General features: G+C 39.9%; 14 protein-coding genes across 18 annotated transcripts; 6 read left to right on the top strand and 8 right to left on the bottom strand.

The window, feature by feature from the left end:
* Positions 1–34,060: 34,060 nt before the first annotated feature.
* Positions 34,061–60,901, bottom strand: LOC134795661 (armadillo repeat-containing protein 8-like). Its single transcript, XM_063767575.1, has 14 exons — positions 60,727–60,901; positions 60,441–60,654; positions 59,673–59,879; positions 58,964–59,189; positions 57,587–57,721; positions 56,869–56,971; positions 56,031–56,246; positions 54,696–54,767; positions 54,082–54,217; positions 53,433–53,524; positions 52,599–52,778; positions 51,968–52,114; positions 38,460–38,626; positions 34,061–36,661 (listed from the first exon to the last, which is right to left on the bottom strand). Exons 1-14 carry the CDS (start codon positions 60,748–60,750, stop codon positions 36,622–36,624), a joined length of 1,959 nt encoding a protein of 652 aa, XP_063623645.1. The 5' UTR covers positions 60,751–60,901; the 3' UTR covers positions 34,061–36,621.
* A 259-nt stretch (positions 60,902–61,160) lies between these two features.
* LOC134795605 (ankyrin repeat domain-containing protein 54) lies at positions 61,161–63,771 on the top strand. The gene has a single exon (XM_063767504.1). The coding sequence runs from the start codon at positions 61,318–61,320 to the stop codon at positions 62,122–62,124; it is 807 nt and encodes a 268-aa protein (XP_063623574.1). The 5' UTR covers positions 61,161–61,317; the 3' UTR covers positions 62,125–63,771.
* Positions 63,772–64,194: 423 nt separating this feature from the next.
* LOC134795664 (sphingosine kinase 1-like) lies at positions 64,195–95,054 on the bottom strand. Its single transcript, XM_063767580.1, has 3 exons — positions 94,162–95,054; positions 71,518–71,617; positions 64,195–66,882 (listed from the first exon to the last, which is right to left on the bottom strand). The coding sequence occupies exons 1-3, from the start codon at positions 95,031–95,033 to the stop codon at positions 66,019–66,021; spliced, it is 1,836 nt and encodes a 611-aa protein (XP_063623650.1). The 5' UTR covers positions 95,034–95,054; the 3' UTR covers positions 64,195–66,018.
* A 610-nt stretch (positions 95,055–95,664) lies between these two features.
* On the top strand, positions 95,665–96,906 carry LOC134795606 (tRNA (cytosine(38)-C(5))-methyltransferase). The gene is made up of 3 exons (XM_063767505.1): positions 95,665–95,807; positions 95,884–96,359; positions 96,448–96,906. Exons 1-3 carry the CDS (start codon positions 95,747–95,749, stop codon positions 96,904–96,906), a joined length of 996 nt encoding a protein of 331 aa, XP_063623575.1. The 5' UTR covers positions 95,665–95,746.
* On the bottom strand, positions 96,899–99,127 carry LOC134795607 (protein JTB). Its single transcript, XM_063767507.1, has 4 exons — positions 98,893–99,127; positions 98,428–98,582; positions 97,664–97,757; positions 96,899–97,117 (listed from the first exon to the last, which is right to left on the bottom strand). The coding sequence occupies exons 1-4, from the start codon at positions 98,946–98,948 to the stop codon at positions 96,952–96,954; spliced, it is 471 nt and encodes a 156-aa protein (XP_063623577.1). The 5' UTR covers positions 98,949–99,127; the 3' UTR covers positions 96,899–96,951.
* A 4,169-nt stretch (positions 99,128–103,296) lies between these two features.
* LOC134795722 (maternal protein tudor-like) lies at positions 103,297–139,428 on the top strand. The gene is made up of 12 exons (XM_063767671.1): positions 103,297–105,365; positions 105,798–105,998; positions 111,131–111,291; positions 119,681–119,758; positions 120,297–120,443; positions 124,783–124,941; positions 127,292–128,262; positions 128,605–128,753; positions 129,554–129,715; positions 132,074–132,240; positions 134,362–134,597; positions 135,380–139,428. Exons 1-12 carry the CDS (start codon positions 103,464–103,466, stop codon positions 138,646–138,648), a joined length of 7,602 nt encoding a protein of 2,533 aa, XP_063623741.1. The 5' UTR covers positions 103,297–103,463; the 3' UTR covers positions 138,649–139,428.
* Positions 139,429–139,833: 405 nt separating this feature from the next.
* On the bottom strand, positions 139,834–158,796 carry LOC134795726 (condensin complex subunit 2). The gene is made up of 12 exons (XM_063767676.1): positions 158,548–158,796; positions 158,279–158,437; positions 157,062–157,262; positions 156,090–156,252; positions 154,563–154,671; positions 153,958–154,131; positions 153,498–153,625; positions 152,324–152,536; positions 148,484–148,709; positions 145,718–145,889; positions 145,057–145,167; positions 139,834–140,252 (listed from the first exon to the last, which is right to left on the bottom strand). Exons 1-12 carry the CDS (start codon positions 158,683–158,685, stop codon positions 139,950–139,952), a joined length of 2,097 nt encoding a protein of 698 aa, XP_063623746.1. The 5' UTR covers positions 158,686–158,796; the 3' UTR covers positions 139,834–139,949.
* A 520-nt stretch (positions 158,797–159,316) lies between these two features.
* Positions 159,317–174,338, top strand: LOC134795671 (protein LSM14 homolog car-1-like). Of its 4 annotated transcripts, none has more exons than XM_063767592.1 (9): positions 159,317–159,564; positions 160,079–160,489; positions 161,460–161,566; positions 163,944–164,265; positions 164,888–165,072; positions 165,703–165,875; positions 166,586–166,729; positions 171,066–171,223; positions 173,147–174,338. In XM_063767592.1, exons 1-9 carry the CDS (start codon positions 159,444–159,446, stop codon positions 173,152–173,154), a joined length of 1,629 nt encoding a protein of 542 aa, XP_063623662.1. In that variant the 5' UTR covers positions 159,317–159,443; the 3' UTR covers positions 173,155–174,338. The 4 variants fall into 4 exon arrangements, with proteins under 4 accessions (XP_063623662.1, XP_063623663.1, XP_063623664.1 ...); XM_063767593.1 differs by having other exon boundaries at positions 171,084–171,223; XM_063767594.1 differs by having other exon boundaries at positions 165,733–165,875.
* A 55-nt stretch (positions 174,339–174,393) lies between these two features.
* On the bottom strand, positions 174,394–191,291 carry LOC134795710 (15-hydroxyprostaglandin dehydrogenase [NAD(+)]-like). The gene is made up of 6 exons (XM_063767652.1): positions 191,074–191,291; positions 185,238–185,361; positions 178,006–178,112; positions 177,714–177,887; positions 176,838–176,992; positions 174,394–175,994 (listed from the first exon to the last, which is right to left on the bottom strand). Exons 1-6 carry the CDS (start codon positions 191,164–191,166, stop codon positions 175,889–175,891), a joined length of 759 nt encoding a protein of 252 aa, XP_063623722.1. The 5' UTR covers positions 191,167–191,291; the 3' UTR covers positions 174,394–175,888.
* A 1,696-nt stretch (positions 191,292–192,987) lies between these two features.
* On the bottom strand, positions 192,988–200,683 carry LOC134795608 (kelch-like protein 10). The gene is made up of 7 exons (XM_063767508.1): positions 199,712–200,683; positions 199,426–199,607; positions 198,216–198,427; positions 197,153–197,301; positions 196,009–196,195; positions 195,288–195,422; positions 192,988–194,958 (listed from the first exon to the last, which is right to left on the bottom strand). The coding sequence occupies exons 1-7, from the start codon at positions 200,606–200,608 to the stop codon at positions 194,768–194,770; spliced, it is 1,953 nt and encodes a 650-aa protein (XP_063623578.1). The 5' UTR covers positions 200,609–200,683; the 3' UTR covers positions 192,988–194,767.
* Positions 200,684–201,072: 389 nt separating this feature from the next.
* LOC134795717 (large ribosomal subunit protein eL18) lies at positions 201,073–223,599 on the top strand. The gene is made up of 4 exons (XM_063767666.1): positions 201,073–201,140; positions 201,271–201,357; positions 201,462–201,723; positions 223,378–223,599. Exons 1-4 carry the CDS (start codon positions 201,138–201,140, stop codon positions 223,575–223,577), a joined length of 552 nt encoding a protein of 183 aa, XP_063623736.1. The 5' UTR covers positions 201,073–201,137; the 3' UTR covers positions 223,578–223,599.
* A 2,781-nt stretch (positions 223,600–226,380) lies between these two features.
* LOC134795609 (folliculin) lies at positions 226,381–231,637 on the bottom strand. 2 transcript variants are annotated; one of them, XM_063767509.1, is made up of 7 exons: positions 231,337–231,637; positions 231,077–231,262; positions 230,733–230,868; positions 229,949–230,202; positions 227,826–228,024; positions 227,206–227,308; positions 226,382–226,578 (listed from the first exon to the last, which is right to left on the bottom strand). In XM_063767509.1, exons 1-7 carry the CDS (start codon positions 231,601–231,603, stop codon positions 226,440–226,442), a joined length of 1,284 nt encoding a protein of 427 aa, XP_063623579.1. In that variant the 5' UTR covers positions 231,604–231,637; the 3' UTR covers positions 226,382–226,439. The 2 variants fall into 2 exon arrangements, with proteins under 2 accessions (XP_063623580.1, XP_063623579.1); XM_063767510.1 differs by lacking the exon at positions 231,077–231,262 and having other exon boundaries at positions 226,381–226,578.
* A 3,339-nt stretch (positions 231,638–234,976) lies between these two features.
* LOC134795610 (cytochrome c1, heme protein, mitochondrial) lies at positions 234,977–242,458 on the bottom strand. Its single transcript, XM_063767511.1, has 7 exons — positions 242,325–242,458; positions 241,970–242,020; positions 241,089–241,237; positions 239,154–239,280; positions 238,304–238,421; positions 236,528–236,709; positions 234,977–235,522 (listed from the first exon to the last, which is right to left on the bottom strand). The coding sequence occupies exons 1-7, from the start codon at positions 242,433–242,435 to the stop codon at positions 235,292–235,294; spliced, it is 969 nt and encodes a 322-aa protein (XP_063623581.1). The 5' UTR covers positions 242,436–242,458; the 3' UTR covers positions 234,977–235,291.
* A 4,509-nt stretch (positions 242,459–246,967) lies between these two features.
* Positions 246,968–256,630, top strand: LOC134795611 (protein arginine N-methyltransferase 7). The gene is made up of 9 exons (XM_063767512.1): positions 246,968–247,109; positions 247,182–247,432; positions 248,141–248,386; positions 248,862–249,040; positions 249,644–249,869; positions 250,357–251,132; positions 252,062–252,207; positions 255,649–255,796; positions 256,476–256,630. Exons 1-9 carry the CDS (start codon positions 247,051–247,053, stop codon positions 256,581–256,583), a joined length of 2,139 nt encoding a protein of 712 aa, XP_063623582.1. The 5' UTR covers positions 246,968–247,050; the 3' UTR covers positions 256,584–256,630.
* Positions 256,631–276,024: the final 19,394 nt, after the last annotated feature.

Below are 276,024 nucleotides of genomic sequence, written 5' to 3' on the forward strand. Positions count from 1 at the left end.
AAATAGCTGGGCGATTACGCCTCTGGGCCACGTTCCTCGTGGCATGGAGCTATCCGCAATGATGACTACGTCACCTTCATGCAGTTTTCTCACGTTTTGGTGAGCACCGGGCCTGGGGAGGAGGCTGGGTCGGTATTCCCGCTGCCAGCGCCTCCAAAATTGGTCGGCTAGCGTTTGCGCTGTTTTCCACGAAGAGAGCGACATAATTGCGTCTGTGAAGACACCCAGTGGCGACATGGCACTTGATCGACCGATAAGAAAGTGATTCGGCGTCAGGGCTTCGATGTCTAAATCTGGATTCACTGGTGTCAGCGGTCTGGAATTGACTATGTGCTCTGATTCTAGCAGTAAAGTATGTAGAACTTCTTCGTGGGGTGCTCTTTCTTTCAACTCGTTGATGACGATCGCGTGGTTGCCGTGATTGTAGAGTGCATGAAAATGCTGTACTAATAACTTGACGAAATCTTCTTTCGCATGTAAAACAGGCATGTGCGTGTTTTTATCGATTCTAGCATTTAGTACGATGATTCCGTTTTTGTCAAGTTGTACAGCGATTTTGTATAGCGGAGATTTCTTCAGGAGTGGCCGCCCAGTTTCCAGAAGCTTGATTTCCTTCGGAAATGCAGCATGTTGACTCCGTCGGATTAGTAATATCTCTGCTAAATCTAAATGCCCCTTATTTATCTCTATGTCTGTTTTCTTAGCGAACAATGCGGCTTTGAAAACCTCGGCGGCAACCAGAATACTAGCGGTGGCGCGAACTAATCGTACGTTATTAATAATGAACGATCGCCACGCGGGTGCGAGTGAGACGGGTATAGGCGAGTCCCAATCGATCCCTGTCCACCAAACGAAACGTAACGTATCGCGATCTTGCTCAATTATTTCGATCTGTAAAGACTCTAACAGGTCGGGGCCAGCCAACAGCGCGCTGTTAAACGAACGTCTGTAAGCTGTGGCTGCCGTGTCCCAAACTAATCGCGTTTTCCCGCTTTGCGGCTGAAAAGTTGGGAAGTGCGCCAGAGGCCACGTCCGGGGTGCCTCGGGGGGCGGCGGCGAGTCCATTTTCTCCGCGTAACCTTTGTCGAGCAAGTTGTTCATATGCTTTGCATATTCGGCTTTAAGTTTCGCATCGCGGTCTAGCTTTCGTTCTAGACTGTACAGCCGTTTCAATGCTTGCGCTCGGTTATCGGGGAGTTTCTCGTCATCTGACCGCCAAAGTAAGCCCGAGCGATACCTTTGCTCCCCCGGTATCTTCTCGCAGGTGGCTTCTAACAAATCTAGCGCACGTTGGCCGGGGTCGGCCCGAGGTACCTTCTGCGAAACGCCTAATGATTCTGTCTCAGAATGTCGTTTCGCAAGTTGTAAGGCCTCGTCTTCCGCGGTATTAGGCTTTGCGTGCCCAACAAATTGTACCGCAGGTGCGATGCTGTCCGCAGTTTCGTGTATCGTCAAAGCCATTGCCTCGCCTTCGTCAAATAGCGCGAGGGTTTGGACGGTACCTAACGGTTCCGACACCTCTTCAGGAATGACTTTGAGACACGTCTGCGGCAGCCTAACATTGAGTACTGCAGGTGCCGCCGGGACACTATTACCGTTCGCGGATGCGGCCGCGCTTAATCCGTGTAATAGTTTATTATGTCCGGCTTCGCACTGACTCATGCCACACGCGACATATTTACATTTAAAACGCGTACGGTGTCTCGCGCTTAAACATCTATAGCACAATCTAGTACCCTTCACCAAGTCCCATCGCTCAGATATAGTCGCGGCTAGAAATTTCGAACACTCGCTAACTTTGTGTTCTTTGCCGTTCTTACATATGGCGCACGCATCGCGCGAGACCGAGACAGACGATATCTCCCGCTGGGGCTTAGCTCCGGTTGACGCTGGCTTTCTTAAATTACCATCGCGGCGCTTTACTTGAGCTATAGTTGATTTACTAGTACGCGATCTATTTCCCGTATCACGTGTGTATGATTCGCGGGAATCTGACTCCGAATCCGAACTATAGTCGCGAAGGGACGCGGGGGCGCGGGACCCAGCGAGAGCGTGGCTCGATCGACTGGGCTTGCGCACAGAGGAAACCGCGTTTCGTTCATTTCGCGATCTATCATACGTATCACGGTAGAACGCGGGGTCGCGAGACCTAGAGAGAGCTTGGCTCGATCTTCTGGGTTCGCGCGCAGAGGAAACCGCGCTCACTGCATTCCGTGATTCGTTAGACGTATCACGCGTGTACGTTTTGTGACAATCTGACTCCGAATCAGAACTAACGTCGCGAGAGTACGCGGGGGCGCCGGACCCAGCGAGAGCGTTGCTCAATCGACTGGGTTCGCGCACAGCGTTTACCGCGTTTCGCGATCTATTAGACGTATCACGCGTGTACGTTTCGTGGTAATCTGACTCCGAATCCGAACTAACGTCGCGAGAGTACGCGGGGGCGCCGGACCCAGCGAGAGCGTTGCTCAATCGACTGGGTTCGCGCACAGCGTTTACCGCGTTTCGCGATCTATTAGACGTATCACGGTAGAACGCGGGGGGACGAGACCCAGAGAGAGCTTGGCTCGATCTTCTCGGTTCGTGCACAAAGGAAACCGCATTCACTGCATTCCGTGATCGGTTAGACGGCTTATGTCGGTTTACGCGCTTGGCCGCAGTGCTAATTTCGTTAAGAAACTCTGAAATTGCTACTAACCCGGGTGATTCTACGTTAGACTGCCTGTATTTGGCCCATTCATAGCGCACTATCAGATTTAATTTATCCACGATTTTATTCACGAGCTCAGGCGCGTGCAAGTATTTCTCTTGACGCAAGGATCTAATGGTGGCGACGGCATTCGCTACATGCGCGGCGAATGAGGCTATATTCGAATTGTCTTCGGATAAACGCGGCATGCGTTTAACATTATGAATTTCCGTAAGAACAATCTCCTCAGGGTCGCCGAACTGCCGTTCCAGCGCTTCCATTATCTCGTACGGATCCTGAACTGTGTACATTATTGATTTTACGGCCGTCCGAGCTTCGCCCTTAAGTGCGCGCCTAATCCGACTGACGTTATTGACGGCACTAAACATGGGCGACGTATCTTCGAACTCTGCCCTAAATGATATCCACTCGGTGATATCTCCGCCGAATGCAGGTAATTCCGGCGGTTTATGGTACATTGGCGCGTAGGTACCGTGCGGTACCTCTAAAACGCGCGGGGGCGGTCTGCTAGCCCGGTCGGCGGCTGCACGCGGCGGCGGCTGCGCGGTCTTTTTCGGCGGCGGGAATTTAACGTTTTCTTTCGCGACCTCGTGCTGTAACCTAGCTTGTCGTTCTACCCAACTTCTAGTACGTTCTTCGACGGTCGCGTCACTGCTGCCGACAGACTGCGCCTTCAGTGGCGCAACCTGCGGCCGCAAATTTGCAGTGACGGACCCTTTCTTAGAAGCTTCGACGGTCGCGTCACTGCCGCCGCGAGACTGCGCCTTCAATTGCGCAATCTGCAGCCGTAAATTGGCAGTGTCGGACTCGGTCTTAGCAACGACTAGACGGGCTTTATGAACCTCGAGCTCGGCCATTAGCACGGACAATTCATTGTCGCGTTCCCTAACCGATTTGCGATTCTTTAATTCGCGATTAGACGGCGCCCGCGACGGCGGCGGCGGCGCATCGGCGTCTTTATTCACTAGCGTATTCGACCTACTACGATTTACTACGGTGGCGTCTAACATCTCCGAGTGTACCGACTCGGTTCCACCGGTAGCATTCGGGTTGCCACTGGTGCCCATGCTCCACGTATTAGTCTCGTTGGACGTAGTCTTACCAGACGAGGGGGTAGGGGTATCCATGTTCGGTGCGGGCGCAGGTGGGCCCTTGGTGCGTGGTCGTAGGCTCCTTGCTTCCTTTTCGGACATCTTTCTGGCTGGAACCACTTCACTTAACACACGCGGGGGGTCCCTAACTTGACCTGCCTATGCCTATGACTGACCGTTGCCGTGCGCAACGTCAGTGCCCTAAGCGTGGATCCCTCGTGGCACTGAATCTCCCGCAATGGCAAAGTGCAATGCCTAGAACGTTCGAAAGCAGTGTGTGGGCATCAACCATGTGACACATGCAACGAAAGTTGCCAGGACACGTGAGCGGAGGTGGTCCTACGACGCTGCACGGTCCGTCCGGCAAGCCGGTAAATGGGTTACAGAAAGGTATAGGGTTTGGGTCTAAACCGAAGCGAACTTCTAGGCTCAGCGCGTCCTTTATTCTTTCTTGCCGTCTGAGTCAAGCAACGTTCGCTTAAAACTCAGCGCGTACTTGTTTCTTTCTTGCTGTCTGAGTTAAGCAATGTCGCTTGAAACTCAGCGCGTACGTTTTTCTATCTTGATGTCTGAGTTAAGCTATGTCGCTTGAAACTCAGCGCGTACGTTTTTCTATCTTCATCCGGCTTCAAAAGGACCAAACTGTGGAGTGTAGACTGTAGCTTTTCGTGATGGGGGTTCGTTGGGAGAAGCGTAGAAACTCGCCGCTGGAACGCGCTGGCCGCTGTGCTGTCTCGAAGTCCGCTATACCTCCATTTACCGGTATATGTGTTGTGTGAAATGAAAACACATATATTTGATTTATTCACTTGGAGAGTGTTCAGGCTGGTATGAGTGAAGCTCTCTTGATGTCTCTGATATCTCTGAATAAGCCACGAAACGGCTCTGCCTTATATAGTAAAACACAAGGCCGTTTGGTACCTTCTTCAACTAGTGGGTGTATCATGCAGAGTCAGTAATGTATATTTTTGCCAATCTCGTTAATTATAAGCACGTATGAAAGGAGCACGAATCCTAGACTTATAAATAGGTACAATATTAAGCACGTATGAAAGGAGCATGAATCCTAGACTTATAACTAGATATAAAACATTCCACGCAATTCATTTGACATAATATACGAGCACAAAGTAAAACACGATATACAAAAGTAAAAATAGTAACCTAAACGTAGAGACTAATTAAACACATACATGAACCCTAATAGCTATTTACGACACACTTAGTTATTATTGTAATGTTATTGAAAATTCATATTTATGGTAGAATAAAGGCTTTTTTATTTATTTTATTTTATTTATGGCAAACCTAGTTCACTCTACAATTGTACGTTGTACAAGTATGTACCGTAGCTACTAGTATATAAAATTGATAAAAACAACGTTAGTTTAAGTTTAAAGGATGACTCACGTTAGACCGGCCCGTGTCGGACCCGGAGCTTCCGGCGCATCGTTTTCTATGCAAAGCATCACGTGATCGCCTGTCATGTCATAGAAAAGTAAGCGCCGGAAGCTCCGGCCCGGACATGGCCCGGTCTACCGGTCTAACGTGAGTCGTCTTTAAGACAGTATTATAAAACATTAAGTATATCTATCTGAATTTATGCTGAGAATATTCCAGCTGTTAACGGCAATAAGTCAAGCACAAAGGACCTTAATGGTCCATCGCAGATAACAGCTCGAAGATAAACAGAAACGACAAAGAGGCTAATTCTGTTTTAAAAAATTGATATGGTTTTCATCTAATTTTGATACGACTTTCGCCGTTAACACCAATCTGTGTTACTAGAGTGTTTTCGCATAGTCCGATCCGGTATCGGATGCTCGGATAATTCTTGGAGAAACGCAGCTGCTAGAGATTAGCATCAATTCCTTCTTTTTTGGTTTAAGGTTATGTTTATTTTTTTTGTATTTCTATGTGTGTAAATTAGATTTTGAACAATAAACATTTAAACAATGAATAGATAAATTTATAAAAAGTTATTTTTTAGTGTCCAACATCCAATATCGGAACGGTCAATGTGAAAGCACGCTCAAGCGGCTTACGCTGATTGGTGCTAACAAAATGCAAACAAATCAGCAGTCGTCCCATATTTCTTCGTTTCGCTCGCACTTATTGGTGCGCGTTAGATGCCTGATGACAGGACTTATGGTCGCATCAAAACAAGGTGAAAAACGTATCAAATTGTCTTAACAGAATTGGCATCCAGCTCGGCGTAATACAAAAGAGACAAAGCCTTCAGATTGGGCCCGAAGAATGGAAGGTTTTGTTTTAGTAACAGCGAAATCGGTGCCCCGTAAAATGATAAGCGGTCGAGTATAACGTTATGATTATGACTGACTCGTTTGCGATAAAGAAGGGGAAAATTAAATTTTATTCCGTTAAATAAGGAAAACCTAAAAGCTGCGGTGGCCGAGTGGCTCGGGTGCGTAGCCAACGTGCAATCGTAAAGTTATATTAATGTACAATGCGTGGGTGCGTTGTAATTTAATGAGGAAGATAATGATGCAAAGAGGCCTCGCAACAAGTAAGAATTCATAATATTTATATCCTAAAAACCTCCCCCAAGTAAAAACTCTCTTTGCGTCTCCAGGTACTTTTTAAAAGACACATTTTTCACACGCTAACCCTTCCTAAATATATGATGAGCGGCGTAGTTTATCTGGGACGGGTCGCAAACGCATAAATTCGAATTTAAAAACAAAACAAACTTGACCGCTTTAAATTCATCCCTAAACCCACCGTGCTAAGATATAATTTCGATTGGAACTCTTTCGGATGTAGTGTTGTTTTAAATCTAAGAACTAGGGTTGTCTGTGATGCGGCAGGAGCAAACGTGCTTCTATAGAATGCAGTGGCATGCGCGTGTAACCACTACACGTGTATTACGTGTACGTTGTTGAACATGCTGTATACGGCGCCGGGCATGCATGTATTAATGTGGGCTAAACATAGTTCCAATACAATTATATACAGGGTGAAATTTAATTCACTGGCCAAATTGAAACACCCGAAAGAACTCGAAAAAATATTAAACACGTGTTTTTTCTTTTAATACCGCTCAGTACATTTTTTTCGAAATAACTCATCATCAAGTTGTCCTAAAAACCTCGTACGTTATGGTGAACCGACAACTACCCACTACACCCGCTTCTCTCTTATCAGTTAAGGTCATTGACACCCCGCCCCTCCCGCTGTTTGCAATCGCGTCACCAATTATGAACCATATTGCAGCGAGATAAGACGCTTACCTACATAAGTTGCTAATTTTTCCTTCATACTTTAACGGGCTTAGAGCCGTCAAAATGCAAAGGCAACCCATTTTTAATCTAAAATATTATTTCTGACTAATGATTATTAACAAAACGTCCGTGGCTTAAAAACAATGAGTAAAAACTAGGTCAGGAATCTTTGCATTCAGGCGTATTTAAAAAATTGAATCATCTTATGTACTTACATTTGATTAAAAGTCGACGCAATTAACGAAAGTCCCACGAGATGGTACTCTTGGATTCAATCCTTGTCTGCGAAGGCGTGGAACTGATTCCATTTCGTATAATCTTTGTGCACCACGTAAACACTCACCACTTAATAAATAACACCGTACCATTTCCTAATATTCCCGGTTCGAAAACATTTTTTTAAACCTTTGTACGCGCGCGATTATTATTTTAAGGTTGGCGAGTGACGAGTGACTAATCATTTATGCTTACCGTTATGTTTACCGCTAGCGCGGAATGGTTGCGGAACTACCCTCGAAATTGATAAACCTGCCTACCATCGCCAACACTAACTGGGTGGACCCTATTGCAACGATTATAAGGTTTAGTGAAGGTCAGATAAGGGTTTTGCTGATGTTGTTGTTAAAACCTACTATTAGGTTTGTTTACATTTGTGGTAATAGGGTGACCACGACTCGTGGAAAGTATTTAAAAATTGAAAAATGAAAATTTAAAAAAAATGTACTCTTTTTTTTCGCTAAATAGATTCCTTAAGTGTAACCTAGTGCCTGGAATGAATATGGCCAGTGATTTAAATTTCACCCTGTATACAGGTAATACCCACGCTCCCTTTCATATTTAATTCAGTTAAGTTCATAGAGAGTTGTGATTATATACAGAGACTGGTTAGAACCTTCTGTAAAAATTGTTTATAGGAAATAAAACGTCAACTTTATTAACGCATACTCAAATATTTAAGTTAATATTTCAATCAAGACAAACGTGTTAAAAAATCTACAAGTCGGGGTATGATTGAAGTTGCGCGTCATATCGTAAAATCGTGTCGTGTGTCACACTCGCACTTATTCAATTGTTATAGAACGCGACGCGATGGCCACTGGATAAGAAGGTACATTTTCAAAATGTCGCATTATAATTCAGTGCTAACTGGGTAACCAAGAGCTGAAAACGGCCTATTATGGCAGCTGAAGGCGTCTTGGCTGGCCTACTTCGGCTTATCGCGTGTGTTTACGGCGACGATGATTTACCACTATCACCTCAGCATGCACATACCGGCATACCGCGCGCGATATATGGACTAAATTTATCATTGTAAATTGTTAGTACTTAAATTTCATGTAAGTTATTTGGAGCTTATGGAAAATTATAGTATATGCAGGCATGCCATGGTATGTAAACTTGTTATTTTGTGTTAAATTATATCCACATCTAGCCTATAAGACGATAACCAAAAGGAATAGTTAAACACTTACCTAAGTCTAGACTCTATAATTACTAGTTGAGAATAGTAGGCAACAGCTTACTTCAAGATATTAGTCCATCAATCCGAGTTTAAAAGTTAAAGTAAAAGGTCTTGTTCGAGAGATTTAGATAAGAGCTCCATTTATATTGTTTAAGGCCTCGTAAAGTTTACAGTCTAGGCCAGGATTGAGTACCGCTACCTATTTACTCTAAGATCTTCAAAAACATTGAAAATCTTTTAAATGTGCTATAAAGACATATTTAGTCTCTAACCTTCCATTAAAAAAACTCCGTTATGCGTTCACAAATTATCCTTCGCTACGCCTAACCTAATTCGAAAACTGCAATAGTAAACCCGGCGCGATAACCTGACATGTGCGGCCGACCTTAAAATTGGAAATTGTGCCTAATATTCCATCTAATATCGGACACAAGTGACAAATTGGTACCAGCCGGGCTAGCACATGATTGGCGCGACAGTATCTCGCGGCGAGGAGACTACCCGTCTTATACTATGTTATTAAAAGAGAAACGGGTAGTTTATCTCGCCGCGACATACTGTCGCGCCAGTCATGTGCTTGGCCTTCAGGAGTGCATAAATATGAATAATACGAGCAGCCGCGATGTATGTCATACACGCACCAAGATGAAATGTTCATCTCGCCTTCTCTTTTATCTGCTTTGGTGTGTTTTCATACAGCCGACTCTTGCGATCTAATTTATTTATTTATTTAAACTTTATTGCACATGCACAGTAAAAATTGTACAAAAGGCGAACTTAATGCCAGAAGGCATTCTCTACCAGTTAACCCTCGGGCCAAACAGAGAACAAGTAGTAATAGGTGCAAGAAAAATTAAAAGTACGAAAAATTTAATATTAAACATAATTTTTTATGTTGAACAACGTACTATTTATTTCAAATATACATATGGCTATCTTTATATATTATTATTATTATAGGTTATTAAGTTATTATAGGTATATTCAATACTCCTTTTACAGGATGACTCACGTTGGACCGGACCGTGGCCGGGCCAGAGCTTCCGGAGCTTCGTTTTCTATGGAAAGCACCACGTACAAAATTATGTTTTAGGTTCTCATTGGTCGCGACCAAATTTAAAACGAGGAGGGGTGTGCATACTAGTGAAAACAGATATAAACTTTATTAACCTTGGGATAACGAAAGAGTATTCAATTCAGAATGCCTTTGAATGTTGTGGTATTTCGCTTACGGATAGTAATCTGGTTGTTGTCTGTATATACACAACACCAAAGTCCGATAAGTCACTATTTCTGCATAGGCTAGAATCTCTACTTCACAGATTAACGAAAAAACAAAATAAAAAAATAGTAATAGCAGGTGACTTTAATATTGATATACTTAAAAATGATAAATATGCAGAACAACTAGTTAGCATTTGCAACTCTTTTAATACAAAATTGCACATATCCGATCCGACACGTAAGCTCGCTTGTATCGATCAAATTATTAGTAATATTAAATCTGCGACTGGGTCAGTTCATAAACTAGGTCTTTCAGATCATGACACGGGACAAATCCTTAAATGTAAATTAAAGCTTCAGAGAGCCCCTAAATTTTGGTTCCAAAGAAAAAGAAATTTTAGTAAAGCTAATACAAATAAATTTATTGAGTGCATTGAATCTCTTTCGTTTTCTGATGTCCTACACGAAACGGATAGTGAAACGGCTTTTAATGAATTTCATGATATGATTACACTGTTATTTAACTTAAATTTCCCTATAATATCTGTAAAAATTAGCAATAAAAATAAATGTAAAATACAGTGGCTCACTAAAAGTATAAGAAGATGTTGTATAGTTAAGAGACGTTTGTATTTTCAGTATCAATACGCCACAAACAATAAAGTTCATTTTAAAATGCTTTTCAAGAAGTACTCGAATACACTTAGAAAATGTATTAACGAATCGAAAAGCAAAAGCAACAAAAACTATATTGACAAAGCCGAAAATAAATGTCGAGCAACCTGGAAGGTTATCCAGTCTCAATCAGCAAATTCTAATCCAGCAAGCTTTACCAAACAAATAAAAACAAATAACTCCATAGTCACAGACCCTAATGATATAGCCAACACTCTTAACAACTATTTTATAAATATCACTAACAAACAAGGGGGAGTCGATACTAAAAACCAAATTGACAATATTTCCTCCAGTATATTTTTAAAACCGACTGATGAACAAGAAGTTTTAGGCGTAATTAGACACCTAAGAAATACAGGAGCAGTTGGATATGATGGGTTGCCAACTAGAATTATAAAATTATGTGCATCACGGCTTGCCAACATATTTGCATATTTAATAAACTTATCATTCTCTGAAGGTACTTTCCCTAAAAAGCTCAAATGCTCTATTGTAAAGCCCATGCATAAAAAGGGTGATATTACAGATGTTGGCAATTATCGCCCAATTACCCTTATACCGATCATATCAAAAATTTATGAAAAAATAATGTGTAACAGATTGAATAACTTTTTTAATCAGCAAAATGTAATAAAGTATGAGCAAAATGGATTCCGCAAAAATACGTCAACGTCGTTAGCTATATTTAAACTTGTGAAAACTGTGACAGAGTGTGTTGATAAGGGTGAAATAGTCGTAGCTTTATTTTTTGATATGACGAAAGCTTTCGACTTTGTACACCATGATAGGCTAGTTAATAAGTTAAACAAATATGGCATTCGGGGAGTTGCCGAAAAATGGATAAATAGCTATTTAAAAGATCGTGTTCAATATACTGAAATAACCCAACTTCAAGCAGATAAGCGCATTGAGACTTTCAAATCAGAGTTAAAATTTAATAGTTATGGGGTACCGCAGGGAAGTGTCCTAGTGCCTCTTCTTTTTCTCACATACATTAACGATCTCCCAGATATTATACCACATGAGTGTATTTTATTTGCGGATGATACGACAGTCATTATCAAAGGAAAAGACCCAGAAAAAGTGCAAAATGAAGTTAACTTAACTATTGGTAAAGTAATTGACTGGCTAGAGAAAAATAACTTAAAAGCCAACCTCTCTAAGACGAAGTTTATGTGCTTTCATACTCATAAAGCTCCTTCTATTGAGTTTAATATACAGTATAATGACGAACCAATTTCAGAAGCAACTCATACAAATTTTCTTGGAGTTACTCTTGATAGTCACTGTGACTGGGGATGGCATATCGATAACGTCTGTAAAAAGATTAGCAGTTTTGTATTTGCACTTCGGCACTTAAGGCAAGTGGCAACTGAAGAAACGAGTGTCACAGCATACCATGGCTACATTTCGTCTGTTCTTCAATACGGACTGATATTGTGGGGAAACTCAGCCCATGTAAACAAATTGTTTATTTTACAAAAAAAATGTGTAAGAGCTATTTGTGGTGCCTATATAACAGACTCCTGCAAGCCTCTATTCGGGAGATTAAAACTGCTCACTTTAGCGTGTCTGTACATAAAGCAATTAGCAATATTTGTGAAAGTAAACGCAGAACTATTTCCTAAAGTTAGAGACAGAATACAACGTGTACATAATGAGGGCAAATTAGTGTTACCAAAAACAAATCTGTATTACTGTAGAAGGAACGCCTACATTATGGCCATCAAAGTATATAATCAACTGCCTTCTAATCTACGTAACTTGCCCTTGAATAAATTCAAAGCTCAGCTCCACCAATGGCTTACTCATAGAGAGTATTTTACTCAATAAACGAGTTCTTTGCTTACAAAGAAGACTCTGTAATATATTAGTTAAGTTAGTTGCATGATAGATTTAGTCCTTTAATTTTAAGTTTTTCATTTGATATTCGCACGCCAGAAAAGGCGTAATATGTAGAACTATTTTGTACCTACTTAAGACCACTATGTAACCATATTACTGCGAATAAACCATTTGTATTTGTATTGTATTTGTATTTGACATGTCGGACGCCTCGGTCCTGCGATGATTCATGATATATAATATCTTGTTTTCTTTATCAATGACGGTAGCACCTACTACTACATATATGGTTGTTACTAAGTTATTTACGAGTCCTTACCTAAAGGGTCTCCCGGGAACAACAACACAACCTGCTACAATATGGGCCCAGTCGTGACCTCACGACCGATTCGATTACAAACGAATAAAAAACTCGGTCCAAAAGTTTTTTAATTCAGACGCGTAACTCATGTTTGTAATAGAAAACAAAACAGCATTGATGTCTTGGATGAAACAGAGGGGTTAGATACAAATAATTATTAAGACGATATAGACGAGACAAACAGTACACTATTCTCATTTCACAAAGAAATTGAGAAATATGACACAAAATCTTTTAAACTTAATGTTCAGAATAGTTGCTTTTAAACTCCCTAGAACTGAAGCAATTTTCAGTGAAAGATGCCATTCCCCTTTAATACGAGTAAGTAGAATACTGCAAGCGTAACTTTTCAACTCTTTGCAACAGAATAAAAATCAAAAGAATGCACAGAATTCCCATTGGGTCATTCTCGCATTTCGTGCAAATCGGTATTATTTGCAATTTACCAAAAATGTGTTGGTGTTTTCGAATACCTGTCAATGCAAGGTTGTAACATAGGACCTAAAGTATATGGGCCCGCCATGAACAATTCTAAAAAGGTGGTTATTTTCTTTATATTTACAATTAACCCCCACTATTTTCATTCCTCTCTGCACGTATCGCGTGAAGCTATACTTTGACCTCCATTTGAACCTTAAGATACTAAAAATAGAAAACTTCTTTTTGGTTCAGTAAACAAGTAATTTAGTTATGTTTTATATCGTATAATATTATACTCTAAGAAATTAACAATAAAACTATACAGCCTTATAAGTGTATGGTCCAAGCATTTTCTTCATTACCGACGCGAGAAATGGATTAGCTATATTTTGCTATATAGCAAGGGTATATAGCACTTCCCGCGGATACAACACATTGTTCGTCAGTCAGTTGGCCGCGTGCTACCACAGCGGTCGTCCGTATGTTACTTTTGACGAAAATACCTACGTTCTCTCGTGTCGGGAAGGAGTGTGGTTCAGATAAATCTTCATCGCCATCTAGTGATTTATACAGTAAGTACCAATTGTACATTATCAACATTATACCTAATTGATGTGTTTTAGGGTTGCCTTTCGGGTGGTTTATTCTGCGAAATCAAGGTCTGATATCAACCGACCTAGGCGACGAAAACTTCCAAAACTTCATTCATATCTGTTTCATTCATTTCTTTTCCTTCCAATTTTGCCAGGGAAGGTAATGAACGAATTTAGAAGGTAATGACAATGTATTAGAGGCAGTGCATTTAATGGAAAGAGGGTTAAGTTATTATAAATAGTATGTTGGTATAAGCATTTAAAACTGTATGTAATAATATATAGGGGAGCCCAACTGGTGATTTATGGATCTAACTAGAGCGCAGTAGATTAACATAACCTGCCGCTCTACATATAATACCAGACCGCACTCAAGGACTGTGCTGAGAAATTTGACACGTTACTAAGAGACTAAGTGAGTTGGAATTGGAATCATCAGGTACCTGTCGACGATAAGGTAGAGAACGGGGCAAATGTTTGGAATAAAAGGCAGAAACTACATGAACATAAACACAGGCCGATAAGTAATAATAGTGCCTCCGCTGTCAAAAGCGACAATTCCCAACCCGTGCGTGATAAATCTCAGAAAACTGATACCAGCAGTAAAAAACGGTGTAAACCTCTCAGGGCGATGGAGCATCGCAAGTTCATCCATCTGTGGAATATAGCTTGACAATCGGAGGACATACTGGCATATCTGCTGTTAATCATGGTGCACTGTCGACGAACTTAAGCTCAAAGGGGACTCCAAGACTTTCAAAATAGGAGTACCCTCGACAATGTATGAATCCTGTTTATTTCCAACTATGTAGCCCGATAATCGTGGTCATTTCGTAAATCCAACGTCAATGGGAGTCAGACAAAAACCAACCAGTAATACTTAGTTCGGAATCCTGATTCGAAACCTTCACTGGATCTAATTCACCAAAATGTAAGGGGTCTTAACACCAAAGTAAGTTTTTCGGGCTTCTATGCTGTTGGTCCAGACTACTTAGGTACCTGCATAAGGGGTCTTAACGCAAAAGTAAGTTTTTCGGGCTTCTATGCTGTTGGTCCAGACTACGTAGGTACCTGCATATATCTTAAAGGTGTTTAGAGCATTAGAATGGTCCAATACACTTCATGCTTAATCTGGTACATACTCTCCACAAGTACATATCCTCACCATTGGAAGATTTCACGGGTAAGACCGATCCCAAAGTCAAAGTATTCTTTTCGTTCAGCTTTAGCAAAGCTGTTTGAGTCCATACTCCATGGCACGTTGTCGAAACAAGTGAAACCATTATTCCTGTGCAACACTCCGCATGGTTTCAGAGCGAAACGGTCTGTGGAAACTAACCTGACCTTGGTTTACACCATCTCAGAGCATCTGGATATGGGTATCCTGGTAGACGTCCTGTATTATGATTTCCGAAAAGCCTTCAATCGTATGGATAACGATGTATGCCTACACAAACTAGACGCTATTGGGTTCAATCCACATTTGCTTAACATTTTTGCCAGTTATCTGCGTGATCAACCGCAGTACGCAACGACCAGCATGGCCACTTCGTACCAGATCCGTACCATACTCGTTCTGGTGACAGCCAAGATTCAATCTTGGGGCCTTTCCTACTTGGAATAATGGTCAATGACCTGCTCTCGGTTATCCATAACGCTCGTTGTCTACTCTACGCCGACGATCTTAAATTGGTATATTGAGTTAAGAAGGAGGAGGATTGTAAGTTGCTGCAGGAGGATGTTTCATCTCTGTTCCAATGGAGTCGGGATAACAAACTGACTTTCAATGCGGCTAAGTGTCAAGTGTGTAGTTTTAATCGAGCCCTATTTCCTACACATGCTCAATATTTTCTTGGACCTGAGCCAATAGACTCTTGGGTCAATAGACTCTTGTAATAACAAGAGTCGTCTCAGTAAAGGATCTTGCAGTCATATTCGATACGCGGCTAACATTTCACGACCACATCAAAGCACTTGCCACTGTAGATTCAGTAGATTAGGCTTTGTCACTCGCAACGTCAGAGAATTCCATTTCCCTTGCCCCATAAAAGTTTTTTACAATGTTTTGGTCAGAAGCAAGTTGGAGGCGTCCTGGATAGCCTGGATCCCTTACGAGTCAACGTACATTCTACTATTGGAAAAGGTCCAAAAGAATTTCCTTAGGATGTATTACCAAAAAATATTTATTTTAGGAACCCTGGGCTTCATGTTTTTGGAGGTGAGGCACAACTTAAGCCTACTACTTTTAGCTTGTTGGGCTTTTCGTGGAGACTCTGACTGCCTTGAACTAGTAGAGAGGCTTGTAAGACTTTTTGTACCGGACATTAGAAATATAACCCTTGCTTGAGATTTTGCGAGTTTATGGAGCTGCGGTGGATGGATTGGCAGTCGAGTGTATTTGAATGTTAATTTTAAATTAAAGTATGTAGTTTCTCAGTGTGTTGGTGATAAGACTGATGTAGTGCTGTGTAAACATTAAATAAATAAACAATACGAAATACGTCTTCAATTACGTAAATTGTGCTTGACAATCGCTACAAGCTAGGTGGTAAATCATAAGTCGCGAATGTCAAGCCGCAATATTTGTTAAGTCGGCTTGATCGTCTGCACAGCGCTTGAGACACGTGATTTTAATGTTGTTAATTATATTAATGGTGTTAATTTTCGTTAAATAAAGTTTTTTTATTGCGATTTCATAAGTTTGTTTCATTACCGTCCACTGATAAAATTACCATCCATGCCCATTTCATTACCAGCGCGTAGTTCATTACCACCAGTCTTATTAAATGAAAAGTAATAAGGTTACAAAGGTGCCTTTAGCATAAAAGTGTCAATAAATGAATCCACAATGCATGAAAACCCAAAAATTTACCATTTAAAAGAAAATTTACAAATCGAGAGAACATCACCGATTTGCACGAAATGAGAGAACGACCCCCTTGTGAAGAAATAACGGGCAATTTAGAAGTTGGACTAGGCCAAGAAAAACAACCATTACGAAGTTCAAAGAAAACTTGGACCATCGAAAAGTAATATGAAAAGCTCATTAAAAATATTATTTGGTCGTTATAATAGCCTTTGGAGTTAGGGGAGCTGCTAACGAGCCGAACGGAAGCGGTAGTTCTTTGAGTTAGTGGGGCGGTTAAGAGATATTTAATGGATTTGAGACATTTAGTTAAGTAAAGCCAGTATAGGTACCTCTGAGAAGCATTTTTATCAGGAGTAAATTTGAAAAATGTAAGCGCGAAGTTTCACACTCACATTCATATTTTGAATAGCGGGCCTTTTTCTACCGTTAAATTGGTTTGCTAGATAGACTATAATATACGGATATGAGTAAAGTTTTAAGTACCTAGGTACATAGGTACATAAAAGAACAACGAATGTAAGTAGGGTCAGTTGTTCTACATTGAAACAATCGGACACAGTGTAACTTTGCGATATCTCGGAAACTAGGTGTTACCAGCTAGTGCCGTCTGTCAAGCAAGGGCAGGCTCAGGGACCCCCAGCACCTCCCCAAAACACGAGCGCGTCTGGGAGAAGGAGCACGCTTGTACGAGCATTATTGTGAATTCGTGCAACAAAAGTAAATTTTTCATTTAAGTTTCGCAATTTTTTACTAAAATATAGACTCGAGTCGTTTTTTAAGTTTTTGTTATGTTCTATGTGTATTAAAGTTTATTTGGAGCTAAATATTTTTAAATTTCTTTCACTCTTTGGTGCAGTTTTTATTAATTGATTAAAAAAACACCCCCTAGTCTCACAATGAAACATTTTTATGTAGTATACAATGAAACATGATGTTCACTGAACACCAGTACCAGCACACAATGAAACAAACTCATTATTTTTTTAAATAATTAAAACCTATGTGCTAAATTTGTGAAACTAAAATACCATGAAAATTGGTAATAATTTGTCTATCATATGACAAAATATAAGATACTTAACTTTAGGAATGGCTGAGATAGGATGGCTTATATGTTGAATGTTTCATTGATGGCAAGGTTAAGGACACATGTCTTACATTGAAACAGTCGTGTATAAACACTATGTTGCAAGAAAGTGTATGAAATCAAGCATGGAGATGCTCACAACCCTCCCGCGTCTACCTAGTTGGCAATCATGCTCCGTGGACATAAAAGGCGCCTTTTTCGCAGCATGCCGTACCTGCCGACCAGATTTTCGATTCACAATGAAACTCAGGTGTGTGTACAATGAAACAAGACTTTCGCTTTTAGATATTTCAGCAATCTTATAATGATTCCATATGTCGGAAACCTTTTAAATAACTAATTTCAGCCTACCACTATTTTCTCCTTTCCTTTCTCATTAACACTTTCAACACCAAGAACCCGACTGTCGGGTACACTGTTCGTAGCGACTACGCGCTACATACGACGAAACCGTGGCTACGCGCTACGAGCGTAACCCGTAGCACTTAGTGGTATTGAATGTGTTAATTGAGTGAAAGCATATGTATATGTATTAATGTCACTTATTTATTACACCGTTTCAATGTTTATTAACGATATTTCATGGTAGACTATAATTATTACATTTGTTTCACTGTAAAAATCAGAGTGTTTCATTGAAAACATGCACAAGTACACAATGACACAAAACTCATTTTTCAAAAAAAGGCTTATAACACAGGAACTGTTACAGATAAGTAGAAACCAAGAATGCCATATGATAGCCAACGAAATTGTTTATCTTCATACGAAATGTCACACTCATAACTTTAAAAACACCAGAGATAGAAAGGCTTGAACTTTTAGTGTTTCATTGATCAACAAGTTACCCTACTTACTTGTACATTTCTATAAATTTTTAAAATAAACCCTTTCACCAATACATTGTCCTTTCGCAAACAATGTACCTATCTATACTATAATGTACTTACTTATCTAATTTACCAAAAAAGAAAAAAAAATGAATATTAATGTTCGTGCATTCGCGCTTCGAGCAGGCGACCGTATACAAAAACGCACCAATATTTGTGCACAGACTGAATTTCACATAAAACAAAAATTGTATCTATTGTACATTGCGTTGTTTTATCGCACAGTGTGTAACTGCCTAAACCAAGAGCCTGTCGCGATGTTTTTAATTCTTCGATCTCAGCTTCTTTGTAGGCAAAAAATGCAATATTCATCCAGGAAATTGGTCCAGACTCGCTAAGCGCGTAATAGTTATTTTTTATTTTCCGGGCACGTGCGTTCTGCTCATTTAGAAAGCCATTACCCTTAACTCGATTTCACTTGATGACCTTTTAAATATGGGATGTATTATTCATATTCTTGGACGCGGAGGACGTTATAGTTTTGTACCTATGAAATTGGAAGGTCGTATTTAGAGAGTAATATCTATACTGTTAATTTCTTGCTTAAGTGTCAAATTTTCCCACTACAAAAATCAATGACAATAATAAGTTTATAAAACTTACGTTTATATATATAACTAAACAGCACGGATATGATGGTCGTTTTTTTGTCTACGTGACAGGGTGATAAAACGGTATCCGTCACTTTCTATCCCGCGGTGTTAAAAACTGACAGTTATTTTATCACGTTGTATATGTATTCGTCCTCGATATGACGTTAAACTGTCGCACACATTTTGTGTGAAACGCTGGCTAGGGCATATTTTTTGGCCTAGACAGACAGTCAATATCAGAGTGGGATATTGACTCAGGGTGGCGGCGGAAGAATGGCTAGTCCATCAACGGCGGCGCCCACGAGCCGAGTTAGAAGGTTCACTACTCACCTACCAACACGCACTGGACGAGCGCGGTAGGTTAATCGTCTAAACCCCCCCTTAATATGGATAAGCAAATAAAGAAATGGCCCCTAGGGCCCGGCGGTTCGGATGATTCCGCTGAAGACGGTAGGTGGAAATTGTCCAGAACTCGGGGTGCGAAGAATCTCCGGGCGTTACGACCCCTCCGTCAAACGACTTCGGCTAAAGCAAATAAGGAATCCGATAAAAAATTAAACATTATTACCTACAATACTAGGACGTTGCGCACAGAAGAAAGACTGTTAGAGCTGGAAAATTCTCTTCAACAAATTAACTGGGACATAGTTGGCCTCTCCGAAGTACGTAGAGAAGGCCAAGATGCTGTCGAACGAGAAAATACCATATTTTTCTATTGCGGGAATTCAGGCGGTCGAAATGGAGTAGGCTTTTTAGTCCAAAAGAAATGGAAAGACAATATCATAGAATTTATCGCATATTCCGACAGGATAGCAGTTTTAAAATTCCGACTTACTGACAAACACAATTTAACATTAATTCAAATTTATGCACCAACAACAACCCACCCGGACGAAGAAGTTGAAGACTTCTATGACCTATTAAATAAAGCTAGCGATGAGCACCGTGCCACGTATAATCTGATTCTTGGCGACTTCAATGCAAAGATAGGGACAAGGCAACCACTGGATGACACCAAAACAATCGGGCCTCATGGTCTTGGAGACCGGAACGAAAGGGGCTCTCGTCTCATCCAGTTTGCCTTTGGACAAAACATGCAGATAGCAAACAGTTATTTTTTCAAAAAGCTTAACCGTAGATGGACCTGGTTATCGCCGAATTCCCGTACTAGAAATGAAATAGACTACATAATCACATCCAATAACCAATTTATCAAAAACATACAAACAATAAACAATATAAAATTTAGCTCCGATCATCGACCACTCCGTGCTAAATTAATTTTCAACAAGTCAATTTATCGCAAACAACTGATTTTGAAAACTAAAATACAAAAACATGACAAAGATACACTCATAGTTCACAAACATAAATTTAACTTAGAAATAAATAACTACTTTGATGTATTGGGAAATTATGAAGAAGATAACGTTGATAGTCAGTATAACCACATAATTAATAGTATCAGATGTGCCAGCAACAAAATAAAAGCAACGAAAAATAAACATAAAAAACTGACCGAAAATACATTAAAACTTATAGATGAGAGACAGTCTTTACACCTCAAAACAAATAGCCCAGAATACAGAGCAAAAGATAAATTGGTAAAACGTAGCATACGTGCAGACATCAGACACCATAATACAAAACTGGTAGAAATAGCTCTAACAAAAAACAAGTCCCTCAAGGCCGCAAAAAAAGGTGCATCACAGGAGCAACGCTGGATAACTAGCTTGAGGGACAGCAGAGGAACAAAGCAGGGAGACAGGGACACAATTTTAAATATTGCTACAGAATATTATAAGGCTCTCTACTCTGATCCCCTCCGAACTCAAGATCCACCAATCGAAGGCGATAGTTTCAGCGCCATCCCACCAGTTACAGAGCACGATGTGTACCTGGCACTTCGAAAAATGAAGTACAGCAGAAGTGCGGGTGAGGATGGCGTCACAACCGAAACATTGCGAGTTGGGGAGCCATCATTAATTCCACACATTTGCAGATTGTTTAATAAAATTATAGAAACCCAAATTTTCCCAAAAACTATGTGCCACTCGAACATAATTCTGTTGCATAAGAAGGGCGACAAGGCTGATATAGGAAATTATCGCCCTATTAGCCTTGTATCCCATCTTTATAAAATACTTATAAAAATTTTAGAAAACCGAATTTCAGGCCAACTTGATCTGCACCAACCACCCGAACAAGCGGGATTCCGCCCCGGACTGTCTACCACCGACCACCTGCACACGTTAAACCAAATTATCGAAAAATGCAACGAACATAACCTCCCCCTCTACTTAGCCTTCGTAGATTATTCCAAAGCGTTTGACAGCATATCGCACCATGCCATCTTCACAGCTTTACATAATCAAGAAATAGCCCCTAATTACATCCAACTTCTAAGCACTATATATAAACATAGTACAGCCGCCATAAAATTACAGTCTTCTGGCCCGTCCTTTGATATACAAAGGGGAGTTAAACAAGGAGATCCGCTATCGCCGAAACTTTTCACCAGCACATTGGAACATGTCTTCCGGAAGCTTGCGCCGCGTTGGGGAGACAAGGGCCTGGTTGTCGGCGAAAAAAGGTTAACTAACCTTCGCTTCGCCGATGATATAGTCCTTTTTTCCTCAACGGCATCTGAGCTACATCTTATGCTAGAAGACCTTAGCAACGCAAGCCTCGAGGTCGGACTGAAGATGAATATGTCAAAGACCAAAGTCATGTCCAACAGCACAAAACGTAAGATTGAGGTAAACGGAGAACACATTGCATATGTCCATGAATACCTTTATTTGGGCCAAATAGTCTCTTTCCAGGCGCGACAAGACAAAGAGGTCAATAGACGGACCGAGAACGCCTGGAAGAGCTATTGGTCCATGAAACACCTCATGAAGGGAGACCTACCTCTGTCTCTCAAACGTAGGCTCATGGACATGTGCATACTTCCAGTCCTCACTTACGGTGCTCAGACTTGGTCTTTGACGGAAGCTCAGAAGTCCAAACTCGGGGTTTGCCAGAGAGCTATGGAGCGCAGCATATTAGGTGTGAAACTAAGGGATCGCATCCGGAACACCACGCTGCGCTCAAAAACTCAGATAATAGATGTAGCTCAAAAAGCGGCCAAGCTAAAGTGGGACTGGGCTGGTCATGTCTGCCGCATGCCGAACGACTTGTGGGCCAAGTTAACCACAGAGTGGGTGCCCCACGAGTCACACCGGGGATCCGGCAGACCTCGTCGGCGATGGCGGGATAACTTGGACTCCTTTTTGAGAGACTGGCCAGATGTAGCTCAAAACCGGGACGAGTGGAAGAAGAGGGGGGAGGCCTTTGCCCAGCAGTGGGACACAACAGGCTCATTATAATAAAATATATATGTATATGTATTAGGTACTACTAGCTTCTGATTGCCACTGGATAGAATGATGATGATGATTGATAAAAACTATCCTATGTCCTTCCTCGGACCTCATGGTGTTCTTGGCGTTCAAAAGGTTAATACGGATTGACTAACGATTTACACAGTCCCATGCTCTTGATAGATGTTTGATGGACGGCGAAGGCAAATTTAAGGCAAATTTGGACGGTTTCATGCTAAACTCATTTGGTGCATCTGTGTCGGCTCGCTTTTATCACCAGTCCATTTAACATCTAGTATATAACTGGATCAGTCATGAGGGGTGGCAGAAAATGACCGAACAGGATAGTCCTATGTATCTTTCAGTAGGAGTAGCAGCAAAAGAGCTATTATTGTTTGTCCTTGTCACAGTCTCACATTGTTTTTATTCCCCACCGTAAATTTAGTATGTATTATGGTGGGCAACAAATAAATTCGACCAATCATAGCGTCGCATTGCGTGTGTTTCGTCCCTCACGGAGGCACGCGTATACCACTTCTATAGGATCCTACCTTCTATGCACCAGTCGGATTACGCGCCGGTTAAGAGCCTTTGTGACGCTGACGTCTCACTCCATTAGCGCCGCGGGCTTTATTACAGGAACTAAGTGAGTATGTACCTACTCTTTGTGTTAGACTAGAGCGAAAAAACCTAAGAGCGAACTGGTTAACTTCGATAACATGGTAAAGATGAGACTAACTTTATTTGTGCAAAGTATCTAAGGATGGATTTTGCTGGTTTTGTTTTAAGAGACTTAGAGCAAATAATAATATATAGGTACATAAGTATTAGATATTATATTATTCACCGAAAATTAACCGTAAAAATTGCAAGTCATTCAACAGACACGTCAGGTAGTAAAATGAGTCAATGTTGATTCCTAGAATAAACTAATATTCTAGTTATTAATACAAAACATCCATGCACGAGTTAGATCCACCGCGTGTAGACGATTTTTTGTATGACGATGTAAGTAGCTCTTTAGTCTTTAGCGAAGCAAACGAATACTCATGTAGCGCCTTGTAAGTGCAAAGCGCATCGCTCAGCAGAGATCTGTTAAAATATTCATTTCCCGAATCGCGCAGGTACGTAGGCCGCGTTCAGAATAGGAAATACAATACCAATGTAACACATGGCTTCGCTTATATATGAGTCGCTTAACTTCAAACTCGGGTAAATCCATCTGTCAGATCATGCGATTTTGGTATTAAGAGAAGGTAATAGGGTAGATATTTGCTGAGAGGGTCGAATGGATTTACCCGAGTTTGAAGTTAAGCGACACATATGACACCGTAAGATTGTGAACCCGTTAGTTTATAATCTAAAGTAGGTTAGGTTAATCTCCCTACCGTCAGTTTATAATTTAACTAGTAATATTATAAACTGACGAGTGTTACGATTTTACGGTGACATATCCACCTAACTGGAAAAGCAGCCTATTAACCAAGCTTATATGTATCTACATGCGCTATTTCAGAAGGGCAACCCACAGAGTTGGCAGATATAAAGAGGTAAGGTCGCTTAACAAAACGGTTACTTAATGATGAGCCGATTCCGCATGCACACATAGGCGTTAGACCAAGAAAAGTCTGCATCGATTCTCAATCATAGGTACGCAGTGCAAGTGTTATTTTAAACGTCAATCTTCTATGATATGACGTATAAATTACACTTGCACTGCATGTGCTATCAAAATCGTTGCAGACTTTTCTGGGTCTAATTCTACTTACGCCTTAAAGTTGTGTAGTTGCACAACTACACGTGTGTAGTTGTGCACACGTGTAGTAGTTCACACTTGTGTGCGTGTCGCGCGTAAAGACGAGTAAATCGGCATGTTATAAAACCAGTTTTGATGAGTTTTGTCTCAGCCACCGTACCTGAACTTACCTTTCTTTAAACAATTTATCACGGTGACATATACCCAACTTATACCTATCTGCTTGAGTGATAGGTCAAGGTCAAGAGGCCCTCGATGGCGCTGCATCGCCGACCTTTACGGGCCTTAGCGGACAGTGTAGGTGTATGTATAGCGACGACTTGGAAGGGCAAGGTCGTCATGACAAGGTTAACACTAGATACTGAATACCTATAAAGAAAACAAATTCTTGCAAAATTTAGGATTCTATCGCGTATCGTTACGTCTGTTTCATGAAGTTATCGCTTTAGGCTAGGGGAGTCCGAGACTTGTCAGATGAGACGACCGGTCTGGCCTAGTGGGTAGTGACCCTGCCTGTAAAGCCGATGGTCCTGGGTTCGAATCCCTGTAAGGGCATTTATTTGTGTGATGACACAGATAATTTGTTCCTGAGTCATGGTTGTTTTAGTAGTAGTAGTAGTAAAATACTTTATTGTACAAAAAGAAACATAAAACATGAAAGAACACACATCATTAGTACAAACTTATCCCTTTCAGGGATCTCTTCCAGTTAACCCTTGAGCAATTGAGGGAGAATTGGAGAACGGTAGACATAAAAGCTGTACTAAACGGCATAAAGATAAAATATTTAATATCCTACAAGATAGGTAAACCTATATCCTAATACTATAATTATGTATATACAAAGTATGGGATATGAAATATAACAAACATGCAAACAGCTATATATATTTAAAATATATAATACATATAATACATTATATATGATATAATGCATATATACTAAAACTACCTAACCGCATACATCTTTTAGATTGAAGTTCCGTCAGAAAGCCATAACTTTTTTAAATTCGCCTTTAGCGATGCGACCGATTGACACTTTCGAAGAGAAGACGGTAAGGAATTCCATAATTTGACAGAGTACACAGTAAAAGACTTGTCATAGGATCGGTGTTTGTGTGGCGGGATAGCCAGAGAGAGATCTGCACTGGAACGGAGCCGGTGCCCGCTGCCGTCTGCTAAAAATTTAAATCTCTCCGAGAGATAAGGGGGAGAAGAGGGAGAAAAAAGGACGTTGAAGAGAAGGGAAAGTACATGAATGTCTCTACGACGCCGAATGGGCAGCCGTTTGAGTTGGGAGCGGAAAGATGAAATATGATCAAATTTGCGTAAGCCAAAAATGTATCTGATGCAAACATTTTGCAAACGCTCAAGCTTGTCAAGTAGTTCCTCCGTGAGATCCAGAACAGCAATGTCCGCATAATCAAGAAGGAGAATAAGCAGAGAACGTGCTAGCATGACTTTCGTGTGGACAGGGAGGAAACTCTGGAGACGACGAAGCGAGTGCAGGGAAGCAAAAAGTCTTCTACTGGTTTCAGTCACGTGGGATGCCCAAGAAAGAGTCTGATCCATGACAATGCCTAAATTTTTTACAGTGGCTGAGAAAGGAATGTGTGTTCCATCGAAGAGAATTTTAGGCATTGTGACTTCAGACAACTTAGAGATGAAGTGAGGACTCCCAATGAGAATTGCCTGCGACTTTTCCGCGTTAACCATGAGGCCGAAAGATGTTGCCCAGTCGCGAATAGAGTCAAGATCCCCGTTAATTTGGCTTATTAGCGGTCCTAAATTATCTATACTAGCCGCTGAGTAAATTTGCAAGTCATCTGCATAAAGGTGATAAGAAGAAACAAGCGATTTCGTGATCCCGTTAATGAATAAGGAAAAAAGTAGAGGCGACAGGACCCCACCTTGAGGGACCCCCGCGGTCAGTTCACACCACGAAGAAACAGTATCCTCGACCATGACCCGCTGGCGTCTCCCAAATAGATAATCGCGGAACCAAGAAAGTGCTAAGGGGGATAGATTGTAATTACGTAAGATAGCTAGAAGTACGTCAAAATCCACGGTGTTGAAAGCGCTGCTAAAATCTAAAAGAACCAAAGCCGTTAGCTCTTTTTTCTCTATGTTGAGCCGAATGTCGTCGGTAACCTTGACCAGAGCCGAGACAGTACTATGTCCGGGGCGAAAACCAGACTGTAGGGGATTCAAGAGGTTATAGTTATTGAGAAAAGAGGAGAGAAGTTTGTGTACAAAGTGTTCAATTACTTTGGAGAGGATTGGAAGAATAGAAATGGGACGGTACTGGGAAAGGGATGAAGGATTAGATACTTTTGGCAAAGGAATTACGTGTGCAAGTTTCCAAGAAGAGGGGAAGGAGCCAGACGAGAAGGAGAAATTAATGATTTGGGCCAGAACGGGTGCGATGTTTTCTATGTATTCATTTAATTATTTTATACTGTATATATCGTTGTCTGAGTACCCACAACACAAGCCTTCTTGAGCTTACCGTGGGACTTAGTGAACCTGTGTAAGAATGTCCTATAATATTTATTTTATTTATTTATGAGAGACTAGAACCATGAAAAAAAGTGACAAAATTATTGTTGTTTATTTATTTTATCAGCACTCCAATAGCACTACCAATGAACATATATACCTGATTTTAATAAAACTGTAAATATAAGTAATAAAATGTCTCCCACCTGGACCAATCTCTCGGACTGCCCCTACATTCACAAAATATTAATATTCTCTTGCATTCCTTCAACTTTTAAAGAGATACCCAGTGCATCTGGGAAACGGATTACCCAAGTGCACTCTATCGTAATATGTGTATTACGGCGCGATTCGGGAAATGAATTAGAGATTCACTAGATATGAAATAGTAAAGATATGTGACGTTCCACGGCAAAAGGTACCATTGCCCCGGCTGAATATTGGAGCGGCGTTAATAATAGCGTAAGCGCCAGCCGCCATAAGGTACCTTTTGCCGTGGAACGTCACATATCTTTACTATTTCATATCTAGTGAATCTCTAATTAATTTCTCGAATCGCGCCGTTAGTCCATTCGCAGTGTACGCTAATTGAACCGAGTCGTATGCTTTTACTCGAATGTGCTACGAAATCTAATCCGGCGTAGCTCGTAGCACATGTAGACTGAAGTACTTATAAGAGACTAGCGTAGACCAGGAGGTGGATTCTAAATTAACAATTTGGTACAGTTTTGAACTGGTTTCGATACGACCGTGACGATGGTCTTGGCGATTGGTTGGCGCTCACTCACGCACGACTTTCAACATTATTTCGCGTAAACAGCGTTAAACACCGTAAGCGATCTTTAAGGTCGTGTCAAAACCAGTTCAAAACCGTAGTAATGAATCGGGCTCCTAAATTGGAGATTATTTTAAGTTAATATTGCTCACACTTATGCCGATTTGCTCCTTTTAGGAAATATGTACAAATTAGATACATTAGGACAACAAATGTTGCGACACCTAATTCGGGTGACCCCACAGAACACCGCCTCTAGAAACCTAATATTGGCCATTTTGTTCCCGACGCAAATAACCAAACTGTGAGGTGCGGGAGGGGTGCTCACGGCGTTGCGATTGGTCGTTTTAAACATGGCGCGCTGACACGTGTAAATGTAGGGATGGGACATGTTCATTACAGGTAGTGGGTACTGCTACCAGTGACATCGAAATTTATTGTGGTAAAATTGTTACCAATTTAGTATACTTAGAGTAAACTTACTTAATAATTATACTTATTGATTAATTTAATATTTCATTAAGTAATTTAACAATGTACCTGAAATTTTTACTTAACATATTAGGGCATTTCTGTTTAAAGTACCCAGAACTTGAATTTTAAAGTTTAGAATTTTTATATTATTTCCACTCAGAATCGCAATCTCTTTCGATACGAGAAAAAAGTGTCGCCAAAATCTCATATAATTATTTTCTTTTGTCCGTTTTATTAAGGTCATAGAAGGTTGTATTGAAAACATATTCAAATGGACCAATAACATATGCCTATTACAAATCAACTCCGAGTCCTCTCGCACTTCTTTGAAGTTCATCATCAGGTCCATCTCGTGACATGAGACCTAACTGCTTACCTAGAGGATTCTAAAAAACCCATACAATATATGTCTATCACAAACCAACACCGAGTTCCCTCGCACTGCTTTGGAGTTCATCATCAGGTCCATCTCGTGACATGAGACCTAACTGCTCACCTAGAGGATTCTAAATAACCTATACAACATATGTCTATCACAAACCAACACCGAGTTCCCTCGCATTTCTTTGAAGTTCATCATCAGGTCCATCTCGTAACATGAGACCTAACTGCTCACCTAGAGGATTCTAAATAACCCATACAACATATGTCTATCACAAACCAACACCGAGTTCCCTCGCACTTCTTTGAAGTTCATCATCAGGTCCATCTCGTGACATGAGACCTAACTGCTCACCTAGAGGATTCTAAAAAACCCATACAACATATGTCTATCACAAACCAACACCGAGTTCCCTCGAACTTCTTTGAAGTTCATCATCAGGTCCATCTCGTGACATGAGACCTAACTGCTCACCTAGAGGATTCTAAATAACCCATACAACATATTTCTATCACAAACCAACACCGAGTTCCCTCGCACTTCTTTGAAGTTCATCATCAGGTCCATCTCGTGACATGCGGCCTAACTGCTCCGCTGGCCTAGAGGATTCTAAAAAACTTACACAACATGTTACCTATATAATATGTCTAAAATGGTACAATACGGTATGACGAAGCACGAAGTTTCCGCAACTGAAAAACCATCATCGTCACATCACTAGTCGAAAGGGAAAGGGATAGCGACTTGCATTTTCAAGTTGACGAAAAGGGACGGACATACTTCGCCTCTGCTTACTGACCAGTATAAAATGAACCCCGCGGACAAGAAACATTATTCAATGAAATAATGAATTTCGCTTTCCTGTGGGATGTTATTCCATCTGTTTTGTAAGTAGAAGTCTTAGATGACTTGCCACACCATTTTACGCTGCAATATCCCATGATTTCCCAATGAATTCAATAGTTTACGATTTATTTTCATAGACTCGTGCACACTGCTAACAGGTCGTAACCTTGGGCGCAACTGATCGGAGCGGCGCGCGAACAATCTTATATTTGACCTATACACCATACGGGCGGTGACCGCGAGTCGTCCTATAAGCTCGGTCTATAGGGGTTGGTCTGTGGGTGACCCAAACATGCACGAACTGACAATAATGAGATTGAGGGTGAGACAAGGAATGCTGAAAACTGCGCAAGTTAGCCATTTTTCAAATAGGCTCAACAGGGGTCGCCTTCCGGCTCGTTTATTACGGGTAACGGGGTAACACGAACCCGATTATATTACAGAACCGTACTGCAGACTCGCCTATGCAGATGATTAACCTATGTCGTTTTGACTCTATACGAAAAAATTTGCCGAGAAACCCATGTTATTGGCTAAGACGTAGCGCTACGATCATAGCTTACCGGTGAATGTGTTAAAAAGAAATGATTTGGAATCCCATCTTACTCACACTTATATATTTGTAGGAGGCGCAATGCGATTAATGTCCTCGTACACATATTTTAAAATCTGAACTAGGGGCCCGCCCCGGCATCGCACGGGTTGCACAAAACCTTAAAAAATTATACACCTAAATCACTCTATTGGTATGTGAAAACCGCATGAAACTCCGTTTGAGTTTATCGCGAACATACGTACACACAAACAGACAAACGCGGCGTGTCACTTTGTTTTATAAGGATACGCTTCCCGCAAAAAAATTGTTCACGGTATTCAATCACTTGACCATGTGTATGTATTATGTTGCCGATAATAAAAACGATATTCTGACAGAGGCTCCACGTGGTTACCAGTTAAATCCTACACATATTATTTAAATCCGATAAAATACCTAAACGATAGGTATTCAGATAGTTCGCGCGCGGTTCCCAGTTAAATAAAAATATTTGCCAAATGAAAGCTACAAAACCTGACTGTTTGCCAATAATATTTGTTGAACCAAGCTTTTTATTGTTTGTGGTGTAGTTTAGAAAATAGAACCCTGAATAAACTGGAATACCTAGTTCATATCAGATTAACGCGTGAAGTTCCGAACTTTTTTAGTAGTACATTATGTTTTTATGTTGTAAGGATATCGGCTATAACGTCTGTGATGAGTAGTTTTAAAACGATAACGAAACGCTGTTTTTAGGGTTCCGTACCCAAAGGGTAAAAACGGGACCCTATTACTAAGATTCCACTGTCCGTCTGTCTGTCACCAGGCTGTAACTCATGAACCGTGATAGCTAGACAGTTGAAATTTTCGCAGATGATGTACTTATTTCTGTTACCGCTATAACAACAAAAATACTAAAACACTAAAAAGTACGGAACCCTCGGTGGGCGAGTCCGACTCGCACTTATCCGATTTTTTTGTAGTCTCTTACTTTTTGATTTGGCACCAGTGCCGGATTAACCAATAAGCAAAACAAGCACGTGCTTAGGGCACCACGTTCAGGGGGGCACCAAAATGCCAGGTTGAAAAAGATGAACAAATTTTAAAATTAGGGACAGACACATCGTTTTTACCACACGATTTTTTTTTAGCTGTCCGAAAGCTAATTTGCAAAAATAATGGCGCGTAATTCTTTGGGAAACAATCGGTAGCAGTAGAAGAGTCGTGATTACATGCATAGATTCGATTTCAACCCACTCTTTTGCGGTTCGGCGTTAGGTCTTATGCGAGGCCTTCTGCCTTACGGCAAAGTTGATCTTCTGCCTTAATTACACTTGGGCGTGGATCCAAATCCAAGCTTTCCTCTTTCGCAGCTGGCCTACTGCCTTGCTCACACTTCGCCAATTCAATTCACTTGGTCAATTCCAAGCTCTGCTTTCTTGCATCTTTTATGCATGAAAACAACCTCGCTGAGACCCTTAAATATCGAGCCCTATGCGAAGCTAGGCAGATAGAAAACTGTCCCATCCCTTCTCTGTATGAAATCCTGGATCGCGCCTGGTTGGGACTAAAAGTAAAATTGCGTTTTTTATATCGAAACATTTTTGGTGCTCGCTTCGCTCGCGTTTTCAATTACTTTCTATGGTATGATAAAGGTGACATTCGGGTGGCGACTGCAGCAACATTACTCTGTTGCAACGTTACGCTGCAGTACTGTCAATTTTCGTGATAAAATGATGTGACTGATTTCCATACTAAAAGTAAAAATGTACAACTGTCTATCATATTGCGTTTTTATATCAAAAAATTTTCGCGCTCTCTTCGCTCGCGTTTTCAATCACTTTTTAAGATATGATAAAGGTGACATTCGGGTGGCGACTGCAGCAGCATTAGGTACTCTGTTGCAACATTACTGCTGCTGCACTGTCAATTTTTGTGATAAAATGATGTGACTGATTTCCATTCTCAGCTGTAATGCGGCAATGAACTTCACTCAATTTACCAAAAAAAATCAATGTAATCTTGATGACCCTAGGGAGAGGGGGCACCATGGTCTAGAAATACTTAGGGCATCAAAATATCTTAATCCGGCACTGTTTGGCACGAACACAACAATCGTGCAAATATTATTTATTGCATGAGAACCACACTCATTGCATAATGACATCCAAAACCTTCGTCATTACAATGCCCACCTCTGCCTTTTGTGCCTATTTTCGCGGTCGCTGCATTTGACGCGCACTAATGAGCAGGGTCCGGTGTACGCTATAAATAGCCAAGTGTCGTGTTCCAGTGTTTTATGACAGTGACCCAGAGGTCATTACCGACCCTTGCTAAGGGTCAGTTTGGAAACAGGTCATGTTTGTGCGCATTTGTCTTTGACACGTTACGGTTTTGTTATACTTACCTTTGGGATTTTAGTAGTATTTTTAAAATCAAAATGTTAAATTTTTGCAGGCGCTTGAGCGGGGCGTGCAGCGAAGCGGAGTGTGCGGTATTCAACTATTCATGTTAAACAAATGCAATCGCATTCGACACAGAGCACTTTGCCGCTTGCCGCCACACTGCCCGCCCCCCTCCAAACGCTCCGCTGCACGCTCGCCGCTCTAGCCGTAAAATTAGAGATTATTTTAGGGCGGTTAAGTGTCAACAAGCAAGTAAAAGGTTAAAGAAATAAAACCACGATAATATTGCAATATTTTCATATTAACATGGAAAATGTAACATTAATCATGATTCGAGACTCTCGTAATGTCAAACTTAGCAAAAATAAATAATAATTGTATGTACAGCAAACAAATTGTGAGGCAGAATTATGGCTACCATATCACTTGAATCAGTCACAAATTATAAATAATACAGCAACACTATTAACGACCTTAATGCATTTACAATGAGGTTTACATATTCCCAGTTTACAATATGAGAAACGGTACTTGGTAATAAACTAAGTATTTTAATCTATTACCCGATCACTTCGAATTGGCCGTTACATAATGACGTCACAGTACTTAGCAGGCCCGGGTTGCGGCGTGGTGCGGGAGGAGGTAACGGCCAACTTGAAGCAAACGGGTAGTTAATATTTCTTGACCCCTATATGCGTTTTTGGCATTCGGGTTAATTTAGGTGTAATCATAAAAATCAGAACAAGTACCTATTAAAGATAATTTAGTTAACATTTAGATCTCATCGACAAAATTAAACATATTTAACGGCACCGATAGAATAAACATTAAGATAGTTTGCCCAGTATTACATAAAAATGTTTAGAAAATCATTCTTCGAGCCGAAACATATCTGCGATACGACTTTAATTGTAACAGCTGTTTTTAGGTACAATAACCCTTTGCCCCCAAGGATATAGGTATCCTAAAGGTCAGGCTAAGTATAGGTTAGTATTTATACCCTCAGCCCCAAAAATAGCTCCAATAACGACAAAAAACTCATGGTCGTGAGTTCCTTGGCACTCAATTAGGAAAAAAGCAAAAATGGGTCCAAGGTTATGTCCAGCATTTTGGATACTCGAATTAAAGGTTAAATATCAAGGTGCTTACAATAATCCAAATAACCTTCTTGCTTTCGCATAAGGTTTATATTCGCTCTTTCATAACATCTGGATTATAGATGAGCCAATTTTTAATTCTGACAAAATGAGATAGTATTAAGGGGCCCACAGATTACCAGGTCGCCGGACGATATCAGCCTGTCAGTTAAACGCGAAAGGTGACAGTTCCGAACAACTGACAGGCTGATATCGTCCGGCGAACTGGTAATCTGTGGGCCCCTTTAAAGTGTTCTTCGGTTTAGACACTTTAGACGATTCGAAAGTATGTTGTCGTACCTAGATAACATATATGTATAGTAGTAGGGTGGGTCACTCGTGTATGGAGAAAAAAAAAGTATTAGTTATCCTTCGGGCACAGTTACAAAAAGTTGCGTAATAATGCCAATATACAGTATTTCAAATTATTCTGTAATCGGAATTCATTTTCTGCCTCCGGATCCATTTCAAAGTTTTCGTATAAATATTATTATATTTTGTATGGTCTGCGGAGTATATTTATGTATCGTCTCTTTATTCAAACTTTAGCTAAAAAGTTATACTATTATTAGCTCGAAATAGCATTGTAAAGGTTCAGAGCCAATAAATAAATAAATAAATACTCAAAAAGAAACATTTTTTTTTCATAATGTCCATACATTTAACAAAAACTTTGACTACAATCCGGAGGCAGTAAAATTAAAGCTAAAAATAAAATAAAAATACGTACAATAATTAATTACCAAATGGCACCTTTTTTTAATTGTGCCCCCTATTAAATTAAAAAAAAGTAAAAATGACTAACCCTAAGTATAGTCTCGCGTGATACATTAACGTGTCGCAATACTTTCAATAATAATAACGAAATATATCTATATATAATCATGGCTGACGGTTCGGTTTTGGCCAAAAAACCGCTAAACCCTTTGGCCACGCCGAAATTGTATTTTCAATAGTGTCTGACCGAAGTTTCGGTTTCAGTTTCGACATGAAAAATTATTTCACAAAAAGGTATCTTCTGTGGACAATACAATAAAAGCCAACGACTGTGGTCTGGTATATGTATCCCGTTTTTCTTATTTGAGTCTCAAGTACTTAAAAAATGCATCCCGCTTGTAAGAGTACTTACAGTGTAAAAATTAGCTTGAGATTCCCTTAACTTTGCGATGTCTACAGTTAAGGATACCTACTATAAAATGTGTATGACCCTTGTACTGAGCTTTCAAATCAACTTGTAGCGTAAATAAACGAATATTTTTACAATGTTTGGTAACATAGAGTATTATTAAGAGGCCATTATTATTAATATCAATTAATGGTAAAGTAGGGCGGGGCTAAAAGATCCACGGATCGAAAGGAACATTAGGCCTAGCTCTGAATTTAACGAAATTCAGTATTTTTAGGATTGAACTGGCTTAATTTTTAACAAGGTTTTTTATCCGCGAAACTTTTAACCCTGCCTAACTTGAAGTTTTCCTTAAAGTTGCGAATTATTATCAATATTCCTCACTCACAAAGAGAATACTACCTATACATTCTTCATACCACAATTGGTTAATCATGCAATTGTCACCAAATATTTTTGTACAGCATTAACGAGTTAGACCAAGAAAAGTCTGCAGCGATTTTGATAGCCCACGCAGTGCAAGTGTTATTTATACGTTATAATTTCATAGAAGTTTGACGTTTAAAATAACACTGGCACTGCGTGGGCTATCAAAATCGCTGCAGACTTTTCTTGGTCTAACTCTAACCTTTTATACATTCTTGAAGGATGTCATACCCCTAGAAAAGCTTAGCGAGTACAGTCGTCTAGACAAACTCCACGTTATCAAAAGCTACCCAAAATACAGTCACTTGCATTATCCAATAGCCAACAATATGTTGATAAAAAATTACACTACTGTAGTTTGACTACGTTTACTTCACTAAATTTAAAACCGGGGCCAAAAAAGTCAGTAAAAATTACAAACCAGCAAAGACACCCTATTCATAAAACTTAGCAACCTCTGTTAAATTTTGTCTCTTTCTAACAAACAGAAATGTCAAAAAGACGGATAGTAACGAACGATTATTAACGGTTTGTTAGATTTGACAAATGTTTATGAATAACGCCATGCAGAGGTAGTGTGAAAAGTTTAGAAAATATAAGACCTTGTATCATTGGGAAAAGGTCTACTTTCGCATGACAAACTAGAAAGGTGAATTTACTATAACTGCACTTTATTTATTGATATTAATTTATTTTTACTGACGATTCTTTATACCCAGCCTGAAGTACGCGAGGGTTTAGCACCTCTGTCGTTGAAAACAACTTTTAAGTTTAAAATATGAAAAATTTAATTTAGTAAAATTTTTCAAAGCGTGTATTTTGGACACGTGAAAATTATTAAATATTTCACAAAGTTTAAAAAAAAACAGTGAAATATCTCGTCGGGTGACACGCAAAAGTCACTACTATGAAAAAATTAAAGTAACAATGCACTTTATTCCACTTGTAACACGGTTTATTGTCCAATAATTTCAATGGTGTTAGTTAGTGACTTTTGCTTGTCACCCGACGATCTGATATTTACCAAAGAATTTAAAAGTGGAAAAATTACTGTCTTGGGTGAGACTTGAACTCACGGCCTCTGCGCCCAGTCTCTTGTGCGCCGGTGTCTGTGCTCTGGGCTCTGCGGGGCTGGAGTATCGATCCAGAGGCCGTGAGTGCAAGTCTCACCCAAGACAGTAATTTTTCCACTTTTAAATTTATTCTAAGCTTAATAGCATCGTTCGCAGACGTTCCTGCTAGTTAAAAATTAATATGTACCAATTAGTTTTGAAGCCAATAAATTTAATTTAATTTTCAACACCTTGGCAATGGTCCTATCGAATCGGGTTCGAGTAGACATTCAATGTCAACTTTATATTAAAAATAAATAGTCAATAACGTTTCATAAGACGAGATAACAATTAAGCGAACTTAGCTATGTACAATATACCTTAAAGTCCTAGTTAATGTAAGGACGCGAAGCACGAAGGATTTCGTACATTAACCCGCCTGTTCCTATCTCTGTCGCACTCGCGTAATTATATTGCTGTCCTGCCCATGACAAATCCACTGTGCGACCGAGACAGTTATATAATTATTATACGCGTGCGATAGAGATAGGAACAGGCGGGTCAGTATACGAAACTTTTCGTGTTTAGTGTCGTTACTTTGCCTTACGTTAACGTTGAGAACTAAATTACTGTATGACTGGAAAACTCACTGTCCGTGGACTATCACATGTGGACCTCCGGCGCGGGACTCGCGGCTTGAGACTCGAGACTCGAGCTTGGGACTCGAGAGATTCGAGTTACTCACGACGCGGTCGCTTGCGCCTCGGGCTGCGGCGGTATTATGTGAAATCGCTGAACTGAGCCAGGGCCGTCTTCACTCTGAAAATAAATGATCTTTTTAAGCCAGGAAATTAGAAGGAATTAAAAGATATGGTGCGCCGCGCAAAACTTGCGACGGAGGATATTCTAAATTATTCTGACGATATACTTCTGTTTCAAATTTTGTTTGCCAGATCGTCGGCTAAATCATTAGCTATTTTATAGTAATATTGCATAAATATACAGAGGGCAACGATACAGAGTGGTCCAAACCTTGACTTCCAAAATTTTTTTTAGATCCTCACGTCGTGGGTAGGGCTTGCAATTCGAATATTCGAATATTCGAATATGTCGAATATTCGACCTGTTTTGATATTCGAATATTCGGCCGCTCAGGTTTCGAATATTCGAATATTTTTTATTACTAGGTAAAATCTATTTTCATCCGTTATAGTTACAGTTTCTGTGTATTTTGCCGGGTATTAACAGTGAATGAGGAACCGTAGGTACCCAAATGCGAAGGAAATAATGTTTTTACTGTATTCCTCTCAATAGGCTTCGTGAATACAGTTAAACCTAACTCAATTTCAAAGGAAACGAAATCAAAAAGTATGTTTTATTACGGTGCGGCTAATGCTTTTTCTAGGTACAAGTAACTTTACGTAAGTTTTAAGATAAAGGGTCATTTTGTTTATTGAGTAAAAGCGTACCTTAAGCGAATATTCGAAGTCTAAACCTTGCCCTTTATCGCAATTCACAAATTTGATCATACCAAACCTACCGAACTAGTTCTAACCATGCACCTTTAGCTAACGAATAATCCACCCCGTAGTCAGCCAACTTTTTCCCTTAAATATTCCAATACCAATTATATGTATAACTTATTATATAACAGCCGACCATTAGGAATCAAAACTAAACTTGCCAAGACTAATAAAGTCAATAAAGATTCAAAATACAATGGAATTAAAGGCCATTTTACAGGCTTCTTAACGACAAGAAGTTAATTTAAATCAGAAAATGATTAGTGATTAGTTGATTACCTACTAAAATGTTTTCTCTCTTACATACGTGTTTGGATGGTTAAAGTTATATTAATTCACGCAACGACGCATTTATAATAAAAAGTTTTATCAAGAAATATTGAAAATTACTAATTTTTGCGTTTTAGGTACTTACTTGCTTTTATAAACGTGGGTATTTCAGAGTAGGATGATAAAATCTAGTCAATAAGTGGATTTCTGCAAAATATCATTAATTTTAGCAATATGTGGAAAAAGCTTTTGAATAAAACGATAATAAACCGATTTTTCGTTCCTTTTCTTATTTTTTTTAAATATTCGAATAATTATTCGAATATTCGAATATCTCGTCAGAAAAAGTCGAATATTCGAATACCTGAAAGTTTCGAATATTTGCAAGCCCTAGTCGTGGGATATCAGAATATACCCCTTGTATGTTAACCGATTTTTCGTAGTTTTCGAGTTATGAATTTTGTAACTTTTAACTTTTGTTAAGAAATTCCGGGGTGAAGCAATTAATTTATAAAAAAAAACTTTTTGGGATGTTTCTTTTTGTAACATAATCCTTGATAAACGGCGCAGTTGCTAAAAAAAATCAGTAAGTATCGTCACTCGGCTGAGAGTTGAAACAAAAATATAACCTCAATGTTTCAGGTAAATGGCTAATGTTCATTAGACGGGACGATCAGCAAATCAGGTGTGCTAGTCAGCAAAATATTATCAGCGCGGGCCGATACCCATCTCCTGCGGCCCGTAAGAATCCGGTTTGTCCATGTTTGGAGATGATCGCCTCGTTGCCGTTGCCGGTGTGTGTAGAGTAGAGTGTAGACACTGACTTGTCGTGCAGCTGGTGGTCGCGGCGCTGGCGCAGCAGCTGCAGCGCGCGCAGCACGCCGAGCGAGGCGAGCCGCGCCTGCCGCGCCGCCGCGCCCGCCTCGCCGCGCCACACCAGGTTGCCGGCCACGAACAGCGCCGCCTCTTGCAGCTTGCTCTCGGGGTGCGCCTAAGACACAAATACCTCAAATGTTAAAGAAATAAAAACTGGCCAAGTGCGAGTCGGACTCGCGCACAAAGGATTCCGTACCATTATACAAAAAACGACAAAACAATCACGTTTGTTGTATGGGAGCCCCGCTTAAATATTTAATTTAATTTTAGTATTTGTTGTTATAGCGGCAACAGAAATACATCATCTGTGAAAATTTCAACTATGACAGTTCTCGAGTTACAACCTGGTGACAGACAAACGTACAGACGGACAGCGGAGTCTTAGTAACCCTAGTCCCGATTTTACCCTTTGGGTACGGAACCCTAAAAATCGTTCTCGTCGTCGTCATCTATGACAGAAATGTCTCGCCTCGCTAAAACAGCTAGAGTTGTGTAGACGCCGCATCGCTTCCTCGCTCGAAGGAAGTGATGCGTCGCCTGGCCCAAGCACTGCTGCCGAACCACGTATTGCCGGTAATAGGGTATTATACTATATTTAAAATAAATTATTTTTCTCAAAAATGGACGGCAAAGTCGACTTTGCCGTATAAAAAATAGGTCGCGAAGTGCGGAATTTATGGTCAGTCAAAAATAAAAGAGTTAAAAACATTGCAGTCTCGATTTTGGGACTGCAATGTTGCACACAAATTCCATTATTTGTCGAGTTCCAAACTTCTTAAAAGTTTAAATGGCCATATCAAATGAAGGCACAGGCCCATTAAACAGCCAAACAGATGATTAGTAATAATTATTATAATGTTGGTACCGCGACTATTTAGCTGCCTCAAATAGCTTGGCGTATTTTCGGCAGAAAAATACACTTCTATTTTAAAATTTAAAAAATAAAAAGGCGGCAAAGCAAACTCTTTCAATTGTGAAACTCTTTCTACTTTATTCTGTGAAAATATATACGTAAGAACCTAAGAACGTTGCTTCTGTAAAATATTCTTATTATATTTATATTTCTTGCACCATTTTTGAGACAAGCACTATATATGACCGCAGAATAACTATTAGTACTACCGTTCAGAAAATTCACTCCTTCACAAAAGTCAGGTTTAGGTATAAAATTATACCTATACTCGCCGCCTGCAACAAAATTTAAACATAAAACCGCACACGAACCGTGAATCTTCTTTGCGCGCCCAGTTTTATGACCGAGCTGTAAGTGTCGGCACGGGACTATCACATGACAAGTTATAGTTTAGTTTAAATATGTAGGAATTACAAACGTTTATTCTGTAAACATAAAAATTTTATCCGGACATAGTATGTCTGATTCTCATGGAAGTAGGTATGCCACAGCTGTATTCCTTTGAAAATATGTCGGTCAGTTCCTAATATTGTTTCTGGGCAACCAATATTCAATAAATTAAGGATGTTTGTTTTAACTATTACCAAAGAGAATAGATAGTATAGAGGGGTCCTGTCAGAGTAAATTTTGTAGTCACAGTAAATTTACTGCCATCTATCGACACACGACCAAAACTCAAAATCAAAACGTATAAAATTATCAAAAAAATGTATATTGTATATGGATAAATGATTTTATTATTTTTATATCATTTTGACCCATCTTCATTCACTGATATCTGTGTGTTAAAATTGTTAAATATGAAACGGTGTCGTCACGCCATCTAGCCGAGCATAGGCTAAAGGTGTGTGCGCCATCTATCCGATAATGACTTTTTCTTGATTTCCGAGGCACGTTTTTTCCTTAGACTTTATTCATCTTATACGAAGTTACATATGTCTTTGCTATTACTAAGTAAGGACTTAGATTTAGGTTTCTAAGCCATTGTGTATTTTCAATTTTGCGCGAGCGCCACGTGACACGACTATGGTGCGGTCGAGCGGCAGCCCACTGCCATACGCCGGCCCGGGAGGCACGCCGGCCAAATGTACCTAAACTGCGTAGTGACACCCCCCTGATATGACTCGGCTGGAAGGCTACTTGCTGGCTTCGGATTCAATTAAACGGACTCCCAAGGTCGTCCGTTTAAAACGAATCCTCAGCCTGCAAGTAGCTACTTCCGAGCCTCGACAATAATGTACTATTGCACCATGCATGAAATAAAGCACCAGATAATTATTAGAAAAACACGGATAGGAGTTATTTTTAAACACAAGTTCTATTTAATGAATCGGATAGAAATATAAAAAGTAGGTGAGTTGACCGTGACGTCACGATGTAATGTTTCATATAAATTCCATATTAGCAAATCGTTTTGAGTTCTAAAAAAGGTGATTTGACGCGTAGGAAACTACCCTATTCAACAGGAGCAGACATAGAAGTTTTTGTGGCAAAAGAGTGTTTGAGAAAATGAAACATCGATAAGTCTGTTATCGACAAGTCATAGGTAGGTTAATATTGTAATGAACAGGGTTCGTGCAATGTATACTAAGGAAACTATTGACAGCGCCGGTTATAACATATATATTTGAAGTTTACAAGTACTTATTTATAAAACTAAAACATAGAAAACAAGGCCACTGAAAACAGCAAGAAAATTAAGGAGAAGTTGGGCCGAAGTACGAGAAACTTATAAATAATGCATAAAATATGTTTATCCAAAACGCAAAAATATATCTAAAAGAAATAACATACAAGCTAAAGAAAATAAAACAATATCAAAACAAAAAATAAAATAAAACAAAAAAACATCAAAATAAAAAATAAAATAAAACAAAAAGTTTATTGGTCCTGCCGGGGATCGATCTTGCAACCTCCTGCACTAGTTACACAGCTCTCTAGCAACGATACCGCTGGGCCAGGGAGGCGATACGTGTTGAGCCGAAATAAGCACCCGTATCCCTCACGGCTAAGTAATATGTTGTAATTTCAGTAATTTATTTTGCGTGTCCCAATTCCGTACATCAAAATAAAAGGGCGTTCCCATATGCTGCGGACAAAAGGGTCGAATGTAATTTACCCGGTGTTTTCAATGATCACTATTTATTTAAGCAAACGCACAATAGCCCCGACTAGAACAATCGACTGGAAACACTTACCCCGTGACTCGTACACACCAACAAACTTCACATATAATGATTCGGAACTATACGCGCACAATGACCGTAGAATATCTCAAAATATTAATTTATTGCGCCCGCCATCGCAGTAACAAACGCCTGCAGCGTCTCTCTCCGTGTTTAATTTTTTCGTCGGGTCGGCCTGTTTTCTACCGCTACCCTAAACTTCATCATCGTAAAACCTCATCTTAGGGATGTACCCTGGTGACTGTCGGCTTCTCATAATTAGTCATAGATGGCGTTAGTATGTACTTGTGTGTGTTTTGAGCGGAGTGAGAACATTACATATCCCCTCTCCTCCAGAGAATCCACCCGGATTCAAACCCTGCGCTTCAAGTCGCTTGCATGCCACATGCCCAAATCTTTGCCCCTGAGACTACGTAATTTATAAGTATTTTCTGAGACCTTCTTGGAAATTATAGCTTCCTCAAATTTTGGCGCTAACTTGGACATAAATCTTTTGTCGGAATTGGACAAAAATTTCGTACGTTTCCACACTAGATCCCCCTCCTTGTACTCACATTCGCGGCGCCGGAGGTTATACCTTCTACTATTCAGATCGTGAGCTATGCTCATTCTTTTGCAAACATCCTCGTAAATCTTCTGGCGAATGCCAATGCCTTCTTCGAATTTCTCTTTGTTGAATTCAAGCTTATCGCCCGGTTCAAAAGAATATGGCTTCATGCCCTGAACTGATGACTCCCGACCCAAGAACATAAAAGACGGTGTCCTTTCTGTCACTTCATGCACCGAAGTCCTAATCGCATGTCCTATAAATGGGATATACTTGTCCCACTCCCTGTGGTCATCTTTCACATACGAGGCGATTGCGGTTCCTATGACTTTATTTACCCGCTCTGTAGGATTGGCCTGAGGATGGTAATATGGTGTATACCACAGCTTCACTCCATAATTTGACGCCAATTCTTTGAATTGTGTAGAAATAAATTGTTTGCCGTTATCGCAGACAATCACACCCGGAGTGCCATACATTAGAAATATTTGTTCCTCTACTATTTGTGAAATTGTCGAGGATTTCCCATTTCTTAGTGGGAATAGGAAACAAAACTTACTAAACCAACACGAGATCACTAGTAGCATTGTATTACCCTTTTTGGATTTCGGAAAAGGGCCCATTAAATCCATTGATATTATTTGAAAAGGCTCTGTCACCACGCGTTGCCTTCCCATCAACCCGGTTGGTTTCATTTGTGAGGGTTTATGCCTGGCACACACCTCACAACTTTTTACATAGCCCTTTACGTCTTGAATCAACGTAGGCCAGAAGTAGTGTTGTCTCGCACGATTGACCGACTTCTTGACTCCCAAATGTCCTGCAGCCGGGTGGTCATGGCATTCCCTTAGCACTTCATTTCTAAGTTTTTCTGGCACGACTAGTTTCCAGCTATCGTTGTCGTTTGGGAATTGCTTCAGTCTAAGATACCTCCATAATCGACCCTGATTTAACTCCCAACCTGGTTCATTAATCCCTTTCGTTACCTTTTCCTCCTCTGCCTTGTACCAGTCGTCTTTATCTTCTGGTGTTACTTCCAGTAAAGCAACTTCTTCCGTGATGGCCCGAGACAAGGCATCAGGCACCGTGTTGTATTTCCCCCTCCGGTGTACTATATCGTAGTCGAATTGCTGCAAGCGCATCGCCCACCTCGCTAGGCGGCCATGTGGGTCTTTATTGCGGTGTAACCACTGAAGAGCACTGTGGTCAGAAATTACCTTAAAATGGCTTCCTTCAATATATGGCCGGAATTGTTCAACGGCGTGAATCACGCTAAGCAATTCCCTTTCAGAAGCGGAATACCTACACTCCCTTTCAGTGAGTTTCCTGCTGGTGTAGGCTATTGGCACCTCCAAGCCATCAATTTCCTGAATCAAAACTCCACCCGTTCCTCTATTGGACGCATCACATTGTACCGAAAAAGGTTTGGCGAAGTCAGGAACTCTCAGAACTGGTGTAGAAGTGAGTGCTGTTTTAAGATTTACGAAAGCTTGCTGTGCATCTTCGTTCCATAGTATACGTTTGCCTTTTTTACCACCTTTGGTCAAGTCATGCAAGGGTGATGCCACAATGGCAAAATTCTTGACAAAACGACGATACCAGCTTGCTAACCCAATAAACCGTTTCAGTTCCGAAAACGTGGTAGGCCGAGGATAATCTAGAATCGCTCTCACTTTGTCTGGGTCTGTGCGTAGACCATCTTTGTCCACTATATAGCCTAAGTATTTCAATGATGGCCTCGCGAAGACGCATTTCTCTAAGTTAATGGTTAGGTCCGCTTCTCGTAACTGATTCTTGACAAAAGTCAATGATGACAAGTGATCTTCAAAGTTGTCATTGCATATGACTATATCATCTAAGTATGAAAATACTTTACCTTCATACTCTGGCGGGAACAAACGGTCCATTAAACGTTGTTGTGTCTGGGAAGCATTGCTCAAACCAAACGGCATGACCTTAAACTGATATAGTCCTTTTCCAGCTAGCCCGAACGCCGTCTTCTCCTTACTTCCTTCCTCGAGGGGTATTTGCCAGAACGCCGAACGCAAGTCAATTGTCGATAGAAAACGAGCATTTCTAAGACTGTCCAAGATGGTCGTAACTCTCGGAAGCGGATAAGAATCCTTTGTGGTCAGCTTGTTCAGCTGCCGGCTATCCAGGCATAAACGGTTCTTACCGGAAGCCTTTTTTACAAGGAGTACTGGCGAGCGCCATGAGCTGCAGGATGGTTCGATAACATCGTCCTTGAGCATATCCTCAATTTCCCGCTCCAGTTCTCTCATTATTGGCGGTGCAAAAGGATATTGCCTCTGACTGGTAGGTAAGTGATCACCTGTGTCAACCCTGTGCTCGATTAAGGAAGTCCTCCCCAATCCTCTACCAATTTCCGCATCCATTGCTTCTAAAAGGGTGTCTAAGCTTTCTTTCTGTTTATCTGTCAGTTCGTCGCGAGAAATTACCGGAGTCACGAGTGTCGCGACACAAACTTCAGAAATACCATCACCACGAGGTACTTCTTCCGTAACTGACAAATTAAATGCATTAAAAAAAATCATTCCTAACACCATGTCATGCTTCAACTGCTTCATGACGAGAAAGGGGACTACCTTGTACTTGGCCCTGAATTGTATAGGTAAGTCGAATACCGTGTTAACGTAGTGATTAGTACCGTCCGCAGTTGAAATGCTACCATCGTTTGCGCGTCCGGTCAATCCTAAGTTCAACAATTTTTTACTAAACTCCTGGGAAACTAATGACGGCGTAGCTCCACAATCCAGCATACCTACAAAGGGCTGGTTCAAGATCTTGAAGTTTGCATACAACCGCGTATCTGATTTCCGCTGAATATTACAAATTTCCCCCGTAGTAAAAAATGTTGAGACGGTACCTAACCATTTCTGCCAATCATCACATGCGGAACTGCCTAATTTCTTGGGGTCTGATCGGCAGGCATCGACTCCGACTGACCGTTTCCCTCCTTTGTGGCACTGCAGGCACACTTCTGAACTGTATTCCCAAATCGCCCACATTTATAGCAAAAAAGTCTTTGCCTTGGTAAATTGCAATCTCTAAACCGGTGCCCTGGACTCCTACAATTCCAGCATTTAGACTGCGTCTTGCCCCCAACGGCTGCAACTTCATTCTGCCTAAATTGTCCAGCCTCTCCTACCCCTTGATATGCGAGATCCCGCTCCAACGAATGAGTGTCTTGTGTCGGTTCTTTGAATTTCTCACAGGTTAACTTCGTACGCTCGACAACTTTTAGAACTGCCGTCAACTCTGCTACCGTATTGAAGGAATCCCGGCATATTTCCTTCTGGAAATAAGGCTGTACATTTTTCCTCAATATGACCAATTTTTGCAGCTCTGTAAGTGGTTCAGGCAAACGGTTAAACATGTTTTGCATGGTAGATATGTAAATAATGACGCTCTCCTGCCTACTCTGGGTCCTCCGCTTGATCTCCTCCAGAAGTTCGTCCTGATAGTTCGGTTTCTGAAAGGTGTCCATTAAAAGTTTCACCAACTCCGTCCAATTCGTTACAGAACTCTTATTAGCTCTAAACCATATGAGAGCTTCTTCCTCGAAGAAGTCTATAGCGTAGCGGAACAAATCGTCATTGCCGGCATTACGTGCATCCTTGAGCTCGTCAACCCTCTCAAGAAATGCGTTGATGCTAACCGACCCTCTCCCACTAAACTTAACCCCCCAATCCTTGATGGGGATCAATTTTCGTCTCTGGAAATCCTGATCCATCGTAGATGACCGCTGCAACAAGGCAGGCTTGAGGACTGGGACTTGTTCGCTTCTCTGACGGTCTCTGTGGCCATCATTTACCTCAGGGTACTCTGATCGACTCGGTTGAGGCTTGTCCTGAAGCTCCACACCTGCAGATGTCGACGCACCTTCCAGCCTCGGCTGGCTCTGTTCCTGCTTCGGTGCGTCCCTGGCTGTGTCTTTATCCATATTCAAATGACCTAAAATCTTAACCGCCTCATCACCTAAGGACTTATGTAACGCAGCTCTGTCAAGTTCGGAGATGCTGTCCTCTTCATCGCTGGTCTCTTGACTCAAATTGTCTAAAGTTGACCTCGCTTCTCCTATCTCCCTGACTAGCGCAGAATGTCTCTCAATGTCGTCCTGCTCCTTGGGCATAATTAGCTTAGTCCGATTCGCTAGGTGTGCCAACCGGGAGCGTATCCGTCTGATCAAAGACCAGTCTGGACTAAGTGACGCTTCCCTAATCAAAGTGACCAACGTGGCCAATTTGCTTCTACAACCTAATATCTCACTACCCTGATTTTCAATGCACGCAATAGGGACCTTGAATGTAATTGAGGACTCCCCAGAGGCTTCCCGCTTTAACATCGCCCGCAAAAACTTCCTCATAGCCGCCACAGTTTGACAATCAGATACTCCCCGGCAAGCCAACTCAAACTCCAGCTCATCCTTATGTAAATGGTTCACATCCATGATCTTAAACAAATTTGCCGAAATAACGAGAACAAAAAAAAAAGCTACAAACTTAATATGTAATCAAATTTCCATATATTGGTAACCACTGCCAAAAGTGTATCCAACTTAGTATCAGCTGTCAGGCGCCAAATGTAATGAACAGGGTTCGTGCAATGTATACTAAGGAAACTATTGACAGCGCCGGTTATAACATATATATTTGAAGTTTACAAGTACTTATTTATAAAACTAAAACATAGAAAACAAGGCCACTGAAAACAGCAAGAAAATTAAGGAGAAGTTGGGCCGAAGTACGAGAAACTTATAAATAATGCATAAAATATGTTTATCCAAAACGCAAAAATATATCTAAAAGAAATAACATACAAGCTAAAGAAAATAAAACAATATCAAAACAAAAAATAAAATAAAACAAAAAAACATCAAAATAAAAAATAAAATAAAACAAAAAGTTTATTGGTCCTGCCGGGGATCGATCTTGCAACCTCCTGCACTAGTTACACAGCTCTCTAGCAACGATACCGCTGGGCCAGGGAGGCGATACGTGTTGAGCCGAAATAAGCACCCGTATCCCTCACGGCTAAGTAATATGTTGTAATTTCAGTAATTTATTTTGCGTGTCCCAATTCCGTACATCAAAATAAAAGGGCGTTCCCATATGCTGCGGACAAAAGGGTCGAATGTAATTTACCCGGTGTTTTCAATGATCACTATTTATTTAAGCAAACGCACAATAGCCCCGACTAGAACAATCGACTGGAAACACTTACCCTGTGACTCGTACACACCAACAAACTTCACATATAATGATTCGGAACTATACGCGCACAATGACCGTAGAATATCTCAAAATATTAATTTATTGCGCCCGCCATCGCAGTAACAAACGCCTGCAGCGTCTCTCTCCGTGTTTAATTTTTTCGTCGGGTCGGCCTGTTTTCTACCGCTACCCTAAACTTCATCATCGTAAAACCTCATCTTAGGGATGTACCCTGGTGACTGTCGGCTTCTCATAATTAGTCATAGATGGCGTTAGTATGTACTTGTGTGTGTTTTGAGCGGAGTGAGAACATTACAATATTTAAAATATGTAACTTCTACTTGCTGTAGGTAAGTTACCGAGAAGTTTCAATAATGCAAATAAATTACAAAGCGATACATAATTTCTTTATACATATATACTTGGTCAAGCAAATCTTGTCAGTAAAAAAAGGCGCGAAATTCAAATTTTCTATGGGACGATAACCCTTCGCGCCTACATTTTTAAATTTGCCGCCTTTTTCTACTGACAAGATTTGCTTGACCATCTATATTTAGTATTTAAAAAATAAAACGTAAACTGTAGTACAGTGCCAAAAGAATAGAAAACTACCAATATATCAAAAGAGAAGAATATATCGACCATGTTCTGTATTTCGCGGTAGCTATCTTCTTATAAAATGTAATAAATATGTAAGTATAACGTTAAGGTAACATCGATAACAGACATGTCGATATTTTATTTTGTCAAACACTTTATTTTGCCACAATAACTTCTATGTCTGAACAGGAGTATCAAAAGTTTGCCTTGCACAATATCGAACATGCACACATTTTATTTCGTGCATCAATCAAAACGGAAAATAATTCTTAAGAGCGCTCTTACAAGAAAAGTCGAAATAATGCAAAATTGATGATACTAGTCGACGAAATTCAGGACTTTGCGCTCATTATTAGAAACAATGAGTACTTGTTCCAGTAAAAGCGTCTTCTTATCTTTATAAATATCGTTGTAAATATTAGAAAAAGGACTTATTAAATTAGTAATGATTTTTTTTCTGGTGGTCGTTTCCGAAAAACCCCGTGAAGCACTGAATGGCGAGCTCTTATTTGGAAATGTTGAGAATTTTACTCTGCTAAACCTGGCTATTTTGTATTACTAATACCCTGTACTTTAGGCATATCAAACTATATTTTTCCTACATACCTTTGAGAAAGAGAAAATCAAAGTAAAACGAACTCGATTTTCTCTCCGAAACAAGTGTCAATTCCTACGAAAATCTACTTAATATCGAAGTCATTTTCATACTCAAGCAATCTGCAACGTTTGCTTATACTGTTGGTATACATTAGTGTTTATGAAATTCTACTATAATTTTTTGGCAATTTTTTGAAAACTACTCTATATTACCGATGACGCGCGCTGCGCCAGCTCAGTGCCGCGGCAGAGCTTGTAGAGGCAGGACGTGTGTCGGTCGGCTCCGCACATTTTCAACGGCGACGACGAGGTTTTTTATCATTGTGTGCGGCGGGCGCCGTGTAAAACGCTATACTGTGTGCGTGTAAACCGCAACGAGAGACTTTGATCCTAGCACTGTTTTTATAGTATTATAATTTATAATGGTACAGTTTAATAAACTACCGGACAGGATTAAAAATATTTGAAACGACCTGATATTCTATATGTATTTATTTGACTCAAGATAGTACTCAGGGTCTGATGATGGAGCCGGAAGGTGGTCACCGGTACCAATCAACCATGCAACTAAACCACTTCGTGTTTAGGCTCGTTTTATTCATCTCAACAAGATCTTTGACACAAGATAGTACTCAGGGTCTGATGATGGAGCCGGAAGGTGGTCACCGGTACCAATCAACCATGCAACTAAACCACTTCGTGTTTGGGCTCGTTTGATTCGGCTCAACAAGATCTTTGACTTAAGATAGTACTCAGGGTCTGATGATGGAGCCGGAAGGTGGTCACCAGTACCAATCAACAATGCAACTAAACCACTTCGTGTTTAGGCTCGTTTTATTCGTCTCAACAAGATCTTTGACTTAAGATAGTACTCAGGGTCTGATGATGGAGCCGGAAGGTGGTCACCGGTACCAATCAACCATGCAACTAAACCACTTCGTGTTTAGGCTCGTTTGATTCGTCTCAACAAGACCTTGGACACAAGATAGTACTCAGGATCTGATGATGGAGCTGGAAGGTGGCCACGGGTACCAGTCTACCATGTAACTGAACCACTTCGTGTTTGGGCTCGTTTGATTTGTTGCAACAAGATCTTTGACACAAGGTAGTACTGAGGGTCTGATGATGGATCCGGAAGGTGGTGACCGGTACCAATCAACCATGCAACTAAACCACTTTGTGTTTGGCTTCGTTCGATTCGTCGCAACAAGATCTTTGACACAAGTTAGTACTCAGGGTCTGATGATGGAGCTGGACTGTGGCCACGGGTACCAGTCTACCATGTAACTGAACCACTTCGTGTTTGGGCTCGTTTGATTTGTCGCAACAAGATCTTTGACACAAGGTAGTACTGAGGGTATGATGATGGATCCGGAAGGTGGTCACCGGTACCAATCAACCATGCAACTACACCACTTCGTGTTTGGCTTCGTTCGATTCGTCGCAACAAGATCTTTGACACAAGTTAGTACTCAGGGTCTGATGATGGAGCTGGACTGTGGCCACGGGTACCAGTCTACCATGTAACTGAACCACTTCGTGTTTGGGCTCGTTTGATTCGTCGCAATAAGATGTTTGACACAAGATACTACTCAGGGTCTGATGATGGAGCTGATGATGATAGGCAGGTACCCGTCGCCACCTTCGCGCTCCATCATCAGACCCTGAGTACTACCTTGTGTCAAAGATCTTGTTGATATGAATAAAACGTGCCTAAACACGAAGTGGTTTAGTTGCATGGTTGATTGGTACCGGTGACCACCTTTCGGCTCCAACATCAGACCCTGAGTACTATCTTGTGTCAAAGATCTTGTTGAAACGAATAAAACGAGCCTAAACACGAAGTGGTTTAGTTGCATGGTTGATTGGTACCGGTGACCACCTTCCAGCTCCATCATCAGACTCTGAGTATCACCTAGTGTCAAAGATCTTGTTGAGACGAATCAAACGATCCTAAACACGATGTGGTTTAGTTGCATGGTTGATTGGTAATGGTACCTTCCAGCTCCATCATCAGACCCTGAGTACTGTCTTGTGTCAAAGATCTTGTTGAGACGAATCAAACGAGCCCAAACACGAAGTTGTTTAGTTACATGATAGACTGGTACCCGTGGCCACCTTCCAGCTACATCATCAGACCCTGTGTATCTTCAGTGTCAAAGATCTTGTTGAGACGAATCAAACGAGACTAATCATGTTACTACATGGTTGATTGGTATCCGTGACCACCTTAATCATCATCAGATCCTCAGTACCAGTTCGTTTTTAAACCCTCGTTGATACAAACTTTACATCCTATAGGTACCAAATGCAATGACGAAACATGTAAATAAGCGAGTAGGTACCTATAATTTCTTTCGAGTAATATACCTTCATAAGTACGAGTATGGGGCAATTCATAAATTACGTCGTTTCAAATGGGAGGAGTGGGGGGGGGGGGGAGTCTGGACATCGGATGATGGTAACATGACGTAGGAGGAAACAGATTCATCCGAAGCTTGATTTTTGGATGATTTGAGGGGAGGGGGGGGGGGGTCAAAAATCGTCAAAAATAGATGACGTAATTTATGAACAGCCCCTATGTACATTTGCACTGCATTTAGTATTTTCGTACTTACCAAATAACAGTTTTAGAACTTTAAAAGTTAAGTACAGTTAGTGTTGTTATGGTTGATTTCAATATGCTTCGCGAAGGATCAAGAATGTTTAATCCATCATTGTAGTGCGAGTGTGGTAGAAGGGATCGGCATACTGAGCTCGCACGGCCTGCCGCAGCGCGTAAAATACCTAAACTCGCTCAACGCCGAAATGTAATAGCGCTCTTAATTGAAATTGAACAAACCCTTTCGACTTCCGTAACTAAACTACTTTAAATTTTTGCTCATAGACTCGACTTCGACTCGTCTCTAAAAATAAAAATTACATTTTTTGTCTAAAATAAATAAATATAACGTCCATACTCCTCAAAACTAATTTAAGTGTCCACGCAACTATACAATAATAATACACGTAACCATAAGGAACCACATTTATTTACTAATCATTGGCCATGATGAGGTCCTTGGCTTTCTCGCCGTTCACGATATTTCCAAGTATACACAACGCTTGTTCCTTTACTTCAGCGAGGTACGAGCCTTCCACTACTGTAACCGGCTAAAATATGTAACTATAAGAAACCTCATTTATTTACCAACCAGGTAATCGAAGAGTTTCCTCAGTACATCCTCATTGGCCATGATGAGGTCCTTGGCTTTCTCGCCGTCGCCGATATTTCCAAGTATACACAACGCTTGCTCCTTTACTTCAGCGAGGTATGAGCCTTCCACTACTGTCACCGGCTAAAAACTGCAGCCATGAGGAACCTAATTTATTTACTAACCAGGTAATCAACGAGTTTCCTCAGTACATCCTCGTTGGCCATGATGAGGTCCTTGGCTTTCTCGCCGTCGCCGATGTTTCCAAGTATACACAACGCTTGCTCCTTTACTTCAGCGGGGTACGACCCTTCCAGTACTACTATTACCGCCTGAAAATAATAATAAATATTAGAGATCCACCGTTAATTGTCAGCCATAGGGAATATTACGCAAAACTCTGCGTAGGGGGCGCCACTACCACTATCCATCACAATCTGGGGGTCTACCGCGAAATAAGAAAACCGAAATTTCGTTATCTAACCTCTCTATCACTCTAGCACATTCTAGCGATAAAGAGGCAGATAACTAAATCGATTTTGGCGTTTCCCGGTAGGCCCTTGTACAAACCGCCTTGATGCATCAATGTCATATTTTATTGTCTGTCAAAACTTGTCAAAAATCAGTTTAAGGCACAGTGTGTATAAGTTACTCTATGGTTTACTATCTAGCTTAGTGCTGCACTCTGGCGGCAGAACATTGCAGTAATACAGCCTATTATATAGATGAATTGCTAAAAGCGGTTTATTTGTTACTTTGAACCTTTCATAACCTTTTAACCTTTTGTATGATAAGATTATCGAAAGTAATAATTACCTGCATAACCTGCGAGGAATACTCGCTCATGATGGCGTCAATATGTTGCCTTGTAGACAGCAAATTCCGTAGCAAGCCCAGCGTTTTCATTATAACCCGTGTGTCCGCATCGCTTAATAGTCTGAACATCTGTTCGGTGCCGAGGCAGGATAAGATGCGTTGCTTCACTTTTTGCTCAGCCTGAAACGAAGTTTGTTTTTTCGGTAGAGTAATCGCCAGTCAGTTCGCTTCTCTATCTTTTTGAACTTAGTTAATGGCTGCCGCTCTTCCATACAACGCTATGCTCCAATTTTACCTATCGGTTTGAGTATTGACTTTTTAAGTTGAGTCCGCTTTTAGCAACCTAATCCCAAGAATTAGTTCAAGAATTAAGATACTCGTACTACTTTTTAGGAAAGCAACTGCCGTCTACTCTGTATCTTTTGGTACTTAAATAAAAGTAAACAAATAATTTCAAATTTTCGGGTAGTTATAATATTGATTAACCAACCAAATACAAAACCAACTGGATCTGTCACTGAACGACCTGACTTTAATCTACATTATTTCATCATGTAATGTTTTCATCTACCCTCAACTGGCTTAAGAAGCCATTTGAGGATAGATCTTGTTTACTCTTTTTTAAATACCTAAAGATACAGAATATAGAGGCGAAACTATGGCTCTCAATCGCATGGTATGTTTGTTTACCGAGAAGCATAATTATTAATGTCAAAGGATATTTCTTCAAGCTGGGATTCAAACCCACAATGTCCAGTTTGGAAGCAAGCTGATGCTTCGCCACCTCCATGACAAATGAAATAATACTACAATTAATCTTATTCGGTAACTTGCCTGAAAAGCCATATTCATTAATGCCCAAATACCATTCAGTCTTAAAGCAGCCTCTGGCCTTTTCGTCAAGTTGCACAACATTTCTACAGCACCTACAATAAAATAAAAAAACATTCATAAAATAATTTATTGCCAATGAAACGTACGTGTAATAAAAAAACACATAATAATAATCATTAATCGCCGACCGTTCGGTTGACCAAACGTAACAAAAAATAAAGAAAAACCGGACAAGTGCGAGACGGACTCGCCCACCGAGGGTTCCGTACTTTTTAGTATTTGTTGTTATAGCGGCAACAGAAATACAATATCTGTGAAAATTTCAACTGTCTAGCTATCACGGTTCATGAGATACAGCCTGCTGACAGACAGACAGACAGACAGACGGACAGACGGTCGGACAGCGGAGTCTTAGTAATAGGGTCCCGTTTTTATTTTACCCTTTGGGTACGGAACCCTAAAAAGCATGATAATAATTATTGATAGCCGACTGTTCTCATGACAATTTTTTTGTAATTACTCTTAGAAAATTCGCTACTCGTTTCTCACTGATCAGCGGCGTTAGGACAAGTAAGTGCAAGTCACCTAGGCACCATTACTTTTCGCTAAAGGAATCTAGTGAGATAAGTGAGAGAGAATTGTTATATACCTTGATCTAACATAGGCTCCTTGGCAGGTGAGAATTCTAACAGCAAATTGCAGAGAGTGGACGAGCCGACGGTCAGGAGTTCGGTGCCGGGCGAGTCACTCAGCAGTTGCATTAGAGGTCTCCACACTGCATGGTCCTAAAATTTTGATATCTGCCATTACTGAACAGTTCTCATTTCAAAAAGCTACTTCTTTATAAGATTAACTTAATTTGAAAAGATTCAAAATCAATAATGCTTTTAACGTACAAACGATAAAGTATTTAAGTGACCATTAATGTACCTTATACCTTTTCAATAAGGCCCCAATAGGGTATTTGACTGAATTTTAAATAAATTATTTTACACCACGCATGAAATAAAGCACCAGAAGATTAATATAAAAACGTGGACAGCAGTTATTTTTAGACACAATTTCTATTTTAAAACCCGTATAAAACTATAAAGAGTAGGTAATTTGATTGTGACACCACATGCTAGTGCTTCATATAAAATCCATAGTAGCAAAATCGTTTTGAAAGTTCGAATAAAGAAACTGATTTGAGTAGTAGTCAAATACCTTATTGAAATATTTACTAATGAACTTACGAAGTTCGGTTTAACTTAAAATTGTTACCTGAAATGTCGTCCGTAATTGCTGAACTGATCTTGAGAGTGAGTGTAAACATCTTACTGCAGCTAGTCGCACCTAAATTAAACATTTATTAAATTAGGATGGTGAGTACCATACTTAGTAAAACTAGTACTAACAGAATACTCTTGACAGACGATATGTGTGCCTTATGTCTTTGTGATAACGTTTACGAATTGTCAGTCGTCATTTTAAACTGTAAATATTAAGAATTCGTTCCACTTCCCTTCTTTGATAAATTATAGTATAAGGGATATTTTTTCTATAAACATGGGTGAAACAGTTTAGATGTCATATAGATACATACTGTTTCAATAGGGAATATTACGCAAAACTCTGCGCAGGGGGCGCCACTACCACTATCCATCACAATCTGGGGGACTACCGCGAAACAAGAAAATCGAAATTTCGTTATCTAACCTCTCTATCACTTGCATATTTTTGCGATAAAGAGGCAGATAAATAAATTTCGAGTTTTGCGTTTCCCGGTAGGCCCTTGTTAACAAACCGCCTTGATGCATCAATGTCATATTTTATTTTTTGTGAAAACTTGTCAAAAAACAGTTCGAAGCACAGTATGTATAAGTTACTCTATGGTTTACTAGCTAGCTTAGTGCTGCACTCTGGCGGCAAAACATTGCAGTAATACCCCTATTGTTTTTGACTAGTGAACTAGCTACTTTCGGGACGAAGGATAATTCTCTATTAGAATTTCTTTGGGGAATGTAGCTCGGGAACTTATGGATCACCGTCGGACATATGGATTTAAGGACTTATGGCATTATTCATAAACGCGCTACAGGCCTGTATTAGCTATGAATCGTTTGTCTTTATCTGTCATTTTGACTTATGTATGTATTTGTAAGGCTCAAAGTCACCCAAAGGGCAATGGAGAGGGCTATGCTGGGAGTCTCTCTGCGTGATCGCATCAGGAATGAGGTCATCCATCCAGGCAGCAGAACCAAAGTAACCGATGTAGCCCTCCGAATCGCTAAACTTAAGTGGCAGTGGGCGGGGCACATTGCCCGCAGAACCGATGGCCGTTGGGGCGGAAAGGTTCTCGAGTGGCGACCACGTACCGGAAGGCGCAGCGTGGGTAGACCCCCCACAAGGTGGACTGACGACCTGGTAAAGGTCGCGGGAGTCCGCTGGATGCGGGTGGCGCAAGACCGGTCATTGTGGCACTCTTTGGGGGAGGCCTATGTCCAGCAGTGTACGTCCTCTGGCTGATATGATGATGATTTGTAAGAAAGGGATAAAACGTCATTTAACTAAATCAGTTGCTTACCTACTGTCTTCTAGTCTTTGTCTTAGACTTACCGCAGGTTCTGGGTTGTTCATCCCATTGACCACATGTACCATGAGCCCGTGCGTCTCAATAATCCTCTTCCTAATATCCTCATCATTTGCACCGAGGGAAGCGAAGCATTTAAATGCGCCCTGTTTGGCCGCAGCGCTGTTACAGTTGACGATGTCCGCTAGAGAGCTCATTAGGTGGTTGGATATGGCTGCTAGCCTTTGTAATGATGTGTCTACCTGGAAAACGGTAAATATGAAGTTAAAAACGGAAAATGTGAGTTCCTATAATTGGCTTCCTGTATCTACTATAATTTCTATGTTAATGTTATAGCTGTTGGATCTCCAAATAAATAAAATAAAATAATATGATATAATTGAATTCGGCAATAATTAATGCAATAATATTGATTGTGCGTATAATTTACATTCGTAATCAGCTAATTAGTTATTACACAAAATAAATGGACATGATGGCATAATTGCACATGTTTTTTATTATTATCTTAAAAGATAATCTAATTTAGTGCATTTATCAAGCTATCAAATTGAAGATGCCCAACAAAAATTATGTGGCAACGCTGGTTGTCAAAAGGTGACCAGTACAGCGATATCTATTTCGGCTATCCCAGAGGATACGACTTTTAGTTAGACTTAACAGCACTTTTTGTATCCTAAAGGCCACTTGCACCATCCAACTAACACGGGGTTAAAACGTTAAGCCGTCAACCCAGTATCAAATTGTACTGGCAACCATGGTAACTCCAGGTTTAACCGGTTAACCCCGGGCTAGTGGGATGGTGCAAGTGACGCTAATATATATTAGTATAAGATATAATATTAGTTAGTAATTTACACATACTTCTGCTAGATATGCTAATGTTTCCGCCGCCGTGGCCCTGATCTCCTCCGGCATTTCCTTTGTGCAGAGACGCGCGAGACAGGGCAACGCTCCGAACACAACTCTGCAATACGATATAGATAATCACTAGTAAATAGTCAAGGAAAGGGGTCGGCTGGTTGTCAATTCTGTTCCAATACTGTTAAGGTCCAAAAGGTAAGGCCGAAACCGAAATCGAAAGTTCGGTTTCGCTCTAGTTTCAGACGAAAGTGAACCTTCGGCCAAAACGAAACTTTGGTCGGACACTAATGGATAGTAGAGGCTACGAACGCACTGCGATTAATTCCTTGCGGTTTCAGAACCGCAAAAAGTGTAACGTACGACATGCTTCTATAAGCGCATGCACTTGCAAGACTGAAACCGCAAGAAAAATTAATCGCAGTGCGTTCTAAGCCTTAAGAGAAGTAGAGGTTAGTCGATTTTGGATTTTTATCAATACCGTTTGTTTTCACTTTGTTTTCGAATTTAATCTTCGAGATATCTTCAGCCGAAGCCGAAATGTATCACATTGCATTTTTTTATACCACCAGAGTAGAGTGCCACTAAGCTAACATTGCACCGACTTGAACAGAACAAAGTGAGGAGTGTCATTATAGACGTCATATTTTCATAGAAATTTAACATTAATAATTGCCACACTTTGCCATTGCAAATGCCATGCAGAGACAGTTTCCCTCACCTACTGTCGTCGGCGGTGAGCGCGCCCGCCCTGTGCATGTAGGTGAGACAGCGGGCTGCGCCCATGGCCACCGGTAAAGGCTTGTCTCTGGATACTAGGTATGTGAGGAGCTCTGGTATTGCTCGGTCGTTATACCTGAAATAATAAGTTACGATTTAAGTAAACTTTTAGCTAGCAATAACAAAATTGGGGGCACATTTTCGACCTAGATCTCCAGTTAACGGCGGATGGAAAAACACTAAACATAGCAATATTTCTATAGAACGTGACTCTGAAAGAGTCAACCATAGTCCTTAGTAGGTATTGTTATTATTGCTAACTAAACAGCTCTTAAATATTTCTATGGATATGGATCTTCTTAGAGTAAAGACGAAAAATAGATCTAACAAGATTTTGTCTTAGAGGAAGTTTTTTATTTTGTGTTGTCACAAAGCAACAAAGTCCTACACTATTAAATGAGGAGTAATTTTACTATTGGAAGTGTGAAGTGCGTAAAAAATTACAAAGACGTACAGCGTGGAAAATGTTTACTTCCGTAGGTTCAAATTATAAGGCGAATGCCACACGGCCAATATGTATTGTGCAGAAGAATGTATATGTGTCATGTGTATGTCCTATGGAGATGTTACATTAAAATAAACTGACTAAAATAAATATTGATATTAATAACTTTCATTCTCATTATAAACCAACCCAAAAATATAATGCACATGTTAGATTTTATAATCGCAAGATGGAACTGCATAAGGGACTTGGCAAGCTTAAGAACGTACAGTGCCAACTTTGAGGACCCATGATGACACATTTATGATATTACTTTATGCATTGAATTAAAATACATTGTTTACGTCTGACGCGACAAACTCATAAGTTTAATGATACAAAATTCCCGTGAGTCGCAGAAATATTAAATATACCTATTAAAACGCGTTAAAGTCGAAAATTGCTCAATATGTTGCGCCATAAGGTGAGCTGAATCTATAGCTACACTAAAGACAACAAATTCACACAGTTGTATTTAATGTGTATCTCTAGGTAAGTGCTAGGTCAAAAATTTGATAACATTGAGGGGTATATACTCGTAAAGAGAGTCCAGTGTACGAAGTGTATACTTAGTTTAAGTTAAATGCATGTTGTTTACAAAATTGTGAATTAAATTTCACCTGATATTTCTGACATTATTGTAAAATTGTTATGGAATAAACTTCTTATCTATCTTATCTTATCTTAAGTGCGGGTAGCACTCTTAGTGGAGCTGAGTGTAGTGAGGCCGCCGCGGGCTTCTTGCTCCGCGGTGCCCATACACCAGAGACAATAAGCACTACGTGAACTAGTTTTGTGGCTCCTTGTCCCACTTTCCTTGCAGCAGACACTCACCTAGTATTCATGGCTTGCTGTGAAACACTGGCGTTCTCAAAGCACATAGCAGCAAGTAGGTCAAGTGCCGGTAATGCTCTAGGTGGAGCGGAGTGTAACAAGGCCGCCGCAGCGCCGCACGCACCCGCGGCGCACAGGGCTTCCTGCTCCGCGGTGCCCATGCACCAAAGAGAGAGCACGCGGACCACGCAGCCGCGAGCGAGGTCTGAGCCCTCGCGGGCTATCTCTGCACAATGAAGTAGATAGATTATAGACAGCCAATAAAGATAGTAGTGTAGGTGGTGTTAGATGTAATTTGTATTGAACTTATTTGTTAAGAATTAAATAGATTTTCAAATCGCGTTTAACTAGAGTACAAAGTATGTCAAATGTCACAAATGTGGAATTAAGTTAAACTGGTTTGTGTTAGTGTGGAGGGTAGTATAATAAATATATAAAAAAGGGAAAAAACGAATGGCACATTGGTATACCATTACTCATTAGCGGCGCACATAGAGCTAGCATACGAGCGAGGCAATTTCCTCGCGCGCAAAACGGCGATGTGCCTCGTGCGCGCCGCCTCGGCCGAGGTACGTCTGGCCGTTTTGTGCACGAGGAATTTGCCTCATACTGCTCACTTTGTGTGGACCCAGCTATTTCCTGATACATGTACCTAAAACAACTATTTATATTTTTAATGCATACTCTACAAACTATTAACACTACTTACGTGTCAACCTCGTCAAAAGCATCATATCCGCCGGCAAGGCTGCCACAGGCGCAGGTGGGTAAAGGAACACACTTCTCAGGGCACATAGCACTGCCTCCGCAAGCTTCGACTCCACAGGGACAGTTTTTAGTAACTCCACCAGTACTGTTGCTGTGCCTTGCTCGACTAATGCTGCTACGTTTTCTGCTGTGCCTTTTGCTAGAGAACCTGAACAAGTAAACACCAATGGTGAAATACAATTATACTTAAATAGCACACATTCACTGCCAAACACACTCGAGTGTTCATTTAGTATCAATTGGTAATTCTGAGCTTCAGCGAAAACCGGGAAGTGAGTCAAATTTAACTTGCAAGATTTGATTACAGGCAAATAAAAACTTTTAAATACAATTATGGTGTAAGTTGATGCACTCTGTATACACACTTGTAAGGTAAATCAATTTGTTAACAATGAACTACCCACTTGTACCCGATTGTATAATCATATATACATTGTAAACACAAGATATTTTATCAGTGGTGCTATAAATAAGAGGCTGTTAGAAATTTAATAATCTTACCAAAATAAATCTACTGGTCATAGCCGAAAAGAAATGTTTGAACTCATGTCCGGCTAGAAATAGTCTCAATGTTTAATGTGTTACATTTCATGTCAAAACAAATCATGGTTCAAGGTGTCTAAACAGCTAACCTTCACAGTCTAGACAAATTATGTTTAAACAAGTTAAACATAACAGTTAAAAAGTCAACTTGCGATGTAAAACATACCGATAGTGATTGTAGCCTCCACTCGTATGTTTGGATCCAGAGACTCATCCGCCATGAGCTGCAGTAAGCGCGGCACGATCCCTTGCTGGATCACAGAACTCTTTTGCCGATTACTCCCGATCACTGTGTTCTTCAACGTCACCAGCGCTTCCACGATCTTCCCGCCATCAGTGGAGTACAACTCGTCGATGTATGACCGAGAACTCTCTATGTCCTTTCGGCAAAATAGTAAAGGTTAACAATATGAAAACAGACGCACAAAATCATTTACACGGTTAATGCTTACCATAAATATGGTTAATTGCTGCATTTTATATTATGTTCGCAATACACTTGTTTTACACGTTGTGAAATTATCTTAGTAACAAAATAATATCGTTGGAATTTTTCACAGGCCGATTGCGCTGTCAAGAGCACGCAGTATAGCACCATGAATGACGGCTAGCTGACGCAGATCATAGACTACATCTAGCGAATTGACAGCCAAGCAACAGCCAAGTTTTCCATCAGCTTCATATTTTATCACAAACTATTAAATGCTTTATTTACATGCGTGTGGGTGTGTTTTTCTGTTATAGAATTTTTCATTTAATTATTTGTGCACTTTGATGTACATATTTATTTATTTTGAAATTATTTGAAAAGCTGTTTAAGAGTTACGCAAAGTTTGGAGACCCATTTTTCTGGAAATTACCCACACTTCACGTCAAAATGACAATCAATCGCATTTGACAGAAGAAATTCACAAAGCAAGCAAAGCAAACAAGTTCTGTGTTATTTCTCTATTTGTGTTTCTTTTGAATAAGTAATAAATGGTCACGTTTTAATACAGCATTGGAGAAATTAACATATTTGAGAAATATTACATTTGTCAATCATGGCTGATTCGGGTGTGGATACCAGCAATGAAAGTAGCGACAACCCAATTTTCGACCATTCGCAGTGTGTGCTCGAATTTAATCCTCGAGCAATACCCATTAATCTCGCGGGTCAGCCCATGCCCGTGGAGTTCTTAAGTGAACCCAATCCACACGATCACATCGGTAAAATCAAGTGTTCTACGAAAGGAAGACACTGCAGGCTAAAGTATCGTTACGGTGGGACAATCTGCTCGTCTAGAAATCAGAAACTCCGTTTCGCCGCCTCCACAAACAACACAGAGCTCGTAGAGAAGTTGTTGCTGTTAGGGGCTGACCCTAATTCGTCAGATGAGTTCAAAAGGAGCCCACTGCACCTGTCGTCGTGCCGCGGCTACGTGGACGTGGTAAGAACTTTGTTAAAACACGGCGCTAACCCGAATATCAAGGATACACTGGGCAACACGCCTCTCCATCTCGCAGTTTGTATGAATCATGTGAAAGTAGTGATAGAATTGCTGGATGCAGGCACTGATGTGAGCTCACATGATAATAATGGGCGCAACCCTATCCAGCTTGCCCAGAGCAAGCTTAAGCTGATCCAGATGCGTCCCAGTGTCGCAGGACACTTTGAGGAAACCAGGCAATTGATTGCTGACATCTGCTTGGTGGTAGAAATGATGTTAAAGTTCATGAGGATGCAGAAAGCTGATCCTGGCGAGCTGGAGTCTGTGCGGGAGAGACTTGAGCGCGTCAGCACTCGGGAACAAGTCGACTGCGAAGTCCAGAATCTACTTGACAGTCTAGACTCACTAAAGCTCAGATAAAATTACTCTACAGAATAAGAATGAAGACTGCTTACAAATTAATGGTAACAACTGCCTAACATGAGCTCACAATTTTACAGTAGAATGTGACTAATGAACAGAGTTTGGACAATTTATCGCAAAAATAAATATAGTATGGAATATGATACAATTTTTTTAACAATTCTGAACTGCAGTTTTTGAGTATAATCTGGAAATTTCATAATTAATAAATCTTGTCCTATTTTGAGATATAAATGATTTTTGATGGTTTTGCGATTGCGATGATTTGTCCGATCACTGCTAATGAATCTAATAATTGATGTTTGATAATTTATTGACAAGTGTATGAGGTCCAATTGCAACAAACTTACATAAACTGTATTGAATTTTTTTGATCTCACACTTATTTTATCTCATCTCACCATTGCTAAAAGTCTGAATGCTTGGAAATGCATTTGCATAAAGGGGCCCACTGATTAACAGTCCGCCGGACGGTATCAGCCTGTCAGTTAAAACAAAATTTTGAATGAAAATCAGTGGGCCCCTTAAGTTGGTTAATTTTGTTTTGATATCATGGGTCACACACAGAGATATCTTAACACTTTCAGTGCCAAGAGCCCCAATTCCAATACAAAATGAACCTATCAGGTTCTTGGCACTGAAAGTGTTAAAGACACATTCAAAGATATTTTAAGATCCAGCATGCTTGCTAAAATACTTGGTGTTAAGATATTTTAATAATGTAATAAGATAGTGATATTTACACTTTACCATCTATTACATGGTGAAATTTCACATCAGTTGTAACATTGTTGCTGTCATTGAGGTTTGTATCCAGCATTTTATTGCCAACTACATTTTACATTTAGCTATATATTATCTGAGGCAACATTCACTAAGAGTTTTAGTTCCATCAGCTTTGGGAGCATCCCAAAAACACAATGGCTTTTCATTGTAAAAACTTCACACAATGATCAATAGATAAGTTAAGCATAACTTACTTGGTAGAGAAATTATTTACTTACTGTTAGGCCTTACTTACTTACTTTTGTAAGTCTTACTACTGTAGGTTCGAACTCCAACTTGTTAGAATGAGAGATGAATGATGTCCTAAAATTTACCGTAATAGTTATTCTTTGGCATATTTTTCTTTAAAACATGCAAAATTCGATACTTTGTCTAGCTACTACTCTAGCAATAGGTGGAAATCTAATAACATGGTGCATGGACATCGGACAGTCAATCACTGAGGGCCTGATAGAATGAACATTGAAAATCTAAATTTCGTTATCTGCCTCTCTCTTGCATATTTAAACATATAGAGACATATAATAATATTTATATTTTCGATGTGGGCGGTAAACCTTCTGGTCCCTACTTTAGTAAAACTTACAAGTGTAAGTCTGACCTTAGGATAACAATTATATGTATATCTTTAAGTAATGAAGTTTTAAGAAATGCTACAAATTGAGGGGAAGATGACTATTTATAAGTATGATTACTTACTTTTTATTTGTACACTAGAGTATATTCAATTTTCGGATGAATTTAAATAACATTGAAGTGGGTGTCATTTTATATTTTAGTTATTTTAATCATAAATAAAATTTGTTAATAGATAAATACATTGTAATAATAAAGTTTTTGATTTTATTGAATTGAAAATGTTATTTCAATTAAACCTGATATTTGAAGATATTATCAATCTGTGTATCAAACACACAATCAACTTCTATACATGGGCACGGTAGCCAAAACATTCCCTTTGCCAGGGAGGTTTTGGGATTATACTGAGCAATTTTCACTATGGGACCAACCCCGAAATCGCAAAAAAGAAATTTTTTTTCACGATTTCGGAGTTGGTCCCATCCCATAGTAAAAGTTGCTCAGTATAATCCCAAATCTCCCTGGCAACGGGAATGCACTTATTTTTTTGCCGCCCTTTTATAGGTATATGTTACTGCAGATGTTATTTCTGGTGTACAGTCAGCATCAATTAGACAGTGACAGCCAAAGTTGCTAAATAATAGCATTTAGCGGATGAAACTACGCGTCAAATCAAAAGTAGGTACAAGAAAAATCAGAAACTTAGTTTTGAATAATAATTTATTGACAACAGTTTCATAAACTTGGAATTTAAATAACATTTATTCACAAAATCCGATGGTGTTTAAAATTCTTGATTAATAACAATTTGATGATAATTCTTTACTAGAGGAATTACAATTCAAAGTCAACATGACTTTGGTGTTGCTGCAATCCCAAACTATTTGGATGACAATCATAGTTCTGGATGAACAAAACCCATATACCTATTTAGTATTATAATTTCTTTAACATACCGTTGGAATTGAATTGTTTTATATTTCTTATAAAAATCTAATGATATTAAGCCTTAACTATTATTTCATTAAAACTTGGCTTTTGATAATTTTTAAAAATACATTATGTTGAGCTTAAAGTCTGTTTCCTTTCCAGATACTAGTCCTTATTGATAATGGCATAAGGATAACATTCAGTTGTTGGGAAGGAGATCAGTAAACGGAGATCCCAGAATTAAGCATTATGCATTTTCACTTTAGTAGCATGGTTTTGTATTTGTACTAGATTCTTAAAACCCATTTACTTCATACTCTACTTATAATATACATACTTATATTAAACATTGCTTAAAATCATTAGGAATAGAATGTAGACTGGAAAAAACATAACAAGAAAACTTTGTAAATTAGCAGTGCTTATAAGTTTCTACGGAAATGTATCAAGAAATGCTTTTGTTTTGTTGCTTTTATAAAACTTACGAACAGTTATTGGTACATTGTAAAGAAAGGAATCTAAGTTCATCAATTACTGTTTCTTAAAGTTAATTCAGCAAAGAACGTTACAGACATACTTTGATTACTTTTAATTTAAAAAGTATTTAAAATAAACTTTGATTTGTGGCAATAAGAAAAGCTGATTAAACTACAAAAATAACAAAAACAAAGCATAGGCATATTAATAGGTCTAATATTTAATGTAATACATTTGCGCTTACACTTAGGTTACAAAAATTAATACTAAACCCTCCAATAATTTGTAATATGAATAATTAATAAATAAATTAGGCGTCTAACTGGGGTGGGTCTCCCCGCTGCTGTCACCACAACTTGTAATCGATCACATCGATTGAAATAAATCATTATGGCAAAAATAATTATTATCACAGAAAGTTTTAAACATTACAGTAGTTTAAATTACACTTAACAAACCTATTACAAACATAAATTAAGTATTCCCAAACAGCCCAACCCAAACCATTGCACTAATTATTTTAATTAAGTCTTAAACAACATAAAAAAACTACAAAAAGGCAAGTAAACATTACATGTAATTGTATAAAACACATTATTTTTACAATACGAATAAATTGGTCCTTGTTGAAATCAAACTTGGAATGGAATGAGAGATAATAACGATGGACGTATTACCATTATTGCAATTAACTTCATTAGTTCATTGATTGCTCATTATTTAACAATAAAAATTCTTGAGCAAACTTGTATATCAATTCCATAGAAAGTTGCACAAGTAAAACATTTAGAGTGCGCGTTTTTGGCACTTACTTTCGAAGTTTCGAAAATATTGACTAGTTGCCATTTTTAACAACCAATACATTCAAGAAATTATCACATACAGCCGTGGAACCAATTTTAAAACAGTAATGCGTACTTTAAAACTAAATCACTAAAGCTCATGGAATGTCCATATTGAAATAAAGGCTTTGGTGTGGAATTTAGACATTTTCTTAACACAACCATCAACGAATACTTGCCGCGAGAGCCTCAGCGTCGACACCGCGGCTCGGTTAAGTAGTTTAGGTAACTAAAATCAGTCATTTTCAATCCGCTTAGGTAGCTAATACTTGTGGTGTTATTTGAGGTCGGGGACGAGAACGTTGACTATGTTGGGGAACACCTCGGCCTGGATGGGGCCGTACTCGACCAGCTCGCCGTCCACCGTGAGCGTGCCGCCCGAACCCGAACCTTCTGGCACAATTCGGAACGCACTTACAGGGATCAGCTTTATGTACTCGTTGTTGCTCTCCGCGTGATTCCCATTGTTGATGCCCAGTAGGAACGACAGCAGCTGAGATCGAGATATACCGGCTTTGATGATGAGCATCCACATCACTCCGTCTGAGAGCTGCGAACGCGGCGCGAAGAGCAGATCTTCACCGATATACGCTTGGTAGGAAACGTGTACCATGACGAATTCTCCCTGTTCGTGCGTCCAGTGTGCGGGGAGCTGGGACATGAGCGCCGGTAGATGGGGCGCGGGGCCGTGCATGCACGCGTGGACGGGTGACCGCATTTCGGAGCCGGCACTAGTCACGCTGTGATACTCTGAGCCTCGCGTGCTGTAGAACGCGCTGCGGCGGGAGTTTACGGAGTACCAGGAGTCTACGCGTTGGTGTCGGCCCGGTCCGCCCGCGGAATTCGTCCAAACATTAGAGTCCTGCTCGTCGCAATCGATGAAGGCTTCTGCGTCAGGCGAATCTAGCGCTCCGTCCTGACTGATACTGTGGCTGAGGACTAGGGGCTGTTTAGGCTTGGGAAGGTTACTAATGTCTTTGATAAGCGCATAGCTGACTGTGCCTTTGTACCGCCGAAGCCCTACGATCCTGGCGAGCGCCCAGAGCGCGAACCTCTGCCCGCCGATGGCCCGTAACCGCTCGCTCTCGATGTCGATGTCCGATAGAAAGCCCCACCCGACCGATAGGAAGGAGAACATAATCTGGAAATGAAAACATATAATTAGAAACGTATAAGGAAAATCCGCGACGTGGGTATTTACGAGTTTGCTTAGTGATGCAATAGGTTAAATTAAAGCATATCGATAATGTTGGTCGGATGATGAAATACCCCTGTTTATTGGTTTTTTTAACTATTAGGGTTCCGTACCCAAAGGGTAAAACGGGACCCTATTTCTAAGACTTCGCTGTCCGTCCGTCCGTCCGTCCGTCCGTCCGTCCGTCCGTCCGTCCGTCCGTCCGTCTGTCACCAGGCTGTATCTCACGAACCGTGATAGCTAGACAGTTGAAATTTTCACAGATGATGTATTTCTGTTGCCGCTATAACAACAAATACTAAAAACAGAATAAAATAAAGATTTAAATGGGGCTCCCATACAACAAACGTGATTTTTGACCAAAGTTAAGCAACGTCGGGAGTGGTCAGTACTTGGATGGGCGACCGTTTTTTTTTTGCTTTTTTTTTCGTTTTTTTTTTGCATTATGGTACGGAACCCTTCGTGCGCGAGTCCGACTCGCACTTGCCCGGTTTTTTTTTATACGAGTTACATGGGTACTTATAGTATTAAGGCTTTCCCCGAACTGACTCAGTTTGACGCAATATCAGCGTCACCGAACAAAAAGCTCGGTATAAAAGATTTCTAATAAATTACAGGTAACATATTAAGTATATCTGTACAAAGCAAACAATGAAAGTGATCTCCTTATAATTGTGACTCCATAAAATTGGTTGGCAAACGAAACAAGACGCCACACGGACGCCACTGGATAGGTACACGTCACATGAAGATTTGGTGTCGACAACATTATTTATTTAGAAGTAAAGCCGACTGGTCTCCCAACACAAATCGAACCCCGGGCCCTTTTAGGAAGCAACCGGCAAAGCGCTAAAATGACAAGGAATATACATAATGTGCAGTACCTAGTGTACCTAACTACTCGTATCCGTAAACATTGCGGTAGGTAGGTTCTCGTTTGTAGCGGACGCACTCAATTGAATAGTGTAACCATATCTGACAATGATCCTATGATCTTATTCCTTAACAACCTGCTTTACGACTGTCATTTCACATTTATAAATCATAATTAGCCCGTGTAAACGATGAACGATAAGATTACACGGTTAAGATGAACGCATTTAGTTTGGTGTTTAACTTATAGCAATTGACATTGTAAACATTATCCGCGGAGAAATAAACTAACAAAGTTTTACCAGATTAAATGGCAGTGTCATATTGGAATGAAAAATAGGTAGGTATCCCGTTTCATAATTGATAAATCGAAATATTTTTGTTAATATTTTTAGATGAAAGTCATGAATTTATGTGAAACCATGAATTGATTGAATCATGGGGTGCTTCAATCGTAATAGGTAAATACAGATGCATGTGCAAGTTGCGGGAAGATTAAAAAAGTCGATGAGTTCTCAAGAAATTCAGGAAACTTTCATTTTGGAAATGGAATATATAATTTCCATACAAAAATATGAGAAGTACATCGAAATTATAGTATGTAGAAATTTCGCAATTTGTTAAAGTTTCCGACAGCATATCAGGTATCGTAAACATGTAAACATAATATTAATTATCTTTGGTTTTAGGAACGCGTTTCATGTTGGTACTTTTTGGGTGAGACTGTCATTTATCTACAATGACAGGATTAAGTACGGTCTTACAAGGAGTTTATGAGGATCTTACCCGTAATAACACTCCAATTGGATGCACGTGAGGTAATTTGAATTGACTAGTGCCGTAGCGTTATGTAATAGCAAGAGTATCTTAGGATCAGACTTTTAGTAAGGATGGTTAGAGGTTACATATAGTTCCTCATTCTTGTCTTCCTCATCTCAACTCTCAGCGTTTTCCCCGTTGCAATCTAAGACTTAGTTTAGTTTTACTTAACGAAGAAATTGTAATGTAGTTTGTTTCTTTCCCACGTCCTGCAGTCCAAACGGTCAAATTCTTAGGTTTATAATTAAATGTCGTCTTATTTGTCTGAACCCGTAAGTAAGTAAGTACGTTTTATATTTTCAGATTTCTTATTTCTTACAAGCCTCCATTTAAGTAAAAAAACCTGCAAGTATGCCTATAACATTAACAACATTAGTTTACCTTGTACCTTGTACTTCATATAATTGTCAATATATTTGAACTAGTTTTACTCGGTAAGAAACAATTAACCGCATATCTTAATTGTAGCTCGCACAACATTAATTAGCCCTCCAGGTGACACGGTTATTATAACCAGACAGCTCTTAGCAAACGATTGCGCGATTTACCATATCTTTTACAGTTCTACACTATCGAGACAAAGTAAACAGAGTGTTTTGCTTTTTCGCTCAATATGTGAAGATCCTGTTGCGATTTTTTTACTTAACGTATGAACATGGTTTTTGAATCTACTCTTTAAAATAAGGTTTATCGGTAAAGGTAAGCAACGTGAGGAAACCTACATACATCTGCAAAGAAATTCAAAAGTTTATGTGAAGTGATGGGGATTATAGCTCAAGCCCTCTCGCGCATGAAAAGAGGCCTTTCCCCAGCAGTGGGACGTATATTTAGGCTGAATTGTTTGTAATTTCCATATCTCGGGACCATGGGGTCCCAGACCTTTGGGAGGTGGGGCCGAAGCGAACAACGCAAAGGACCTTTAAGACAATTTAATCTAAAAACAAGGGATACAAGAATTTATACTATTATTTTATTAAGTATAAGGTTTAAGAATTTTCAATTAACAGTCTAGTTCTAGTCATTTTCTGGTTTGTTTTTGTGTTGCATTGCTATAACAAACCACAAAGTGATTGCAGGGTAAGGACAACTTTCACAAGACTGCAAATTTAATTAATTTAGTAGTTCGTAGATGTTTGACGGATATTTCGATGAGTAAGAGGACAACTTCTTACGTCGGTATGTCCAATGCGCGGTCGTTTTGCCAATTGGGTTCAATATACTCAATCAAGTAATTATTTGAAAGCTTAATTTACAGACGAATGCATTTTTTTTACGAAATTGCATAATGCGTTCTTCAAATATAAGAAAGCTAAAAAGTTACCCTCCAAGAAGTAGAGAAAACTAAACAATTGCAAAGAAAGATAAAGCCAATAAACTGAGTTTCACAGTTCTATAGATGGCGATATAAGATCAGGCTCATTATAGTCATTACTGAAAATTATTGCGAAATAACTAAAGGTCGGCGTTCTTTATTATTTTATTGTCTTTGATTAAATCAAACTTGAGTTTCTATACAAACGCTTGCGGTTTCTCGCTAAGATAAAAGTTGGTGTCTGCTATCGTCTTTCATTGTTGTACGAATTATAGCAATGTCAGTAAATAAAACTATTTCATCCCGTGGAACGCCATGCGCGCTATGGTGGCGCTTAACTTTTTAAGAAAGTTTGGATATATCTGTAATTACAATTTCAATCTATTTTCAAAGACTTTCTAAGGTGGCTGTTCAACGGTGGCGATCAACGAAAAACGCGTTTTACTTTTGCGGGCGATTGTTTTCTCTTAGAAAAAGCACCAGCAGGGTTAACTCGTCAAAATCTGTCAACGATCAACGATTAATAGACACCTATATTAAATCTCTTTTAGATCATACCAGATCTACATCTATGTATCTTAAACGTACGATTTTTACAGAAGAAAATAGTCCATAATTATGACGCTTTCTCGCCTAGCAGGCCTAAAGCATCAACGAAAATGCGTTTCCATAGGTGTACTTTCGTTTGGGCCAAATACCTTATGCCAAATTTCACTTCCCAACAAACTTATCGCAATAGTTTCATTTCCCAAAGGAACCTTTAGCAAAGTTACACTTCGCATATAATTTATTTGGTCAAATTATCACATGGCATGATTTTACTTTGTCAAATGTTGTTAGGACAAAAAACTATTTAACAAACGATTTTTATTGGCTAATATTATATTCCAAAAAAGCCGTTAAGTGGGTTAGGTTAGGTTAAAACTGCGAGCCTTACAGAAACGAAATGCTACTAGAAAAGTGGGTTTGTTTAGGTTCGAACTGCGATCCTCACAGAACCGAACTGCTATCAGAGAAGTGGGTTAGGTTAGGCTAGAACTAAGACCCTTACAGAAACGAAATGCTACTAGAAAAGTGGGTGGTTTTACCTCCTTTTCTACATAGTGCACCATCTACAATAATCTTTCACCGGCCCCCATAGAAATCGTTTTTTTTTTCTTAAAAATTATAATGTTTATGGTTCAACTAATCACATCCGTATGCGTAAAACATAACCAAAATGATAAAAATACCAAGGTCGGGATTAAGTATTTCAAATAAAACAAAAATAAAAATATCTATTGGTATGTAAATTGTATGCCATGCAATGTTATGCTTATTTGACTAAATAATACTTGGTAAAATGAAACTTGTCCAAGTAATTATTTGCTAAACAATAACTTGCCAAAAAAGACTATTGCTAACTGAAAAATTGCGATAAGTTACGTTGTTTTGCCAAACATTTTTTTGGGAAATGATAATTTGAGAAACATAGTTTGGGATGTGATACTTTGGGAAACGTTTTTGGCCCATTCGTTAGTAAACCGTTTCCATAATACATGCGGTTTATCGCTAAGAGAAAAGTTGTAGGTACTCACTTGTGTCTTAGTTTCTACTCGTACGACGTCCATAGGCGCCGATTTCCCCCGAGACAGGGCCATGGCCATCCCGGTCAGGTTCTGAGGGATGTACGGTTCACTGAAACCATGTAATAAATGTGTTAAATCAAATGTATGAACGGTAAAATTCTAGAGTAGGTACAGTCAGAGGTAATGAGAAAAGGTTAATAGTTATGGTCATTTTCATAAAAAATTACAAGGTTTCATTGCTCTGTAGTGCCGCCTTTTGAATACAAAACACCACTTAATCTCATACAAAAAAATCTAAATCGCCACATTTTTGGAGGCAGAAAATAAAGCCCAATTTATGAGGCGAGAACTGCGTGTGATTTTCTGTGTAGGTAAAACAACGCTAGTATTTGATTGTTCGGCAGAATTAATTGTATCTGAGAGGTCCATTACAAAAGATCGCACAGAAGTAGGTATAGTTGTACCGTCCTCATACTTACTTTTGGCTGTTTGCGGTAACTTATATACCTAGATACCTACATAGTACGGTAAGGTACGGTAGGTTCTGCAAATCTGCAATACGCAATACATACAGGCAAATTGATGTAGCGATACATTGCAATCACATATTGCTGCATTCATGCAAAACTCGCGACAGTTTCGTGTGAAATCATACGAGTATCATATCTAGGGTTGCCAGATGGTCGGGATTTGGCGGGATTCTCCCGATTTTTAGCAGGTGTTCCCGATTCCCGACAAAGTGTAAACTGTCCCGAAAAACAGCTTCACGTTATAAAACAATAATTTCAAGTTCCGAACTGTCGTCGAGCGAGCGAGCTGACGTAGTGCCAATAATGTAAAATATCGTTGTTTTTAATACAATTACTTTAATTTGAATGTATTTTTTTTAGAGATGCCCCGAATAGTGAATTTGGCCGAATACCGAATATTCGGCCCCTCTCTCGGCCGAATACCGAATATTCGGCATGACATGCGAACATTTTGAGTCACAATTATTATGCAAACTGTTCGCCATCAAAGCACTACGTTTGCTAAGATATTTATTTTTATGTTGAACAGAATTAATGAATGTATATTAGTCAATCAAATCAGACCCATGATAAAAATAAAATATTTTGTAATCAATAAATGCTCAAAAACGTGCCTTCGTATTTAACTACTTTCCAAGAATACATTTTAAATATTAAATATACTTACCTAGTTTTTGGTTATTTTTTTGTAATTTTTCTTTTTTGGTACATGCAACAGATATTCGGTATTCCGCCGAATAGTAGGCAACATTCGTCCGAATACCGAATATTGGGCAAAGTGTCCGAATAGGCCGAATACCGAATAGTTGCCGAATCATGGCATCGTGGCAATCGTGGCATCTCTAATTTTTTTTTTTCCCGACTTAAGTCCCAAAATCCCGAAAAAATCATATTGTTTCCCGATAATAGCGCCTTTCGATCTGGCAACCCTAATCATATCACACGAAATTGTACGCGACACAACAAAAACATAACAACCGGGTAGAAGTGTAGAGATGATGATGAGGATGACTCAAGTTTCTTTCACAATTATGACGGTCAGAAGTACAAATACCTACTCTAATTGCCTCTCAAATATTATGTTTTTCGTACATAACATACCGTATGTTTATTTCATACGACCATAGTTCTTTCAAACCAGAGTTCGTAGGTCCAAACCCCGGCTCGTACTAATAAGTTTGTGAAAACTTAGGTATGATTATGTCATTTGATATTTACAAGTTGTTTTTCGGTGTAGGAAGTAGGAAGGAAACATCGCGAAGAAACCTGCATACATCTGCAAATAAATTCAAAAGTCTGTGTGAAGCCGAGAGGGTAATATATCTTATAACGAGAGGCCTATGGTTTGTTTGATTAATAATAATAACCCTTTTCCAGACATAGCATGTAGGTACTATATTGACCAACTTTACCACTTCTATATAAGGTTAAAATATACACAAAGATTCTTCTCTAGCGGCTATTTTGACGTGTCATGCTTATTTTTGTTATATGAAGGAGGAGAACGATTAAAGTTAAACAGCTGGATGTGGTCATTACACACAGTTCAACGTCTAATTATAAACAAAGATGCACTTACAGTAGTTATAGTATAAAGCGCACGATCGTAATAGGATAATTCGCCAGAATGAGATACAATCAGCCAGGTGAATCACTCGGCCTGTGTGGAACCATGATATATTGAAATGTCAAGATATTTGTACGGTTTTATTGATATCACTTTTACATATGTGGAGGAGTGTGACATTTATAGAGTCTGTGCGGAAAGAGAAGAGTCGTGATATGTAGGGGAGCACATACATTCTACGACTCTTCTCTTTCCGCACAGACTCTAGTTTAATTTTTTACGGTTTTCAGTCAAACAATAAATACCTATTTAGTATTTGTTTACGTTTGCGCCCATGCGCCTGTCTGGCCTGCCAGGGGGCTATTCATAAATTACGTCATTTCAAATTAGGGGGGGGGGGTCTGGACATCGGATGACGGTAGCATGAAGTAGGAGGAAATGGGGTCATTTGATGCATGATTTTTGGATGATTATAGGGGGGGGGGGGTCCAAAATCGTCAAAAATCGATGACGTAATTTATGGACAGCCCCCAGGCAAACCCGGGTCTAGCTTATTGACGCAAAATTCGGATTATAAAAGATTTTTCTTTGTTTCGACGGAACATTATTACTTTATGCACAGTAATCGCATCTGTCTCGTTGCCTTATAGATATTTTGCCTTGACAACTGTTTCTATATGCTTATATTTGAGTAGGGGACAGGAATACTGCAAAGGTCAAGACACCAGAGATCATTTAGCAAAGGTGATAGATACTAATGGCGTTTGCCTTTACCTCGTAATGCACTAACTGGTCAATCAAGTTTTATAACAAGGTGAGTTTCCTTTACGTCGTTATCGCTAATTGCTTTGGAAATCTTTTAGCGCCCCAGTTAATGAGCTGGTGTGATAGCTTTGAATATCTAAGTAATCAGATTGATAACAATGGAAGAGCGAAGTGCATTCAATTCAGACATTAATTTTCCCTTTAAACAGTAACCAAGTGTCAGGTATAGGGAATGCAATAACCGGCCGAACTTCATAACCGGTTTCGGTTACGGTTATGCCCGAAAAATAACCGAATATCGGTTATAGTCGGTTACGGTTATTTTAGATAAAAAATGATAAATTTACAATGAAGTAATTAAATAATTACGAAAATAAAGATACAGTCGCCATCAGATATATCAGAACGGCCAAGGCGCTCACAAATATCTGAACACGCCTCTATTGTCAAGGCGTTAGGGCGCGTGTTCAGATATTATGAACACCTTGGCCGCTCCGATATATCTGATGGCGACTGTACAGTTAGGTAATGTGAGTATAGGTCTGGTATTCGCATAGGCATTCGAAGATAAGTTCAGCCTTAAGCCAGTTATATTAGGGACAACGTCTATAAGTTTTATTTTAGGGTTGAAATCGAAATAAACGATCGGGAAGACTAAATTGTATGTAATTGAAACAAGTTGCTAGACAAAATTCATATTTTTAAATAGTATTTTATACAATCGTGATATAATAGAGAGCTTTTCAGTCGAGTACCGTGTTTAGACAACGAAGCTTGCTGAGTTGTCTAAGTAAGGTACGAGATTGAAAAGCTTGATTATATCACTATTGTATACAATACTTTTTCTACGCGTCAACAAAAATAATACTTTAAACTAGTAGAATCATTTAGGTAAACAAACCAAAAGTATACAGCTAAGATACGCGAGCAGCCGCGATACCTTCATGTCCTTCATATTCGTACGCGACCCGGCCGCCGCGCCCCGCGCCCCACGGCGGGTTGGTCAACGACACCTTCTCGTAACTCATGAGGCCCTGGTACTTGCTCCGCGCTAAATTCAATTTTTAGACAGTTTTTTCTTGATTTTGGCCACCGTAGCCTATGGAGACTAACAAGCAACGCTAAGTGGTTTTCGTAGTCAATGGATGTTGTTATATTAAGGGTGTCACATGCGCGTTTCTGACTTATGAACCAATTGTTTCTACTATACAACCAAAAAGAAATAATTAATTTGAGCTATGGTTTTGTTTCGTCCTCTTGATCGCGGCGAGCTGTGATTGGTCAATTTCATTATAGTTGACTAAACTGTATCGATATGAATATTATAGTTGAGTTGGGAGCCCACACATTAAAAATACCCAATTGCAGTTTGGTATAAGAAATCTTAATTCAAGAATTATAGTCGACGAGTAGAAAAACAATTTGTTTTACCCCCAGCCGCAGCTATAGTTTTCTTTAGACACTCATCTAGAAAGGAGAGATACTATATCCATTCTGGTCTATATCATAAAACCGACTTAGCATCATACAATTTAGCATCACTATCATCAGTTACCAATGTTATACAGGGTGGAAAAATAAGTCGGGCCCTGGAGGGAAACTACCTTAAATCCTTAAGTTAGCTCATTTTACTTAAAGGAGACATTCCTTTATTTTTAAAAAGAAATAAAACTGCATTCAAAGATTTTTCTTTTTTTCTTCAATTTTGCTTGCCTAAAAATATTCTTGAGTAGGTACTAAATATTCGATTTTATGGATATTTTGTACGACAGACGAGTGTAAGACCTAATGTTTCTTGGAGAAATATTATCATTAACATTAACTGTATCGACTACTTAGTAGAAAAAAATAGCGAGTGTTTATTTTTTGGAAGTTTTACTCGGTTCGATTCCCGGTCGAGACAAGCGAATTCAAAAAATCTTTGAATGCAGTTTTGTTTCTTTTTAAAAATAAAGGAATGTCTCCTTTAAGTAAAATGAGCCAACTTAAGGATTTAAGGTAGTTTCCCTCCAGGGCCCGACATATCTTTCCACACTGTATATAAGTACCATACTTAACCGTCCTTGCCATCAGACAATCAAAGTCATGGCAAATCAGAGTCGTGTCTGATTAAGGGTGATGATTCCATTATTAAATGATTTATTAATTATCTTAAATCTTAATTGATGCTAGCTTTGCCAAAAAAATAGTATTTAGAGCCGGATGTGCATTCTAACATAAATCATAATCAGAACCAAACGTATTATAATAATATCTAATAACCGTAGTATATTATCAGTTGTTAATTTAAGGTCTTGATAGATTATGAAAGCCGGCGCCTCCGTGTTACGCAATGTCAGAAACAGTAATGTATTTTGATAAAAGGTATGAACCCGAACACAGTACAGTAATTAAGCACGAATCCAGTATTTAAGTATTATGTTACGCAAACAAATAAGTTGTTTTTCTTTTATCTAGCTTTCCGTGTAGCTTTTAAGAGCCAACGGGAGTGGTCATTTCTCCATACAAACGTACTCCTCGTTTTCCTCCGTGGTTTTTGAAGCTAGAGCAATGATTTTTTCAACACAGATTAATATTGTCAATATCTGTGTCGGGCCGTTTTGCTTTTTTTTGATATTTTTGTTTTTTAAGGCGCTAGAGCCCTTCAAAAATGCCCAAAATGGCCTAATTGACTATGCCGCAATGAGAGGCGTGGCATTCAAAACTGATATCAATTAGCCAAAAAAGCAAAACGGTCCGACACAGATAATTTCATAATCATTTAGATTTCCAAATTTGGTTACGAATGGTTACGTTTTGGAGGAGGAAACAGAGGAGTACGAAACCTCGATTTTTGAGATTTTTACGCAGGATTTTTCGCCTTGTCCTTATCGCACTACTTTTAGGTGCCGCTTCCGTTAGCGAGACGGGTATATTTACCTAAAATATTTAAAACTCAGCTCCTGTTTCGTCTGAATGAGGAATACCCAAACCACGGAACGAAAGTTACAGAGATAATATAATTCGCAATATTTATCAAGTGTGAGTTATGTATCCTTTTTTTTTTAAATTGACATCGGGGATTAAGTCCTCTGGGCTATAACCGCGAAAATCGAAGTTCGTAAATTTCGAGAAACTATCTCTGTCAGTCTAATTACGCCTGAATTGGAGTAAAAGGGAACGATGCTCGAAATTTGCGAATTTCGGTGTTCGCGGTAAGCCCTCTGATCGTTTCGTAGAATCCGAATGAAAAAAAATGTAGCAATAGATTAAGCGCCATGGAAAATCAATCAACAATGGTGAAAAACGCAACTTTTTATATATTATTAATCTTTACTATACTTGTCTATGGTAATGTCAATGGCCATCATTATTGCGTCATTATATTGCGACCGAGTAATTGATTGGTTCATTAACAATTGACATTGTTTTAAAGGGATGGGAATTATTGGCAATATTCTACTGAGGGTGAGGATTGACGAAACCTATGGCTCCTTTGCAATTTGCTTTCCCCTTTCTAAATAACCACTTTTGTCGAATAACAGCAAAATTCTTAACTGATCATCGGTGGATATTTAACATTGTGGACGATGGTACAATTTTTAAACTATAAATAAGTTCTATATAAATATTTTATCATCAAACCTAAATGCAAATACCGTCGCCAATGTCGCCATGCATTCATGCCCACGTGCCGTTGACTTCCAAGTTCCAATTCCAATAAACATCATGCGTCGTCGAATTACAAATTGTAATTCGACGTACAAAACAGTGGTATATGAAAATTCGAGGAATGCTCCTTAAACTTAATACAATTTCTTATTAAAACATTTAAATCTCTAAAATGAATAATAGATACTAGGTATAAACATTGGCAATGGAAAACTCCATGGAAGTGACGAGAACGCGCAATCATAGTTCAGGAGGGCACAGGATAGGGGGACGGGGCCCCTTATAAACAGATATTAGTCATTACAGACAACGACCAAATAATAGTGGTATACATAATAGTGACATAGTTACATGTGTCAATGAGTTCAGAGGGGCTACCGCGAAAACCGATTTTTTTTCTTTTAATCCAATGAAGGCGTAATTAGAGTGACAGAGAAAGATGCGCGCAATTTGCGAACTTCGATTTTCGCGGTTATAGCCAAGTTATTGTGGTCGCTATATCGCTTCTGCCTTGATGGGTTAAAAAAACTAGGACACTAAAGCGTTGAAGCACTATAAGTAAAAGCAAGTTAGATTGTATTAGATTCACGGCGAAATAGTGTGGCGCCACGTCAGAAGATAAATAGGCCAGCACGAAATTTGAAATGGAAAATAGTAGCGACAAACCTGAATGACGTTCACAATCGTTTCGTATTCTAAACTAAAATCGCCGGAACCCAAATGTATATTTAAGAGAGATGCAACGGATAGTTGTTTTGGCCGGATACCGGCCGCCGAATATTTGGCCAGCGGAACTATACCTACATTTCGGTTTTTCAGGTTCTGCAGGTTTGACCTGTTTCCTAGTGAATGTTCGCGCGGACACATTTGTAGGTTCGAAATGAGTGCGCGTGCAAGTCAGTGGAATGTTTAAATTGTTTTAAAATAATAAACAAGTACGATTATGATCAAGACTGTTTCTTAAATCCAATTAGTTTACTCCGAAATCAAGCAATGTTACCATCCGGTATCCGGCCGGATAGTAGCCCACTATCCGGTATCCGGCCGGAAAGTAACCAAATATCCGGTGCATCTCTAATATTTAAGATTATGTAACGGAACGTCTAGAAAGCAATATTGGTATTTTCGATAGACGGCTAAAAGTGGTAAATGTACACTCCACGGGTAGCAAGATATCATTCATATCTTAATCTGACACGCACGAGTAACTACAAAAATCCAAAGCTCGGAACCGGTTTTTTTGTAAATCCCAAAATAGCCCAATATTTTTAATTATTTTATGGTCTTTACGTGGGACTGAATGATGTATTTAGGTAACAACTTCGTATTATTAGATTGTCCCATTAAAAACCGGCCAAGTGCGAGTCGGACTCGCGTTCCAAGGGTTCCGTATATTACACAATTTTTAACAATCAGTGCCGGATTAAGATATTTTGATGCCCTAAGCATTTCTAGGTGCCCCCTCTCCCTAGGGTCATCAAGATTACATTGATTTTTTGGTAAATTGAGAGAAGTTCATTGCCGCATTACAGCTGAGAATGGAAATCAGTCACATCATTTTATCACGAAAATTGACAGTGCCGCAGCAGTAATGTTGCAACAGAGTACCTATAATGCTGTTGCAGTCGCCACCCGAATGTCACCTTTATCATAGCTTAGAAAGTAATAAAAACGCGAGCGAAGCGAGCGCTAAAATTTTTCGATATAAAAACGCAATATGATAGACAGTTGTACATTTTTACTTTTAGTATGGAAATCAGTCACATCATTTTATCACGGAAGTTGACAGTACTGCAGCAGTAACGTTGCAACAGAGTAATGTTGCTGCAGTCGCCACCCGAATGTCACCTTTATCATACCTTATAAAGTTATTGAAAACGCGAGCGAAGCGAGCACGAAAATTTTTCGATATAAAAACGCAATTTTAGTTTTAGTCCCAACCAGGCGCGAATCCAGGATTTCATACAGAGAAGGGATGGGACAGTTTTCTATCAGCCTAGCTTCGCATAGGGCTCGATATTTAAGGGTCTCAGCGAGGTTGTTTTCATGCATAAAATATGCAAGAAAGCAGAGCTTGGAATTGAATTGGCGAAGTGTGAGAAAGGCAGTAGGCCCAGCTGCGAAAGAGGAAAGCTTGGATTTGGATCCACGCCCAAGTGTAATTAAGGCAGAAGATCAACTTTGCCGTAAGGCAGAAGGCCTCGCATAAGACCTAACGCCGAACCGCAAAAGAGTGGGTTGAAATCGAATCTATGCATGTAATCACGACTCTAGACAGCAGACTGCGACCGATTGTTTCCCAAAGAATTACGCGCCATTATTTTTGCAAATTAGCTTTTGGACAGCTAAAAAAATCGTGTGGTAAAAACGATGTGTCTGTCCCTAATTTTAAAATTTGTTCACCTTTTTCAACCTGGCATTTTGATGCCCCCCCTGAACGTGGTGCCGTAAGCACGTGCTTGTTTTGCTTATTGGTTACAAAGTAGTGTCCGACCGAAACATGTTTTTTTGCCGAAACCGAAACCGAATGTTCGGCTTTGGCTCTAGTTTCGGCCGAAACCGAAACCGAACCTTTTGTAGACTTCTTAAAATCGTTGAAAAATGTCGTAAAACCGCTTTTACACACATATTATGGGGCTGTCAACACCCAATGTCCTTGAAATTGATGTTACTTAAGCAGTTTTTTAAGAAAATTACTAGAGTTAGACCAAGATAATTCTGCAACGATTTTGATAACACACGCAGTGCAAGTGTTATTTTAAACGTCAAAACTTCTATGAAATTATGACGTATAAATAACATTTGCACTAGTTGCATTCATTTACCAGTCAAGCCAACATGTAGATACAGTGTCAACCAAAAACGCGAGCGCAGCGAGCGCGAATTTTTTGTTGACAATATCGCAAGGCCGGGTACCGACCTTCACCTGGGCCTAAACGTCCGAAGTGCCCCAGTGAGGCGAACTTTCATGCGAAGTCAAAGCCGTCCTTCGGGCTTCAGGATAAGTAGTTGAGCACAGACTCCAACCAATGTCCATTTGTATTAAAAAGCGAGATATTTCCTTGAGCGCTGGTGGCCTAGCGGTAAGAGCGTGCGACTTTCAATCCGAAGGTCGCAGGTACAAACCCCGGCTCGTACCAATGAGTTTTTCGGAACTTATAGGTATACGAAATATCATTTGATATTTACTATCTGCTTTTCGGTGAAGGAAAAACATCGTGAGGAAGCCGGTCTAGTCCCGATAAGGCCTAGTTTACTCTCTGGGTTCGAAGGTCCGTCTGATGGCAGTCGCATTCGTAAAAACTAGTGCCTACGCAAATTCTTGGGATTAGTTGTCAATTGGACTCCAGGCTCCCATGAGCCGTGGCAAAAATTCCGGGATTACGCGAGGAAGATGATGAGTTTTCTTATTATTCCTTTGCCCAGGCCCAGTAACATGCGACAGTGCTATCTCATTTACTCCGATACAATTAGACAGTGCGCGCGTTATAGGTATTAACAGCCTCTTAAGACTGCGTCGACCGTCTAGTGGCGCCCTCATTAGTGGAATTGTGTTTTATAATAAACCAATTAATTTCTGTACCTATACATGAATCAGTATATGTAGGTACATATTAATATTGTTGTCCTACTTATTCCCCAACTTTTGGTCTTTGTCACATAGTTTAGTTTCATAGTACGAAGTAACATTTCGTAAGTTTCGGCCCGGCCGAAAGGTTCGGCCGTTTTTTGGCCGAAACCGAAACTACAGCCGAAACATGATTTTTTGGCCGAAACTGGCCGAAACCGAAACCGAAACCGAACCTTCGGTCGGACACTATTACAAAGTCTTTATTAATTCAACCATTAAAGTCGACGAGTACAAAAAACTTTGAGCTAGCTCTCAATTTAACATTTTTTTTAAAACATTATTTTTAATTTGACCTTACAATTACTCGTAAGTAGGTAAGATAATCATTTTAAATATTTAAAATGATTATCTTATCAGAAAATTATCACCAATTACTCTAAGAAAACTACTACTCTAAGTAATCCGGCACTGTTAACAATGTATTTTTTATGTGAAACGTGAGTGAAATCTCTTTAAAAAATCCGTAGGGGTCGGATCAAAAACTGTAATTAAGTCCGACTCACGCTCGACTGTACATTTCTAATAGGTTTTCCTGTCATCTATAGGTATAGACCTATTTTATGTATTTTTTTTTTAATTTAAGACTTAGTAGTTTCGGAGATAAGGGGGGGGGAATGGTCATTTTTTGCCTATTTTCTTGAATAACTTCTAAACTGTTTATTCGAAAATTATAAAAAAAATATATTTGAGATCCTCACAATAAGCTCTTTCATTTAATATGTAACATGATATAGTTTGAAAAATTAAATTTTTTCATTTTTTCATTTACCCCCCAAAAGTGGCCCCCATGTTTAAAATTCATTTGTTTACGTTACATGTCCGTATTTGGGTCACAAACTTACATATGTGTACCAAATTTCAACTTGATTGGTCCAGTAGTTCCGGAGAAAATCGGCTGTGACAGACGGACAGACAGACAGACAGACAGACAGACAGACAGACAGACAGACAGACGCACGAGTGATCCTATAAGGGTTCCGTTTTTTCCTTTTGAGGTACGGAACCCTAAAAATGAAATAATAAACCAAAGAACGAAAAAGAAAGTAATAATACCGGTATTTTTTGTATGAAGAAAAAACCGGTTCCGTTCCGAGCCTTGCAAAAATCCCCTCTTGGGCTCCTCTACCATAGAAAATAGTATCTTCATCAAAACAAGCTGCTCAGACGGATATCCTCATTCATTAAGGATTCCGAAGATACGAGTATAACATTTATTTGATAAGATAAAAATTCAATAAGATTACGGAATTGACTTATTTGACTTACCTCTGTTGTAATTAAACATGGTAACATCGGCAATTATTTTCAATTTGCACGCATTGATAGCTGCATTTACGACGCATTTGATTGCATTTATATGGCCCATAGCTAATAAATATTGTTCAAAGCTGGTTAACCTTTAGTCGCGCATGCCATAAATAACACGTTTTACTTTTAAGCCTATCGTACCTATGTCTTATGAATCTCTCTCAAAATTGCTTATTTATATTTATCAACCCTATTGTCGAATTGAACTTTAGTATGGAACACAATGTTTTTTTTCGATTTCTTGGTTGCTCTCATAACAAAAGTTGCTTACAGTAACGAGTATACTCGCGTATATTATACAATCTTGTATCACCTAAAAAACTACACCCGTATAAATATTCAACCTTAGCTTAGACGTGGTAAATAATTATAAGTATAACATAACGGCAATGATTACAAAATAAAATATTTCAAAATGATAGCTATATTTAGCTAAGTCGCAAAATATTTTAAAACCTGATATGACGATATTCGCTCATGGAGAGATACATTTTTTGATACTGCAATGTATCAGACTCCGAAACCGAAAATACTCGGCTAAAGGTTCGGCAGTTTTTTGGTGGAAACCAAACATTCGGCCGAAACGAGATTTTTATGCCAAAACCGACACTTCGGTCGGACACTAGCAGCGGATTCACGGATTGGAGTCGCTGCAAAGAGTGCATAGCATTGGTTGGCGGCCGGGGCAGAGGTTTTATTTTACTCAATGATGTTATTTTTTGTTTTGCCATTCATATCGCGATTCATGACTTGATGAAGGTCGAGTAGTTAGGTCAACCTCGACAGGTCATTTAAAAAAACTAAAAGGTCTTTGCTATGCAAACATAACGTACAATAAAGAGTCTACGTGTATCATTATATCCCATCAAAAACATAAATGTAAAAAAGGAGAGCCAAGTTCAATACAAAAATTATGCTTGGCTGTGGGGTTCGCCGCAAAAAGAATGGAGATCTAAATGAGTGCCAAGTTCTATGCAAAATCCAAATATGTATTTATAAGAACAAAATAACATTATAAACAAGTATTAAACTCTATTTCTTTGCTTTATTGGATACCTATAACAATTGCTGTTATTTAAAAAAAATGTGAGATCTTAAAGCAGGTTAGATTTGACTTGGCCAGTTTTCATTACATCAGTTATTTTATAAAGTTATTCAACATATATATATATATATATATATATTGTAATTCTGATAAAAACTAGCCAAGCCAAATCTAACCTACTTTAAGATCTCACATTTTTTTTAAATAACAGCAATTGTTATAGGTATCCAATAAAGCAAAGAAATAGAGTTTAATACTTGTTTATAATGTTATTTTGTTCTTATAAATACATATTTGGATTTTGCATAGAACTTGGCACTCATTTAGATCTCCATTCTTTTTGCGGCGAACCCCACAGCCAAGCATAATTTTTGTATTGAACTTGGCTCTCCTTTTTTACATTTATGTTTTTGATGGGATATCAATACTTTTTGTAAAGAAAACAAGGCAGGTATTGAGATTTAATGTTTTTTCTTGTGTTTCCGCCGCATGTTTTTTCACTTCTGTTCTTTGTATTAATTATGTGGTGCCGCGCGCCGCCAACGACACACCGTTGGCCGGTCGTTTAGCGCGTATTACAAGTTTTTTGTATGGGGACACCACTTATTTTTTGACTTAACTTTATTTTTATATTTCTTTTATATAGCAAATATAATAATACATATATTGGGATAGTTTCAAATATCTGCTTGTAACGGTTCCAACGCTACAATTAAAAAATATTTTTTTGTATGGGGACCCCCCCTATTTTTTAACTTATTTTTATTTTTAGATTTTTTCCTACGCTTAGACACAATAACCGAGCTGGATTCCAAATTTCATCCTTCTAGGTCATCTGGAAGTAGGTTAGGTTTAGGTACTTATATGTCAGTCAAATAAAAAATGGTTTTTTTGTATGGGGACCCCCCCTATTTTTTAACTTTTTTTTATTTTTAGATTTTTTCCTACGCTTACACACAATAACCGAGCTGGATTCCAAATTTCATCCTTCTAGGTCATCTGGAAGTAGGTGAGGTTTAGGTACTATAAGTCAGTCAGTCAGTCCCAAAATTTACGACTTTTTGACCTTCATATCTTTATAACCGTTTGAGCTAGCTTCATGAAATTTAGGCTTCTAGATGTCCTTATGGATATAATTAAACACACGTAGTTTTATGTGTTTACGTTAAATATGTTTTGAGTTATAGAAGGGTCAAAAGTGGCACCAAGTGGTTCGTGTAAAGATACACTCGGCGCTGGCTAGCCAGTTCCTTTGCTTGAACTTGGCTTGACACGCTGCCGCGTGTCCTGATCATTAATATCTAGCTTGATATAACTGTGGTGTTATTCAATCCCTCATGCAATATCAACGCTTTCTGCGTCAAATCTTATACCTTTAATAATTCATTCGCCTCGGTTTCACATGTAATCATATATCACGTGCATGATAATAACCAATATATTATACTTTGCATTGCGTGAATTTAAAGTACGGTCAACCAATTGGGTCGATCTAGGGTTGCCAGACGGTCGGGATTTGGCGGGATTCTCCCGATTTTTAGCATGTGTTCCCGATTCCCGACAAAGGGAAAACTGTCCCGAAAACAGCTTCACATTATAAAACAATAATTGTAAGTTCCGAACTGTCACTTTTTGCCGCCACATTTTTTTTGTTTGTTCATGTTCTCAAATAATTTATACTATTTTTATATAAAAACCTCTATGGGCTGATGGGCAGAGCAGCTGACGTAGTGCCAATAATGTAAAATATCGTTGTTTTTAATACAATTACTTTAATTGGAATGTTTTTTTTTCCCGACTTAAGTCCCAAAATCCCGAAAAATAGATATTATTTCCCGATAATAGCGCCTTTCGATCTGGCAACCCTAGATCCATCCCAACTAACTATGTATACGCAGCATTATTCCTAGCCCAATGGCTCCTCTACACGATGGGCCAGCGCCGGCCACTCCAAGGGACGCATTCATGCGTTAGAGGGAGCAAGTGATATTGCTATCTCATTCTACCACATGGCTGCGTCCCTTGGAGTGGCCGGCGCTGGCCCATCGTGTAGAGGAGCCATGAAAGGAGGTATCATGAATATCTTCGAAGTGGTTTAAAACTTTAAATAGACACGAGTAGGTACTGGAACCAGGCGTGGCTCACTCCGCGATTTCGTCGCTTTGCTACAGGTAGCTAAAAGTACATCCGTTCCACACCAACTTTGGTGGCTAGCCATAAGCCGCGCGTGGCGCTGTCGCCACCTAGCGGCCATATCTGTCCTGATCGTAACAGACGCGTTTTGTTAGAGAGTGAGTCTTCTGTACCTAGTACTATTATTTATTCTTAGCTGGAACTAGGGTTGCCAACCGTACTATATTATATAGTATTGTACTATATTTTGGCTCTCTGTACTATATACTTTTGGAAAAATACTATATAATATATAGTACGCTAAAATACTATATTTCCGATTAAACGTATGTTTAGTATTTTATCTAAAAGTACTATATATTTTTTTAAATGTACTATATTTTTGATGCCTTATTCTGGAAAATACTATATTCCACCAAAAAAAAGTTGGCAACCCTAGCTGGAACTATGAACATTCATTAACATACAAGGTCGTAAGTACTATTTTTCAAAAATGCACTTTAATGCTTTGATATTATGTGTGTTCACTTACTATTATATATTCCGATCTAAATCATGAAAACGCAGTATTCACGCTGATATGCTCTCTAAAATCACATGATAATTACGCCGAGCGTAGTAATTATAGCTCTTATCGGTTAATACTGATAACGTATTGTAACTTTCAATCGAGTCAATATCCTTTACTGCCACTTGCCAAGTCGCACGATAAGATTAACTTATCACGCGGGACTTATTTAGATAGGATTAACTTAAACAAAAGGTGAACAACAGAGCGAAGAAATATTTTAATTTCGTAATTAACTAAGATTATCGAATTGACCGTGTGCCTAATAGCGACACCGTAACTCGAGCTAGTTTAGATTAAGACGAAACAGGAGCTGAGTTTTAAATATTTTAGGTAAATATACCCGTCTCGCTAACGGAAGCGGCACCTAAAAGTAGTGCGATAAGGACAAGGCGAAAAATCCTGCGTAAAAATCTCAAAAATCGAGGTTTCGTACTCCTCTGTTTCCTCCTCCAAAACTTAACCAATCGTAAACAAATTTGGAAATCTAAATGATTATGAAATTATCTGTGTCGGACCGTTTTGCTTTTTTGGCTAATTGATATCAGTTTTGAATGCCACGCCTGACACGCCTCTCATTGCGGCATAGTCAATTAGGCCATTTTGGCCATTTTTGAAGGGCTCTAGCGCCTTAAAAAACAAAAATATCAAAAAAAGCAAAACGGTCCGACACAGATATTGACAATATTAATCTGTGTTGAAAAAATCATTGCTCTAGCTTCAAAAACCACGGAGGAAAACGAGGAGTACGTTTGTATGGAGAAATGACCACTCCCGTTGGCTCTTAAGTAGTAAACAATCGGACGTTAAATAAGTGTACTTATGTAGAAAAACAATGATAAATTGGTTTGTTTACATCATATGAGCATTTCTTCTTACGTCAAGCTTCTTACAAAGTACTACGATTATGTCACCGGCATGGTCATTCATGGGGGCTCGCAGAATATTTGAACTCATGTGTCAATATTATTTTGCGCCAGGCCTCGTGAATTTGTTCTAAATGTTAATTACTACGCGTCATTTCATTATTGTTTTTAAGCACCGCAACGCAGTAGATAAGAACCGATTGTCTAGCAAGATGGTAATAGATAGTACTACAAAGTAATACAAATATGAATAAAATCAACATATTTACGAGTTACTATTTACATATGTACCATCACCCACACTGTTAACTGTACATGGGTGGACCTTATGCCTTTTGTAATAAGGTCCACCCATGTACAGTTAGGAGTGTTGCTGTTTGTACTAACATTCAGCTTCAACATATCTGATCGTCGCGTCGCGTCTGGACTTTGACATGTATCTTTAAAAACATGCAAAAAACCTTGTTCACGGATAATAAAACTGTTAACTGACCGGTCATTTTAAAAAAAACACGGCCAGTTGACGTAATCTGTGTATTTTTTGGGAATAAAGTGCAGACATTTAAAAATAGTTGTGGCCTCTGATTTTTATTTGTTACTTAGGTAAGGTCGAGTAAGGACCGACGTAGATAGGAGTTTTAGAAAAAAGGGTACCATTTACTTTTTCGAAAACTAACAACTTTTCGGTTATTATTACTAGGTACTCAGTCCCACGAGGACTATTGATTTAAAAGAAGAAATATGTCCCTGATTTCCATACAAAATTTAAGAGGCATTTTTCAGACATTCCATACAGAATGTAAGTGAAAATCTTCACAAAACAGACACAACTATCGGACACTTTTTTCTTCTTTTAAATCAATTATCCTCGTGACTCTGAGGAGAAGAAACCAAGTAAACTTTTTTCTGAACATACCCCGAATACTTATGTGATTTTTACCAGGCTGTGAGTACGACGACTAAGGCTGCATGGTCGTATATCTCTGGTGGAAACGCAGCGGCTTTGCTTTGCTTGTAATGTGTGTGAGTAGATATTTCACCGTATCTTCAAAACTGCCAAGCCTTTTTGACTAGAGTCAAGTATTTTTTTCATAGGCTCCATTTTTTAATAATTAGATAAAGAGATATATATGTTACGTAAGTGCGAAAAAATCTCGTAGTCGAGAAGATTTTTCATTTTTCACTTATTAATTCTGAAACTAGAACAGCTTGTGTGACTTGGACACTCTCCATAACAAGTGAGAGATTGCCAGAGATAGGCGATCCACGGCACATTTATCAAAGAGAATAATTGTGGATTTGTGAGAAATATACTTAATCGAAGGTCAGACTTATACATGCCGCTATTTCCTGCGATAAGAAAAATATGTACCTACCTACCTACCTATGCAATGTGTATACATACTAAAGTCATTAAAACCTAACATCCTTTGTTACATTCCTTACAACTCTATAGTAGCCTACCGCTTAATACCGCATTTCATGCATGGGTTTTACTTTTGAGTGCCTTAGGGCTAGGGATTGCAATCCGGTCCGGCGGATCCGGTAATCCGGCCGGATCCGGCACATTTTTCAAGATACCGGATCCGGCAAAATTCACCGGATCCGGTCTCGGATCCGGTAAAGTGAATCAAAGCGCTAAAATATAAAATAACAGCTTAAAACACTGCTAAAATTTAAAAGTTCTCGCCAATATTCGAATTTTCTCGCTCGCAAACAGCAACACACGAACTTGTTTGTTAGTTGACGCCAGTCTTCTAGCCGACGAAATATGTGTCGTCGTAGCGTTGAGATTTCCGTGCACCGTAAGTACTGGATTGGTTTAATATTCAATTTATTGTGTTGTTACATTGTAATTTAATGTACATGTTTTTTCGTTTTATTTTGTACAAACCAGTATAGCCCAGTTATAATAAGTATTACCTGCATTTAAAATATTATGAATAAATATTTATAAAACTTAATTCAGCACTTCAGCAGTTAAGTTAAATGTTTTGTCGAATTAAAAGTAATTAGAGGAATATATGTTGACTTTTTGACGACCGGTCTGGCCTAGTGGGTAGTGACCCTGCCTGTGAAGCCGAGATGCTGGGTTCGAATCCCGGTAAGGACATTTATTTGTGTGATGAGCACAGATAATTTTGTTCCTGAGTCATGGTTGTTTTCTATGTATTTAAGTATTTGTATATTATATATATCGTTGTCTGAGTACCAACAACACAAGCTTTCTTGAGCTTACCGTGGGGCTTAGTAAATTTGTGTAAAAATGTCCTATAATATTTATTGTTATTTTGTACTCCATTTTGGATTTCACGGGCCTATAAATCCCGGTCTTTTGATAGGCTTGCGTGGGGATATAGATTCAACACGTAGAGGCCCCATGAAGAGCTTTAATGTCATGTAGGACGCCTGCTGGAACCCGTTCACAGGTGCAACAATAGACACCCATGAACCGGTCCCAGCAGGCATTGGGACTATTGTAGAAAAAGTGAACAGTATACCGGTCTATAGATTGAAGTTTGGGTGGACAATGAGACTGGCCTGTTGTAGAGAGGTCGGACACCTGCTATAACAATGTTTTACACGTTATCGAGGCAGGCGGTGACTTGCCCCTGACTAGATGGGCCCCTGAAACTGCCGTCGCGAAGACGACCAGGAGCAACATCGGTGTGAGCGGCTCAAGGGTGTCGAAAGGTGTGCGCCGCTTTCTACCCAAAACAGCCGCTTTATTAATTCAATAAAAATATCCTTAACTTCGCATATAACGCTAAAAAATATAATAAAATACGTGACTTGATGAATTTTTTATCCGCAATACCAATCCGGCCGGATCCGGCCGGATCCGCCGGATTGAGGCCAAAATCCGGCCGGATCCGGCCGGATTCATAACCAGACCGGATTGCAATCCCTACTTAGGGCCCTTAGGGCTTTCGGTATATCTGATGGCGAGCCTAGTTACAAAAATAAAAAACCGGTCAAGTGCGAGTCGGACTCGCGTTCCAAGGGTTCCGTACATTACCCAATTTTTAACAATGTAATTTTGTATGTGGAACGTGAATGAAATGTCTTTAAAAAAACCCGTCAGATCGGGTCAAAGTCGTCAGATCGGGCCGGGTCGGATCAAAGTCATCTATAAGTAAACAACTATTTTGTGTATTTTTTTCAACAGTAGTTTCGGAGATAAAAGGGGGCAAGAATGACAAGATGGATCTGGTCAAGATAGCGGGAGTATGCCACGGGCTGCAAGTGGATTTTTGTCTTCTTTAAAGAATCCAGTAAATGGGTTTTATAGGAGCATTCCACGGGCTGTCCCGTACAAACGCTTTTTATTTCCTGTGTTGCGACTTTTTTCGGCATTTAAAGCAGGGATTATTTTTCTGTGCATATTTTTGACCATTTGTCATAGAAAAGGAAACTCTTATTTCCATGGAATGCTCCAATGATGTCTGATACGATGATGGTAATGATACTAATGATGTTTTGTTGTGCAACCTTGAACTTGGTCTGTTACTTGGTTCTACAATTACGGGAATATTGACGATAGGTATAATGATTAGGTACCTATGAATCCTATTATGTATGTCAATTTACGATCACAAATCATGATCTGATCTGATCTGGGGGCACAGTAGTGCCCCCGCCAAGACGAGCAAAGCGAAGCGCAGGGCACTACCTACCTTTTCTCGAAGCGCTTCGTCGTTTTTTTGAACCCTCATAACTTGGGTTTGAATTATACCAGATAAACAAATTTCTCGGGATATGATGTCAATAGTGAACTTATTAAGCATGAAAATTTTCAATTGCATAGCTCTTCTACTTTAGATTTTATTCATGTCTAAAAAAACCCCGATTTCGTCACTGACTCACTCACTCACTCACTGTTGATCATCAAAACCTCTAGGGTACTTCCTGAAGTCCTAGGAAGCTGAAATTTGGCGTGTAAGATAGTATTAGTACACAAACAACAAAAAAATTCAAAGCCTTGAAATTTTTAGCCCCTAAGGGGATGAATCGGGGGGTGGAATTTTGTATGGGAAACCAATAACCGCTGAACCGATGTAGTTGAAATTTGATATGTAGATTGTTTTTGTTATGGGGAAGGATATAGAATAGTGTTCAACCCCAAAATCACCCCGTACGGGTGAAAAGGGGCTGGAAAAGGGCGTTAGGGGGAAAAGGGGGTTGAAGTTTGTATGCGGAATGTATGCGGAATCAATAAAAAGGAGATTGTATAAAAGATGCCCCCCGGTACGTATTTCAGGATTTTTAATAGTAAATCACACGCAACCCTTTAAATTAGGGGATGGAAGATTGTCATAAGCAACTTACAAAAAGAAGTGAAATCCCACCAAAAACATTTTCATGTAAAATGTTGCCAAGAAGAAAACAATAAGGCTCGCACTGACAAAAAGTTATCAGATCTCTTGTAGAGTCAAGCTTCTCACTCTACAAGCCCTAACTTCACAAACTCTACTCCTTAGTCAAAATATGTGGCTTGGTCGTTCGTTACTACAAGAACTATTGTATAATAAAAAATAATGAATAGTTAATACAATTTTCACCTTACGTCCATGTGATGGTAGCGAAACGGTATGAATCCTATTATGTATGTCAAATTACGATCACAAATCATGATTCATACATATGACACTTAAGGCCCGTGCACACCGGCTTGCGTATGCGTGACGTGCACGTGCGCTAAAATGTCGGGATGTGTGTGCGACTGCACACGCACACGTCACGCAAGCGGTGTGCCGTCTCTCGTAAGGATCTGTATACCTACTACAACGCCAACAACAGAGTTGAGCATACAAGTTTTCTTTGAATTATAACATTATGCTGATGCTTCTGCAGTCCTTGAATTTCTAGATGCTGCTGAATCAATACTCAATATGGATTAATAATTTATGTAAATTACATATTCCTACTTTACAGTAAAGTTTCCTATTTCTAAATAAAATAGGTAATAAAAAAATTCAAATATGTTTTTGAAAATGTTGTTGTTTGTCACCAAATTTCTCATTGATATTGACAAGTTTCTTATATGAATAACAACATGTGTTGTTCAGTTAAGTAATAATAGAAATAAATTAAAAAACCTAATTATCTATGCAGTATTCCTTTCAACTGTCAATTGGGCCTAAAAAAACACTTAAGAATCCAGCTCAGTTTAAGCAGATTAGCATAATTTCAATTGACATAGCAAATATGCTTAGATTAAGAAACAAACAGCATATTCATGTGTCTTGTGACTGACATCAGCGCTAAATGTGTTGTTTCCCATGACCTTGAAGGCTGGCTGTTCAACTGTATTGAAAATGCTTGGTGATAATAAATACCTACTTAAGGAAATTGGTAGGTTATTATTGTGTTCGTTTTTTTTAATGTGCAATAGATTGCTATGTTATTACGATAACACTCAAAATTATCCTTTTGTTAAATTTTGATCAATGTAACTTGGTGTCAAGACATTTCTGATCATTTTGAGCTTGATTGCTAACTGTACCAGTGACATTATATTATATCTAAGAGGTTTATTCAATGATACAGGAGGCAAACAAGCAGACAAATCGGTTAATGGTAAGCAATTACCATTGCCAATGGACAGGCAGTCAGGCACCCGCAACACCAGAGCAGATTAGCAAATTCTGATGTGTTTTGTAATCTTATTAGACATGAGAGTTGCCTGTCCTTCAAATCAATAACTTTTATATTATTGGGCTGAACTGTATTGGAGCATTTCACGGGCTATCCCGTACAAACGTATTTTATTTCCTGTCTTGCAACTTTTTTTTCGGCTTTAAGAGCAAGGGATTATTTTTCTGTGCATATTTTTTACCATTTATCATAGAAAAGGAAACTCTTGTACCTGCAAATCTTCAGAAAATTCGCATTTGTGTGGGACAAACCGTAGGCAATTTCATGGAATGCTCCTATTAATTACACAAATTAATGAAATACTTCAACTTTCAATTAAAATATTACTTTCATATGGCTAAAATTGTTAAAAACCAATTATTGTTTTCCACATCCAAATAGCTAATTATGTAAGATCAACAGTTTTTTGCTAATGTTTTGTTTTCCTTGTCGAATCCTTTATTTAAAATTTTATTTTTCCTTATTCTATGCTTATTATCTCTGTAAACATGAGATTTCTATACATATTATAGATATATTAATAGTATTTTATGTTGTTTATCTGGCTATCTGAAAGCTGCATAATGTATATTCTGTGGTAGTTCATAATAATTTATCTATTTTCTTAAGATGTTTGCCAATAGTATCCTTGGAGACGGACATACTAACAAATCACAAGACTCAAAGTTGTATGTCAAGTATGGCTATAGCCAGTACCACTGGTAAACATGTTAGGTTACAATAAAATATTTTTACTTTGGTTCAGTCTTACCTCAGCTGCTTCTTACATAAGTTTTGTCAGCAAAAGTGAAAGTACTCATACTAATAATAAACAGAGTTATGTCGAATATTATATCCAATTGGATTCTTATAAGATTCCCTGTTTATGCAGAAGAGTCTAAATGTATTTTTTTTTTGGTTGTATGAACAATATGTTTAAAGTTGTACTTACTTGTATAAATGACAAATAGTCCTGGCCAGTCCATTGCCAGAGCCGCAAGGCAGGATCGCGAGTGGTACTTCAGCCAAAGCCTGCTGCCAGTCCAGCCTCTCGAACATTCCATTCATGATTTCGAACAACACGCCATCGCCGCCAACCGCCACGATCCCGCGCCAACCATACACATTCCTCGTACGGACGAACTCCCGGGCATACTGGGCGTATTTAGTCACGTGGAGATCGTAAGGAATCTCTCCCTCCTGCAGAATAGGTGCCACTTTCGTCTGAAACAGCTCCCGCGCTTTCCCCGGCCCCGACTTAGGGTTCAACAAGATCAACAGTTTCTTATCATTCGCGGGCGGAACATAAGTGATCGGCTGACCCGCTATCAGACACTTTATAGTCGATCTCCACTTCTGCGCCTCTTTGTTATTATCTTCGTACTTATCAAACGATCTGAACCGCAACGTTATTGTTGTTCTCTCCCTTTTCATAGTGCGGCGGCTCCGTTTCAAAATATAGGCGTAGATGTACAGGTACGCGCTGATATCGTTCTCGTCGAGGTCACCGCTGTTTTCCTCGACGACCTTGAGCTGCTGCTGGCTAACGAAACTGCACACGCAGGATCCAGCTCCTGGTCGTCGTCTTTTGCTCCTCATACACTTGCTACCGACGATGTCGCGCAGCAGAATCGTTTGCTCTTTCGAGTTCCCATCTGTTTCCTTTGTTAACGTTAACCCATTGGACGTAAGTTGGACGCGAAACACTGAATTTTTTTTCGAAAGAATATAGAATGTTTCTTCAAGGTAAACATGCTCTTTCGATTCGGCATGTTCATCTCCTACTCCGTTTGACACGTCCTTCCCGAGCCTCGGATCCGCCATGACTGATTTTTTTTAATACAATACAATATTCGTTTACTCTCAATCAGCAACAAAAACAAACGTCAAGACAAGAACCGTACTAAAAACATTAATTTTACAGGTTAACCAACAAAATAAATTAATGAAATATTAAGTCACAATTGGCACTAAGCGATAGTTTATGACGGTTTAAACATTACCTCAAACATAACCATATATTATAGAGTTGCCATTATCAGATAATTCCCATAATATCAAGTTTTTATAGTTACTTCTTGTAAGAATTTTGCACGGAAACAAAAGTAGTAAAAATGCTTTAAGTTTAACAGGTGCGTCGAGTTGCAATACAATACTGTATTGCAACTCGACGCACCTGTTTTATATTACTTTTAAGAACAATTTTTAACTATGAACAATGCCTTTGCAGGATTATTTTAGTACTAGAATGTACCAGCGTTGATGGGGAAAGTCTGCTGTGATATGTTTGTCATTATTCTATTTTTAATGACTACTACAATATCCCAGGTTAAAATGCAGGAAAAAAACCAACCCAAACTTTTCATTTAATATAGATTTTTTCAGTTTTATCTGGCAACATCAAAGAGAACACATAGTGCCAACATTGCCGCTCTTGATCTGTCAGTCTGTCACTCTGACATGAACGTCTTGTCTGTCAGTTTTTATTTTTTGTAGACACGCTCTACTTTCTTTTATTGATATATGAATTTTAAAACATGACTCACAGGATATTAGAATTATACAGCGGTATCGGAGGCATGCATTGTGCTTGGAAAGGTAGTTCAATTAAATACAAATTAGTTACAATAAACATCTGAGGTTACCTAGCTAACGTGTCATGTAAACATTACAGATTCTGGTCTACCAGGGACGATAGTCGCCGCAGTTGATATAAATACTGTTGCTAACGAAGTCTACAAACACAACTTTCCCGAGACTAATCTTCTGACCCGAAATATCCAAGCAATCAAACCAGAAGAAATAAAGAAGATGAATATAAACATAATACTTATGTCTCCGCCATGTCAACCTTTTTCAAGAAATGGAAAGTTTCTAGACAAGAATGATCCAAGAAGTAAATCTTTTACTTACTTACTTGATATACTGAGCGAGTTGGATAGTGTAGAGTATATCTTAATGGAGAATGTAAAAGGGTTTGAGTGCTCCGCTGTGAGAGATTTGTTTATAAAGAAGTTACAGGAATGTAACTTTGTGTATCAAGAATTTCTTATTTGTCCATCTACTGTGGGCGTACCCAATTCAAGACTTAGGTATTATTGTTTAGCAAGGCGGAAATCAACTTGGAATTTCAAAAGAAGGGATGAAATAGTAAGTAGGATTTTCAATTAATTTACTGTCAATAATTCAAATCAACAAATAAAGCATTTTAAACTAATGTTTGATATGCTTTTTTCAGATGACCAGACTTCCAAAAAATTACGATGACCCATTTCTGCTTAGTGAAGTAATTGAAGAAAATGTGCCAGAAAGGTACTTGGTACCTGACAAGCTGCTAAAAAGGGCCTATATTTTTGACATATGCTATAAAGACTCCAGAAGGTCATGTTGTTTCACAAAAGCATACACACACTATGTTGAAGGCACTGGTTCTGTATTCACAGAAGCGAGTCCGGAAACAGTAGATAAATGTTACAAAGAGGCACATTCTCATGAAGGTGGCAGCCCTGACTTTATTAGTACTTTAAAAGACCTCAAATTAAGGTTCTTTACGCCAAAAGAAGTATCACAGCTCATGGCTTTTCCTATAAGCTATGAGTTCCCAAAAAACATATCAATAAAGCAGTGCTACAGATTGTTGGGTAATAGTGTGAATGTCAAAGTGATATCAGAGTTATTAAAGATATTAGTAGACTGATTAATGATTTTTATTTATACAAATAAATATAGATTTACATGTGTGTTATATAGCTCCGTTACTGAGGGCTATCCGGGCCTTCCGTCTGGCCCTGTAGTTCAGGACCCTGGTCCGTAACATGACTGCTATTGAGGATGCTGATCCAATCACAAAAGACCAAATTGTAAATTTCCAAAAGGCCCTCTCTTCTAGATAAGCCACTCTGTCACAGCTGGAAAGGAAACTTGTAGTTTATTATTTGGTTGAATGCATATACACTTCATTTATATACTGCCCTCCTAAGCCGAATAGCGCTATCTCAAAAACAAATGATTTTGAAAATGGAACTCTCAAACTAATAGAAACTAAAGTATAAGTTAGCAATGAATTTCCTTTTGAGATCGCGCTCTTTGGCTTAGCAGTGCAGTATAGTAGTTGAAAATCGTCTTCTCATTTATAACAAAATAAATCTGACTAAAACTATTTCAATTTATTATATCTCGTATAAAGAGTTGAAAATGCATTCTGATGTATCAAACTCTTTACAGTTTTCATGGTCAATGGGTGACTGAATAGCCGGGTCCACACAGAGCGAGCATACGTGCGACGCAATTTCCTTGTGCACAAAACGGCCAGTGTAGACGTGCCTCATCTGAGGCGGCGCGAGCATGGCACGTTTACACTGGCTTCTTTAGAGGAAATTGCCTCGCATGTATGCTTGCTTTATGGACCCGGCTAATAATCCATTTAAATAGCTTTAATAAAGAAGCAATGTTACCTTCTGGTGACTGTTTCTCCATTTGCACATTTAAGTATTTCCTTAAAGCTTGTATGTATACACACACCTATACTCTTACTTTTAATTTCAAAGTCTGGAAAAGAAATTAAGTTATGGTTATGAACAAAAATATGTATTTCACCTACTTATAGTCTGTTGAATAGGAATAAGGACCAGATTAGGTTAGCATGACTGTGTTTAATCTTTTATATTCTTAAACTTTGAGTCCAAATAGGTAGTTGGGATGGATATGACTTTAAACTTAAATAATAATAATTGCTTACTAAAGCATGTGTCCCTTAGTAAAAAGTATATTATTGCAAGAAAATATGTAGTATGCTGTATGATTGATGTAGTGTCAGTCATAAACATTACTATGCTATTAATGTAGATGAGAGGAAAGTGGAGCAAAATCTTAATATAATATGGTATCTAAGGCACTGCAAATGGTGTCAGAGAAGACCTCTAACAAGATGGGAGGACGGAGGATAATCTTACACTAACAGCGAGCCCAAAATGGAGAAGAGTGGCCCATGACAGACTACAGTGGTAAGTGTTAAAGGAGGACTGTGCCAAGTCGCACACTGAGTTAAGAGATATACTCTAGTCTCTTACTCAGAATAACAGGGCTTAGGGTGGTATTCCACTGGTCCAATTTTTTTCTTCAATGTCATTGGGTCTCACTCTTTCATCAAGAGAAATGTGAGACACAATACACTTTGGACAAAGAAATTGGATACATTTTATTTTAATCATAAAGTTACCTGAGCAGGGATGACATTCCTTAATAATGGAATATTTTTGATGCTGCCAGCATGTCGAATTGTTCTCAGTGGGAAATGTCTTATTCTTCATCTTGTGACTGCCCGACAGTGAGTCAGCCAAATGGGACTCCAAAATCAATATAACAATTGTTAAGCTAAAAGCAAAAAATAATTGCAATATTGCATAACAGAGGCGCCGCAAGCAGGCCTCCAACCCCCGCCCATCTGGGGGAGCATGCACCTGCCGCTTGTGTGGACGCGGGACTCGCATAGGACTATACAGCCACGAACGCAAGTGTCGTCACCAGGATGCTTCTTAAAATATCTGACACAGATGAAAAGGCCTATTATATACTGCATAAGTCAGCAAGTATTTTCCATTTAAACAACCACTTATTCCGAGATTCCTATGTTGTAAAACGAAAGCTTTGTTATTAAATTGAATTTAAAGGCATAAACACTTACATTCCAAGAGAAACTGTCCCAAAAAGCATACATTTCTTAGAACAAGTCTCAATCATTGTGGTAGGTAGCAAGTGCAGGTATTCGTTCAATGTTAATTCAATTTATAATCAAATTGCTTAATCGTAGGGACGATTTACTGTAACTGTGTTGAGTTAAATAATATAAAGACATAACTTTTGGTGTTTTTTGAATCACTTCACTACTTTTGTTCGTTCGCGTCACAAAAATAAATATAGAAAAATTCTTCCATCAGCAACACTGACCACTGAAATATGAAACCTATGGAAGTGAAACGTCAACGAAAAATGCGTGCCAGTGTGACGTCATCCGGGAACAAAACATGGCGGTTTTAGTGCTGCCCAGAAGATTTTTACTGCTACTAGGTTTTATCGATACATCGATAACTTTTTAACGTGTTCGGCTCATTTTATTTAAAATACTAAGTATGTATTATTTGTGGAGTTTATGTTTTAATAGCAAGTAAGTAAATAAATAAAAATTCTTTATTAGTATATTGTTATGTGAAAAGATACTTTGATTGAGTAAGATGTGTGGAGTCTAGGACAATTTCGTGCTTCAAATTTGACAGGTAAACCAGATGACGCTGTACTACTCAATACATATTGCGATTTTTGCGGTAACTCTGATTTTCAAAAGTTGACGTTTGACAACTTAGTGACCGCAAAACACATGGCGCAGTACAGCGCCATCTGTTTTGGATGTCAGAATAAGTGTACGTGTTTTTCTTGGACTTTACCTCTCTATTACAATCAATTTCGTTGTGTTGTTAACCCTAAAGTCTGTAACACACTACCGCACTGCACCTCGACCTTGGTGCGCCATATCTATAAGTGAGAGCGATACAAAATTCAAGCTTATTAAGCGACGGGTGAAAAAAAACAAAACACCTTCAGAACATTTTTTTTATTACAAAAATAAGGAATGACTTCCGCTCTTCAACTTCTTCAACATTTATTCAGCAAATAGGCCACAAGGGCATTTTTATACGTCAACATTGAATTTACATACAAGCAAAAATAATAACAATACATTAACCATTTTATAAATTACAACTATATGTATATGGTCTCTTAATGTCGAATAACTATAAAACTATAAAAAAACTATAATAATGATATAAAAGAGCCCGCAGGGCAGCTTGTGGAGTAACGACCCCACGGACCCGAGTTACCCGAGTGCTCCCGAGAGTCGGTCAGGGTCTCCATCTCCAGCCAGTCTTTCTTTTTATGTTCATTTCTTGGTAACCTATAAAAAATGATTTAATTATTAAATTAAGATAATTTAGTTGGTTTGAAGCGGGGTAGCATAATAAAATAAGAAAATATAAATAGGCAATCATAATATATCGATATCAAAGTCGATAAATAAAGTACAACCCTAGCTGAAATGTTTACATTATTTAAGCGTAAAAATATAGTTAAATAAATCCAATCACTTCATGATCTATAACTGCACAGAAGAACCTTGCTATTTATAATGTGAAACATCCTTAAATTTCCCAGGAACATTAACAATAACCAATATTTTTCATGTAAATTATAGCGTACCTGTGTATGGTTAAAGATGGCTGATTTGGTGGTTTTCTTATGCCGCGCCCTAATACACTACACACTGGCATATTCGCGACGTAATTATTCACATTTGGCTTCAATTATTTTCAATCACAAGCAAAATATTGAAAGATAATTAATAATTTTAATTTTCACCACGACTTTTTGACAGGACAAGTACCGGCTGAACTGACAGACAATGACATTTGGGTGACTAAACATGGCGGATTTTCGGCCGCATTAGGTATTTACGTATTTTCATGGAACACTTTATGTAGGTACTGAAATACTGTCATCTTTTTTTGCTAAGGGTTACAGTGCTGAGTAAAAACGAGATAGATATATATTTATGTGTGTGCCGTCAAAATGGGTGCTATTTCTATAAGCAATTGTACGTATAGAACAATATGTCTTGTCCCTATTATATAGGTCTATGACACTGACTGACACTGACGACACTGTGACACTGACAGTCAATACTGCCAACATACTGAAACTAGAAAAGTGTGCTTAGATACCAATCAAAGAATATAATACTCACTAGGAGAAGAACGATAACTCCATACAAAAAAATGTCCCTTTCAAAAGTTCGTTTATACTACTAGCGCTCTGGTAGGATACCATTGTAATTAGAATTGACAACCCGTTTAGCCTAGCGGGTATTGGCAGTAATCCAGTTCAGGAAGCTAATGGTCCTGGGTTCGAATCCCAGAGAGGGAATTTCTTTTTGTATTTTTTTCTTTTTTGTTGGGGTCAGGTTTTTAAGAGCCCATCAACGTGCATACTAGCGCCACTGCTGAATACATTAAACTAGTTTTTATGTTATTGGATTCGTCAATCTATCCGTCCAAAGTTAAAACGGCCGTTTTTGTTTTGAGCTCATAGATCGACGAATCCAGCAACATAAAATCTAGTTTGATGTATTCAAAAGGTACCTAAATACACAATACAGTCCGTAGCGGCCCCTTTTTTAAATACATGTCGTTAAATTTAAATAATCACGATTATTTAGCAGTGGCGCTAGTGTGCACGTTGTTGGGCTCTTAAATTAGCATTTCACAAATAAGTAAAAAAATACGTTAAAAGATAATGATTAGGTATACTATATTCAGAAATTCGTGAAATATGAAAGGTAACAAAAAGTTACGTATTATTAAGATATAAATATTTTCATAATACATATGAATACATACACTGATATGGCAAATGGTTACAAGTTGTTATTAAGCCCCCTCCAGACTATGCGCGTGAATCGCGGGCGAAGCCGCGAACGTGAGTGTGGAGTCGATTTCGCTGTCTGCGAAAATCGACGCCACACTCGCGTTCGCGGCTTCGCGCCGCGATTCGCGCACGAGTGAGGAGGGGGCTTTACATCTATCCGGTTATCGGACATTTTCTGCTTCACAGCTCCGCGCAGCGTTCTTGGTCACCGGGAAACTAGTTTGGATATGCGGCAGATACGTGCCCTTCTGAGCTTTTTCCAAGAAATCATATGACGGCCCAGGATTCTATTATTATCTCACGCTCAAGCCATCTGTTGATTCACTTTCTAAAACAAAATAGTCAAAAAATTAAACAATATAATCTATCTTCCTAATTACTAACGTCGCTAATTCCTAGGGTTACCAGCTTAAACAATGTGGGGTTTTACATCTATGTTGAATTTTGATTATAATTTCGGACGCGATATAGCGTCCGCGGGACTTACGGGGATAGTAAGATTAAATTATTATATTTGAATTTGGTAATTAGCACGCTCATTTTTATTTAAAGATTAATATATATCTTACCTTGAAATTATCGCTGTTTCTGATTTACTACAACGGTTTCCACACACACATTAGGGCTTTCCATAATCCGGATAAGAATTGTTGATAAAGTCGCCATTGCCGGATACATACAGCAAGGAAGGAAGAGAGACAACGGTTTAAATTTAACTAAGTCTGTGCGAAGACGCATTTAGATATGTTGCTCGTACATATGAATAGTTTTTATTTTTAAAATTAATAGGTAAATAAATATATTTCAAGTGAATAAATCGTTTTATATGAAAATTGATATTTTTGCATTAAATGACTTAAATGACAGCATTGACATTACAGACTTTTATCTTGTCTATGTTCTTACCGGCCAGACCCAAATCAAGGCCTATCAAAGAGGCCAATTGACAAAAAAATTTTTTTATTTTATCAAGGAGGGTAAAGGCACGTCTACCCTTCGTAGATTTTATGAACATAGACAAAGACAAACTGAAATATAATAGATAATAATATACATATATCAAAAAATAAATAATAATTTACATATGACTACTTCATAAAATACAAATCAAAATATATTTGATAAAATAATTTGATTTGTTCCTAGAAATCGTATCTATAGACAAAGCCAGTTCTAGCAATGTTGCTGTAGTAAAATATGTTGATGTTAATTACTGGCAATCTCGTCTGGGAACGGACAACACATGTACAATTTTGAAGGGTCACATCGTTTCAAGGAAGTCAATAGGCCTGATACCAATCCAAACCAAAAATGTTAATTTAATGAAACCAATAAAAAAATAATGACTGCCACATTACAACAAAATATACACTAAATACAATCGATTTTACCATTGCAATGGCATTAGTGACTAGGGATTTCAATAAATCTGTACAAATTGTGTCCAACATTGTACATCAATAAGGTTTCTGAACGCTTTTTACCTTGTAAACTATTTAAGGCATTGTTTTAAACGGAGAAAAAGTCTACATTCCTTTCGAAATACCGATCTGCAAAAAAAAACACAAAAACAAAAATATAAAACTGTACTCTATGTTCGGCGCCTGTGCAGTCTGCCCGCCATATTTGTTGAAAAACGTAAACGGAAAAAAGAGAGCGGCAGTTTTTTCATAAGTTCTGTTGATGTACGGTGAGCACTTCTCTTTTCTAAATAGTTATGTGATTTTGTGCATACTATTAAATTTTCTAATCGATATAGCCAGTTAGAAGTTATATGCAATGGCTTTGCCAGCCGAATCACAAAGGTCTTTTCGACTTTATGTGACCCATGTGGATGGAGAGGGTCCTTTTCTGAAGATAAGCGGCCAGCTCGACCAACAGTCTTCGTTAATGGTCGAGAGCCTATTTGAATCGGCTCGCGGAAACTTGGAAAAGGGAATTGGAGCAGTTTCTGTGGCAGCTATCCATGAAGGTGTAATATGTGCCGCCAAATACAAAGATGGAACATACTACAGGGCGAAGATCATAGACATCACGAATCTGTCTACCGGTTTATTGGGCGTCCATTTTATAGATTACGGTAACAAAGACCGTATTTCTCTCAGTGCTATTAGATTTTTGGACAAGTATGATCCGATGTTTCTTCAGCTTCCCGGGCAAGCGACTGACTACTACCTAAGTCGCATTATGCATCCTTCCGGTCGCTGGGACGAGCCGCTGCTGCTCAAGCTTCAGAGCTTGTTGTGTTATGCAGAATACCCTGCTGTTGTTGAGGGCCAAACGTGCACACTGCCCATTATATCTATACAATACAAGGGAAATGATTTCTCAACACATCTTGTTTCAAATAGATTTGGTATAGCCGCGCCGGTAGCAAAACAAGAAGTGACGATGCTGCAGCCTATGGGAACTGACAGGCAACCAGGGCCAAACTGGGCACCAAATTTCATAGCTGATTCAACACCATATACTGAACATGTCCCATTTCTGATGAACCAGAACTTCCCATCAAACCCTGCATCTGCGATGAGATTGCAGCAGAACGCCAGTGTGCCCTTCAATGGTGCTATAGTGCCTCCGCCATCAGCCATTAGCCAGAGGCTACTAGTCAATAAGGCATCAAGAGGCCCAGTGAACCTTAAAGGTCCAATCAGGCAGCCCCAAGTGGCTCTAAACTCTCCCCCGGTCCAGATATCCACTCCACCTCCAGCGGCAGCCCTTAACAAGAGTTTGTCACCCAAAAAGTCTGCCACTTACAAGAGCCGCTTATTAGAAGTGAATTCGCAGCACAAAGTGTTTGTGTCATTCGCAGAAGAAGGACCAGAGCTCTTTGCAGTTGAGCTAGTGACAGACGCTAAGAAACTTCAAGATATGATGGATGAAATAAATAGAAGGCCACACCGTAGCCTTACCGAGCCTCCCATGATAGGAACAGTGTGCTTAGGCAGAATGTCTGGAGACCGAATTATTTGCAGGGCTATAGTCACAAACCTATCAGGTTCACAATGCAAGCTGTTCTTTGTAGACTTTGGTGATACGGAAATGGTGTCGTACTACGACATCTTTGACATCCCAGAAGAGTTTGTCAAGCCAAATGTATTTGCTATGAGATTCTGCTTATCGGGTGTGAAGAAATTACAGAAGGGACCATATTTGAATGAGGCATTTAAGCAACTTGTGAATGGAAAAGTGATGACACTGCGAGTGGTTGCTCCGGAAGGTCCACCGTTAATACAGTATGGAGAACTGTACTTAGACAACCAGAATGTGCTAGACTTGCTGCTAGCCAATGTTAAAGACAAGCTGCAATTCAAGTGGATGGAAATGCTTGCATTAGGCAGCAGAGCTTCCGTACTTGTGTCTTATGTAGACAGCTGCATCAAATTCTACGTCCAATTATCAGACAAGATTGACGATCTGACTGCTGTGATGGAAGCGGTGAAAGTCCACTGTGAGGGCACCTCATCCCCTGGAGAGTTACCCGTCGGCACCGCTTGCTGTGCCAGGTTCCCTGATGATGAGAAATGGTACAGGGCCAAGGTTCTAGGGTATAATAACAAGAGGGTCCTCGTGGCGTATGTGGACTACGGCAATGAGCAAGAAGTTAATGTTTCGGATCTGAGAACCATAACTGCAGATCTGTTAAAACTGCCAGCACAAGCCATGAAATGCGCATTGAAAGTAAGTATTATAACATTTGTAAATTTTATCTGCTTGTTTCTAAAAAAATTTACAATTTGTTTTTCACAAAAAAAAAACATTTTAATTTTTATTAATTTCCGCTGCCCAAAGGTTGTCTGGAAGAGATCGCTTTTAGCGATAAGACCGCCTGTTGTTTACCTCTGCTTGTATTTCTGTTTTCTTTTGTATTGTTTTCTTTTATTGAGGTGTGCAATAAAGAGTATTTGTATTGTATTGTTTACAAAATTAGCACTATACATTAAAAAAATATCTACTTGGTCATATTTTAATCATTCAAGCACAACATAATAATTTATAATGCAATAAAGAAATTTGTCCAGTCAAAAAATAAAAAAAGGCACAACACAATCAACTAACAGAATAAAATAGAATTGAAAAGAATAGCACATTGAACTTTTAATCTCATTCTAGGGCTTTGAAAATAAACCAGTGGAAAGCAAGACCTCGAACCAGCTTGAAATGCTGGCACTAGAAAAGACGCTGACTGCCAATGTAGTTGGTGTCCTGTCCAGCGACACCATGTTGGTATCTCTGGTGGATGACACAACCAGCCCGCCTCTGGATGTGGCTAGGAAGATGAACCAGCTGTCACAGCCTAGAAGCAATGTTGAGGTAAGTAGTTATAATTTCTGGGAGACTGAGCTTGACTCGAAAAACATAATTATAAAAACTCGAAATTGCGCGTTTTCCCAGCGATAAGACCTGGCTAGATCGAATTTTCGCCCCTGAAAACCCCCATATAGCAAATTGTTAGAGCCATTTCCGAGATCCCTAAAATATTATATACAAGAACTGGTAATTTAAAGGTATAAGATTATCACCCTGCCCTGAACTTTTTTTATTACATCCATTAATCGTGTACCCTCCTTGGGCTCCATAGGATGAAGTTCTGTGCCTTCTGTTTTACTTAACAAATTATCAGGCAGAAGCCATGGCCATCCTACATATTTAAAAAAAAATGAATATTCAAAAATTATTCTTATTTATCTCACAGCAGTGAAGTGAAGTGTACATGAAATTTCAATCATATAATGTCTGCGACAACTTCAACCATTCACAAAGAATGTACAAATTCAAAAAAATGTGTATGTACATAATTTGTGTTAGATTTATATTGAGACATAGCCATAGAGCTACAGTCTAACAAAAAAGAGTAGAAATTAAAAAGTGGTAATACTGTAGTGTCATCCTGTTTTCTTATATAGATTGATTTGAAAGGGACACTACAGTATTGCCACATTTTTAGTTTCTACTCTTTTTTGTCAGACCATAGGCTCTTCTGGAACAGTAGAGCGATCCTGTGTGAGGGAAGATAGCTTGGGGAAAATCCAGGACCCCTCCGCGAGTGTTTATTTTATAAGCGCTAATACAGCGCCAAAAATTATGGTGTTTTTTGAAGAATTCATCTTCGACGTAAAACTAATATCGTTGATAAGTCCATTAAATCAAACGAAGAAAAGAAGCAGTAGAAGAAATACCTATCGATTCCATGCAACAAAAGAAAACCTTCACAATCATAACGAGTTTAACGAAGCATTTAACACGCCCAATCAAAATTCATCGACGTGCTTATTACGACAGCACAATAGACAAAGATAGATTCGGCAGCTGTTTCTTTCTAACCAAATAATTAGTAATGTGCAATAGAGCGCGATAATATGTGCTTACTTTCCCTCTTTTTGCGCATTTCGCAATCATGTCTAATTACCTATTTGCGCAAATTTCAACCTTAAATGTCTAGAATTAGGTGCTAAAACGGATACTTATTTGACGTGACCGTACGTTAACTATGCGTCTAAACGTTAAATGTTATTCCAATCGCCTTTCGAACCCAGGCGAGTTGGACGGTTATTTGAACCAATATAACGTCCAAGTCCAAACGTCACAGATAATCGCATGCGATTTGCAATACATTGCGGTAATTCATAATTTATTTATTGAATTTATAATCATGTGTTACATAAGGTCTTACAAAGGGCATTTTACAGCTAGTGTTCACATGAACCCTGTTAGGGTACATAGCAATTTACTTGAGTAAAACTTAATGCTAAAGTAAATTTTAACTAATTTTTATATGGTATTTGATCGATCGGTTAAATTCGTTGATTCTACTTAGCCAGCAATTAACAAAAATCGCATGCCATTTGTGGCAGGCTGTAGGAGCCTTAAATGCGCACTGCGATCATATATTTGTTACTAATTTGGAGATCTAAGTTACATTGGGTATGTTGAACGTTCGACTCGAGTGTGTTGTTGAGCAATCGTTATACGTGGCACATGATTGATATCTCTTCTAAGCATAATTACCAGGTTTCGATACGATTAGTGAAGAATGAAAATTGGTCTACAAGTGGGTTAGATGCCTTTGTAAAAAAAATGCGTTGATCGCTGTTGTTAAAAGAAGTTCATTAGATTAGTGATTATAGTGTAAATAACATTATTTGCGGTATTTGACACATTATGACTGACGTATATAGAGATGTAACTAACGCAAATCGATTGTCACAGCAAGCGATTACGATTGGATGGCACGTAGACTGAGGTATCGAATTGTGACGTATAATGAATTTTTATTTGAGATTTAAATAAAGCTAGAATTATATGGTTTTCCCGCAAGCTACCGGTTGGTCGGTGTATTTAATACACCGACCGAGTAGGTCGCACCCATTGTCAAAATTGAAACTAACTGGGGATCTATTTTAAAGTTTATTTATGTTATTTCTGTGTCAAATTTGTTGTCTGTTAAGTGACGATAAATATATCCATATTTACAGTTAATTACCCACCTTTTCCTTATTTTTATTAAAAGAAAAATGAAAAATTCATATCGATTTACTTAGACGACTACCGATTCATAACGGTGGTGTCCGGCCAACCCTAAAATTAAAAAAAAAGACGTAGAACGTAAACGTTCGCAGTGCAGTTATTTTCCTTTGTGATTTCGATGTGCAAAACATTTTACGTAGTATTGCTGTTGTGAGTGACAGACGTCAAATACCGCAAATAATGTTATTTACACTATAGAACATTTTAACTGTTTAAACTGCTGCAAAGGGTTTATTGTTATTCTTATTTTTAAAGCATTTTATATGATGAAGGTGAAGATGTAGGTGAAGAAAATGGGCTTCTCAAACAAGACACAACATAATGGAGTTGGTTGTTTTTATAGTAACTTTGTTGAGTCTGATTAAAAATAAGTTTTTGGCAAAAAAAACATTTTTGGTACAAGCTTTTATCGCTGTCTGTAGGTACCTTTCTTTCCACAGGCAACTAATACTCATCGAGACAATTCTAAAAACCCGAAACACAATTTAGGTTGCGTTGTTTTATTATCAGATCGATGGTACCATAATGCAAATGTTCAGCTTCATCGGAAACCCAGGAAGTGGGTCAAATTTAACTTAGAAGATTTGGCCCTTCAAACACACATAGTTAGGTACACTGCAAAAGTTTGTAAAAAGCACTAAATATTCATTCACCAGTGTACGATTTCTATAAAGGTTCTCTATTCAGTTGCCGTAAGGAACCTTTTGACATGGAAAACCAACAGATCCTTGGTCTCTAGTTCGCAGTAACTGTCATGATCACAAGTGCGACCTTTCCACCAGACAAACATGTTATCTAATGGGCCATGGTTCAAAGAACTCTTAAGTCATCGTAATACGAGACTTTCCAATCCATGAGTCATGATGTTTAAATTATATGTTAGTAAATAGCGGACGCCGATATGATTTGTTCGTATCGTGAATAGGCGTACAATTTACGGCTCACGGTGAGCCATAGTTGTCCAATACCATCGCCCTGACACCTGACAGTTCGTAAACTTTATTACAAAAGGCATAAGGTCCACTGATGGACAGTTAAGAGTGTTACTGTTTGTACTACATTCAAGAATAATGAAAACGGGATGGTTGTATTAACAATTAATACATAGTGACTAGTTTTCATTTGCATTTATTTTGATTATATTAGGAATTGGACGTAAACTGCGGCAGAAAGTGTGACCGTTAAGACTGCGAGCCCAATGAAATAGAAAATAAACTATAGTCTGTCAAGCCATTTCCGTCAGTACAAAAAGCGCCAAATTTGAAAAATGTAGGCATGAAGGGTTATCTTATCGTCTCAAAGAAAATTTGAAATTCGCGCCTTTTTCTACTGACAAAGTTGTTTGACAGACTTAGGTATTTCGTTTCTCACTTTTTCGCCTAGCTTTCGTTTGTTTTATACAGACGTAGTGCATTGTTTTCCTTCGTATTTTCTCGGAAACGTAAGTATTGGTCATGGTAATTCAGTCAACCTCGGTACTTTTTTACCGAGACTGACTGAAATAGCAAGACACGTTTCCATGAAAATATGAAGGAAAATAATTATGCACTACATCTGTAATAGTAATAGCAATAATCCGTATGCGTCTACTTGACCGTTTTTATTACACATCAATGGAACTAAAATTAAGGCAAATAATTACTCAATCTAGCAGTTAGCATTTGGTTGGCTAAGTTACAACAAAAATAATAGATAGTATAGAGGGGTCCTGTCATTGTAAATTTTGTAGTCACTGTAAATTTACTGCCATCTATCGACACACGACTAAAACTCAAAATGAAAACGTATAAAGTTATCAAAAAATTTATATATATGGATAAATAATTTTATAATTTTTATATCATTTTGATCCATGTTCATTCACTGATATCTATGTGTTAAAATTGTTAAATATGAAACGGTGTCGTCACGCCATCTAGCCGAGGATAGGCTAAAGGTGTGTGCGCCACCTATTCGAGAATGACTTTTACTTGAATTCCGAGGCACGTTTTTTCCTTAGACTTTATTCGTCTTATACGAAGTTACATATGTCTTTGGTTACAACTAGGCGAGCGTTATTTGTAACGGGCTCGCGATATTTGAAACTGAACACGAAGCAACAGTGAGTTTCCGGCATCAAATCGTGTACGTACCTGTTTCCTAGAAATCTAAAATTCTATTCTAGTATTTACATTGACGGTCACGTACCTAATTGCTTACATAAATATGAAATTGGTCGAAACTGCTACTTTCTGTTGATTTCTCGTTCGTGAAACACGAAATTCTAACTCGCTTAATACATTGTCAGGTGACAACCAAAACTCAGTACTTAATTGCAAAAAAATATCATCCTTGTTTTGGTACAGTCGCCATTAGATATATCGGAGCGGCTAAGGCGCTCATAAATATCTGAACACGCCGTTATTGTTAGGGCGTTAGAGTGCGTGTTCAGATATTGTGAACACCTTGGCCGCTCCGATATATCTGGTGGTGACTGTACTAGTACAGTTCAATATGGCCCTGAACTTGTGGTAGTAATTAGTGGTTGGTTTGGTTTGGTGGTTTGGTTGGACCTGACGACATTAAGCCTGACAAATGTCCGGACATAACCATTAACTTAGACATTTCCTGGACGGTCATTTCTTCAAACCCCTTTTCTCTGCCCAACTCCAAACTTTTAGCTAGCTTCTTGTGGTTAGCCCAGGTTTCTAAAAAAACCCCTGACCTCGCTAAGTGTCCCCGCAAAGAACCATAAATCCTGACATGTCAGGGAAAAACCTGACGTATGGCAATCCTACCCCTCTACAGGGGTAGGATTGCCATACGTCAGGTTTTTCCCGACCCGACCCGAAAATACCGATTGAGATCTACATCTCAATCGGTATTTTCGGGTCTTTATGCTGTAACTCGATCGATCCTAATTTTTCCCTTGTCTCCAGACTAAACCGACCACGCCAGTAAGCAAAGCGGCCCCGGAACAGTTCAGCTCGCCAGAGAGTGACCACGGCAAAGGGTTCAAGCGAGAAAAGAGCTTCAGAGAAGACCGGCGGCCAAGGGACGATGACGACTTCGGGCAACGGGGTGGCAGCTTCCGAAACAGGTAATTATTAAACTAAACCGACCACGCCAGTAAGCAAAGCGGCCCCGGAACAGTTCAGCTCGCCGGAGAGCGACCACGGTAAAGGGTTCAAGCTAGAAAAGAGCTTCAGAGAAGACCGGCGGCCAAGGGACGATGACGACTTCGGGCAACGGGGTGGCAGCTTCCGAAACAGGTAATTATTAAACTAAACCGACCACGCCAGTAAGCAAAGCGGCCCCGGAACAGTTCAGCTCGCCAGAGAGCGACCACGGCGAAGGGTTCAAGCGAGAAAAGAGCTTCAGAGAAGACCGGCCACCAAGGGATGATGACGACTTCGGGCAACGGGGTGGCAGCTTCCGAAACAGGTAATTATTAAACTAAACCGACCACGCCAGTAAGCAAAGCAGCCCCGGAACAGTTCAGCTCGCCGGAGAGCGACCACGGTAAAGGGTTCAAGCGAGAAAAGAGCTTCAGAGAAGACCGGCGGCCAGGGGACGATGACGAGTTCGGCCAACGGGGAGCTTCCGAAACAGGTAGGTTCTCCTACTTTCCCAATAGGAAAACAAGAAGATTTGAGGATAATAGTATGGGAATGCCGCCGGGACAGTAACCTGCAGCTAGTGCAGTAGCGACACGCGATCGACAGCCCGCCTGCTTCCGGTCGGGCGTCCCTACACTACATCTACATCTTCCCAATAGCAATTTCAATAATTAAATGGTTTGGTTCTGTTCTGAAAATACTTTCGCTAAACACACTTGTGCCACAGAATAAATAATAGTACTACTGTACAGAAATAATGACACTTCCTACAAAACCGAAGTTTGACAGCGATTCAGGGACGAATCATGCTGTCCCTTTCTAATGTATGGCACTATCCCTTTAGGCTATTTAGGGTTGTCAAAATTCAAGTCATTATCTTATCTGTGGGCGTGCAGGCAAAGGGACGTCAACTCTAATAATTGCTTGGAGCAATGCTGAGCCGAACGGAGCCGAGAATGCCCGAAAGGAGGATTGTCGCTGCTTGTGGGTGGATTTCATCACCAAAAATTTCACCATACAAAAAAATATTTTTTTTTAATGTTTAATTTAACACGATTTTAGCTGGGTAAAGTAATAGGGGGCTGTATATTGAGGATATTTATGGTATTTATACAATCATTTGTGGCTTATATTTGAAGTTATCGCTTTCGGAAAATAAAAACGCAAGATGGTGATGACAATCATGGTATGGTAATGACTCTTTTATAGACGGTAATGACACTGCATGTACGGTAATGACGATTTGGGAACTAATTTATATATGTATTAAAAACGTATTAAAAAAACAAAAACTTTTTTTAATTGTAAGGCCTTAGAACTTTAATAAACATTACAAATAACATGTTTTTGAACATAAGACTAGCTACATAAATTATTTTTAGAAAATTATAAAAAATACATTTTATTCATATAAATAAATATTTAACAAGTATTTTTATTGTATAATTTTAAATAATTTATATTCCGAAATAGGCAATTAATGTATTCATTATTTTTTTTGGGTTTTTTCAATGTTAAATCATATTAACAATATTGTACTCTTATTATCAGTTTAAACCCGCATCTTCTTTTATCTACTGCATAACTTGGTATTTATATCATATTCTAAAATTGCTGGCTTACCAGTGAGCTTAATTTTTATGATATATTACTTTTTTTTTGATAATTTGATTCATTGTATTTTTGTTGTTTTATAAATTAACTTTAAAAATAGCTATAATGATTTAAATCCATATATATATTGTTTAATAGCTAAACATTAATATATAATCAGTGTTTTATAAGTTGCAAGACCCCTACTTGTAATGCATGTCATAAGTTACAAAATGTTAGGTATTGGGTCCGGTGACTACCCAATGGTATAATTATTAATTGCTGTAATTATATACATCAATTAATATAATATTATCAAAAAACATAAGGCCATTACGATAGTGAGCCAGTACCGTAGCCTATGGTCGCTTAAAACTTAATATATGTTGCTTGTTTAAATACTTTGTTTTAACACGACTAACATGCAATTACAGACTCTAAGTTGCACGATTTACATTATTAGATAATAAAAAATAAACATTTGTATGTTCTAAGTTCTAAGTGACCTAAATTTTGCCTACTTCAGTCAAAATGTTATTTAAAACTAACCATCCTCTAGTGTGAAAAAAATAGTCATATCTTCTTCTACATTTATTCTACATTTATAAGGTAGACATTACATAGTGTTAGAAGACATAGAGAACGTTTTTCAAACATACAGCTTAATTTCATAATGAATTATAGCAAAATAACTAGAAAAGTTTCTGAGAACCGTCATCACCATACACATGAAATCATCACCGGTCGTCATTTTTTCCCGGTGATGATGGGTATGGTGTTGACGATTTGAGAGTTTCTTGTTTTTATTTCTAGAATACGAATAATAGTAGTTAATGTCTATGCTACACAATAAACTTCATGTAGTTTGCCATTCATTTCAATAATTATTTCTAATATATCATTTGTAACTTTTTTAAACCAAAGCATAACGGTGATGATGCTCTGTTGTGACAAACTACGTTTTACAAATTTGTTCGTAATATTTCTCACGATTCAATGATGTGACTTTATAGTGAAATCATTTTTGGCATTCTATATTAAAGTGAAAAATAGGGCAAGGACCTTTAGCGGTATTTCGTTGTTCATACACGGAGATAAGCTCACGTTGACATTACCATGACGGTGTTGACGAATATTCATGACAAAATTTTAAATATTTTTAAATGTACTTTCTCGGTGAAGGAATTATTGCATATTTTCCCATGTGTTAAACAACAACATGGAAAAGATATAAGTAAAAGAAAAATCGCAATCGTACGATAGGTATGCTATAATTTTCACTGCAAACAATAAGGTTCAGATTTTTCCGGTAGACGGTGATGATTTTAGACACATAAAACATTTTATATAAAAAAAACTATTAAGTTATTGGAGATGGTAATTGAAGGAACATGAAGATAATAGTTCTTAAAAACATATAAAAAAGTTGCAACTCGCACAACCTACTAGTTTTTTTTATAAAGACCGAACCATAAATTTTCGCAGGATTTTGAAATCCACCCTTGTGCATACAAATGTGTACAGCCAGCAGCAGAAGTAAATATGCGGACGAGATATTCAAAATTATCTGAACAGAAATGTTAAGTACTGGCCCGCTTAGTAACTTCTGCTATTAACTGTATTACTGTACAACAGTTATCAAGCCGAAAATCTAAAGAATCTAATGAAAGTTTGCCATTTATGTGCGATTTACTAAAATATCAATAAATGCACTTAATCTCAGTGAAATACCTAATTGGATAGCGATAAATACTCATCTCGTGCCTAGTCAGACGTTGACATAATCTGAAACTCGTTAATTAATTTATCGTCGCATTCCAGTTTTATCTTTATCTCTGGGGCTTATTTTCAGAATCTTGCATATTCTCTCTTAACGAAATTGGTGCAGTGGTAATAAATCGTGATAAATGTTAAAATGTAGCTATTTGTTGTCACCGCCTACGATTCTCCTAAATTCTCGGATTATTACAAGATTTCGATAAAATATTATACTCGTCGAAATTTTAGGATTTATCGAAACCGGATATACTGTTTGTTTCCCAGATAAAATACTTCAGGTATAGAGTTTAATAGCTTTTTAGGTTAGTTGGAAGAGATCCCTAATAGGGATAACTTCGCAATTTAACGATTTATCGAAACCGGACTTACGTTTGTGTTTCCCAAATAAAATACTTCAGGTATAGATTTTAATAACTTTTTAGGTTAGCTGGAAGAGATCCCTAATTGGGCTTTGTTCGTTTTCGTACATACTTTCAATTATACATCTACTGTAACTTCTCTTTGATTCCTACTGTAAAGTGTTTATTACTTACTTACCCCTTACCGTCTTATTCATAAAAAATTACGGGCCTGATTTAGTTAAATTATGTTTTATCCCTTTCTTACAAATACATAAGTCAAAATGACAGATAAAGACAAACGATTCATAGCTAATTCAGGCCAGTAACGCGATTTTGAATAACGCCATTAAAATACATAGGTACTTAGGAATATCGCCATAATCGTTGCAGTAAGGTCGAAAGGTCGAGTTGAAGTTACATACCTACTCTTTTGTATGTGGTTAAGTACCGCTTTGTGATTTAACTCTGTCTTAAACGGAGTAAGTGGCTTATTTAAGATGAACATGTTCATAAAATTTCGGCGTCTTCTGTCACAGATATGTTATACTTAGGTACTAGAAGACTCCAACCTTTACAACTGTACCCTCTATTGTTAATAAATAAACATTTTTTCATAAAAAAACTTTGGTATATAATTGTTAATAAAACCCCAAAATCTTTGGTTCATTTGGTTGGGCTATGAGTCTATATTTTTATGAAGTAGAAGTGTTTATTTTAATGGACTAAGGCCCTCAAACACACTGTATCGTGCATTGCATATTACTTATTCATTTTCATAATTAAATTGACTGTGAAATCTAGCTTTTGTTGTTATATACTAGTGGCTCTGTGAGCTGTAGACCTCGCGAGCAGAGTTTAAAACTGAATAAATGTATGGTTCCGTTGTTTTGAAGAATTTAGAGAATCTAATTTGACCATAAAAACTTAACTATCAATTGCTTACAAAATTCGGGAATTGGTTTAGATATGTGACCTGTAGAGTAGAACATATATGGACATACGAAACAATTTTTGGCTAACAGGCCAATTCAAACTTACACTGATATCAGAAAGACATCTAACTGATGTCATTTAGTTATCGTGCACTTCACTCGTTCTTGTCCGTACATGTATTGGCGCAAGCGAGACGCACGATGACTACTAAATAACATGATAAAAATATCATCCCGATGTCAGTGTACGGTCGATGCCCCTTAAGTATACACGTCGCCATACTAATTGTATAGAAAAGTGGATAGAGTTAGACCAAGAAAAGTCTGCAGAGATTTTGACAGCACACGCAGTGCCAATGCGCAGAGGCAATTACCTACTCCGTTCTCATATTTTGCGTTGCCCATAATTTCCCGAAATCATTCATTCTCGGTAGCAATTACTCCGTTCCCATATTTTCCCAATGGTTTTCTTCCGCAATCGCCTATTTTTCATATTTTTAAATTAATCTTTTCCGTATAGTTTTCGTTCTTTTAAATATCTAGGATAATATTTTCTGGTTACTGTATGTTAATAGTGTAGTAATTATATTTGTTACTTGTAGGTATTTCACATACAACAAATATCTAAAACACTAAAATTAAAGCATAATCTAAAAAACCAAACGCTGTCAGCCAATAACTCTAACCTACCTCTGGGAGCAGATTCGTTTTTAGGGTCATCAAAAAAAAATAACCCTAACCTACCTATCTCTGGGAGCAGTTTCGTTTTTAGGGTCATCAAAAAAAAATAACCCTAACCTACCTATCTCTGGGAGCAGTTACGTTTTTAGGGTCATCAAAAAAAATAACCCTAACCTACCTATTTGAAAAAAACCTGGTTATTTTTACCACTAGCATTAAAAAAAAGAGAAAATATGGAGATAGAGAATATTTAGTTAGTGAAAAAAAAACCTACTGGTTATTTTAACTACTAGGATTAAAAATAAAAGGGAATAAATTGAGAAAAGGAAAATTTAGTTTATGAAAAAATGTACACGAAAAATTAAATAAAGCGAAGAAATTCCACTGGGAAAAAATGAGAACGGAGTAATTGCCTCGAAGAAAAAATGATTTCCGGAAATTATGGGCCATTTTAGCGAGGCGATCCAAATTAAAAGGCTCAAAGTCTAACTAACATTATTGTTAGTTAGACTTTGAGCCCGGGAAAGCGCAACGTACGAGCAACCTACAGCTAGTTCCCTGAGCCCAAGGTCGACCACTACCCTAGGCAATGTTAACCCCTGCGATTTATGGATGGTGACCGCCCATGCTATAAAAGTAAGTGGAAATTGACTCCTGGAACAGCCATGCCCTTGAACTAAAACCGCTAAAAAAATGTTCAAACAAAAACTCAAACGAATACGCTTACCTCGCGCTTCGCGCTCGCTTGATCAATCAGCAATACGATGTTTAAGTGCAAAAAAAAATAAAAAAAAATGCATTTACTGGGGATCGAACCGGGTACCTATCCCATATCCCTTGCTTGTAAGCGTCTTTCCAACTGCGCTATGATAGCATTTAGATGAGCTGACGAAATTTGGTTACTTATTCTCGAGTATGAATTTAAATATCTAATCTAAAGAGAATAAAGTGTATAGGGAACGTGCATGAACTATAGGGGGCAGCACAGGAGCCGTCAGATCTTTGGCGCGAAGCGTAGATGAGTAGTTTATGATTCCGATGTAGCCCGCGAGATGGCAGAACCTACTACATGCACAAGGAAACGTACTTACGAGAACGGTAGATGGTAGCACTTGCTTTGGCAATGTACATGTGCACATATGTTTCCGATTCAGGCCACAAGATGGCAGGCCCTCCAACGCGCACGGTCCCTATAGTGGGCGCGCGTGAACTATAGGGGGTAGCATAGGAGCCGTCAGATTTTTGGCGTGAGGCGTAAATGTGACGTTCATGCTTCCGATGTAGCCCACAAGATGACAGAACCTACTATGCATAAGGAAACGTACTACAAGAACGGTAGATGGTAGAACTTGTTTTGGCAATGTACATGTTTCCGATTCAGGCCACAAGATGGCAGACCCTCCAACGCGCATGGTCCCTATATGTAGTAGAGGGTTATTGTCATACTAAATTTTGTAGTCACAGTAAATTTACTGCCATCTTTCGATACAGGATTAAAATGAAAATGAAAAAAAATATCAATAAATGTATATATGTATGGATAAATGATTTTTTTTATTTTTAGAACGCCATATGATTTTGACCCATGTTCTTTTACTGATATGAGTAAAAATTGTTAAATATAAAATGGTGTCGCCATCTAGACGAGCATAGGCCAAAGGTATGGCGCCGTATATTCAAGAATTAAATTTTCTTTAAAGCGCAAAAAGCCATCATCTCTTGCAAAAAATAAACGAATGCGCTTAGCCCGCGCTTGATAAATAAAAAATACGATTTTTTTCATTTTTTCAAAATAAAAAAATAAAATAAAAAACAACAATTGATACGAAATTTAAGTATAAAAAAATACAAAAAGTTATGTAGCAGCATACAATTACTGGGGATGGAACCAGGGACCTCCCTATGCAAACAAAAAAGCGAACGTTTGCACAATGCGCCATGATAGTTCTTACTAAAGCTGACGAAATTTAGCTACTCATTCTCAAGTAAAAACTAAATATCTAAATACCGCAGAAACCAGCGATACAAATTTTCTGAATTTTTGGCCATTTAATCTATAAACATATATCAAAAAGAAAAAACTCTTATGATATCGATACGACTATTTGTTTAGGCGACAGGTATCACGACTCCGCCATTTTTTAAAATTTCCAAAAACCGGATTGACAAAAAAATTTTATTTAGTCATAGAATCTGGTCACAAAATTTCATGAGAATCGGTTAAGAATTGCGACCTGTAGAGGAGAACATCCGGACATACGAAAGCAAAATGCCCGAGTCAAAACGTAGACCTTCGCTTCGCTTCGGTCAATTACATCTAAACAATAAAAAAAACCTCACTTATAACATACTGGTTAGGCACGGCGTAGGGTTCGGGTTCGACAGTTAATTAATAAGTTAATTTATTTACTTTTATTATGGTGTGCATGTGCGATTGTGCGTGTATAAAATCGTATTTTAAACGAATGCACGTTACACACCAATGCTTTCGGATGTAACGTTCAATCACTAACACACACACACATTTCACACACATTTACTACATACATATTTTCATTCATAACTTATCTAAGTCATGAAAATGTTTGTTACATCCTGTCTCACTGATATGAAGTTATTATCGTTTCTAGTCTAGTTTACATAGCTCTTTGGTGTAAATTTTCAAATAGGATAACTATATCTCAAATCCAATGATAAGAGACAGAGCGATCATTTGATCCACTTCATATCAAATCCATCTAGAGTGAGAGATCGAAACTTAATTGTAATATTTTCAACGGCAGTTTTTGTACAGTTTTTTAGTGAACTAGGCTTTCGTGAGTCACGGTTGACCTTGAATTCGGTTCTTTGAACCCCGTTGCTCGCCTAGCGGGTGAATTTTAGACAGTCCTCATTGTACCCTAGATTACTTAACTTCAAGTGTAGATGAATAGTAACCATTTAGGCTTATTCGTTATAAAGTAGTTCATTACCTACGCAAATGACATTTGCGTGTCCTAGTGAGTGATTTGTAATAAAATGGCGAGAAATTATTATCATTACAGAGACAGAGAGCCGTTTGATCGATCGGGGCCGGGCCGGCATAGTGACAAGTTTGGAGGCAGACCCGATAAGGGAGAAAGGTAGGTGTTTAATTGTTTATATTCTATAATATCGGAAATACCGATGTTTGATATGGTTGTATGTATTTGCATGTGAAGCATTTTTCTCGTTATTTCAGTTGTTTGATTTATGAGTATCTTTCCAAATCCAGCAAAACAGTTCTTATGTTAGAAATGTATAAATGTTTACCAATTTTAAGAGGGGAATATTAGTTATAATATATCTTTACAGTATATTATTTAACTGAGACTTAACTATTTTTTTTGTGCGTATTGTGATTCAGTTTTATTGATGATTTTTCGTAGACTTAATTTAATGCTTATCTTTAACTAAGCCAAATTTTTGACGTATGAGGACATAAACATCTGAACATTTCTTTACCATAATTAATTGTTATGTTAGGTCAAAGGTCAAAAATATACGAATACATATTTGTGACGAACGATGCTCCAATACGGATGCAACGCCGCGCATTGCAAGCACCATCGACCACAAGGTCCCCTTTTCATAGAAATTGTATGACCTTGACAGTAGCATAACCATAAACAATACCCACAGACGCGGTAAGCCATGGGAGAACAGCGCGCCGCCAGCGCCCGCCGGCGACGACTGGGAGGAGTCCCCCGCCGCCGCCGCCGCCGCACCCGCGCCGCGCCCGCACTTCCGCGACAGGGACAACCGCGACAACAGGGACAGAGACAACAGGTACTTACTACTAGCAGCAGCAGCAAGCAATAGTCTTTAGGGCCACGCCACACTAACGTCTCCGAGCGTCGGAATCTAGTCAACTCTATGGCCTATACCTCAAAAAAAAAGGCCTGTGAACGGTTATCTGAATCATAAATAACATTTTTTTACTGTACATGATAAGGGTTCTAAGTGGCTAAAGTGGGGTAGTAAGTGGCTAGTCATTAAGCACAGTGATAAATACGATTCCGATAGCGACATAATAATACAGTAGAACCCGCTTAATACGATCACGTTTAATACGATTTCCCGCATAATACGCCAGTTTACGCCGGTCCCTGCAACTTTAGGCTTGTTTTCATAAATTTTTTTACGGTTAATACGACTCGCGTCCCGCTTAATACGACTCGCGTCCCGCTTAATACGCCATCTAAAATTCCCGTTACGCACCATCTGCACGTTTGTGTTATTGACATAACCGTCGTATGGTCGTATTGTTATGCAATACGCCGTTAGCCAACATTTTTAATGTGTTTATTACCTACCTTAGGTTTTTTGTTTTGTCTAATATCTTTTGTCCGGTCCTTATCGGCGTGACAATGCTATGCCATCTGCTTGACGGTTATGGACCACGGAGTGCAAGCTATCGCACACAGGCGAAAAATCAATAAAAGTCGGACAAAACCTAAACATTCAGGATTATTATAGAAATCGGATTAATGCAGGTTTGCCAACTAATAAAAACAAAATTACAATTATATTATGACATTTTATTAAATTTTGATCATAATATCTGGTTCTTCTAAAAGATTTAAAACATTTTGGCATATGGGAAGCGACTTTTTACTACCCAATTTTCTTAGTCCTGTTATATAAGGATCGGAAGACACTAAAAGTCTTTTGAAAGTGTCTTCCATAGCCATTTGCCTAGAAAATTTTCTAGAAAATCGCTCCCTATAATTTCTTACGTCCTTATTTCGGCTTTCTTGCGCATCTTCACTCATTAATCCGATGGCTATTTCGCATTTTTCTATTAAACTTGACCCATGGATAAGTATTTTATGCAGTGTTGTTGGCATATAGTACCATGGGTAATTCCATACATAAACTGCTGCTGTTTTGGCGCAAAATATTTTGAATTTTTGCAGATTGACTTTATGCCCACAGGCCATAACTTTCAAAATGGTGTGGAGCCGATTTATGAGCTGATAGCTAACACCTGTTATTTCAGCAACTTCTTCTGCGTGCTGAAAGATGGCGCGCGCAGTATTGCCATCAGTGGATGTACCTCCACCCTGTCTCGGTTTGTCGACATGCAAACCTAATTTTTGCCAAAATTCCGTTTGTATACGTCGCTTTTCAGCTTCTATCAAAGCTTTGCTGCGTGCATCTCTTGCTTGCCATTTTGCAACCTTTAATTTGTAGCCTAGATGCAAAATGAATTCAGCAAATCTTATCCAAGCATGCAATGACGAAACACCATAGATAAGGTTTTCTTCAACGATCGGCTTTGATATACAACATTTTATATTGTTGAAATCCTTCGATGTGGCTTTACAAACAAAGCAACGCATAGCAGACTTCGTGTCAGTTAAGGCATTAATCATTTTCCCATCAGTCATGGTCATTATTAGTTTGTGCCTTAGCACACATCCTTCTTTTATGGAAACTATTGTTGATGTTAAATTTTCAATTTGAGCTTGAACATTTTGAGCTACAGATCTTGACAGTTCTGGAGTTTCATGAGCCATTTCTAATTTTATTGGACGGCAATATCTCGGTGACGAGGGCCGAGGATTTTGCCAGATAACCAGAGTTTGTTCTTGGTCACAAAACAGTTGAACTGGTACTATGGAAGTTATAACCATATTCTTGTCAGAATGCTCGGCATTTTCGAATTTCTGTTTGTACTCAGAATGGCAACCAGATCCGTCACACCCCCATTTTGATATCAGACAAAGATTTTTCAATTGGTATGTTGTAAGTGACTGCAGGACTTCATTCAGGGACAAGCACAGTCTTTGTGTAGTGTGGTCTAATAAACTCTGAAGAGGAACTTCCGCATTTTTTTCTGTGCAAATAATACCTTCAGGGTAGCACCTGTTTTTTGCTTCCGTTACACTTTCATAATTTGGATACAGATTGCAATTCATCTCTATTGCTGAGGTCCGTAAGGTGTTGTACTGAAATTTAGTCAGTTGCCCTTCAACTACTAATGACAAAGCTTTGTCTGACGAAAGACTTCCATGATTTTCGGGAACGGTTACTTTGCTAGTGGGACCAGAAAGAGCAGCTTGTTTTATAATTCGCGATGTATGGATATCACCACGTGCACGATATGCCACCTGGGCTGCAAAAGCCAATTCGTTAGGTTCTAATTGTTTTCGAACATCTTCTGTCTTTCTGCGCTTAGTACGTTCGGTACATTCTTCAAAGTTCTTGCTCGGTCGGCCGCTAAGGTTACCACTTCTCTTTCGGGTCCAGGTCGCAACAGGAAATGTGATATATTTTTCAAACCAGTCCTTGTTTCCGCTAACACATCGAGGAAAATTACGATGTGCTTGGAGAAGTTTAGTCTTATAATCACTTACTAATCTTCTTAGTGAACGCTTTATTTCACCGTTAAGTTCATTTACTTTCAGAGCGCTTTGAACTTTGTTTAGCAGATATAACATTTTATCTTGCTCCTTTTGGGAAGTTTCTTCCCTATAGAAGCTTATTAGAGTAATTCTACTAAAGCTCACTTCCTCGTCAGTTGACCCTAAAACAATATTAAATAATAATATAAGTAATTGAAACCAAAGATATGACCAATTAAAAAAAAATGTGACTAAGCGCTCATGCTTGATTACACTAGTTATCGATTAAAATCAAAATTTTGTTAAAACGTCGCGTAAGGTCGCATAAAATAATGGTTGTATGTTAAAACCCAAGTTCTGTAGTTTCTAAAATTGATAATATCAAAACCGGATCTATCAGGAAGTTGTACTTTTCTCCTTGGTGAAGTTGAACAATGTGCAAAAAATACAAGACATTAGATTTTTTTTTTTTTATAATAAACAAGCAAGCATAGCTATCAAAAGTAACTATTAGTAATTAGGTTATTACCTCCTGGAAGGGTATCCATCATTAAATCACAACTTTATGAAAGCAAACGATAAATAAGCAAGCACATAAGTAACACTCGCAGAGCAGTAAAATATTCGCCTTTGAACAAGTCGAACTTTGGAATGAGAACGTGTCGCGTAGATGACTCTAACATGAAAATGATTATGCGAGTAGCGTGCATTGTTTATTGGACTACCCGCTAAGATTGGTTTTTGCCTGTTGGGGCTACTTAGAAGTTTTTTGGTTTTGTCCGACTTTTATTGATTTTTCGCCTGTGTGTATCGCTCCCAAATTTTTATTTGCAGTTACTCCACGACTTTCTAGTTGAGCCTATCGTTAGTGTTCCTAGATTATTTAACCGCGTGTGAACTTATACCTACCTACACTTAGATATCATTCACTCATTATCACCGCTGCGGTGTGTGTTCTTTAAATAATACTAGGTTTTTTTTCACGTTTAAGGGGTCATCCATTAATTACGTTACACGAATTTCAAGGTTTTTTGACCCCTCCCCCCTCCTTGTCACACTTGGTCACATTTGGCAAACCCCTCCCCCCCTGGTGTGACGTCACATTTTTTCAACGAAATCGGCAAATCGAATTAAATATTATTAATTTTTTGTCAAAATATTAGTAAATTTATAACCCAAAACTGATTATGAAAAAAAAATTTAACTAATAAAAACGATTATCGTTCCAATAACTTGTTTTTGAACTGTACAGTAAATAAAATGATTAAAATAAAAATTTGGTTACTGATGAAGTTAAAGTTTGTGACAAAGTTTGTGACTCCCCTCTCGCCCTTGTCACAACATGTCACATTTTCTTGACCATAAACGTGTGATGTAATTAATGGATGACCCCTAATACGATTTCCCGTTTAAAACGCTTTTTTTGCTAGGTCCCCTCAGAATCGTCTTAAGCGGGTTCTACTGTATTTCAAAACTTATGTTAAACTTCATTTTAAAAACTAGAATATGTTTGCTAATCTATGTAGGTATATAAGTATTTATATATAATTATATATTATATATATCGTCGTTTACAACCCACAACACAAGCCTTAATAAAGCTTACCGTGGGACTAGATTGATATGTGTAAAATTTTCCTATAATATTTATTTATTTAATTAGCATATACAAATAGGGTAAACAACCCAATTACTGGCACCGCGATTCATATTTCTTTCTCCACATCTATTTTTATTCCGTGCCAAGAATTGAACGGGTTTACCCTATAAATCGACAGAAGAAAGCCTAGAGCGGACAACGAGAAGGGTCCAAAGCCAGGCTGGAAGCACAAAGACGGCGCCGGGGTCGGCAAGAGGCTCCGGCAGGCCGCCGAGGCTGCGTCGGCGGACGCGCAGAAGGCGGGGGCTAAGGGATCTATACAGGACAGGCTGAAACGGTACCGTCGTGGGTGTGGCCTGTTACACCGTTTTGCTTGCCGATCGTTTAATGCTTACGCTGCGAGTAGTATATTAATTTAAAATTAGTTGCACTGTTAACTTTTACCTTTTACACCCTAACTTTACCCTAAACTTAAACATATTTTTCAGAATCAGAATCATCGCATTTATTCTTGATAAACTATAACATACACAAAGTATAATTAAATAAGTTTTTGATGTTTAATTAAGTTTGTTGGTAATACAAATATTGAAATTGATTATGTAACATAATTTACAAAGAAGATATGAGTAATATGTCATAAAAAAAAAAGTAAAACATACTGAAATTATTAAAAAGTCTAAATGTAAAAAAAAATTACAATACAACCGAGTTTTTTAACCCACTATTTTAGACTGCCCCACACATATGAAAGGTAAAACAAGTCTGAAGTTTAACATGTTACTCGCAGCATTTAGATCTGAATTCAACATTCGTGATCGATAATGAAATTAATGAACGTACATGATGCAAAAAAGCATTATAATGAAATCGGCATTGCACTAGTTTCCCCGCCCTATTTGCTTGGTCACGCTTGGATGTTCTTGTACAGAATTTATTTGACGTGTGTCCATGTTTTCTCGAGACAAGCAATATGATACAGATTGTTAATTTGCCATGAAAAGTCGAGTGTCTCATTATTATTGACATTAGCGTCACAAAAAAGTTTCAGGCATAGAAAAAAAATCGTAATGCTACCTAGTGAGGTCTCTGGGATCCATTTCTGATAATGTCACATCTTTGGTCTACTTTGACAACACACTAAGCGCCACTTGTACCATCCCTCTAACCCGGGGCTAACCGGTTATACCTGGAGTTACCATAGTTACCAGTACAATTTGACACTGGGCTAACGGGTTAACCCCGGAATAGAGGGAATGGGAATGGTGCAAGTGGCGCTAATAATGTTAGTGTATTCGAAAATGTACCTAAAAAAATATGGTTGTCTGTAAAGTCGGTTTACGGACGATAATTTTGCGTGATAACGTCATAAGAAAACGTGGCCGTAACGCGTTACCATGGAGATTTGTCCACAACGTGACACTTTTCGTGCATGCTACCGGTGTTCATCGATTTATAAGACGTTATCACGTCAAAAGTGTTTAAATACATAGCGGAGTTTCATTTTTATTTAATTGAATGATATCTCTAACGACACACGTTTTATGGCATTAACAGTCTATATAAACTTGTCTCTTCACGTTGTCTCCACGCACTTTTCAGTTCACCATTCCAGCACTCGGCCCGAGTTTTGTTAATCCCTTCGTTTTCTGTTGTTTTGTTGCAGTTTGGTTGTGGTTGTAGTTGTTGCACAATAATTCAGCAGAATAATTTCCAGTTTAATATCACCGTGTTCATCTTTAAGCATTGTAATTTAAGGATACTTCACTTCGCTTATTAATATTGCATTGGATACTTGTCATTCAAAGCATTAAAGCACACAAAAAAGCTACATTATAGTTGGTCTGTTAATCTGTTTTGAGCAGAGTGAAGTATCCTTTGTTAGCTAATTTTACACATTTATGTACCCAGCTGGTTTTGGCATACTAAACGAGGATGGCGCATTTATCCATCATTTTGTTAGATCTTTTACTTAAAAACCTAACTAAAATAACAGTACAGCTTGGCAAAAAAGAGTAGAAATTATAAAGTGGCAACACTGTAGTGTCATCCCGTTTTCTTATATAAATTTGTTTGAAAGGGACGACACTACAGTGTTGGGACTTTTTAATTTCTACTCTTTTTTGTCAAGCTGTAAGTCTTTATCTTTGTAATGAACTAGTCATCAGCATAACAGCATTAACAGCCAATGCTAATGTAACAGAAGTAACACCTTTTTATTCTATTTTTATACAGTCAGCAGTACATAGCTATGTAGGTACGTTCTTAAAGGTACAGATGTAGTGCATAATTATTTTCCTTCGTATTTTCACGGAAACGTACGAACGTGTCTTGCTATTTCAGTCAGTCTCGGTACAAAAAGTACTGACGTTGACTGAATTAGCATGACAAATACGGACTTTTCAGAGAAAATACGAAGGAAAACAATTGAAGGGATGTTTACAAAAACAACATAACTGACTACACTGGTTGACACCTGAAACGATTAACAATGTTCTTAAAAAAGTGTCAACCGCTCTAAGCAGTTATGTTGTTATTGTAAACATCCCTTCAATTATGCACTACATCTGTAATACAAAGAAATAGTTTTGTTTGCAAATAATTTTCATCATTGTTTTCTTCTTAGCTACTTATCTGCTGACTGTACCAACTAATAACGAAATTAATATAAAACTCTTACATTACAGTGACAATAAATTCAACAAGCAAGACGAATGGGAAGAGAAGAAAGACGACTGGGGCAGCGGCACACAGAGCCGCAACGACCGCTTCGGACAGAACCGGGGCGAGCGGCGAGACTGGGGCGAGAAGAGAGACTGGAACCAGAAGCGGGAGTTCCGAGACAGGGGCGAGAATAGCCGCGGAGACAGAGGCGAGAATAATCGCGGCGACAGAGATAGAACCAGGAGTAACTTCACACCCCGTGACCGCGCCGATCGCGCTGACCGCTCCTTCGGCTCTGACTCTGACAAGCGGTCAGAAAGAAGCTTCGGCCGCACCGGAAACAAACCCCGCTCCAAATTCACCCAAGTACAGTACAAGGAACTCCCCGACCCTGTCCCATTGGAGTCCCGCTTCGATGAACCGACCATCGAATCCGAAGCGCAACACGAAGTATCCGTCACCTGGATAATATCCCCGAAGAGCTTCTACACACAACTAATGTCCCTCCAACCGAAGTTCCTAGAGATGATGCATAAAATCCCAGAGCTATACAAAGGCGTCAGATCTTACTCAGGAATGGTCCCCGTCGGCGCTTCAGTACTAGCCAGATACCCCGCCGATGGAGTCTTGTACCGAGCTACGGTCGTCTCCGCCCAACCGTTCTCCAAATTCATAGTCCAGTACATCGATTTTGGAAATAAACAACTAGTGGACGCTAAGGACATATGGCAGTTGGATAGACAACTTTTAGAGCTGCCTAAAATGGCGATTCATTGCTCGCTGATCGGTGTGGCGCCTACAGAAGGTGAATGGAAGGCCAATCCCGAGATAGACCTGTGTTTCAACGCGCCGCGGTATCAGTGTGTGTTCCAGGAGTGTGTGGAAGAGCAGTATCAGGTGTCGCTGTGGAATAACGGAGCGAGTGTTACGGATATGCTGGTGGAGAAACAGTTGGCTGTGCTGTCGGAGCAGCAATCGTCAGTTGCACTTAAAGGTAAATATTGCAGTACTTAATCAGCTGACACATTTATTTTAAGTACTTGTATTGAGTTCTTCTTGCACTAACTATTATTTAATCACCTAACAGCAGTCTTTAAGTTGGCGACCCTGGATATAAGAATAATATTAATACATTATGATTGGTGCAACCGTCTTTAGGATAGTATTCCATCTGTCCAATATCTTGGTCCAATGTGTATTTGCGTCTCACATTTTGCTTAATGAGAGATACAAAGCACAAAGAATTTGGACAGGTGGAATACCACCGTTAGATACAAAATCTACAAAACAAATGATTGACGAAAGTTACTGAACGTAACATCTCACCTTTTTTCAGACGAGGCAATAGACCTGACCATCATAGTGGGCCAGCAGATACCATGCCGCGTGACGCACTTCGAGTCGTACGAGAAGTTCTACGTTCAGCTCGACTTGGAGAAGGCGGAACTGGTCGAGAACGCCATCGCCAACTTCGACGCTAACTTGGTACGTACATACCTGACCATCATAGTGGGCCAGCAGATACCATGCCGCGTGGCGCACTTGAGTCGTACGAGAAGTTCTAGGTTCAGCTCGACTTGGAGAAGGCGGAACTGGTCGAGAACGCCATCACCAACTTCGACGCCAACTTGGTACGTACAGCAATTTTTTTTTCCGAAGTAACCCCCTTATTTATAAAACTTTACGGGCATGATTTAGTTAGAATTATGTTTTATCCCTTTCTGACAAATATGTACATAAGTCAAAATGACAGATAAAGACAAACGATTCATAGCTAATTCATGCCAGTAACGCGTATATGAATAACGCCATAATTGTTTCGAAAGTGGAAATTAAATATAAGTAAAAGGGCTAACTTTTACTTTAAAAATCATGAACCCAAAAGTTTTAGCTTGCTAAAACTTTAGTTTTGAATTTTTTTATTTGCCATGTATCAGATCTATATGATCTGTGAAACCGTTTTTGATCTTTACCGGAAAACTGTCCACCTAAATAAAAAAAACGTATTAAAGCATCGTGAAGATCGTTGCTTATCATGAATAGTGACACAAAACAAAATGAATTGCCATTCGATTTTAAATCTTACCAGTAAAAGATAGAATATTAAATGCAATAGCATTTCATTTTGAGTTGTGCCACTGTTCATGATAAGCAACTTACGCTGTCTTGATGGTACGCTCTTCGTAACTCACTTTACCTTCCATTGCAAGTATACCTTCCTTCGAACGATAACGTGCTTGGTTTTTCAATGAATATGACATTTATTTATTATATCATTTTTTCAGTTGACGCCGCTTACACAAGACACTTTAACCGACGGCATCCATTGCACAGTGAAGCACGAGGGTAAAATCTACCGCGCCATCTTGAACGACACGTCGGACGCAAACAACGTCGTCGCCGTGTTGCCCGACTATGGCAACACTGTCACCACATCATTGGCTAACGTAAGTCATGTTTATAGTGTTACACTAACACAGGATGCTCTAACGGACGGCATACACCACACAGTGAAGCACGAGGGTAAAATCTACCGCGCCATCATGAACGACACGTCGGACGCAAACAACGTCGTCGCCGTGTTGCCGTATAGCAACACTGTCACCATCACCACATCATTGGCCAATGTAAGTCATATAATCTCAGGAGCAATGAATTTTCATGCTACTGCTACAAAGGAGTATTTGTCATGCTACTTCAGTCAACCTTGTTTTTTTACCGAGACTGACTGAAATAGCAAGACACGTTCGTACGTTTCCGTGAACATACTATTATTCCGGAAAATAATTATGCACTACATCTGTACTGAGTTTGTACACTGAGTTGTTATTCTCTTTGACTGACTGACCATTTTAATCGTAATAGTAAACCTTATCACTATGAATGAAGATGAATTTTGATGGTTACGCTGTCATGTATGTATTTTTATGTTGGTTAGTGATGGTCAAAAGGTTTATTAGGAATCTTTCAATACTAACTTGACACCACAGACCAACCCCTATAGACCGAGCTTATAGGACGACTCGCGGCCACCGCCCGTATGGTGTATAGGTCAAATATAAGATTGTTCGCGCGCCGCTCCGATCAGTTGCGCCCAAGGTTACGACCTGTTAGCAGTGTGCACGAGTCTAAGAAAATAAATCGTAAACTATTGAATTCATTGGGAAATCATGGGATATTGCAGCGTAAAATGGTGTGGCAAGTCATCTAAGACATCTACTTACGAAACAGATGGAATAACATCCCACAGGAAAGTCAAATTCATTATTTCATTGAATAATGTTTCTTGTCCGCGGGGTTCATTTTATACTGGTCGTAAGCAGAGGCGAAGTATGTCCGTCCCTTTTCGTCAACTTGAAAATGCAATGCGCTATCCCTTTCCCTTTCGACTAGTGATGTGACGATGATGGTTTTTCAGTTACGGAAACTTCGTGCTTCGTCATACCGTATTGTACCATTTTAGACATAATATATAGGTAATATGTTGTGTAAATTTTTTAGAATTCTCTAGGCCAGCGGAGCAGTTAGGCCGCATGTCACGAGATGGACCTGATGATGAACTTCAAAGAAGTGCGAGGGCACTCGGTGTTGGTTTGTGATAGACATATGTTGTATGGGTTTTTTAGAATCCTCTAGGTGAGCAGTTAGGTCTCATGTCACGAGATGGACCTGATGATGAACTCCAAAGAAGTGCGAGGGAACTCGGTGTTGGTTTGTGATAGACATATGTTGTATGGGTTTTTTAGAATCCTCTAGGTGAGCAGTTAGGTCTCATGTCACGAGATGGACCTGATGATGAACTCTAAAGAAGTGCGAGGGAACTCGGTGTTGGTTTGTGATAGACATATGTTGTATGGGTTTTTTAGAATCCTCTAGGTGAGCAGTTAGGCCGCATGTCACGAGATGGACCTGATGATGAACTTCAAAGAAGTGCGAGGGAACTCGGTGTTGGTTTGTGATAGACATATGTTGTATGGGTTTTTTAGAATCCTCTAGGTGAGCAGTTAGGTCTCATGTCACGAGATGGACCTGATGATGAACTCCAAAGAAGTGCGAGGGATCTCGGTGTTGGTATGTCTTAGACATATGTTGTATGGGTTTTTTAGAATCCTCTAGGTGAGCAGTTAGGTCTCATGTCACGAAATGGACCTAATGATGAACTTCAAAGAAGTGTGAGAGAACTCTGAGTTGATTTGTAATAGGCATATGTTATTGGTCCATTTGAATATGTTTTCAATACAACCTTCTATGACCTTAATAAAACGGACAAAAGAAAATAATTGTATGAGATTTTGGCGACACTTTTTTCTCGTATCGAAAGAGATTGCGATTCTGAGTGGAAATAATATAAAAATTCTAAACTTTAAAATTCATGTTCTGGGTACTTTAAACAGAAATGCCCTAATATGTTAAGTAAACATTTCAGGTACATTGTTAAATTACTTAATGAAATATTAAATTACTTAATGAAATATTAAATTAATCAATATAATTATTTATTAAGTAAGTTTACTCTAAGTATTCTAAATTGGTAACAATTTTACCACAATAAATTTCGGTATCACTGGTAGCAGTACCCACTACCTGTAATGAACATGTCCCATCCCTACGCTTACACGTGTCAGCGCGCCATGTTTGAAACGACCAATCGCAACGCCGTGAGGACCCCTCCCGCACCTCACAGTTTGGTGATTTGCGTCGGGAACAAAATGGCCAATATTAGGTTTCTAGAGGCGGTGTTCTGTGCTTGACACAGTCAAATAAAATTTCAATAGCAATAGCTAATCATCATTATTTGCCCACAGTTGATGATCCTGCCGACGGAACTGAGCGTATACTACTACCAGTCCCTGGAGTGCTGCCTCAACAACTACACGGCCGAGTCCAACATCCTGATGCCGCTCGAGGAGCTGAAGACAACGCTTACTGGGAACAAGTTCATCGTATACGTGGACAGCGTTGAGGGGATCCGGTATGTGTTAAACTGAGCGTATACTACTACCAGTCCCTGGAGTGCTGCCTCAACAACTACACGGCCGAGTCCAACATCCTGATGCCGCTCGAGGAGCTGAAGACAACCCTCACTGGGAACAAGTTCATCGTATACGTGGACAGCGTTGAGGGGATCCGGTATGTGTTAAACTGAGCGTATACTACTACCAGTCCCTGGAGTGCTGCCTCAACAACTACACGGCCGAGTCCAACATCCTGATGCCACTCGAGGAGCTGAAGACAACCCTCACTGGGAACAAGTTCATCGTATACGTGGACAGCGTTGAGGGGATCCGGTATGTGTTAAACTGAGCGTATACTACTACCAGTCCCTGGAGTGCTGCCTCAACAACTACACGGCCGAGTCCAACATCCTGATGCCGCTCGAGGAGCTGAAGACAACGCTTACTGGGAACAAGTTCATCGTATACGTGGACAGCGTTGAGGGAATCCGGTAAGTGTTAAACCGTAGTGTCTCGACAGCTAAAACATCAAGTCTGCAATTGTATATTGTATCTAAGGGTGCATGGTATTCCAGCTGTCCAATGTCATTGCGTCTTACTCTCTGATTAAGCAAAATGTGAGATAAAATACACATTGGACAAAGAAATCTGACAGGTGGAATACTACCCTTAGGTGTAAATTTAGTTGTTAATTCGGGGAATCATAGCTAAGGGCCTGTTTAGACATTGATGTAAAATATAAACAGGCCATTAAAGGGTCATTCTATGGAACTTGCTAACTATGTAAACAAACTGCCATACTGAAATCATCATTCAGTGACAGTTTCAATATGGCGGTTTGTTTACATAGTTAGCAAGTTCTATAGAATGACACTTTAGGCATGACGACATACGCTAGATTCCAGTGGCCTATTTTTGCGGCACGGTCTAGTGTGATAGTAAAAAAATATTTTGTGTATTTTGCAACTTCAACTGCTGGCTGGTTAGCGGATTTTTTTATACTTCGTCGGTGGCAACCAAGTATACGGCTCGCCTGATGGTAAGCGATCAGCATCAGTCGGTACCATTATTATTATAGCCCCTTTATTTCCATAACTCTTACAATTAGTTGATTACAAATACGGTTAATAGTAGTTTATGTGACTGCTACATAATGAAAGGCATTAAAATACGAGTGTGGGTTTATGAAATGAGTTTCATAATAGTATCACACGAGTGTTTTAATGCCTAATTATGTACAGTTACATACACTGCTTTATCTACACACATATTATAAACTTTCTATGATATATTCACTAACCTCATATTACAGCCGACATTGGGGCACTTTCCTCTCTGGCGGAACTCGCGGATATGAGATGGCGTCTCCGAAATATCTTTATCGCACATTTTACAAGAAACTTTTGTTAAAGTTACTTTAAAAACAACAAAACAAATTATTTTTTACTTTCAAACTAATTAAAAGATAAACTGTACATCAAATGGCGGCAAATGAAAACTTTTTTCACGTATGTCACGCATCCGTAGTTTTTTTTTAATTCAGAGACAAACTAGAGTCGGGGTCGATTACCATATCGTCCGATACCAACTTACAAGCGAGATTTGTCAATATTGTATGCAATTGTCATTTGATTTCGAATAAAACGTCATCTCGACTGATATTAGAATAGGGGTCAAATCAAATTGCTTTTTTTTTTCAGAGATGTTCGAAATTTGAATGCATTACCAAATCGATTTTGATATAGTAATGAAGCTATTACCACATTGTCACAGATAAGAAATTTGCTGTAACAAAACAGTTTATCGTAATGTGGGCCATTATTTACTGATTTTGAAGGCATCATAGAGAGTTTATGATATGTGTGTAGATAAAATATGTTTTTATGCTAGCTGGTATAGTGTTTCGGTTGATCTTTCACCTTTCTTGCGGTATAGATCCCATTTGGGTAAAGGCCTCCTCCCATTTCTTCCATAGTTCTATGTTTCTATGTCTTCTATGTGTTATGTCTTCTATGTTTGCCATTGTACATCCAGTCTTTTCCTGCAACCTATACTACGTCATCAGTCCAACGTTTACCAGCTTTCCTCTCGGCTGTGACGGTACCACATGTGAGAATAATCCGATTATTCCGTTTCAGCCTGATGACCACTCTGTACGACATCAGCACGGGCAAGAAGCTGGCCATCTTCGAGCCCGACGAGGGCGCCTTCGAGGACGTGGTGACGCTGTGCGCGCGTACCGTGTTCAACTACAACTTCGGCCTGTGCAGCGTGCAGCACCTGCAGAACCTCAACGAGATCTATCTGCAGAAGACAGCGGACATCGACAAGGTGCAGCAGCTGCTGGACAGGCTTTATGTCTTCTATGATGAAGGTGAGAGCATAAAAACAACTTACTTCCTGAATTTTTGAGGTTATTTTTAGAGAAGTGAAGTCTGTAGCTGAGAAGTAGAGAAGTGAAGTCTGTAGCTATATTACCCTCGTAAGACCCAACATATAAAGTTTTCGAATTTTTTATTTGAACCTTATTCTATAAGTAAATTGGAACGAATTTCGTTTGTTTTGAAAAGCAATGAAACAAAAGAAATGCTACTTTGTTTGGTTCATGAAAGGTTCAAATTAGATTGCACGATTATGTACATTGTAATGTATATTTGGGTGCAACAACTTTTTCTTGTCACTAGTTGCCATGGTTACGGCCCCTGGATCACTCTTAAAATACTAGTTATTTCGTATTTAAATGAATCAAACTTCAATTTTTTGGTAGTTATAAGGCCTTTCCATAATGGGACATCTACTAAGCACGTTTGTAGAACATGGTACAGCAGCTCTTCTAAGAAACTATGCTACTATTGTCTCATGGCTGATGGGACAGAATAACAACAAGAAATAGTTGATCGACCCATTTAGTCTCAGGAGGTTAAATGATCTATGCAACGGGCAAAGTTTAGATTTACTAAACTGAAAGGACTTGTTTTGCATCTAACTCTTTGAACGCCACGCCTATCGTGCGCGGGGCGCCACCGTGGGCCTTGCTGGAATGCACGAAGGTTGATATTGGGCTGTAGCCATTCCCGTTGTTTGACGTCTTTGGGGGTTCAATATTAATTTCTAATTGGGTTTATCGTGAGATTAAATTTCATATTTTATTCGTAGGTACACCCGAACCACTTGAGGAGTTCGAACCCGACACCCCGTGTGCCGTCAAATCGTCCGACGGCAACTGGTACCGCGCCACCATCGTCAGCGCCACCGACGCCGACGTCACCGTGCAGTTCCCCGATTACGGCAACACGGAGACCGTCGCCAAGGACACGGTTAAGAAACTGGACAAGTCGTTCTACGAGCCCTGCGCTCAGGCACTCGTCGCGAGCTTAGGATTGGTCGCGCTTACCGATGACGCGGTCACCAAGTTGTCCGAATGGACTACAGACAAGGAGGTGCAAGTCACGCTCGCCTTCGGCTCCGACGGCTGGCTCGCCAGTCTACACCTGGACGGAGTGGACTTGTCTATGAAACTGGTCAACGAGAAGCTTGCCACCCCGCAGGTGACTTCCGAAGAAGAGCCGACACCAGAACCCGCGCCGGCCGCCGAGACAGTCGAACCTGTTTCACTACCGCCCGGCTGCACGCAGGTCTACATAAGCCACATCGACAGTCCCGGACACTTCTGGCTTCAGATGGCCGACAAGGTCGACAAGATCGACGAGATCCAGGCCGAGCTCGCGGCAGACGCCGACAAGTACGAGGACCTGCAGGCGCGCGAGATGGGCACGCTGTGCGTCGCCAAGTACTCCGCCGACGACCTCTGGTACCGCGCCGAGGTGCTCGACCTCGACTCCGACATTACCACCGTGCGCTTCATCGACTACGGCAACACCGACGTGCTCGGCAACTCCCCCGGGCTCATCAAGATTATGCCGGAGAGCCTGCGCGCCGTAGAGCCGCTCTGCGTGCGCTCCAGCGTCAACGCCGTGCCCACCGGCACCGGCCAGTGGTCGGAGGCGGCCGGCGAGGGCTTCGAGGCGCTCGTCGGCGACACGGCGCAGCCCGTGGACGCGCTCATCGTGCTGAAGGACGTCACCACGTACGTCGACCTGTTCGTGGCCGGCCGCAACCTCACCGACCAGCTCGTGGCGCAGGGCCACGCCGCCCGCTCCGAGCAGCCCACCGAGTGCGGCGACCTGCCCTCCTGCTTCGCCAGCCACGTCAACTCGCCCTCCGAGTTCTGGGTCCAGCTGGAGTCTGCCACGACGGAGCTGCAGGCGATGGAGGCGGCCATGGAGGACGCCGAGAACCTCCCCGAGCTGGCGTCGAAGGAGGAGGGCGTGCTGTGCGCCGCCAAGTACCCCGAGGACGGCGCCTGGTACCGCGCGCAGGTCATCGTGGACGGCTCCGAGGGCACCGAGGTGCTGTTCATGGACTACGGCAACGCGTCCATCGCCACCGAGCTGCGCACCCTCCCGGACGAGCTGAAGCTGAAGCCGGCGCTGTCGCGCAAGTGCGCGCTCCAGAAGCCGAGGGACATCAAGTCCTGGTCGAGGAAATCCGAGGTCAAGTTCAACGAGCTGGCCGCCGAGGGCCGCACCATCTTCAACGTGCAGTTCATCGCGTCCGGCGACATCTCCATCGTGGAGCTGTACCTGGAGGGCAAGTCTGTGACGGAGGAGCTGGTGGGGCTCTGCGAGGAGCAGCCGCCGGCCGAGCGTCCGAAGCCCGTGGGCCAGGACCTGCGCAGCGAGGGAAAGCTGTGCTACGTACACGCGCTGGACGAGTTCTACGTCCACCTCGAGGACAAGACCGCGGATCTCGACAAGGTGACCGAGAGGATGGTCGACGTGGACGAGTTCGAGTCGGCGCCTGAGTTGAAGGTGGGCTCGATCTGCGCCGCCTACTGGGCAGAGGACGAGCAGTGGTATCGCGGAAAAATTCTAGAATTCTGTGACGCGAGCTACCACGTCCAGTTCCTGGATTACGGCAACAAAGCTAAATGCCAGGAGTTCCGGCGGCTGCCCGAGGACGTAGCGACGATCGAGCCCCTCGCCAAGTGCTGCCGACTGGCCGTACCTGACGGGGCCGCCGACGACGACGCCGCGAGAAACAAACTCGACGAGCTCATGGCTAACGACGCAACATTCCACATAGAATTCCTAGACAGCACTTCGGAGCCGGCGCTCGTCAAACTCATCCTTAATGGGGAGGATGTTAGTACTATCCTTTTCGCCTCGAGACCCAGTGACACGGAAAAGGCGGTAACCGTACCTGAAACTGTAGCTCCAGAAAGTACTCAAGTTCCGGAGGAGGAGACGGCCTCCACCGAAACGGATGCGCAACCTAAGGAGACTGTAGAAACTCGTTCTGAGAATGTAACCTCGTCAGAAACTGAAAAGGAAGATAAAGAACCGACCCAATCAGTTACAGAGACGATAGAAACTGGTTCTGTGAATGTAACCTCGGAAACTGAAAAGGAAGATAAAGAACCGACCCAATCAATTACAGAGACGGTAGAAACTGGTTCTGTGAATGTAACCTCGGAAACTGAAAAAGAAGATAAAGTACCGAGCCAATCAGTTGTAGAGCCTTCAGAAGTAGAGGAACCTGTTAAAACTCTGGAGGAAGAAGACTTACCCGTATCAGTTGTAAAGCCTTCTGAACTAGAAAAACCTGTTGAAACACGGGAAGAAGTAGACTTACCCGAATCAGTTGTAAAGCCTTCTGAACTAGAAAAACCTGTTGAAACACGGGAAGAAGTAGACTTACCCGAATCAGTTGTAAAGCCTTCAGAAATAGAAAAACCTGTTGAAACACGGGAAGAAGTAGACTCACCTAAGACGGGCGAAAAGGAAGTGGCCGAATCAGTATTAGTAGGTGATAATGAAAAGCAAACCGAAGTTTATACCGAAAAAGAGACTGAGGATGAAGATAAATTTGAGGATGCCAATGAGCTGGACTCGTCGCATCCAGATCTGGACGAAAGCTTAGAAAGTAATCACACCGTAATTGAAAACAAATCATTTGAAGCCAACCCGGACAGCTTAAACGACTCTGGTGATCATAAACCAGAACAACTAGAATCTCCTAAACAGGACACTTCATCATCAACCCTGGAGAGCTCCAATGGAACTATAAAAACTCCAGAAAGAGACAATTCGAAGGATTCCATAAATACAGATACTGGCTACACAAGCAGTGATGGTACCAAAGACGGATCCCCAATTAAGGAGTCCTGTAATGAATCAACCAAATTAGAATCAGATGTTGGAGAAACAATTTCTGAACTCAAAACTCAGAAATTGGTAGCAGATGTAGAAGTAGGAAAAACAATAGAACTCGAAAATGAATCAAAAGAGAACAATACTGAACCTAGCGTTAAATCAAATGACGTCAGTAAAGTGGAAGAAATTAAAACTATCGATATTGATTAACAGATATATTTTGAAATTAAGTCTTGTACGATAAAAATCTCATTCTTTAATTGTAATATTAATAAGCGATGCCTGATTGTGATAGATACTTAGGAAGGGATTTACTTTTATATGTCTCTTTGCTTCAGTGAAAATGGTATTAAAGTGTCTAGAGAAGGTTTTTGTAGTAGATTATTTATTGTAGGCGTATAAATTGACTTCCATCAGTCACCACGTACAGTTTCCGTGTTAAATCGAAACTTCCAGAGACTAGACTGAATAGCCTTATCTTCTGTAGTTTTAGATAATCTCTCTAAACATTTTGATACTTTATTAAATTTGTTATCCTAGATTTAAGACGTTTACTTGATTACTTATGTAACGTGTTTATTAAATTTTTTATTGATTTGTTACTTTGAAGTGTAAAAGACAACTTTTTTTGTTTATTTACAATCCGTTAAGTCCCAGTAATTTTTTATCTGTTTGTTTTCCGATTTGTTTCTTAAGTCATAGCATTTACGTAAACGTTTGAAGACTTTGAAGTTTGATACTGTGACATTGTAAATACTCGTATTTTTCTACGTTCGACGTTGTTTAGTGTTTACTAAGTTAGGTAGGAATACGATTAAAATATGTTATTTGTTTAAATTTGGCACATCGTGTTAATAATACACTTTTCGTACACATAGTAAGCAATATGATTAGCAATAAGGAACATTGTTGTGCCTCTGTAATTACATAATCTTCAAAAAGCTAATATGGGGCATTATCTATGAAAAGGGACCTTATTGTCGATGGCGCTTACGCCGCACAGCGCGGCATTGAATTTATATCGGAGCATCGCTAATAATGTCGTAAGCGCCATCGACAATAAGGTCCCTTTTCATAGATAACGTCACATATATGTATCTATATAGCAGCTCCAATATGCAGCAGAACAGTTACTCACAAATAACTCAAATAAGTTACGTTTGTGAAATGTTTATTTCTCCAATTGTTTACTGTTTTAAAATAAATAAAAAAGTTTTGTATAAATCATAGTATTTTATTTACAACGAGACCAGCTTATTGTACTAGTAAAACAAAAGGATTTTAGAGTCCTTACTGAAAATCTACAAAATACCGTAAAAAAATACGAAATACGTTAAATCAATTACAAAATATTTATACAATGTTCCATTATAATGAATGTATTGAATTGTTTAAAAAAAACAAAAAATAGGGTATTTGCATTACCTAGAAAACTTAGTAAGACCTTAAAAAATATTAAAAATGCAAGTCTATGTACAAATGAATGACACATTAGGCATACACAATATACTTCAATTTTTGATCAGACCTACAATATCGAAGTCTTTCAAGTCCTCCCGTTTCTTCAATATCAAACCCTTTTCATTGGCCAAATGTAGCACGGATAATAAGGCCAGCGGCACACTGAGTGACTCTCGCATGTTGGTGGACAGTTTGTTCGGTAGATTCTTGTAGATGGTAGCAAATGTGGTTTCTGTGACGTCTTCTTGGTCCCCTGGTGAGTTCTCTGTCAACATCTTCCATGTACAGTTCTTTAGTTGCTTCATGTCTACTTTTTTGGCTCTCATTGCGTAGGGTATGAAGATTTTAGCGACCTGCAAAAAAAGACTTGTAAGTATACTTGGTAATGTAATGTACTGAAGTAAAAAAAGATGGTAAACACATGTATAAATAAAATAAATATTAGGGGACATCTTACACAGATCAAACCTAGCCCCAAACTAAGCAAAGCTTGTACTATGGGTACTAGGCGACGATATACATACTTGTATAGATAAATACATACTTATATACATAGAAAACAACCATGACTCAGGAACAAATATTAGTGTTCATCACACAAATAAATGCCCTTACTGGGATTCGAACCCAGGACCATCGGCTTAGCAGAGAGGGTCACTATCCACTAGACCAGACCGGTCGTCTATGTATGCTCGTAATGACGTCGAATGTAGTATGAGGTTGCCAGGACCCGGTGTGATTATGCCAACTCAAACTAGTCTTATCCTTGAGTTATCCTCCTAAGTCCCGAACTCCTCTTAAAACTCTTTCTACCCTGTTCTTCCTACAATAGGGTACTTACTTACTAGTCAAATCAGTTTCTTTTTTCGAACTGTCAAAACGATTTTGCTACTATGGAATTTATATGAAACACTAGCGTGTGACGTCACAATCAAATTACCTACTCTTTATAATTTCATACGGGTTTTAAAATAGAAATTGAGTCTAAAAATAACTGCTGTCTACGTTTATCTATCTATCTCTTCGAGCAACACGGAAGGGAGGCGGCATTCGCACTATTTCCCCTCTGCCTAGGTACAAGATCAACTGATCTAGCGCGGGTAATAAAACTAGTTGCGCTCGGATTTTTCACTAGAGTGAGTCCAGACGCGCGCGTGAACACAGCAGCAGAAAAAATGCCTAATTTCTCGGTTTTTTGTCGTAAAAAGAGGCCGGGGACATCAAATTTACCAAAAGAAGGTGTTACATTTCACATGTAATATTTTTTTACATATACGTCTAATTACATTTAAACACAATTATTATATTTTAAAAATAATAATAATGTTATCCGCCATGTGTATCCCTTGCTTTTAGAGTAAACTGTCTTAAAGGGCCTCTGCGCTGTTGGCTTCGGCCCCACGCACGCCTCCCAAAGGTCCGGGACCCCATGGTCCCGAGATATGGAAAGGACAAAAAATAATAATAATAATAATTTGCCCGCAGGGCAGCTTGTGGCGAGCTGTTGGGGAGTAACGACCCCACGGACCCGAGTGCACCCGAGAGTCGGTCAGGGTCTCCGTCTCCGGCGTGTCTTCGTCGGTCGGAGTGGACCCGCAGGACTCAGCTCTGGCTTGCCTTCATTGGCCGTCCAGAGAGGAGTCGCTAGAGCTATATGCTCCAGGGGTGGAAGTGTTAAAGGGCATAACGCCGCGAGTAACTTCGGAGAAAGCGCAGCACCACCTCTCGACACCCCTGAGCCGCTCACGCCGGTGTTGCGCCTGGCCGTCTTTACGATGGCGCATCAGGTGCCCATCTAACGAGTGGCGAGTCATCGCCTGCCTCGATAACTTGTGCAAGCAATGTTATGGCAGGTGTCCGGACTTCTTTGCAATAGCCCAGTCTTTTCCATCCAAACTTAAACCATAGACCAGTACTCTGTCCATATTCTTTACAATAGTTTCCAATGCCTGCTGAAACCGGTTCACGGGTATCTATTGATGTACCCGTGAATGGGTTCCAGCAGGCGTTCTACATGACATCAAATCTCTCCAAACGGCCTCTACGTGTTGGATCCATATCCCCACGCACGCCTTATAAATGACCGGGCTCGAAAGACCCGAGAGTTTTAAAACGGAGATAATAATAATTTCAGCCTATATACGTCCCACTGCTGGGCACAGGCCTCCTCTCATGCGCGAGAGGGCTTGGGCTATAGTCCCCACGCTGGCCGAATGCGGATTGGGGACTTCACATACACCTTTGAATTTCTTCGCAGATGTATGCAGGTTTCCTCACGATGTTTTCCTTCACCGAAAAGCTAGTGGTAAATATCAAATGATATTTCGTACATAAGTTCCGAAAAACTCATTGGTACGAGCCAGGATTTGAACCCGCGACCTCCGGATTGAAAGTCGGGCGTCATATCCACTCATGGCTGAGTGGAGCGCTCTTATATTTTAGTCTCATGTAATTGTTGGATTTATTGATTTTGCTCGCCCAGTACAAATTGCGGATCGGTCGAGCGACAAATCCGACTTCTCATCTCTCAGAAAATGTGTTAGTGTACAGTCAGCAGCAGATATACCTGAGCGGGCAAGGTGTCCAAGAAAACATATACACTTCAATCGTCACAAAAATAAGGACATCTAAGTTGTCATTTTCACGTAGGCTTTCAGTTCGTCACATATATCATATATCTGAGTTTTTCTTTAACACATACACCCTTATTTAATCACAATGACAATAACGGTTAGAAAGTCAGTGGTAACTAAGCACTCAAATTCAAGCTGTTGTCATTAATACGTACACGCACTGCCAATCACGTACCTCAGCAGCCAGGGTGCCACCAGTTGCTAAGCAGTTGTTATTTCAATGATAACTAAGCATCAACATTTTATCTGTTTAACTTAAAAAAAAATACTGTAGCAGTTACGAATTGAAACACCTCCTTTCTTAAAGAAGTATTTTATCGTCAAGTGTCAAACTTAGACAATAAATAAGTAGGTTCTACGAGAATGATCCGTTTTTTATTTTAACTGTCATAGGCGGCCGTTCTTCCAAACCGTAGAGCATATCGACGCTTATCATGAATAGTGGCACAACTCAAAATGAAATGCTATTGCATTTAATATTCTATCTTTTACTGGTAAGATTTAAAATCGAACGGCATTTCATTTTGTTTTATGCCACTATTCATGATAAGCAACGATATATCGTTGCTTATCATGAACAGTGGTACAACTAAAAATGAAATGCTATTGCATTTAATATTCTATCTTTTACTGGTAAGATTTAAAGTCGATTGGCATTTCATTTTGTTTTGTGTCACTATTCATGATAAGCGTCGATATATGTTAATATATTTATTTAGCCCGCTTATTGTACTAAAATATACTATATAGTACTAAAATACAATGCTCCAAATCGATCAAAGAACGAAGGAGAAAATAATTGAATTGAAACGTAACACGTTCACTGTCCCAACCTGACATGTAAACCTTATGGCTTTGTAATAGATGCTAGCCGTGGCCCCACGTGAGGAGCACGGGCATTAACGGTGTTAAACATATCCAACTATGACTCCTCTCTTTATTTTGTTGGTTGGACTCATGATCCGCAAGAACGGTGCCTCCTCTTCTATAGATGTATGCGATAAAAACATCACTGCCATGCATAATACGTAATATGCTAACTGTTGACCATAGGAATGACGAATTTTATTTTTACAACTTAGCAGAGAGGATAGAGTATACGGAGTTATATATATCTTTGAACTTATTGTTAGTATAACCTAGCAGTAAACATCAAAAGGCATTCCGCACAGGAGTAATCTAAGGAACGCCCACTGCGGGTTCAAACCTACAAGTCTACAACGTCCTGTTAGAAAGTCGTACTTACATACGCTACATGTGATGTGATATATCTTCAAAAATTATATAAACTAATGCGAAATTAACATAAAACCAGAAGACACAAATTAATAATAGAAATGAAACCCAAAAAATAAACAAAAAGCTGCAATCTCTAGGTGCGTGCGACTGAGATTTGAACCCGCGATCTCTGCTTTGAAAAGCAAACGCCTGTTACTGAGACCACAACGTGCCTTGAGAATTGGCTCTAAATTCGGCTTCAGTTTGCTTTCGCTATGTGTCATTCGTTTTGACGATTCTGCTAAAAGAATTAGTTTGCAGTAAGTTGACCGAGAGGCCCCTGTCAAATGGTTGAAGAGCAAAACGTGAGATAGATGTATGTGATGACAAGACTGTACTGCTTTCGATGATTGTCAAAACGCTTTACCTGAAATTAGCATGGCTATTTTTCATTCAATATTCGACCATACTTGTATGCTTTAAAAGTCTATTTTTCCATATTGTTCAGATATATTTGACACGTTGACCGCTTAGATGCCAGTGGTTTTTTGACAGCTAAGGTATCAATGACTTGTTGTAAGTGTAGAAATTAATGAATAGCGACTGTTAAGATATTTGTGACACGTCATGTGCTGAGCATGACAGTCAACAACTTTTTGACAGTTTAAACGTTTACCTCTCTTTGAGCACCTGGAGTGTATAGCGACTTCTGCTGCTGAAGAGATCGAGGTTTGCAAGATTTGTCTTTGACGTGTGTAATTTTCTATGTATTTGTGTCGTCATTACAGATTGGATTTTGTATGTAAGTGTGTGAGAAGTGCGACTGTGTGCACCTTTCCCCCCGCAAAAAATGGCAGAAAGATTTGTACGGTAATATATCGCTTGGGCCCCTCCCTTCCGATGTGTCGGAAGCCGGTGTTGCTCGAAGATCTATCTATTAATCTTCTGGTGCTAGGTGCTTTATTTAATGAATGTTGTAAAATAATTTAATTTAAATACAGACAAATACCCTATCGTTGGTGGTAACCACAGATATTACCAAGAGTGTTATGCACAGACAAGACATCCTCCAGACTGAGCATAGTAGCGCTACCCCCTCTGCCACAAATACGGTAGTTTTACTCCATTTTCGAGTCGAAAGTGTCTTTGTGTGACGTCCGTGTCTTTGAACGGACCAATCACGGCACGGGACCTCGCTCACCTCGCCCCCCGCACCCCCGTATTTTTGGCAGCATCGGTTTCATGAAATAATTGCTCTAAACTCCGTCTAGAGGATTCCTAGTCTATGGTGTTATGTTATGAATACCTTGGTGGGCGGTTCGAGCATGTCTCCTATTTCCTCGGGCTCCGTCGCTTTGGCCTGCTCGTGCAGCTCGCCGGCCGCCGTGCCGTCCTCGTTGCCCCACTCGTCGCCATCCTGCGGAAACAAATGTGCAATCGGTCCAGTAAGTAACAAATTCAAAATGGCGACCGTGTTTCTACAAATGGGAGAAAAGTTTTTTTTTATCGCGTAACGGTTTATTCTATGTGAATTCTCCTAAACCTAAAGGCCTACCTGCGCTAACTGGCGAAACGCAGCGCAGATCATCGTAGATTTCTTACGAGCAGTGTACACCGACAAGGGAAAATTCATCGCGATACCGTGGCCCTGTTACCCCAGCGCATTCGGGAGACTCCGGCGCATACCAGGGGATACCGTGGCATGCCGACGCCTAACGCCGCGGTATCCTCTAACATGCTCTTAGATGCCGCGGAGAGAAAATCCGCCGTGATGCTCCGAGGTTGGTCTCAGAGCATTCAAATTAATGTAATTGAAATAGGACAAGATCTAAAGTAAAATAAATAAATAACATATGGCTACAAAAAAATCTACATTGATAAATTTAATGTGCTCTGTGCTGCGCTCCGCCGGTTTGCGCAGGCCTTAATACTAGGTAAAAAATTATCGAATGACTTCTGCTACTGACCTGCGCGTTGGCACAGTACGAAGCGTCGTTCTCGTTATTGTAATCGTAGGGCCTCTCGTCCACGGGCTCGGGCTCCGGCGCGGGCGCTCGGGTGCGCTCCAGCTCGCGCTTGCGGAGCAGCAGGACGCTGCTGCGTAGGAAGAGCTTGCGGAAGTGGGACTCATCTAGGCCTCTGTGGAAAAAGGATTCTTGTTAATACAGGGTGAAATTTTATTCACCAGCCATAATTTGTGTAGTTAATTTATATGATGATGAGTGAATTTATATGTCATAATGAACAACTTTTATTATGGGACCGATGCCATATATTATGCCGTAATAGCGAAGAAAAATTTGGCTGTCCTAAGAAATCAGCGGCATCACGTCAACCTGAATGTATGAAACAGCCAAATTCCTTTTAGCGATTTTGGTATTAGTCCCATAATTGAAGCACAATCTTCAATTATTGCTCCGAGTAGTCGACAGCCGAGTGAGACAAGCTTGCACAAATAATTGAGTGACAAAGACAAGTGCATCTCGTACAGTCAGCAGCAATAGTTGCTAAGCGGGCGAGGTGTTCAAAATGATCTTGACGCGACTATATTGTTAAGAGAATAAGAGCGCGTCAAGGTAATTTTGAACACCTCGCCCGCTGAGCAACTTCTGCTGTTGACTGTATGTATGTCCTATAGCTAGTGATGTGCCGTTCCCGGGAAATTTCCCATATGAAGGGAAAGTAGGGGAATTTTGAAATTGCGCATAGATATACTATTTTATTATCAGAAATTCAGTCAACACTTAGCATCTTAAACTTTTTTCAAAAACATTATAAACTGTATCTCATCCGCCTAAGTAAATTCCCTATACTCCCGGGAAATTTCCCATTCTTCCCGGGAAATTTCCCAATCTTCCTGGGAATTTTCCCATAGTTGCTGGGAATGATTCCCCGGCCAAAATATTTATTTTTTTACAATAATACGCCATTATTCAACAAAATCTATACAAATAATCACAGTTTAATCAGGGTGAAAATAAGTTAGGTACTACTTAATAAGAATAGTGGAGTTCCGTAAGCCTTTTACCAAGAAACTCTTCTACGAGTACGAGTGTTAACCTTTTGGCCGCCGGACCTAGTCCGCAAAGACGCTCACTCACACGCCAGAGCAAATTTTAAGTAAACAACTAATTAAAAGTTTAGGGATTGCAAATAGTGATATCGATATTTACAATTTATGGTAAAAATCTTCTCAGTTTGGCTTTGTTCTTAACCAACTTAAATTTATTTTGAAAATGCCAAAAATTAACATATTTTTTACACACGACAATGGGGCTATTCATAAATTACGTCATTTCAAATTAGGGGGGGGGCTGGACATCGGATGATGGTAGCATGACGTAGGAGGAAACGGGATCATTCGAAGCATGATTTTTGGATTTTAGGGGGGGGGGGGGTCAAAAATCGTCAAAAATCGATGACGTAATTTATGGACAGCCCTAATGTTAAAAATAAAGGTATTTGTCATTAAAAACAACCACTAAACAATATCGATTCCTGATGTAATATCACCGCACTAGGCTGTACGAGAAGTCTTTTATACAAGACAACGGCGCGCATGGACTGCCCGCAGTGCAGACCGACAAGGACTGTTTCCGCGCGGATTAAGTAATAATAGTCTCTAGATCAACGGCGTAAGCGTATTACATCCTGACAATTTTTCGCCATTTTTAAATATATAACATTCTCATAGTTAGGCGACACTGACTAAGTCCTAGCGTCCGCCTGTACCATTCTTGTGCGAAGCGGTCACTGCAGGGTATCACTCCCCACTACACTATCATCTCAAAATGAATCTTTTGTTCTGCAAATAAACCACAAGGACAGATTTACTTGTCTGACTCTACTATCAACAGCTTAAGAAGCTCCCTGAACTTCAGCTATAGTTATGCCTGTCTCTCTCTCGTTTTACGTATTCTAGTTACTAGTTACCACCAATTGGAATTTAACAAGTGTTCAAACACTTAAATAAAACCAGATTTGCGATTTGATATTTATTTTGAATATTCTCATATCGAGTTAACATTCCCATCCCTAGCTGTCTTGTATACCAGACAACGGCGACGAGGAACATGAAAAACGTTAAAATCTGGAGCAATTATTTTGATAGCCTTATTTAACTTATTATAAAAGAATGGATTTATATAGCTGCTTTAAATGCATTTTTTTTAACAAAGACCTAAAACATAACATGAGTGTAAAAAAAAATACAATTGATATTTTTTCCACATTTACCGAGCGGTTGAAATTGTGTCTTGTATACAAGACAGCGGCGCCAGTGTATCGTTCTATAGTTGTCTTGTATACATGCCAACGGCGGTCAAAGGGTTACGGACGTGTTCTTGTGAATGTTTTTGCATTACATTATCAAAATATCCAATAAATAAAACTCTAGCGATATTTTTTTGGAGATTAAAAAACAATTGTATTCAATCGGGAACACCGGGAAATTTCCAAGGAATTTCCCATATGGGAATATTCCTTGTTCCCGGGAAATTCCCACAGCACATCACTACCTGTAGCGAGTGTTTTTCTGCTGTTCATTATTTTAGCCGGCTGCGCAGGCTAGTACTCCCCCGTAGTCTTGGCACGGCAGTCGAAGGCCAGACCGGCGTCGGGAGAGTCGAGTAGGTACGTTTCACTACTAGGGTGGTCAAAACTGATATTCACGGGCTGTGTCACTTTAAAAACTAAAAGAGCTATAATTATTAGATTAGTTAAACTTCACTGACCTGTCAATAGGCATTTTGAAGTTGGCCTCGTTCCACGTGTGCCCCGTAGCGAGTGTTTTTCTACTGATCATGATTTTAGCCGGCTGCGCAGGCTCGTACTCGCCCGTGGGCTCGGCGCGGCAGTCGAAGGCCAGGCCGGCGCCGGGGAAGTCGAGCTGACGTTTCGTACGCGTCGGCTTTTTGGTCTCGAGCGTCCGGCCGGCGGTGGTTTGAGTGCGTTCGGAGACTAAAAAAAGATTTAGGATTAACTTTATTCGTATGCTACTAAGAAATTGTTGGTTTTTCAAGACATGAACTTAATTTCGACGTGCTTACGTTGCGTGTAGGGATTCATTGATCAATGCTAAAACATACCAAAGGTTAAGGAAAAGATGGTTAGTATCTTTCGTTTATACTGACATGTAGGTCGTCCTTGACTGAGAATTAGTGTAGTGTCTCACCTCTGTTGTTCTTGAGCCGCCAGTGTCTGGGGCCGGCCCAGGCGCCGACGACGGCGCCGCAGTAGGAGTACTCCAGCCTGGAGTCGGGCGCCGCGCCGGGCCGCATGTCGGTGAGGGGGGGAGGGTAGTGTCTCACCTCTGTTGTTCTTGAGCCGCCAGTGTCTGGGGCCGGCCCAGGCGCCGACGACGGCGCCGCAGTAGGAGTACTCCAGCCTGGAGTCGGGCGACGCGCCGGGCCGCATGTCGGTGAGGGGGGGAGGGTAGTGTCTCACCTCTGTTGTTCTTGAGCCGCCAGTGTCTGGGGCCGGCCCAGGCGCCGACGACGGCGCCGCAGTAGGAGTACTCCAGCCTGGAGTCGGGCGCCGCGCCGGGCCGCATGTCGGTGAGGGGGGGAGGGTAGTGTCTCACCTCTGTTGTTCTTGAGCCGCCAGTGTCTGGGGCCGGCCCAGGCGCCGACGACGGCGCCGCAGTAGGAGTACTCCAGCCTGGAGTCGGGCGCCGCGCCGGGCCGCATGTCGGTGAGGGGGGGAGGGTAGTGTCTCACCTCTGTTGTTCTTGAGCCGCCAGTGTCTGGGGCCGGCCCAGGCGCCGACGACGGCGCCGCAGTAGGAGTACTCCAGCCTGGAGTCGGGCGCCGCGCCGGGCCGCATGTCGGTGAGGGGGGGAGGGTAGTGTCTCACCTCTGTTGTTCTTGAGCCGCCAGTGTCTGGGGCCGGCCCAGGCGCCGACGACGGCGCCGCAGTAGGAGTACTCCAGCCTGGAGTCGGGCGCCGCGCCGGGCCGCATGTCGGTGAGGGGGGGAGGGTAGTGTCTCACCTCTGTTGTTCTTGAGCCGCCAGTGTCTGGGGCCGGCCCAGGCGCCGACGACGGCGCCGCAGTAGGAGTACTCCAGCCTGGAGTCGGGCGCCGCGCCGGGCCGCATGTCGGTGAGGGGGGGAGGGTAGTGTCTCACCTCTGTTGTTCTTGAGCCGCCAGTGTCTGGAGCCGGCCCAGGCGCCGACGACGGCGCCGCAGTAGGAGTACTCCAGCCTGGAGTCGGGCGCCGCGCCGGGCCGCATGTCGGTGAGGGGGGGAGGGTAGTGTCTCACCTCTGTTGTTCTTGAGCCGCCAGTGTCTGGGGCCGGCCCAGGCGCCGACGACGGCGCCGCAGTAGGAGTACTCCAGCCTGGAGTCGGGCGCCGCGCCGGGCCGCATGTCGGTGAGGGGGGGAGGGTAGTGTCTCACCTCTGTTGTTCTTGAGCCGCCAGTGTCTGGGGCCGGCCCAGGCGCCGACGACGGCGCCGCAGTAGGAGTACTCCAGCCTGGAGTCGGGCGCCGCGCCGGGCCGCATGTCGGTGAGGGGGGGAGGGTAGTGTCTCACCTCTGTTGTTCTTGAGCCGCCAGTGTCTGGGGCCGGCCCAGGCGCCGACGACGGCGCCGCAGTAGGAGTACTCCAGCCTGGAGTCGGGCGCCGCGCCGGGCCGCATGTCGGTGAGGGGGGGAGGGTAGTGTCTCACCTCTGTTGTTCTTGAGCCGCCAGTGTCTGGGGCCGGCCCAGGCGCCGACGACGGCGCCGCAGTAGGAGTACTCCAGCCTGGAGTCGGGCGCCGCGCCGGGCCGCATGTCGGTGAGGGGGGGAGGGTAGTGTCTCACCTCTGTTGTTCTTGAGCCGCCAGTGTCTGGGGCCGGCCCAGGCGCCGACGACGGCGCCGCAGTAGGAGTACTCCAGCCTGGAGTCGGGCGCCGCGCCGGGCCGCATGTCGGTGAGGGGGGGAGGGTAGTGTCTCACCTCTGTTGTTCTTGAGCCGCCAGTGTCTGGGGCCGGCCCAGGCGCCGACGACGGCGCCGCAGTAGGAGTACTCCAGCCTGGAGTCGGGCGCCGCGCCGGGCCGCATGTCGGTGAGGGGGGGAGGGTAGTGTCTCACCTCTGTTGTTCTTGAGCCGCCAGTGTCTGGGGCCGGCCCAGGCGCCGACGACGGCGCCGCAGTAGGAGTACTCCAGCCTGGAGTCGGGCGCCGCGCCGGGCCGCATGTCGGTGAGGGGGGGAGGGTAGTGTCTCACCTCTGTTGTTCTTGAGCCGCCAGTGTCTGGGGCCGGCCCAGGCGCCGACGACGGCGCCGCAGTAGGAGTACTCCAGCCTGGAGTCGGGCGCCGCGCCGGGCCGCATGTCGGTGAGGGGGGGAGGGTAGTGTCTCACCTCTGTTGTTCTTGAGCCGCCAGTGTCTGGGGCCGGCCCAGGCGCCGACGACGGCGCCGCAGTAGGAGTACTCCAGCCTGGAGTCGGGCGCCGCGCCGGGCCGCATGTCGGTGAGGGGGGGAGGGTAGTGTCTCACCTCTGTTGTTCTTGAGCCGCCAGTGTCTGGGGCCGGCCCAGGCGCCGACGACGGCGCCGCAGTAGGAGTACTCCAGCCTGGAGTCGGGCGCCGCGCCGGGCCGCATGTCGGTGAGGGGGGGAGGGTAGTGTCTCACCTCTGTTGTTCTTGAGCCGCCAGTGTCTGGGGCCGGCCCAGGCGCCGACGACGGCGCCGCAGTAGGAGTACTCCAGCCTGGAGTCGGGCGCCGCGCCGGGCCGCATGTCGGTGAGGGGGGGAGGGTAGTGTCTCACCTCTGTTGTTCTTGAGCCGCCAGTGTTTGGGGCCGGCCCAGGCGCCGACGACGGCGCCGCAGTAGGAGTACTCCAGCCTGGAGTCGGGCGCCGCGCCGGGCCGCATGTCGGTGAGGGGGGGAGGGTAGTGTCTCACCTCTGTTGTTCTTGAGCCGCCAGTGTCTGGGGCCGGCCCAGGCGCCGACGACGGCGCCGCAGTAGGAGTACTCCAGCCTGGAGTCGGGCGCCGCGCCGGGCCGCATGTCGGTGAGGGGGGGAGGGTAGTGTCTCACCTCTGTTGTTCTTGAGCCGCCAGTGTCTGGGGCCGGCCCAGGCGCCGACGACGGCGCCGCAGTAGGAGTACTCCAGCCTGGAGTCGGGCGCCGCGCCGGGCCGCATGTCGGTGAGGGGGGGAGGGTAGTGTCTCACCTCTGTTGTTCTTGAGCCGCCAGTGTCTGGGGCCGGCCCAGGCGCCGACGACGGCGCCGCAGTAGGAGTACTCCAGCCTGGAGTCGGGCGCCGCGCCGGGCCGCATGTCGGTGAGGGGGGGAGGGTAGTGTCTCACCTCTGTTGTTCTTGAGCCGCCAGTGTCTGGGGCCGGCCCAGGCGCCGACGACGGCGCCGCAGTAGGAGTACTCCAGCCTGGAGTCGGGCGCCGCGCCGGGCCGCATGTCGGTGAGGGGGGGAGGGTAGTGTCTCACCTCTGTTGTTCTTGAGCCGCCAGTGTCTGGGGCCGGCCCAGGCGCCGACGACGGCGCCGCAGTAGGAGTACTCCAGCCTGGAGTCGGGCGCCGCGCCGGGCCGCATGTCGGTGAGGGGGGGAGGGTAGTGTCTCACCTCTGTTGTTCTTGAGCCGCCAGTGTCTGGGGCCGGCCCAGGCGCCGACGACGGCGCCGCAGTAGGAGTACTCCAGCCTGGAGTCGGGCGCCGCGCCGGGCCGCATGTCGGTGAGGCGCGGGGGAGGGGCGGCGCCGGCACGCGCGTTGCAGGCCGCTGCCATCACCACGTCGTGCTCCGAGTCGGAGTCGATGCCGCCGAGAGGCTCATCGTCTACAACATGTGTTACAATGACACAGGGCGGGGCGGCAGGATGATTTAAATAATGATGGTTTTCCTTTTTTAGGGTTCCAAAGGGTAAAACGGGACCCTATTACTAAGACTCCGCTGTCCGTTCGTCCGTTCGTCTGTCACCAGGCTGTATCTCACGAACCGTGATAGCTAGACAGTTGAAATTTTCACAGATGATGTATTTCTATTGTCGCTATAACAACAAAAACAAAAAAAGAATAAAATAAAGATTTAAGTGGGGCTCCCATACAACAAACGTGATTTTTGACCGAAGTTAAGCAACGTCGGGCGGGGTCAGTACTTGGATGGGTGACCGTTTTATTTTTACCGTTTTTTGCATTATGGTACGGAACCCTTCGTGCTCGAGTCCAGCTCACACTTGCCCGGTTTTTTTTTTATTTTTTGGAGCACCCCATTTTTTTACAAATGGCTACTACTATTTAGACAATTATAACTGTCCAAGGCCGCAAACTGAACGCAAACGGCTAATCAATGTCACTGAAACATGGCGCTCGACCATATATATAAATGGCCTTGATTGACCGCTCGCCGCGCCGCGTGACGCTTGCATCTAGTCCGCAGCCTAACTGCAGCCCTAACCACAGAATAAATAATAAGTAGTACTAGGTTCAGAAGGTTCACTCTAACAAAACATGTATATTACGAAAGATATAAGCGCAAGCGCGAGCAGGCGTCCGTTCTGTAGCAGTACGCGGCAACTACTACTACTAGACACCAAAATTGGTGTGGGCCGCATGTACTTGTAGCGAAGCGACGAAAGCGCGGAGTGAGCCACGACTGCCCTAATTCCCTAATAGAGAGTGCTACGTGTGGATGAATATAAATAAAATGTAATTTTTGATGTCTGTTTCTTACAAAACAAGCATCTTTAGTTTTAATACACCAAAATAAAGTGAACTTAATAAATCCTAGGACAACTTACCGAACAGGTCATTGTGGGCCTCCTCCTGGGGTACTGGCTCGACTTCAGCATTCACATCGAAGGCGAGCGCCTGTTGCGACAGGTTTAGGCGGTTGTTGTCTTCCACCCAGTTGTTAACGCGCACATCCCTGAGTGAATAATACCATAGTAGATTAGAAGTTTTGCAGAACTCATGATTCTAAAGTGTTACTTGCTAGGCCTATTTGAATAAGTACGCAGTCGAATGCTGATAGTGATCCTGTGGCGCTCCTCTACAAGGCGGAGTCGGCATTCGTTGGTGGTTTTAAACGGTAGTCCTATTACTGGTTGGTCCGTTATCGCTCCTGGTTCCCCCGGACCAGGTGGCATGCGTAAACGCATTTCCCCAACGTTAAAAAAAAGGCCTACTTGAATAAAGAATGTTTTGACTTTGAAGAGCTGTTAATATGTATGATAACGCCATATATGGTTATAAACTCACGTGTCCTCAGTCTCTGGATCCCAATTGCTAATAGAGAAGCCAGTGAAAGGCTCGCAGACGTGATCGTCATCAGTGAAGGCCGGCAGCATCTTGGCTGCAAGCGTGATCTGCTCGCCCAGGTCCAGGTCCTCGGGAATGTTCTCCTTGATTGGCTCAAGGAAGCGCTCATCAGTTCTGAAGTAACAAAGGTATGTTAAAATTATTGGTGACCGCGTAGTCTAGTAGGTGTAAAACAGGAGCACTGCAACAGTATCTCGCCTGCGAGATCAGTATACATCCATCTCAAGTCTGGGATTGAACGGTCAAATATTTTACAGATGGTGGATCCGTATCCTATGAATAGTGTTGAATTCTCTTTTTTTTTTCTTGAAGTATATGACCTGGATACTAGGCCTTTTAAACCAACTCTAGAGACAGACAAAACTAGAGACAGGTAACTGGTAAGACCTATGTTGGCGCCATCTATAAGAAGATAAAAACCTTTGACAGTTACCAATCCCTTTAAGAAGAGACGGTGGAACCGCGCGCTGTGCTTATTTGGCTACAAAAATAAATATACGAAAATAACATAAAATAAGAAGAAAAGAAAAAGTTATAAGTTTTACCTTAAAATAAGACCTAACGTCTTATCATGTATGGGTAGAGTTGCGTTGAAGGCTCTATTAGAAGATGTTATATCACCGGCCGTTGCTGCTAATCTTTCGAAAAAAGGATCTGAAATAAAAATTCATTGATAAACACAGGAAATCTCAAGAAGTATTCTTTGATGGTCTTAAAAGCTTTTAAGTTTTACTTCCCATTTCCTAAGTGGTGTTTTACTTATCATATCAGAGTTAAATCAAACCCTTAAGAGACCACTTTTTAGAGACTTACCCCCTTTATTCATAAACGCGCTACAAACCTCAATTAGCTAATAATCGTTTGTCCTTATCTGTCCTTTTCACTTATGTATTTGTTGTTGTTGTTGTCCTACGGCACCCCAGAGGTGCAAAGGGCCTTCACAAGCTCGCGCCACTCCTTCCTATCTTCAGCGACCCTTCTGGCCTCGCTCCAACTCAACCCGACCGCTCGTAGTTCATTTGTGACGGACCGCTGCCAAGAGTGTACAGGGCGCCCGAGGCCACGGCTTCCGTCCGGCGGTTTCCAACCGAAAGCGATGGTTGCGTTATTAGTTTCCCCTCTTCGAACAGTATGTCCTATCCAACTCCATTTCCGTGTCGCGATTTCTTCGCCAATGGGTGTTTGGGCGCCAATATACGCCATAGGTCTTCGTTACGAATAATTTTTGTCCAGAAAACGCGAATGATCGACCTGAGGGACTTGTTGACGAAGACTTGAAGTTTATTCGTTAGGCCCTTAGTCACTCTCCACGTTTCGCAGCCAAAAAGCAACACAGATTTTACAATTGATTCGAAGAGGGAAAGTTTAACACGTCGCGTGAGCACATTCGACTCCCAAACAGCCTTTAACTGAGCGAACGCAGCTTTCGCCTTCTTTATCCTGTTGTCGATGTCTTCATCCGCTCCACCTTTGCAGGATAAGACGCTCCCTAGGTACACAAACTTGGACACCGAGTCTAGGCTCTCGCCCCCCAGTGATAGCTGATCCGTAGTCCTTGATTTAACTCGCATGCTAACTGTCTTGCGTCTGTTGATTCGCAGGCCCATTCTATCAGCCTCTTCTTTAAGTCTTTCAAGTTTGGCTTCTAGATAGGCAAGAGTAGGCGAAATCAACACTTATGTATTTGTAAGAAAGGATTAAACATAATTTAACTAAATCAGGCCCGTAAAGTTTTATAATTAAGGGGGTAAGACCTCAATTGTCTTCCATGGTTTACAATTTTTTTATAAAAACAATAACTCTAATAAATCTAATAATACGATTTAACTCGCGTATTTTTAGTCACTCACTCTAGTTTTCAGTCACTAGTTTTCATATTCCAGGCCACAACACGCGAGTACGCGGTGCGTGGGTATCGTGAACGCTACTCATGCACTGTTAGTATTTGAAAATGTAGACCTAGAGGCTCTCTATAAATACGTGAGTTAAGCCGTATTAGCTTAGTGTTTGTATATAAGATCCACGAGTTTAAATTCAATTAAAACAATAACTAGTCTTTGAACCAAACAAACCTATGCAGTCATTAGCTTCAAAGTCTCCGTTAAACACCTCCGGGTTAGGCGCAATGGCTCCCTTGGCCCGCTTCTTCTTCTTTCTAGTGGGTGCTGCATTGTCACCGTCCACCGCACCCTCGTCTTGCGTGCAGCCGTCATCGTCTTTCTTGCCACGTTTGGACTGTCAAAAGATAGGTTTTTATTAAGTTCTTTTAAGGAAATCAGTCTTTAAATGTGTTGACAAACAGCCAATAAGATGTCAGGCTATGTGTATGGCTTCTTATGTCCTTTCCATAAGTAAAAAAGTAAGAATAGTGCAAAGTATAAAAAAGCCCTTTATTCATTGTAAAATGTTTACATAAAAACTTGAAAATAAAGTTATAACTTATAATACGTGTTTTAATAATGAATCCCTAGTGGGTATAGGCCTATAGTGCAAAGTATATGTAATAAGTTTTTGGCAAAAATTTCATTTTTGGTACAAGCTTTTATCGCCAACTGTACTTTTTTTTCCAAAGGCAACTAATACTCATCGAGACAATTCTAAGAACCCCAAACACAATTAGGTTTCGTTGTTTTATCACAGAGTTCCTATGGCCACCTCCGGTTTCCATCATCAGATCAGCTCGATGACATCATAATATTGCATTGTCACCCGACTTACATATGTATGCAAAATTTCAGCTCAATCGGAAACCGGGAAGTGGATCAAATTTAACTTGCAAGATTTGATTACACACAGACAATGGTCAGGTGAAACTAAATAAAAGCTTGTAAAAAAAAGTTAATTCACTTTTAAATTGCAAAATTATCAGTTTAAGTTTGAAGCATTGTGTTTTTCTTCATCAGAAAGCTACAGAAACATACTTTGAATGGCTCATTTTTTTTATTGAGATTTTATCTTCTGCTGTTGTCTACAATCGCAAAAATATAAAATTAATATCAGCATAAAGTCTAATAACGGCAGTTTCTAATTGAAATACAGCATACCTGAGCAGCCTTGCTCAAACCTCCGGCCATCTTCAGAACATCATAATGCACCGCATCCACCCTGAATGAGTATATCCTGGCAGATGCGTCCACGACGGTCGAAGCCGTCTGTAGGTTGTCCATACGGGAATCATGCTTCCGCAGCATGGATGTCATGAAGTCAATGAGTTGCAGGTTCCATGCATTGTCCTTGTTAATTTTCTAAAAACAAAAATTTGCTAAAAAATTATGGAGGAGTTCATTATGAATCTATGCATAATTGTCATTTGCTACATTACTTGCTTACATCATCATCATCATCATCAGCCTACTCTCGTCCACTGCTGGACATAGGTCTCTCCTATTGCAAGCCATTGAGCACGGCTCTTGCCAGCCGCCTTGCGAAGGTCATCGCTCCATCAAGTCTGAGGGCGTCCTACACTACGTTTGCCAATGCACGGTCTCCACTCGAGAACTCGTCTTACCCAACGGTTATTGGTTCTACCGCTAATATGAGCTCACATTTACTTAATGAGAGAGTGAGACGCAATGCACATTGGACCAAGAAATTGGACAGGTGGAATACCACCCTCAGTCCATTCTACAATCATCTTTTGCAAAATAATGGTAACCTCTCCGCAAAGTGGATTTATGAGCTGTTTAACCCTCTGAACAACATGCCTATTATATAATACACTATAGTAAACTTTATCGGAATATACAGATAGATCAAAACACCCGAAGTTACAGGACAAAATCAAGATTTACTAATTAGTTACAGCAGCGGTCGGCAACAGTGGCCCGCGGGCTGCATGTGGGCCGCAAAACCTCTCACTTGCAAGCTACGAGCCTACTAGTTATTTTGTATGTAATAATGTCAAACAATAATCTCTGATAAAGTCACACATATTAACAAAGTGTGGCCCGCATCAACTTCCTATGTCGCCATTAAATGCTAAAAGGTTGCCGACAGCTGAGTTACAGGATTGAAACAGAACACCAAGAACTCATACAACTCTTTCCATCAAAATGTTTATCACTTGTCATTCTGCAGTAAATGTCATCTTGATTGTAATAGCTTTTTTGAGCCAATCTACTCAGAAATGTATCCAGGTTTTGGCTACAGTTTTGCAGTACCATTAAAATTATTGTTTATGATCTGAGATTGTAGTATAGTACCACATAACCATGAAAAACCTCACAATAACATACAAAAGTCTTATATCCAAACTACTAACATTTTCAGCATACAGCTTGAGACACCCCTGAAAATGCTCTTTCTGTGGTGATGAGGACATGGTATCACGCGGCCGGCGCGGGGAATGCGGTGTGGAAGTGGCGATCGCCCGCTCCGACGCCACCAGAGACGAACGCTCAGCATCATCATCGTTCCGCTCCTGAAAATAGATGATCACAGTAGGAACCATAATGGGTTTGCTCGTCTTTGCCACATTTAGCTGTCTCAGTTCGAATGCCAGTGTAGTAATCACATAAAAAGATCACAAACCTCATCCCGAGGGTTGGCTGCTCGAGTTTGAGGAATCAAACTACGCCGCTTCAATGAGCTTGTACCACTACTCCCACTAAGACTTTTCCTCAACCGCAACAAGTCTGGTGTCGATGTTATAGGGCTTTCCACCATCATGCTGCATAGATATTTCAAAATTCAGGGTTCCTTATGCACTGTACTGTTTATTTACTTCAAATAAATAAGATATTTATATAATATCCGCAAAAATTAAATCTCAACGGACACAATAGATGAATAGACAGGCACAGACAGACGCTTTTTTTTAATCAAGCCTGTCAAACAAATTTCTTACGACTTAGGCAAGAAACGTTCAGCCACGGGATGACTTCGGGTTTTTTTATAATATTTATATCGTGCGATGTAAATTGATATAATATATATGTATTTTTGGTGTCATTTGATTTATAAATAGAGATTATAGTAAATATAAAATATATATAAAAAAGAGATTAATATTTTGTTTAAACATGTTGTCACACTTTAAACACTTTATTTTGGACAGTAATTTTCACTTGAAAACATGAATTATTAAGCAAAAATTATACAGAATTTTATTGTAATAAAAAAATCAAATAAACTAATTGTTGTTTCAAAGGTTTCCAGGCATGAATGCTTCTTATTCAAAATATATTTCTAATATTTATAGCATTTTGGTTTCGTTTGGACCCTAACAACAGCATTTTTTTTAACCGTTATACCTTTGTGTTGCCAGTTATAAAATAGGTATTTACCTCAGCTGTTTGTAAACGCCGCCAGTTGTTGCCATCTTTTCGTCCGTCACCGTCAGTCATTTTGTTCGGTGGCTGCTATTTCATGGTTGACGAAATCATTGAAAATCTTTGTCATCGGAGGTTAATTTACAAAGTGACATTATGAGTTCTGGTATGCCTGAATTGGGCTCCAAAATAAGCCTAATATCTAAAGCCGACATACGTTACGAAGGCCGACTTTTCACCGTCGATCCTCAGGAATGTACCATCGCTTTGGCTAGTGGTAAGTTTGACAAATGGATTCTGTTGTCGTATTATACTTCATAGCATTTTCCTTTTTTTGTCTCGTAATCACTTTCTAATTGTATTTCGAGTATACTGATGATGTAATTTATCGTCCGACCTTTTGCCTACTTCTCCAGAGAGCTCCGAATTTTTTCCCTCCTTTATTATTTTAGAAGCGTATCATTGTTTATTGGAAAACTACAAAATTTAAAATTACTGCATTCAATAGCATTTTCCTATAAAGAAATGCCGATTCATTGCCTTGTAACGTGGCAAATGTAGTTAGCTCTACCCTCATTCAGAAAATGTTAAGTTTAGTGACCGCGGCTTCGGCTTGGCTTTGATGACGTTGATAATGCTGTTAGTTCCCTCGTAAACAATTACTTTCCTTTGTCCAACGGGCCCTTTCTTATTTTACCTTAAATTGTTAAGGTTAACAAAAACTTGGAAAAGCTTTTTTTACAATCATGTTTTTTAGTTACCTGCTTCTAACTAATTACTGTCTCTTTCAGTGCGATCCTTCGGGACTGAGGATAGAGAGACGCAATTCCCAGTCGCTCCTCAGAGCCAGGTGTATGACTACATCCTTTTCCGGGGCACAGACATCAAGGATATCAGAGTTCTGAACAATGTCCCCCCACTGCCTAATGACCCAGCCATCATGCAGATGTCGGTGCCGCCGTCGCTGGGGGGCGGCGCCGCGCCGGGCCAGTTCCCGCAGCAGTTCAACCACCCCGTCATCGGCCAGACCCAGTACCCGCAGTACCACCCCATGGCTGGTTTCCCAGGGAGTGTGCACGCTTCACTCAACAAGACGAGTGAGTTGTCTCCGCAGACATCGGTGGAGCTGCCCCTGCAGCACATGCCCATGACCGCTCCTATTGGATCGGGAGTGATCCACCACAACCAAGTGAAAGACCAAGGTTTTCAACAGATTATTTTCAAGCCACTGCTTTCAGAGATGCTACATTGCGATTTTTGTCATTTCTCAAGCAGATACTTTCAGTTTTCTATGCTTCAAGTGTCTGCTTTGGAACTAACCATTAATAAAAAAAACTAATCATGATATGCATGCTCATGTATTACTTAGCTTACTTAGTAATTAATGCCATTCACCATTATATTTGTCTACCCACATCTAACTAACAGTAATAATTAGTGATTAACTACTCACAAGTAATTCTTAATCTTTCTGCTACTAATATTCACTTAGTTATTAATATAATTTTACCGCAGGGTGCCTGGTGTTGTATAAAAAAACTAGTGCTTCTAATAGAGAACTAAAATCTGAATGACCTGACTAACTGGTTTGTTAACCCATTGAATGTCACAAATATTGGGGCATAAAAATAGGGTCAATGCCCTATTAGCATACTGAAAGAGTGTGTTATTACAAAAATTCCTTTTAATACTTGTAGAATTTTCATTATTTTGTGTTGTTTTGGAAACCTTACTTTTTTATTCATACAGATTATGGGATTGATGGGAACTTGAAAAATTTATGTAAATTAGACATTTTCCATATCAATATTGTCTTATAAGAAAATATAGATTCCAAATACTTTCTAGTACACATTTTTGTATAAACACCTCAGAATTGGTTATGGTATTGAATTTTACCCAGCAAGGATCAGTGCAATCAAAAGTGCAACCAATCTAACATAAAATAATGTACAGCACTGAGCAAATAAAGCTATAATAATAATAATAAAAATATGAATTGTGACAATCAAAGGGTTAAAACTAACCTCAATCGAAAATCGCAAAACGCATTTTACTTGGTCTGTTGCTTGTCTGAGTTAGACTCCTTAGGTCCATCACATTTGCTTTCAATAAATAAAATAATTATCACCAGATATTGTAGATCATGAGTTAACTTTTTTTTATTTTTAGGTTCGATGCTTGATCTTATTGGAGGAGGATCTCAGCAGAGCACTTCGAGGTCGGGAACGCCTGCCGTGGGCCATAGGAAGAGCCCTACAGCTGATCAAGGCACGCAGGTAAATGAACAATTCACCTACATTAAGTTCCTTTTGTATCTGGCCCATTTAATATTTAATTTAGGATAGGGTTAGGGCACAACGCAACAATGCGCTGGGAAGAAGACATGAAAAGAATGGCTGGTCCAAATTGGAAAAGAATAGCACAAGACCGTGAAAAATGGACGTCTTTGGAAGATGCCTTCACCTAACGGGTTCCTACAAATTAAATTAACAAAATTATATTAACAAACTTTATGTATAATTAAAGGAAATAAAAGGCTTTTTATTTTATTTTATTTATTATAGGGCACAACAGATAGGTTGTGCAATAGATAGAACATAATTATTATTTATTATATAATCCGAGTTCCAGTTAATTAACATTCATCTATAGATAACTAGCCTAATTTCCTCTGCTCCTTTCCGATATTACAATTTTACATCTAAGATTTGTGTCACAGTCTACGCAGCAGGTTTTTTGATAGAATAATGCATATTTCAATATTAATCTAACCATAGTATATGGACACTGTACGTGTACTGTCTGTGTACCATCCATCGCCGACCCTGTTAACTGTACATTGTTGGACCATATGCTTTCGTAATAAGGTCCACTGATGTACAGTTAGGGAGTGTTGCTGTTTGTAATGTCTTTGTGTGGAACTTTGTAAAATGACCCATGAAAGATCCAATTTCCTGGAGATTAAGTTACTGGAGCTGTGTGTGTTTGTGTATGTGTGTACTTAAGACGAATATAGCCTGTTATAATTATAATGATAATATACCAGGCTCTATTCTCTGGGTTTGTGAAAAATCGTTATGCTCTTAATTTGTTTTAGAGATAAATGAAGGGTACACAGGAAGCGGTTTGAAAGGAACAATGTACATAATTATAATTAACCATATTATTTTTGTGTATATGTATTAGTGTTTTTAAAGTGAGAAAAAAGGAGTTAATTTTATGATTACAGAGGTAACAGAAGCTGTAACTAATAGTTCATTGAGAGCTCTATATTTTGAGATTAAAATCTCATAATAAAAAATACTAGACATGTGCTTTCCGTGTACTCTTCAAATAGATAATAAAGACACAATAATAGATCTCTAAATAAAATATAAATATTATAGGACATTCTTACACAGATTGACCAAGTCCCACAGTAAGCTCAAGCAGGCTTGTGTTGTGGGTATATATAATATATAAATACTTAAATACATAGAAAACAACCATGACTCAGGAACAAATATGTGTGTCATCACACAAATAAATGCCCTTACTGGGATTCGAACCCAGGACCATCAGCTTCACAGGCAGGGTCACTACCCACTAGGCCAGACCGGTCGTCTTTCGTCGTTGTTTTATTTTATGTTAAAGTTACATTGTTACATCATATTTTTACATTTTTATATATTTATTTCTCATTCTTCCCTCGGTACTTTACTCCTCCTAATTCTGGATATCAATATAGTTACTATCAAAGATACATTGATTGAGTAAGATTTGTATAATCTAAGACAATTTCGTGCTTCGAATTTGACAGGTGATTTGATTGACGAGATGGCGTTGTACAACTCCATACAATTTGCGATAACTCTGATTGTCAAAAGTTAACGTTTAACAATTCAGTAACCACAAAACATTTTGTTTTTGGATGTCGAACTAAGGGGCACGTTTTTTACTTTATTCCTCGTACAATCAATTCTCTTTGGTTACAGTAGTTACTAAATACTATTACTATAGTTAATAGGCTCCGCAGCGATAGTGACAGGAATTGTTTTTCTCACTTGGTTTTTATACAAGGCATTAAAGACCTATTGTCTACACTCTATTACGTGAGTAAATAGTGAAAAGGTTCACACAATTATCTAAGAATGTCTTAGGTCATCAAATGGTGAAAATTGCGTGTGTAACGATTATGTCTTCGAATTTATTGAATTGAATTCAATTGATGCACTGTTAGTGTTTTGTGGTGATTGGTAATTTCTCCCATAGCAATTAAAATTTCAATTATTTTAGAAATAGCTCTTCGAGTTATCTTCAGTATTTAGGCTTAGAATTCTATAAGTATAGTTTGTCAAACCAATTTGTCAGTCAGTAAGAACCAGGAAAACTATACTCATCGTTTTCTTTTGGGTGCTAGTACTAGTGTAAGATAAATATAGTATGATTGTCTCTGTCTATGATTGAAATGAGACAGTCCTTTGACAAACTTTATGTTCTGCAGTGCTCTAGGTTTTACAAAACTTATACAAATTATCGATCCTAGATGGTTGGCAGGTTAGAAAGACAATACAAATTATCGATCCTAGATGGTTGGCAGGTTAGAAAGACAAACAAATTTCGATTATGGAATGTTTTCGGTCCTCTTTATTAACTCTTTTGTTTATTGACCAGGCGGGTTCGATCGCGAGCGGGTCCGGGCAGCAGCGCGACAGCCGCCGCGGCAGCAACCCCAAGCAGCAGCAGCAGCAACCCCGCAACCGTACTTCCTCGCGCAACCGCCAGCGCTACCCCAGCGGCGGCGCGCCCGGCCCCAACCAGGCCCAGCACCCGCAGGCCCAGAACCATCACCAGCAGGCTCAGAACCATCACCAGCAGAACCAGCACCAGCAGAACCAGCATCAACAGAACCAGCACCAGCAACAGAACCAGCACCACCAGCAGAACCAGCACCACCAGCAAAATCAGCATCATCACCAGCAAGGACAGTTCGGAGGTATGTCTCATTTTACTATTACATTTTATTTAGACTGTTTATCAATGTTTGTGCTTATGTTGACTTACGTGTATGGGACGTGATTGCATTGTGAATTCGACATACTTATTATATTTGAAAGAGAAACTATACTATAGACCCTTAAATCCCATAATAAAATAATAGTCAATGATGGCCGAAATACCGATACCGTGCGGCTCAGCCGAGGCCGCACTCTGCCGCGGACAACGCGCGCGCTGCCTGCGGCCGAGGAACGTCTATGTACTTTGTATGTAATTTGCTGCCCGAGGAAATTGCTCGCTCTGTGTGGACCCGCCTATTCAATAGGCGTTAAGCAGTTCGGTCTGTGTAGATATGCCTCGCTTAAAACAAATGTACGCGCGGCCACAATGCCGTGAGTGAACATCAATCTCCTCGTGAGGTGGTTCGTTCTGTGAACCGCGTAATAAATACATCTGTCCAATATCTTGGTCCAATGTGCATTGCGTCTCACTCTCTCATTAAGCAAAATGTGAGACGCAAATACACATTGGACAAAGGAATACCACCCTAAGTCTCGGTATGCGCAAGTTTCTTCCCCACTGCTGTATTGTGTGGTTGTAATGTATGTTCGGTCCGTCAGGCGGCGGCTACGGTCGCGGCGGCTGGCGCGGACGCTCGCGCGGCACGGGGCGCGGCTTCGTGCCGCGCAGCAAGAACCCGCTCAAGTTCGACAACGACTACGACTTCGAGCAGGCCAACACCGAGTTCGAGGAGCTGCGCACGCAGCTCGCCAAGACCAAGATCTCTGATGATGCTAAGCCGGAGGTAACTCACTTTTTATTTTCAAATTGTTAAACTATGGTCCAACTAATCATACAGGCCCCACTATGTACTTATACTCAGATCTTACTTGGAGTCTTATCTCTGTCACAGAATAAATAATAGTACTAGGTACAGAAGACCTCTCTAACAAAACGCGTCTGTTACGATCAGGACAGATATGGCCGCTAGGTGGCGACAGCGCCACGCGCGGCTTATGCCTAGCCACCAAAATTGGTGTGGAACGGATGTACTTTTAGCTACCTGTAGCAAAGCGACGAAATCGCGGAGTGAGCCACGCCAGTCTTCACGGATCATACTTTGTTTGTGTTATTAGAATTACACAGTTATTTTGTTGTCAATCAATACAGCTTTTGGCACCTGATATACACTTGATAGAACGCTTCCAAGATTTTTTTCCTTTTACGCACGTTATGAAATGTGCATACACTAAAATCTTAAATTTCGTTTCCAAATATTTAAGTCTTAAGTACCCTTTTCTTTTCTTCAAATATTACAAGATCTAAGAACTTTCCATTACTATCTTCTGGTTTCTAATTTCTATTATTAATGTGTAAAAAAATTCATCAAAATTATGTAGTTACTGTAAAATTCCCGTTTTATACACTCAATCAGGATCTACAATCAGCGTCGACTGTTCCGCAGGAGCTCGCGGGCGAGCTGGACAAGAAGGACGACTCCGGCAACGAGACGGGCGCTGGGGAGCCCGAGGTTGATGACGACGGGTACTCCGGCTATGACAAGACGAAGAGCTTCTTTGATAACATCTCCTGTGAGGCTGTTGAGAGGTGAGTGATGAAACTAGCAACTAATTGCATGGTATTTAAGTTCATTCTGGCGCGTTGGACAATAAAGATGGGTGCCGGCGAACCCGAGTTTGATGATATAATGGGTACTCCGGCTATGACAAGACGAAGAGCTTGATAACATCTCCTGTGAGGCGGTTGAGAGGTGAGTGATAAAACTAGCAACTAATTGCATGGTATTTAAGTTCAAATTCCCATCAAACCAGTATCTAGTGAGTTGGATAATAGGGACAACTCCGGGAACGAGAAGGGCGCTGGCTAAACTGAAGTTGATGATGATGGATAGTCTGGATATGACAAGGCGTTGAGAGGCGAGTGGTACAAAACTTGCATCTGATTACATGTTCTGTAAGTTTAAATTCGTTGGCGAACACGAAGTTGATGACGATAGGTACAAAACTAGAATGTTATTGCTTGTTTTTTAAGTTTAAATTCCTATAATGTTTAGTCACGAGACGGGCGCCGGTGAGCGCCGTTCATACATTGAGCTATGTAATGTATCGATGACCGCGGGCGTCCAAAACGGGTTCATTTAAGTCTAGATTTTTATCGAGTCGAGAGTGATTCGATCGAAATGTATAAACTTGAATAAATCTGTTTTAGACGACAGCGGTGGTGCACTTCCACCGCCTCGCCCGGTAACAGGCCATCCAAGGTTCCTTTGATAATAGGTATAATATGTTTTGGTGCAGATCGAAGGGGCGCAGCCAGCGGACGGACTGGCGCACGGAGCGCAAGCTGAACTCGGAGACGTTCGGCGTGGCGCAGGCGCGGCGCGGCCTGTGGCGTGGCCGCGGCGGCTGGCGGCACAACCCGCACAACCCGCACCTGCAGCCGTGAGTACACACACACAACCTACAACTACAAGCTGAACTCGGAGACGTTCGGCGTGGCGCAGGCGCGGCGCGGCCTGTGGCGCGGCCGCGGCGGCTGGCGGCACAACCCGCACAACCCGCACCTGCAGCCGTGAGTACACACACACAACCTACAACTACAAGCTGAACTCGGAGACGTTCGGCGTGGCGCAGGCGCGGCGCGGCCTGTGGCGCGGCCGCGGCGGCTGGCGGCACAACCCGCACAACCCGCACCTGCAGCCGTGAGTACACACACACAACCTACAACTACAAGCTGAACTCGGAGACGTTCGGCGTGGCGCAGGCGCGGCGCGGCCGCGGCGGCTGGCGGCACAACCCGCACAACCCGCACCTGCAGCCGTGAGTACACACACACAACCTACAACTACAAGCTGAACTCGGAGACGTTCGGCGTGGCGCAGGCGCGGCGCGGCCTGTGGCGCGGCCGCGGCGGCTGGCGGCACAACCCGCACAACCCGCACCTGCAGCCGTGAGTACACACACACAACCTACAACTACAAGCTGAACTCGGAGACGTTCGGCGTGGCGCAGGCGCGGCGCGGCCTGTGGCGCGGCCGCGGCGGCTGGCGGCACAACCCGCACAACCCGCACCTGCAGCCGTGAGTACACACACACAACCTACAACTACAAGCTGAACTCGGAGACGTTCGGCGTGGCGCAGGCGCGGCGCGGCCTGTGGCGCGGCCGCGGCGGCTGGCGGCACAACCCGCACAACCCGCACCTGCAGCCGTGAGTACACACACACAACCTACAACTACAAGCTGAACTCGGAGACGTTCGGCGTGGCGCAGGCGCGGCGCGGCCTGTGGCGCGGCCGCGGCGGCTGGCGGCACAACCCGCACAACCCGCACCTGCAGCCGTGAGTACACACACACAACCTACAACTACAAGCTGAACTCGGAGACGTTCGGCGTGGCGCAGGCGCGGCGCGGCCTGTGGCGCGGCCGCGGCGGCTGGCGGCACAACCCGCACAACCCGCACCTGCAGCCGTGAGTACACACACACAACCTACAACTACAAGCTGAACTCGGAGACGTTCGGCGTGGCGCAGGCGCGGCGCGGCCTGTGGCGCGGCCGCGGCGGCTGGCGGCACAACCCGCACAACCCGCACCTGCAGCCGTGAGTACACACACACAACCTACAACTACAAGCTGAACTCGGAGACGTTCGGCGTGGCGCAGGCGCGGCGCGGCCTGTGGCGCGGCCGCGGCGGCTGGCGGCACAACCCGCACAACCCGCACCTGCAGCCGTGAGTACACACACACAACCTACAACTACAAGCTGAACTCGGAGACGTTCGGCGTGGCGCAGGCGCGGCGCGGCCTGTGGCGCGGCCGCGGCGGCTGGCGGCACAACCCGCACAACCCGCACCTGCAGCCGTGAGTACACACACACAACCTACAACTACAAGCTGAACTCGGAGACGTTCGGCGTGGCGCAGGCGCGGCGCGGCCTGTGGCGCGGCCGCGGCGGCTGGCGGCACAACCCGCACAACCCGCACCTGCAGCCGTGAGTACACACACACAACCTACAACTACAAGCTGAACTCGGAGACGTTCGGCGTGGCGCAGGCGCGGCGCGGCCTGTGGCGCGGCCGCGGCGGCTGGCGGCACAACCCGCACCTGCAGCCGTGAGTACACACACACAACCTACAACTACAAGCTGAACTCGGAGACGTTCGGCGTGGCGCAGGCGCGGCGCGGCCTGTGGCGCGGCCGCGGCGGCTGGCGGCACAACCCGCACAACCCGCACCTGCAGCCGTGAGTACACACACACAACCTACAACTACAAGCTGAACTCGGAGACGTTCGGCGTGGCGCAGGCGCGGCGCGGCCTGTGGCGCGGCCGCGGCGGCTGGCGGCACAACCCGCACAACCCGCACCTGCAGCCGTGAGTACACACACAACCTACAACTACGAGTAGGGTTGAAGATATAGGTATAAAGTGAGCCGACAAGTTTGAACGAGATCGGCTCACTTTATATTTCGTCAACTTTACATCTTCATTTCCGGCTTAAGGTCGCGGACTGGACGGCAGTGGCGCGCGGCAAATCAAGGCCGTTCATACATTTGCTCGAGCGCAATGTATGATAGCTGATTTACATTCGCGTGGGCACCGATTACACTCGCGTCTCGTGGCTCGGCTCGCGTGGAGGAGCGGTTTTTTGGGCACGAGTCAAAGGGGCTCGCTGGGACGCGCGCTTGCTGTTTACATTCGCGTTCGACTGTTATTCGGTTACAAACCTTATACCTTGCCGTTTTGTTAAAATCGATTAGCTCGATGAGCTTACGAGTTGTGGCCGAGACACGAGACGAGCTACGGGCCGAGCCACTAAGCGAGACCGAGACGAGCCGCGAACTGCGAATGTAAACCGGCTATGATTGGCCTTGATCGCCGCACCGCGCGCCGCTTGCGTCCTGTCCGCGGCCAGAAGCTGCGATGTGGGCTGCGACTTCGTTTTTAATATGCAACCGCCCGTACGCATTTATGATGCGTTCGTATCGTGCATTTATGATGCCTTATCGCCCATTATTGAGCATGGACCTCTCTTCGATTCCGCCAGCTTAGCCCGTCCTAAACGATTCTCACCCAAAAGTGATCTTTAGTCCACCGAATGCCGTCCAGTGCTATACAAGTAATCTGTATACATGTACATGTCAAGTGTAAAAATACATGTAGACAACTTACTCAAAAATATGTCCCATAGTTCCTAATTCGCTGACATAAGTGCTATGGGACATATTTTTGAGATGATTGGTGCACCCATATTTTTACACTTGACTGTACAAGCTACAGCACTATTTTTATGATGTTTACCAATTCTTATTAAATAAGAGTTATTGACCTAAAATCGTTCATTATGAAACAGTTCTAGTTCTAGGTCACTGATATCTTATCGCCAAGTGACTTTATTCCGCATTGAACCGTAAAACCGCAACAATGTGTACATATTTTAAACGGCCTTTTAGTATAGTAAAGTAAGGAAGTTAAAGAGGCTAGCCATCGAAACATGACAGTAAAAATAACCTCACTAAAAATAAGTTTTTGGCATAAATTTTATTTTTTGACTAATTTTCTTACCACAAGCAACTAATACTCATCGAGACTTCTAAAAACCCCAAACACATTTAGGTTGCGTTGTTTCATCACAGAGTTTTCCTATGGCCACCTCCTGTCTCCATCATCAGATCAGCTCAATGGTACCATAATATTGCATTGTCACCCGACTTACATATGTATGCAAATTTTCAGCTCAATCGGAAATATGAAAGTAGGTCAAATTTAGCTTCCAAGATTTGACCCACACTAACCAACTAAAAGAGCAAGTTGGGGTGGCGGTCGCCTCTGAGAGCGTGCGTCCAGTGCGTGGCTCATGGCGGGGGCCGATCCGCTGCGAGTCCAATGTTTTGGCGCGGATGACACGGCACAGCAGCGTCGTTATCACGCGCCGACTATCTCGGGCTTAACAAACCCACTCTTATGTACGAGGGTTGCACTGAAAATGTCGGGAATAGAGAAAACTGTCGCATCTAGACGGTCAATCTTTATTTTAATACATACTTAAACTCAAACTGACCACGCATATAAATTTTCTTTTGAAAGTAATCATTCTGTAATGCACACGGCTCATAATCCCAAAGTCCTTTTTGTATGGCGATTTTGGGGCCTTAGTGGTTTTGTATGAAATTCGTGGAGTAGCCAACGGAATTGAAGTTTTTTTACATATATATATATATATAAAAGATTTTTTTACTGTTGTCATATGAATATTTAGGAATGTCGAAATCTGCCGATATGCAACTTTTTTGGCAGTCTTTTTAATTAACAGCACAAATGCGATTTTAATTTTTGACGTCGCTTTGGAATGACATGCTTCTTTAAGATCACCCATGGGATAAAATGAAAGTGACTTTCATATTTAATTTTAACTGCAAACGAGCGTACGATGAACTCTAGTTCATAAAAAAATAACAGAAGCCCATTGTAACTTTTATTTGTTCGCTGAGGGCATATTGAAAACCGTTTAAAAATATGATCCGAAAAATCACTTGGCCAAAAATTCAAATAATGTTCGACATACAATTTTCAAATTGCCAGTAATTCTTAAATACAAATGACAACCAAATGGAATATACCTTAAAAGTTTTATAAAGAGTTACATTTTTATAAATTATATGCCTGTTTCTATTATGTTATTTCTAAGTGTCCCATTCCCGAATATTTCAGTGCGACCCTCGTATCCGTAACCTTCTAAAAATGTAATAGCGGGGAGCAGTAGACTATAAGTAACGTGCAGCATGTCGTATTTCCCCAGCTGGCGACCGATGCGCGGCGGGCGCGGCCGGCCGCACCAGGGCCACCAGAACCACCAGAACCACCAGCCGCCCAGCCACGCGCAGCGGCCGCGCAACCAGCCCTCGCAGCAGCAGCAGCCCGCGCCCACCCCCGCTGCCGGTATGTACCACCACTATAATGCCACGTAATACTAGATTGTTAACCAAGGGATGAAAGGCACTCACCGCCCACTCACTCACTCACACTCACTCACTGCGTTCAAGCGCCAAATTACCTCGGCAGAAATGATGCCTTTCACCCGAGTTAAACACTCTACTTTTCATTTCAAATACGAGGAAAGTAAAATGCATGTGTTTTTTTAAAAACATAACTAAGTAATGGGTCATTCCACCGTTTCGGGTGTTACACTTGAACTCTTAAAATAAGGTTTTATTGGATATTGTAACAGGAACTAGGAGGTTATAACTATTGATTCATCTACTACTTTGATAATATTTTCTTTTCCTGTACACACATAATTAAAGTATAAGAGCAATAACGAGAGAATCACTAGAAAGTAGCTGTTTCGGGCGTTACGGGAATTGGCCTATACCTTCTGACCATCAGTACCAAAATGCATAATTTAGCGAATTTTGTCAAGTAACCTCCAGTTTTATTTATGTCAAGTAATAATAGTTAGTATAGTCTACTGAAACACTGAAGTAACACTTAGTATCACTTTTCAATTAATTTTAATAAAATAAATTACCTGTTTCGGGTGTTACTCATGGTTCGTTTCGGGTGTTACGAGTACGAAATTAAGACAGATTTATACGAAATTATGGCTCATTTTATTGAAATTATTGTCTTTTTAATAAATTCGATTAAAAACATAAGTAATAAATGCTGAATTATTATAAAATACATTAATCTTAACAATAAAAACTGTTTCTCGAAGATATCATAATTATTTTTCTTTCGATGCGAATATTACCGAAAATATTCACTTAATCAAAAAATGGTTGATAGTGACACCTATTAATTTTGTAAGATCTATCCAACGACACCCCACATCACAGGATTAAAGTCGCAAAAAAATTAAAAATATTTTGTACAGGAGCAAACCTAAAAAAAATTTTTTTTGTAGTTTTTGTGTTACTATTTTGTCGCCATGATTGATTTAAGTATCCATGCCAAATTGCAGCTTTCTAGCACTAACCATCACGGCGAAAAGCCGGGGACTGACAGGCGGACGATCAACACGTTTCGGGTGTTACACAACTTCAAACTTTAAAACATACGACTAAAGCAGACGCTAAAACAACAACTATTACACATTTGCATAGGTTCACATCATAGCCTTTCTTTGGCAAAACATGCTTGGCTATAGTTAATTACGGGAAAAGTTACACATACTTTTATCTCTTTTTCGTTTCGGGTGTTACTTTGAGACCACAGTCTAGAATACTCTTCTAAAAACCGATTAATCCATGCTTTTTAATATTTTTAAAGATAAATTATAAAATTACGATATTTTACCTGAAATAACTGCGGGAAATTTGTAACAGTTTACAGTTACTTTCTTTTTAATTAGTCTTGCCAATATCGCTGTATAAAATTAGTTTTACGCCTATCATTTAAACGTTGCGATCAAGTACATGAAAAACATGTAAAAATTGATTTTTTTTCGGTGTTTTTTTCTGACATGAAGGTTTGGTATGTTTTCTATGGAAATAGGTTAGTGTTGACTTCTTAAACGAATTTTCATTTTTGAACCCTTGGTAGCGTTTATTATGGAATGACCCTAATATCAGAATGGAAATTGTATAACAAATCCATTTATACCCAAATTCCAATTACTTATCGTAATAAAATGAATAAAAATCGTACTTGGAACCTAAAATGCTCTAGTGCAGAAACGTATCATTTTCTGCACACCTTTTAGAACAACAATGACCCTTTTTCAGAGCATGAGAAATGAAAAGTCACTAAATAGTATTAGCTTGTATTTTATCGTTTCTGTATATGCATGAGGCAAAAAAGTCATACAATACTTTAAGCACATATCTGATCTCAATTAAGTATGTTTTTTTTTGTCCACAGCCAAGTAGGAGGAGCTACGCGGGAACTGAATCAAATATCGAATCTTTATTTATTGTCGCGAGGACTAATCACAAATGGAAAAGTAACGGAAAAGTGTGTCGGTGATTAAAGTGTTTTATAGATGTAAATTGATAGAAAGGTTAAAGAAAGGAGATTACTGCGGGAAGTTATATCGGAATGAATTTAGTTGAAGGACATTGCTTTGGTGTGATAGTGTTGTATCCAATAATGGAAGGAGCAAGAAGGAAATTCCCGTACGTGCGAGATCGAACAAATTGTCCAGGCGCGCTCGGCGCAGTATGTTGTAAGTATACGAGTGATGGAGTGGAACATTGGGCAAGCATTGGCATCTATAAACAAATTGCATGGTATTGTCACAAGCTCACCGTCGGACAGAATGTCAGGTGCTTGTGAGGCGACCGGAACGCCTTCCTGTACATTATATCGAGGCTATGTAGTTTTGAAGCCGACATAGTATAATTGAAGACTTTATTTATAAACATGCCCAATTAAAATATATATTTTCCTCGAGCTTCATTTGTGCGCAGTTTGTGCCTAAAGTTGTAAAACTTAGATAAATATGAATGTGTTTTATTGTTTTCGAAGGTCATTGCACTTCCACTAAATTTTAAAACTTGGCAATGACTTTACAGCAGCCCTACTTATGTGTTAGTGGTAACATGTTAGAAAATTGTGAAGGGTTTAATTTTATCATTCTCAAGTAAAGTTGATTGGCTATCGGTCATCACAGATTAAATAAGATTAAAAAGAGATCTGCCAGTTGCATGATGATGGTAAAATTAGCTCTAAATGTATGAAAATAATTGGATGACTTAGTGTTTTATTGACTGTTTTATTGTTAGTGATAGAGTAAATAAAATGTGATAGTAGGTCTGCTGTCTGCCGGCGGTGCCGCGCATCTTACCAGACATAGTAAATGTTATGATGATCGTCGCCTCATGTTTACGCTGTACCAAGGTTTTACCGCAGATTCTTATACTCAATTAAATCAAGTTGAAAGGACAGTCTCATTTCGTGTTCAATTGGTGATTTTGTTAATTGGTCCTTCACAAATTATTTTGCAAAAGTTGACAATCAACATTATTATAAAACTATTTGTAAAAATCTGTAACTCAAAAACTGTACCTGGTGATTGTATTAATATGAAATATACATTTACTACAAACTTCAATATTAGTTTAAATTGGTGGAAACTTTCATAAACAAAGAATAATCAAACAACGTAATTGTACCTTTTCTCTTTTATTGCAAATCAAAAAATCTCAGCAACCAACTTGTAAAAAAACTGTTGAGAATTTACAAATAATATCGAATTCCATGGTAATTGTTATAGATATTTCATCTCACGAAAGATAACCGAAATTAGACTAATGTCAATAATAAAAAAATATTCGTCTTTGTGAAATGAATTAACTGTAACACTTGCACGTCAACAAAATGTCTGACATCGTAACATACACAAGCCAATAACAAAGTATGTGCTTATAATACATACTTATCTTATTATACAGGGCCTTAAGTATACAGACAATTTCCAAGTATAGGTACACGATACATTGTCTAACATTATTCTTAGCCTACTTATCTATATGTTTGTAAAATATATTTTATAAAATATAAATGCAGCTTCTTACTAAAACACTTCTAATACTAAAGAACTGAATATTTACACAACCACATCACGTATTCATATTGTTACTTCGTGGAGATTATACGTAGTCATAAGTAAATCCATAAGCATCAGAAGTATAAAACACAATCACTCAAATACATCGGTGTTAAAATGCTCTTTAAAAAATCGTAAAGTAGAATGTTTAGAAAAGATATGAGATATGAAAAGGAAATTGGTAATTCTATTTTTTTTAATTACGCCAAACTTAAGACGTAAATATATATTTTTTTGGCAGATTTATGTTGAGTCTATTCATTGAGCCAAAGACCGGAAACAGTATAATATAATGTCAAGAGACCATCGGTCGATTATACAAAAGAAAAACACTATTATTTAAATAGGATGGATAGGATCACCCACTCAAAACAGTCATTCGAAATATCTTAGTATACTTATATTATATGAGAGTATCTTTCAAAAATGCCCATACATTCTCAGGTAAAGCTTGATAAATATCTTGCGCTTCCTCATAAAATAAGGTGATCGAAAAAGTATTATTGGACTAGAAATACTTTGGCTTTTCTCCGAACCATCGGTATCAGAATAAAAGAGTTGTGACATCACTATATCGCTTAGGCGCGTGGCACACTGCATCCGATTGCGGAGCGACGTGCGAGCGGGATGTCGATATAATACGCGCATACCGTTGTCTCGCTCAAACATCGGAGCGACGTGCGAATTGGTGGCAGTTACAGAGCGGTGTCGCGACTTTTAAGAATGTGTGCGTTTTAATGACATAGTTTCGGACCATTCGCATATCGGTTCTCTTAGGGCCACTTGCACCATCCCGCTAACCCGGGGTTACGCGGTTAACCGTGTGTCAAATTGTACCGGTATCTCCAGGTTTAACCGATTAACCCTGGGGTAGTGGAATGGTGCGGCGCTTATTTGTGCACAATTAAATGAGTCATACACGCAATTCTCCAGTCTTTCTAAACAGTAATCGTCATGCGAAAGCTCTTGAATCCATATTGTGCTCCGTAAGTCCGAATATATCATTGCGCGCAGTGCTCGCAGTACATACTGGAAGGTTGTCGAGTGTATGTAGTTTAGCCACGCCACTCCCGTGCGGGTTGGCCGTTCTCCACGATCCACACGGAGCCGCTCTGGCCTTTGGTGAGTATCTCCACTAGAGCTCGTCCTACGTGCTCTGAGCTGTAACAAAATGGAAAGAAATTACTATTTGTACGGTGTGTATTCTTATTTGTCCCCATGCCACGTGACCGCCGCCAGTCAGGGACAAACGGGAATGATTCATATGAATGGGTATACACCGTTCTTTGCCAATGTAGCCAGCCGCTTGGAAAGTAGTTTTGAGACATTTCATTTCACTATACATTTGGGTCAAAAAGTAACTTTTTGAAGGTCCGTCCGGAGTTTTAGACTGACATACGAAAAGAAACCTTATGACTGTAACACAGAGCTTATCGATGTATTTAAACAAATTCCTCTGCGATTTAACCCTTTTCCAGGCATAGTGCACCTAGCGACCACATACTCGCCAATAGAATTTCAACCTTAGTTTGGTGCGGCCAGGAAAAGGGTTAAAGGGACGCGGACAAGCCCTAACCCCTAGTCGGTGGGTAAACCTACTACCTTCATGTGTGTTGGCGTTGTCAAGCTGCTTCATATAAAATCTGAAGACAATGGGGTGGCCAGTCGAAGTATTTTACAGATGGCGCTAGCATAATTAGGTTTTACCTGTCAATCCTACGAAGTGTCAAATTCTTGTCTTTTTTTGGATTTTTTAAGAGCGCGGCCACACTAGCGATTTCGCTGCGTACTGTCATACTGGAATGGAGCGAAGTCGTTGTGTGCTCGCGGCGAGATCGTTGCGCGCTCGCCTAGCTTCCAGCTCGCTCGCAAATCGCTAGTGTGGCCGTGCTCTAAGCCAAATCCCATAAACCAAAACTAGAGACAGTTAAACCTATGCTGGCGCCATCTACACAACCTTTGACAGTTGCCAACTTGCGAGTCTACCAAGCACACGTTGCCTACCTTTGCGTCTTGGCGTTGGCGTTGTCACGCTGCCAAGCTGCCTCGTACTCGGAAGACATGAGCTGTTTGCGTATTTCCTTGACCAGGCCCGTGTCTGTGAGCCCCGGGCATAACACGAGACTCCTAACGCCTGTCAGTCCTACGTGATACTGGTCCTGAAATATGGTATCATACATGATTAGTTTCGCTGTCTGCTAACAATGTCACAATTTTTAAATAAAGATTAGGATAATACACAGCCCTTGTGTGAGACTCGTACTTGCTCCAAAGGCGAAGCAAATAACTAACCCCCTCATAAACGCGCTACAAACCTCAATTAGCTAATAATCGTTTGTCCTTATGTGTCATTTTGACTTATGTATTTGTGAGAAAGGGATAAAACATAATTTAACTAAAGTTTTATGAAAAAAGGGGATAAGTACACCTATGGTGGAAATATTCGCCACAAACGGGCAAGTCTCAAAGCCATTGGTAAAGCGGCCGGATGGTATCCAGTCGCGAGGTCGAGTCTCTTTCAAGTTGCATGATTTTTTGGTGCCGTGTGAATGGGGTGAAGCCGGGTCCATGATGGTTCAGTCGACGTCAAAAATATGTTTACACTTTTGCACCTTACTCCTTTGCTTCGAGCAACACCGGCTTCCGACACATCGGAACTCTTTTGTAATAATTCGAAAAATGTAAACATATATTTGACGTCGACTGTACAGCCTGTCTTATACCTACGATCTATAAGATTAAAGTTCGCCATAGTATTACTATGGCGTAGCGTACTTGATCTTAGAATAGCGGACAGCCCTATACCACCCTGCCCTTGCCCATTATGACTTGTCATCCTAAACATACGTGTTGGTAATCAAAACTAGATAAGCTACTTACTCCGTAAGCCCTCGTGAGTCCCACGACGGCATAGTTGGTGGCTGTATAAATGGGGGTAGATACTTGGGGCCTTGTAAATGCAGTGGAAGCCGTGTTCACGATGGTACCGCCCTGTCCGCCGCGGTCCTTGCCCATAAACCGGTACGCCAGTAAAGTACCGCGAATGACGCCGTTCTGGGAACATTTTTTATTTAGCGTAAGTGAGTGAAAATTAAGTAGGTACAGGTTCATAGCTGTGTCACCCCAGTCCCGACCTTATCTACTTCGGCGTATGGTCTAATTTTCAACGTACCAAGTTGACGTCGACCTCCAGCTCCCAAAACCGGTCGTTCATGACTCCAGCGTTGTTGATCACGATGTCCAGCCGGTTGAACACTTTAATCGTCATCTCGAAAGCCTCTGTCAACAAAAATAAGTTGCCAATATTTATTTATATTTTTTATAAGTACCTATTTCCCGTTGCGGAATCAAACTCAAACCAGGGATGTTGCGAATATTCGCAGCCGCATCCGCATCCGCGGAACATCCGCATTATTTTCAACATCCGCATCCGCATGAAATCGATGCGGAGCATCTGCATGATGCGGATGTCGACTAACAGCTCGATTCGGAAAATGAATTAGATTTCTACTAGAAGAGGTCTCAAGTTACGATACGGATAATTTAAAGATATTTGTAAGATAGATATGTAAAATTAGACGTTTCCGCGACTCTGGTGGTCCTCTTGAACGATTTCGACAAGTTATGACTTAGATATCCAAGTCACATCTAGTCGATATCTAATGTAGATCTAGTTGATCTCTAAATCGTCTCAAGATCTTGTGATTATCTCGAAATCCGAATAGGCCTGTAGTCGATAACAGAGGAACGTATTAGCGGCGGCGCCGGAGGCGTAAGTGCTAGGTAATTTCGTCATTATATATAACGAAATCGTCTAGATCCCGAAAAGTCAGACAAGTTACTGTATATTAAAAAAATCGGGCAAGTGCGAGTCGGACTCGCGCACGAAGGGTTCCGTACCATACAAAAAAAAAACAAAAAAGAAACAAAAAAAAAGCAAAAAAAAAACGGTCACCCATCCAAGTACTGATCACTCCCGACGTTGCTTAACTTTGGTCAAAAATCACGTTTGTTGTATGGGAGCCCCATTTAAATCTTTATTTTATTCTGTTTTTAGTATTTTTTGTTATAGCGGCAACAGAAATACATCATCTGTGAAAATTTCAACTGTCTAGCTATCACGGTTCGTGAGATACAGCCTGGTGACAGACGGACGGACGGACGGATGGACGGACGGAAGGACGGCGAAGTCTTAGTAATAGGGTCCCGTTTTACCCTTTGGGTACGGAACCCTAATAAAACGCACCTATATTCTTGCTCAAATACTAATAACGTTTCGTTTTTTTGAAGTGAAAACTTCTTTAGCGGCGCTGAGCACTTTTTGAGGTGGGGAAAAAATTACAAACTCGGGACAGCGTAACGCGTAAGGCGTCTCTCCTCTCTTTCTACCGCACGGCGAAAATGTATGCCTGAGCCTGCTGTTTCATGTAGGCGGTGCAGGGCGCTTGCGTGACTTATGTCATGTGTGCCGGACAATGTTATTCACCAAAGAACTTTAGTCATAACGTATCATAATCAGGTCAATTATTTAAAACTGGACTTTTATATTAAGCAATAAAGCTCAACGTTCTAATCTTGTACGGGCTGAAATACGAGGATCTCACAGTTACATTCTAACTTTATATCACTCCAATATAATTCAATAAAGTCTCATCTTGATGAAATCGCTAATAAAAGTGAACTCTAGTACTGGTGAATAAAACTCAAAATATCATGACCAAATATATTTAGATGCGAGGTCTGCAAGGTAACTTTACAATTTCTATTCGAATTTTAAACAATTAACGCTACAAATTTAAGTTCACTGGCCAGCAATTTCGGAACTAAAGTTTTTCAATAGAAAGGAGGATGGGTCAATTATACATAGTGCTGCAAACATTTTGGACTAGTTATTGAGTTTTCACTTCTGTCGGCACTCCCGGAGTGCAACCCGTTGTTTTTTTTAAATAAAAAATGCTAAAAATGTAATGTTTGACGTTTTTTAAGTACCAAATGTTGACATTTAAAGGCTAAGGATAAAGGATATTTAAAGCCTCACATCCGCGGATGTGAGGCTTTAAATATCCGCATCCGCATCCGCGGATGTCAAAAAATCTGCATCCGCAACATCCCTGACTCAAACACCTAAAGACCCCAGTACACAATGGGCCATTGCCGGCCACTCCAAGGGACGCAGCCATGCGGTAGAATGAGATAGCAATATCACTTGCTCCCTCTAACGCATAAATGCGTCCCTTGGAATGGCCGGCGATGGCCCATTGTGTACTGGGGCCTTAACGCCTACGGACGGGATTGATCACATAGTAAAATTAGTAAAATATGTACATGGCGGGAAACAACGATAAAGGCAGTACTATACGACCTCAATGACCACGACTGCTCTGACATGAGATTCTTTGGACAAGAGTATCCGGAGTACCCGACTGAGAAGAAGAAAAGATGATATGACCTACCTACACAATATTACACATTTATTCATATTATCTCTGAGTATATTAGTGAGTATCTAATGAATATGGTCAGATAATACAAAATCTCCCTGTAATAAACAACATTAGAGTGTTCAGTATTTCTTTAGACTCGGCTATTAATCAAATCGTGCTCTAAAAATTCCACCATGTGATTATTCGGAAGCTATAAACAACATAGTTAAACCCCATGCAATCAATTAGTCCCGTATGTTTGGGGTTTAAAACTGTCGCTACAGACACGGAAATAGCACACATGCGACGCTAATAGAAATTCGTTAGAACTGGTAAAGGAAGTGTAAGTATTTTGTTTAAATGTATACGACAGGTTATACTATTATTGTAAGTACTTAAGAAGAACCACGTAGAACGTATGTACAGTAAGTATCAATAGTGCGCGAATGAAACAACGCTCCAAAAGTACATATTCTGCCATCCGGGAAATATTTTCCGAATACAGATATTTCCTTCCTTCCATCTCTACGGTTCGCGTCCTAAAGTAACTTTCACAGTCAGTATGCTAAGTAATTGTTCAACATACTAGGGAGTTGTATCATTTTGTTATGCTATCAGAGATACTTTTGACGTGTAAGACGGTAGTACTATTAGTTATTCTGTGGTGTAAGTCTGATCCGTTTCTTTTGATGCTGACAGTAATACCTATCTTTACTAGTACTAGTACACGTACGTTCTATTCAGGGTTTTGAATTCAATTTACAGCCCATACAACCATTTCCAGTCGCCGTTACGACGCGGTGTTGACACATCTTGTGTCGACACCGTCTGTTTCGGTCACAATTCCAGTCGCAGAGTCGTCGCCGTGTCGACACAGTTACCAGAAATGGGGAAGGGTCGACACATGACACAAAGTGACATAAAGTGTGGTCGCCGTGTGCACACATTGTTTCGGGTTTGCGACTACTTTATGCCAAAATCATTCGTTCATTCGTTCATTTTGTTCCTGTCAAATGGAAACTGTCAGATGGAAAAATACTTAAATAAAAATAAGTGACATTAATACGCCATCTCTAAAACGGATTACAAGACGTAATTATATATTGTTTGCATTTATATTACAATAGGACTTAAATTATTATGGGGAATTAAACTGCTCGAGTGATTTGATAAACTAAGTGTAATATAATCAACGCGCCACCACATTGTTTTAGTTTAGCCGGAAATGAAATTGTTTACTTCTCAGTGCCTGTGTTCATAACTATATTATTTGAAGCATTTTTAGTACTTCGATGCGTATACTATACTTAAATAACAGAAATAACGCTTTACATACTACGAAACTTGTTAATTATGATGTATAAATATGGTTTAAGGCTGAGAAATATTGCAGTCACAAAGTAGTTGCAATGTTTCGACTTTGTGTCGACTCTGTGTTGACACATGACACGCGCTGTCAAAAGTAATAACAAAGTTACTGGATTTGCAAAATGGCTCCTTGTGTTGATTTGTTTTCAGATATTCTCAAAGTGTAAAAATGCCGTGGTCAGAGATGGGCATTAATCGATTAACTGTTTATTCGACTAATTAATGACATAAAAAAAGTTAATTCTCAAATTTTAATCGCGATTAGTTTAGTCGACCTAACATAGATTGAAATTGATTTAATCTGAATATTAATCGAATAAATTATCGATTAAATCTCGAATGAAAGTTGACAGGGGGCCATTTTTGTACGTAAACATAATAGAAATGTCTTGCATGCAGATGGTAGCAAAACACTTTGTCATAAAAGTCGAAATGGGTGTCGATATATAGGTTTTAGGGAGTGCCGATTTCGAAAATAATGACCATTTTGGAATCCGAAATGGCGGCCATGCACTGTGTCATAAAAGTCGTCATGGATGTCGTTTTATACGTTTTAGGGGGCCCCAATTTTGAAAATTATGACCATTTTGGAATCCAAAATGGCGGCCATGCACTATGCCATAAAAGTCGTCATGGGTGTCGTTTTATAGGTTTTAGGGGCGCAGATTTCGAAAATGATGACCATTTTGGATTCCAAGATGGCGGCCATGCACTATGTCATAAAAGTCGTCATGGATGTCGTTTTATAGGTTTTAGGGGGCGCAGATTTCGAAAATGATGACTATTTTGGATTCCACTTTTATGACAAAATACGTAGCCGCCATCTTGGATTATAAAATGATCATCGTTTTCGAATTCTGCACTCCCTAAAACCTATAAATCGACATCCGTGACGACGCAAGTTATCTTTATTTTCAGATCTAACAAATTGCTACAGAATACAAAGGACAAAAAAGAAGCGAGGAGGTAATGAAACAAGCAAAAATACAGATGATTCCTCGACGCAATTGGGTGATTCTTAAATTGTGTCCAGATTTTTTTTGTCATAAAAGTTTTTATTTTTCACGTATTACTCTCACAAGTTCCGTGACATTTCGACCTTGTAATTTTTTAAGTAAATGTTTCTGTTTATCTATGAGGATCTCACTAGAATAGTATAATCAAGGTATGTTTATATTTGATGAATGAAATAGTAACGCAAAAAAAAAAATATATTTGTGTCTTATATTCCTGCCGAAGACTTTTATTTTACCTTTTCCTTCTACACAAGTTTGGCCAAGTAATAAGAATTTAGGGCTCTCAATTTTATTTTGACTTCTACAACAGTAAAGCTACGAGGCCATGTTTGGTATCGTTTTCGTATAAATTCGCAGTACCAAATTTAGTTAAGGTATCACATTGACACCATTCCGAAGTAAAAACATATAAACTTATTAAAATACTTTCTTTTAAACTCCTCTTCACGCTTAAACTGCTGAACAGTTTTAATTTAAATTTGGTACACATATATTTTGAGTCCCGAGACAGGATATAATAAGTTATCTCAAAAATCATCCTTTAAAGGTGTGAAATGAGGTGTAGGGGGGAATTCAGAATTGACTTCTTGAAGTTAATACTGTTTAAGTTTAGGTTTGAAGTCATGTTTTTTCATCATTTTTAACTAAATCAAAGATGTAGACCATCCCAAATTTCATATAAATCGGTTCAGCGGTTATTGATTTCCCGTACAAATTTCCACGCCACTTTTCACACCTTCAAAAGATGATTTTGGTTATAAGATCTATCCTATGTCCTGTTAAGGGACGCAAACTATTTCTATACCAAATTTCAACGAAATCGGTTCAGCGGTTAAGCGTCAAGAAGAGTTTCAAAAAAACCGGCCAAGTGCGAGTCGGACTCGCGTATTAAGGGTTCCGTACATTAAGTCCGACTCGCGCTTGACTGCACATTTCTAATAGGTTTTCCTGTCATCTATAGGTAAAGAACTATTTTGTGTATTCAGACGGACATACATACAGACGCACGAGTGATCCTATAAGAGTTCCGTTTTTCCTTTTGAGGTACGGAAGCCTAAAAAGATTTATTTTTATTTTGTGGAATGGTGTCAATGTGATATCTTAAATGGATTCAGCACCCCAGATTTATACGAAAACGATACCAAACACGGCCTAGCACCTTCACTGATATAGATATATCAAGATAAAATTGAGAGCCCTAAATAAACTTTCAAGAGCGGATATCTCAAAAACTATTCAACATATCGAAAAAATTGACGGAATAAACTTGTAACAAATTAAATTAACTTTCATTTTGTATAAGTGGCCATGTCGCTGAGATGCATAGTTTCCGAAATATAATCGAAAAACGGGAAAATGGGACCTTCAAAGCCCCCTCTCTCCCCCCCGCTCAAGGGCTACGGCCGGGGACTTTTGATATGTTCACCTCCTAACTTGTCAAACCGAGTTACGGAGTCAAAAATTGTGTTCCGAGCATTTCCCTCTACAACTTTTGGAGCATTCGTTGCCTGACCTAAGTAGCTTATTGAATTTCTTTAAAAACTTTTCTGTAAAAGGTTGACGGGTGTTGGGTGTTTATATGGTTTCGGTCGATTATTATCATTTGCATTGCCCATGATGACTTACTAGAATTACGAGCACACGAGACACTAATAGTAGTTTGACAAACCTTGGTTTTCAAGAGGTATTTTATATTGACATTTGCTGTCACAAATTTGCTGTCAGATTTAGTCGCAAACCGCACGCAAAGTGCACACAAATGTGTCGACACCTTGTTACGGAAAAGTGTAGACACGGCGACGACACTTTGTTTCGAAACAATTCTAGACACATTGTGTGGACTCTGTTACGACACATCTGACATTTAGTTACCACTTTGTGATTCTGCGACTGGAATGGTTATATGGGAGGCGACACGGATATCTCGGAAGCCAAGCTTTAATTAAATTCCTTGCGTTAAAAGCAGATGCCGATCAAATTTCAATCTGTTGTAAAAATAGCATGGCTTCTATTGAGTCACTTCATGGCATGTTTTTCCCCGACAGGTTTCTAAACATGAAGTTATAGCTCGGTGTCATGGAACCCTGTGGTTAATTGGCATTCACTTGGCAAATTGATTAAGATTGATGTTACCTAATACCTAACCTAAGGGAAAACCACCAATGATCGATACTTTTAGCCAGTGTTCGACATAAGTACTTTAGGTCAAAGTGACAGGAATTTATTTTGAATAAAGAAAAAAAAAATCGTTGTTCAAACTTAAACTATATTATTACTTTGACATAAGTGCCATGTCGAACATTGGTGCAGCGTCGATCATTGGTGCTTTTACCTTACTAACGATAGGCATCAGTCAAAGTCGCAAACCTCGTAAATCCAATTCAATGAAATTAGGGATTTGCTACCTTAGCCGAAAATACCTAAAGTCGCGAACCTCTTAACTCCTCGGAGGAGTTACGAGAGGTTTGCGACTTCAGCCGACGATAAGGGCCTTTTTACCCATGGATTAGTGTCAAGTGCGAGTTTATTAAGCGCGATCCAGGACCTAATACTGAATAACTGTGTGAAAGATGGTTGGTATTGGTAACGATACATACCTTCGTACTGCGGGTAGTCGGTGACATCGCACTGGCAGAACAGCACGTTCTTACGTCCATACTTCGCGCCCAGTTCATCGGAGACCTGCTCGCCGATGTCGGAGTCTATGTCGCATAGTGACACCTGCAAGAGGGGTACGAATGAGCCGGGGACTGTAGAGTATTTTCAAACTTTCAATCAATCTCAACTAAACTTAACTCGAAGTGTCAGTGCATTGCACCAATTTACAAATAAGTACGAGATGCACTAAGACTACTGAAAATAAGCCCAAATCAATGGCAAACTTCATTTTCGAAGGCTGACGCTGAATGCAGCTTGTCGTGGCTACAAGTACTATACCTCAACTACAACGCTTTACACACACCTTACTTATTTTAGTAACTGCGTCGTCAGTACTGGATGACGACGATTAGACTAGCTAGACATAAAAATTCAAAATCGCTCTCCTTCTTGATTCGACTGGCAAATCATATTACTTTTTGGCAACCGGGTTTTTTAACCTAATTAGACCCCGCTGAATCCGAATTTGCCGGTTGCTCGATCGAAATCTTGACCGGAAGTGAGATATTTGACATTAAAGGTCCCTTTTTTTAGTTTTTCGTAAATTACTCTTAAACGGTGGCGCATAGCAAAAAATGTTCTATTACATAAGTAATCTGCATAAAATTGCCTACAAGAAAGATTCAGTAAAATTTTTCGCTAGGATCAATATTCAAACAGATATTAACGCGGGAAATTTAATTATAATCACTTCTAAGATCCCTTTTTTTAGTTTTTCGTAAATAACTCATGAACGGTGGCCAATATCAAAGAATGTTGTTAAACGATAATAATCTGCACAAAATATTGAACAAAAAAGATTCAGTATTCTTTTCGCAGGGATCAATATTTAAAAAGATAATAAAGAGGGAAAGTTCTAGTATAATAAATTCTAAGTTTCCTTGTTTTTATTTATTCGTTAATAATTTGAAAAGTATGACTCATAGCAAAAAAAAATCTTATACATAAATAATGAACATAAAATTTCCTACAAGAAACGGTGTCCCATCGGAAAATAGGTTTTTAAGAATAAATTATCTACATAAAATTTCCTCCAAAAAATATCTCGAACACTTTTCTCTAGGATTAATATATAAAGCGATATTAAAGGAAGAAAGTTAATTAAATAACTCGTAAACGGTGGCCCGTTGCAAAACAATATTATACATAAACATTAAACATAAAATTGTCCACAAAAAAGGTTCTGTACACTTTTTCGCTACGATCAATATTTAAAGAGGTATTAAAGGGGGTAAGTTAATTGTAATCAATTTCCAGGTCCCTATTTTTAGGTTTTCGTAAATGACTCGTAAAAAAGGCTCATAGCAAAATAAGTTCTTAATGTTCTTGTAAATAAATAATCGGCATAAAATTTTCTACGAAAAACATATTGAACACTTTTCTCTGGGATCAATATTTGAAACGATATTAAAGAAAGAAAGTCAAACCGGCCAAGCGCGAGTCGCACTCGCGTTGCAAGGGTTATTTTTTATATGTGAAACGCGAGTGAATTGCCTTTAAAAATCCTGTAGGGGTCGGTTCAAAAACTAAGTAATTGGTCCGACTCACGCTTGACTGCATATTTCTAATAGGTTTTCCTGTCATCTCTATAGGTAAAGAACTATTTTGTATGTTTATTTTACGAGTCATTTACGAAAACCTAAAAATAGGGACCTGGAAATTGATTACAATTAACTTACCCCCTTTAATACCTCTTTAAATATTGATCGTAGCGAAAAAGTGTACAGAACCTTTTTTGTGGACAATTTTATGTTTAATGTTTATGTATAATATTGTTTTGCAACGGGCCACCGTTTACGAGTTATTTACGAAAAACTAAAAAAAAGTGACCTGTGAACTGATTGTAATTAACTTTCTTCCTTTAATATCGCTTTAAATATTGATCCTAGAGAAAAGTGTTCCAGATATTTTTTGGAGGAAATTTTATGTAGATAATTTATTCTTAAAAACCTATTTTGCTATGGGACACCGTTTACGAGTTATTTACAAAAAACTAAACAGGGACTTTAAAATTGATTATTTATAACTTACCCGCTGCTTTGTCTTTTTAAATATTGATCCTAGCGAAAAGTGTCCTACATGTTTCTTGTAGGAAATTTTATGTTTATTATTTATGTATAAGATTTTTTTTTGCTATGACTCATACTTTTCAAACTAGTAACGAATAAATAAAAACAAGGAAACTTAGAATTTATTATACTAGAACTCTCCCTCGTTATTATCATTTTAAATATTGATCCCTGCGAAAAGTGTACTGAATCTTTTTTGTTCAAAATTTTGTGTAGATTATTATCGTTTAACAATATTTTTTGATATTGGCCACCGTTTATGAGTTATTTACGAAAAACTAAAAAAAGGGACCTTAGAAGTGATTATAATTAAATTTCTCGCGTTAATATCTCTTTGAATATTGATCCTAGCGAAAAATTGTACTGAATCTTTCTTGTAGGCAATTTTATGGAGATTACTTATGTAATAGAACATTTTTTGCTATGCGCCAGCGCCACCGTTTAAGAGTTATTTACGAAAAACTAAAAAAAGGGACCTTTAATGTCAAATATCTCACTTCCGGTCAAGATTTCGATCGAGCAACCGGCAAATTCGGGAATGACGTAATTTATGAATAGCCCCTAAGTACCACCCTTAGTGCCACCCAAGGGTGGTATTCCATCTGTCCAATATCTTGGTCCAATGTCAGTGCGTCTCACCATTAACCAAAATGTGAGATAAAATACACATTGGACAGTTGAAATACCACCAGGCGGTTTTCTGTTCTGTGGTCGCGCAAATTTTACAATAACACGTCATTTTTAATTACTCGTTAGCAATATCTTCCGATTCACGAAAGAAATTTCAGACTTTCGGGTAATTCTGTTTATACTACTGGCAACACAGGATAGCGCTGTGGACATTTGACAATTCGGATCTAGATAACTTCATGCCCTGACCGTCATCCTTGTCGAACGCGTGTTAATTGTTATTTCCTTCTCGCTCAGTGTCAGCAGTCGCAGTGTTTTCCAAACTTTTCACGTCGTAAGCTTGGTAATTAATGTGTAACTGTGAATTAGTTTTTTAAACGTTTGTCTTGTATAGATAAATAAAGTTTAATTTAATACATTAGATTTGTTTTATTTTACTATGTTTCTACATAAATAACTTAAAATTAATGCCGTTAAAATAATTTTCACCGTTGGTTAAAATTCTCCCACATTTCAAAGTTTATTTAAGAGAACCTGTAAACAGCATGATGACGTAGGCGCGTGTCAGTTAGGTCATACGCGAATCTCGGAATGGAGTACCAGGCGGAGTATATTATTATACCATGTTCATGGCTACAGTAGTAGGGTGCTTGCTACGCGCTACGGCGTAGCAAGTGTAGTAGGTAAGTAACCTACGGTACTACGCCTGCGCCCGTAGTAAAAAGGTGCTTGATTCTACTTTTTGAGGTCATGTGCCTACGGAAAGTTTTCTGCAAATTTTTTCACATGAGAAAATTTCGGAAACTTCTTTCTTTCATTATTGTATGCGTAACGAACTTTTTTTTCTATGATTTTCTAAAACTTTCATTTTTTAGGTAATTTTCCGTAACATTCTCATCTGTAGCCGATGACGACTCTGGTAAAATAAAAAAATACATTTGTTTAATGTCCGTATCCTTGGTGAGACTTTTCAAAACAACGGAATAAGGAAAACAATTTTCACTTTTCCTATTTCCTTTAAAAAGTATGAAGACATTTTATTTGCTGCTGTATTGCGATACACTTAAACCTAGATACGAAACTTATCTAACTTAAGAGCCAACGGGAGTGGTCATTTCTCCATACAAACGTACTCCTCGTTTTCCTCCGTGGTTTTTGAAGCTAGAGCAATGATTTTTTCAACACAGATTAATATTGTCAATATCTGTGTCGGACCGTTTTGCTTTTTTTGATATTTTTGTTTTTTAAGGCGCTAGAGCCCTTCAAATATTCGAAACTTTCAGGTATTCGAATATTCGACTTTTTCTGACGACATATTCGAATATTCGAATAATTATTCGAATATTATAAAAAATAAGAAAAAGAACGAGAAATCGGTTTATTATCGTTTTATTCAAAAGCTTATTTCACATATTGCTAAAACTAATGATATTTTGCAGAAATCCACTTAATTGACTAGATTTTATCATCCTACTATGAGATGCCCACATTTATAAAAACAAGTAAAACGCCAAAATAAGACATATTCAATATTTCTAGATAAAACTTTTATTATAAATGCGCCGTTGAGTGAAATAATATAACTTTAATCATCTAAACCAAACCTAGGTATGTAAGAAATTTTTTTTAGTAGGTAATTATTTTCTGATTTAAATTAACTTGTAGTCACTCAGAGGCCTTAATTAATGGTCGGCTTAATTATATAATATTGGAATATTTAAGGGAAATAGTTAGTTGAGTACTGGATTATTTGTCAGCTAAAGGTGCATAGTTAGATTACCTAGTTGGGCACTTGGGCAGGTTTGGTATGATCAAATTTGAGAATTGCGATAAGTGCGGGCAAGGTTTAGTCTTAATAAACAGAATGACCCTTTAACTTAAAACTTATGCACCGTAAAAATAACATACTTTTTGATTTCGTTTTCTTTCAAATTGAGTTAGGTTTCATTGTATTCACGAAGTCTATCGAGAGGAATACAGTAAAAATATTATTTCCTTCGTATTTGGGTACCTACCATTACCCATTCACTGTAAATACCCGGAAAACACACAGAAACTGTAACTGCAGCGGATTAAATAGATTTTTTATAGTAATAAAAAATATTCGAATATTCGAAACCTGAGCGGCCGAATATTCGAATATCAAAACAGGCCGAATATTCGACAAATTCGAATATTCGAATATTCGAATTGCAAGCCCTAGCCGCAATGAGAGGCGTGGCATTCAAAACTGATATCAATTAGCCAAAAAAGCAAAACGGTCCGACACAGATAATTTCATAATCATTTAGATTTCCAAATTTGGTTACGATTGGTTAAGTTTTGGAGGAGGAAACAGAGGAGTACGAAACCTCGATTTTTGAGATTTTTACGCAGTATTTTTCGCCTTGTCCTTATCGCACTACTTTTAGGTGCCGCTTCCGTTAGCGAGACAGGTATATTTACCTAAAATATTTAAAACTCAGCTCCTGTTTCGTACACATAAATAACAGCACCTTTTACCTACGTTGTTGTAAATTAAGACAGAAAGTGCTTTGTTTAAGCTTTTTATCCTAACTTTTATTTTCTTAACGGTTACCTAGATAATTATGTTTAGAACCTTTCATGTAGTTAATTTTCTAGAGTTAGTATTAAAAATTCGTAAAACTCAGGTAAAGATAGTAATGTGCCCTACGGTAAGTATTGGTGCATTAAAATCACGCCACTGACCGCGGGGAAAATCAATACAAATAGGGTACCGGCTCACCGGCAAGTGCAATCGTAGGAAAGTGCCCAAAAATGCACATTTGTAAAATAAAATCGCAGTGTTACATGCATTTGGCTTGTTTCCAGTTCCATTCAAGTCTCACCTTGAACTCTCTTTATTACTTCGTAGTAAAGGAAATGCGCGGAATACAATTTACTATCTTTTGCTTACTTCTTTCCGTTAAAAACTAAAGAGAATTATTTAAAAGTCGAAATAATACCTACTTCATACCAACACTACGCGATTGTGTTAAAATGTTTTAATTATTTAGTTAATATAATCAAAAATCTCGACGTAAATATAAATTTAATATTTTTACGTAAATCTTACCTTAGCTCCATGTTTCAGCAATTCCTCACTATAAGCCAATCCTATGCCGGCCGCCGCACCGGTAATCAGAGCGACCTTTCCTTTGAGCTCCATCACTATTTTATTTACTTTTTAATTTCCCGTACGACCGCGCCCTACGTGTGGACGGTCCGTTGCCTCGCGCCGGTATTCCGTGTTCGATGTTCGATCGCGGACGGAAGGGAGCGCCTCCCTCGATCGGTGTTGCCAGTTGCGAACAAGCCATAATATTGGAGGTAATTTGTAAAGACATTGGATATTGTATAATTTTTGTGAAAAATTAATCTACAAGCCGAAATAAACATTATTTTGATTTACATTAATTACTTTTAGTTCCTCCTGCGAACACTCCAGACAGTCCTGAGTCCTGACACTCCAGTTGTTGAATGAAATCAACTGCCGAGGTATTCTCGAGTGACTGCAATGGCAATGAGGTTCTTCAAAAAAGGAGGGTTAAGTATTTTAGTATGTATTAAAACAGTCGGCAACGCGCATGTGACCCCCTGGAGTTGTAAGCCTATATAGGCTACGGTGACCGCTTACCAACAGACTGGCTGTATGTACAGTATCTTTCTATTTACCATCTTAACAGTAAATCTGCCAACATCATAAAATAAAAAAAGTGTCTAATAGGTAAGTATACTTAATACCTATGAAGATCTAGCGATTCCTATGGAAAGATATGGCACTACTCATCCCCCTTTGTACGCACGGCACTTTCGCTGTCTACACGCTCGTACGTTGATTCACATACGACAACCTACTACACGAAAACTAATTTTCAAAAACTCCGATCTACATTTCTGTTACATCGACTAAAAGGAACTTTATTTCATGGGCATTAAAACTGAAATTCCAAGCGTTCAATAAAAAATTGCAACACAGTGTAAAAACTACACACGTTATGGGAGGCAAAGTTATCTAAGCCGGTCACGGTGTCGCCACTGTCAAACGGTAGTGGTGAAATTTGTATGTTGAGACGGGTTAGTTATTAATTTGGCCACCGCATAATTTAACTTGTAGAGTTAAGTGAACATGCTTCGCCCGTATGTTCGATGGGTTTCAATGAAACATTGTGAAACCTACCTCTCTAGTATTTATGTTTATTTTTCATATACAAGCACTTATCGATTATCCTGCGGGTAAGGTAGTATTTGATTATTACGCTGTTTTGATTTATTGTTTATTGTGTAATTTATTTGTGCCGTATAAATTCAAATAACAATAAACTTATGTTTTTTATTGGTTGGATACAAGCTTAGGGATCTAGCGGTAAAACAAATGGGAATTATTATCTGGATTTATAGCGCATAAAAAGTCTAGACAGATAAAAAGCCGCGGTAGACATTGTAAATGTATTACACCTACACAGTCGGCTGCAGAGAAACCTGACCTGAATAGTATAAAAAACCTTTTCACAACACCTATTCGAAAAAGGGCCTTTTCTTCTCCGCTAGGAGGGATCAAAGTGGCACTTTTCTTCCCTGTTAGGCTTAGGAGTTAGGAGGGATCAAAGTTGTACTTTGCTGTTCTAGGACACGATGTTTTCTTTTTTGCATACTATTCAGTAATCGAAATTTAGTTTTTTGCGGTAGACCCTCAGTTTTGTATGTGTATATTATACAACCCTAAAGTGTACAGTCGCGATCAGATATATCGGAGCGGCCGAGGTGCTCAAAAATATCTGAACACGCCCCTAGCGCCTTGACAATAGAGGCATGTTCAGATATTTGTGAGTGCCTTGGCCGCTCCGCTATATCTGATAGCGACTGTACAAGTGTACCTACATACATAAGTACATACATGCCGCTGTTAATTTTGCAATTGTATATATAGGCAGAGAGTATACTGCTATAGGTAAGTGATTATGAAGATTAACGTAAATTAAACAACCAGTACCTGTAATGTTTTTCTTTATTTGTCAATTTATCATCTTTCAGTCGGGTACAGTAAATTTTTATTAAATACTAGAAATAATTTTTCATTTTTTATAATTTTATTCTGCATTTGTACTACCACAGGTAGGTCTCTTGACGGTCATACAAGGTGTTCCATAATATGCCTTGTTACATATGTTAAACTTTTTGACCTCACTGTCAATCTTTATAGGTGCAACCACACCGCAGTAAACTTTTGTGGGGCAACATGGTAACACATTACTCATTAGGTAGGTTACTTACCTAGTCACTTAGGTACTGTTGCACAGTGTTGCTCCATACTCTATAGAAGTTAACAGCGGTGCGGATGCACCTTTATATGGTTAAATCTAGAGATTCAATAAGAACATAATTCAGGTGATGTTAAGGATTCCGCGCCTAGAGACCACCACAATTAGTCACACCCAGGCCACCGACGGCCAACCATAATACATACATCGAAAACGCGACCAGTGATTTGAGCGATGGACGCGAACTATACAAAAATACCAAATAAAATGTGTCACAAATAACACGCACTAGAAAACTGGAAAATTTACAATGATTTTTTTAAAAGATCTCTAAAATAGACCTCGATTTCCACGTTATTAAAAACAATAAAATACAAAGAAGCGATTCTGATCTGTACAATAGGTACAATAACATTATTATACTACCACATTAACATGATTTATGATACAACAATAGAACTTACACAAAACACTTAGTCAATGAAGTAAGAATAAGGTACTTTTATTTCTTCAGGATAAGAGAAATAGGTACATAATTGCACCTATTCAAGTAAGTATGGAGCCTTGAGGAAATCTTACATGTTCCCTATTCTTACCCCGCTGACCAGACAATCAAAATATGAATATCACAGACATCAGGTACATTACAATACTAAGCCGCTTTCGTGCAATCCCTTAACAGACAAATTTCCTCCAAAACCCCTCCAATCGTCCTTCCATTTTAAATTTACGTTTATCAGTTATAAACCACATAACAGCCAGTATTTATCGGCATAAAGCCATTCTTATCACACGACGGTTATATGAGTTGTAAATGATCGTTAAAACTAGAAAACCAGAATGTAGGAACTATCCACATTCCACCAACCTTCCCTCATTGAGAACCAATCACAAAACCAATGCTTTGGACATTTTTAGCTGATACTATTTTCTAAGTTTTTGTCGGTCTCTAAAAACTCTTCGATGACAGATCGGTTAACCTACTTGCTCGATATTAGTCGAATTATTATGATAGCGAAAGCAGTTCTGCAATATCAAGATGACGTCCCCATACAGGGTGGCCAAAAAATAAGTGCATTCCCGTTGCCAGAGAGGTTTTGGGATTATACTGAGCTTTTACTATGGGACCAACTCCGAAATCGCGAAAAAAGAATTTGGCTGTTTCATATAGTTATACATTTTAGCTGGTCCATTTTCTATATTTTTCGCGATCTCGGGGTTGGTCCCATCGTAAAAGTTGCTCAGTATAATCGCAAAACCTCCCTGGCAACGGGAATGCACTTATTTTTTCGCCACCATGTATGTATATTTATTTACCTCAAGCTCCAGACAATTTTCCAGGACACCCTGTCATCTAAAACCTAAATGGTTCGGGAAGGTTGATGTCCTTGCTATATGCAGTACCAAGTGGCGACTGAACTTATACTGCCATCCCTCTCAATAGCGATGGATCTGAACAAACATGAAAGAGATATGAATATGACTTCAGACGCCAATTGGTATTGCGGTTTAAGAATGGTGTGCCTGGTCCGCCCCTGCCGCTGGCACAGCTTTAGCCAGGTAAGAGAAAGATCGGGCGTTAGGCAGGCCGGCTATCACACAGGCACTTAAAGCAGAGCGATTGAGGTTCATGGGAGCCGCGTCGTACCACTCGTGGGTGTCGCCGTCGTAGCATTCCACGTGGGGGATGGTGGTTGAACCTGGTGAGAATTCGTTGTAAACAACTACGTGATTTACTTACACTATATACGACAAGAACGAGAATGGCCTAGTTAGTACCTAACATGATTCGCAGCGTTTAATAAGAGGTAGAACCGGGTTAAACGCGTAATAAATATGTAAAATAGAAGAGTAGCACAGCAATAGAATCGCTCCGATATCTATATCAAACACGTGGGTGTTTGATATAGGGTGTGGACCCTCATTTCCATAACTAAGTATAGTTAAGGTACGGGGTCTTTATAATCACAGTAAAATGTCAAACAATTTGTACCCAAGCCTTACGATTTTATAGAAACATCACACTAACCATTAAATCCACCGATGACGAAGATCATATCGTCTAGTAGAACCGTAGCGAAGTTGCTCCTCGCGCTGAACATCTCTGTCACCTCCTGCCAGTCAATCAGCCAGTCGCTGCCGGGGTGTGGGTTCAGGCGTTCCACTTGAAAATGTATTTATCTGTCAGTAAAGGTGCTCGGGGCCAATCGCGCTGCGATCCTTGATGACCGAGTAGAAGCTAAGCCACAATGCCGTAGGATCAATTGATGGTAGAATATTTTCTGTAGTGACACTAGTGACTAACTTCGCTTCTGTATGCTAGAAAGCCTGTCAAGAACATTATCCCGATTACTTGTTTCTAACAGTCGAGTTCTATTGACAGAGTTTCTCCCTGAGGAAACTAACTGTGGTTGCAGTTCACGGTTGATTGATTAACTATTAGGCAGACTGAGCAGAGGATTATGAAACTCCTATACATATGCAATAGGTGGTTCTGGCTTTGTGACTGACTACCTTCGGTGAGTTTCCAATCTAGAGTTGTCTCTAAGAGTCTCTCTCTTGCTCTTGTCGAGTATTCTCTAACCCCTGACATAGCGAGTCGATTAAAAGAGATACCTACACTCTAATGAGTGATTTCTATCAACTTGCTTTGAACCCTTATACCTACTCTCACTGGTTGGGATACTATACCACAAATTATATTCGGTATATTCCATTGCATTGCAATAAACAAATAACACAAAGCTTACCCGTATTTAGTCTGCTGTAGCCATTAAATCCTCCCAGGGCATATAGACAGTCCCGGTACGCGATAAGACTGACGCCGGAGCGGGGACTCAGCATGGGCCGTATAAGGGTCCATTGTCGGGTGTCCGGGTCAAACATCTCGGCTGAACTGAGGACTTCTTGCCCGTTGAAACCGCCTACTATGTAGATCTGTCGGATAGACGATAGACGCTATGACATGAGAAATTGTGATCTTGTCGGATGACGCAACTGTAAGAGAATAAAGTTTAGGGAACTATTAAAGTGCCGAATGAATAATGATGCCTCATATAAACATGTTTCCAGAATTTCGCGGGATTTATCTCAAGCTCAAAATGATGGCGAAGACCAAAATCCCAAGACCAAAATCCCCTTCCCCCCTTCCCTTTGAATACTTTCAACCTTCGTAAAGGATAACTTCCAAGAATTGCAAAAACCGGGCAAGTGCGAGTCGGACTCGCGCACGAAGGGTTCCGTACCATAATGCAAAAAAAAAAAAACGAAAAAAAAGCAAAAAAAAAACGGTCACCCATCCAAGTACTGACCACTCCCGACGTTGCTTAACTTTGGTCAAAAATCACGTTTGTTGTATGGGAGCCCCATTTAAATCTTTATTTTATTCTGTTTTTAGTATTTGTTGTTATAGCGACAACAGAAATACATCATCTGTGAAAATTTCAACTGTCTAGCTATCACGGTTCGTGAGATACAGCCTGGTGACAGACGGACGGACGGACGGACGGACGGACGGACGGACGGACGGACGGACGGACGGACGGACGGACGGACGGACAGCGAAGTCTTAGTAATAGGGTCCCGTTTTACCCTTTGGGTACGGAACCCTAAAAACCAAGTACTTATGACAGTATCTACCACCAACACTGCATACCCTACCTATGTATACTACTGCAATCGATGTCTGAGATAAGCTGGTGACGATTAAACAAAGTAACGGATGAGCACGAGTAAAGGATGTGGGTCAGTAGCTTTCTTTGAGGAATATCATGCGTTCTGGCTGAAGATAACTGTTGTAAGTGTCAAATCAAATTAAGCCAAATAGGTACGCCTTAACCTTGAACGTAGAACACAGTCAGAAATGTTGACAATGAAAAACTTGATTTAATTTACCTTACCGCCAAGAGAGGCGGCGCTGGCGTCCGACCGCTGCTTGTTCATGGGGGTGGTCATCTCCCACTGGTTCTTGTCGGGGTAGTAGCGCTCCACGGACGCCATGCGAGTGCGCCCGTTGTAGCCCCCGAGGGCGTAGATAAGGCCATCTGAAAGATGTTGAATAAGTTAAACTAGCTAGAGTAGCTGTTTCTTTGTAATTTTTACAAATTATATTTTATCCGAGGCTACTCAAAGCTGAGGGGTTATTACACCTATTATTTTCAGGGCACTTACTACTGAGAGGGACGGAAAAAGGTATACCAATATTGTTTCCCTCTCCCTCTTTGCAGTAAGATAGCAGAAAGTGTCCGACGTAGTTAGATATAATAACTATTGTGGTGGAGTACGTCCGCCGGAAGACTGGCTCGTATAGCCAGTGGCTATACGCTGAGGGTGCACCAGCTACAGTCGCGTTACTATATGCACTTCAGTTCATTTGTAGTGCACGTGCCGCGGCCTCTGCAGGACACCATCGCAAGCGCGGACTTCTGGCCGAAGGGTGTGGTGTTTCGGCGGTTCCGGGGCAACCTGCCAAACCCTACGCCGAGTCAGACGACGCTACGGAGCCACGCTGTTACGTCGTCGCCCAAATCCAATGTTTAAGTTGTATGTCATTTTTGTGTCTATTGTTTTCTTTGTCTCCTTGTTTTTTTTAGTTTGTAGTTTCACAGTGCCTTGATTTTACTGAATGCTGTGTTACTTATTTGATCAATAAAATAAAAAAAATAAAAACTAAGTAACTTCCGTCGTCAGAAAACGGAGAATGGTCGATTATATGGAGCCCGTGGTTATTCATTAGGTTAAATAATGATTTTCGAGCATAATTTCCTTTTCTCTTTGGCATCTGACCATCTTAATGATGTGTTGAACGGCCGTGTTGAAGTGGTCGCTGCCGTCAAAGTCACCGATTATGTACCTAATAGGTACTCATATGTCGATCATGTTGTTGATCATCAGAACCCACGGTATACGCAGGGTGTGTGTGGTGTTATTGTCTCAAGAGGAATAGGAGAGTTCTAACCATGCGCCACCACGCTGACGTAACACCTCGCCTGATACATGCAGGCCCGCTCATGCCACGTATTGGCCACGGGGTCGTAACACCGGACCGTGTTGAAATGGTCGCTGCCATCGAATCCGCCGATCATGTAGATCAGGTTGTTGAGCGTGCAGAGCCCGTGGTACGCGCGCGGTGTGAGGTCCATGTGGATTGAGAGGAACCAGCGGTCAGCCCTATGAAAATGTGGAAACCGGTCAGTAAGTGTGTCATTTGGTGATAAACAAGTAAATTACAACTATCTTATTCTTATTATTTTTATCTACAATGTAGATTAGTCGGACTCGCGCACGAAGGGTTCCGTAACATAATCCAAAAAAATCGGCCAAGTGCAAGTTGGACTCGCACACGAAGGGTTCCGTACCATTATCTATAAAAATATCTTGGTCACCCATCCAAGTACTGACCCCGCCCGACGTTGCTTAACTTCGGTCAAAAATCACGTTTGTTGTATGGGAGCCCCACTTAAATCTTTATTTTATTCTGTTTTTAGTATTTGTTGTTATAGCGGCAACAGAAATACATCATCTGTGAAAATTTCAAGCTATCAGGGTTCGTGAGATACAGCCTGGTGACAGACGGACGGACGGACAGCGGAGTCTTAGTAATAGGGTCCCGTTTTACCCTTTGGGTACGGAACCCTAAAAAGCGATTTTATGCGTAGGTATTAGATACATCACTTCGATGTAGAAGTTATTAGCGTGGAATCAACATTTTTTTCATATCGTACGTAGAAAACCTTTTGTTAGCACGAGTTATAAGTCTTATTTACTTACATCAAGGACAATGATATTTATTGAAGTGACTGTGTAGAAATAGCGCTTCAAATGTCATTTGACTGGTAACTTAAGGGAAAACCACCAATGATCGACACTTTTAGCCAGTGTTCGACATAAGTACTTTAGGTCAAAGTGACAGGAATTAATTTTGAATAAAGAAAAAAAATCGTTGTTCAAACTTAAACTATATTATTACTTTGACATAAGTGCCATGTCGAACATTGGTGCAGCGTCGATCATTGGTGCTTTTACCTTATGTATCCTATCCTTACAGACATTTTATACATGAAAACTTGAAATTAACGATTTGAAAATAATAGATGAATTTACGATGATGAGCTTTTTAGAGTTGGGAAAGAAAAAACCTCCAAATATGTGACAATGTTGCCATGTACCTCGTATCGTAAGTCTCCACAAAACTCGTAGGACTTCCGGCGCTCCAACCTCCCACGGCAAATAGGACCTCATACGGGATGCGAGGTCTCGCCAACGGGTCGTTTAGGTCTGCTTCGGTCCCCGGTCGGGAGTCCAACACGGTGAGAAACACCACGGCGGGGTACAGCGACTCTTGACATTTCTGTGGATCATATTTGAATTTAACGGGAAAAATAGAAAGTACCAACATAATAAGTAGTAGTTATACAGATAATAACATTTGTGAGTTCTGTCGCATATACTCACATCATCGTCAATAACTGGCTGCCACTGCAATATTTTCGATTTAAAGTAATTATAGCTTATATGACCAAATCTAATACAAGACAGTAACGACGGAATGTGCTTTCGTCTATTCTCCAAATCGTGCTCCACCCATGTCTTCACCGCTTGGAACACGATCTCCTCGTTTCGAACATTCAACTCGTCGTCCCTCAATATGTCCTCTAACTCTTCGAACGAAAGCGACTTAAATTCATTGCACTCCTTAAGTACTCTATTAAAGTTCTGCCTTATATACAACTTCCCTTTCTTCTCTAATTCACCGCAGAAGTAATACTTAGCGAATTTGAATATCCCTAGGCAGTTGTGAGGTCTCAACTCATGCAACAGGAACTGGCAGCATAGCTGAATAACTCCGACGACGTCAAATTGATCTGCATATGGGAGTAAGTGCTCCACATTTTCTACAGTTACTGCACAAGTCCCTGTGTAGGCGTAGTCTAGTATTAGAGACATGTAAATGCTAGGAACGTCTACGAAAATTTCCGTTTCTTCTTGCTCTCCCTTCTTAAGGGAATTTATAAATAACGCTTTGAAGTAGGGACTAACGGCTGACAGAATGGCTCGGTGCACGCGTATTGATTTAAGGTCCCGGCACATGATGGTGCCGTCGCACAGCTGCCCATTCTGGCGCAGCTCATTCCAAATTGCAGGGAACTCTACTACTGAATAATTTTCTGGCAAACACACGCATTTCCGCTTCCGTAGAACTACCTTCTTCTTGCTTAGTCGTGGCTTTGGGGCTGCAGGAGTACGAACAGAATTTTTAGTTTTGAATAATTTTCGATGTTTCGAATGAAATTCCATCCCTTTTGAAAATACGGCGGTCGAAACTTGTTTATCTGTCGCGGTGACAGACATCACGGCAGGTTCTTTTCATTTGTTTTTTCCAGCGCTAATATTTCAAATTTTGAGTATTTTCTGTCAGTATGCAGCCAGTCTATAAATGAAGTGTGCTAAGAAGAATTTTTTAGTAGTTTTATACTCAGACATTGTAATTTAATATTTATTTTTGTAAATAATTATTTGAGCCATAATAGACTACTACACCGCACCGCGACCTTGGTGCGGTCAAAATATCTCTTTCTCGCTCTAATTTATAGCTGCATCCTTAACGCACGTATGGGGATCACTTTACACCAAAGACATATGTAACTTCGTATCGTATACTATCCATTCTTTTTGCTTTACACCAAATCTTTACACACTATCGATAAGTCCTTGAGTTGTGTATCGCCACCTAGGTGCGGTGCGGTGCGGTAGTCTGTTACGGCTTGAATGATTATCGTCTATATTTGTCTATGAAAAATAAGATTGCTCTGGCAACTCTAAAACTGTAACTGTCAAAGTTTGTTATTGTCTATAGTCTCTTTTTCATCCGGTTGTCAAGATGGTGAGTTTCGTTCAGTGAAAAATGAAAATATAATCAATAAAAATCGCGATGAGACGAAAGTGTTGTGAAAGTTTAAAGCCATTTGAAGTTATCGGAGTGCATTCAGTATGTGTTTCTTTATTTATTTCAGGGTATCGACATCAACCATAAACATGACAGGAAGGTGCGACGCACCGAAGTTAAATCTCAGGATGTGTACCTGAGGCTGTTGGTCAAAGTAAGTAAATTAAACCTATCAAACTCTTCTAAACTATCATTCCAAACAGCAAACATTAACTTTTGTCAGATCTCAGTCATAACCTAAAACTTGTTTTCTTTCAGCTGTACCGCTACTTGGCGAGACGTACCGACGCCAAGTTCAACCAGATTATCCTACGGCGTCTATTCATGAGCCGTATCAACAGGCCGCCGATCTCCCTGTCCCGCCTGGCGCGTCACATGAAGAAGCCCACTCGCGAGGGCCTGATCGCCGTCGTGGTTGGCTCCATCACCAACGACGTGAGGCTGTACAAAGTGCCCAAGCTCACGGTGGCCGCTCTTCACGTCACGGAGAAGGCTCGTGCCCGCATCTTGGCTGCTGGAGGTTAGTTGTTTATGTTGACATGAGATTTTGAGGTTAGGTCAATTGTGGTTGTGATACATAGTGAATGCTTACTAAATGATTGTTTGAATTGAAACTGACGGCAAATAGGACAGTGAGTGGACTTAATCTAAATATAACTTATCATTTAGCTATGTGTGCCATGTAACTATAATAAATAGACTTTCATTGTTATTAGTTATTACTGCCTGGGTGTTGAAAGAACATGACCTAGATGTATAATTTTGGTATATAATCCGATCCTTAACATATCTTACTATTTTATTATCCTTATGTGATCAGTATTTGCTAATCATTAATACAAATAGTAGTCAAAATATCACTCGCATAGAATTTATATGATACAGAATAGACATATAGTATATCTAGCTTTGATTAATTTTTGTAGCGTGACTAATAGCCTCAACTTCTGTGTTATGGTATTTCAGTCAATATTACAGATTTAAATCTGGCTAGTAAATTTTCTGGTCACTAACAGTAGTAACAGCCTAGATTGTCTATCACATTGTGGCATTGTATATTTTACATCTAGCCAGTCTATGAACACTATGAAGTATTTGAACAAATTAAATTATTTTTCAGAAAATATTTTTAATTTGTTTTTTTATCAAGTAGTTTTTTCTTAGTATATGACATTTATTTCAGTTTACAGTCTATGAACCTTAATGTGTGTAGTTAAGAACCATGGAACCATGGTTTTGTATTATTGTTATATAAAATAAAAATTAGACTAGATGACTACAAGCAAATTACACCAGAAGGTCCTATCAGCTGCTTTCAGCTTGGCTGACAGTAGATTTTCGATGTAACATTTTTCAATATAAAGGTGTAGTTTAGTTGGTGTCTACTGTCTACAAAGATATTTTTTTAGGGTTCCGTACCCAAAGGGTAAAACGGAACCCTATTACTAAGACTTCGCTGTCCGTCCGTCCGTCCGTCCGTCTGTCACCAGGCTGTATCTCACGAACCGTGATAGCTAGACAGTTGAAATTTTCACAGATGATGTATTTCTGTTGCCGCTATAACAACAAATACTAAAAACAGAATAAAATAAAGATTTAAATGGGGCTCCCATACAACAAACGTGATTTTTGACCAAAGTTAAGCAACGTCGGGAGTGGTCAGTACTTGGATGGGTGACCGTTTTTTTTTTTGCTTTTTTTTTGTTTTTTTTTTTATATGGTACGGAACCCTTCGTGCGCGAGCCCGACTCGCACTTGCCCGATTTTTTACATCTACTGTCTGACTGGCATAAATCTACTATTTTCTTGATATATATTTCATGTTAATAGGAATTACATATGTTATTTTTTGATTTAATTGTTTAAACTGGTGGTAAAAAAAAAACAAGTGTGAGTCGGACTCGCACACGAAGGGTTCCGTACCATTATCTATAAAAACGGTCACCCATCCAAGTACTGACCCCACCCGACGTTGCTTAACTTCGGTCAAAAATCACGTTTGTTGTATGGGAGTCCCACTTAAATCTTTATTTTATTCTGTTAGTATTTGTTGTTATAGCGGCAACAGAAATATATCATCTGTGAAAATTTCAGCTGTCTAGCTATTACAGATCACGAGATGCAGAGTGGTGACAGACGGACGGACGGACGGCGGAGTCTTAGTAATAGGGTCCCGTTTTTGCCCTTTGGGTACGGAACCCTAAAAATTAGCCATTTCTATTAACACATTCGACACCGCGTACCCGACTCTCGGGCACTCGTAAACTTTACTCAGATGCCGGACAACCCGCCCAGCGGGTTGTTTTGTACGCAGATATAGACGACCGGTTTCTGGGGTAGTGCGCCGTTTTTTGCCCGGTTGCGAAAGTGTTAATCAACAATGGGAAAGCTGCCTAACTAAAAGATTTAATGGTGAAGTTACTTGCAAAAAGAAATACAGAATACCTATTAAAATGTATTAGTGTGACTAGTCGTATGCCTATTGCCTAGTATTAACCACCTTTTTCATTGAAACACAGAAAATAAAAGGAAATACCTTGTAAAACTAAAGACCTCTTCAGTCGCATATTTCATTCATGATTCCATCGAATATTCTAACAGTTGAAACTTGAAGCAATTCCATGGTAATCCATAATAGGTATCACGTGTCTTTCTTTTTTTTTATCTTTATTTTAACTTAGAAATAAACCCTCAGGAAATAATCAACAACAAATTAGTATTGACGTTGACAATAAAACTGTCATCAGTAGACATCAGTGACAGCTCGACGTTCCGTTACGCTGATGCTCTAGTACAATTTCGAAACATAAAATCTAAAAATTCATAAGATAAATAAAAATATTAAAATAATTAATTCTCTAAATTCCGGATGTCTTAAATAATATATTAGATACTAATAAACATAAAAAACTTCAATACAGGAACGTTTTTCAGAAGTAAACTAAAAATATCTCAAAGTAAAATAATGCTTACAAATTCGTACGTGATGAGTTTTCGAACGTTCCCTTTTATCATAATTTAGTCTACTCCAACTGACTACTCGACTATTGCCTATGAATGTGTGCGTAGATGTCATTAAAAATAGCTCCGTCTTTCTCTAAACTGCGTGAGTAAAAAGGACATGATTTATATTCTGAAGTAAGCAATAGTGAACCTTAATATTTAAGACATATGATTTAGTAAACAACCTGGAACTTATGATCTTTCTTCTTGAATCAAACCTTGTTACACGCCATGAGGTTAATGACATCTTCCTCAGTTCTGGTATCCTGGTACTTTTGGTAAACGTTTGTCTCAATAAGACACCTGTTGTCGGTTACCCGCCCGAGGCAAACGACCTCTTCTGCAATTCTGCCATCCTGGTACTTTTGGAATAATGTTTATGCTATCGCTGTTATGTCGCCGTTATGTCGCCATTATGTCGCCATTATGTCGCTATTATGTCGCCAATATGTCGCCGTTATGTCGCCGTTATGTCGCTATTAAGTCGCCAATATGTCGCCGTTATGTCGCTGTTATGTCGCCGTTATGTCGCCAATATGTCGCCGTTATGTCGCTATTTTGTCGCCAATATGTCGCCGTTATGTCGCCGTAATGTCGCCGTTATGTCGCCAATATGTCGCTATTATGTCGCCGTTATGTCGCCAATATGTCGCCGTTATGTCGCTATTATGTCGCCAATATGTCGCTATTATGTCGCTGTTATGTCGCCAGTTGTCTTTGTTTTGATTCATGTCGCCAATATGTCGCTGTTATGTAGCCGTTATGTCGCCATTAAGTCTTTCTAGGTAATGTCGCTATTATGTCGCCGTTATGTCGCCAATATGTCGCCGTTATGTCGCTATTATGTCGCCAATATGTCGCCGTTATGTCTCTAATATGTCGCCAATATGTCGCCGTTATGTCGCCGTTATGTCGCTATTATGTCGCCAATATGTCGCCGTTATGTCGCCAATATGTCGCCAATATGTCGCCGTTATGTCGCTAATATGTCGCCGTTATGTCGCTATTATGTCGCCAATATGTCGCCGTTATGTCGCCAATATGTCGCCGTTATGTCGCCGTTATGTCGCTGTTATGTCGCCAATATGTCGCCGTTATGTCGCCATAGTAAAAAGGTATAAAAGGCCGGTGCGGAGCGTTGGGGATTTGATTCATTCTTCGACCGGGCTAGCAGTGACTCTGGTTTTCGGGTGTAACGTAGTGCGGGGAGGTGAAGTTTCTCCGCGACTTTTTCTGTGTTTGTTTTTTACTTGGAATTATCCTAGTGAATTTAAACTTAGAATTTGTGTCTGTGCTTGGTTTTGCGGGGATTTCAATCGTCGTAACGCTAAGTTTGGACTTTTGTGGAGATTCTTTACTACCATGTGTGGGTTTTTAGTTATTGTGAAGTTTTCTTTACGCTGTGTGTTCTAAGTGCCGTCATGTTATGTAGGGACAATGTCAATGCATAGCCGGGGCTAGGAATATTGTCTGTGTTTGGTTTTGCGGGAAGAAATTCTCGTAACGTTAAATATAGATGACAGTGTTTAAGGGAATTTCACTTTTCTGTTGAGTTAGTTAGTGATAACTTAGTTATTTTAGTGTTTTTCTATGGGGTATTTTTGCTATTTTAAAAGCCAGATCATTGTTTGGACTGACAGTTTGTCCAGCTAACCATTCACTCCGCCTAACGGTGCCAAAGGATTGGATGGTTAGGAGTCTATTGCTCCAAGTTTGAGAGGACTTGGTGTCTCTTTTATATCAACATAAGAGACGAATTATCTCACTAGTCTCAAGGCCCAGCTGTTTAGATGGATGTGGGGACGTCACGTGCGCGTCATCCGGAGTAATCTGGGCCCACTGAAGTCGACAGTAATTGAGACTAGGTCTCCTATTAAATTTATTTATATATTTCGGTGCTCCGGTTCATGCTAGTGCTGGTTGTGGGGACAGACTTCTGTCGTGACTGATATTACACTTAGTCTTTGTTGCGGCAGAGTTTCCCTCGTAATTAGTGCGTGTATGTGCTAGGGTACTGGTCCACTTATATACACGGAATAGGGCGACTTATTCTTATCCACCATGCCCGCGGGCGATAAGGAGGGAGTCAAATACACTGGCCTGTAGGTTGCCTTCTCGGTTTCGCCTGCCGAACTTTACAGCTTCTGGTAGGGACCACACTTGCGTATATTACAAAGCATTAGGTCGATGGTAAGAACGAACTATGCTTTGAATGTACTAGATTAGGGACAATGGGTAGAGTTAGGGTAGAATCACACACTCATTTTATTGTTTATTAGGGTTCTTTTTTAGTGCTGGTCTATACAATTGATATGGTTGATATATATTTCTCTTTAAGGGTTTAAAAATATGGTTTCTTAATCCTAAAATACGAGTGTTTAAAAGGTGAAGGGTTCATCTGCCTAAATCTTCCTAATTTCTCATTTATATGGGGAAAGAACCAAAGTTTCTATAAATTCTTATTTCTATTTTTCATTTCTGGTTGTCTGGTGTAGGGACGAGGTACTGAGTAATATAATCAGGTAATACATACAACAACATACAACACAATCTCTTAATTATCAATCTGGATTTAGGAACGCAGACTATTCTGGGATTGAAGAACGGTTTGCTTTAGGGAACCTTTGTCAGGCAAGAGCAGTATAAAGGATAAATTGAGTGATTACTCAATTTCGGCCTCGATTAAACATAATAATTAGTGAATAAACTCGGTACTTCGTTTATACATCTAGAAAACTAGGAATTCTGTCTAGATTATCAGCTCTGGGGAATGGGATTAAGGGATTAGCATCCCTAGCTTTTGAATATAAAAAAGATAAGTAATTATGATGATTGATGGATACTTTGACACTTCTTTTCATCATCATCTAGGTGCGTTTAGGTTACGAAGTGTTGGTCATAGCCCGTCTGGCTAAACTGGTAGGGTAGGTGTTCCGATTGATACTTGCAAATCGGACTAAGAGCTTCCAGACCTGCATCGGGCGTACGGAGCAGCACGTGTGATTAAATCACACATCGTTTAGAAGATGATAGTTAATTATAATTAACCTTGAAATGCTAGGGTGTAAAAGAGCTTATCTCAGGAGTGCTGCTTCTATGTTATCCCGGGAGCTTAATAGGTGTGGCAGGATTTTACCAACAACATTTTTATATATTTATATCATCATATATGCTGTAATACTTAAATACATTATAGTAAATTTTACACCATCATTTACATTGCACTAATAAATTCTAATAATTTTCTATTTTTGTAATTCATTTTTCTTTAAATTATTTCTTACTTGCATAAATAATTATTTTATTACCATAAATATCTGTTCTCAAAATCTAGGTAATAATAAATAAAGTCAGAGTCCAAAATTTAGCTGATACTCATTAAAGAATTTGAGGTTACCGCGGTTCACTTCAAGGGGTCCTAACCACTAGCTAGACGATCACATGGCCATATTTTAAGGGTAAATCGAAAGGGGATGTTATATTAAGGTAGGTTAGGTAGTTAAGTAAGGGGGGAGTTACATTTTGGTGAAACCGTGACGCAGGATGTAGTTTACCTGGGTTACTGCGGTTCTTCAAGGTATATCTATGTAAAAGTAGCCTTTCAGGCTACATTTTGTTGTACGTGAAATGGAATGGGTACACTTGATTTTGGACTCTGCTTTTATTACGGGTTTAAATAAAAGTCATGAAGCATTAATTTTTATTATTCAATAGTTATTATGTACACGTGGAAAGGTCTTAAATAAAAGTCATGAAACATTAAGTTTATTATTCAATAGCTACTATGTACATGTAGTAGAAAAAAAAACTATTACTATTACTGTAGTAAGGGTTACTATCCGCAGGCGAAAACAACGTAATTATCTTAGTCGGCTTATTTATTAAAACACTAACTATGTACAATTACTGATAACTTGTGCGTAGCTGCTGTGACCTCAGCAGGGGTATGCACTTATGCAGCCAACCAAGCATTAATCATCTCCTAACTTTAAAAACGATTGGTAATTTGCATCTCGGATATCAAGATTCTACGTCGACACATCGTTGGCGCGTTCTATCTCGGAGGTGGCGCCATCTCTTGACGAGTTTGGTACTACATTTTTTTACTCGTTCTCGGCTCGCCGTAATTAGGGATTTCCTTTTCACATTTCTGAGTTACGATGTGTGTCTTCACAAATATCTACTTTAGATCCATGTTCTTGCGTCTTTGATATCTGAAAAATAAAGTAACAAGAATTACAAAATTAAACCCATGTAGTATAACATTAGCACTTATTAACGCTTATTTTAAGCGAAAACAATCAGACTTATTTCTGTCGCGGCATAGATTCGTTAAGGAATTAGCTTCATCGTAGGTACAATTAATAATAATGAAATAAATAAATAAATATTTTAGGGACATTCTTTCACATATCAACTTGGCCTCAGGCTAGGCAAAGTTTGTACTGCTGGTACTAGGCGGCGCAGTACATACTTGTATAGATAAATACATACTTAGATTAACAAATAATGTCCACGACTTGGAAACGCATATTCGTGGTAGACGCGCCTTTGCCAGGCAGCATTTGTAGACAGGGTTACTTTAGTTTGGGTTAGGAGGCTGTTACCATAGTCTAGAGATAAGATTAGTTTACCTAAGTTAGCCTAGGATGTGGTCAGATAAGATATCTAGTTGTGTAAAATCATATACTTTAGTCGAAAAATCATGGGGGCGTGAAACTGTTCATTTCACTTAGGCTCTCTTGAAATATTACAGAACAGGGGGCGTATTACAAATATATACATTAGTTGTAAAATTATGGGGGCGTGTAATTGTTCATTTACACGCAGGAATACTAAGCCACTGGGGGCGTATTTCACAACTTCCTTATTCTCCCATCTTAAATTCCGGCAATGCATTTGCAACCACTCTGGTTTTGCGAGGGAACAGTAATCATTCACCACCGGGTAATTTGTCTGTTATTTTGCCTTTTATATCATAAAAAAATAAATAGCTATAGGTACTCATATGTGATAACATCGGAGTTCCATCTTTGTTACATGGCTTGTTTACTGATAAGCTATCACTATAATAAGCTAGTTAAGTTACAGACTGGATAATAAAACATCATACATCATCTGATGGTCCTACATAGGCCTGTCAATCAAAGAGTAAGAGTAAGAAGCAGATATTACAGATAATTCTGTTAGGTTTTATTTGCTTCACGTGTGGGTCCGAATGACAACCACACATGCTAGTAATAAGCTTAAATTTCATTAATGTACGAAAACATCATACATTTGCTACCGTAGGATAAGGATGAGCTTGGATTTGAATAGGAAATAGTATGTTAAGACTATTTTTAGGCCAATTTATGGATATTTAGGTTAAGAAAACAGTAATAGTACATGCTGCAATCACTATTGGAGCATAAGTAGAACATACACATTTGTATGAAAATTTATCTACATATTTTTCAGTACGGAACCCTAAGAGTCACAACATTTATCGAGAACAGCGCTGAGATATGTATAGTTAACTGGTTATAGTTATTACTATTATTTACAAGGACTCCTGCGAGCTGCCTTGTGTACCTTATTGTTATTATTTAAGCCGCTCAAATAACTTCATGAAAATCAATTGAGAAATGCAACACGCCAATTAGTTGGACGAACAGCGTGCATACAAAGACATATTTGTAGTATGAAGGTAGCCTGTTAACTTATGATTACAGTACAGTTCTGCTGACGGTACTTTTCAATAGTATTCTGATTGCTATTAAGTAATAATATACAATAATTGGTTAAGCTAACACGCTAGTACCTAACATTTCTTTCTTGTATCCATTGAAGACTAGAGCGACCTTAGCAGCAAATTCTTGAGATACGGCCATCAAACAGGAGTGTTGAAGTATTGAAGTCAGAGGTTCTTGGTAGCCTGGAATAAATTAGGCAAGTATTAGGAAACCTTAGAGAAAAGAGTTGAATAAGTACAATAATAGTAGTAAAATATCAACAGTCATTCATTAGAGGGGGCGCATCATTATTTTATTGTCAAATACACTCATAGGAAATATTAGGTTTCACAAAAGTAGACTAGACAGTACTTAAATTCTTCAAAATCCAAAAAAGTTTGAGAATCTTTGCCTTACAGGGCACATTTCCATAAAGTGAGGTCACAAATAAGCTAGATTAAGTTACTTAGTCAACAAAATCATAATAGGATGTAAGGTTAATGGCAGTTTTCATATCTCCGATCTTTCATCCGGAACCTCTTCGCTCATTATTTTGAAATATTAGAGTCAGACATAAGTTAAGAGTTTTTATAGCTTATGATAAGTTTGGTATTTATATAATGAAATAAAATACCTGTCATGACTGGAGACAGTCTATAGAAGTACATTGAAGGCAGGCATATTGTTACTGTGGAGCGATGCCATTTCTCCGGGAACTCTGAAATTGATAAAGTATAAAAGTTAGCTAAAGTAGGGTATATTTAAGAGAACCTATTCATAAGTCTCATTAAAAGTGTTTATTATTTAGTACAAGTAGGGTCTTTACAGTCAAGATAAAAATAAAATCAATTTTTATTTTATTTTTGAGAGCGATGAAAAATTTTGAAGTTTGTTTTTCTAGGTACATATGTATATGTTACAGTAGTTTTCTAGTAGCATGGGTGTTATACTTACTAGGGGACTGTTGAAAGGCTCGGAAGAACCCATGAGGGCATCAATGGAAATTTGCTCCGCTCACTGACAACTAGGTATTGGGTTTCGGTTGCTGAAAAATAACAGCATAAATTGTAAGATGTATTGCAAAAAGAGGAATATTTATGACAGGTCTAGGGTTAGGCTCACAAATTGTATTAAAATTACCGGAAGACTGCGGGATCCTTTTGTAAAGAAAATACATATTTATTAACAAATTTTCATTACCATGCAAGAAATCCTGTTTATTTTTAGTTGACATTATCATATAATTATGATTTTTATAATATGTTGCACTTCCAAATTTAGGAAGCTAGTATTTCCGAAAGAAATTGACCCGGGTCATCTTTTTAGAGCGACAACATTTTTCAAATTCCAAAAGCAGTATGGTCAAACCAGTGAGTAAATGTCTAATAGTAGAAATATCATACTTACGTTTCACAGTTGTTTTGATTCATCGAAAATAGCAAGGGAGTCTTCACAGCAAAATTTCAACTTCTTTTCTTTCGATAACGATATATGTATACCGGGGTTCATTCTAATAAAGTTGTCAGCTTGCTGAAAAATCAAATATACTTTGTAAATCTTATTGCAGCAGAAAACAAACATGTAGTGAAGAACAGATATTACATTAGACAGACAGGATAAAATCAAAAATCAACATGTCATTCCTTTAATACTGATTTTTACTTTGATCACTTTCAAGTTTTGCAGAAAAAAATGTGTTTTGTTGCTGAACAAAGAATAAAAATAAGGCAACTCACTACATAAGGTAAAAACATTACAAGCGTAATTATATGAAATTAGGGAAACCTTAATGTTTGTCTGTATTCGATAAGACCAAATAGAAAGCAGATTTATTGATAGATAGGTCAATTTGTGATCAATTACTTTTCACTAGTTGATATTCTAATAAGCGAAACAGTTTTTAAATAGGAGCAACTTGTTTAATGAAGGAAAAAGAATAAAATCTTACCTTGCTCAAAGCAACAGTTTCCACATTTAAGTCCATTCCATTCGCACTATCGACAGCTAGACTCATTACACATCCTTTGTACTAGATAGTTCAAACACTAGGTCATAGTTATGGGCACTAGACAGGTTCACAGAAAAATAGAAGACGCAAGCTGAGAAAAGGTCAGCCATGCGGCGACGAAACAGAACTTTCACTTCATTCGTTTTATAGTAAATTCTTCAAGGGGCTATATTTTGGAAACCATTAGGGCATTCTTGGAGGCAATCCTTACTCGCTACATCGGGTAAAGCTTGCGTCGTGGTATTTTACTGTAGGAAACCATTTAGCGATGTTACGATTCGACTTCACAAATCGGTTCAAACCGATTTAGGTCTGAAGTCGACTAAATCGACGTGAGTGTTCCGTAAATCGACCTAAAATACGTTCACCCGCTCTAAACGCACCCTTTCCGATTTGTTGCTGGGTCACTTTCGTTTGACATATTGAGGAATAAAATGTACGCGAATCGACTTCAAACCACGAAGAAAAATGTTGCCATGCACATTGCCGCCATTATTGAGTCAAGTCGAAACTATGTATCTACAAGTAAAGTAAAATTAAACTTATTGTTTAAGTGGTAAGGTTCAATTTCGCATGGGCTTAAAGAGACCGATTTGGCGGTATACTTGGATCGGTTTGGCAGTTTTGCGCCGCGTCGATTTGCTAACTGAACGAATTCGCGGCAATGACTCACGGAATCGCACGAGACCGCACGCTCTTTCCTGCTTGTTCGTATAGTGCTTTTCCGTTTTAGCTTTAGCAATTAATGAAATTGTAATAAACGCGCATCGGAAAGTAAAAAAAATATTACAAAGATTTAAGTCAAAGTTTTTGATGTCATGTTAGTCTAAGGATTCTAAGGGTCGAACAAACCGTAAAATTGCCAATTCGATTTCCTCAAGTCAAAACCAAGTGACTACGGAGAGGTTTGAACTACTGATACTTAAAAACTTGAAGTTAAATCGACTTAGCCAAATCGGTTTGCGAACCGATTTGGGTATAAATCGGAGTCGCCTTATCCGGTTTGAAATTTTTTCGATTTGACCCATCACTAAAACCATTGTGAAACAAAGGCAATGGCTTGTATTCAAAATGGCGTTCCAATTTTGTTCTGAGCATGTTTTGAGCGATTGTCCGATGTTTAGGTATTTGATCAAAATGTCGCCGGTAACTGAGGTAATTTTAATTATTAACATCACGATTAGTTTACTTGTATTAAGGATAAATGTTTCAAAAAATAAGCATAATGGCGGATCTGAAATGACAGCAGTCAAAATTTGCCAAAGACAAAATTTCGTTTCACTCATGTTTCACTGTCAAACGTTTATAATTCAGTCTCGAATAGTGTTTCAAAACCAGTTATTCACGCCATCTATCGGAATTGTTGCTTAACAGGTCGTACTAAGAACCCGACCAAATTGAGTGGGTTGTGCTTAGTATGTTGCCAGGAGTATTAGGACATGTTTTTGATTTTGTCGCATTGCATGGACACACGCGCATCCGTTTACACTCTCGTTCCGTGTCTCGTTTCGCGGCTCGTCTCACCGCTTGTCTTGTACGCGATTGTAAATTGGTTATTAGTATTTGTCTATGCGTAAAAACTTGTTCACACGATCGATTTCATTTAATATTGACGATAATTAATAGTAATAATACTAATTGTTTCTTTATAAACACAGATTGATACAGATTAATCCTTAGACAAAGAAATAAAGTAATTATGACCACTCTGGGATTATTGAAATAAAATCAATTCTAAAACATTATCTCCTTCTATTTCTGATTTTTTTTTATCATGAAATATAGATGTCGTTAATAGTCTCAAAATCCATCTATAGCCTTCATGTTTACGTCAAATTTTGACAATTCGGTTGGACCGGTCGGACGTTGAATGCGCAAAATAAACAAGGAACAATTTTGCGAATAATTTATTATTTTGTGAGAAAGTATAGTATTGTTTGGTTCGAAGTATGTGAAAATGAGTCCAATTTGTGATTATTTATGTGCGCGTGTGACGACATTTAGTGAATTTTGCAATTCTACGCGCCTTTCAAAGTGATGTATTTGAGCAAAAAGTTGCCAAACAATTACGACAAATACGTCGAGATTTGTGGCGATTGCTGAATATGACAACGAAGACTTGCTACAACTGTTGGACCAGGCAACCAGGACTCATTCGAGAATACAGGAAGAAAATATCTTATATACCAGACTAAAACCCATCACTGCAATCAATGCTTCAAGCATGGTTTACCTACGCGTCAGTAAGCTCAACGAAGAAATACTATTGCTTCAATAAAGGTTCGGGATATAGGCGGACAAGGAGAAAACCAGGTGTAATGTAGACAATCATTGACACTCTCAACGATGGAACACAAATAACACACTCAAAGGAACCTCTCTTCGCAAGTATGATAGAAGTCGAGGTGATTGCACAGGTCAAGGACAGTGGCGAAAGAAATAAACAGATCTTTAGGGAATGCACAAGTGCCCATTATTCTCATTTTGCAATCACAAGAAACATAAGGTGTATAAGTGCATTTTGTAAACAAAGTAGGTACGAAAATCATATGGTTTTCAATTGCGAAAAAAAAGTCGTGTAGTAAGTTTATATTATAATGATCATTATTGTGTGCATCAGTGAGGTGTAATAGTGAATGAAAAAGTGGTGAAAATAGTGTACATCTGCAAGAAATGTGCATTCAACAAATAAACACGTGAGTAGAAAAATTTGACAAGCCTATTTTAACAATTTTTAGGATATGTTAGTATGTACATATATAAAACGCATTATCGCTTGTTTACATTGTATAAAATAATGCTAAATTTACATTAGGGTCTTTCAAGCTTTTCAATATTTGATGATTCAGTTAGTAACACGTTTTCAGGAAATTCCATAATAATTTGTTCGTAGGTACATGCGTAGATATTTGCGTTATATTTTATGGGTTACCTGTTATAAATAAAATTCTTTTCTGTTAATCATTTTGTGCGTAAAACACTTGAAAAATAAAACACTTTATTATGAAAGCCATTGTTAAATTTGTCGCAACTTGTAACTCACCCGTGGTCTAGTGGATCTCAAGGTGGACAAACGTATGAAGATTACTTGAACGTGGAGCGGGTTCGAATCCCGGTGAGCAAATAAGTTTTGTTTTTTATGTTTAGTTTTTTTTTTTGTTTTAATTTATTAGACTTGTTTGCAAGTTTATTAAGATACTTAGGATCCTTTTAGAACTTTATATTATTTTATTTGTTTTAGTTCCGTGCTCTGTTTTTCTTACAATCTTTCTATACAAGTTATTTTGGATATGTACCTACGTGTAGTGTTATAAAACAAACTGGAGTTATGAATAAACTTACGTTCAATAGATTACTTTTACACAAGCGAATAATTGCACAATGTTTAGATAAATACTTACCTACTTACTCTTTATATCTAAGGTGGACTTATTACCTACCCAACCCTTATAATGCATTTGTATTTGTATTAGGAACACCTGCGGGCTCGGCACGGTAACATTTTTGTCGACTGTCACTATGCGCGTCCCTTTCGCACTTACATACTTGTTAGAACGTGACGGGCATGGTGACGAGGGATAGGAGCGCGACCGTGGTGAGTCGCCTGGGTACTATTTCTTAAAATACCTGGATGTTCGCTCACGTATTTTTGATCACTCGCGCGGCATGTTTCAGAGTGCCTAGGCCTCCATTTTTAAGCGCTGACAGTGCATAAACGAGTCAGTAGGTCTCACAATAGTAATTTGAATACCATGTCTAATCGTATTGTGATTCGGGAGATTTCTTTTATAGGTACGTTAAGTCAAACGGTGTGTGTTCAATGGTGTAATTAGACGTGTTAAAATATTTTCAAAACATTATAAATGTCATATTTGTTTTTCTTTTTTTTACTTATTTTATTTATTTATTTAAACTTTATTGCACACAATACAAATAAAATGTACAAATGGCGGACTTGATGCCTAAAGGCCTTAAGTCTTTTATTAAGTTATTTAACTTATTTGTGAGCATGTTTGCATTATTTTGGCTGGCCAATGAGCTAATTATATAGAGACAACGTACAAGTAGAGTCAATAATTATGATTTTAAATGTATGGATCGCATTACCGCTTTAGGTCAGTTTTTTATGTATTGGCTTTACCTGGTTATGGGGTATTGAGATTAGGGTCGTTTAAATGCCATACAATGTACGGTTATGGGCTTCTTATAAAGTGATAGTTAGACGTCACAAACAGCCGCGTGGACTGCCAGGGTTTGGCAGCGGAATGGTTAAGCGCGTATCAAGTTCGACTCGTCATTGTCTGTATACTTCCGCGGTGGTTTAATGCATAGTAGGTTGTCGATGATGCGCGTTGAACGACAGTAAGAGAGCGAAAGATAGGTATTATAGAGAAATTAATCGCGGAGCGTTATCATAAAATATAAAAACAAAAGTGCAGATTTTTCTTTATGTGCGTATCATTTGATTCTAATACTTAGTCAAAGTACGTTTAACTAGTAATTACTAAATAAAAAATAAAAAAACAAAATAAAATAATTAGTTGGAAAATTGAGGGACGTTAAAATCATCTGGGAATCATCTACATAAATGTTGGGATAGTGTGAGGCTAGGACAAAATGAGTATGTTTTTTTTTTCTTCCTTTTCAAATGATTATGATTTATGAGACAATAAATATATTTTTTTTCTCGTTTTGATTACTAATCGATGCGTTGGCTGTCTGTAGATATCAGTGTGAAAGTGTAATAGAGGAGGAATGAAAATGTGTGTGCATTGAGTGTTTATAGTTATGAGTCTGTGGTGATTTATGAAAGAGATGTATGATATGAGATGACGGATGTCAAGTGGATGTATGTACTTTTATTGGAAAGATTGGATTGATACAGATAGACAAAAGCTGGAGGGTAATCAAACTAGATTTGTCGGTATTTGCAGGGGAACAAACTGGGGAGGGAACGGGATACACAACTAGCCAGAAAAATCTTATCGGTAGGTTAAAATTTCGACCCATTCACAAGGGTAGGTTTTTATGGCTAGTACTACACAAGGTAATAAGACCCTTACGAAACCCACACACTCATATTGGGTGAGATATATCTGACACTCGACATATTTTAAGGGCCGTGAGCGTCTAAAAGGACGAGGCTCTTTTCAAGAGGTTAATTAGATACAATTACATATCTTATGTTGCTTTCAATATGAGGTATAATAATAATAAGCAAATATTTTGTTTATTTTGGTTTTTTTTTTGAAACAAAAATATCTTTATCATACCATATTGGGGTATTTACTTATGTCAATTTTAAGTTTGTTTATATATAAAAAAAAATACACATCCAAACAAACTTAAAGGTCGGTATATTTTATTCAAGTATGAGACACGCGCCAAGAAAACGTGGTTGAGGGTGATAAGGCAATGAAATTGGTTCGAATTTTGGCGATGGAACTTGAAAGCTTCGTACTTATAAAAATTAAAGGTCTCTTCGTTTTGCTTGGGGAGTTTTTGCTGTCTCATCAGATGCTCTTCTACGGAAGTGTACGGCGCAATTCGGGTAGAGACAAGAGTAATACTCGACGCGGCCGGGTTGAGCTGGCAAGGACGGGTTAACTAGTAGCCTATTAGATTCACAACCTAATATCTTTGGTGGAGCGAGGTGACTGGGGAAAAAGTTGTCATGGTTCATTGACGGAATTCTGATGAACTAATTTCAGAGCTGAGTCATTAGCGGTCACTTAGTATTGAGACACACACTACACGTTTAGAAAAGGGGGGATATATCCGACTAATCTAGAGTAGATTGAAGTCTTTTACAAATTACTGTAGTAATTCATAAAACACTTAAATCGGGGGCGAACTGTGACTAGTCGTATGCCTATTGCCTAGTATTAACCACCTTTTTCATTGAAACACAGAAAATAAAAGGAAATACCTTGTAAAACTAAAGACCTCTTCAGTCGCATATTTCATTCATGATTCCATCGAATATTCTAACAGTTGAAACTTGAAGCAATTCCATGGTAATCCATAATAGGTATCACGTGTCTTTCTTTTTTTTTATCTTTATTTTAACTTAGAAATAAACCCTCAGGAAATAATCAACAACAAATTAGTATTGACGTTGACAATAAAACTGTCATCAGTAGACATCAGTGACAGCTCGACGTTCCGTTACGCTGATGCTCTAGTACAATTTCGAAACATAAAATCTAAAAATTCATAAGATAAATAAAAATATTAAAATAATTAATTCTCTAAATTCCGGATGTCTTAAATAATATATTAGATACTAATAAACATAAAAAACTTCAATACAGGAACGTTTTTCAGAAGTAAACTAAAAATATCTCAAAGTAAAATAATGCTTACAAATTCGTACGTGATGAGTTTTCGAACGTTCCCTTTTATCATAATTTAGTCTACTCCAACTGACTACTCGACTATTGCCTATGAATGTGTGCGTAGATGTCATTAAAAATAGCTCCGTCTTTCTCTAAACTGCGTGAGTAAAAAGGACATGATTTATATTCTGAAGTAAGCAATAGTGAACCTTAATATTTAAGACATATGATTTAGTAAACAACCTGGAACTTATGATCTTTCTTCTTGAATCAAACCTTGTTACACGCCATGAGGTTAATGACATCTTCCTCAGTTCTGGTATCCTGGTACTTTTGGTAAACGTTTGTCTCAATAAGACACCTGTTGTCGGTTACCCGCCCGAGGCAAACGACCTCTTCTGCAATTCTGCCATCCTGGTACTTTTGGAATAATGTTTATGCTATCGCTGTTATGTCGCCGTTATGTCGCCATTATGTCGCCATTATGTCGCTATTATGTCGCCAATATGTCGCCGTTATGTCGCCGTTATGTCGCTATTATGTCGCTATTAAGTCGCCAATATGTCGCCGTTATGTCGCTGTTATGTCGCCGTTATGTCGCCAATATGTCGCCGTTATGTCGCTATTTTGTCGCCAATATGTCGCCGTTATGTCGCCGTAATGTCGCCGTTATGTCGCCAATATGTCGCTATTATGTCGCCGTTATGTCGCCAATATGTCGCCGTTATGTCGCTATTATGTCGCCAATATGTCGCTATTATGTCGCTGTTATGTCGCCAGTTGTCTTTGTTTTGATTCATGTCGCCAATATGTCGCTGTTATGTAGCCGTTATGTCGCCATTAAGTCTTTCTAGGTAATGTCGCTATTATGTCGCCGTTATGTCGCCAATATGTCGCCGTTATGTCGCTATTATGTCGCCAATATGTCGCCGTTATGTCTCTAATATGTCGCCAATATGTCGCCGTTATGTCGCCGTTATGTCGCTATTATGTCGCCAATATGTCGCCGTTATGTCGCCAATATGTCGCCAATATGTCGCCGTTATGTCGCTAATATGTCGCCGTTATGTCGCTATTATGTCGCCAATATGTCGCCGTTATGTCGCCAATATGTCGCCGTTATGTCGCCGTTATGTCGCTGTTATGTCGCCAATATGTCGCCGTTATGTCGCCATAGTAAAAAGGTATAAAAGGCCGGTGCGGAGCGTTGGGGATTTGATTCATTCTTCGACCGGGCTAGCAGTGACTCTGGTTTTCGGGTGTAACGTAGTGCGGGGAGGTGAAGTTTCTCCGCGACTTTTTCTGTGTTTGTTTTTTACTTGGAATTATCCTAGTGAATTTAAACTTAGAATTTGTGTCTGTGCTTGGTTTTGCGGGGATTTCAATCGTCGTAACGCTAAGTTTGGACTTTTGTGGAGATTCTTTACTACCATGTGTGGGTTTTTAGTTATTGTGAAGTTTTCTTTACGCTGTGTGTTCTAAGTGCCGTCATGTTATGTAGGGACAATGTCAATGCATAGCCGGGGCTAGGAATATTGTCTGTGTTTGGTTTTGCGGGAAGAAATTCTCGTAACGTTAAATATAGATGACAGTGTTTAAGGGAATTTCACTTTTCTGTTGAGTTAGTTAGTGATAACTTAGTTATTTTAGTGTTTTTCTATGGGGTATTTTTGCTATTTTAAAAGCCAGATCATTGTTTGGACTGACAGTTTGTCCAGCTAACCATTCACTCCGCCTAACGGTGCCAAAGGATTGGATGGTTAGGAGTCTATTGCTCCAAGTTTGAGAGGACTTGGTGTCTCTTTTATATCAACATAAGAGACGAATTATCTCACTAGTCTCAAGGCCCAGCTGTTTAGATGGATGTGGGGACGTCACGTGCGCGTCATCCGGAGTAATCTGGGCCCACTGAAGTCGACAGTAATTGAGACTAGGTCTCCTATTAAATTTATTTATATATTTCGGTGCTCCGGTTCATGCTAGTGCTGGTTGTGGGGACAGACTTCTGTCGTGACTGATATTACACTTAGTCTTTGTTGCGGCAGAGTTTCCCTCGTAATTAGTGCGTGTATGTGCTAGGGTACTGGTCCACTTATATACACGGAATAGGGCGACTTATTCTTATCCACCATGCCCGCGGGCGATAAGGAGGGAGTCAAATACACTGGCCTGTAGGTTGCCTTCTCGGTTTCGCCTGCCGAACTTTACAGCTTCTGGTAGGGACCACACTTGCGTATATTACAAAGCATTAGGTCGATGGTAAGAACGAACTATGCTTTGAATGTACTAGATTAGGGACAATGGGTAGAGTTAGGGTAGAATCACACACTCATTTTATTGTTTATTAGGGTTCTTTTTTAGTGCTGGTCTATACAATTGATATGGTTGATATATATTTCTCTTTAAGGGTTTAAAAATATGGTTTCTTAATCCTAAAATACGAGTGTTTAAAAGGTGAAGGGTTCATCTGCCTAAATCTTCCTAATTTCTCATTTATATGGGGAAAGAACCAAAGTTTCTATAAATTCTTATTTCTATTTTTCATTTCTGGTTGTCTGGTGTAGGGACGAGGTACTGAGTAATATAATCAGGTAATACATACAACAACATACAACACAATCTCTTAATTATCAATCTGGATTTAGGAACGCAGACTATTCTGGGATTGAAGAACGGTTTGCTTTAGGGAACCTTTGTCAGGCAAGAGCAGTATAAAGGATAAATTGAGTGATTACTCAATTTCGGCCTCGATTAAACATAATAATTAGTGAATAAACTCGGTACTTCGTTTATACATCTAGAAAACTAGGAATTCTGTCTAGATTATCAGCTCTGGGGAATGGGATTAAGGGATTAGCATCCCTAGCTTTTGAATATAAAAAAGATAAGTAATTATGATGATTGATGGATACTTTGACACTTCTTTTCATCATCATCTAGGTGCGTTTAGGTTACGAAGTGTTGGTCATAGCCCGTCTGGCTAAACTGGTAGGGTAGGTGTTCCGATTGATACTTGCAAATCGGACTAAGAGCTTCCAGACCTGCATCGGGCGTACGGAGCAGCACGTGTGATTAAATCACACATCGTTTAGAAGATGATAGTTAATTATAATTAACCTTGAAATGCTAGGGTGTAAAAGAGCTTATCTCAGGAGTGCTGCTTCTATGTTATCCCGGGAGCTTAATAGGTGTGGCAGGATTTTACCAACAACATTTTTATATATTTATATCATCATATATGCTGTAATACTTAAATACATTATAGTAAATTTTACACCATCATTTACATTGCACTAATAAATTCTAATAATTTTCTATTTTTGTAATTCATTTTTCTTTAAATTATTTCTTACTTGCATAAATAATTATTTTATTACCATAAATATCTGTTCTCAAAATCTAGGTAATAATAAATAAAGTCAGAGTCCAAAATTTAGCTGATACTCATTAAAGAATTTGAGGTTACCGCGGTTCACTTCAAGGGGTCCTAACCACTAGCTAGACGATCACATGGCCATATTTTAAGGGTAAATCGAAAGGGGATGTTATATTAAGGTAGGTTAGGTAGTTAAGTAAGGGGGGAGTTACATTAGTTAAAAAAAATGCAGGTTACATTTGTAAGGTGGTGCTGTTTTATTGAGAAAAAATACTTATGATATATTTTTTTAATTTACTTCCCAAAAGAATTCTCACTGTGGGTCACTGGTGTAAAATTTTTATTCTGATATTATGGACATAATTGAGATGAACAATTTTCTACATAGCCTACATTATCTACATTACCTACTATTATTGTAAATTGTTCTTTTTTACAAGGCTTGAGGTTTTTACCAAAGGGTCTAGCAGGCTAAGCGAACAAGAAGTGCCCCCAACAATGGATTTGGTAATTCTTTCAGGTGGTGTACTGGCAGGTCCTAAGAACTCTCTATGCTTAATATCAGTCCTCGATCTTCTTTTGTTTTCGAGTTATTCAGGATAATGTAAAATCATCAGTGTATCATTGAAAGTGTCATATTTTGTAAACCGTTCAAGTTAGATTAACCAAACAAAATTATATTTGACAACAATAAAATAGACTACAAAATGAATATGTTTAACCTGCATCATGTCCTTATACTTCATTATAAAAAAAAAACATTTTATTTTTCTTCTCATTATTTTTTATACTATTCGCGGAGGTACACCTACAAAAAAAATATGCATGAGTAGCCACTAATACCCACTATATACACATATAAAAATATTTGCATAAATCTTCGTGCGTCATGTCAAAAAAAAACATTATCGAACAAGGATCTCGGAAACGGCTCTAAACATTAAAAAACTCAAAAATGCGCGTTTTCCCAGAGATAAGACCTAGCTAAATCAATTTATCGCCCCCGAAAACACCCATATAGCAAATTTCATCGAAATCGTTAGAGCCGTTTCCGAGATCCTTGTTCGATAATGTTTTTTTTTTGACATGACGCACGAAGATTTATGCAAATATTTTTATGTGTATATAGGGGGTATTAGTGGCTACTCATGCATATTTTTTTTGTAGGTGTACCTCCGCGAATAGTATAAAAAATAATGAGAAGAAAAATAAAATGTTTTTTTTTATAATGAAGTATAAGGACATGATGCAAGTTAAACATATTCATTTTGTAGTCTATTTTATTGTTGTCAAATATAATTTTGTTTGGTTAATCTAACTTGAACGGTTTACAAAATATGACACTTTCAATGATACACTGATGATTTTACATTATCCTGAATAACTCGAAAACAAAAGAAGATCGAGGACTGATATTAAGCATAGAGAGTTCTTAGGACCTGCCAGTACACCACCTGAAAGAATGACCAAATCCGTCGTTGGGGGCACTTCTTGTTCGCTTAGCCTGCTAGACCCTTTCATCAAAATCAGAGGTGGTTTAGCTGTGAAATTACTACAGACAAGATTACTTGACAACAGGCCAGTCCACTCAGAATGAGCTGTTGCGCTAGACAACATTCCATGTGAATCGGGTTCATTCTGTCTTACCTGGGGCAATCTCCTCATTAGGCCTCTCATAGTTGGAATGCTTTTGTAGTCATTTGACAAGACATTGAACAAATAATTGTCGTTCCAGGAGAAATCCTGACCTTCGACCAGCTGGCGCTGCGCGCGCCCACGGGCCGCAAGACCGTGCTGATCCAGGGCCGCCGCAACGCGCGCGAGGCCGTGCGCCACTTCGGGCCGGCGCCGGGCGCGCCGCGCTCGCACACCAAGCCCTACGTGCGCTCCGCCGGCCACGAGCGCTCCCGGCCCAGCCGCCGCTCCAATGTTTAATTAATATAAGGAGAACAGCTTATTCAGCGTTTTATTTGATGGGGTGCCTACGGGGGTAAGCTTGGTCCGTACGACTACCGTCATAGGCCTTTATGTTGTAATGGTCGATTTAGATGGAGACTATTTTGAGACGCCTAAATTACGGCGCCAGTGTAACTAGATATGAGCGCCGATAGGCATTTAGCCGGCGGCGGCGCGCCGGTCAAAATCGGTCGGCGGCGGCGGCGAATCGGCGGCGTGGCCTTGAAACACGTTTGATTAATGAAAAAAGAAATCAAAACAAAATTTTACCGAAAATACATGTTTTTTCTGTAAGAAAGTTATAAAATAAGTGCATTTTTCAATTTCAAGCAAAATTTATTGAATAAAGGTACGATTTTTAGGGTTCCGTACCCAAAGGGTAAAACGGGACCCTATTACTAAGACTCCGCGGTCCGTCCGTCCGTCCGTCTGTCACCAGGCTGTATCTCACGAACCGTGATAGCTAGACAGTTGTAATTTTCACAGATGATGTATTTCTGTTGCCGCTATAACAACAAATACTAAAAAGTACGGAACCCTCGGTGGGCGAGTTCGACTCACACTTGTCCGGTTTTTTTAATATAGTATAAACGATAGCGCGCATCATCAGAGGCGGTCTTAATCTTGGCGAGGCCCTGGCCGGAAGATCTTTCCGTGGCCCTTATCTTTTGTACTAAGTAAAAAGTAGCGGATTGACTGTATCATGGAAACGTCTGGTCGACAGTCCAAAGAGCCGAAGTGAGGAAAATCAAACTCCGTCATGAACCAATATCGACCCAACAAACCGATTAATGTCAAAAAGGCCGAGCTCCACCTAACACCGAAGACCTGATTCCGACGCCTTCCCATGAGAGGCTAGATGCTGAGTTGCAGGTAAGCTTACAGCTTAGAATCGAACTCCAAGTGTGAGCTTGGCTGAAGGCCGAATGCGCGGAGCGCCGACTACGGCGCGCTTCTTTGCGAGGCCGAAGGACAAGCTGCAAGAGAGCAAAGCTGGAATTGAACTATTGGTCCAGTGTAAGCAAGTCCGAAGGCCGATAAAGACCGAGGCCATAGTGGTAAAGACCTGGAGCTTTCCTGCAGGTGCATTTGTACGAGGCCAAAAGCTGTGCTGCAGTGGAGCTAAGATCGGAGAAGAACCAATGACCAAGCATTTTAAAAGCGAGGCCTAAAGTTAGGCTCCAAACAGGGTCGAAAACTTGGAGGTTCAGATAGCGGCTTACTTCTATGCGAGCGATGCGAGGCCAAGATTGGGCTGCGAGGGAGCAACGCTTGAAATTTGAACAATGGCCAAGCTTGAATGAGACCCGATTCCGTTTCCGATGCCTTCCGTGCGAAGCCAACGGCCACCTTTGGGCGTGAAAACACTTAATATCTGAAATTAACCCCCTTTTACACCTTTTTAAGACATTCAACCATGTTTGCAATGGTTAAATTAGCGGTGAATGACGGATGAGCTAGCCAGCTGGCAAAATTATTCATTTCGTTGCCCTAACACTAGTAGCGCGGTTACCAAACAGAAAAGTTTGAATTTACCATCGATATCTTTGAATTATATGGACCTAAAATACCTTTTAATGTCTATAAGCTATTCAGACTGGCCCCGTTAAAGATCTAAACTAGATAAAATATATATTATCTGATTCTGAAAATAGTAGTATCTAACAAGGTCACGCCGATGCCACGCCGATAGCGCAGCGTCGGCGGCGGCGGCGCGAAAATTTTGTCGGCGGCGGCGGCGCGCCGGCGCGGCGCTCATATCTAAGTGTAACACATCGTCAGACCGTTTAGATTAGACAATGACTATTTTCAGCCGCCAGAGACCAGCAAACCGACACTAGTCGTTTACACGGTGCCTTTTCAGTACCAGTCATTAGCACGCCGCCACAGCCGATGGTTCTAGTTTTTGCGCATCTGCGCAGGATCTCAGGAGATCTGAAGTCTTATCTCAGGATCTCCATCATTTAAAATGAATTCAGGAGCTCTGAAGTTGAAAAAGCAAAGCAAAAGCAAGAGGCGTGTTAGCGACTGGCAGCGACGTGTTTACACGAGTCCGAAAATTAGGCGCGGGGGCAGTGAGAGACGGACGGGGGTCACTGGCGCCAATAAATAGACTCGTGTTCTATTCCGTGCCAGTGCTGGCATGCCGCGAAAAAATTGCACCGAAAGTGTTTATACGGTGCCTTTTGTAGGAGTCTCAAAATAGTCGCCATCTAAATCGACCTTAAGACAGTCAGCACTGCAGCCTTTGGATGAGGTAGAATTGGGCAATCATTGAGGGCTGCATTATACTAATAGTTTTTTACCTAGCCCTTTGTTCTTCAAAAAGCAGTTTCCTTGGGTCGTCCATTACATCACACAAAATTTAGATTTTTTAGACCAGGAGTTGGCCAAGGTTTTTACAGATGACGCCAGTGTGCAGTGTAGGTTTCCTGCCAATCCTATCGATACAGTCAAATTCTTGATTTTAATATCCGGTCCCCAGGCCCTTAAAGCCAAATCCCGTAGAACAAAACTAGGCCTAGATTCAAGGGAAACCTACGCTGCTGGCGCCATCTATAAAAACCTTTGCCAGTTGCCAACCCCATATACCATTTTAGAAGCAAGGTTATACTCGTATACAACTTTGTACTTGATATGGGTTTCCATTCAACAGTGCTAAGAGCTCTTTATGTTATGGCGTACCTAGATACAATTGCATTGAACCAGAAAAGAATATGCAAATTTAACTAGTTTCAATTTTATATTTTTCATATAAGATCATTAACAAATATATAGCCATATTTTTTTCTAACTAGTTTATCAAATTATCACAGATATTAAGCCAGACTAGTAAGTACGCTAGCTACAGAAGTTGCTGATCCAATAGTTGACGAGGGCTTCGTCCTGTTGAGTGACGCTCAGTACTTGCTTCAGCTTCGTTACGTTGCTAGAACTCGGGCCGGAGCTGGTGATTGCTGCCTTCACCGATTTTGCAATCCTGCAACAAGATAAGTGGAGATAATGTTAAAGAATAATTAGAATTTATACTCTACCCTACCCTAGCACCGTTTCAGCTTGGGCAAAAATGGCTCAGCGCTTCTCTGCGGGTCGCATTTCAGCTAGGGTTGCCAGATGGTCGGGATTTGGCGGGATTCTCCCGATTTTTAGCATGTGTTCCCCATTCCCGACAAAGTGGAGATTGTCCCGAAAAACAGCTGCACGTTATAAAACAATAATTTCAAGTTCCGAACTGTCGTCGAGCGAGCGAGCGACCCGTGTCGAGCGCGTCAGCGTTATAAAAACGTCTATGGGCAGAGCAGCTGACGTAGTGCCAATAATGTAAAATATCGTTGTTTTTGATACAATTACTTTAATTTGAATGTTTATTTTTTCCCGACTTAAGTCTCAAAATCCCGAAAAATTGATATTTTTTCCCGATAATAGCGCCTTTCGATCTGGCAACCCTAATTTCAGCACATTGGACAAAGTAATTGGATAGGTGGAATACCACCCTTAGAGCCACTAGCACAGATCATATTAATAAATCTTGCTATAGACCGACCGCTTAAATGAGTCAATTTAATGATAAAGTAATGTTAATGTTACAGTAGGTACTTGGTCTTACCCTTGCCACTCGAGTTGTAAAAATTTGACATGCTGGTGTAGTACTGCGTCATTTAATTTTGTGTTAGCAATGGCGGCCTCTATCCTATTCATCAGTGTTGGACCTGAAATAATATTTGTGCTAAAAATTGATATTAAAGTAAATTGAAAACTATCATCATATCAGACATCCATACTAGCTGCTTCCGATATGCTTATTGCTATACCGCCTTTACTAGGGCACACAGGGCCTTCATCCTCCGGGGGCTCCGAAGGACAGAGAAAATGTTAGTTTAATTCGGTTTCTTACGTTTCAAAAGCGCCCCAAATTTTGATGTGCCCAAGGGCCCCAGCATTTTAGTTTTATATTTATTTATTTAAGACGGCCTTGCCGATAAGGGCCTTCACAGCATACAGTCTTGCGTCGCCCATTTGCCAAATCGTCTGTTCACCTTGTTGGGGGCCTGGCTGCGTCCTCCGGATTCGCGGTCGCTACTCTAGAACCTTTCTACCCCAGCGGCCACCGGCTATGAGCAATGCGCTTTTTCGCTTGCCACTAAAGCCTAGCAACGAAACTTAAGAGTTCAGAGTTAATATGTCGTAGGATTTTATTATGCTCTATCCCAATTGAAAAGTACTCACATTTATTAGGTATAGCACCCTGCCATTTACAGCTAAAATGACTACACAGCTCTTCAAGAACACAAACATTTGGACTATTCACTTGTTCTTCACTGCTGATTATTATGTGTGGAACTCTGTCGTAGCTGGTCACAGGGAGGAGTCGCGACAAGCCTTTAGCAATGACTATGGGGTCAGTGTGGGACGATTTGATGACAATCTGCAAAACATGAAAATAAACATGACATTAATAGAGATTATGACGCTAAGCAAGTGAGACAGTGCTTAAGATGTCTAGGTCGTAGGTACCATCAAGCTCCGCGATTGTTGCGCCATCTAGAGTCCTAGCTAAATTGGTCGTTCAATACTGACGCCATAGAATTTCCAATTTAGCAAGAACCCTAAATGGCATAACAATCCCGTGTGGTGACTGAACATCGTCTGTGATGACCAACTAAGTAAACACTTTAGTTTTTATTATTATTTACAAGTTGTTGTTCTTTTTTGGCAAAGCAGGGAAGTTGGAGTGGAGTCAGTTAAGCCCCGTCTTCATATCGCGCGGCAAACTATCGAACATTGGCTCGCGAGGCAGCCACGCGCAATGGATACCGGGTTGGCTCGCGAGCCAAGTAGTTTGCCGCGCAATATGGAGACAGAGCTTTAGCTTTAGGCAACTTGACTATCTTGAGTGAAGATAAGTTTAAAAAAAAATAAGTTCAAAAACTAAAACCCGACTACTGCAAATCGAGCTCTAAAAAGTATGAAACAAGATAAAATTCTTATCTGAAATTATCATATAGGAAAATTATAAGAGTTATCATTTTTTTATATATTTACAGAGATATTCAAAGGATCGCCGTGGACGTATGCCACGATTATAAACTTTAAGGTAAAGTGGCATACGACCACGGCTATCCTTTGAATCTCTGTAAATATATAAAAAAATGATAACTCTTATAATTTTCCTATATGATAATTTCAGATAAGAATTCTATCTTGTTTCATACTTTTTAGAGCGCGATTTGCAGTAGTCGGGTTTTAGTTTTTGAACTTATTTTTTATTTAATTAAGTTTGGGGTCAGGATTTCGTTACTTACTAATAATATTTGAAGTCACTTTATATTACTTTTGCGAGGGTGTCCTCAGTACAGAAATGCACGCAGAGCGCCGCTTATATCGGGCTACGCCCGACAACCTTTGGCATGAAGGCGCCTGGCTTTGGAACGCGTACAGCGAGCCTCGTACGTCGGGCTACGCCCGACTCTTTTAGTATGAGGGCGCCTTCGGCGCCCGGCTTTGGAAGGCGTACATCGTGCCTCGTACGTCGGGCTACGCCCGACTCTTTTAGTATGAGCGCGCCGAAGGCGCCCGGCTTACGAACGCGTACAGCGAGCCTAGTACGTCGGGCTACGCCCGACTCTTTTAGTATGAGGGCGCCGAAGGCGCCCGGCTTTGGAACGCGTACATCGTGCTTCGTACGTTGGGCTACGGCCGACTCTTTTAGTATGTGGGCGCCGAAGGCGCCCGGCTTTGGAACGCGTACAGCGAGCCTCGTACGTCGGGCTACGCCCGACTCTTTTAGTATGAGGGCGCCGAAGGCGCCCGGCTTTGGAACGCGTACATCGTGCTTCGTACGTCGGGCTACGGCCGACTCTTTTAGTATAAGGGCGCCGAAGGCGCCCGGATTTGGAACGCGTACATCGTGCTTCGTACGTTGGGCTACGGCCGACTCTTTTAGTATGAGGGCGCCGAAGGCGCCCGGCTTTGGAACGCGTACAGCGAGCCTCGTACGTCGGGCTATGCCCGACTCTATGTGCTAATTGAGCTCTTTCAAATGATATACAACACGTCATTATTACTTATTTTTATTTTTTTGGTTCGTGACTTTATGACCTCTAGAGGGCGCCGTGTTAATTTTTTTGTGACGTCATATAGCCTATAACCAGCGGACGATTCGAACGACACGTCGTTTGTCAAATTTCAATGAGTACTTTAGAAGTTATGAGGTAACAGATGAACATACATACATACATACCCACAAACATACCGGTCAAAATCATAACCCTCGTTTTGCGTTGCCGTAGTCGGGTAAAAAAGTTTGACAACTTTTTAACAGTTATTATGTTAAAAATCACCAGGTTTACCTTGACTCCACACAATGTACAGTATAGCAGTATCCTAAACACCTCTTTACTCATTAAATTCTCCAATGCTCTCAATGATATGCATTCTTCCACTGTACATGCATTCGGCTCAAATATGGTGCCTCTTGTGGCATCGGGATGGAGTTTGTTGAGCATGTCTCGGCTGGTGTAGAGGGTCTCGGAGTATGTGAGAGCGCCGGCCTTGAGCATCCACGTAAAGTGGGAGTGCAGCCTTTTGAATACATTTTCATCACCTGAAATGTACTTTTTAAATAATTTGTTAACATTAGTTCTCTCCTATACTCTAGCGGCACACCATACAAGAATAATTTAGAGTCAAATCAAATTTGGTCTAGTTAGTATACAATTATTATTTATTATTAGAATGTAGTTAACATTTTATCAAACAAACTATGTTATTAGTTTTGCCTGGCTGATGGAACAAATTTGAGTGCACTTATTTCTTATGAATGGTCCGTTGTGATGGTCTTTAACTACCTACTTTGGTCAGTCAGGCTTTGGTCAGGCTGCAGTTTTTTAAATTTTATTTAATATAACAGTTATAAAATGACTACTTTACATACCAGTACACTAAGCTTAAGTGGGTCTAGGCTGTACTGTACAGTCACCTGCAATAATATGTTACACAACGAAAGCTGCAAAAATATCTGTCACGATCTTATTTGTAGAGCCGTAAGAGTGTGTCACATATTTTTACGGCCGCGAAGAGTAACATTATTGCGGGTGACTGTACATCTCTGGCAGCATAATAAAATAAACATACCAGTTAGCTGCATGAGTGACCTAGACTGTCCGAAGTCATTTCTGCCAGTTTTAAGTCTCAATGCTCTTTGGGAACAAACTTTCTGTTCATTGTCATAAACTACCTCCGCTAAGTCTTGAAGTTCTTTTGATATTTTCTGAAGAAAAAAATAATAATTTTAGTAATCATACATTTTGCAATTTAAAAAGTTATACACAACTTTAGTAATATTTTATTATAGTTCCACTTCCACCTTTTGTGTTTGTAGCATGTAAATAAATAGTTACATACACAACAAACACAAAAAGTTACGGAAGGAACAAATAAAAGATTTGCGTAAATGGAATGGAATAAAAAAAACTAACCTGCATATGTTCTGACAATAAAGGAGTTATATTAAGTAGCAACATTTTATCTTTCATCAGCACTACAATGGAGAACCACCGCTTGAGTCCTCTGGCGCGAGTGTCTCTGATTTGAAAGGTGAGGCTCAGTACATGGCCTCTAGTGTCACTAAAATAGACTACACCTCCTTCCTTACTCCAGCTTACCTGGTAAAAAAATATATAGACACCACTATTTAAAAACAATAAAAAAAAAAGAATATTTTAAGGAAGACACATACCTCACAAGTTATGCTTCTAATAGCAGCTTGTCTCAAAAAAGCTGTTACATCCGGATTAGGAACTGACTCCCTACTACAGTATATACAACCATCGTCATCCCGCGACACAAGGACAGTCTCTGGACCCAGCGAAGTACATCCACAGCACTGTGCAGTGCATTTTGAGGATTCGGTGGTGTGCTGCTCGTCATCCGTCGTGAATGTGCAGAATAACGGTCGGGGCCCGTGAGCCTCACAGAAATGACATAAGCCAACTATTGCATTCATTACAAATAGGTTAATTACGACGTTAACTTGTTAAAAATATCCTTTCGAATGACAAATCTTGAAATGTCACTGTCAAATTACAGCTGTTGCTGTATATATTCTGAACGCATCCTTAAAAACTTAAGATCAATCCAGACGGGACAAATTTTTCAAATTATAAATTGTCAATTTAATTGTGTGGTGAAAAAAATAAATGCCAATTTCGGCACTAGATTCGATTCTTAAAGGGTTTATTAGGCCAACTAGTGGTTAATTATCTTTGATTTCATGATACCGATCGGCGATCAATGACATTGTGTGAGCGGGACAGCAGTATAGGTAACTAGGCGCGTGCGATAGAGATAGGAATAGGCGGGTCAGTGTACGAAATCCTAGTGCTAAGCGGCTTTTCTTCATGCAATATCTTCTTCCTTGCGTTATCCCGGCATTCTGCCACGGCTCATGGGAACCTGGGGTCCGCTTGACAACGAATCCCATGATTTGACGTAGGCACTAGTTTTTACGAAAGCGACTGCCATCTGACCTTCCAACCCAGAGGGGAAACTAGGCCTTATTGGGATTAGTCCGGTTTCCTCACGATGTTTTCCTTCACCGAAAAGCAACTGGTCAAATCATATTAATATCAAATGATATTTCGTACATAAGTTCCGAAAAACTCATTGGTACGAGCCGGGGTTTGAACCCGCGACCTCCGGATTGAAAGTCGCACGCTCTTACCGCTAGGCCACCAGCGCTCAGAAAGACACGAGTTGCAATTTACCTGGGTGAATCAACTTTTAAGTGTTCAACGTCACACGTACAGTCCCTGATCGATAATACAAATTTATACAAAAGTATGAGTTTTTTCAGTATTCCGCTATGTTCCTATTAATATTTTCTAATATTTTATTACAAAACATTTCATTTTGTTTCCAATTTACCCGTTCTTTATTGGTTGTCCAACAGACCTAAAGTTGGTTTTCCATAGTAGGACGGATTGTCCCCTTGCAACAGTGCACCGTAAAACTTTGTACTATGAAAAAAAATACTGTTGTGGAATTGATATTTAAACACGTAATCATTTTTATGGATAAGTATCATCAATAAAATATACCGATTTTTGCATGTAACGGCTTATGAATTTCTTGCGTTTAAATTTTGTCCCTTGAATTATCCACGTCATGCAGGTCAACTGGACAACCATATATTAATTATGAAATCTAGATATATATAACGTAGCAAGATACTTGACGACAAGTTCAAGTTTCTGGTAAGCAGATAGGCCTACTCGCCATTTTGATTAAACGAAACTCGCGGAGTGTGGGTGGCTTTATTATATGTCCATCGGACCACTGGCATAAATACTTAACATATTACAATAAATTGTATTGTACCAGATACTACTTCACATATATTTTACCGTAAGGGTGAAATAAACACAAAAAATCTTTAGAATTTATTATATGGCTCAAAGTTTTAGATAAGTCCCTCTGACAACTAGTCACTTGGACAACGGAAGTGGTTGTCCATAGGACATTTTGGTTGTCTCTTGGACTTTTTTAGATTTTTATAGGGTCTGAAACAAATTCAATAAAGTATCAGAAAGCACTAACATACATATATATGTTGGTGCTTTCCGATATTTTATTAAGTTTGTTTCATTTAGTACCCTCTTTAAGATTTATTATTAATATTTCCATTGGACAACCAGATATGTCTATGGGACAACTAAGTTGTCCCTAAATTGAAAAACAGATATCTTTATTATTTTCTTTGTAAATTAAAGAGCAGTTCATATTTTTTTTAAAGGTACAATAACACAATATAAAACAAAGTAGCAGGAGCAATTTTCATACATCACTATAACTATTTCGCGTTTTAATTTAAAAAATCCGATTATATGAAATAAGAGTTGTCCAGGGGATACATTTTAGGGATATATTGTGAAATTTCGTGAGTATATGCCATATATAAAGATAAAAAAAATTTACAGCATTGTTTAATTAATGTAATTAAAATAATTGTTTTATCGGCCTCCAGCCTAGTCGGTAGTGACCCTGCCTACGAAGCAGGAGGTCCCGGGTTCGAATCCTGGTAAGGGCATTTATTTGTGTGTTCATCACAAATATTTGTTCCTGAGTTATGGATGTTTTCTAAGTATATAAGTATTTATATATGTGTGTATATTATATATATCGTCGCCTAGTACCCACAACACAAGCCTTATTGAGCTTACCGTGGGACTAGGTAGATCTGTGTAAAATAGTCCTATAATATAAAAAAAAAAAAACAATAATTGATGTCTAGTATGTTTAAAAATTTTTGATTTGGGGGGGGGGGGGGGGGGGGTGAATTTGTTTCGTCATATTCACTAAATTCTTAAAGAAGCAGCTCCGCTTTATACATAATCATAAACTAGAGAAACTTATCTTTTAAATAAAGTATATAAATATGGACAATAACAAATAAAAATCCATAACTTCATCATGTGGACATTTAAAAGTTGTTTCACCCACCTATTCGCACGTGTATCGTACAACGTTTTACAGTACATATGGCCCTTTAAACATTTGACATCGCACGAAAAGTGCTATTTTACGCACTATTAGTGCGGGAAAATAGGACCATATGTACTGTAATAGTTATTTACGATACAAGTGCGGAAAAGAGGAAATTCGAAATGAGTGGCGATAAATTAAACCACGACGGAAGGGAGTGTTTTAAATCGACTCGAGTTGCGAATTACCTATTCGCACGTGTATCGTACTACGTTTTACAGTACATATGGCCCTTTAAACATTTGACATCGCACGAAAAGTGCTATTTTACGCACTATTAGTGCGGGAAAATAGGACCATATGTACTGTAATAGTTATTTACGATACAAGTGCGGAAAAGAGGAAATACGAAATGAGTGGCGATAAATTAAAACACGACCGAAGTCTGACCGAAGACGGACAGCGGAGTCTTAGTAATAGGGTCCCGTTTTACCCTTTGGGTACGGAACCCTAAAAAGTGTTATTTTTTAGGGCCATATGTACTGTAAAACGTAGTACGATACACGTGCGAATAGGTAATTCGCAACTCGAGTCGATTTAAAACACTCCCTTCCGTCGTGTTTTAATTTATCGCCACTCGTTTCGAATTTCCTATTTTCCGCACTTGTATCGTAATTAACTATTGTCTCGTAAGGATCAAAGAGCATATAATCACTACGTGGTAAGGATATTTTTATACATATCGGCACTATTTTGAAAAATCTCGTATCTCACACTGCTACTCAAAGTTGAAAGGTAGTAGAATCTTAATGATTGCAAACCAGTATAATCATGTTTATCAATAAATTCAAGGATAAGGTGTTCATGGGGTCGGGGGTGTATTTAAATACCAAAACCGATTTTCAATAACTCATTTATTCAACTGTACACCGATTCACAGCTGTTATTCATGGTACACCACAAGCACAGATAACAATAAAACACTATCTATAATAGGTAATTTGACTGTGCCGACACGCACGATGAGGAAATGCCGTTCCGATAGAATTACATTAATATTTATATTATCACCGCTCCATCCTCGGGTAACAATAGAGGTAAACGCTGAATAGCGAAATAAATTAATTTAATTATAAAGAAATAACATGTTACTGTGCCTATCGAAAAAAAATTATCTAAAATGTCTGTTTAGTTTATGCTACGTTTTTTTTTTATTTCTTAGAGACGGGTTTGTAGGCTAGCTTCCTGGACTTCATGGTGGTCCACTTGTGCCGCTTGAGGTAGTAGACGAAGACGCCGAGGATGGAGAACATGCCGATGACCTTGATGGTCATGAGGCGGCGGTCGTCGAGCTCGGGCTCCGAGCACCAGCGCAGGAACGTGGCCACGTCCTTGGCCAGCTGCGAGGCCGTGGGCGGCGTGCCGTCCGAGTACTCGGCGGCCTGCGGACAAAACATTTACAGTGTTCATTGGGTGTTTAATATAGTTTCTTTTTTTAATTTTGCATTAAGCTATCCCTGAAAAAATAAACCACTGGTTCAAAAAAGATTTTCTTTTATTTTACTACGGCGCACCCCCTTATTTTGTTACACTTATTTTCATACAACTTTGAAAAATTTCTAAGTGTTTGAGCACCCCCTTGTAGTTGAGATAAGATTACAAAACTTGGCGTATTTTGTCAACATAACAGGTGTCAACGTAACAAAATGAGGGGGTGCCGCTTCTTCTAGCTAGAGTTTGAATTTTTCCCATACAAACGTGAACCACCGTAACCACTAGGCATGTAAATTTGTTAAAATACGGCTCTGTTTTTGCTAAAATTAATTTAGTACAGGGTAGGGTTTTGTGACTGATCTTCGGTGCCGTTAAAAAGTCTACTGTCTTCCGCTAGCTGGCGTGCTTGCACGAAGCGGGTGAGCGGGTTACAATGGCACCCGCGTGCGTCGCCTGCTCCGTGCACCCGCCCACGTTAGCGGACCCCTACAAAGGCGTGTTTGTAAACGAAAGAAGGAAACTATAGAAAGAGTCACTAGAGTCGAGCAAGCTTTGGTAGCTGTTGGTTAGAGTGATTGAACAGGTGTTCTAAAAGATCGCAAGTATCAAGTTCGTTAGGTGTGAATTTTGCCACCTCCTCATCGTACTTGTGCTATGGAATTGTCACCACTCGGCAAATAACCCTTATTTGCACCCCCCTTATTTTGTCCTTATTTGGGTCGCGGAGTACGCTGCCAGCGGACGCGTCCATATTGCCGGTGAGCAACGCAAAAAGGGGTGCATATCGGCAATAGGCAGGTTCACACGGAACGAGCCGTCTCGCGGGGAAATTGCCGCGTGAAGCAGCTGTGTTGTCTCGGACGAGGCACTTCTCCATCGACCGAGTTGTTTCGCGCGGCAATTTCCTAGCGAGGCAGCTCGTTTGAGCAAGTTGACTGCGGTGTAACACTTACCTCATCGAAAAGTACTTGTGCCATGGAGATGGCACCGCCCGGGAAGTAGGGGTTGTAGTTCTGTCCCTCGCGCAGCACCAGGCCGGCGGGGGCCTCCACGTAGCCGGTGAGCAGCGCGAAGATGTAGTCCTCGCCGCCCTTGCGGCCCGACACGATCAGGGACAGGTCGGGCGGGTACGCACCTGGAAACCAAATTAAGGACCAGTATTAAGTTCGTGTTCTTCTCGCACTCTCTCTGAGCGTAAACGTGAGCGAGATGGAAGTGTATGCCCGGGATGGATATCGTGTTTTTTAATTTTTATTTTTTGTACGTTTAAATAAATTAAAAAGTAATCCGATATGTTCTCTCAAATACGATATAGCGGATTTTTAGAATCAATTTTCAAAGTGCATTTTAGACCTATGTTCGTGATTTTTTTCTATCGAGCAAAATACAAAAACTCGGGATTCAAATCGATACAGTCCCTCGAGAAAGGCTTCAAATACGACTTTTTAAAAACTCCGTGCACCTACTGCACCTTAAAGTTATCATCTTATTATCGAGTGCGTTGGAGTGTTTAAATCTAAATCGAAAATATGACCGCATCCAAAACAGGCCAAATTAAGATCTTGGTAGTTTACAATTCGCTAAAATGAACAAGGGACTGCCCCTACCGTTTATGCACGCTCTGTATTGACGATACTTTAAAAAGGCAAGTGGTAGATCGTCGTGTGGCACTACCATGGATACTATTACTACTTCATTCATGAATTTGCATCAGCAAATGTTCTGCAGTCGTGTTGTACAGTATGTAATTTTCCCAACCGTCTCACTTCCTTTATTCATAAAAGTGCCACTCATAGTTCGCCCATAAATGGGCGTGATGATTGAATAAGAATGGATCTACTATCTACTATAAATCTTTTAATAGACTATTTGTAAAATACTTTTGTACTGAGTACTCAGCTAATCAATACTACAAGTACTTTTAGACCAGTTGTAGTATAGCGATTGGCAAACAGCCAAGTAAACTGTTGTTATAGGAGTGCATTGCTGTATTGCGCCAAAAATAAAACAGCCAGTTACATATTAATCGTGATATTAACCAAATATTTGCCTTCATTTAATTACAAAATTATCCAAAATTTCCAGTACAGTACTAGTTTTATCAAATCTTATTATTTTTACATAATTAGCCACCAGTCAGGCCGGATTTAAGTAAAAGCTATTTAAGTAATTATTTAAGCATTATCCATTTTCGTATTCGTAGATTGGGGGTCGGCAAACTTTTTAGAAGAACAGCCCAACCATCAGATTCACGAATGTCAACTCACTAGCCGGGTCACACAGAGCGAGCATACGCGCGAGGCAATTTCCTCGCGCACTAAACGGCCAGTGTAGACGTGCCTCGCGCGCGCCGCCTCGGCCGAGGCGCATGCTCGCTCTATGTGGACCCAGCAATTTACATGGATTTTCACGTCTGTTGGTTTTATCTGTATAAAATACAGTAAATGATAATTTTTGGAGAGCTAAAGTCATCATCATCATGATCATCATATCAGCCAGAGGACGTCCACTGCTGGACATAGGCCTCCCCCAAAGAGTGCCACAATGAACGGTCTTGCGCTAGAGAGCTAAAGTGGTGTAATTTAATCTCGAAAGATTCGCGGTTTGTCAACTTCTGCCTGCTTACCTGACAGGTGACTATGACTACCTGTGACAGGTGACTAGCCAGTTTATAGAAAAAGTGTTAATATTGTTACCATTTTAGTTTTACGTTACATTTGTATGCTTACCGTTGTTGGCAGCTCTCGCCGCGTTTTCGTTGGGGTAGGGCGACGGGAAGTAGTCGGACAACTTGCCGGGCCTCTCGAAGTAGTTGCCCTCTTCATCAGGGCCATCCTTGACCATCACCTGTGGAAATGCAAAATTAAAAATTAATAAAATACTGTATAATTTATGGACACAACAACCAATTGAAGTCAGGATGCAGCTTATCCCTTTAACTCCCACCGTCGTGTTATTGTTGCAGAAAAGGCGCGTCTGCCTCCCACGTCCGGATATCGGGTAACATATTTCATAGAAAATACAATATGACCAATCTAAGACATCTGGGATTTAACAGGTTTCATTTCATAGTGCTGAGAGACTTCGTCGCTCTCGGCTTCTTGCGATTGTATGGCGTTGTTGTTTAAACACTATCAATATTTAGTGACACTCAACCATTGCTTATCCTAGTTAAATATGTTATCCTAGTTGGTGATTGCTTTTATTTCTTTGATCGCCAGAATAAAATGAGTATTTATTCACTACATGTTGACTCAGGCGCTGTTTCTCGAGTACCCTGTCTCTCAGGAAGGGCACCGTTTATGGTATCACTTCGTAAACCTTCTCCCTGTTTCTTACACTAAGCTGTTCCTAGAGGTAGTGCCTCGCAGTCCTCGCAGAACGATTAACATAAGACTTATTGAAGTCAGTAATGTTGGTCTACAAACACCATTTTCTATACTAATCTCAGCGGCCTCCGCCTTGGCCTCATCCTCAGTGTGCGACACGCCCACCAGGTTGCGGAACGCGATGTACTGCAGCGAGTGGCAAGCTTTACACTGCTTGTAAAAGTGCCCGAGCCACACATCACATACTGACCTCAGCGGCCTCCGCCTTGGCCTCATCCTCAGTGTGCGACACGCCCACCAGGTTGCGGAACGCTATGTACTGCAGCGAGTGGCAAGCCTTGCACACCTGCTTGTATACTTCATAGCCTCGGCGAATACTGCAACACAACATCATAGGGAATTAGAGCGCGTAGCAATTCTACTAGGAATCTCCTTCTTAAGGGAGTCTTTGACTAAACAAGATACCAAAGGTCCGTCAGATCCGTTTGAAATGTTCCGAAAGAAATATAATAAGCACAACTCGGTAATAAACAACAATGAATTGTCAATTACGGAATAGGTTATCGCGAGCTTGGTTTTCGCAACTCGACGCCATATTATTGCGCTTATTCTGCGTGATGGGTTGTCGGCACAACTACGGAATAATCCGTACGCGATTTGATATTAAAAATGATTTTTTAGTCCACAAATCAATCATAGGGCAAAAGACTAAACCAAACACGGACCTCAAAAACTATTAAGGGCCGATACAGACTGACTGCAACCCGATTGCCATTTGTCGCATACAAGTTGCAGTCTGTCTGTATCAGCCCTAAAGAAATGAAATGAAAGGGAGTAGCATTAAACAAAAGAAGCTAAATTTGTAGTAAGAATCTACTATTACTACATCTTCTAGTATAACTCTAGTTTAAATGGTTTCCAACTACCACTATTACTATTACTTTATGGTTTACATTTCCAGTTTATGTGGTTGCTAACTACCACTATTACTATTTTACCATTATTTATTACTTTATGGTTTACATTTACACTAAGGCCAATAATTTGTTAGTCAGTTAATTAAAAAAAAAAACTATGCCAATAAAAAGAAGAACATAAAAAATATATACACTTCTGATTAAAAACCTTCTTTTCCAAAGTAGGTTAAAAACATTGTCATCATCAACTACACCACTTTTCTTCACAACTTGCTTCATAGTTTGATTCTGTCATTAAAACAAAATAAAATATAAAGTCCTAGTGCAGTAATAAGAAATAAGTAAATATGTATAATGAATTGTTCAATCAACTTTTTAAATGGTGCTGGCAGTTGCAAATTATGCATTTAAATAGCACAGACAATGCTCAATACAATAAAGATTTTAAAAGGTTATTTTCAATTACAATTTGTAATCTTTTCTTAACAATTGTCAAGTAGGTACCTACCCAATTATGTTTAAGAAGATAAAAGTATTGCAGTCTGTGTAATATAACCAGGACACTGTTGGTGGATTACCAATATAACAATAAATATTAAATATTATTTGATAGTCCCATGTCCAATTCTGTAGTTGCATAATATAGACCAACAACATTAAATAATGATCACAATAACAGTTAATATTTACATGCACTAGGAATCTGTTAATTGTTAAATGGAACTGTCCATTAACTTCAAGATTTTAATTTTAATATTATAGCCTGTAAGTAAAATAAACAAAAAATATTTTATAAGAGAATAGAACTCAAAAGATAAAGAAATCATTAGATTCTTACTAATGACATTATTTCACAAATTGGTTTGTTAATGGGTATTAATTATAATGTTGTAGGAAATGTGTTAACAACAGAAAGGTCTAGTCTAGGGAACAGAAAGGTCAGAGTCATTTTTACATTTTTACAGTTTTGAATTTGGAACCATCTTTTATTCCATTATAGTTCAGATATCGATGTTAATTTGTTCTTTTTAAAGGAACTCAGGACTCTTAGGAACTCTAGACAAGGAGTCAAAATTAAAATTTTGTATTGCTATTATTTTATTATTTATTAGATACCCTGGTTTAATCTCTAGGCAAAATGTTTTTACCTAGAGCTTAAGTTTATCACATTCTCCATTTAAAAAAAATGGTTGTTTGGTTTATTTAGCTCTGTAAAAGTAACAGTTGGTTACTTTTGTTTTTGGGATATATTTTCTTAAAATACAGACCTGGCATGGTCTAATGACTCGAACATTCCATTGTGGCTCCAGGGCTGGTGTGGAGGATGTGCCTCACTGCCGGACGCCTGCACAGACTGCTCGAGGGCAAACAGTAGGGCTCCCACTCCTCCTCCGACCACACCCAATGTGGACAGTAACTGCAGACAAAAACGATTGTTAAAATTGATTAGAATTTATTGGTTAGAAATAATGACTACACAACATGTGTTAGTAAAATGCAAATAAATATCAGGAATTGTTTATATAGGACATAGATTATGAAGCATAGAATATTACTATACTCTAATTGGCATTATTCATAAATGCGTAACTGGCCTGATTTAGCTAATAATTGTTTCTCTTAATCTATCATGTTGACTTATGTATTTGTAAGAAAGGGATAAAACATAATTTAACTAAATCAGGCCGGTAAAGTTTTATGAATAAGGGGGTTAGTATAGACTCATACCTATTTTATTGTCAGTAACTAAAATATTCCTTTAGAATGTGAAGTTTAAAGAAACAATAAGCTGACCTCATTTTCTTATAGTGAAATTCATGTTAGTGCTAGTGTGTAATGGTCTATAAAAATAGGTAATATTTATATATTAAATACACCTAAAGTCCTATTTATGCTGGTACTATTATATGGATTTAAATAAAACAGATTCCTAAAAAAAATATTTAAAATTAATTATGTAAAGTCATCATTGAAAAGATTATTTTATTTAAAAAAATCTTCTGAGAAGGTACCAAACAGCAGAACTGATTCAGACCTACTGATATGACATTGAATAGTTGTGTCATGTGTGATATTATGTACAGAGATTCAACACCATGAATGATGACCTTGAAGGGTTCACTGGAACCAGTAGACTAGGCTCACTTACCAGTTTTCTGTTTCTCGTCCATCCTTGCGCGTTGGTGGACAGCTGACAAACCTGCAATGGACGTCTCCATTATTTTTCAAGAACTTGTTACATAATGTTGGATAGGTTATCACTTTTACATATTTATTTTCAATCACATCTATATCAAATCTCGCTTCCTTAACTGTAACACTGCCACCACATCGGTTAAATAGCGACAAGCTATCCCAATTTCATTTAATTTGATAAAATACACCCGTTTTCTGAGGATTTTAAAACTCTTCTACACCCTTTTTTGTAACACGTAGGAGACGCCAAAGATAAGTAATACCGTAGCCCTGAGTTCCAGTCACTATTTTAGAGTTAGATTTGGTACCTGGGGCGTCAGCACACCATAACTTTTCAAAAGTCGTGCCCCACAAATCCTGCCTACGGCGGCCGCCATGATAGTAAAACGTCGTAATGAAAGAAATGACTGACATGACATCTACGAGGTTCCTGCCATTGACAAAAATTATTTATACGAAGTGAACTCATAACAAACTCAAAAATTCAAAGTATTTTCAAAGTAAAAAGTTAGTAAAATGATTATTTTCTGAAGGTTCTAATATTTTTGATTGAAAAATATCAAGGAAGCGTTGTGATGTGTATTTCTATATTATCTATGAATGTTTCCATATATGTTCTTCTATATTTATTTATATTACCTATGGTTACTCTGTTTCCATGGAGTTGTTTAGCGGAATAAAGCCAAGTTTATTCCGCTACAGAAAAATAACTAAATATGTCCAACGAAATTAAAACTTTATCTCGTTATCTCCGCCCCGAGCGATTCGACGAAGAACCAAGTGCAGCCGCGTCTGATTTAAAATGGGCCCATTGGTATTTTACATTCAATAACTTTCTATCTGAAGAATGTACCGCTGACACAACGGACTCCGTTAAACTGAAGCTCCTGGTAAATCATCTCTCTCCTACCATATTTTCTTATATACGTGCAAGCAAAACGTACGACGACGCCATCAGCACTTTAAAGAAAATATACGTAAAACCGAAAAACGAAGTCCTTGCCAGACACCTGCTAGCTACGCGAAGACAACGATCTGACGAGACCGTCAAAGAGTATGTTCAAGCTCTGAAAATTCTTGCCCAAGAATGTAATTTTAAGCAAGTGACTGCAGACGAACACCAAAACGAGTCCATGCGTGGAGCATTCATCGCTGGCATTAGTTCGCAAAAAATAAGGGAGAGACTCTTAGAAAAATTAAACCTGAGCTTAGACGAAGCGGTCAACTTGGCAATTTCTCTCGAAGATGCCGGAATAAATTCCCAGGCATTCAGCAATACTCCTAATACACCACTAAATCTTAATGCCTTACCCGAATCTGAAAACACGGAGAATGTAGCGGCTTCTACGTCTGCCCCTCATCAAAGCTCATCGAGACGACGCTGTTTCTTCTGTGGCGGAAATGTGCACCAGCGCATAAAATGTCCTGCGGCCAACGAAACCTGCCAACTTTGTTCTAAAAAGGGCCATTTTGCAAACGTGTGCAGATCCAGGCAACCGCACAGAGCAAATGCCGTATGGATGGATGATGCTCAACGCGATGGCACCCTGTCCGCCATCTCTGCCGCTTCTCCAAGTAGTCTAAGAAAAGCTACCACACCTATGACAATTAACGGATTTAAAGCTGAAGCTTTGATAGACACGGGAAGCTCTTTAAGTTTTATAAACAAAAGTCTGGCTGAGATACTCAAATTAAAAATAAAGCCTTGTCATTTTACTATAACTATGGCAGAACTTAGTCACGTTTTCCATGTTACAGGCACTTGTTGCGTGAATATTCAAATTGAGAAGCACCAATACAAACAACAATCTCTTATGGTCGCTAACAACCTATGTGCAGATGCAATTATCGGTCACGATATTCTGAAAAACCATTCCTCTGTAGAAGTGGAGTTTGGAGGGCCGCAAGAACCGTTACGGGTTTGCAATGTCATGGAAGCGTCGGTTCCGCCAGCATCCTTGTTTACCAATCTCTCTCCTCACACAAAGCCCATTGCGGTCCGGTCCAGGCGCCATAGTGACGATGACGAGGTATTCATAAAAACTGAAATCTCTAAACTACTCGAAGACGGTATCATCGAACACAGTGTATCTCCCTGGCGGGCACAAGTTCTAATTGCCGGTGGAGGTCTACATAAGAAGAGGATGGTAATCGATTATTCTCAAACGATTAACAAATATACTGAATTGGATGCATTCCCATTGCCAAAAATAGAAACAATTGTCGCAAAAGCAGCACAATACAATTATTTCAGTCAAATTGACTTAAAAAGTGCTTATCACCAAGTACCTATCCTACAAAAAGAACGAATATACACCGCGTTTGAAGCAAGCGGTAAATTATATCAATTTACCAGGATTCCCTTCGGGGTCACCAACGGTGTAGCGGCTTTCCAGCGTACTCTGAACTACATCATAGAGAAAGAGAACTTAACCGGTACGTTTGCTTATTTAGACGACGTTACTGTGTGCGGGAAGACAAAAGAAGAGCATGATGTCAATCTGTCAAAATTTAAGGAAGCCGCCGCCAAGTACAATCTGACACTGAATGAAAACAAATGTGTATTTGGTAAGGAAACCATTAACCTACTTGGCTACACGATAAAAAATAATGCAATTCAACCTGATGAAAGTCGACTGAAACCACTGCTTGATTTACCAGCGCCAGAAAACGCGGCAGCGTTGAAAAGAGTCTTAGGACTTTTCGCTCATTATTCCAGATGGATATACAATTTCTCTGAAAAGATTAAACCATTGCTTTCAATAAATACATTTCCGCTTTCTGAAAGTGCAATGACTTCTTTTAACGAAATAAAGAAAAACATAGCAAAGGCCTCCTTGTCGGCTGTTAGCGAAGACGCTATGTTTACAGTAGAAACTGATGCTTCTGAAAATGCGCTAGCAGCTTCTCTCTCTCAAAATGGCCAACCTGTGGCGTATTTTTCGCGATCCTTGAACGACTCAGAAAAGAAACAGTCTTCGATTGAAAAAGAAGCTGCCGCAATTGTTGAATCATTACGAAAATGGCGCCATTACCTCATTGGCAGGCACTTTCTTTTAATAACAGATCAACAGTCGGTAGCGTTCATGTTTAACCAAATCCATTCAAGCAAGATAAAGAATGAGAAGATTGAACGGTGGAGGTTAGAATTGTCTTGTTTCAAGTATGACATAGTTTATCGTCCTGGCAAGGAAAACACAGTCGCTGATGCATTAACCAGAGTATGCGCGCATATGAACACTGACAATTTAAAAACTTTACATGACAACCTCTGTCATCCAGGGATAGTCCGTATGAATCATTGGGTGCGATCGAAAAACTTACCTTATTCTCTTAATGACATTCGTCAAATGACTGCCAACTGCAGAGTTTGTGCTGAAATAAAACCCCGATACGCATCCACAAGCGGACAGCTTATCAAAGCAACGGCTCCCTTAGAGCGACTAAATATTGACTTCAAGGGACCACTTCCGTCGAAATCGCAAAATAAGTATATACTAACTATAATAGATGAGTATAGCCGTTTTCCTTTTGCTTTTGCATGTAAAGACATGACGTCAAGTACTGTTATCAACTGTCTAAATGAAATATTCTATATATTTGGTACACCTATGTACATACATTCGGATAGAGGAATGTCTTTTATGTCTCAAGAACTTACCCAATACCTCGTCTCTCTTGGAATAGCTTGCAGCCGCACTACTCCGTATAATCCCCAAGGTAACGGCCAGGTGGAGCACCTGAATTTCACCTTATGGAGAACCATTCAGTTGAGTTTGAAAACAAAAGGCCTCGAAATAGCCGAATGGGAAAGAGTTCTATCTCTAAGTTTACACTCTATTCGGTCTTTGTTGTGCACAGCTACTAATGCTACCCCACATGAGAGAATGTTCAGTCACCCTCGAAGAAGTCCTAACGGGGTATCATTGCCAGTTTGGCTTACTACCCCAGGACCCATTCTAATAAAAAGAAGCGTGCGTAATTCAAAATATGATCCAGCTGTGGAAGAAGGTCATCTCCTACAAAGCAACCCAAATTACTCCTACGTCAGGTACGCCGATGGAAGGGAAGGTACGATATCAAATAGACATCTGGCACCAATCCCTTCAGATGACGAATATTTGTCCATATCCTCTGAGGACACTGATGATTTGCCTGAGGCCGTGGCTGAGGAACCGTCTGAAGTTGTTACAGAAGAACCGCCTGCGCCTGTCGATGATACTGAGCCAACAGAAGTACAAGAGCCGAGATCACCAGGCACACCTCAAGTCGAAGTTAGGCGCCCGACGCGTGAGCGGCGTCCGCCGGCCTACCTAGGGGACTACCAGACATCTTAGGAGGGGGTGAATGATGTGTATTTCTATATTATCTATGAATGTTTCCATATATGTTCTTCTATATTTATTTATATTACCTATGGTTACTCTGTTTCCATGGAGTTGTTTAGCGGAATAAAGCCAAGTTTCCGTATGGTTTTTCTCTTAATATGTATCACGTTGCATATATTTTTTCTAGTTTTTTAATGGTTTTTTTCTTTATATGGCAACATAAGAAAGTTGTTCTGATACCAAATAAGAAAGTAATTATTTCTGTTCAAGTTTTTTTACATATAAATGAATATTTATTTCGTTGTAATAAGAAACTTGCTAAAAATAAAAAAAATCACAGATAGATGATGTACGTACATATACTTGGTCAAGCAGATCTTGTGAGTAGAAAAAGGCGGCAAATTTGAAAAATGTAGGCGCGAAGGGATATCGTCTCATAGTAAATATGAATTTCCCGCCTTTTTCTACTGACAAGATCTGCTTGACCAGCTATACTTGTGCCACATCGAATTTTCTGAAAAGCTTTGTATGCTAGTTTCAGAATGAGTATTTTACGTTCCTTTTCACGTAGGATTCGAAATGGTTATGTCAAAAAAACTCACATTATGTCAAAGTTGTTGATGCTAAGTTTGGTTATTTTTGAAGTAATTGAATAGAGAAGAAGGAAATTTATTACAAAATGCACTGCAAAATTCTTTTTAAATAAATGAGTTTTGGTATCTTGTATAAAATCCGTAGCACTTTGATAGTTCATACATCGAAAAGGTATAGTTTTTTACGATCGGCATTGTGTCATTTCTCTTTAAGTTTTTTTTTACTTTATATTTATCTGCGCAGATTTAAAAGCTCTCGACCACTCCCGGATACCTTAAAGATGCAGGTGTTTACACAGAAACGTAACCCGATAACCGGGAGCACGGAATGGGACGTCCAACACGAAGGCTATGACTACCATCAGGAGATCGCTCGTTCCGCCTTCGCCGACATGCTTCACGATACTGAGAGGAACCAGAAATACTACAGGGCCCTGAAACTTTCTATTGAGAAAATGCATGCGGATGGGAAGAAAGCTAATGTGTTGGATATTGGTATGTTGTGGATAACTTTAAAAAAAATGTTGATTGTTTTTTGTAAAATCTTTAACCCCTCATTATAATGTTTTGGGTTTAATGAATTAATTTTTCTCATAAGAATTTTACCAGTCACTTTCATGAGAATTAGAAGTAATAAAGTTTTAACTTGCAGCACTTTGAAATTTCCAAATCCACCACAACTCAGCTGTATTTGATTTTTTATATAATTATATTCTGTGAAACAGAAGAAATATATTACAACAGTAGGAGGCAGAAGCTAATTTTCTGCCAAGATATATCAGATTAGTGGGAGTTAAGGGGTTAATTTTCGATGTTATTTCAACCGGTTATACTTTGCCAGCAACCATGTTAAATTTAACAAATAGTAAAAGTGTTTTTCATAAGCTTTTATGTCAAATTTTGCAAGTTAAATTAGACTCACTTCCCATTATTCATTTGAACTGAAATTTCACATACCTACATATGTGAGTTGGGTGACAATGCAATATTATGGTACCGTTGAGCTGATCTTATGATGGACAGAGAAGGTAGACACATAGGAACTCTGTGATAAAACAACACAACCCAGTTGTGTTTGGGTTTGATAAAATTATCTCAATGAGTATTAGCTGCCTGGTGGAAGAATAGTACAGTCAGCAATAAAAGCTTGTATCAAAAATGAAATTTTTGTCAAAAAACTTATTAAAAAAAGCTATATTTCAGGTACCGGCACCGGACTGTTATCCATTATGGCTGCACAATGTGGTGCAGACTCCATTGTGGCGTGTGAGGCTTTCAAGCCCATGGCTGAATGCTGCCTTAAGATCTTAAACAGAAATGGTGTGGCTGACAAAATTACTGTCATACCAAAACGGTCTACGGAGCTTACTGTGGGTGAAGATGGGGACATGAAAGAGAGAGCTAATATTCTGGTTACTGAGGTGTTTGATACTGAATTGATTGGGGAAGGTATGTCATAATTCAACTAATACGTGATATAATTGTACATTAGGTCTAGGGAAAATTGAGAAATGAAATTATATGTGTAATAAAATGAAATTGAACTTTATATTGACACTCATTACATACAAATAACATACATTTAGTCCAGATACCAATCCATATTTGATCAATGTCCAACAATGTTAAATAAGATATTATATATATGTTAAATAAATTCCAATATTAAATTACTCAACTTTTTAAATCCTCATAGTGTTTTTAATTTTATTTTTGGAATAAAATTAACTTTTTAAGGCCCAAGGTCCTACATATAGTACTTATTCAGTTCAATTAAATTTAAACCATATTCAATTGGAACGATTTGCATTTTGAAATAAATCAAAATCAACTCTATTCCCTGCACTATAGAATCAAATTTAAGTGGCAAATTTTGGATTTTTCAATCAAGATCTGGCCACACATAGCTGATTTTCGTTTTCAGGTGCTCTCTCAACATTCTCCCATGCCCACAAATTCCTGCTAGAAAAGGACTGCATAGTGGTGCCCGACTCAGCTGTTATATACGTGCAGCTGGTAGAGTGTCCCACGCTGCAGAAATGGAACAAGCTCAATGATCTGGCGGATGAGGATTGTGAGATTGTGTTGAGGACCCCACAAAAGGTAGGTTGTGCTGAGCAGCATGTATCATGATTGTCTTCCAAGCTAGGATTAGTCCAGGGGTCTGCAAATTTGGAAGAGCCACTTCATCAATCTATCCTCAATTGAAAATAATTGATCTTTTCTGGGCCCATAACCTGAGGAAATAATACGCCGAATAGAATAGTTAATTAATAGTTTTAATTTAATGTAAGAAAGTTGACAACAATGATAATCGCAATTTTTGATTTCGCATTGACCATAGCTACACCAAGTGGCAATACTTGAACACTAGTTGACGTTTGTTCGTTTGGAAACTGTAATTATGTTTACACATCTTCAACAATTTATGAATCATCAATTGGCAGTTTCAAAAGCAACAAATGTTGATTCAATTCTCTTACATCTGGGATGGAGCAAACTCGGATTATACGAATTTAGGATCTAACGTAATGAAGGTATTAAAATGATTTCTAGCTTGCTGGGAATTAATTCCTCAAAACGGCTTTTTGGATCTAATTTGATTGGCCTATCGCGTGAATTAGGTACGTGAGCGATTTGTAACTGGCGCGCTAGAGGCGTATTCTTCAGATCAGGCCTTTACCTCACCTTTACTTTACAATCCAGATGAAATCCTGCGCCGGTTCAGCCGCCGTCCACGACCTGCAACTCTCCCAGCTGCCACGGAGCGCCTTCAAAGAGCTCTCGGAGCCCCTGGCCATATTCTACTACGATTGGTCCGGGCGCACACCCATAGACATGAAGCGGACAGTCAAGCAGGACCTCTCGGTGTTGGACACTGGCGAGGCACAGATGGTGTTTATGTGGTGGGACCTCAACATGGATACTGAAGGTAATTGGTCAATGCACAGGTAGACAGGTTCAGAAAAAGGGTTGAAGTTGTCATAACATAATTACTTGTGTGTAATTTAATTATTTTGAGTTATAACTTAAATAATAAAAGCTATTTTTGTTTCATAACAATCTAATGTTGTATTTATTTTCCATCTGTAAACTATATGTAATGTAACCTGACGATATGTGTAATGTCTAAGAAAATTTGAAGTAGACAGCTGATGTACATGACCGTACATTATGCGGTAGCTCTGAGGGCCTACCGCAAACCATGTTCGACGTATTGCCTCCCTGTCACACTTACGTACTAATTTACAAGTGCGACAGAGAGGTAACACGTCGAACGTGTTTCACATTGCACATGGCACCTCAGCGCCATTATTTCATCTGTCAAACACGTTTGTTCTTGTCTTTTACCTCTTCTACCATCACTAACTTTGCTGCATGTAATGCCAAGCAATTTACAAAGTTCTCTTTAATTCCAGGAAAAATCTGCCTCAGCTGCGCACCCTGGTGGGCCCATCCCGATGCTGACTTAACCATAGAGCGACCCCAAGACTCCATCCCCTGGCGAGACCACTGGATGCAAGCTGTCTACTACCTCCCCCAACCGCTGCCCGTCAAGAAATCCTCAGAGGTCACCCTCATATCTTGCCAAGACGAATACTCCCTATGGTTCTACCTAGAAGACCAAAACACTAAATATAAAAACTATAAAAGACCCATCTGCGAATGTGGAGTACATATGGCCTTATCGCGGACCCAAGTCTCATATTTGAACGATGGGAAACGAAGCAAGAAATTCCTAGCGCAGATAAAAGAAGATTTGAATAGCAATTCAGTGGTTTTAGACTTAAATGGAAGCAGTTTCTTAGGACTGGCTACTGCTAAAATGGGAGCGAAAATGGTTTATATTGTTGAAGATATGAATATAAACCTGGGGATTTTGTCCGATTATGCTACTGAGAATAAGATAAGCAACGTTAAGTTTATACCAGAAGTTAATGAAGAAGTTTTAAAAGAATTGACGTTAGTAGTGGCTGATCCTAGTTTCAGCAGTGCAATACTGCCTTGGGAGAATTTGAAGTCTGCCTTTATCCTCTATAAGTACAGGGATGGTGTTAAGCCACATGTGGAGATGGTTCCGGAGGCCTGCGAGTTCTGGGCGATGCCTGTGGAGTTCCAGGATCTGCAGAAGATAAGGATACCGTTGGGGAGGTGCGAGGGGATTGATTTGGGGATTTTTGATGAACTTGTAGAGGTAAGATTTGTATTGATAATTCGAACGCTTTGTGATCATTGAACAAAATTAGCCCTCCATAACTATCACCATCTAGTGATATTTTTTTTGGTTCACTGCATTACTAAAGCTTGGTTTCCCTAGGATAGCCGTGCCGTCATATAGCGGCCGTCTCCATACAAAATAATACGGCTAAATATGAATGTCATAGTATTTTGTATCGAGACGGGCGCTATATGACGGCACCGCTATCCAAGAACACCATAGCTTAAGGCACTAACTAAAGATAAACATAAAATACACAATAGTTGAGATCCCAAAAAGAAGTTGCGTGTGTCTTTGGATCGGCCGATATAATTCTTATTTCAAATTCAAACAACTGTCAATAAAAAAAAAACATATCACGTACGTATTAGTTTATTCGTTCGAGAATTTGTGAAACCCTGGACAGATAAACAGGTCTACGAGTCAATTTCTGGTTCAGCCGCTAGAAATACAAACTAAATGTACCAGCCGATTGGTACTAAAAGCAACATTTACCTGACCATCGTTGAACTAGTCTTTGTAAAAAGGTTTACTTGACATTGACAATGGTACTTGTAGAAGCGCTGGTGATCTAGCGGTAAGAGCGTGCGACTTTCAATCCGGAGGTCGCGGGTTCAAACCCCGGCTCGTATCAATGAGCTATCAAAACTTATATACGAAATATCATTTGATATTTACCAGTTGCTTTTTGGTAAAGGAAAACATCGTGAGGAAACCGGACTAATCCCAATAAGGCCTAGTTTACCCTCTGAGTTGGAAGGACAGATGGCAGTCGCTTTCGTAAGAACTAGTGCCTACGCCAATTCTCGGGATTAGTTGCTAAGCGGACCCCAGGCTCCCATGAGCCGTGGCAAAATGCCGGGACAACGCGAGGAAGATGATGATAATGGTACCTGTACTTTCAGACATCCCGTATAATAAGCGACGCGGAGCTGGAAGCGCAACCGTTGTGGGAGTACCCGTGCCACTGCCGCGGGGCTCCACGAAAACTGATAGAGATTGACCTGCGCTGCCTCAAGCAAACTTACGCTACCGACGATTCTTTCGCTTTGTAAGTACGACCACTTAGGGGTAGGAAACTAGAGCGTTCGGGCATTTTCGGCTCCGTTCGGCTCAGCATTGCTCCGAGCAATTATTAAGGGGCCCACTGATTAACAGTCCGACGGACGGTATCGGCCTGTCAGTTAGAACAAAATTTTGACAGTTCCGAACAACTGACAGGCCGATACCGTCCGGCGGACTGTTAATCAGTGGGCCCCTTTAGGGTTGGCACAACTTGACGTCCCTTTGCGTGCACAACCACAGATAAGATAATTACTTGAAATTTGATAACCCTATTAGCCGAAAGGGATAGTGCCATAAATTAGAAAGGGACAGCATGATTCGTCCCTGAACCGCTGTCAAACTTCGGTTCTGTAGGAAGTTTCCTTTCTGTACGGTATACACCGGTCAAATCTTACAAAAAAATCTCCTAAAAAAACAATGCGTGATGTAGTTCTGTATTTTTTGTATGTTGTTCGGAGTCCTTGGAGGAATCTGAAACTATGTTTTGCAAGCAAAAAAAATTTGTGCTCTCTGCGTAATTTGTGAAAAACTGCAAAAATTTCGGACTTTTTTCAGATTTTACAGTTTTATTATAAAACTATGGGTTTTTGGTCAAAACTTGCTATATAATGTTGAAAGTATATTAAATTTGTAACAATTTAAGCCCATAAACAGCATCATATGTCAAATAGTTCTTGAGATATGGGGTTTTAAAAAAGGGTATTTTTTTCCTTGGAATAAAATTTTTCGTTTTTCCTATATTTTAAGACAAATATCGGCACAACCGCTAATGCTATGAGATATATTACAATGAATAAAGTTGTATAAAATTTAATTACCTTTCATTTAAGTGCTAGAAAAAGTCAGTAAGCCTTACAGTTCTCTAGTTATCGTAAAAAAATGAAATTGCTATAATAGGGAAGGCAACTAAATGTATTGTTTAAGGCATTGTCAAAATCCCTTCAAGAGGCAGTACCATCGTCGAGAACGCAATTTACGATTATCTTTTACCGGTTTTCCCCGATAGCAGCAGAGCAATGTCAGAGATCAACCATTTTTAAAATGCACTCAGCTCTGAAGCACTCCATTAATTCAGTAATTTAATCAAGATACCTACCATCTGTAGTTTGGCTTGTTTCTCGGCCCCACTTTTTGGTTGTAGCCATAGATCCCACGATGCCGATTCTGATTTAACAATTTGTTATGGTTTTGAACTTGTTTTGATACGACCTTGACGATAGTTCACGGTAATTGGCGTGGTGTTGGTGAAACACACTGAAATTACTGGAAGTCATGTCATTAGTATCTAGCTCGCGCTCGCTTATTGGTGCTCTTGAGTGTACTCTGAGTCGTAGTAATACAAGATCACGATAAAATCCTAACCATAACGTATTGATACATCAAAATCAGCTACCATTACCCGCTGTAGGTATACGTTTGTGTTATAATCCACGGGTTTTAACTAGCAATATCCTATTACTACTAGTCTTTACTAGATAGGTGTATAAATTGACAAACCAAATCATTAATAGAAGAAGAACTGAACGAAACACGTAGGTAAGTATAGATAAGTGTGAGTTAACATGATGTACCAAGCCGGGCGGATTGCATACATTTGTTTCTTATCGGAGAGCTTACTTATACCGGTTTCTATAGCCCTTGACTCGCGTAAAAGCGATATTAATAATAAACTACAGCATCATGTTGAGTAACTGGCGTGAATTACATTGGTGTGATTGGCGTTGGGCGAGCTTTTATAAGATAATTATAGAGAATATTTATTAAGTTAAGATTAAAAACCCGTTTTTAACCCCTAAATCGGATAAATTTCCGAATATTTTCAGTTAAATGCCTATATCTACAATCCGAAAAAAGATTCACTTGTATGACTTGTATCGTGGTTTCATAAAACCACACAATAACTTTTTTTCTATTGAGAAATTGAATTGATTGAGAAAGTGATCTTGTATTACCACGACTCAGAGTACACTCAAGAGCACCAATAAGCGAGCGCGAGCTAGATACTAATGACATGACTTCCAGTAATTTCAGTGTGTTTCACCAACACCACGCCAATTACCGTGAAAATGTCTATTGTATATTTAAGTATTTCAGTACTGCGGAATGGAGTATCGAGACAAACCATTCTGGTTTAACGATGCTTTTGGATCAAAATATTATGTAATTGTGATTTATCTCTAATACATAATAAAAAAAAATAATAATACATTAGTTGCCTACCCCATTATAGCAATTTCATTTTATTTACGATAACTAGAGAACTGTAAGACTTACTGACCCTTTCTTGCACTTAAATGAAAGGTAATTAAATTTGCTACAACTTTGTTTATTGCAATATACCTCATAGTATAAGCGTTTGTGTCGATATTTGTATTAAAATATAGGAAAAACGAAAAATTTCATTCATGGAAAAAAATACCCTTTTTTTAAAGCCCCATATCTCAAGAACTATTTAACATACGGCGCTGATTATGGGCTTAAATTGTTCCAAATTTAATATACTTTCAACATTACATAGCAAGTTTTGACCAAAAACCCAAAGTTTTATGATAAAACTGGAAAATCTGAAAAAAGTCCGAAATTTTTGCAGTTTTTCCCAAATTACGCAGAGAGCTCAACTTTTTTTTGCTTGCAAAACATAGTCTCATATTCCTCCAAGGACTCCAAACAATACACAAAAAATACAGAACTACATCACGCATTGTTTTTTTATTGTAAGATTTGACTGATCTAGGTAGTACTATTACGTATTCTGTGGTAGGACATTATTTTCATCCTCGAACTATTGGCGCTCGAATGAAGAGAGTAAAATAAATATGTATCTCGGATGCAATGGGTCACTTCTTCCAACACCTAGGGTCGGTTGCACCAAACTGTTCGTATCGTTAAAGAGTTCGCTAAATTTTTATTTATGGAAAGTTTCATAGTAAAGCGCCGGGGCGCGCCGGCTGACGTTGATCAGTCTGTCAAATGTGGTTGGTGCAACTGGTCCTTAGTCAGGCGTGGCTCACTCCGCGATTTCGTCGCGTCGCTACAAGTACACGTGGCCACATCAGTTTTGGTGTCTAGCCATAGTAGTTGCCGCTCACCGCTATGGAACGGACGCCTGCTCGCGCTTGCGCCACCTAGCGGTCATATCTGTCGTAATATAATAGACGCGTTTTGTTAGAGAGTGAACCTTCTGTACCTAGTACTATTATTTATTCTGTGCCTTAAAAGATGCTGTTAAGCAATAATGTGTCAACCCACATTAATTTTTCAATAAGATGTCAACTCAAAAAATTGACGCTTAAAGTTGACATTTTATTGCAAAATGGATGTGGGATGACTCATTTTTGCTGAACACCATCCAGTTAACAATCTATGATTGTGTGCGCTTTATGTGTTAAGGTTGAGCACCTGTTATAATTAAGCGCTTGTTTAACAGTGAATCAGACGCGTGTGTGAACGGCTTCGCGCTATGGGCGGTATGGAAAGTGGGCGGCAAGGGCATCAGCGGCGGACCCGTGGGGTACCCCAGCGTTGGGCAGCGCGTGGAGTGGGACACGCATACTAGACAGGCTGTCAAAATACTGGTCAGTATACATCTCTCTCTCTTCTTCCCGGCCGATTTCGGCCACAGCGACTGCATTATATTATGCCTAGGAGCGGGAACTGAGCTGGTCCGCCCGCTGGAGGGTTATCGTCCCATAGAAAATTTGAATTTCGCGCCGCTTTCTACTGACAAAGTTGTTTGACAGACTATATATACACAACTCTCAATTTCTAGCTTCTTTATCTGCCACCTTTATACAGATGGATGAAGATAGCTGTGTTTCGCCTTCAACTTTTGATAAATCGGTTCTTTGGCACTACATATTTTATTTTTCCAATGCACAAAAGTACACCTAAGGCAAAAGGTAACGTGGGGTAAGACTAACACAGTTTATTTTGCTCGAGGCAAGACTAAGGGTCGGTTGCACCAAACCGTCTGTCCCCGTTAAAGCGTTCGCCCTATTTGTATGGGATATTTCATACTTCACTGCTGTTTGACGTTAATCAGTCTGTTAAATGTGGTTGGTGAAATTGGGCCTAAGAGTATGAGGATTCCATACAAGTGATAGTATTACCCCATCTTACCTTATACATTTTAATTTCATGAAATCGACATCTGCCTTTTTAAATTTTCTTTTGATCCTTACGATTTGAGAATATTATTAAAGCATTTTTCCGTCTGGAGTAAAATATTATATTCTAATAGTTGAATATTTTCAGCAACGGGCCTTCACAGTGAACAGCGGTGACTCCTGGAGTTACCAGTTGGCCTGCGACCTGGATAAGGGACAGTTCAACGTCAAACTCGATCTGCACATAGCTGAATGATTGTCATTCCTAGTATTCGTACTTAATATATTATATTTTATAATATGGACGAGCTTTTATTATTTGTTCCCAACAATATCAGTATCTTCATTTAATTAATCGATTGAAGATAGTAATGGATTGATCTTGCGATTGGTTCAGTCGATTAACCCCTGGAACGCCGAACCGACAAACGTACTTGTATCCGTCAGATGCCTAGTGCCGGATCCGTCCCATCCCCCTCAAATGCCGGATAGGCTCGCGTACGTGCACCCGTCAACTGCCGCGATAAAAAAAAAGTGCTATAGTGCAAATGATATAAAACTCTATTTGTAAGTGTTTAGATCTCAAAATTGTAAAAATATAATACAATAAATTTGGTGACTGATAAGGCACAAGGCAGTTGAGACAGTTTGTACAGATCTGGGACTAGGCAGTTGACGGGTACAAAAATTGAAGACCCTCCGGCAGTTGACAGGACTGGTACGGATATGGCACTAGGCGTCCCAAGGGTTAATACAACAATGACAGCCATGCTTTTTTTTCGTGACATTGGTAGTCGATTTAGAGGTTTTTGGGGTATGGTGATTTGTGAAGCGCATAAACAAGAATTAAAACATTAGATTCATACTTCTAAAATGCTACATTCTGTTTAAATAAATATTTAACCAAGGGGGTAAGTCTCGTGACTAGGGCATTAGATCAGCTGAGTAAGATCGATGGAACAATCATGTGTGCATCGCTTGAGATAAAAGTGCATATTCACTGCACGTACTTCGCCCACAACAAACCTCAAAATACGAGTATGATTAGTTAATTTTGACGTCCGCACAAGAGGGCTTTATCTTACATACCTACTACAAAATGTCTAAACGAATAAACATAAATCCAGCTCCTCTTTAATTGTGTTGTCCAACCAGAAACACCGGTTTGCACCGTTAGGCATTCTAAAATAGCCTTTAAGCCAGTGTAGCAGAGTTGTTGATGGACGGTGGGATAAATAAATTGCCTTGTCGAAGTGTAGGGACTCGTACAGGAGGCGCGAAACGGTAATTATATTTACGAGACATCACCTACGCTACAAAGAGCATAGAGACGAGATACGATCGTTTTCTGTGGGTTAAAGTGTGAGGTTTAGGAATTAAGTAGTTGCCCGTCATAGGTCTGTTTCTTTAATTTAAAATCAAGAGTACATATCAAACGTCCCATATTTCTTTGGCTAGCTAGGGTTGTAGGGCTTTCGCATCCGGGTTTCAGGACACTTGGAGCAATGTCGTGTGCCAGCACCGTGAACTAAGCATTCGAGTTAGCCAAGATGCTAGAATCCCGAAGTGTCATTAACAAGTTACGGAAGCGAAAGTGTTAGAAATTCTAATCAACGTGACCAAACATCCGCCTAATCATCGCTAAACTCTTGCGTACGCTCAACTCCACCTACCGCAGAGATTGAAAAAAATCCTAATCAACATGCGACCAAACATCCGCTAAATCATCGCTAAACACTAGCGTACGCTCAGCTCGACCTACCGTAGAGATTGAAAAAAAAAATCGTTTGTTTGTATTTCAGATCATTGATCCATAAAGTTGTTAGTATAAAACTCTGAAAAACGATCTTAAAAATTCGAATGATCAGCCGCTTTTTGGTTTTAGTAGATAGGTAGGTACTTATCTACCTTTGATCACGCTGTAGTGTAGGTACAGTATATACCTACCTGTTGTGTCGCATGGGCATTTTCTCGCGTTGATCACAAACTTTAGTAGTGGCACAAATAGGTTTTATAAATCACTAATAGTGGCTATTGGCAATAACATATAGGTACTTACTTAGGTATCATGTTTATTGCCACAGGTATGAGTACGGAAGATCACTCTTAGGTATAGTAAAAATATGGGTACACAAGTGTGAAAGTCTGAAGAAATACTTTTGCTCCCAAATTATTTTTTTATAGGGTTTCTGGTTTCTCGACCTTTTTTATTTCTCGAGGCACGGGAATTCTCGACCAGGATTTCTCGAGTTTCTCGAGTATCTCGAGAAATTTTGAAAGTTTCAAAAAACACTATGTTATTTTAAATTTTTTGCTTTTTTACAAATCAGACTCATAGGAGGGTGAGATCAATAATTCAAACAAATGATAAATTTTTAGTTACCATAAATTGCACTTAAACATCAAAAATTTAACAAATAACTATAGGTGCAGCATTCGCACGCGCCAACCGTGACATTCTTTAGGTATTTAACAAAATGTAAACAAACCCCAATATGGTATTTTATTAGGCGAGCATATTAAAGTCAATTAATTTAAATCGATGTGACAAACTTACAGTTTTACTACGTAATATTAATGTAACAATGAAGCTACTAAAATTGTGCTATTTTGTATAGGAATATATTATTATCAGGATGATTTGATTTATCAATAGTAATTTAGATTTATAATATTTTTTTAATTTCAACACATGAAAATCGGTTGAAGCCAGAACGATAAGGGACGGATCAAGGTAGTTTTCTATTTGGTTGGTTCACTAATAAATGTTGGTACCTGAAAATGTCAAAAAAACCTTCATTGCTTTATTTTGGCTACCTAAAGAAATACACTATATAATAGACATATCACGTGTTATACGCGTGCTTTTTTACTTACCTATAACAAAATATTTTTTTCTCGAGTTCTCGAGGCATTGAGTTTTTTTTTTCCCGTCTCGACGAAGGACAAATTTTACGAGATTTCTCGCCTCGAGAATTCTCGAGCAGAAACCCTATTTTTGAACAAAAATTCTACCAGCGAGTTTTTGGCAGTAAAATCAAGATTTTTTCGCTAAACTCTTGATTCTCACATAAAAAGCCTGACCAGTAATATATGACCATTGTCAAAAGGGCGCTGTTATTCTGACAGTTCAGAATATGTAGTATGAAAAAATTGTTCCAGAGTAATTCCGCAACATGGCGCGTGATCATATATTCCTGGTCGGGCTTTACTACCTACCGCAGGCATCAAAAAACCCAACGACACTGGATGCACAACTCACAAGTCTTACAACTCTTTTTGCTTAGACGCGTTGATTACGCACCCTAGTGATTAATTAAATATTTATAGCTTATTAGAACTGGATTAGCATTGGCTGTTGGCAGGCCAGCCATTACAGCGTTTAGTTTATTTGCACGGGTTACGGTAAACTATGAATGTAGTTTCAAAGTGTGGGATGGCCTAGCTGTACACTTTTACAAGGCTGAGCACAGTTCCGGCAGTTTTCTATTAATCTAAAAATAAATAAATATTGAACAATCTTACTACTACTACCAATCTACTTAATACTTAAAGGTGTCGTGTTTCGGAGGTTCCGGGGCAAACTGCCGAATCTGACATAAGAGCAGCCAATTCAACGGAGCCACGCCGTTTTGTCGCCTAAATAGTGTTTAGTTTTAAGTTTATAAAATATGTATGTTAGTCTGTAAGGTATTTGTAATATGGACCTTGTTGCCTGATTTAAATTTCTAAATAAATAATACGGGAGGACTAATCGTGCCCCTCAGTTTGACTGCTGAAGAAGATGACGCTTTACAGTGCCGTCAGTGCCTTATGTTTTGTCGTAACTGAATTGACAGATGTCAACTTTTGACTGCCAGAGTTACCTCATAAATGGCGAAGATGTACAGCACCGTGACAGCACCATATATATTTAGGTTGTCCAATTCTTTAGGTTGTCAAAACGACTTTGTCTTAGACTTTACACATTTAATAGGTACCCACAATAAATCAACCTTTTGCTACAAAGTAAAACTAACGTTATCATTTGCTGACCGGATACGAAAGTATAGTTTTTCTCGAGTGACATAGGTAATATCTATCACTAATTATGACACATGGCAGACCAAGAACTTAATAAATGTAGACAGCTTCAGGGGGTCGTCCTGTCTCGCGCTACGCGTTGCATTATTCACTGTCTTAGCCTAGACCAAAGAGTAAAGTAAGTATAATGCCTAGACCAGGGGTCTCCAAACTTTTTTACCTTGGTGTCTGGTTGCTGCTGTTAGGAACTCTTCCACTCTCAATGAATGCTGAACCCCTGGAGCCTGGCTCCCGCGGGCCGGACAGTGGGCACTCGCCTTGGGTATCGGCGGGCCGGATTGGAACGCGTCGCGGGCCGGATTTGGCCCGCGGGCCGGGGTTTGGAGACCCCTGCCCTAGACCATTCTTCTAAGGACGCGTCTTGCTCACAGCGAGTCTGTTTATAGCGGTAACAAACAATGCAGGTATTAATAATGAGACAATAAATAAATAAATAAATCCTTCTGTGCCATAAATTTGTGTTTTGTACAATAAAGAGTTTATACATACATACATACAATGTTTAATTACACAAACGGGTCTACTTACCGCGATATAATTTCATTGTTTTTACCTTAAATTCCGACGTTTCAGCTGAGTTACACCAGCTGTGGTCACGGAAAGACTGACGTCCGAGCAAATGTCCCGTTTGTGTAATTAAATATGTGTACAAACCGCGAGAGTTTAAAGTGTTATAATGAGACAATGGTTAACCAAGACAAGGTCGATTCTAAATTTGGGTTTGAACTGGTTTTGATAAGCGTAAGCAAAGGCAGGTCTGTGTTTTGATACGACTTTCTTAGCGATAGGCGCGCATCTCTCGCGCTATTTTTCCTTCATTGCATGCACCAATCTAATTCGTTGTATTGTAACAAAGGTGTGTTAATAATATATTTGGCCACTTTGGCTGGCACTACCTATCCTGACTTAAAAATGTTTCCATAACTTAAACATCTTCGCAGGTCGACTTATCTTATGAATCTTATGATGGCGCGTGCCTATATTCTATTGCTCTAAAAACTCCCTACATCCATAACATCTCGAGAAAAACCGACGTGGTAAGTGTCTATGTAAGCTAACATGACAAATTGTGCTTGGCGCGGCGGCCGCCACGTTTGGTGAGGCCTGCCTAGCCTCATAATTTATGGGCCAGCTTCCTTGAGGTTCCTTTTTGTGCAGTTAAGACCAGCGACACACTTAGCGTGCTAGGCGATGCGTAATAGGTACATATTACAAGCTTTTATTTAACTTGCCCTAGGTGCCTAGCCAAGGTGACAATCGCTTGCGCTACGACAACAAAACGCTTTGAGTTTCTATCACTCTTCCATATTAGTGCGACAGTGACAGTTGCGTTTCCTTCGCTACGGAGCGTACCTAAACGATTATCATGTTGGCTACGCACCCAGTTAGTATGTAAGTTAGTGTGGGTCAAATCTTGGAAGCAAAATTTGACCCACTTCTCTATTTCCGATTGAGTTGAAATTTTGCATACATATGTAAATCGGAAGACAATACAATATTATGGTGGAATAGAGCTGATCTGATGATGGTATTACAATGAGCGTCGAATCAAGACCCTTATTAATTTTAATTTAGATAGCTAGCTCGCTCCGTCGTGGCTTAAAAGTGAATTCCATTTAAATAGTATTTTTCCGAATATTCATGTCGGTCCATCTCGTTCATTAAAAGTATCTAACTGGTTACTTTTAATTTCAATGGGGTTGGCAACTGTCAAAGGTTTGCCTAGATGGCGCCATCATAGCTTGCCCCTTTTTCTATGAGATTTGGCTTAAAAAGCTGGCATCCAGGGTATTAAAAAAACAAAAATTTGACACAATTCTAGGGATTGACGGGGCAAGCTATGATGGCGCCATCTGCTAAAAACTTCCACCGGCCAACCCCATTGTGAGCAATAAGTGAGAAATATTAATTTAAATAGTTTATTTATTTTAACTTAATGTTTAAAACATAATTGTTAATTTAATTACAAGATTGATGTGCAATATTTAACTTTAAGTAGTTTGGTTGATCGGACGTTTAGCGAAGATCAGCGCAGCGCCACCTGCGGCGGATTTTGTAACTAAGAGAGGACGCGTCATGCGAAGTTTGTTTGTGGCTAACAGAAAAAGTAAATTATAAATTGTAGAAGTGCAATAAACTGTTTCAACGAGGAAAGGTGCTTTTAATTAGTTGGAGACCCTGAGGCCTCATTATAATGGAGACAGGCCATGGGAACTCTGTGTTAAAACACCGTAAACTAATTGTGTTTGGGGTCGTTAGAATTGTCTCGATTAGTACTACTTGCCTGTGGAAAGAAAGTACAGTCAGCGATAAAAGCTTGTCGAAAAAGGTTTTTTTTTCAACGTATTTTACGAACGTAATTTACGAACTGATAATTGATCCACCTCTAGTTCGTCTTTCTTTCCAAGGGGGCCTAGCCAAGATGACAATCGTCAATAGAAAACGCCAATCGAAACTTAAAAATGTAAGGAAATAGTCACGTAATTTTTCGTGCCATTTGTCATTCGAATACATTATTAGTTTTCGTTTGGCGTTTGTCGAATGTCGATGTATGTACGTATGAGTAGCGCGCGCGTTTGTTCGTCTAGTGTGGCGCGAGCTTTAATAGGAGAAATGAACAGCCGACCAAATCAAAAAGTCACTTATTACATACCAAGCTCGTATTTAGTCACAGCGTTCGTAAATTGGGTGCCAGTAGAGCTTAGTTATGGAGCTAGTAATGTCGCATCTTCCGTAGAAAGAGGATGGATACAAAAAACGCAACGTCAAGTCCGAAAGTTAAGAGTAAAGACTCTTTATTACTTTACGTTGGAAGGGCAAATCGGGCAAGCGCTGTTAGCATTAAATACTTACCTACGTATGTTTAATGTTTGTTTTAAATTCTATTTTTAAATATGTACAACAACAAAACTTGATGATTTGATTTGATCAGGAGCTCATCATCTGATCCTGACTAAACAACATTTGGAAGAAAAGGGGAATTGGTATCAAAACCAAGATCAGATTGATACGAGCACTGATATTCCCTATCTTCCTGTATGGAGTGGAAACGTGAACTATCCTGGCCAGAGAGAGAAAAAGGATTGATGCATTTGAGATGTGGTGCCGGAGACGAATGTTGCGAATACCTTGGACAGCAAGGCGTACTAATGCATCAATCCTAACCCAGCTCCGAGTGAAAACTCGGCTATCCACCATATGCCAACAGCGCATACCTACTCTCATATTTTGGACACACAGTGCGCAGAGGCGACGAAAGTTTGAAAAAAACTGATTGTGATTGGAAGCACCGAAGGCAGAAGATCACGCGGTCGTTCAGTAATAAGTTGGACCGATCAAGTTAAAGAGTCGTCATCCTCTGCTTTCTACACGGTCGTCAGAGACGCGTTGGACAGAAACCGGTGGAGGCAGATCATCCGCTCCAGATGCAACCCTGATACTGACCACGACATGAGGGACCGACCATAGAGAGAGAGATAAAAAAAATATTCCGATCCGTACGGCAAAACCACGGCAAAACCTACAAAAGCTCTCAACGATGATCCAAAATCAACCCCAATATCTTTGTTCCGATGTAGGAACTACTATTTGACGCAGTTCTGAGGTAGAGTACATGTAATATAAACAAAAAAATATATAAACTAAAATTAAAAACGACATAAAGCTAAAACTTACTACAACATCTGAGGTATTTTTTTTTCATAAATGATAGAAAAAACTCAAACAACTCAAAAGAGAAGACTGCCATTGATACTTCTTTACGTATTATACTTGTGGACCATTAGTTTTAAAGTTGGGTGCTTTTACGCAGTCTGTTCCTTTTTTGAGGAGTGTTTTGTCTCTTGTACTGTCGTTGTCTTGTCGTGTCGTGTGTCGTGTGTGTTGTGTGGATTTATTTTAAATAGGTATCTAGATAGTAGGTTATTAAACTACTCGATTGATTATTATGAGGAAATGAACCGGACATTTTAATACCTTAATTAAATCAGTCACGTAGGTACTCACGTAGGTAATAAACGTAATGTAAATACCTTATACCTCCGTTTATAATAATTTAGTAATTCTTATTCAAAACATATTTAATGCAATTTACTCTATTGGCATATGCATGTTCAATAATTGCTAGACATTTGTTCTTAAATGCTATTGGCTTGTTTAACCTAAGAAAACAATACATAAAACAATAGGTAGATATCTGTGTTAAAATAGCGTTTGTGTGTGGAAATTATTTTTCGCCCTAAATAAAATATAATGGAAAGTCCTCCCTGCAATGGACCAACCTAAATAGGTAGATATATCTATACTTAGCGTTTGTGTGTGGAAATTATTTTTGCCCTAAATTGCCCCCAATGGAAAGTCCTCCTTGCAATGGACTTAACCTAAATCGGCTTCATGGAATATTGGAATTTTGGTGAAGCTTAACTACTTATTTAGTACAATTTAATCACTGAAGAAAGGTTGGATGTGAGAATAGGTAAAAAAATATAATAGCAATAATCTCACTATTCTCTTATACGAATATTATGGTGGACATTAAGTCAGTCAGTCAAGTAATTTTCAAGTCCTAGGTGCAGTGCCATTGGCCATTGCGGCCGTCGTGAACGTTATTCACGCACTGATAGTGCCTGAAAATGAATACCTAGTCAGCCTAGTCTCTCCGAAATATGCCGCGCGAGTGACTAAAAATACGTGATATAAACCGTTAAATTATGTCTCACGACAGCTTAAAATCGATTATTATGGTGGACCTAAATTGTGCTAACGTTCACTCTTAGAACAATTTAGGTCCAGTGTCGTCATCCAGCCAGTCTAGATCGACATCAATCTCCACACGACTAGACAACATTACACAATGATCGCCATATTGGATCTCACGAGTGACTGGGACGATCTACGATTAACCTTTGGGTGCAATGTCGTTGCGATCGCTTCGCTAGCGCGGGCAAGTCGAGGGGCCTAGGCGAACCCAAGGCTCATGGGGTCATCTTTATAACACAGCAAGATCTTTATTGTCATTGCTCTAAAAGGATCCGCGCGATAACAGAAAAAGTAAGGGCAAATCGCCTAGCGTGGTAAGGGCATGTGATGCGGAGGAGGGATGAAAGTCATGTGACGAAAAACGCATTACGAATGAACGTGGAGGGAGGTACGAGGAAAGGAAAACCGAGGAAAAGGTGGATGGACTGTGTGAGAGATGATATGAAACGGACGCAAATGAATGTTGAGATGACGGGCGACAGAGAGGTATTATATGGAAGAAAAAGACATGCTGCGCTGATCCCAAGTAAATGTGACGAGGGCAAGTGAATGATGATGATGATGTTGTTACGGATGTTGATTAGGTCATGTCACGTTGGTTTATCGACAAACCTAACTCACCTGCGCTCGCTTTACAGATTGGAATACTATCGCAGATAAATTGAATCCCAGCCTGAAGCGATTTAGTTTAGTAATGTCATACTAGTTAGTAACCTTTTGAACGACAACGCCTAGCGGTCACGAGTGATCTTTTTACCTGACTGTCGAAGAGATCGTACATATTCTAGAAGCATGTTTGTATGTTTGTATTGCTTGGCAATGCAGCCTAAAAAGCTTGGCGAATTTTAGAGTGGGGGATGTGGTTACATTTGTGTCTCATCGTAGACTTTTGGCAACACCGTAGTCCGTAAAGGACTGCAATGGCTATCTGTGTTACAAATTAGAGATATTGTACCTATGCATACTTAACTGCAAAGTTTGTCTAAAATTAGTGTGGTCAGAGTCTACATTTTTTACACTTTTATTAAGATCAATTCTAACAACATCTTTTTCTTAATCATTGCTCGTGGTATCACTATGCACAACTAATAACATATTCAATATTACATTGCTTAGTTTTTGCCTCTGTTCTGCGAATTAATGATTATACTCCTTTGGCTATGCAGTGGAACATTACCAGGAACGGGCAATTTAATTGGCAGACAGACGTTGATCGACTGTGTTGCTAGGCGGTACCTATATTAGGGACAAACTTAAATGCTGACAAGTTACAAATAAATACTGTAATTTTACAAAAAAAGATTTTTCCTTAATACTTTATATTTGTTTTTTTTGCTTCTGGAAGGGCTATACGAATATTTTTGAAAATAAATTGAGAGTTATCTGAAAAGGACTCGTGCCTCTATAAAAGACTCGAGTCCTTACAAGTTAAACAGGACTCGTGCTTCGACTTAATTATAAGTGTCTGAGAAACTGAGTTGAGTCTTAAAACAGAGGACTCAAATGAATCGAGTCTTAACCAATACTAGCTATAACTACCTATACAACACATTATTCATAATAATTGTTAGGGTCCTGCCGGGACGTAGAAATGAAATCGCGGACTGTATTAAAATAGGCTGGTTTATTCCGCCTTAATTACAAGAAGAAATCCCGGCCAAACGATTATAAAATTATATTCGGTATTCGTCCGTTGCCGGTGAAGTGGTAAAGCTGTGGGCCGCGCGTCGCTCGCGGCTTGCCGCGATGACGTCGCGTGCTGCCCGTCGCGCCGCCCGCGCGTCTCCTCCCGTGCGTATATCCAGTACTGAACATGCTGCCCGGGTTGAAGTATGTGGAGGAAGACTTAAAAAATCTGGAAGGGGACAGATGTTATTAAAAGCTCTCCTAATGGTGCCTCTCCTCGTCCTTATTTCCGCAACCCTACTGATTCCGTCGTTACCTGGGTACAACTGGATTACGCGCCCTAAGGACCACACTAAGGGTGGAAGAGCTCGATCTTTTTTTAAGACCAGCGATCCGAGCTTGAGTTCTGTTCCTTGTTTGAGGATTGCCACTTCAGCTTCTGTTGCAGCAGGCCGACGTACTCAACCGAGAATCGGGTCCAGAAGTGGTGCCGGATTTGCTGGATTCGTTTGAATCGTTCCAGACGATTGATGTTCACATCAGACACTTGTGGCTGAGGTATAGACATAAGTGAGCGGCCAATTAAAAAGTGAGAAGGAGTTAAAAGCTGAAAAATTGGAGGGATCAGTGGAGAATGGTGTGAGGGGACGACTGTTTAACGCTGCTTCTATTTCAGTGAGGCAAGTCGCCATTTTCCATTACAAGTGACAATGGGTCTAATTTCGTTGGCGTACGGTGTTTTTTGCAAGATTTGTGCCACCTAATGGCCAATAAGTTTGTTTAATAGTTCCTACAAGGAGTCGAGGTGGAGCATGTAAATGTTTGATATGAAAATGTCTAAATAGGATTTTCGTTAAATGATGTTTGCTACATAGAAGAATTGGGTGCTTAGTGTTGTAGCATTAAGAAGAATTATCAAGCCTACCACCGATTCGCATGATATCATTTGTATCTAAGAAAGGCGTTAATGAAATTAAACGGTTTTTGTTAGGTAGTGCCTTACCGGCTTTCAAAACAGCATATTCATCAGGGAACATTTCCAACTGTGCCTTTTGGGTTATTAAATTTAACGAATCTTGAAGTTCTTGAACTGAAACATGACCAGTTAATTTGTTGTTCTGATTTTTACAATTATGAATAAATCTTGGTAATAAGCTGTTATGTATTGTAGATTAGTTAACCTTGATTTGTTCTCGATTAATTTAGGAATGCAATCCGTGCTACGATCGTCGATCACCGACAAGCGCCAAAGAACAAGTAATCAACTCAGGTAGATCGTGTTTCACGTGAGTGTTAGGCATTTTTGGCCATTGAGATTCTGCTTCCAACAGAAATGTTGGACCTGACCACCACAAGGAAGAACCGCTGATTTGGTCAGCCTTCACCCCACGAGAAACAAGATCCGCCGGATTGTCTTTCGACAGTTTCGACGGTACGTAGCTCCACATGTGTGACCTCCAGTGCTTTCTTGGATTTCGTGAACCCTATTACGAATAAAGCTTTTAAGATTGGTTGGTGGTGTACTTAACCACCCCAGAACAATGGTGGAGTCACACCAGAACCTATAGCCGGAGAGCTAGCCACGGCAATAGGTATGCAATTTATATAGCAACGAAATCCTTCTAGTTAGTGTGCCATACTATCATTATTAATTAATTCGGGCGCCTGGCAGCTGTTCAGCGGTGGGTGCGGGAGTGGATGGGCAACAAAGGGGTTGTAAGACATATACGGCGCTATGCGTAAAGCAATTGTGAGTCAGGTGAAATTTGCTCGTGATCTTCCTGCAGGCGCACAAGTGATCGCGTATTTTCATCACCTGGCACTACTTTTCCCCCCAAATAAAACGCCTGGCATTGTTATATTTGAATTAAATACATAATTAGCTATTATATCACACCAAACACAGAGCTCTATAAATTGCACACCTTCAATTGATTCTACAACCACTTTGTTGCCCATCCACTCCCACACCCACCGCTAAACAGCTACCAGGCGCCCGGATTCATTAATAATGATAGTATGGCATACTAAATAGAGGGATTTCGTTGCTCTATAAATTGCATACCTATTGCCGTGGCTAGGCAGGTGGCTATCTGAATCACCCCCATGTATGTTCCGCGATTTTTCGTATTTTCGGAGTTATGATTAAAAAAAAATATTTAATTAAATTTAATTAAATTAATTTTTTTTTTCGGAACATACATGGGGGTGATTCAGATAGCCCTCTAGGTCCTCTACCTCTCAGCTTCAGTATATCACTACTTCTTGGGACACCTTGTATATACCTATTGTCAGTATTTGAAATGTCCAAAATATTATTCGTCTCCGAACTAGGCGAAATTTGTTATACATATACATTTGCTCGACATCACCAGTTACGATATACTTGTGCTGTCGGAAACGAAGTAAAATGGAGTACAGGTCCTCCTGGACAGTTGGTCCCACCATTTGAATCTGGTTGAGAGACGCCGGTGCTTGAAGGTGCTGACGCGTCAAAAACTGTACGCAGCTTTGTGGTTTGGCTCGATTTGCGAAATACGCCATGATGAGGAAGGTAATAATTGACCTTGGATTGAAGACAGCCAGCCGAAGACTCTCTGTTCTCAGTCATATGACCTAAACGCTCGTGAACCCGCATGAAGTCGATATATCTTTCCTTAAAAATCGGCTCTCGAGTAAACTTACGCTCTAAGGACAGAAAGCGGCACTTTGCCCTTTGAAACGAATCGCCTAAGACAGCAGGATCTTCCTTTAGCGGCATCGTGACGATAAACCGGCCATCCTCGCTGCGAGTAGTAGTGCGGTAGAAATTTTCCTCACAGGCGCGTTCCTCTGGTGACAAAGTGTGTTTGCCTGCAACCGTGTCTAACTCCCAAAAACGACTTAAATCTGGGTTGGGCTCCGCATGTGCAAATTTCAGACTGGAGCAGTAGACGGTGACTTAAGATGGGCGAGATCCCTGACCACCAGCCAACCCAGCTTCGTTTCAAACAACTTCGGTAAGTTTTTACCTAATTCAATGGAATTGTGACCTAAGACGGACCAAAATACATCGGCCCCTGCTAAAATGTCTATTGCTGACGGTACGTTAAATGAAGGGTCAGCCAAAAAGATTCCTTTTGGAAGAGAAATATGGTCTATGTTAAAGTAAGAAGCCGGAGTTGGTTCTGTAATTTCTTTTAAAATATAAAAGTTCAAAGTAAAGTTGTAATCCTCATAACACGACATTATATTAAGACTGCAAGACTGTGTAAGCCGTGATTTCATTTTATCAACACCTGTCAACGTGGAGGCTACACTACGCCGCGACAAACCCAGCTTACCGCAGAGTGATACTGTTACGAAGTGGCAGGAACTTCCGTTGTCCAGAAGCAGCCGGACCGTATGCACGTTGCCCGCGCTGTCGCGCACCTTCACGATCGCTGTGGACATCAAAGCATGCGGCGCAGTAGTATATTGCGGTACATCATGGCGTGATTCAGCGAAGTTACAAACAGGAGAAGCCGTGGGCTCAGAATGAGCCACGGGCTCATGCAAATGTAAAAGCGTGTTATGCCTTTGTTTACAATATTTACATGGCACAAGGTTGCAACTTTTTTCTAAGTGCCCAGGCCGTAAACAATTAAGACAGACCTTTGATTCTTTAGCCTTTTGAATACGACTTTCTATAGAAAGGGCTCTGAATGTTTCACAGTTAAAGAGAAAATGAGTTTGATTGCACACCGGACATGTAAATAGGTTTTTATGTTGTTTGTTGAATGTTTTGTTTGTGTTTTTTTTGTTAAATGAACTATTATTGTTATTAGTATCTATACATAGGTTGCTAGTATTTTTATTTTCAGTTATGTAATTTTTACCTTTACTTTCAAAAAATCCTCCTAAATCTAAAAGTTGTACTATGCTAGGCTTTGGTATAGTGCCAAATTCGTCTAAATAATTACTAAAAATTGTCATTTTGCCTTTTATACAACTACGTTTCCTAACAAGCTGTTTAAGGGTCTCTGCGGCCGTCATGGTAACAGAATCAGCAATAAACTGATGTTCTAATGACCCGGATTAAATAAATATTTATGCATATGTAGTTAAAATATAGCGTAAGCAACCTTATTGCAATGCTAATTAAGGAAAAAATAAATGGCAGCAAGCGTAGCTAGTTGCCACCCGGCGATAAGAAGCGAGCGAACTGCGTTGTAAGCAAATTCCTGTTAGTCGGGTGCTATGTGACTTGTAATTGCAATTTAGCAAATTAAAGATTATAAACACAAGAAATGACAGCAAAATAAGAATGCAGCTCAATTGCAAACTACACTTATGGTGTACGAAAGCACTCACTGAAACTGCTTGCAATTTTAATATTTTAAATTTAATTTATTTGGAAAAGGAAGGTTTTTATAAGGGAAAAATATGGATCGAACTCATGTATGTCTATAAACGTCCACCAGTGACTCGTGATAAAATATGTTGACTTCCTTTGTTCTCAAGATTACTCGCACTTTCGATGGGTCCAAAGTCCGTTGCAATGCAAATTTCCGAATACTTAGCTTCTTTTTCTCTGGCGTGCGCTGTTGCTAGGCGGAATATCCGTTGAGACGATGAATACGAAGAGTCTTCACCAGGTATCTTCTACAGCTGAACACCACGTCTGAAGCGCCCGGAGATTTTTGAAGTTGGATGACCGTTATCTTCGCGAATTAAGACGGTGAGAATTCTAAAGGACCAACGTTAGGGTCCTACCGGGACGTAGAAATGAAATCGCGGACTGTATCAAAATAGGCTGGTTTATTCCGCCGTAATTACAAGAAGAAATCCCGGCCAAACAATTATAAAATTATATTCGGTATTCGTCCGTTGCCGGCGACTTGGCTTTACCTACTTCACAGTAGGTAAAGCCAAGTGCGGGCCGCGCGCCGCTCGCGGCTTGCCGCGATGACGTCGCGTGCTGCCCGCCGCCCGCGCGTCTCCTCCCGTGCGTATATCCAGTACTTAATATAATTATACTGCCGTATTCGAACTTCAAGATATTCACAAGAGACGACACGTACTAGATCCATTCTAGATACGTTATAGTTTAGAAAGATATCAACTAGTTCTCTTTTGCAGCGCAATTCGGGCAACCAATGTCACTTTTACGTTAGATAGAGTAAGATATTTATTAGATGTGAATTGGATCTCTAAGTCATATCCTGTGGAAATCGTTCAAGAGTATCTCCAGAATCGCGCAAATGTCAAAACAGGTTAGATCTTAAACATTATCGTTATCGTATCTTGGTGATGTCTAAAAGATATCTAATAGATGTCTATTTCAAAATCCGAATCGGGCCCATAGTCTCGACCAACACCTAGAGATACTCGCGCTGGGTGGCTGGATCAAGGGTCAGTTGCAGAAGGGGGTAATCTTGGACACGGCGCGTACCTATACTAGCAAAAAGCAGAGCTTTATAAGGGCTCGCGGAGTTTTTCTACCTATATAGTTATAATTACTAAGGTAGTTTAATAAGAGATACATCTTAAAAAAACCGGACAAGTATCTTTTTTTCCGATAACTTAGAAGTTTGAATTTTTCACAGCTTTTAGGACCTTATGCTTTAATTTCAACTCGATACATATACGCGTTCCCGAGATAAAAGGTCTTAGTAGACAGACGGACGGACGGACAACAAAGTGATCCTATAAGGGTTCCGTTTTTTTCCTTTTGAGGTACGGAACTCTAAAAAGGATATGATGTGATATAAGGGCTTCTGTCCGTCGCTACCTTCTGGTCCCGCTTAATATGAAATACGAAACTATCGACACGAGAAGAAGAAGAAGGGCTTCTGAATATAATTAATACCCCAAATCATTTTCAGACTGTTTGTATTATATTATATCAATAGGTAACTACTTACATTAAATTCCTCGTACAAATATATTCTTGTTTCCTACATTTCAATACATGAGAGTTTAACATTACGTAATCTATTATAAGGGAACCATATCTATATCTCGATGTATCCAAAATATCTCATATTTTAATGCCGTTTAGTACAGATTTTATGTCTACCGTTCTCTCCTCTCTTTCTCTTCAATTGCTCAAAGGTTAACTGGAAGAGATCCCTGAAAGAGATACATTCGCCTTTGTACTATAAAACTTTGTGTGTTTTTTCATGTTTTATGTTTCTTTTTGTACAATAAAGTATTTTACTACTACTACTACGAGTACTACATCTCATTAAAATGTCAAAAGGGCCCCACGTGTTGGCTTAAACTCGGCGCACGCCTTACAAATGTCCGGAGCACCTATAGGTTCTTGATGGGTAGACATGAATATGGACGTAGCGATGTGACGACACTGACGACCCCATCGCCTGCTGATAGACCAGTACAATCAGTCAACGCAGGGCAGTTTGTGGAGAGCTGTTGGGAAGAAACATTCCTACTGCTCTTGGGAAGTGAGAAGTTCTGCCACCCGATATGTATAAAAAGGGCCCTCTGCCTCTGTCTTGCTTTAGCCGGTCGTCCAGAGTGGAAAGCTACATCCATTTTGTCATTTAAAACAGTAAGGCAGTAATATCGCACTGCAATACTGCTGCCGACTGCGATATTACTGCCGACTATATTACTGCAAATGTAAATAAAAATATTAATTAAAAACTCCTGGCAGTGATATCGATTTCGACATTTGCGCGCTGCAATACTACTGCCGAGTGTGCCGAATGTATTACTACCGCAAATGCCAAAAACCCTGTCAGCGACATCGATTTTGGCATTAGAAACAGTAATATCGCCCTGCAATACTGCTGCCAACTGCAGTATTACTGCCGACTGCATTACTACCGCAAATATCAAAAATCCTGGCAGCGATATCGATTTCGACATTTGCGCTCTACAGTACTGCTGCTGACTGCAATATTTCTGCCGACTACATTATTGCCTCAAATGTCAAAACCCTGGCAGCGAAATCGATTTTGGCATTTGAAACAGTAAGGAAGTAATAATATCGCGCTGCAATACTGCTGCCGACTGCGATATTACTGCCAACTGCATTTTGCATTATTGCCGCAATATCGAAAGCAGTCACGTGTGATTTTAACCGACATATGTAGTAGTAAAAACGATTATAGATTCAATAAAAAAAAACCGGCCAAGTGCGAGTCTGACTCGCGTTTCTAGGGTTCCGTACATAAGTCCGACTCACGCTTGACTGCACATTTCTAATAGGTTTTCCTGTCATCTATAGGTAAAGAACTATTTTGTGTATTTTTCAATATTTTAGACCCAGTAGTTTCGGAGATAAAAGGGGGTGAATGGTCATTTTTTGGCTGTTTTCTTAAATAACTTCGAACCTATGTATTTTAAAATTATAAAAAAAAACATTTCCATCTTTAGGTCACTAATTTACATATGTGTACCAAATTTCAACTTAATTGGTCCAGTAGTTTCCGAGAAAATAGGCTGTGACAGACGGACAGACAGACAGACGCACGAGTGATCCTATAAGGGTTCCGTTTTTTCCTTTTGAGGTACGGAACCCTAAAAATAGTCACGTATTCACTCATAATTAATTATTATTACTAATAGAAAACTAATAGGGTATTTGACTGTATTTAAAATAAATTATTTTACACCATGCATGAAATAAAGCACCAGAAGATTAATAAACGTAGATAGCAGTTATTTTTAGTCACATTTCTATTTTAAATCCCGTATAAAACTATAAAGAGTAGGTTATTTGATTGTGACGTCTCATGCTAGAGTTTCATGTAAATTCCTTAGTAGCAAATCGTTTTGACAGTTCGAAAAAAGTAACTCATTTGACTAGTAGTCAATTACCCAATTATACTGAGCCAAAAACCCAGCGCATTTTTAACGGAACAACCTTTAACCTTGTTACTACTAACGCCATCTGTTAGGAAAATAAATAACCAACACTAGGTCAACAGATGGCGTTAGTAGTAATACACATTATTGACCCTTTTATTTATTTTTTATGTTTATAAAATGATATTTTTATGTTTGATAACACATCTAGACATGAATTTAAATGACTATGTTAAATTTCAAACCTAACAGTGCAGTAGTTTTTCCGTAAAGTGTACCACAAGAATGCATAGTTCGTCGAATAGTGATAGGGCTCGCTTCGCTCGCCCTAACTACGTCGGTTCCTCTCTCTGCGGACCTGACCAACGGCAGCTTGGGCCCTGACCCGCTGCTGGCGGCACCCTAGGTTAGGTTTTTTATAATGTGTTTATATGTTTTTTGTATTTTACTTTTATATTCATGTTATAAACAACCTAACTTAAGAAGAAAAATAATAATGCCTAAACGTCAGGTCAGGTTTTAAGGTCCAAGAATTAAGGTAGGTCCTTAAGTTAGAGGCCCTCAAGACCCTGTGTAACTTTGCCTATTACGGATTAGCTTTATGCAATATTGAAATATTCTAGCGGAAAGGTCACTAGATTCCATTAATAACGGTTTAGCCATTACCGAGATGCATATCGGTGTAAATGATTGATTTAATAAACCATTATGCCAAGATTTCATTGATAAATACCATATTGGTGTATCGTAAAGTTTTACGATGGTTTTAATATTAGTGATGTGACGTTCAGTCGGTTCAGTGAACGTATTAAATACTATAATAACTGATACTGATTTGTGAAATTTTATAGGATCAATAAAATCTTCATGATAGATGGCGTAAAAGTTAGGTCAGAAGTCGGAAAACTTTTGGGAAAAAGAGCCAGCCAGAGTAGAAATCGCCAAAATTAAAGAGCCGCAAATTATGTATTCAGTAGTCTTAGAACTAAAGGATGACCGGGCGACCGACGTGTCATTTTCTATGACGGCTGGTCGGTGATCGCGTGGTGCTTTCCATAGAAAACGAAGCGCCGGAATCTCCGGCTCGGCCCCGGCCCGATCTAGCGTGAGTCATCCTTAAGTGTAATTTTTTTTGTGACTGGAAGAACCGGAATCGTTACTCTAAATGCGTGCCGCTGTTTGTCGACTCCTGCATAAGGTAGGTCAATACATACAAAGTAGCGTATATCGTCCGGCGAACAGCATGATAATCTGTGGGTCCCTTTACAATTCCAAGTATTTCGCAATGTGCATTCATTACCTATTTAAAAACCGATTTACTTTTTTATGAATTTGCACTTTAGTAAGTGGCCAAAGTAGCTTTTAGAAGCTTGGTTGTGGCCGTAATTTACGCATGGCATGGATACTAGTCCCACAACATTGTAGGCCGGTGG

This window comes from Cydia splendana, chromosome 12 (assembly GCF_910591565.1).
Source record: "Cydia splendana chromosome 12, ilCydSple1.2, whole genome shotgun sequence".
NCBI lineage: Eukaryota > Metazoa > Arthropoda > Insecta > Lepidoptera > Tortricidae > Cydia > Cydia splendana.

What these genes read in the sequence shown, in the direction of transcription:
- LOC134795661 (XM_063767575.1), bottom strand. Translation starts at nt 60,750, where the DNA reads ATGCAGCAATTAACCATATTTATG. An exon ending in TGAACAACCCAGAACCTGCG is followed by an intron (nt 54,768 to 56,030) that starts GTAAGTCTAAGA and finishes TGTTTAATTTAG; the next exon opens with GTGCGACTAGCTGCAGTAAG. An exon ending in TAATGAATATGGCTTTTCAG is followed by an intron (nt 52,779 to 53,432) that starts GCAAGTTACCGA and finishes ACTTCGTTTCAG; the next exon opens with GCTGAGCAAAAAGTGAAGCA.
- LOC134795605 (XM_063767504.1), top strand. Translation starts at nt 61,318, where the DNA reads ATGGCTGATTCGGGTGTGGATACCAGCAATGAAAGTAGCGACAACCCA.
- LOC134795664 (XM_063767580.1), bottom strand. Translation starts at nt 95,033, where the DNA reads ATGGCGGATCCGAGGCTCGGGAAGGACGTGTCAAACGGAGTAGGAGAT. An exon ending in ACTATTTGTCATTTATACAA is followed by an intron (nt 71,618 to 94,161) that starts GTAAGTACAACT and finishes ACATGGTTTCAG; the next exon opens with TGAACCGTACATCCCTCAGA. An exon ending in GAGTAGAAACTAAGACACAA is followed by an intron (nt 66,883 to 71,517) that starts GTGAGTACCTAC and finishes TTTCATTTCCAG; the next exon opens with ATTATGTTCTCCTTCCTATC.
- LOC134795606 (XM_063767505.1), top strand. Translation starts at nt 95,747, where the DNA reads ATGACTCACAGGATATTAGAATTATACAGCGGTATCGGAGGCATGCAT. An exon ending in CATGCATTGTGCTTGGAAAG is followed by an intron (nt 95,808 to 95,883) that starts GTAGTTCAATTA and finishes TAAACATTACAG; the next exon opens with ATTCTGGTCTACCAGGGACG. An exon ending in TCAAAAGAAGGGATGAAATA is followed by an intron (nt 96,360 to 96,447) that starts GTAAGTAGGATT and finishes TGCTTTTTTCAG; the next exon opens with ATGACCAGACTTCCAAAAAA.
- LOC134795607 (XM_063767507.1), bottom strand. Translation starts at nt 98,948, where the DNA reads ATGATTGAGACTTGTTCTAAGAAATGTATGCTTTTTGGGACAGTTTCT. An exon ending in GGGACAGTTTCTCTTGGAAT is followed by an intron (nt 98,583 to 98,892) that starts GTAAGTGTTTAT and finishes TTTTGCTTTTAG; the next exon opens with CTTAACAATTGTTATATTGA. An exon ending in GGAATGTCATCCCTGCTCAG is followed by an intron (nt 97,758 to 98,427) that starts GTAACTTTATGA and finishes TTTCTTTTCCAG; the next exon opens with ACTTTGAAATTAAAAGTAAG.
- LOC134795722 (XM_063767671.1), top strand. Translation starts at nt 103,464, where the DNA reads ATGGCTTTGCCAGCCGAATCACAAAGGTCTTTTCGACTTTATGTGACC. An exon ending in CCATGAAATGCGCATTGAAA is followed by an intron (nt 105,366 to 105,797) that starts GTAAGTATTATA and finishes ATCTCATTCTAG; the next exon opens with GGCTTTGAAAATAAACCAGT. An exon ending in TTATGTCTTCTATGATGAAG is followed by an intron (nt 134,598 to 135,379) that starts GTGAGAGCATAA and finishes TTTTATTCGTAG; the next exon opens with GTACACCCGAACCACTTGAG.
- LOC134795726 (XM_063767676.1), bottom strand. Translation starts at nt 158,685, where the DNA reads ATGATGGTGGAAAGCCCTATAACATCGACACCAGACTTGTTGCGGTTG. An exon ending in TCAAGCTGTATGCTGAAAAT is followed by an intron (nt 157,263 to 158,278) that starts GTTAGTAGTTTG and finishes TTTTGTTTTTAG; the next exon opens with AAAATTAACAAGGACAATGC. An exon ending in TTCAAAATGCCTATTGACAG is followed by an intron (nt 145,890 to 148,483) that starts GTCAGTGAAGTT and finishes CTTTTTCCACAG; the next exon opens with AGGCCTAGATGAGTCCCACT.
- LOC134795671 (XM_063767592.1), top strand. Translation starts at nt 159,444, where the DNA reads ATGAGTTCTGGTATGCCTGAATTGGGCTCCAAAATAAGCCTAATATCT. An exon ending in TACCATCGCTTTGGCTAGTG is followed by an intron (nt 159,565 to 160,078) that starts GTAAGTTTGACA and finishes TGTCTCTTTCAG; the next exon opens with TGCGATCCTTCGGGACTGAG. An exon ending in CACAACCCGCACCTGCAGCC is followed by an intron (nt 166,730 to 171,065) that starts GTGAGTACACAC and finishes AGTAACGTGCAG; the next exon opens with CATGTCGTATTTCCCCAGCT.
- LOC134795710 (XM_063767652.1), bottom strand. Translation starts at nt 191,166, where the DNA reads ATGGAGCTCAAAGGAAAGGTCGCTCTGATTACCGGTGCGGCGGCCGGC. An exon ending in CGACTACCCGCAGTACGAAG is followed by an intron (nt 178,113 to 185,237) that starts GTATGTATCGTT and finishes TTTTGTTGACAG; the next exon opens with AGGCTTTCGAGATGACGATT. An exon ending in TGGAGGTCGACGTCAACTTG is followed by an intron (nt 177,888 to 178,005) that starts GTACGTTGAAAA and finishes AAATGTTCCCAG; the next exon opens with AACGGCGTCATTCGCGGTAC.
- LOC134795608 (XM_063767508.1), bottom strand. Translation starts at nt 200,608, where the DNA reads ATGTCTGTCACCGCGACAGATAAACAAGTTTCGACCGCCGTATTTTCA. An exon ending in GTGGAGACTTACGATACGAG is followed by an intron (nt 198,428 to 199,425) that starts GTACATGGCAAC and finishes ACATTTTCATAG; the next exon opens with GGCTGACCGCTGGTTCCTCT. An exon ending in CCGCCTCTCTTGGCGGTAAG is followed by an intron (nt 196,196 to 197,152) that starts GTAAATTAAATC and finishes TCTATCCGACAG; the next exon opens with ATCTACATAGTAGGCGGTTT.
- LOC134795717 (XM_063767666.1), top strand. An exon ending in ACCTGAGGCTGTTGGTCAAA is followed by an intron (nt 201,358 to 201,461) that starts GTAAGTAAATTA and finishes GTTTTCTTTCAG; the next exon opens with CTGTACCGCTACTTGGCGAG. An exon ending in CCGCATCTTGGCTGCTGGAG is followed by an intron (nt 201,724 to 223,377) that starts GTTAGTTGTTTA and finishes TTGTCGTTCCAG; the next exon opens with GAGAAATCCTGACCTTCGAC.
- LOC134795609 (XM_063767509.1), bottom strand. Translation starts at nt 231,603, where the DNA reads ATGAATGCAATAGTTGGCTTATGTCATTTCTGTGAGGCTCACGGGCCC. An exon ending in GTCACTCATGCAGCTAACTG is followed by an intron (nt 230,203 to 230,732) that starts GTATGTTTATTT and finishes AGTACATTTCAG; the next exon opens with GTGATGAAAATGTATTCAAA. An exon ending in TTACAACTCGAGTGGCAAGG is followed by an intron (nt 226,579 to 227,205) that starts GTAAGACCAAGT and finishes ATCTTGTTGCAG; the next exon opens with GATTGCAAAATCGGTGAAGG.
- LOC134795610 (XM_063767511.1), bottom strand. Translation starts at nt 242,435, where the DNA reads ATGTCATGTCAGTCATTTCTTTCATTACGACGTTTTACTATCATGGCG. An exon ending in CCAAGGCGGAGGCCGCTGAG is followed by an intron (nt 238,422 to 239,153) that starts GTCAGTATGTGA and finishes GCATTTCCACAG; the next exon opens with GTGATGGTCAAGGATGGCCC. An exon ending in CACAAGTACTTTTCGATGAG is followed by an intron (nt 235,523 to 236,527) that starts GTAAGTGTTACA and finishes TTTTGTCCGCAG; the next exon opens with GCCGCCGAGTACTCGGACGG.
- LOC134795611 (XM_063767512.1), top strand. Translation starts at nt 247,051, where the DNA reads ATGAGTTTTGGTATCTTGTATAAAATCCGTAGCACTTTGATAGTTCAT. An exon ending in ATAGTTCATACATCGAAAAG is followed by an intron (nt 247,110 to 247,181) that starts GTATAGTTTTTT and finishes TTATCTGCGCAG; the next exon opens with ATTTAAAAGCTCTCGACCAC. An exon ending in TTTTTGATGAACTTGTAGAG is followed by an intron (nt 251,133 to 252,061) that starts GTAAGATTTGTA and finishes CTGTACTTTCAG; the next exon opens with ACATCCCGTATAATAAGCGA.